Source organism: Bubalus bubalis, chromosome X (assembly GCF_019923935.1).
Source record: "Bubalus bubalis isolate 160015118507 breed Murrah chromosome X, NDDB_SH_1, whole genome shotgun sequence".
Taxonomy (NCBI): domain Eukaryota; kingdom Metazoa; phylum Chordata; class Mammalia; order Artiodactyla; family Bovidae; genus Bubalus; species Bubalus bubalis.
Window position 1 is genome coordinate 130,325,213 of NC_059181.1, and position 288,358 is coordinate 130,613,570.

Below are 288,358 nucleotides of genomic sequence, written 5' to 3' on the forward strand. Positions count from 1 at the left end.
CATGGAGTATCTCCTCAATGTCACCCCAGTGCTGCACAGACTCAATAGTGAAAGACTAAATACTTTTCCTCTAAGACCAGGAACAAAGCAATCATGCCACTTCTATTCATGATGCTATTGGATAGTATTTCCAATAGCAAACAGGTAGGACCAACCCAAATGTCCATTGATAGATAATGGAAAAGCAAACATTGTATACATATGCTGTAAAATATTACATAGCTTTAGAAATGAAGGATATCCTGCTACATGCAATAACATGGATAAAGCTGAAGGGAATTTTGGTAAGTGAAATAGGCCGGTCACAAAATGAAAATACTATATAATTTTATTCATATGAGGTATCTAATGTAGTTAAATTAATAGAATCAAATAGTCAACTAATTATTCCCAGGAGCTGGATAAATGGTGAAAAAAGGAAATGCTGTTTAATGCATATAAATTTTAGATTTGAAAATATATCTTCTTTATAAATATTATCAGTTCTTTCTTATCCTTTCCTATGATTTTCATGCACGTTTATCTTCAGATTTTATACTGTTCCTCTTTGACAATGACTGCATTTACCCTCATGGTTAATTATGTGAACTTTTTCCTAAGCTCTGCCTTCATGTTTTCCAAAACCATTGAGGTGTTATCCAAAGAGATCAGGGCTAACTTTGTTCTCTAGGCTGATTAATGACAAGTGCTAATGATACTAATGACTCAATTCTGTCATCACTTTGGTTTTTGAGTATACATAGCTTGAGGCAGCATCAAAAGGCAGGGAAGAACACAGGAAACAGACAGGCAAGTACAAAATGAGATTGATTTTTCCTTTATCTCCAGATTCCACCTGGTCTTAAGTCATCTATGTCAATTCTTTTTTTTTTTTTTAATTTTTTTTAATTTTATTTTATTTTTAAACTTTACATAATTGTATTAGTTTTGCCAAATATCAAAATGAATCCGCCACAGGTATCCTTGAGGATCATTTGGAACAAAACATTGTTGGCATCTATGCTACCTATCCATGCTGGAATTCTTCCCTTAAGTCAGAATATTCAGGATATGTGCTGGTGGGGACAGCTTCCAAGATGGCTCAGTGGTAAAGAATCAGCCTGCCAATTCAGGGGTTAAATCCCTGGGTCAGAAGATCCCCCAGAAGAGGACATTGCAATCCATTCCAGTATTTTGCTTGGCAAATCCCACGGGCAGAGGAGCCAGGGGTCCATGGGGTCGCAAAAAGTCAGACACATCTTAGGGGCTAAGATGTGTGAGGACAGACACTGAGAGTGATGCTTATCTTCTTTATGGATAGATGGTCCCTCACGTAAAACTGCATCCCTAAGAGATTTCCACTTATTTAACTTCTTTTTTAGAATTTAATTTTCAGAACATTATCTATTACATCAGAATTGGGAATTAGTCTCATTTATAGCTCAAAAAATGAGTGAGAAGAATATCTTATAACAAGGTATTTATATTCAAAATTGCTTACAACCCCCAGAGAGTTTCCATCTTTACTACATTCTTCCAAAATAAGTAATTTTTGCAAATAATTGGTAAATGCTGGCATAGTGGTAAAGAATCTGCCTGCCAATGCTGGAAATGTGGGTTCAATCTCTGGGTCAGGAAGATTCCCTGGAGGAGGGCATGGCAACCCACTCCAGTATTCTTAACTGGAAAATTCCATGGACAGGGGAGCCTGGAGCACTATAGTCCATGAGGTTGCAAAGATTTTGTCACAACTGAGTGACTGAGAACAATACATATCAAGAGAAGAGGCATATATAAGCTACTGAAATTTGGGGAGCAGGGTATTTTTATTTTCCTGAAAAAGAAGCCTAACTATCTAAATCCAAGTCACCACTACACTTTAGTAATGTAAGAGTCACATACCCCTCACAGAAGAGCAAACCCAACAGACATGGGAGCCTCAAGCTGTGCTTATCCAATCACCAATATAATAGAATACAGACATCACTACCATAGCACCTATCAACAGTCATCTTGAGGGAAAAAGTCAGTAATATTCCTGCTTTTGAAGTGGCTTTGGAAACTCTAAAATCTTTATGAGTACAGATGCTTATGGCAACAGAGATGTACCAAACAAATCTGTTAGACTATATGCACAAACTGCTTGGGAAAAGCTTTGTTGTCCTGATTATTATTTAAGCAGACTACATCTGTCCTCCAAGCAATATCTAACTGAGATTTCACCTTGTATGTGAAAGCTTTAGCTGCAAAATGCCACAAGAATCTCTTGCTTTTTCTGTGTACTTACTTTCTCCCTAATAAGTGATAACCAATTGGGACATCCCTACAAACTGCTTTCATTTATTCTTCACCATTATGATGTGTATGTCTTGTTTCTTTAATCACATTGCAAGCTGGAAATCTGTTATATGAATTTTCCAAGTTCTGTTATATCCAACACAGAATCAAGAAATTAGTAGCAGTTTACAGGCCTTCAAAAAAATTCTCCCAATTTATTTTTTAAACTGACTCTTGAAACTGAGACAATGCAGCCCTCAGGAATAGTGAACTCCCCTAAGTGACTAATGTGTTACAATGGTGGGAGTTAGGCCCTAGAGGAAATAAATGAGGCTGATCATAATTGCCTACAGCAGCTATTCTGGAACTTGGCTACCTACACATAACAGAGAGGGAGCTTTAAAAAGTACTGAGGACTGGCTCCCTCCCCCAGAGATACTGGATTAATTTGCTTTATATGCATTTTGAGCATTGGAATTTTTTAAAATGCTCTATGTGGTTCCAATGTGTAGTCAAAGTTGAGACGCATCAGTCTACAGTTATATAGACTTTCATTTGCTCTTGAATATTCAATGTTTTTGTAACTGGAATTTTTCTCCTATGACCAAAACTCTAGCTTAGGGGAAATATTTTTTTGTAAGTATATATTTTCTTTGATTAAAAAATGAAATTCCAATATAAGCAGACTGTGAGAACCTATCTTTCATGAGGAAAATAATGAAGATTTATAATCACCTAAAACTATGTTACAAACTGCATTTAACATTATGTAATACACGTTCTCAGAAACAACGTTTTTGTGAAGGACATCTATATGAAAAATTCCTATTTAAGACATGATCACTACTTTTCTGAAAAATACAATATTAGCATCCTAATGATATAATAAACCACCCCAATGTTTGTGTTTTTTTTTTACCCAAAATAATCCAGCCTTGAAAGTTATAGAAAAATGTATCCTGCTATTTAAGACACTGAGTTCTTTCTACAATCCAAATTGCTTTTAGTCATCTACCCAACTGAAAGCAATGAATTTTCTTCTATTACCTTGCTACTATGTTGCTACAGGGAAACATGTTTCAAAAATTTTCCTTTGGTTTTCTTCTTTGAACATCTAATTAACTTCAGATCATCTGCAGAAAAATATCTCAATTTTCCAAAGGATCTCTTTCAATAAATTCAGATTTTTCAACAAACTGGGATTTATTTTGAAGTGAATTATTAAAGATTTTCACGGAGGGAACATTCCTTCTGTCTTTTCTTCAGTAATCTCTGCCTGATAAGACTTCATACTAGAAAAGCGAAAGCTTAACTAATGATTTTATAATTTGAATTTAATAATTTTGATTTTATTTAATAATTTGAATATTAAATCTGGGTGATATTTTCACCAATATTGTTTACCTACAGGAAGTGGTAAAATTGATAATCAGCTAGAAGAGCAGGTTAGAGTAGCAAGAACCATATACTCTAGTAGTGTGATAGGACTGGTTGAGCACAAACTCTAACATCTTTTTGAGTTTATTTATTCAAAGAAAGTTTTAGAGTTGTTTACTAGTAGTCTTTTAGATAAAAACTAGGAGAACTTAAAGTACTTAACACAAAATATCTGTTGCCTTGCTTGTAAAATGATGATGATAAACCCTACCTCACTTAGTTATAGACAAGATTAACTGAAATTTGTGAAATGGCTTCTAGCACACTGCTTGCCACATAGTTGATTCTTATTAAATACCAAAAAGGCAGGCATAAAACCTGATCCCCTTACTTCAAAATTGAAGAAAATTTTTCTCAGAGAGATAAACTCACCCATTTCAAGTTTTGAACTTAGTAAAGGGGCGGGCTTAGAACTGGAGGCCAATCAGTCAATAAATAATTAATGAGTTAAATTATTTACTTTCTTATATGAAAAACTTCATCCATGAAATTTATTTCCAAATTTAGATGAACTGCTCATTATTCACATTTGTGCCAGGACTGCCATGAACATCCATTTACATTTGTACCTGTTTATAACTAGGGTAAAATGTAAACAACAACAAAAGTTACTGCAAGTTTTGTCCCATTGCTTTCCTGTGGAAGCCTGCTTAATATTTTAACCTAAGTTTTACAAAGCTATTCCACCCATAATTCATCCTTTCAAGCATAGTAAAAGAATTTAAGATTTTTCAAAATATATGTTTAATGCAAATAAATGACTCTTTCCTTCCATTTTTTCACATGAACATTCCAGGTACACAAACATGAGACTGCATGGAAGGGACATACTGTTTAATTAACTTTTCATTTTTCTTTTGATTTATTTTTATTGCTTTAATATTCAAATAATTTCTGTATTCTTTGCTCTTAAAAACTGTTTTATTTCCATGATTATTACATGAATTAAAAGAACAAAAAAGGAAGTCTTCTATGCTCACTATTCAATACTGAAATAAATGTAGAAAAAAATCAATAAGACATCTGGTTTCAATTTTGATATATAAGGAACTTGGAAGTAGCCCAATTCTTCCTAACAAGTAAAAAGCTGAACAAATTGAAAAATCAACAACTCCTCTTAGATCTATAAGTGAAGTAAGGTCACAGAACAAATCATGGCGCCCAAACTTCGAGAGACAACAGGAAAACCCAGAGAATCACACTTGCCAGTGCAAAACCCACAAGCAGAGGTCCCTGTGGGAACAAGTGCTGGGGTAGGAAAACATGAACTATAATTGAAAAATTGCTGGAGGCCCTGTGTAGGCAAGTCTGAGGAAAAAAAAACTCTAAGAAAATCCAGTCATTGGAGGAGGAGCACACTTTTATGAGTTTTACCTCTAGGAGCTTAATCAGGTTCTTGAAGCAAATATCAGTGAAAAATCCCCTCAGATTTCTGTCAGGAAAAGGGGGAAAGGAACCATTTTAAAACACAATGCAGTGTTCTGTTCTCTATATAAGTTCTGTCTTCAGAAGAAACTATATAACCAGAACTTAACTTACTGGGATTTTAACTTAATTGATGTAGGGGAAGGAAAATACCCAAACTCCAGCCAGCTCTAGCCTTCCACATGGGGGAAGGGAAATACTCAACACACACATGCATTTTCCAGTCATCCCATCTCAATTAAAAGAAAGGGAGAAACCTGAGAATCATGTGTGAAGTTCACAGTGCAGAGGAACAGGCTCACTAAAAGACTGAGACCTAAAATAGGATATAGAACACTTCCCCCTCCACCATACCTTACCACCACAATAGTAATGCCTATTTACAGCAGTTCTTTCGATCTAAAACATGTTCAGATATAAAGAAAACAATTTCAAGTCAGACTAAAAGGCAAAAAAACACACTTTAAAAGGACAGAGCAAGCCTTGGGACTAAAATCAGATATAGCAGGGCTGTGATTAATATGCTGCAGGATCTAATGAATAAAATACACAACATGCAAGAACAAATGGACAAAGTAATTAGCATCATGGCAATTCTAAGAACCAAAAAAGATATAGTAGAGACAAAAATGCACGTTAACCAAACTGAAGAATGTCTTTGATGGGCTTATTAGTAGACTGAATATAGCTGCTAATAGCTATGAAGAAATAATCTCTGAGCTTGAGGATATCTTAATAAAAAATTTCAAAACTGAAAAGGAGGAAAAAGACTGAAATAAACAGAACAGAATATCTAATAATATGGGGACACCTAATAAAGATCACCTACGAGGAGCTTGTGGAGGGCACGGGCGGCCTGGAGGAGGACACGGCCCTTCCCGAGGGTCTGCAGGGCTGGCGTGGGGGGCCCGCTGCAGGACAGCCCAGCCTAGCGCCTCCATCTGGAGAGCAGCCTCTGGGACCCCCAGGAAGCAAATTAAAGCACATGTAACCCAAAGCAATGGCACCCCACTCAAGTACTCTTGCCTGGAAAAATCCCACGGATGGAGGAGCCTGGTGGACTGCAGTCCATGGGGTCGCTAAGAGTCGGACACGACTGAGCGACTTCACTTTCACTTTTCACTTTCACACATTGGAGAAGGAAATGGCAACCCACTCCAGTGTTCTTGCCTGGATAATCCCAGGGACGGGGGAGCCTGGTGGGCTGCCGTCTATGGGGTCGCATAGAGTCGAACACAACTGAAGGGACTTAGCAGCAGCAATAAAGCTGTAACCTACATGTAATGGAAATACCTGAAGGAGAAGAGAGAAAAGAACAGAAGATATATTTGAAACAATTATGAATGAGAATTTCCTGAATTTAATGTCAGATATCAAACCAAAGTATCAGGAAACTCAAAAAACATCAAGTAGGAAAAAATGTTTACAAAACTACACCAAGGCATATTCAAACTTCAGACATTCAAAGAAAAAGAAAAAAATTCCAAAAGATGCCACATGGGGGGAAAAGCCTATAAAGGAGCAAAGGTAACAATTATATCTGACTTGTACTCAGAAATCATGCAAGTAAGAAGAGACTTGAGTAAAATAGTGAAAGTGTTGAGAGAAGAAAAACAACACTGACCTAGAATTCTGTACTGCATGAAATTATGCTTCAAAAGTCAAAGAGAAATCAAGACATTCTCAAGCAAACAAAAATTGAGGGAATTTGTTGCCAGTACACCTGCCTTGCAAGAAATGTTCAAAAAAATTTTAGAGAAAACAAAATGATATAGGTCTGAAACTTGGGCATTAATTAAGAAAGAGCATCAGAGAAGGAAATTAAAGTAAAATGAAAACTTTTTTTTTCATTCATAATTGATTTGATAGATGACAGTTTGTTCAAAATAATAATAGCAAAAATGTATTTATATGTGCTTATGGTATATGCTTGGAGAAGGCAATGGCACCCCACTCCAGTACTCTTGCCTGGAAAATCCCATGGATGGAGGAGCCTGGTAGGCTGCAGTCCATGGGGTCGCGAAGAGTCAGACATGACTGAGCGACTTCACTTTCACTCTTCACTTTCATGCATTGGAGAAGGAAATGGCAACCCACTCCAGTGTTCTTGCCTGGGGAATCCCAGGGACGGGGGAGCCTGGTGGGCTGCCGTCTCTGGGGTCGCACAGAGTCGGACACGACTGAAGCGACTTAGCAGCAGCAGCAGCATGGTATATGCTTCTACACTATATATGAAATGATTGACAGTAATGATACAAGGCATGGAAAGGGAAGTTTAGGATTATTTTGTTATTCTAAGGCAATCACATTACTTCACTCTGAACATCAAGACTCTAAATATACACATAGGAAATAGAGTGTTAGAGATGATAAAGAAAAAACAAGATCCAACTATATGCTGTCTACAAGAAACTTTAAATTTAAAAACACATCCAAATTGATAGCAAATGGATGATGAGTATGCTAAAACTAATCCAAAGAAAGTAGAAGTGGCTCTATTAATTTCAGACAGCACAAGTTTATTAGGGTTAAAGAGGGACATTACATAATGATAAATAAGTCATTTCTCTGTGAAGACAAAACAATCCTTTAACATGTATGTGTGTAATAGCAGATATCAAAATACTTGAGACAAAAATTTATAGAACTGGGAGAAATAAATAAATTCTCTATTATAGTTGGAAACTGTACATCCCTCTATCAGAAATGGAAAGATGAAGCAGATAGAATATTAGTAAAAACATTCAGTTCAGTTCAGTTCAGTCACTCAGTCGTGTCTGACTCTTTGTGATCCCATGAATCGCAGCACGCCAGGCCTCCCTGTCCAACACCAACTCCCAGAGTTCACTCAGACTCATGTCCATCGAGTCAGTAATGCCATCCAGCCATCTCATCCTCTGTTGTCCCCTTCTCCTCTTGCCCCCAATCCCTCCCAGCATCAGAGTCTTTTCCAATGAGTCAACTCTTCGCATGAGGTGGCCAAAGTATTGGAGTTTCAGCTTTAGCATCAGTCCTTCCAATGAACACCCAGGACTGATCTCCTTTAGAATGGACTGGTTGGATCTCCTTGCAGTCCAAGGGACTCTCAAGAGTCTTCTCCAACACCACACTTCAAAAGCATCAATTCTTCGGTGTTCAGCTTTCTTCACAGTTCAACTCTCACATCCATACATGACCACTGGAAAAACCATAGCCTTAACTAGACGGACCTTTGTTGGCAAAGTAATGTCTCTGCTTTTGAATATGCTATCTAGGTTGGTCATAACTTTCCTTCCAAGGAGTAAGCAAGCATCTTTTAATTTCATGGCTGCAATCACCATCTGCAGTGACTTTGGAGCCCCCCAAAAATAAAGTCTGACACTGTTTTCACTGTTTCCCCATCTATTTCCCATGAAGTGATAGGACCAGATGCCATGATCTTAGTTTTCTGAATGTTGAGTAAGAACATAGCTGAATTCAAAAACATCATCAATTAACTGGATATAATTGGCATCTACAGAGTACTATAACAATAGCAGAATACATATTTTTCTCAACTCATAGCAATATTTACCATGATATACCACATTCTAGGCTGTTAAATATACCTCAGAATATTTAAAAGAATAGAAGTCATACAATGTCTTCTCTCAGACCAATGATTAAGGAAATCAATAATAAAAAGATGGTTGGGAAAGCCCAAAATACTTGGAGCTTAAATCACTTCTACGTAACACAGGAGTCACAAAACATATTTTAAGAAAAGTAAAATAGTTTGAAGCAATTGAAAATGGAAACAGAATTTATCTGAATTTGTGAGATACAGTGAAAGTAGTGCTTACAGGGGGAGATATATAGCATTGAGTGAATATATTAGAAAAAAAGAAAGATCTAAAATCAATTATCTAAGCTTCCACCTTAGAAACTAAAAAGAGAAGAGCAAATTACATATAAAGGAAAATTATGAACAAGTCTATGCCCACAAATTTGGTAACCTAGATGAAATGGACTGATTTCCTCAAAGACACAATCTGGCACAATTCATACAAAAAGAAATAGACAATCTGAACAGATCTATATTAAATAAACTGCATCAATAATTACTTTCCCAAACAGAAAGGAATAGGACAATGTAGGTTCACTGGTGAATTCTATCAAAACCTTCAGAGAAGAAATTATACCAATTCCATACAACGTTTTCCAGAAGATGGAAGGCAGCGGGGAATAATTCCTAACTCATTCTATGAGGCCAAGATTAGCCCAATACCAAAATCAGAAAAAGACATAAGAAATCTATAGACCAGTATCTCTCAAGAACAGAGGTGAACAGTCACTTAAAAATTAGCACATCATATCTAACAATGCATTAAAAAATTGTATTTGAAGACCAAGTGAGACTTATCTCAGGCATGCAAGGTTGATTCAACATTTGAAAGCAATTAATATAAATTAATGAAAATGCAAAAAGATAGGACACTGAAAGATGAACTCCCCAGATCGATAGGTACCCAATATGCTACTGGAGAAGAGTGAAGAAATAGCTCCAGAAAAGAATGAAGAGGCTGAGCCAAAGCAAAAACAATGCCCAGTTGTGGATGTCACTGGTGATGGAAGTAAAGTCTGATGCTGTAAAGAACAATATCTCATAGGAACCTGGAATGTTAGGTCCATAAATCAAGGTAAATTGGAAGTGGTTAAACAGGAGATAGCAAGAGTGAACATTGACATTTTAGGAATCAGTGAAATAAAATGGACCAGAATGGGCAAATTTAATTCAGATGACCATTATATCAACTACTGTGTGCAAGAATCCCTTAGAAGAAATGGAGCAGCCCTCATAGTCAAGAAAAGAGTCTGAAATGCAGTTCTTGGATGCAGTCTCAAAAATGACAGAATGATCTCTGTTCATTTGCAAGGCAAACCTTTCAATATCACAGTAATCCAAGTCCGTGCCCCATTGAATAATACTGAAGAAGCTGAAGTTGAGTGGTTCTATGAAGAGGTACAAGAACTTCTGGAACTAACATCCCCAAAAGATGTCCTTTTCATTATAGGGGACTGAAATACAAAAATAGGAAGCCAAGAGATATCTGGAGTAACAGGCAAGTTTGGGCTTGGAGTACAAAATGAAGCAGGGCAAAGGCTAACAGAGTTTTGTTAAGAGAATGCACTGGTCATAGCAAACACCTTCTTCCAACAACACAAGAGACAACTCTACACATGAACATCACCAGATGATCAATACCGAAATCAGACTGATTATATTCTTTGCAGCCAAAGATGGAGAAGCTCTATACAGTCAGCAAAAACAAGACTGGGAGCTGACTGTGGCTCTCAGATCATGAACTACTTACTGAAAAATTAAGACTTCAAATGAGGAAAGTAAAAAGAAAACCATTAGACCATTCAGGTATGACCTAAATCAAATCCCTTACGATTATACAATGGAAGTGAAAAATTGATTGGAGGGATTAGATCTGATAGACAGGGTGCCTGAAGAACTATGGATGGAGGTTTGTGGCATTGTACAGGAGGCAGGGATCAAGACCATCCCCAAGAAAAAGAAATGCAAAAAGACAAAATGGTTGTATAAGGAGGCCTTACAAATAGAAAAGAAGTGAAAAGGACAGTTGAAAAGGAGAGATACACCTATTTGAATGCAGAGTTCCAAAGAATAGCAAGGGGAGAAAAGAAACCCTTCCTCAGCGATCAATGCAAAGAAATAGAGGACAATAATAGAATGGGAAAGACTAGAGATCTCTTCAAGAAAATTAGAGATACCAAGGGAACATTTCATGAAAATATGGGCACAGGAAAGGACAGAAATGGTATGGACATATCGGACTAAGAAGATATTAAGAAGAGGTGGCAAGAACACACAGAAGAAGTATAAAAAAAGATCTTCATGACCCATATAATCACGATGGTGTGATCACTCACCTAAAACCAGACATCCTGGAGTACAAAGTCAAGTAGGCCTTAGGAAGCATCACTATGAACAAAGCTAGGGGAGTTGATGGAATTCCAGTTGAGCTATTTCAAATCCTAAAAGATGATGCTGTGAAAGTGCAGCACTCAATATGCCAGCAAATTTGGAGAACACAGCAGTGACCATAGGACTGGAAAAAGTCAGTTTTCATTCCAATCCCAAAGAAAGGCAATGCCAAAGAATCTTGAAACTATTGCACAGTTGCACTCATCTCACACACTAGCAAATAAGGCTCAAAATTCTCCAAACTTCAACAGTACATGAACAGTAAACTTCCAGATGTTCAAGCTGGATTTACAAAAGGCAGAGGAACCAGAGATCAAATTGCCAACATCTGTTGGATCATAGAAAATGAAAGAGAATTTCAGAAAAGCATCTACTTCTGCTTTATTGACTATGCTAAAGCCTTCTGTGGATCACAACAAACTATGGAAAATTCTTCAAGAGATGTGAATACCAGACCACCTTACCTGCCTCCTGAGAAATCTGTGAGCAGGTCAAGAAGCAATAGTTAGAAGCAGACATAGAACAACGGACTGGTTCCAAATTGGGACAGGAGTACGTCAAGACTGTATATTGTCACCCTGCTTAGTTAACTTCTATGCTGAGTACATCATGTGAATGCCAGACTGGATGAGGCACAAACTAGAATCAAGATTGCCAGGAGAAATATCAATAAATTCAGATATGCAAGTGACACCACCATTATGGCAGAAAGTGAAGAGGAACTAAAGAGCCTCTTGATAAAAGTGAAAGAGGAGAGTGAAAAACCTGGCTTAAAACTCAACATTCAAAAAATGAAGATCATTGTACCTTGTCCCATCACTTCATGGCAAAAGATGGGGAAACAATGGAAACAGTGATAGACTTTATTTTTTGGGCTCCAAAATCACTCCAGATAGTGACATGAAATTAAATGACACTTGCTCCTTGGAAGAAAAGTTATGACCAACCTAGACAGAATATTAGAAAGCAGAGACATTACTTTACTGACCATATAGTCAAAGCTATGGTTTTCCCAGCAGTCATGTATGGATGTGAGAGTTGGACCATAAAGTAAGCTGAGCATTGAAGAATTGATGCTTTTGAACTGTGGTGCTGGAGAAGACTCAAGTGTCTCTTGGACTGCAAGGAGATAAACCAGTCAATCCTAAAGGAAATCAGTCTGAATATTCATTGGAAGCACTGATGGTGAAGCTGGAACTCCAATACTTTGGCCACATGATGTGTAGAACTGAATCATTAGAACATACCCTGAGTCTGGGAAAGATTGAAGGCAGGAGGAGAGAGGATGACAGAGAATGAGATGTTTGGATGGCATCACCAACTCAATGGACATGAATTTGAGCAAGCTCCGGGAGTTTGGTGATGGACAGGGAAGCCTGGTGTGCATGGAGTCACAAAGAGTTGGACACAATTGAGTGACTGAACTGAAGTGAATCTAAGTACATCATATTAACATTCTAATGAAAAGTTATGTGCTTATATCAATAGATGCAGAAAAACATTTGATAAAATCCAATATCCACTCATGATAAAAATAATCTCAGTAAACTATAAATAGAGGGGAATCGCCTTACATTGATTTTAAAAAATCTACAAAAATTCTATAGCTGATAACATACTTGACAGTGTGAAACTTGAATCTTTCTAAGATCAGAAAGAAGGCAAAAAAAAAAAAAAAAAAGAAACAAGGTAAGTATGTCCCCTCTCACCTCTTGTTTTCAACATCATACTAGAAGGCTAGCTAATCCAATGAGAAAAGCAAATAAAAAGCATACACATTTGGAAGAAAGAAATAAAACTTTATAGATGACATCGCTGTTTATGCAGAAGGCAAAAAAAAAAAAATCCTGGAACTAATAAACAATATAGCAAAGTTGCAGTATACAAAATTCAATTGTTTCCTTAAATATCAGCAATGATGGAATTTGAAATTAAAACACAATACCATTTACATTAACCTCCCCTCCAAAGTGAAATACCTAAGTATGAAACTAATGAAAGAATGTACAAGATATATATGAGAAAAACTATAAAACTGATGAAACAAATTGAAGAACTAATATGGAGATATTCCATGTTCATGGATAAAGGATCAGTAGTGTCAAAATGTCAGTTTTTTTCCAACTTTACCTATTGATTCAATACAATTCCAATAAAGATATTGACAAGTTATTTTATGGATATTGACAAACTGATTCTTAAGTTGATATAGAGAGGCAAAAGACTCAGAACCGTCACCACGATACTGAAGGATAAATGGATCACAGACATAAATGTAACAACACATAAATATAGAAGGCCTCAAAAAATAAAACATAGGGAGAATTTTAGATGAGCTGAGGTTTGGCATAACTTTCTGATACAATACCGAATGTATGATCTTTGAAAGAAATATTCCACAGGCTGTACTTAATCAAAAGTAAATGTTTTTTAGGTTCCTTTCATGTTTTGGCTGTTGTAAACAGTGCTGCAATGAACACCAGGGTGTATGCATCCTTTTGAACCAAGTTTTTCTCCAGATACATGTCCAGGAGTGGGATTGCTGGATATATGGTAGCTCTATTTTTAGTTTTTTAAGGGACTTCCATAAGTAAATCAAAGGATAAGTGGATAAAGAAGATGTTGTACATATATACAATGGAATAATATTCATCTATTTAACAGAAGTAAATAATGCCACTAGCAGCAACATGGATGGACATGGAGATTATCATACTAAGTGAAGTAGGCCAAAAAAATAAAGACAAATATCATATTATATCACTTATATGCAGAATATAAAAAAGAGATGCAAATGAACTTATTTACAAAACAGAAAAAGACTCACACACTTAAAGAATGAACTTATGGTTACCAGGGGGGAGAGTGGGGGAGGGATAGATCGAAAGTTTGGGATCGACATGTACACACTGCTATATGTAAAATAAATGACCAACAAGGTCCCACTGTATACTACAGGGAACTCTGCTCAATATTCTGTAATAATCTAAAAAGGAAAATAATTTGAAAAAAACAGATACATGCATAACTGAATCACTTTGCTATATACCTGAAATTAACACATTAATAATCAACTATACTCTAATATAATTTTTTAAATAAGTGTCTTGTACACAGTATTAATACAAAATACATATACCAAGAAAAATTATGAAACAACGTTTTTGAAGGAAAGTATCCAAAAGACACAAAAGAAGATTTGAACAATTTATTTATTTATTTTTATTTTAAATTTATTTATTTTAATTGGAGGCTAATTACTTTACAATATTGCATTGGTTTTGCCATACATCAACATGAATCTGCCACGGGTGTACACGTGCTCCCCATCCTGAATCCCCCTCCAACCTCCCTCCCCGTACCATCCCTCTGGGTCATCCCAGTGCACCAGCCCCAAGCATCCTGTATCCTGCATCGAACCTGGACTGGTGATTCATTTCTTATGATATTATACATGTTTCAATGCCATTCTCCCAAATCATCCCACCAATTTAGATATATGATGTTTGTCACTGTTTGAATGATTCTCAAGAAACCTTGAATAGCCATTGCATATAATTGGTTGGGAATAAAATTTATTTTATCTTTTGGATTAGTCTACCAGAAACCATTATTTTTATCCCAATATAGCTACGATATTGTCTATTCATAGTTTTAAGTATATTTATGGAAAAGTTATAATAGTGGATTTTCAATATTTTCTTAAATATCATGGAACCATTATGCTCATTTATTTGCAAAATTAAGATCTATTTACACCTTTTAATCCTGCTTTTTTCTTAAAAGTTTATTTTGAGCGTGATTAAAAAACATTAAATACTCTTTGAAAATATTCACCGTATAAAATAGTCTTCGAAAATATTTACCAGGTTAAATATCAGCTTTTGAAATAGAGCTACCATAAGACTTCCCTGGTGGCTCAGATGGTAAAGCGTCTGCCTATAATGCAGGAGACTTCGGTTCAATCCCTGGATCGGGAAGATCTCCTGGAGGAGGAAATGGCAACCCACTCCAGTATTCTTGCCTGGAAAATCCCATGGCTGGAGGATCCTGGTAGGCTACAGTACATGGGGTTGCAAAGAGTCAGACATGACTGAGTGACTTAATTTTAAATATCAGCAGCCTATAAGGGTACCACAATGCACTTAACCATCATTCTTTCTCATATAGCATTTTTTCCTCAACCAGGCCATAACTCCTACCAAGGCATTTCTATTGTCATAATCACTTTGAAAAAAGTAGTAGTATTAGTTGCTTAGTCATGTTCAACTCTTTGCAACCCCATGGACTATAGCCTGCCATGCTCCCCTGTCCATGGGATTCTCCAGGCAAGAATACTGGAGGGAGTTGCCATTCCCTTCTCCAGGGGATCTTCCCAACCCAGGTATCAAACCCAAGACTCCTGCACTGCAGGCAGATTCCTTACCTTCTGAGACACAAAGGAAGAACCTTAGTGACCTCTACTGTTGCCATATAGAATAGTATCTTATTGTTCAGTCACTCAGTTGTGTCTGACTCTTTGTAGTCACATGGACTGCAGCACGCCAGGCTTCCCTGTCCTTCACTATTTCCCAGAGTTTCTCAAACTCATGTTCATTGAGTCAGTGATACCATCCAGTCACCTCATCCTGTCATCCCCTTCTCCTGCTGCCTTCTATCTTTCCCAGCATCAGGGTCTTTTCCAATGAGTCAGCTCTTTGCATCAGGTGGCTAAAGTATTGGACAAAGTATTGACCAAACTGGGCTTCCCTGATAGCTCAGCTGGTAGAGTCCACCTTCAATGCAGGAGACCCTGACAATTCCTGAGTCAGGAAGATCCACTGAAGAAGGGATAGGCTACCCACTCCAGTATTCTTGGGCTTCCCTTGTGGTTCAGCTGGTAAAGAATCTGCCTGCAATGCAAGAGACCTGGGTTCAATTCCTGGGTTGGGAAGATCCCCTGGAGAAGGGAAAGGCTACCCACTCCAGTATTCTGGCCTTGAGAATTCCATGGACTGCATAGTCCGTGGGGTTGCAAAGAATCAGACACAACTGAGTGACTTTCACTTTCACTTTTTGCATTGGCCAAAGTGCTTCAGCTTCAGCATCAGTCCTTCCAATGAATACTCAGGGTTAATCTCCTTTAGGATTGACTGGTTTGATCTCCTTGCAGTTCGAGGGACTCTCAAGAGTCTTCTCCAACACTGCTTCAACTTTGTCAACCTAAAAACACCATTCTGTGAAGTTGCCAACTTGCTTCCTAACATCTATTTGCAAAATACATCTGGAATCTCTTCACTTCCATTAGTCTACATTACTGCCCTGTTCTAAGGCATTAATTTTCATCTAGACAGCTGTAATAAGTTTTCAAAATAATTATTCTGCTTCTTATTTTTTTCCCTGCAAACTATTCTCCAAGAAGTAGCCAAAGTGAGCTTTTAAAATGTAATCAGTTTGCTATATTCTCTTCAAGTTCTTTCAATAGCTTCTCAACACATTTAGAATAAAGTTCACATTCCTTAGAGGTGTTGCAAGGTCCAATGTAAATCTTCCTCTCTTTTTAGTTGATTGCATAGAACCAGGTGTCTTTCTGTTGTTCATAAATTTTAAGTCTTTTTCTGTCTTGGACTTTTATTTCAACATAGAAACTCTTCCCTCAGATCTCAATTTAAATGCCATCACCTAACCATATAAAGTAGTCCCTAGTTTCTCTCCATCAACTCATGTTTTCTTCTTTATAGACTTATCAGGACTTGGTTTGCTTTTCTCTTTTTTTTGTGTTTTTTCTTTTGTTTATTGTCTCCCTCCAATAAATTGCAAACTCTTTGAAAGATACGATTTTGTGTGTCTCATTTCTACTGTATACCCTGGGTTTCAGACAGTATCTGGCATGTTGTAGCTACTGAACAAATAATTGTGACTGAATTTATGAATGAGTAAATGAATGATGTTTTGGTATTTTGAATTATCTCCAATTTTTATCATTGTGCTACCATTAACATTTTATATATAAATATTTCCTATTTTTAAATGGTATGCAAGATACGTGTCAAAAGGTATATGGATCTGAGAGCTAAAAACTGCTTTCCAGAAATGTTGTAATGATTTTTACTTTTATAAGCAGTATATGAGAGTGTTCATTTCCACTAATATTATTACCAATTTTTAATCCATTATCATTTCAGAAGCAAAATGTTGTACATTTGGTGATTTATTTTGCAATTATTTGATTATTGAAAAGATTGAACAAGCACATTTATACTTTATAAACTTTTAATATAATTCGGTAAATTAGTTGGTTATATCCTTTGCTCATTTAATTTTACTTAGGTATACAAACAATTGGTTCAAGCTAAATAAAGGAGTATGACAGGGCTGCTTACTGTTACCCTGTTTGTTTAACCTGTACATTGAGCACATCATGAGAAATGCTGGGCTGGATGAGTTAGAAGCTAGAATCAAGATAGGCAGGAAAACATCAACAACCTCAGATACGTGGATGATATCACTCTAATGGCAGAAAAGGAAGAGGAACTAAAGAGCCTCTTGATGAGGGTGAAGGAGGCAAGTGAACAAGTCAGCTTAAGAAGAAATATTAAAAAAAAAAAAAAAAAAAAAAAACTAAGATCATGGGATCTAGCCCCATTACTACAATTTCGCTGTGAGTCCTTGGGAAAGTTATTTGACTTTTCTGTGTCTTAGTTTACTCATATATAAAATGGTGACAGTAACAGTAGCTACCCCTAATGGGCTGTCATGAGAATTAAATGTGTCACTACGGATTTTTAAAAAAAATAAAAAGAAACTTACAACAGTTAAAAAATACACTAGCCTTTGACCTATATCTTATATGGTAAACAAAAATCAACTAAAATGGATTAAAGACAAGCATAAAACCTGAAAGTATAAAATTTGCAGAAGAAAGCATAGGGAAAAGCCTCTCTGGCATTGCCCTTTGGCCCCAAAAATAAAGTCAGCCACTGTTTCCACTGTTTCCACTCTTTCACCATCTATTTCCCATAAAGTGATGGGTCCAGATGCCATGATCTTCGTTTTCTGAATGTTGAGCTTTAAGCCAACTTTTTCACTCTCCTCTTTCACTTTCATCAAGAGGCTTTTTAGTTCCTCTTCACTTTCTACCATAAGGGTGGTGTCATCTGCATATTGGAGGTTATTGATATTTCTCCCGGCAATCTTGTTTCCAGCTTGTGTTTCATCCAGCCCAGTGTTTTGCATGATGTACTCTGCATATAAGCTAAATAAGCAGGGTGACAATACAGCCTTGACGAACTCCTTTTCCTATCTGGAACCAGTCTGTTGTTCCATGTCCAGTTCTAACTGTTGCTTCCTGACCTGCATACAAATTTCTCAAGAGGCAGGTCAGGTGGTCTGGTATTCCCATCTCTTTCAGAATTTCCCACAGTTTATTGTGATCCACACAGTCAAAGGCTTTGGTATAGTCAATAAAGCAGAAATAGATGTTTTTCTGGAACTCTCTTGCTTTTTCGATGATCCAACGGATGTTGGCAGTTTGATCTCTGGTTCCTCTGCCTTTTCTAAAACCAGCTTGAACATCTGGCAGTTCATGGTTCACATTTTCCTGAAGCCTGGCTAGGAGAATTTTGAGCATTACTTTACTAGTGTATGAGATGAGTGCAATTGTGGGTAGTTTGAGCATTCTTTGCCATTGCCTTTCTTATAGACTGGAATGAAAACTGACCTTTTCCAGTCCTGTGGCCACTGCTGAGTTTTCCAAATTTGCTGGCATATTGAGTGCATCACTTTCACAGCATCATCTTTTGTATATTGGTACAGTAATTATGGAAAACAATTATAGAGGTGAGTCAAATATTTAAAAATAGAACTACCATATGGAAAACAATTATAGAGGTTAGTCAAATATTTAAAAATAGAACTACCATATAATAGAACTACCATATGGTCCAGCAATCTCACTTTTGGATATATATCCAAAGAAACGAAATTACTGTCTCAAAGAGACGTGCTTATTCCCATATTTACTACAGCACTATTCAGAATAGCGAAGATATGGAAACAACCAAAATGTCTATGGACAGATGAATGGATAAAGAAAATGTGATATATGTACACACAATTGAATATTATTCAGACTTTAAAAGAAGGAAAAAATCCTGGGATTTGTGACCTAGGGGACATTATACTAAGTATAATAAGCCAGTCAGAGAGGAACAAATACTGTATGATATTATTTACATGCAGGCTACTGATACAAGATGGTGGACTAAGCACATATCTCTTATTTTTTTCTGAAGACTCATTGAAATTAGAGGGGAAAAAAGATTGTTAATGAAAACATGTGTGAGATCTCTTAATATTTTTAGATATCATTGGACAGAAGATCTTAATGAATTTCAAAAAATTTAAAATATAAATCACTTAGATCATATCAAAAAGAGTGTCCAACCTAAAAACTGCCAAAAGACAAAATAGAGGTGGGTTTGTTTATTCCTTGGAGGCAAAACCACAAAGATGGTCCAAAAATAAATACAGTATTGTGAAAATTAAGAAAGATTAGCTAGAGGCCATAAGTAATGGTAAATTATTGAAGTTTTATCAACAGAAAATCAGTGAGAATTAACTTATGCCACAATTTCCTTTGTATGCTATATATAAACTCTCAGAATATAACTGGAGATTTAATCTATAAATAACTTTTACCTTTGGAAAACTAAAGCTCCTAGCACTGGTGTAGACAACTCATATAAAACAACCTTCCTGTCCTTGCCTTAGTGTTTGAGATATTAAATCTGTGTGTTCTGCCTGCTAGATTCATACACACACACAGTAAAATAAATCCTGTCAGTTGACATGATCTGCTGATATTAAAAGAGCTTGGCATTAGCTCTCCCATTGGAGAAACCTGTTAGGCAAAAGCAGACTCCACACATGCAAAGGAAACCTATTCAGTTACTTATATAAGAAAACCTGTTCCCTTATTCCTAAATATGAATTGGCAACAAAGAAATACTATATGATTAAAAAAATTCTAGTGGCACGAAAGAGAGCCAAAGTAAACAAGTGAAATTACTGACCATAGGGAAAATGAAAATATGTGAAGTTGCCCCAAACATACACACACAATTATAAATACTGTAAAAGTTTCAAGAAGATATTGCACACATAACACAGTGTGTTAAAGAAGAATCAAGGAATAACTCAGAATACTTTAAAATTAAGCATATTAAAAAAAAGGGGGTATGAAAGATGGAGTCAAGGGTGTTTCCCAGAATAAAAATGAAAGTATGCAAAGAGATAGAGCATATGAGAGTAGAGATAATATATACTTAGAATAAAGTCAGGAGGTTCAATATCTAGTAAGGGTGTCATAGAAGGATAATAAAAAAGAAGAAATAACAAAGAATTAAAGAAAAATGAACAGATTTGAAGGTAGACATGTGCCTTCAAATTGGAAAGATCCACTGAATGCAAAAAAGTATGGATGAAATAAAAACATACATAAACACAATATTGTTTCTGTTTTTTTACAGTGAATACAGTAGACTAAGTGCAAAGAAGTGATCCTAAAAATTTCTTAAGGAGAAAAAAATATTCTACTGCAAAGAAACAATTAGATCAGCATATGATTCCTCTGTGTAAAAATGGATTGCAGCAGATATTATAGCATGTTTTCAACATCTTTAGCAATGCTATACTGAATCATAAATTAACCATGAGAAATGAAGTCATTTTCAGACATTCGACTTCTCATAAAGTTTACTATTTACTTACCATGTATAAAATAACTGTGAATGTACTTTTGTAATAACAGTACAAATAATCTTAAAAAAAGAGAAATAGTGGTAATATTCCAAACTGGAAAATTAGATAATTAAAAAATACATTTTCCAATAGAATCAAAGGCATGAAATATGTAGGACTAAATAAAGTGAAAGACATGCAAGACTTCTATACTGAAAATTCAGAGCAAATTATAGGAGATCTGATATAAATTAAGGGCTAGATCATGCTCATGGATTGGAAGATTAAATATTTTTTAAGCTGTCATTTTTCACAAATCAATCCATAGAAGCAAATTAAGAAGTGCATCATAATACCCACACAATTTATTTTAAAAATAAATTGATTTCAAAATGCATTTGAGATCAAACCAGTCAATCCTAAAGGAAATCAACTCTGATTATTCATGGAAAGGACTGATGCTGAAGCTGAAACTCCTATACTTTGGCCACTTGATGCAAAGAGCCAAGTCATTGGAAAATACCCTGATGCTGGGAAAGATAGAAGGCAGGAGGAGAAGGGGGCAGCAGAGAATGAGATGATTAGATAGCATCACCAACTCAATGGACATGAATTTGCACAAACTCCAGGAGATAGTAGTGAAGGACAGGGAAGCCTGGTGTGCTGCATTCCATGGGGGTTGCAAAGAGTTAGATATGACCTTGCAACTGAACAAAATGTGTTTGAAAATGCAAAAAGCATAGAATTCCCAAAACTCTTAGCAAAGTATAAGGTTGGATTACTTAAACTTGGAACTTCAAAACTTACAAAATTACAGTAATCAAAATAGAGTGATATTGGTATAAAGATAGACACCTTGATTGATAGAACAATTTATGGTAGTAGAATACTGTATATGTGAAACATTGAACTCTTTCTTATACTATATATAAACTTTAAATAAAAGTGGTTTTAAAATCTGATTATTTTATAAATCTAAATGGGTTTCCCTGGTGTCTCAGATGGTATAGAATCTACCTGCAATGCAGGAGACCCAAGTTCAATCCCAGGGTTGGGAAGATCCCAACCTGGAGAAAGAAATGGCAATCCACTCTAAAATATTCTTGCTTGGAGAATTCCATGTACAGAGGAGCCTGATGGGCTACAGTTCATGGGGTCACAAAGAGCTGGACATGACTGAGTGACTAACATTTTCATAAATCTAAATAGGGCTTCCCAGGTGGAGCAGTGGTAAAGAATCTGCCTGTCAATGCAGGAGACAAAGAGACATAGGTTTGATCCCTGGGTTGGGAAGATCCCCTGGAGTATGATATGGCAACCCACTGCAATATTCTTGCCTGGAAAATTCCATGGACAGTGGAGCCTGGTGGGCTACAGTCCACAAGGTCCAAAGAGTTGGACATGACTAAGTGCACATTCACACATATAAATCTAAACACAACATCTAAAACTAGAAAACTTTTAGGAGATAATATAGAATATCTTTACTGCCTTGGGGTTAATAAAAAGGACTAACCGAAAAACCTATAATAAATTACATTTCAACAAAAATTTTGCTTATAAAAATGATATAATAATGTAAATGTATAGTCATGATACAGTGATAAAATATGTATCTCAAAAAGGACTTTATTCAGAATATATAAAAAGTTCTATATTAAATAATATAAAAGGCAATAAGTGAACAATAGTCTTGAAGAGACATTTCACCAAAGATATTGTGAAAGCACAATAAGTGTAGAGATACCTAAGGATTAATAATAAGCATGTTTTATGTGCTTCTTTGACGTTCTTCTTTTTAGACATTCTTCTATATTTTATAAAGTGTCCAAATAATTTTCTGTTTTTAAAAGTTGGCATTTGTATCTTACATGAAGTGAGTTTCTTATACCTTCTGAGTGTAAATCTTTTATCAGATGTTTTGTAAATATTTTCTCCCCATGGCTTATATTTTCATTTCTTTAACATCTTGCAAAGCACAGCAGTTTATAGTTTTGATGAATTCCAGTTTATAATTATTTTCTTTTGAAATTGCTTTTTGTGCCTTATCAGAAATATTTACTTAATCTCAACTAATGAAGATTTTCTCCTTTTTTTTTTTCAAGAAGCCTTAAAATTTTTGCTTTCACATGATCTTTTTATGTTAACCTTTGTGTATTTGTGTATGTATGAGGTAATGGTCAAGGTTCATGATTATTCAAGTGAATGTTCGAATATTCCAGCACCATTTGTTGAAGACTTTCCCTTACCTCACTGAATTTCCTTTGTTGCAAATCAATTGGCCATAGAGTGTGTAGTTCTATTTTGGAACTCTATTTTTTTTCCATTCAGCTATATATCTGGTCTTATATCAATACCGTGCTGCCTCAATTAATTTAGCTTTACTTTGGGAAGCAGTTAGGAAGAGTCCTCTAGTTTTAGTTGTCAGAATAATTTTTGCTGTTTTGTTGACTTCTCTACAATTTTTTTTTTTATTCTAGTTGCCAATTTCTACCAAAATCTTTCTGGAGTAATATCAGGAAGATGGCAGAATAGGAAGTCCTTGGCATTATTTCCCTTCACAGAAAGCCTAGCAACTATCCGCAGATAAGAACACCTTTGTGAAAATCCCAGAATCCATGGGTGAAGGTGAATCATCCCCTTGTGCCACATGAAAAAAAAAAATAAATAAGTAACAGCAACCAAAGAAACCCAGAAAAGCTGCATTAGAAGATAAGAGGAGCAGTTTCACTTTGACCATGTAACCCCAGGCCAACACAGAGCCACAGAGAGAAACTTCCCTTCGGTCTATGGTTTTACCAGTGGTGAAAAGAGAACCTGAGGCACACATCCAGCTTCTCCAACTATTTGGGGCATCTCCTGGGAGACCACTTTGGTTTCACAGCACAGAGTAATCAGTAGGACTAGATGGCCAGGGGTCAAGTAGAAATAAAGAAAGGGACAGGGCTCAAGCAACCAGTGCAGGGATCTTGGCAGACCAGGTTCCTGATGGTAGCCACACAAGACCAGAGAGCTCAGCTCACTCACAGTGTTAAGCCAATGGTTCCATTTGGCTAGGAAGCACAGTGATCATTAGTTCTTCCTGGCTTGGGTACCCAGCAGTCTGGCCCAGCCAGAGAGCCCATAATAATATGGCCCAGCTTGAGTAAGCAAACACCACTGCCTAACGTGAGTGTAGCCTCTGGCCCCTCCTGACCAGGTAGGCCAGCCAACAATCTAGCCCAACTGTGCTGCATAGCCAGTGGCTTGCCCAATCACGAAGCCCAGTCTGCAGTCCCACCCAGCTATGGAAAACAGCCTATGGCCACACCCAATCATGAGACCCAGACTGAGGCATCATCCAGCCATGGAACTTGAGATCCCCTCTAGTGGTATGGCCAACCCTGAAGAACAGCCACAATGCAGTCCAACCAGTGGGACTACCTGGCCAGGCAGCACATTCTGAAGCCCTGATCAATTGTGGAGAACAATCATTGGCACCGCCCAGCCAAAGAGCCCAGCCAGTGACCCCTCCTAACCTCAGAACATGAGCTTCTCCTGATAGTACCAGAAAACAAGCTGCTCCTGCCTACAGATGCTACCACGTGGCTCACCCATCCAGAGTTAGCCATGCTGACAGGTGACGGTGTTTCCTTGCTGAAGTGAGTCTGGAAAAGCTGGAAGAGGAACTGCTTCCTCAAATGCTCAGGCTTTTCTAATAAAACAAGGATGTGACTATTAGTGTTATCTGGATAGGGAAGTAGCTGAGGACATCTGGCAGAGAAAATTGTGAGGTCACTTTTTACATGTTAAATTGATTCCAGTAGGCTTCTCTCATAGCTCAGTTGGTAAAGAATTTGCCTGCAATGCAGGAGATCTGGGTTCAATTCCTGGATCAGGAAGATCCTCTGGAGAAGCAAATGGCAACTCACTCCAGTATTCTTGCCTGGGAAATCCCATGAACAGAGGATCCTGGGGGGCTACAGTCCATGGGGTTGCAAAGAGTCAGACATGACTTAGCGACTAAACCACCCTACAGATATTTATATGGAAATGTTCAGCAGGCAATGGGAAAAGAGAGCTGATGGCACAAGAGAGATTTTAAGTCTGGAGACAAAATTTGAGATCCAAAACTATTAATACGTAAAGATGGATTCACTCTGGAGAGTTGAAACTATGTGAAGGATTGTGAATGCCAAGGAAGAAATTTTAGAATGAGTAAAAACAGAAAAATTTGAAGCAAACAAATATTAGAAAGAAGGATTTGCAGACTTGCAGTTACAAAACTTGATTAGAAGAACTATTTGACATGGGTATCAGTTAAGTCCAAGGGATTTTACAGAACTACTAAAGAGATTTTATTTTCATCAAAATAAGATGTATCTTTCAAAATATTTTGTTTTAAACTCTTAGATTTATATAATTGTTTCAACTTTCAATCAAATATATACTTAATCTCATATGAAATTAACCTCACCATTATTCCATTCTGATTCCTTCTCAGCAAACCTGTTGGTACTCCACAATCCACTGTTCTTTTTCCTTTGACCCAATTATTTGTCCAATAACTGTCTCATGACTTTCTGCTGTCTACTATTGATCCTAATTGATTCCTCTTTTCTCTTTTTAGCTGTCTCTAGGCTATGTCAGAATTCATTATACATTCATAACCTTATTTGAGATTTTAGGAAAATATCATCCTACTTATTCAACCATATCTCCTATTGTTTCTCAATCTGAATATTTTGTTTCTAGCAAGGCAATTTGCCACTACTGGCTTAACGGTATCTTGTGCAAATTGGAGAAGCTTTTCTTTTATTCATTATTGTTTCCTCTGCTGAGAACACACTATTCTTTTTTTTCTTCATATTTAAATCCACCCTACAATTATGGTTTAAGTCCAACCACATTTATGAAGCATTTTCCTTACTACATTAGCCCATCCTGATGTTGTTCAGTCACCCAGTCACGTCTCACTCTGCAAACCCATGGACTGTAGCATACCAGGGCTCTCTGTCCTTCACCATCTCCCAGTGTTTGCCCAAGTTCATGTCCATTGGATCAGTGATGCCATCCAGCCATCTTATCCTCCGATGGACTCTTCTTCTTCCCTCAATCCTTCCCAGCATCAGGGACTTATTTCCAATGAGGCAGCTGTTCTAATCCTGATCTTACCTTTTCTTAATTTGTTGCTTTAGCAACCAGTTTTCACAAATTAATCATGTATTGTCTCATTTTCTGTGTAATCATTCTATGTGTTCATTGTCTGAACAAGTTTGTAATTTCTTTGGTCTAAGAACCACTGCTTTTGTAATTTGCTTAACCCATCATGAAGTAATAAACACATTTTTTTAAGAAAAAGGAAATAAATGTATTTGGATTTTTAAAGTAGAAATTATTCCCATCATTTTAAAACATTTTTTCTGATTTTTTAGCTTGATAGATTCTTGTTCCTCCTTTATTCAATGGTAAAACTCCCTTCTCAATGAAGTATTTCTAGATCACCCAAGTACAGTGTTAGTCACTCAGTCACGTCTGACTCTTTGTAATCCCATGGACTGTAGCCCGCTTCTGCCCATGGAATTTGCCATGCAAGAGTACTGTAGTGGGTGATGATCAATAATTAGAATGTGTTTTCCAGGGTGCATTCTAGTTGTTTTACATTCATTATATACATTTTGCAATTGAGTTGGAAGAATGTGAAATGCCTATCCTTATTTCAGTAAGATTCTGAGACCTAACAATTTTTAATGACACATCTAAAATAAAATATATAGAAAGTGGCACATTTAGGATTAGAACTCGGGACAGTGTTGCTCCAAAACCCAAGTGTTGCTCCAAAACCCTTTACTGTTTCCTAATTTTATAATACTTTTTTAAAAAACATCTCTTGAGCACTCATAGTACAGCAGTAACTTTGCTTGCATCATGGTGACAGTCTAATTAATAAGATAATCCTTGCCCTCACTTTGCTCACAATCTAGTTCAGGAATTAAATAGATGCATCAGTTTTAATTACAGCTTCACATGTATGTTTTGGAGGTTGGGAGGCAGAGCTGAATGGATATGCTAGGAGTGAACTTTATGTAAATAAGTGACTTTCAAACTGCCAACTGAAACACTAGTATTTTAGCATGAAAGTGTTTGATATTAATCCTCTCTGGAAATTAGGAAGCAGGAAAATCAACTTGATGGAAGAAGCATATTTATTACATCTTGACCTTCATTTGGAGCCTGTAATATGCTTTTTGGTTGAAATAAAGCTCTTGCAAAAGAATCAAGCTATGTTATTTAATATCACTGTTAAGTCCTTGAAGTAGCTTCATACAAGTTGATGTACTTGATTGAAATCTGTTTTAGTTTTTTTTTTAATTACAGAATGAGATGATTTGTGAGAGAAAGAAGAGAAAAACACAGTCATCAATAATGTGGCACCCTCAGGCACAATGAAGACATTTTAGGTTTTGAAATGGTATTTTTAACCAACTAAGACAAACTGTCATCCGTAACTATGGAATTTAATTTGCAAATAGCTCAAGTTGTCTCTTTGACAGTTGCTTGTGCATGAGCATATAGTCAATCCATGTGCCCTCTCCTTCTCTGGCATAAAAAGGCTGTGATATGACATGTTATAGGTGACTCTCACTAAAAAAATCATCCTCTCTTTGAAATCGTTTTCATGTTTCTGTGACGTCTTTTGGGAAGCCTATGATGTGGGAATAGGATGAGCTTATATATCCATACATAGAGAATATACCTCTTGTATAATCCTTGTGTATTTGTCATCCTTTAATTCATTCAACGTCCCAACATTCATCCATTCATTTTTCATTCAATCATTGTTAGCACCCTCTACATATCAGAAATCATTTTGGGCATGGATAATGCAAAACTGATTTAGACATGTTCCAAACTCTCAAGAAAATGACTCTTTGGAAGAGGAATGTTATATATGCAACCTTAAAATTATAATCATTTCTCAGCTTAAGAGTACAAAATAAGGCCAGCAAAATGAATGCAATGTGTTATCTTACTAACTCATCCTTCTTTAATTTTGGGACAAATCACTCTAAAATTCATTCTGTTCTCTAGTATCTCAGAAAAATCCATGGGAGGGACTATTTGTATATCCGAGTCAGTCCCCGCCAATGCTTGTGTTCTTGCCAACAATATATTCTAAATTATAAATCCCACTACTCCTCAGGTTTTTCTAGAGCTCATAATTTGCCCTAAACTATGATCACAGTTTTAGTTCATTGATTCCTAAAATGTCAATGTTCACTCACCATCTTCTGATTGACTGGGATAACCATGATGGTGTGGTCACTCCCCTAGAGCCAGTTAACCTGGAGTGTGAAGTCAAGTGGGCCTTAGGAAGCATCACTAGAAACAAAGCTAGTAGCGGTGATGGAATTCCAGCTGTGCTATTTAAAACCCTAAAAGATGCTGCTGCACTCATCATCTTTTAAAGTGCTGCACTCAATATGTCAGCAAATTTGGAAAATTCAGCAGTGGTCACAGGACAGGAAAAGGTCAGTTTTCATTCCAATCCCAAAGAAAGGCAATGCCAAAGAATGTTCAAATTAATGTACAATTACACACATTTTACATGCTAGCAAGATTATGCTCAAAATCCTGCAAGCTAGGCTTCAGCAGTACATGAACTGAGAACTTCCAGATCACAACCTGGATTTAGAAAAGGCAGAGGAACCAGAGACAACACTGTCAATATCTGTTGGACTATAGAGAAAGCAAGATAATTCCAGAAAAATATCTACTTCTGCTTCATTGACTACTCTGAAGCCTTTGACTGTGTGGATCATGACGAGCTGTGGAAAATTCTTCAAGAGATGGGAACACCAGACTACCTTACTGCCTCCTGAGAAAACTGTATGCGGGTCAGGAAGCAACAGTTAGAACAGGACATGGAACAATGGACTGGTTCCAAATTGGGAAAGGAATACATCAGGGCTGTATATTGTCACCCTGCTTATTTAACTTATATGCAGGGTACATCATGCAAAATGCCAGGCTGGATGAAGCACAAGCTGGAATCAAGATTGCTGGAAGAAATATCAATAACCTCAGATATGCAGATGACACCACCGTTACAGCAGAAAGTGAAGGGGAACTAAAGAGCCTCTCAATGAAGGTGGCAGAACAGAGTAAAAAAGCTGACTTAAAATTCAATAATTAAACAGATAAATATACTATTTAACTCCACATATATGACAACCATATCCCCATTCTAGTCAATCCAGGGCATCTTCCATAAATATAACCATATAAGCATAATAACGTATTAAAAATTGCTTGATAGAAAAAAAAAGAAAAAAATTGCTTGATAGAGAACAAAATGGAATGGAGATGATATAAATTCTATGGTATGTAATGAAATATAACAGAATGTCAACATAGAGGAACTGATCTGGAAGATGCATGTTGAATGACTTCAGTAGAACATGAACAGAAGTGAAAGACAGCATGTTACAGGTAGATGAAGCAATATGAGCAAAGGCATAAGTTATTGAAAAAGTATGTTTATGTTCAGTCATCTGTGAGATGTTCATTATAGACAGAGCAAAAGAGAGGATGACAAGACTTTAGATGTTTTGAGTTTGAGATAACTGTGGAGCATCGGGAAGCAGAAAAGGAATAGGCAGCTGAAGCTTAGGATATATGCCTTGGCTGGATATAAAGATTATTAGTCATAAGCATTTTGGCAATTGACAGCATGGGACTGAATACTCAGGAAGAACATTTGGATAAAGAAAAAAGTGTGGTAATGATCAAACCCTGCCAAAATTCAACGTTTCAGGAGAAATGTGTTAGTGCCAATTTGATTGCAAAGACAGGGTCCCTCTCAAAGTTAACAAGAAGGGGAGAGGTTTTTGTTATAAGGATACAGAGATAATGCAGAACTAAGGACTAAAAAGAGGCTTCCCAGGTAGCTCAGTGGTAAAGAATCCACCTGCCAATACAAGAGATGCAGGAGATGTGGGTTCAACCCTTGGGCCGGGAAGATGCCCTGGAGAAGGAAAAGGAAACCTGCTCTAGTATTCTTGCCTGGGAAATCCCATGAACAAAGGAGCCTACTGGGTTACAGTCCATGGGGTCACAGAGTCAGACACAACTTAACGACTGAGCGCACAGGCACAGACAAAAATTTAGCCAAACATCATAAGGGATGATAACTGAAAAGCTATTAGGAACTACGGTTTCTTATATCTGCTCTCCCAGGATTCATTCATATCTCCTGAATTTTCTGCTTTCACACATACATGGAATATATACAGTACCCAAATACTGAATTTAGATCACTTCCAAATTCAAGTATCCAACAAAAACTCAAGTTTCAACTTAAAGCAATGCCTCATTGGCTTGTTTCAGATCAAACTTCCTGCTGTGACTGACAGATGAAACACACACACACACATATTTACATATAGAAATATTTGTTTGAAAACAATGGAGAGATACCAAGGCCATGATCACTTGCATAACTAAGCTTCTAGAGAACAAGAAAGTCCACAGAGGAGAATCCAACATGTCCATATGCTTTTCTACTGATTTGCTGATTTGAAAGTGGCAGCTAATCAACTGAGAAGCTGATCAGACATTTCAGGTATGTTTTGGGGTTGCAGGGCAAGCATTGGAGTCCAGGGATCACCAAAGAGGAAGAACGATAGAAAACACTTCAGGCTTTCAAACGAGACCCTGATAAATGCACATTACATTAAAGGATAATCTACAACAAAGGCTAATGTTCACAAAGACTAGAAGCTAAGTTTTAATTACCCCCATCCCTGAATGGATTAAGCTGATTTACCCTCAAATGCCTGTGAGAAGCAAGTGTAAGTCATTTCTTGTGCAAGATACTATCAAGTAGAATCCCAAAGGATGTTTACGAACAAGTATATACAGTGTCTAATTATCTATCAAAATAAAAAGTTCTAAAATTTATAATAAAATGACCAAATACAATAGAAAACAATAGAAACAGACTGACAGATGATCCAGATATGATATTGAAACTATCACAAACAGGCTTTAAATTATGTTTCCAGACACTGTGGCCTATAGAATAAATCTAGTCTGCTGTCTGATTTTGTAAATACATTTTATTGGAAAATATCCGTGCTCATTTGTTTGCATAGTGTCTATAGTCATTTTCATGCTAAAATGGCACAGCTAAGTAACTGCAACAGAGATCGTATGCCCATCGAAGTTGAAAAGATTTAATATACAGCCCTCTAAAATAAAAGTTTGCCAATCACTGTTTTAAATTTTTGATTAAAATATCCAAGAAATTAAGTATAAAGACTGAAAGTTGGCAATGTAAATTGATACAGCCACTATGAACAGTATGGAGACTCCTTGAAAAACTAGGAATACAACTACCATGTGACCCAGAAATCCCAATACTGAACATATGCCCTAAGAAAACCAAAATCGAAAAAGACAAATGTACCCCAATGTTCATTGCAGCATTATTTATAATAGCTAGGACATGGAAGCAACCTAGATGTCCATCAGCAGATGAAAGGATAAAGAAGCTGTGGTTCACATATACAATAGAATATTACTCAGCCATAGAAAGGAACACATTTGAGTCAGTTTAGTAAGGTGAATGAACCTAGAGCCTGTTATACAGAGGGAAGTAAGTCAGAAAAACAAATATCATATATTAATGCATATATATATATATATATATATATATATATATACGGAGAAGGTAATGGCACCCCACTCCAGTACTCTTGCCTGGAAAATCCCATGGACGGAGGACCCTGGTGGGCTGCAGTCCATGGGGTCGCTAAGAGTCAGACACGACTGAGCGATTTCACTTTCACTTTTCACTTTCATGCATTGGAGAAGGAAATGGCAACCCACTCCAGTGTTCTTGCCTGGAGAATCCCAGGGACGGGAGAGCCTGGTGGGCTGCCGTCTATGGGGTCGCACAGAGTCGGACACGACTGAAGCGACTTAGCAGCAGCAGCAGCAGTGCATATATATGGAATCTAGAAAAATGGTACTGATGAACCTATTGGCAGGGCAGGAATAGAGACACAGACACAGAGAACAGACTTTGGACACAGCAGGGGAAGGAGAGGGTGAGATGAACTGAGGGAATAGCACTGACATATATGTGTAAAATAGATAGCTAGTGGGAAGGAGCTCAACATGGTGCTCTGTGATGACCTAGAGGGGTGGAATGGGGTGGAGGATTGGGGGAAGGTTCAGGAGGGAGGGAACATATGTGTACTTGTGGTTGATCTATGTTGTTGTATGGCAGAGGCCAACACAATACTGTAAAGCAATTATCCTCCAATTAAAAATCTTAAAAAAAAGACTGAAATTATTTGCAATTCTCTGCAAACATGAAAAATACAGGAATAGGAAATTCAAAACTGAAAAAAATACAATAAAATTAAATATCAATGAATAGGTTTAATAGATTCAACACAACTGAAGATATAATTAGATTAACTTGAAGATAGCACATAAGACAATATATAGACTGAGACATGGAGAACAAAAGCATGGAGAAAAGCTTGAAATACACATGAAAAAGAGTGAAAAAAATCAATCATTTATATTGCTTACATCAGATATAGATTAAAGAGAGATGAAGCACAAGCAGTAGTTGAAGAAATAACAACTAAAAAATTTCTCAGTTAGTACTGACTTGTGGATGTACATCAGTGAGAGTAGTCAGGGGAGCTGACATTCCCCCTCCAGGTTGAGTAGGCTGTGTGTTCACTGCTGTTTCCTTCTATATAGTAAATGTAGTTTGCTTGCATCTTTAATACAAAACATTTAGAATTGAGAGTATAGATTTTTTTAAATATCCCAAGTATATAGATAGCTTTGGGTTCATTTCTAATTTTATTGCATCATGATCTACAAATGTGTCCTGCCTGACTTCTGCTTTGAGCAAAAAAGTTGCAAATCTTGTGGCTAGATTACATGCAAAAGTTTCAGCAGTGTATCAAAGGTATGAATAGAATATTCAATTTTCCTTTGAGCATACAGTTTATTTATTTTTTTTAATTGTATTTTATTTTTAAACTTTACATAATTGTATTAGTTTTGCCAAATATCAAAATGAATCCACCACAGGTATACAGTTTATATAAATATAAAAAATACTTTTTAGTTAAACTATTCAAAGAACTCTATATATTGGCTCACAATTCAAATGTGGATTTGTCTATTTTTCATTTCTATTGTTTTTTGCTTTCTATACCAAAAAGGTTTGTTAAACGATATATAGAGATCACAATTATACAGGCCTGGTGTAGCATTTATCAATATGAAGAAGGTCTCTTTCCTCCTTAAATATATTTTAAATTCCAGCTTGCTTCATATTAACATGGTGACAACTGATTTTATTGTTACTATTTTCTTGGCATGTGTGTACTTATTTCTGAAATGTCAGTTATTTTCATATTTTTGTATTTAGTTGTGTTTCTTTCCATCACCACATAGCTGTACTTTTGGAAGTAAAGTCTGTGCCCAAGTCTTTTAAAAGGATAATAATATAGATGGCGAATAGATATACAGATGTATAGATGAGAGAATAGATACATTTATTTTTATATTTGCTTACTGGTTTTCTTTTTCCCTTCTCCTATATTTTGTTATATTGATTGTGATTTCACTGTTCCTTTTCTAAATATGTAAATATATATTGCTTTATGTGAAATATTTAGGCTTTCCTTCAAAGAAACTAAGATCTCCAGGGGATCTTCCCAACCCAGGGATCGAACCCAGGTCTCCCACATTGCAGGCAGATTCTTTACCAGCCGAGCCACCAGGGAAGCCCAAGAATACTGGAGTGGGTAGCCTATCCATTCTCCAGCAGACCTTTCTGACCCAGGAATTGAACCAGGGTCTCCTGCATTGCAGGTGGATTCTTTACCTCTGAGCCACTGGGGAAGCCCCATATATATTGGTTTATATGAAATAAATATTTAGGCTTTCTTTCAAAGAAACTAAAAGTTACCAAAAAATTGAAATAAAGTAAAATGAAAACATCAAAATAAATAATAAAATATTAAAAATAGTTTTTAAATTATAACTGAATGCTCAACACAAATATTAATCATAGATGTTATTTTCAAATTGACTAAAGAAAATAACTTCCAATCCAGAATTCTACACCTGAGGAAAATATCCTTTGTGAATGAAGACAATTAATTTTCAGACTCATAAAACCAAGAGAACACATCAGCAGACCTGGGCTAAAGGAAATGTTAAAGTGAGCTCTTCAAGCAGAAAAAAAATATTATTCCTAAGTGTGGAAAAACAAGAAGTAATAAAAAGCAAAGATAAGAGTAAATATGTGGGCAAATATAAATAGATATTGATTATAAGATATATATTATGTTATATATGGCATGTATGATACATATGTTATATGTGGCATATATACAGCATATATAATATATATGCATTAAAGTACACCAAATAGCACACGAGGAAAACTAATTTATAATGCTCTAAGATCCTTTCATTATCTCGAAAATAGTAAATATACTAACATATTATACTAAAGTAAGCTAAGGATGCATACTGTAATCTCCTGGGTACCATTAAAAAATAGGAAAAGAATGTATAAGCTGTACTCTAATAAAAGAGTAAAATGAAATAATGAAATGATTAATTCAAAATGCTTTTTTTTACCATTAGAAAACCAGCAGTAATAAGATAAATAAATCCAAATATACTAGTACTTACATTAAATTTAAGTGAATTATATACTCCAATTAAAATACAAATATTATCTATTCTTATTAAAATACTGAGAAGAAACTATGGGCACTTTATCAGTCTCACAATAACATTGTTTTGTGTCCCTCTGGTTTCAAATATTATCTGTGTTGAAACACTCTCCACTTATATATTTTGGATGAAATATCAAACTTTTCAACAGAGGATCTGGCTTATTGCACAGGAGTCAGATCATGTAATTTCAAACTACAAGTAGTTCCTCTCCATACAAAATCCTTGAACAATAGTAATTGAGAGGTTCTGTGCAGAAAAATTGTTCTCCTTTTACCCTTCCATAAAATAAGCTGCACTTTCTCCTTGAAGCACTTCTAGAAATGTCCTGCATAAGTGAACAATCTTGGAAACAATTTTCTGTGCCTCTTGATGGTTTGTTTAGAATTAATGAGCAGCATTATAGCACATTAAATAGCATTGCTTTACATTTTTACTTGTCTTGGCTTCCCATTTTTTCTTAAAAATCATTGTTCTAAATTAAACCCAAAATTGGTAAATGCAAATGAAAGAGACAAATTCCTGGGAAAACACCATTTAAATAAACCAACAGAAGAATAAATAAATGTTCTGAATATACAACTAAAATAAATAAATTGAATCCAGATTTTAAAACCTTTTTATGAAAACAATTCTAGGCTCACAGGAATTATAAAGTTAATGTTACACAAACTGTTAGAAGAGAAAAAAAGGGATTACTACTCACTTCATTTTAGGAGACCAGTTTAACTTTGTTATAGAATATGAAAAAGATACCACAGGTAAATAAAATTACAAGCCTACCTTTTTTATTTGTGTGTTCACAAAACTCAAAATATTATCAAACTGAATCTAGGGATATATAAAAAGTGTAATATGTCATCTATTTGCATCTATTACAAAAATATAAAGTTGAGTTAACATCCAAAATGAATCAAATATTCATTTGGCTATTGTAACCAGTACTGCAACGAACACTGGGATGTGTATATCTTTTCAAACCATGTTTTTCTCTGGATATATGCCCAGGAGTGGGATTGCTGGATCATATGATAGCTCTATTTTTAGTTTATTAAGAGTTTATTTTAAGGAAACTCCATACAGTTTTCGATAGTGGCTGGACCAATTTACATTCTCACCAACAGATGAATGAATAAAGAAGATGTGGTACATACATACAATGGAATATTACTCAGCCATTAAAAAGAACGAAATAATGCTGTTTGCAGCAATATGGATGGACCTAGATATTATCATATTAAACAAAGTCAGAGAAAGACAAATATCATATTATATCTCTTATATGTGGAATCTTTAAAAATGATACAAATGAACCTATTTATAAAACAGAAACAGACTCACAGACATTGAAAATGAACTTATGGTTACCAGAGGGAAGGGTAGGGTAAAGGAATATATTGGGAGTTTGGGATGGATATGTACACACTGCTATATTTAAAACAGATAGTCAACAAGGTCCTACTGTAAAAAAATTTTTTTAAATAAATTTTAAAAAAGAATCAGTCACTTCTCACACAAACAGAAATCAAAAATGTATCTCAAAAGATGCATTTAAAAAGTAATTGATAAAATTCAATGTTTAGTAATGTCCATTAGCAAAGTGAAATAGTAAGGAACTGTATTAATCTGATAAGAATATTACAGAAACTTACACTACACATTATACTTAATTTTTAAATGTCCAAAGCTCTCCTGTTGAGATCAGCAATGATGCAAGAAAACCAGATATAAATACCTCCATTCAAAATTGTACTAAAGTTCTTAGCCAATGCAGTAAGGCATTGAGAAACAAAAGCTGTAGAGGCCAAAATGGGAAGAAATAAAACTAACACTACTTGCAGAAAACATGAGTACATACACAAAAGAATCCAAAGAAATTTACAAGTAAGTACCAGATTTAATCAGTGAATTTGGCAAAATCTTTAAGATACATTATCAATACAAGAAAAACCTACTGGTTTTTATATAACAGCAACAGGTAATGAGAAAACAACAATTTTAAAACAATACCATTTATGATAATATCAAGGAACCAAATAACTAAGAATAAGTCCGATAAAAATGATAAAGACCTCTGCACAGAAAACTCTAAAACATCATTGAGGAAAAAACTTAAAAACAATAAGTGGAGCAACAAATTATATTCATGAATTTGAATATACTCTATATTGTAAAGATATTAATTCTTCCAAAATTCATATACAGCTTCAATGCTTTCTTTATAAAAACTACAGTAGAATTCTGGTGGAATTTGACACTCTCATTCTAAATTATTTATGGAAATGCAAAGTATATAGGCAAGAAAATCATAAAAAAGAATAAAGATGATAGAATCAAATTACAAAATATTAAGGCTTATTATAAGCTTATCGGAGAAGGCAATGGCACCCCACTCCAGTACTCTTGCCTGGAAAATCCCATGGACGGAGGAGCCTGGTAGGTTGCAGTCCATGAGGTCGCTAAGAGTTGGACACGACTGAGCGACTTTACTTTCACTTTTCACTTTCATACATTGGAGAGGGAAATGGCAACCCACTCCAGTATTCTTGCCTGGAGAATCCCAGGGACGGGGGAGACTGGTGGGCTGCCGTCTATGGGGTCACACAGAGTCGGACACGACTGAAGCGACTTAGCAGCAGCAGCAGCATAAGCTTATAGTCTCTTAGACACTGTGGTGTAAGCACCAATGACAAATGGAACAGAAGGGAAATCCAGAAATAATCTTTCACTCATCAGGGTACTTGTTTAATGACAAAAGTGACATAAGAGACCATGGGGAAATGATGGTCTTTGGAATAAATGGTGTGAGATTATTAGATAGCCATGTGAAAAAAATTAAATGACTCTTACTTCATATTACATGCAAAAGTCAACCCCAGGTTGATTGAAGATTATTTTACTAAGGTAAAATAATTGAATTTTTGGAAGTTGTCATAGGAGAATATCTTCATGATTTGGGAACAAGAAAGGGCTCATAAAGAGGACATTAATTGTCTCTAAAAAATTAAAATTTGATTAACTGAACTACATTAAAATTGAAGACTCACATTAATTAAAATGTACAGTAAAGAAAGGGAAAAGTCAAACCACACAAAGGGAGAAGACAGTTGTAATATGTATAATCAACAAAGAACTCATACCTAGAATATTAAAAGAATTCCATAAGTCTTTATGGAATAAAAGATAAGTCAATAGAAAAATGAGAAACAAAAACTTGTACAAAATGATGGACAAATGAAAAGATTAATTTATTTGTAATCAGAGAAATTTAAAACCATACTGATCAATACCATTAGGCTTACAGAAGAAAGGATAAAATGAAACCATCTGGCAATATAAAGTGTTAGTAATGGTATGGACCAACTAAAAATTCAGCTGTAATGAATGCTGATGGGACTGCATCTACTCTGGAAAACTCTTTATCAACATCTCTTAAACCTGAACAAATAGATAGCCCCATAATTATACTCCTAAATATGTATAAAATTGAATTGTGTATGTATGTGTACAAATAGATATGTACCTGAATGTCCAGAGAAGCAGTCTTCATTATAGCTCCAAACTGGAAGCAACACAAAAGTCAACAGCAGAATGGATACACTTTGGCATATTTATCATAGAGTAGAACAACTATGTATCAACGAAAATTAAAGAAGTTCAGTTACAGAACAACATAATATTAAGTGAAACAGGGCAAACACCAAAGAGGTATTTATTTAGTTATAGAAAATTCGAAAATAAACAAAACCAATCTGTAATGTTAGAAATTGAAATGGCACTTATCTTTGGAGGAGTGGCAATGAACTGTGACTGGCAGTGGGTAAAAAGACACCTTTTGGGTTGTTGCTAATGTTCCATTACATGAATGTGAAAATTCATCACGTAAACACTGAGGGTGTGCACACTATTCTTTATACATGTAACTATGATTTGAAAAGCTATTCATTCTCAAGAAAAGAGGTTTTAATTGGCTTACATTTACCCATATGGGCTTCCCTGGTAGCTCAGATGGTAAAGAATCTGCCTGTAATGCAGGGAACGCTGGTTTGATTCCTGGTCAGGAAGATCCACTGGAGAAGGAATAGGCTACCCACTCCAGTATTCTTGAGCTTCCCTGGTGGCTAAGCTGGTAAAGAATCTGCCTGCAACGTTGGAGACCTGGGATCGATCCCTGAGTTGGGAAGATCACCTGGAGAAGGGAAAGGCTACCCATTCCACTATTCTGGCCTGGAGAATTCGATGGACTGTATAGTCCATGGGGTGGCAAAGAGTCAGACACGACTGAGCGACTTTCACTTTCAACCCTGATTCAGTCAGCTGAGGTCACTGTGTTGGAATCACATAACCTGTACCTCATTTATCAGGGGCTGTGGGATGACACACTTTAACAAGGGGGTGTAGGTGGGGCTCTGAATGAGGGGAAATGGCTTGGGTCTGTCTTACAGGTAACCCAAGAAGGACCAGCTACAAATAAGCACCAAAAACAAAAACCTGAAAAATATATTGAGGAGTTATAATAATATCAGCAGAAACAGGATGGAAAAAAAATTATTTGAAAATACAAATGGATAGTGTTTCAAAAATAAGAATGTACTGAATAGAGTGCCACGAGCTCAAATAAAGTAATTGAAAGGAATAAGTCAAATACAGGTCACCGGTGGCCTTTACTGAAGAAGGAAATGGGAACCCATTGACCTTCGTGATGAAGGTTTCAGTGGTGTCAGAGGGGCAAAAGCCTGATTGCAAGCAAAAGCCTGATTGTGGTAAGGTGAAAAATAAATGAGAGCCCTTGAGAATCTCATAAAGGCTATGGACTTCCTTGCCAGAAAGATGCACATGCACACATACTCATAAAAAATTTTCCCTCATTCCAATGGGTCCATGTACCTTCTGGAACCATTTATCCATCCCACTTGCAGAAAGCATATTGTACAGTATTATAATGAGGATCTTGTTTATGAAGAAGTGAAACAGCAATAACCAGTGCAGGAAAAATATTGGTAAAGGTTTGAGGTTTTAATGTGCTTTGTTTTAATGAGAGACTTTGAGCACAGTTATAAATTTTCAAAAGAGAGTAAACAAAAAAGAAGAGGTTGTAAACACACAAAGCAGAGAAAATAACTAAAGGATCAAGGTTACTATCATGGAAAAGATAGGAAGGGATAAAAATAAGACCAAAGGAAGAGGCGATAAACAGAAAGATCACCTCTTCTTCTTAGATTGGAAGAAATGATTAGATGGCAAGTATGGATATAAATAAATTTCTAGGATATGGGAGCAGGAAATTATTTAACTTCATTGTGATTTGCTTCAGGTTTGGTTTTTTTTTTGTTTTTTTTTGTTTTTTTTTTTGTTTGTTTGTTTGTTTTTAACGAAGAAAGAAAAGGTATCATGTATAGAATGGTGGACAAGAAAATAGCAGTTGAAGAGATTTAAGACTCCAATTATTTCAATGGTATTTGAACCAAATATTTTCACTGAGCAAATGATTTGAGAACCACATTTCAGGCAAAACTAAAACATACTCCTTGCCTTGGAAGAACTCACTGTATAAATTAATAATAGAACACAATTCCTCACATGATATAGTGGCTAACTATAACACCAAGAGGTGAAGGATTGTAAAGCTTGACCTCAGCTCAATAGAAAGGAGTATCTATCATAAAAAAGGGAATAACACATATCTGCCAACTCTTTCACATGAGCAGCAATTTGTTACCTGCAGAGTCCTAAAAACACATGCTCACTTATAATCTAATGAGGTGATTAGTTCAAGTATTATCTCAATGTTATTTCAATTTTAGTCACTTTGAAATAACTTCCATAATTGTATATCTTTTGTAAAGTAGGATTCCCTGCTTTGTCCTAAATGTACCTCTTTCCAATCAAAAGAACCCTCCAGTTCTAGCACTCTTTGTCTTGATTCTACAGATTTTAAACAAACATCTGAATCATACTCAGCCTTTACAAACTGAAAAATTTTCACTTGCTGTCCTATATATAATCCTTACAGTCCTTTTTATGGATGATTTATGTAATAATAATTTTGTGATTACAAAAACAAGTAAGTACTAACTCAGATGCATGTGAGATAATGCATGGGCAGAATTTAGCACTTAATAAACATAGGCCATTCTAATTATAAATTTTATTAAAAACTTTTGCTTCTTTGCTATTGTATTTCTTTCCAGTGCTCCTTCCTCTTTATTTCATTTCAGTCGCTCAGTTGTGTCCAACTCTTTGCTACCCTGTGGACTGCAGCAAGGCAGGTTTCCAAGTCCATCACCAACTCCCAGAGCTTGCTTAAACTCATATCCATAGAGTCATGTGATGCCATCCAACCATCTCATCCTCTGTCGTCCCCTTCTCCTCCTGCCCTCCACCTTTCAGGGTCTTTTCTTTTTTTATATATATTTTATTTTATTTTTTAATTTTACAACATTGTATTGGTTTTGCCATATATCAACATGAATCCACCACAGGTCTTTTCTAATGAGTCAGTTCTTTGCATCAGCTGGCCAAAGTATTGGAGCTTCAGCATCAGCCCTTCCAATGAATATTCAGGTCTGATTTCCTTAGGATTGACTGGTTTGATTTCCTTGCAGTCCAAGGGACTCTCAAGAGTCTTCTCCAACACTTCTTCAGTGCCCAGCTTTCTTTACAGTCCAACTCTCACATCCATACATGACTACTGGAAAAATCATAGCTTTGACTAGATGGACCTTTGTTAGCAAAGTAATGTCTCTGCTTTTTTAGTATGCTGTCTAGGTTGGTCATAGCTTTTCTTCCAAGGAGCAAGTGTGTTTTAATTTCATGGCTGCAGTCACCATCTGTAGTGATTTTGGAGCCCATGAAAATAAAGTCTGTCACTGTTTCCATTGTTTCCCCATCTATTTGCCATGAAGTGATGAGACTGGTTGCCATGATATTATTTTTTTCTTTGAATTCCTTTGCTGTAGGTATTCTAGCAGATTTCTCTAACCAGTGCTTTAGTTGTCCACCTTTCTATGATTGCATTCAGGGTTGAAAGATATCCTGTACTAGAGTAGGATGCTTCCAAATAACCCCCAAAATAAACCACATGCTTTCAAAATACAGTTATTCTATCTAGTGAAAGTGTCATCCTAAAGCTGGAATGGCGTATCACAGTACAAAAAAAAAAGGGTTCAAATCTTGAGTCTGGTGTCCTAGATTCTAATTCCTAATCTAATATTAATGCTTTGTGTACTTGGGCAAGTCACCTAATCAATTCAAGTTGGTTTCATCAATAACAATATATACTTGAGAAATTGAAAGGATTTACAATGTGTCAAGATAGTCTCCAAAACTGAGCACCAAAGTCTTAGACATGGAAAACTGAATAAAATCCTCCAAATAAGAGTTAAGAGTCACCTGGGTTCTAATTTAAGTTCTACCATTAATTATCTGGATTTTTGAGAAATCAAAAGCTCTTTGGGTCACAATTTTATCATGCATATAATATGGAAATTGGAAGGAAACATGTGAAAAGTTAAAGGAATCACCAGGAGGAAACCTCAGAAGACAAGTATGGGGTTGGCCAAAAAGTTCATTCAGGGTTGTCATAACATCTGATGTAAATACCTGAACAAACTTTTTGGCCAATCCAATAGATAAACGGAAGCAGCCCACTGCCCAAGACTCACTGATACTATGAAGTTCTCAAGAGATGGATGGCAGTTTAACAAATTGGCATCATTTTTTATACAGCACTGCTAAAAGAACCAGATGTTTATATGAGCCTGAGCATGTTCAGTACATTATCTTTCTAGAGACATTATTAAGGGAGTGAAAATCTAATCAGAAGCCTTTTGGAGAATGTGTGGTTAGTTGAATGATTTCAATATTTGGTGGCATTGAAGTAAAACAGACTGATGAGCTCTGTCCACAAAACACTAATGTTTACTACAGTTAATATCTTTCATTAAGTCTTTCTTTGACCTAAGAACAAAGGTTTCTATAAAGTGACTTCATTTTTAGTCTCTGGTCCATAATGTGTTTTTTAATAGTCATATCTCTCAGAGAGCAATCTGATTTCAAATTTTTGTAAAGCCCCACACTAATTTTACCCTTTATTACAAGGATATGAAAAACATGTCCTCACAGAATTGCTGTAATTTTCATGTAAGATAATGCACTTTGTAGCACTTAATCTTGTTTAAGGCAATTGTTATAATAATGTTATGTATTTTGTTATTTGTACAGAAGGAAAAAAACAAAATAGGAGATAATATTCTTTCCCTAAAAGAGCTTAATAGTTTGGAAAATGATAGATTTTCATGCATAAATTAACATAATAACAATTACTGATAATATTTACTGAGTTCTCAGCACTTTCCAGACACTGTGCTAAGTACTTTATATTTCATCTTCAACAACTGTCTGAAAAAGGTACTTTTATTATTCTTATTTTACAGAAGAAAAATAAACCTAAATAGGTTTAGTAATCTTCATAAGGTCACAAAGCTAGTTAAATGATAGAGCAAAGATTTTAACCTAAATAATCTGATTCTAGGAAAGAGTCAAAGCTTGTATTTGGGGGTTAGGGAAAATTTCTGTTTAACATAGAATAGTGGTATTAAATTATTGGCCTGTTAACTATTGTGAAGAAGAAAATGACAACCTTAGATTTTGCCCTGCAAGGTTGTAAAGTCATTGGTATTTGCATTTTTTTAACACAAAATGGTAAAGCTATTTCTAACAAAAATGTTTTTTAAAAGAAAGAAGTTACAACTTTAATTTCAGGACAGATTCTAGTTAGTTTGCTCTATGACAGTTATGCTATTTTTACCTTTCAAAACTTACTTTCAATTACTGATTACAAGGAACAAAATACTTGCTGATAGCTTCAGACAAGTGCCCACATGTGTCCTAAATGTTTACACTTAATGAATTTGGAAACTGTCATCTGTCTTCATATGACTAAAATGTGTTTTCCTTGTGATAATGTTACTTGTTATAGCTAAATAATATTTGAATAATTTAAATTACTTTTTTCCTATCAAATTTTCAGAGGGACCACTGCCAGGAGGATTTTTTTTTTTTAAACAGGTGAATGTTATGAGGGAAACGTATTATATTCCTTCATCCTTGGGCCACCTTAGAAGAATAACCGTAAACTCTGTAACCAAGAGGATAGAAATTGCAATAGATTCATTCCTGTTTCAGTCTTTATTCAACTATAAAATCTGTTTTAGGGCAGAGTCATTTGAGCTATATTTTTCTGCTTCCTGAAACATCTAATGGAGCACTAGGTGCAGGAGAAGAAGCGGAGAGCAACAGAAAATGAGGTGGTTGGATGGCATCATTGACTCAATGGACATGAGTTTGAGCAAACTCCAGGAGATAATGAAGGACAGGGAAGCCTGGTGTGATGCAGTCATAGGGTTGCAAAAGTTGGACAAGACTGAGTGACTGAACAACAAGAAGGTGCATAGTAACAATTCAATAAATATATACTGCATACTGCATATAAGAACGGAGATAGAATAGTGGGGTTTTTGTAATTACTTTACCTGTTGGTCTCCCCACTTGCAAAGAGAAAAATTAACTTCTCTGTCATTGCTATTTTGTTGTATATTTTATACATGTGAAAATGAACTGAGGTACAATCAACATGCGTCTAGTCAAGGCTATTGTTTTTCCAGTGGTCATGTATGGATGTGAAAGTTAGACTGTGAAGAAAGCTGAGCACCAAAGAATTGATGCTTTTGAACTGTGGTGTTGGAGAAGACTCTTGAGAGTCCCTTGGACTGCAAGGAGATCCAACCAGTCCATCCTAAAGGAGATCAGTCCTAGGTGTTCATTGGAAGGAAGGACTGATGCTAAAGCTGAAACTCCAATACTTTGGCCACCTCATGCAAAGAGTTGACTCATTGGAAAAGACTCTGATGCTGGGAGGGATTGAGGGCAGGAGGAGAAGGGGATGACAGAGGATGAGATGGCTGGATGGCTTCACCGACTCGATGGACGTGAATTTGAGTGAACTCCAAGAGTTGGTGATGGACAGGGAGGCCTGGGGTGCTGCGATTCATGGGGTCACAAAGAGTTGGACACAACTGAGTGACTGAACTGAACTGAACTGAACTGGACTGAAGCTCTAGAAAGTCCCTTTCTATGTCCCCCTCTCTCTTGCTACACATCTCATGCCTCCACATGCCCACTGGACCTTCAATGCAGAATCCTTCTTATAATATTTTTTTTTAATTCCCAGTGTTGTAGTGATATTGGAAATTTTTCAAATTCCATGAATATACCAGTGGAGATTTTGGTTCGTGTCTTGGTCTTTATCCATTTCCTAGATCCACAGCTTCTTATATTCCCAAGTAGAATGTCAACTGTAAGCTTCTTAGCATCTTTTCAAGTGCGAGGGGCCCCACTTCAGCTCTTGGCTATAGGCAGTATGACTGGCTGTGCTATCCATTTCTAATCTCTAGGATTTAATGTTTCATCATCCTGCAGGAGCCCAGCTCTCACAGGTCTGTAGAGTTACCTCACTCTACTTTGTGTTTCTATTCCATTTCTGCTCATGAGGATATTTATTTTACTGTCAAGCACGATTATGTTTTTCATTTCTGTCTGCATGTTATCTTTGCTATTTGATGAAGGAAGACTGTATCACAGAATAAACTTGTGGAGCTTTTTAAAGCAGATGTTCTTTATTTACTCTTCGACCTGTTTCTAGCTGATTTCCATCCCCATCATTTCACTGGAAATGCCCTTATCAAGGTAGCTGAAGGCTTTTATGCTGAACAAAGCAATAAACAACATTCTGTCTTCATAACCTCTCAGCAACAATCAGCAAAATTTGCCATTCTTTCCTTCTTATAAAGAATGGTAAAATTTGTTATAAGGAAGGACCAAATGGTAGTTTTCACCATATATATGTCTGATTTTCTACCATCTCACTAGCTACACTTCTGTTTGGCTCCTCCTTCTCTGCTAGACCTCTGTCATGTCAGTTCCTTAAGACATGTTCCGGGTTTTCTTCTCTTTCCTATCTACATTCTCTTTAAATGTTTTGAATAATTTGCATAGTATAAATTACTAATTATATGGAAATTAGTTTATAAATATGTATCTCCAAGCCTATATATCTCTCCTGGGTTCAAGACAGATACATAGAATACCTTATTTTAATATCTATGTCTCACAGATATCTCAAAGAGGACATTAACACTAAACTTTTGATATCCCCCCAAACTTGTTCCTTTCCCAGACTTATTTGTCTCAGAAAAATCAGTGTTCAATTACTTACTTAAATCAGAAAATTTGGAGTCATCTTTGTTTCTATCCTTTTTATCATAATCCACACACATACATACAGATACATGTACATACATATAAACTACCAGAAAATCCTGGTAATACAACCTCCAAAATATTTCTGAATCCATCTACTTTTCTCCATACCCACTTTCACACTTTAGTACAGGCTCATCTCTTGTCTGGGTTGCCATGATAGTCAAATGAGTCTCCCATTTCTATTCCCACCAGCCCAGAACAATCCATTTGTATACTTTGTATACAAAGTAGCCATGGTGATCTTTTTTAATATAGCAATATAAATCTTCAATGGCTTTGAAATTCACTAAGAATAAAACGTAAACTCCTTACCATGACCTACAAACATTGAATGATTTTGCCCCTAAGTCTCCAGTTTTACTTAGCACCACTCCCTCCCTCATTCATTATGTCCTGCATACAGTGGCCTTCTTTAAATTCCTAAGAGAAAAATTCCTCAGGGCTTTGGCCCTTGCTCTATATCTTCCTTCAGGTTTTTTTTTTTTTTTAAACAAGTTATTTACAGGACTGCTTCTTCTTGTCATTGTGGTCTCGATTCATATGTCATGTCTACACAGAGCCCCTTCACAACCATTGGAAACAATGCCCCTACATCATTCTCTGATAAAAGTCTCTGTTTACTCCCTAGCACTTATTAAAGGTTGCTATTATGGAGTTTGGATATTTATTTATTTAGAGAATATTACAAGCTTTCCTTAATTTCTATTGAACCCATATTGATCACTAGCACTAAAACATCTAACAACCCCTCTAGTTTGAAAGCAAAACAGTTAGGTTAGTGACCTGCTACATATCACTCAGATGAAAAAAGATAAGCCTATGGGCAAATGCAAGCCCATGTTCATATTCTAAGAAAAGAACTATTCTCTTTCCCAGGAAGTCTTTCCTGACAAATCTCCCAGGAAAATGGGAGTATCTCCTTACACTCAGGCCAAAAGAACATCCTCTTTACATTCCTTTTATCAAGGACTATGTTCTACAGAGAAGACTCTTCTCATTAAAAATTTTCAAGCCACTGAATATTAGTGTCTTCATTAACAAATGTAGCATGCATAGCTAGATTAACCACTACTCACTAAGTTTGTTTGGGGAAAATGCCCTTTAGACTCAAGATTATGCTTATATAACTGCTATTTACACACCCCACAACTGACATGTCTAAGAACCAAGCTCAAGTGTCTTTTGTCCCTCTAGTATAGATCCTAATGAAAGCTTAATGGTACTTAACCTACTCAATGACTTCCCAGTGTTTTGAGTAGTGTGATTCAAGTACCTGGCACACAGGGCTTAAATGTCAGTTAGTATCAGCTTATGAGTTGTGCAAGAGATACAGAACAAAGGTATACATATGGACACTTTGAGTTTAATTGTGCTTTGAATAACATTTCAATGACAATTAAATGTTGCAGCTGTTTGTAATCAACTTAGTACTGAGATCTCTTGAGAATGTAGGCTATGTAACTGCTGCTGAATTTTATATTCAGGCTGGTCTAAATCAGATTGGGTTCTTTTAAAATGAATATGTTCTCTAAAGGTAAAATATGAATAAAAAGATTTACTCAAACTGCTTGTGATCTTGTGATTTGGGAACAACGTTATTCCTTCTCCCTCATCTTTCTGTTTGAAGAAACAAGCTACTTAAGACAAGATTCCATGTAGCTAAAAATGATGTTACTAAAGTGCTATCTGTAGTATGCTCAGTTTCTCAATTGAAGAGATGACTTAACTGAGTCAAATATGTTTTCTCAACTGATCTTTCCTATCATCAAAAGCTAGCATTTGCCAAATACACTGGGGGAAAAGAGACTGGGATAAACAAAAATCTATAAATGAAAGCTGTGAGTCAGCCTATATGTGACTAAGGCCTCCCCAGCTCACTGAAAGAAAGAATACTGTGCTCACTCAATAGAAGCTTCCAAAGCATGTATGGTCAGAAGACAAATATTTAAATTTTCTGAAAATGTCAGATATGGCATCTGTATAATTTAATGATACTTGGAGTCTCAGCAAAAATGGAGTGCATAAACCCCTATTCTGTCTGGTAGTGAGCCTCTGCAGAAGTTATAAATAAGATTTACATGTCAGTATAACTCTACCTTTTTAATGGACACTCAAGTCTTCCCTTTGGTACATAGTAGCTCATATCTGATGGGCTTCCCAGGTGGCTCAGTGGTAAAGAATCTGCCTGCCAAGCAGGAGATGCAGTTGATCCCTGGGTTGGGAAGATCCCCTGGAAAAGGAAATGACAGCCCACTCCATTATTCTTGCCTGGGAAACCCCATGAACAGAGGAGCCTGGTGGGCTACAGTCCATGACCAGAGAGTCAGACGCGACTTAGTAACTAAAAACAGTTACAACAACAAAGTTCATGTCTCTCTAGGATTTCTCATTCCAGTCTTCAAAAACTTCTCTCAGTTCCTTGTGTTTTTGATCTTTCATGTTGTCTATAAAAGTGTTCCTTTTCTATGCCACATTCACTATCAACTAGAGAGCTTCTGAGGAAAATTTGTTGTTTATTTACATTTTCTGTTCTTTAAGCCAAAAGAATGAATAAAGACAACAATTCTAGATCCCTACAGACTAGTCAAAGATGTGTAACTAAATCATTAGATGATGTCGATTCTATTCATAAGAAAGTGTTTATTGAGCCTTTACTAATTTCATGTAAAAGTATATATAAAAATGAAGCATTTAGGTTCTTGTGATTCTATGAATTTTTCTCATATGTAATCAAAAGTGGGACAACAGGAGATGTAATATAGATTTTTAATGATAAAATATGATTTTCAGACCACATAATCAGAGAAGTGTTAATAAGGAGTAAGGCATTTGACCCAGATTTTGAAGGATGAACAGTATTTCAGTGTCTGGAGACTGTAGGTAGAAGATATCCAAGGTGAGACAAAGGATATAAAAGATAGAAATGCATAAAGCTTTAAGTCTTAGGAAATGATGAACAGTTCAATGTGACTGGAGCATACTGTAGTTATATGAGGAATGATGGGCGAAAAGGATCTGGAACACCAGGATAAAGAGTCAAGACATTATTTATGTAATATTATTGAGGAAAAGGCTTAATACAGGTTCAGGATTGTGCTAAGTTATTATTACATTACCTTTTAAAGCAATAAAACAATTTTGGAGCAAATATTGTTATTACTCTAAGGGAATGAAACATACCACCTCAAAATCTCTATTTGCATGTGGATTATTTGGAGCTGAAAGCAATCCAGGGCCCAAAGAGTCAGGTATAAAATTCTACCTTTCCCCTAAGTGCCTAGAAGAATTTAGATAGTGGGCCTGTTCCTAGAATAGAACTATCACTAGAGATTTGCACCAAGAATATGTGCCAGGTATGCTGGGCAGCAATAGGACCTAGAGATCAGAGGCCCTTCTCTTCAGGCCTAGCAAACATTTGTTTACCAGGCATTTGCTTCTCCATCTCCATGTGAATTGCCTTCCTCTTTTTGAGGTCCCAAACCTCTAACCACCCCTAATCCTCTTTTGTCCTTTAGTGTTTAGATGAAGATGGTATTTTAAAAGTGAGGGTTTCAGACATGTGGATGAGTTATCAGTTTTCCTGGGTCTCTCTCATATATCCATGTTATTAGCCTTTTCTGTGATTTTTCTCTGTTAACTGCCTTATGTCAATTTAATTATTAGATGAGCCAGAAGAATCTAGAAGAGTAGAGGAAAATTTCTTCCTCCCCAGGAGTACCATTTAGAATATATTATGGTAATACATATAATAATACATATATAAATATTACCATATATATTACCATTTAGTAATGAAAGCTAAGAGAGGCAAAGTAGCTTCTACAGCATTACATATCTATGGGAGGCAAAAACTGAACTCAAATCAGGTCTATTTGACTCCAAAGCTGGAGTTCTTTATGATGATACTCTAAAACTTCAGAAGATTAATGCACCCTTATCACAAGCATAAGACTAAAGTGAACATGAAGAAAATAAAATAAATTTATTTTGGAAAGTATTATAGTTGACTCTTGAACAATGTGGGGGTTAAGGGGTGCCAACTTACTGTGCAAATACTGGTGAGTAACATTATACATGGCTGGCACTCTGTATCCACAATTCTGCATCTGCCCAATTCAACAAAGTGAATTGTATAGTACAATTTATGCTGTTTATTTATTGAAAATAATTGCATTTAAATATAAGCAAATAGTTCTAGAGGCTAAAAAAAGAGTAACATGAGAGTGAGAATCTCCTTAAGGCACAGTCTTTTTTTTTTTTTAAGGCACAGTTTTATTGACCCCTTAGAAATTAATGAACTTTTCCTCTAGGGAAACCACACCCCCTCTACTTCTCAGAGAGTGAAGGTCCTGAAGAGATCCTTTCCTGGCTCTGGCTCAGGGAGGAGAAGAGTGATCATCCAGAGAAACAAAAAATCTCCATAACAAAGTCCTGCTTTCCTAAGGAAAAGATTTTCTCACCAAAGGGCAATGTAGGAGAAAGCAATACCACTGAAAAAACACTTGATGAAGAGATAACTGCTCAATAAAATACTGAGAATGAATCAAAAGAGAAGGTTGTCCTTCTGCAACACTTGACCACTACACCAACAAGGCTTAGAGGAAAATTTGTAGCATTAAAAGAATATATTAGAAAATAAAAATATCTCAACTGAAAAGCCCAATATCCCACCTTAGAAAACTAGAGAACAAAAGCAATTTAAACCCAAAGAAAGCAGGAAAACAAAATTATAAAAATTAGAGCAGCAATAAAATTAAATTGAAAATAGGAAAACAATAAAAAAGAATGAAACCAAACTCAGTTTTTTTAAATCAATAAAATTGATAAAATTCTAGCCAAGCTAACTAAGAATAAAAAGGAATAGATATAGTTACAACTTTAAAAAAGGTTATCACCATTGATCCCATGGACATTAAAAGGATAATAAAAAAATACTATGAATAATTCCATGATCATAAATTTGATCATTTAGATGAAATAGATGAATTCTTTAAAAGATACAAAGTATCACCTAAACACCTACAGTCAATTAATCTACAATGAAGGAGATAAAAATATACAATAGAGAAAAGACATCTCTTCAATAATTGGTGCTGGGAAAGCTGAACAGCTACATGTAAATCAATGAAATTAGAATACTCCCTCACATCATTTATAAAAAATAAACTAAAAATGGTTTCAATACCTAAATATAAGACATGACAACATAAAATTCTTAGAAGAGAACACAAACTAATCATTCTCTGATATAAATTTTAGCAAGATATTCTTAGGTCGGTATCCCAAGGCAAAAAAGTAAAAGCAAAAATAAACAAATGGGACTAATCAAAATTAAAAGTTTTTTACACAGCAAACAAAACTATCAACAAAACAAAAAGACAACCTATGGAATGGAAGAAAATAATAGCAAATGATGCAACTGCCAAGCTGTTAATATATATAAACAGCTCATATAACTCAATGTCAAAAAAACAACCCAATCCAAAAATTAGTACAAGACTAATATAGACATTTCTTCAAAGAAGACATGTTGCTGCTGCTAAGTCACTTCAGTCGTGTCCAACTCTGTGTGACCCCATAGACGGCAGCCTACCAGGCTCCTCTGTCCCTGGGATTCGCCAGGCAAGAATACTGGAGTGGGTTGCCATTTCCTTCTCCAATGCATGAAGGTGAAAAGTGAAAGTGAAGTCGCTCAGTCGTGCCCGACTCTTAGCGACCCCATGGACTGGAGCCCACCAGGCTCCTCCATCCATGGGGTTTTCCAGGCAAGAGTACTGGAGTGGGGTGCCATTGCCTTCTCTGCAAAGAAGACATACAGATGGTCAAAAGGCACATGAAAAGATGTTCAATATTGCTACCTATTAGAGAAATGTAAATCAAAACCACAATGAGGGATCACTTCACACCAGTCAGAATGACCATCACCAAAAAGTATACAAATAATAAATGCTGGAGAGGATGTAGAGAAAAGAGAACCTTCCTACATTGTAGGTGGGAATGTCAATTGGTATAACCATTATGTAGAATAGCATGGAGGCATCTTAAAAAAAACTAAAAATAGAGCTAACATATGATCCAACAATTCTACTCTTGGGTATATATCCAGAAAAGATGAAAACTCTTAATTTGAAAAGATACATGCACCTCAATGTTCATAGCGGCACTCTTGACAATAACAAAAAATGGAAGCAACCTAAATGTCAATCAACAGAAGAACGGATAAAGAAGATGTGGCTAAATGGATAAAGAAGATATATATATATATATATATATATATATATATACACATATATATATATATATATATATAGAGAGAGAGAGAGAGAGATATCTATAATAGAGTACTACTCAGCCATAAAAAAGACTGGAAATATTGCCTTTTGTAGCAACATTTATGGATTTAGAAAATCTTACACTTAGTGAAGTAAGTCAGAGTAAGACAAATTATATGACAGGATTTATATGTGGAATCTAAAAAATAATACAAATTAACTATATATGAAACACAAATGGATTCACACACATAGAAAACAAACTTCAGTTACAAAAGGCCAGTATTACTTTAATACCAAAACCAGACTAAACACATTATAAGAAAGGAAAATCATAGGCTAGCATCTGCTATGATCAGAGTTACAAAACTCAACAAAATATTAGCCAATCAAATCCAATAATGAATAAAGATAATTATATACCATGAACAAGTAGAATGTATTTCAGGCAAGACTAAAAGAAAGTGTACATAAACACTATATACAAGCAGTATATTTTAGTTGGTAAAGTTATTTCCCATGGGAGTACAGGTTAACAATTCTGATGAAAGTGTTAATCACTCAGCCGAGTCCAACTCTTTCCGACCCCATGGACTGTAGCCTGCCAGGCTCCTCTGTCCATGGAATTTTCCAGGCAAGAATACTGGAGTGGGTTACCATTCCCTTCTCCAGGGGATCTTCCCAACCCAGGGATTGAACCCAGGTCTCCTGCATTGCACACAGATTCTTTACCGTCTGAGCCACCAGGGAAGCCCAACAATTCTGATAGTAATATTCACATACTGTAATCAATTCAGTAAGTAGATGATGAATGGTAGAAACTAAATTTCTCATTGTTGCAGTGGGAAGCTACAGATAAGCAATGGGAGACTAGTATGATCTATGTGACAATGAATTAGAGTTGGTGCTATAAGTATAAACTTGTGCTTAGCTTACTTAGTATAACTATAGATGGATGATATGAATAAATATTTGTGTTAGTATACATACATATATTTTCTAATTTTGTCCACTAAGAGGGCCTAGTAGCAAGGAGTATACTTAGCATCCAGATCTTGGCTCCAATTAAAGGAAGCAGGGGTTCTTGAAGAGATGGCTGATTCCAGGACTAGGACAGTGAACATAACAGATGAGGGTGGTAAAATGTGCCTAAAAGTAAGGACATGGCTAAAATAAATACACATATACATATGAGACTGTGCCCAAAAGGACATACACAAGAGCCAATGGAAAGACCTCCATATGGCCAAAACAGGAAAAATTTGACTAATAAAATAAGGCAGTATTATGATATAATCCAAAGTACTTATGAAACAAATATCCACAATCTATATCATTATAAATATGGAGCAAATACATCATCACTTATTATTAGAGAAATGCAAATCAAAAGCACAATGATATACCACTTCATATCTGTCAGAATGGCCATCGTTATAAAGTCTATAAACAAGTTACTGATGGAGGGTGTGGAGGAAAGGGAACCATCCTATACTGTTGGTGGAAATGTAAATTTGTTCAGCCACTATGGAGAACAGTATGGAGGTTCTTCCAAAACTAAAAGTAGTTTTGCCATATGATCTAGCAGGGCTTCCCAAGCAGCTCAGCTAGTAAAGAATCCACCTGCAGTGCAGGAGACCCCAGTTCAATTCCCAGCTTGGAAAGTTGCCCTGGAGAAGGGGTAGGCTACCAACTCCAGTATTTTTAAGCTTCCCTGGTGGCTCAGACAGTAAAGAATCTGCCTACCATGTGGGAAACCTGGGTTTGATCCCTGGATTGGGAAGATCCCCTGGAGGAAGGCATGGCAACCCACTCCAGTATTCTTACCTGGAGAATCCACATGGACAGAGGAACCTGGTGGGCTACAGGCCATAGGGTCACAAAGAATCAGACATGGACTGAGCAACTAAGCACAGCACAGCACATGATCTAGCAATCCCACTCCTGGACATATATCCAGAGAACAGTACAATTCAAAAAGATACATTCACCACAGTATTCATAGCAGCACTATTTACAAAGCCAAGACATGGAAACAACCCAAATATTCATCAAAAGAGAAATAGATAAAGAAGATGTGGTATATTTATACAATAGAATATTACTCAGCCATAAAAAGAAATGAAATAATGCCATTTGCAGCAACAGGGATGGACCTAGAAATTATTATGCTAAGTGAAATTAGTCAGAAAGAGACAGACAAATGCCATATGATATAACTTATATGTGGAATCCAAAATACAACAAAAATGAGTATATGTATATGTGTATATATGTATGTATGTATGTATATATATATATATGAAACAGACTCACAGACACAGAGAACAGAATGGTGGTTGTTAAGTAGGGTGGGGTTTGGGGGAGGGGTGGACTGGGAGTTTTGGATTAACAGATGCAAACTATTATATACAGGATGGATAAACAACAAAGCCCTACTATGTAGCACAGGGAACTATATTCAGTATCCTGTGATAAACCATAATGGAAAAGAATATGAAAAAGAATTTGTATATGCATAATTGAATCACTTTGCTATTAACAGAAATTACACATTATAAATCAACTATATCAATACTTCAATAAAATTTAAAATGTAATAAATAAATAAAGGGAAAAAACAGAAATATCACATGTGCAGAAGTCATCCTAGTAACTTATGCAGATAGCTCAGCTGGTAAAGAATCTGCCTGCAGTGTGGGAGACTTGGGTTGAATCCCTGGGTTGGAAAGATCCCCTGGAGAAGGGAAAGGCTACCCACTCCAGTATTCTGGCCTGGAGAATTCCATGGACTGTATAGTCCATGGGGTTGCAAAGAGTCAGACACAACTGAGTGACCATCAGTTTCACTTTTCACTTTTGCCTTTAAGAAACTGAAACACAACTCCCTACTCCTTAAATGTAATCTATGCATAGAGACAGCCTTCCAAACAATATAGCATGGAAAAGGAGAAAAAAAAGAGTAACTTTATAGTAGACAAAACTGATAAGCACTACCTTAGTCAGGTGATCAAGTTCAATATCAGTAGTCATAGATCATGTTGATAGTATCTTCTATTGATATGATGCTATAAGAAGGCACTTTTACTTTTGTGTTCTTCTTCCCCAAATACTGTTACCCCAATCTAATCAGAGGGAAAACATCAGAAAATCTCAACAGAGGGACAAACTATAAAATATTTGACCAGTACTCTTCAAAACTGTCAAGATCATCAAAAACAAGCAAAGTATGAGAAACTGTCACAGTCTACAGGAGCTTGAGTGGCATGATGACAAAATGTACTGTATTAAAAAAAATGTACTGTATTATCATGGATGGGATCCTGAAATAGAAAAATTGACATTAAGTAAAAAAATTAATGATATTTGAGTAAAATGTGGATATTTTTTGATAATAGTGTTCCAATATTGTTTATTAATTTTAAGAAATTGATCATATGTGAGACATTAATAATTAGGGAAACTGGAAGTGCAGATAATGTGCATTTTAAGTATCATTTTCAATTTCTTCTCTAAGTTGAAAACTCTTATAAAATTAAATATATATATATATATAAAAAATGTGTGACAACACATTCTGATAGTGATGCTGTGGGGTAATAAAGACTCATACCTATGCCTCCACATTCTATCTACCAAAAACATATATGTGTTTATCATTAAAACTATCAATCCCAGTTCTAGGACTTCACCTAGGACACTTAGACTGTTTTCATACCTTGGCTATTGTGAATAATGATGCACTGAACATGGGGGTACATATATATTTTCAAATTAGTGCTTTTGTTTTCTTCAGGTAATTACCCAGAAGTGGAACTGTTGGATCATATGGTAGTTCTATTTTTAATTTTTGAGGACCTCCTATACTATTTTCCACTGTGGCCACACCGATTAACAATTTCACAACAGTGCATGAGGGTTTTCTTTTCTTCATATCCTAGTCAACACTTGTTATTTCTTGTCTTTATTATTATAGCCATTCTAACAGGTGTGAAGTGAATGCCATAGTGTTTTGGCTTGCATTTCTTGATTAGTAATGTTGAACATCTTTTCATGTATCTGTTGGCCATCTCTGTGTCTTTGGGCAAATGTCTATTCAGATCTGCTGCTCATTTTCTTAATCAGGATGATTGTCTTTTTGCTCTTAAGTTGTATGAGTTTTTTAATACATTTTGAATATTAACCCTTACCAGATACACAGTTTACAAATATTTTCTCATTCAATAGGTAGGCTTTTCATTTTATAAATGGTTTCCTTTGTTGTACATATGCTCTTTAGTTTGATGTAGTCCTGTTTGTTCATTTTTGCTTTTGTTGCCTTTGTTTTTAGTGTTAAATCAAAAAAATAATCATTGCCAAGACTGATGTCAAGGAGCTTGAGGCTTATGTTTTCTCCTAGAAGTTTTATGGTATCAGGTCTTACATTCAAGTCTTCAAACTGTTTTGAGTTAATTTTTGTGTATGGCATAAAGTAATGGTCCAGTTTCATTATTTTGCATATGACTGTGCAGTTTTTCCAACACCATTTTTTGAAGAAGCTCTCTTTTGCCATTGTATATTCTTTGTTCCTTCGTCATAAATTAATTGACCATATATGAGTGGATTTAGGGATTACCTATTCTGTTCCATTGATCTATATATCTTCTTTTTTAGTTTCAGTCCCATACTGAAGTAGTATAGCTACTTTGAGTAGTATAGCTCCATAATATACTTTAAAGTCAGGAATAGTAATACCTGCAGCTTTGTTCTTCTTTCTCAAGATGTCTTTGGCTATTTGGGGATATTTATGATTCCATACAAACAATCTTAAAATTGTTATATTTATGTGAAAAATGCCAATGGGATTTTGATAAGGATTGTATTGAATCTGTATAACGCTTTGGGGAGTGTGGACTTTTTTAACATTAATTTTTCTAATCTGTGAGCATAGAATATCTCTCCATTTATTTGTGTATTCTTCAATTTCTTTCATCGACGACTTGCGGTTTTTAGAGCATGGTCTTTCACTTTCTTGGTTAAGTTTAACCCTAGATATTTTATTCATTTTGATGCAATTCTAAATAGGATTATATTCTTAATTTCCTTTCTAATACTTCATTGCTAGTGTATAGAAATACAACAGATTTCTGTATATTGATTTTGAAACCTACAAATTTACTGAATTCATTTATTAGTTTGAAAAGTTTTGGTGGACTTTTTGTTGACTCTTTTCTTATGCATTGGCATCTCTCCAAATGTAGCTTCCTTAGTTAAGAAAACATTTCTTATAGACAATTTATATTTTCTATCACATTTATTACACTGTTGTGGACATAACATATATATAGCAGAAGACTAAAAATATGTAAACAACTATAGTTTCAACTTGGACCTTTTGATAGCCCTACTCCCGGATTTTGCTTAGTCCTTCCACCATTTTTAAAGCAGATCAGAGAGGGACATGAGTTCCTATACAGGGATTGTTTGATTCCCAAGGGAGTTCAGAGAGAAGAAAGAACTGCACAGCTACCCCTGTATTTTCTAACAGTGAATGAATTATCTGAGACAGATACTTCATGGGACAGCTTTCCCTAGTCCATGAGTCCATGGGAGGATAAAGACCTTTTTGTTAATCTTATCCTAAGAATAATAAAATTAGGAAAGGAAGCCACCTTGCAAAAATTCAAAATTTCATTCCAATTTGGGTTACTCACTCTTTTGAATTATCCACATCACCACCCACTCCCCGTCACTATTCAAGAGTATCAAAGCACTCATTCCAGGTTGTGGACTAGAGACAGCAAGTGCTTTTAGCAGAAGAGGACATTTTTGAACTACTGCTTTTCTCCAGCCTCCCAGGTTTAATTCCAACCCAACAGCTGCACTGAAGTCCATAAAATATTTACATTGTTTCTTAGTAAATTATATACATTATTTACTATATCATCTATTAAATATTTACCACCTTTCCAAGTATGCCATGTACTGCACTCCACTGATCTTGTTTCTCTTAGCACTAAAACAGAAAGGGCCAAGCCCTGTGCAAGCCTGGAGAAAGTGAATGTGACAAAGAATGCTGAGGAGGGAAAAATGTAAAGAGAAGCAGAAGGCAGCTATTTGTAAAAGGGCTCTGTGTTATATAGTCACTATCTTCTCAATTTTCTCTTCCTCTAGCTAAGATAATAATTTCTCTCACTTAGAGAAGATGCTTATTTTTCTAATAAGTTATACATATAAAATTTATAAAAATATAAACAATTTATATATTGTATATATAACAATTTATATTATATATATATAATCTGGGGGAAAAACGGAAATAGTGACAGACTTTATTTTCGACTTTATTTTCTTGGGCTCCAAAATCACCAAGGACAGTGACTGCAGCCATGAAATTAAAAGATGCTTGCTCCTTGGAAGAAAAGCTATGACAAACCCAGGTAGTGTATTAAAAAGGCAGAAACATCACTTTGTCAACAAAGGTCCATATAGTCAAAGCTATGGTTTTTCCAGTAGTCATTTACAGATGTGCGAATTGGACCATAAGAAGGATAAGTGCCGAAGAATTGATGGTTTCAAACTATCAATTTTGATAGTTTGATAGTGCGGGAGAAGACTCTTGAGAGTCCCTTTTGACAGCAAGGAGATCAAATCAGTCAATCCTAAAGGAAATCCTCCCTGAATATTTATTGGAAGGACTGATGCTGAAGCTCCAACACTTTGGCCACCTGATGTGAAGAGCTGACTCACTGGAAAAGACCCAGATGCTCAGAAAGATTGAAGGCAGGTGGAGAAGGGGAAGACAGAGAATTAGATGGTTGGATTGCATCACCAACTCAATGGACACGAGTTTGAGAAAACTCTGGGAAATGGTGATGGACAGGGAAGCCCAGCATGCTGCAGTCCATGTGGTCACAAAGAGTTGGACATGACTTAGCGACTGAACAACAATATATAAAATCTAATTGAAACTATTCTGGAAATAGGCTATATTATCCTCAGGAGTCATGCTCTAGTGGACAGATATGTAAAATTTCTGTTAAGCAAGACTTATGTTGATATCAGGAGTCAAGTCACCAGCCCACTATATTCAGAATTCTTCCCTACTGGAAATAGTGACATGTATTCAACTCTCCCTAAGCAATGTGATGCTTCACTCTCATGGAATAAGGAGATCTATTAAGAGATGTGTTGTCAATAGGAGATATAGATATATCTTGTCATCAGCAAAAGATGCCAAACTATGAAACAATTTCATGCTCTGAGAAATATTTTTTTAAAAAAGAACAAATTGCTTCCTACCTGAAAACTTTAACTTGCTCATTGTTCTTTAAATTGTTTATTGTCCCCAAAGTAAGCATCTTAGAAATTGCTAATTATCTACCAATTAATTATGCACTCTCCTATTCCATTGAAATTAACACAATCTTCATTTTCAGAGGGACACACTGACATCCAACTGAAAGACTATACTTTCCAGCCTTTCTTGCACTTGAGAGCGGCATGTGATTAAGTTCTCAACAATGACGGGTAAATGGAAATGTGACATGGGACTTTCAAATGTCACTCTATAAGTGATAGAACACATGGTTCTCTTTCTTTCTTCCTCCATCCTATTGCTTTAAACCTGTGAAAGTGAAGTCATGTCCGACTCTTGTGACCCCATGGACTGTAGCCTACCAGGTTCCTCCATCCATGGGATTTTCCAGGCAAGAATACTGGAGTGGGTTGACATTTCCTTCTCCAGGAGATCTTCCCAATCCAGGGATTGAAGCCGGGTCTCCTGCATTGTAGGCAGATGCCTTACCGTCTGAGCCACCAAGGAAGTCCAGATTATGACTAAAGCACAAGTAGCCCTCTTGAACCATAAGGATGAAGGACATACCATAGGAACCAAACACCAAATAGCTAGACAAGTCTGGGTCTTTGAAAACCACGGAACTGCTATAACAGCCCTTAACTACCAAACTCAGCACTTTTATTCCATGATAAATAACTGAACTGTGTCATGGTTAAGCTACTTTGTTTTAGGTTTCAACTATATGTTGCCAGATTTAATGTATATTAACACAGCTAGGTTCATGCACTATTCTCACAACCATTCCAACCTACAGGCATTGCATACATTTATGTATGTCTGTTTGCTATCAAAACTTTCTGCGAGCAATTACTTAGTGCAAATGTAGCACTGTGGATTACTTCAGTCATAGCTAACTGTCCACTCTGAATGAATTATCTTTGTTACTCCTCATCATAAGTCAGAGGATAGCCTTCTACAGTAATTATGAACATCCTAAATTGTTTTCCCTACAACTAAATTGGACTGGCTTAAAATGAGTTAGTGCTAATATGCTAAAACGTATTATTGATGTCTACATCCTTGGAGCTGTCAAGGCTTTGCTAGTTAATTTTCATTTCTTGGATTGAGTAGTTATTTGCAATTGCTGTGTAGATATAAATGCATCAACATATCTGACTTATACACAAAGTCTCATTTGTTTCACATATAAAATTGTTTGAAAATTTCCTTAAACTATACTTCAGGTCAACAAACATTTTTTGAATGCTCATCATAAAAGGCAAACTAATCCGAGATTCAACAAGTCCAAAGCTCATAGATATCATTTCAAAAGGGAGAGGAGGAGTGCAGACTGTTTTGGGTGAAGCATTTGAAATAAAATTTTCCTTAAATGAATGGGTGCTATAATTGCATTCTTGCCTTAAATGTAGTAATCTATGGCATCAATGCTTCATTTTTTAAATCTAGATTTTCCATTTTGCTTTGCTGACACACATTGAATCACCTCATATTGCAGCTGGGATTTCCTGAAATCTCTACTCTCTAACATTAATCTCCAAAGTGCATTGCAGGTGTTCTTATAGAAAGGATATTCTTTTAAATTGTCTTGAATAGATCATAAAAGCTTTTGATTGAAACTGATGGTTTTATAAACCCTTTATAAGACTTTATTTCTACACCAGCAACTTCTCCAGAAAAAATTAGGTGAATGGCAATGACCTTGACTATTTCAATATTTAAGGCGAAAAGGTCTATTTTATATCACAAATAATCTAGATGATTTCCTGAATTCTCCTCTTTATAAGGCTAGATAAAGCAAAAGTTTTCTTAAGGCTGTATTCCCAAATGGTATACTGTTCTGTAGTTAAACCAAATGCTGGAATATGAAACAAAAGGATAGGCAAGAATATTAGCAATGGATGGCATTGTTTTTAGGGTTTTAAGTCCAAGGGAATCTTATCTGGTTTTGTTTAGCCTAATTTCTCCCTTTAGACTGAGTAAGTCAGCTCTGTGCTCCCTTCATGTTTGGTCTTTGTGTTTTTGCTTAAGCCGCTTTTGTGATCTGCTAATATACAGGTTTGATAGTACCCCATAGACTTCTTGAGAATGGGGATGAGGAACCAAAACATTGGATGATGATGGTAGGGATTACAAGTCCACCTTATATATGTAAGCACTGTTCTATTCTAGAACCCTTAATTGCATAAGATAATAAGCTAATTGTTAAGAATAAGCAATTTTGAACCAACTCTAACACCCAATCCAGTATGAACTATATAGATGATTTGTTCTATTCCCAGCCTGCACTCTATTTTTGTTAGTTTTTAAAAAATGAAGTATGAAACTGTGAATTGCTTTATTTTAAACCCAATGGAACTGTTTAAATTAGAGCAAAAGCCTATATATTATTGATGTTCCCTGAACCAAAATAAGACTGAACTATCTATGGATTCCCTAAAGTAAGCTGCCATTTCATGTGATTCAAGTTGCTAATTGTGAGAGGATTTAGGGAATTATTCAGATTTCAAGAGGTATTTATCAAAAAAAGTCTCAAAAATTTAATGTCTAAAATGCACCTGAATGGTCATACTCAAGATGAATAACCTGTTTCTTTTTATATCCTGAGTTGTTGTGACTCTGTAGTTCCCCTTCTCTGCACCAGTGTACTTTCAATTGAATCTATTTACAGTGTTTTGGAGAGGATCAGAACAGAGAGAATAAAGGTCCAAGGTTTTAATGGAGATCTTGTTCAGATTGACCTTTTACTGATATTTTTCATGCTTGAGATTAAAAAGGAGAAAAATCAAAGGACAACTGTTTCATAACACTATTTTTCTTCAATTCATCCCATTTAGAAATCTTCTCAGTTCACTAAATTTAGGCAATTTTAAATCTATTTCCTAAATTGGCATTTAGGAATTAAGTATTTATATGCAAAAGAATTTTTAAAAAGAGAACAGGAACAAAATTAAATAAAATCCAAGTTTGTCAGTTCATTCAATAGGAACAAACTGATTTGGGGAAAAATGAAATCAAATGATATTTAAAAGTATAGGAACTAGTCAATTTCATCAAAGAAATAAACCATCTCTGAGATTTAACCAATTCTACAGGCCTCCTTGGGGGCTAAGTTCTTTGTGCACATCAACGAAAGAATCTGTATTTGAGACACAGAGTAAATTTTTGGCAGACATTCAAAAAGGCACCAAATGGTCTCTGTTTTTACTGTGATCAACTGTGAGGTGAAAACTTACCACTTACACCACTTCTACTGAAACCTAATTCATTCTCGTTGAACACAGTACAGAAAAAGTCTTAGTGGCCTATGGCCTATGGAATTTTTCTTAAAATAAAGCCAACAATGTGAAGTTTCTATGGTTGGAACATCTTCTCAATCTGAATATATACTTGATATTTCAACTGTAGCTTGAAATTTAATGTATCTGTAATTTAAAATTTAGTATATCTGGTCTGTAGAAGAATGTCAACCTAGTTTAAGTCCCAGTTCTACCACTAATGAGCTATGTGGCCTTGGTCAAGTCATTTCTCCTTTATGGCCCTTATTTTTATCACCCATAAAGGAAAAAAATTAAACTGATTCCAAATGTCCCTTCCATCTTTAAGGGTCTACAAAGACAAGTAATTTTTCACTGTATAAAGTCTGGTAGGATTTAGATTTGGATTTAAAATGTCTGCCCCTCCTTCCCCCAACTAATTTTCTACTATGAACCACAATTTTGCAAAAGGACTTAGCTACTGAACCATAAAGAAGGTCAGGTTTACATACCCAAGGAGTAGGCACCTGCCTTCATAGATCAAGATGCTCTAAGGCCCTCTACAGTGCAATGATCCTACAAAACATCACATACCTGCATTTCTTTGTCATATGCTAATTTTGCCTTAATGCAACCTAATTCTAAGGGATAGAGCTGTAAAGTATGAGATCATTTATTGAAAACAAGCATAGTTTCAATTAGGGCTTGCAACCATGATAAAGGATAATACTTGGTTATTACACAAAAGTATGGACTCGATTGCAGAACAATTGTCATAAAAGAGGTTAAAAGTCTGCTTGTGAAGGTCAGTGTGGTCATTGGACTAGCAGATATTGTGTATACTTCTAGACAAGGGAAGTCTCTGCAAACTACATTTGATATCAGACAATGGAGGAATTCCAACAATGTGGGGAAAAACAGGTGAGAGTGCTTAGGTCGATTAATATTCATAATTGATAAAATGCAATACAAAATCACTGGAGCACCAAAATATTGATGAAAAGTATCATTATTCCTTTATCCAAGATTTTTAGTTCATTATATATATATATATATATATATATATATGTTTGTGTGTGTGTGTGTGTGTGTGTGTGTAGAGAGAGAGAGTGAGAGAGAGTCAATGGTGGCTTCAGTTTTTATAGATATTTATGAGTTAATAGAACTCAATTAATAGAAATCTATGTAATACATCCCTCATTACCATTGTACCTCTATTCTGTCTAAAATAGGTAAGTTGATATCAAAAAAAGTCTCAGTTCAAATACATTTTTAGATTATGTAGTTCCGTTGTAGGGAAGTTGTTGGAGTCTTTAATTTCTTACTAACATTCTATTATTAGGACCCTATTCTTACTAATACTTATTAGTCCTCTTCTTATTAGCACTAATGTGCCTCATTTCTTACTAAGACTCTATTGTTTTCCCAGTATAACATAAAGCTATTGATATTTCCTTGTTCCTATGTTCCCTAAGTGTTTGATGGGCTAGGTTCCCCGACTAGGTAAGACCAAGACTTGATTTCAACTGACAGACACTAACAGAAATTTTTAATTCTTCATGAGAAGCCAAAGTTAGGCAAATATACGCCAACTGTTCTATAGTTTTGCAAGTAGAAAAACAATCGACCAAATTAAAGTGTGCACAGTGCTATGAGTTCAACATAAACCCACTTAGTGATCTAAAATATGGTTTTTCCCATCCATCCTCATTTCCTTTTGGTTTCAGTTCCAGATGTTTTAGAATTTCAAGCATCTTTACATCATCCAAATAGCTGAATAAGTAATTAAGGCGTGTGTGTGTGTGTGTGTGTGTGTGTGTGTGTTGTGTGCACGCACACATGCATGTGCATCTTGAAAGGATTCTTCTCTTTCATTTCCTACATTTAAATCTGAGAATATAGAATTTGAAAGCAATAGAAAGGAGTTTTGTTTGAATTCAGGTAAAGCTGGGTTTGAATTTACCTGTCAATATTCATCTGTGTGAACTCAATTAGATTACCAAATGTGGTGCCTCAGTTTTTTCATCTATAAAAGGGGGATAATAATTGTCCTAATTTCATAGGGTTGGATGAGAATGAAAATAAATGTAAAGCGTGTAGCACAGTGCTTTCAATAAAAGAAAGAAAATAATAAATAGTAATTATGATATCAAAGACCTTTGAAGTTTTGGAAGGTTTTTGGAGAGATTCCACAAATAAGGAGAAAATACAAAAAATTTCATTTTCTTTATGGATTCATTTTCTACTGAAATTTATATTACCAGAACATATTGACTGGGAAAGCTAATGTACTACTTATAAACATGATCTATGCAATCACACGGTTTGGAGTTGAAATCCTGGCTCTTTCAGCTGATAAACTTGGACAAGTTATCTAATATCCCTGAGCTCTCAGATTTTTGCCTAAAACAAAGTGGTTATAATAGCTCCTACCTCACTGGGTTATGAGCACTAAATGAGTGTTAAATTCATATTAAGCCATTCAGAACAGTGCATGATGTATACAATAGATAGCAGCTGTCATTATTGTCTGGAGAAGGCAATGGCACCCCACTCCAGTACTCTTGCCTGGAAAATCCCATGGGTGGAGGAGCCTGGTAGGCTGCAGTCCGTGGGGTTGCTGAAGAGTCAGACACGACTGAGCGACTTCACTTTCACTTTTCACTTTCATGCATTGGAGAAGGAAATGGCAACCCACTCCAGTGTTCTTGCCTGGAGAATCCCAGGGACGGCGGAGCCTGGTGGGCTGCCGTCTATGGGGTTGCACAGAGTCAGACACGACTGAAGTGACTTAGCAGTCATTATTGTCATGGTGTTGCTCAACAAATTAAATAATGGCAATGGTAGTAGAAACTTAAGAGATCATGTGATCCATGATTTGGAAACCATCCTTTTACAAATCTGAAGTAGTCCCAAAAAAGGGAAGTGACCAGACCAAGGTCAATCATTTAATTAATGGCAAAACTGTGTGTCGAATCTAGGTCCCTTGCCCCCTCATTAGTACTATTTCTACTCTACTGGAGATGCTTGTAGAAATAGTAATATGAGAAAGATTTTCCAAGCAGCCTTCATGGGTTGCCATGCTCCTACTACTTCGGAATTTTTTAAATGTTGTATCATCTTTATTATTTACTGTCACGAGAGGTGAAATTATGCCATGTTTTTCATCCTAACTGTCAGCTAAATACTCCAATTTTCCAGGTGGATACTCCGGTCAGAGGCCATTTCTAAAACTTTCAACTTCACAATTGTGATCATTGGTTTTATCCTCCCCATCCCCCTATCCCTTGCTGTAACATCAACAACAAACAATTGTGTTTTGGGATATAGCCTCAGATTTAACATGCGTTTATTATCAGTTCTCATATAACTATGTTTTGGTTTCCCTCACCCTCTATCTCTTTCTCTATAGCTCCTTTTATTTTTTATAGTTCAAAATAAAATCTATGGCCTTAAAAGTCATCTTCATTAATTCTATAAAGAGCAGGCTTCAGAAACTATTTGACCAGATTTGCCAAACTGCACCTTCAATTGTTTGTTTTTAGATTGAAAAAAATCGGATTCAGTAGACACAAAGATAAAACAGAATTTAAATGGTGAGAAAAAAAGTAAAGTTTCTTCTAGAATCTTAAGAGTTGGAAGAATTCTTAGAAGTCATTAGATCTACTTCTTACTCAGTAAATAATATTTTCCCCCTTCCCATGTAACAGTCATTGAACTTCATATGTTAAGAATCATAGGAGCAGAAATTGGTCAAGATGGTGGAGTGGCAAGATATGGAAATTGCCTCCTGTCACAAATGTATAAAAAATATATGTACAAGTGGAACAATTTTCACTCAAAACTAACTGGAAACTGGCAGAATGAACACTGTACAACAAGGATTGTAAGAAAGATCCACACATAATCCAGTAGGAAGGAAGGAAAAGTGATCTGAGTGAAGTGAGGGAAACAATTGCTGGAACCTGCAAAGTAGTGTATCAAAGTTCAGAGATGGTTCAGATATCTGTCTGCTACTGAAAGGAGCTGAGAGTCCACATGGTATTGCCTTGCTTCAGCATTCCCCTTCTCTGGAGCAAGGATCCTTGTGTGGAGAGAGGGGAAAACACACACTTAAAGGGAAGAGAGCTAGCTTGAGTCTGACCCTCAGGGCTTCTGTTCCAGCAACTGGGGATCAGACCCAGCCCCTAATTGGGTGGTGACAACCACTGAACAGAGAGGCTGTCCCACCGCAAACACAGCAACAGCTCTTTCCCTTCATCTCTAGCGATATCCCCTGTCATGGTGATACCTGCAAGCAGACCCTGAGAAAAGATATGACTTGCATCGACATCAAATATGCTCTCCCACTAAAGGCATTGGAAACACAGTCTATAAAGAGAAGTACCAACATGACAGAAACCCTTCAAGACCACAATAGGTAACTGTTTCACCTAAATTCATAGAAGCAGAGAAAGCTAAGCAAATGAAAGGCAGAAGAATTGGTCTCAAAATAGCAAGAGAAAAAAAAATTGAAAAAATAAATAATGAAAAATAATTTATCAGACTAAGTATTCAAAGCATTAGTAATAAGAATGTTAACTGAACTGGGGAAAAGAAGAGATGAACACGAGGAGAATTTTTAAAGGAAACTAGAAAATAAAAAAGATCCAATCAGAAATTAATAATTCAGTAGTGAAAAAAACACACTCATAGTAATGACTACAAGACTAAATGGTACAGAAGACCACATAAGTGATCTTGGAGACCACATAAGTGATTGAAATCATTCAATCAGAAGAGCAAAAAGAAAAACAAGTTTAAGAAATGAGAACAGTTTATGAGATCTCTGGAACAACAATAAGCATAACAACATTTACATTATATGGGTCTCAGAAGGAAAAACAGAGAAGAGATTGAAAATGTATTTGAGGAAATGATAAATGAAAACTTCCCAAACTTGAAAAAGGAAACACATATCCAGGTACAAAAAGCACGTGTATGCATGCTAGTTCACTTCAGTCGGGTCCAACTCTTTGTGATCCTATGGACTATAGTCCACCAGTCTCCTCTGTCCATGGGATTCTCCAGGCACGAATACTGGAGTGGGTTGCCATGCCCTCCTTCAGGGGATCTTCCCAGCCCAGGGATCAAACCTGCATCTCTTACATCTCCTGCATTGACAGGCAGGTTCTTTACTACTAGTGCCACCTGGGAAGCCCACACAAAGCATAGAGAGCCCCAAACAAGATGAACACAAACACACCCACACAAAAACATATCATAATGAAAATGGCTAAATTTAAAGTGGAATTGTAAAGGGAGCAAGAGAAAAACAGAGTCACATATAAGGGAACCCCCATAAAGTTATTAGATGATTTTTCTGCAGAAGTCAGAAGGGACTGGCATGTTATATTCAAAGTGCTGAAAGAGAAAAATGTGCTAGGATACTCTACTGATAAAGACTATCATTTAGAGTCAAAGAATAGATAAATAACTTTTCAGAGAAGCAAAAACTAAAAGAGTTGATCAATACTAAATCTACTATAAAGGAAATGTTAAAGAATCTCCTCTAAGTGGAAAAGAAGTAAGAAATAGAAATGGGGAAAATCCTGCTAGACAAGACAAATGTAATAGTAAAGACTGAGGATCCACCCTAATAAAGCTCCACAAAAATTAAAAGACAAATTGAAAAAGAAACTATAAATAAAATGGTTAAGGAATAAACACAAAGATGTAACATACAACATCAATAACACAAAATATGGAAGAGGGGGGTAAAAAATGAAATTTTAGAATGCTTTTGGCTTTAAGTGGCTATCAGTTTAAAATGAGTACATATAATTATGCATCAACAAATGAACATTATGGTAAACACAAGTAAAAAGCCTAAAATAAATACACAAAAGCTGAAAAAGAAAGGAACACAAGCATAATACTAAAGAAAACCAACAAACCACAAGAGAGGAAAGAACAAAGAAGAATTAAACAGAAGAAATACAAAGAATACAGAAAAGAAGCAATAAAATGGCGATATGTGTATGCCTATCAATAATTACTTTAAATGTCAATGGACTAAATTCTTCAATCAAAAGACATATGATGGCTGATTGGATAGAAAACCAAGATCCACCTACAAGAGACTCACTTCAGAGTTAAGACACACACAGACTGAAAGTAAGGGGATGAAAAAGATATTTCATATAAATGGAAACAATAAGAAAGCAGGAGTAGCAATACTCATATGAAACAAAATAGACTTTAAAATAAAGATAACGAAAGACAAAGATAGGCACTATATAATGATAAAGAGATCAATACCAGAAGAGGATATTATACCTGTTTATACATTACTGACTGGGGGATTTTTGCAGAAACTAATATCTGTGGCCAGCAATTTGTTATGTAAGTGAATATTGAAACATCTCCAGTCAATAATGAGCAGGTAACAAAAGACAGATTAATATGTTTCCAGTCAATAAGTTGTTAATATACATGTACCCAATATAGGAGAAGCTAAAATATAAAACAGAAACTAACAGACATAAAGGGAGAAATGCAGAATAATACAATAATAATAGGGGCTTTTAACCCTCCACTGCATGAAAGGACAGAACATCCAGACAGAAAATCAATAAGGCAGCAGTGGTCTTAAATGACACAATAGACCAGTTGCACCTGAGAGGTATATACAGATCACGACATCCAAAAACAACAGAACACACATTCTTTCCAAGTGCACACAGGAGAGCTCTCCAGGATAAATCAAGTACTGGGCCACAAAACAAGCCTCAACAAATTTAAGAGGGGAGAAATTACACCAAGCATTTTTCTGACCACAACAGTACTGGCACAAAAACAGAAATATAGACTGATGGAACAAGATAGAGAACCCAGAGATAAACCCACACACCTATGGGTACTTTATTTTTGACAAAGGAGGCAAAAATATACAATTGGGCAAAGACAGCCTCTTCAATAAGTGGTTCTGGGAAAACTGGACAGCTACATGCAAAAGAATGAAATTAGATCACTACCTAATGCCATACACAAAGATAAACTCAAAATGGATTAAAGACCTAAATGTAAGACCAGAAACTAATAAGCTCTTAGAGAAGAACACAGGCAGAACACTTGATGACATAAATCAAAGCAAGATCTTCTATGACCCACCTCCTAGAGTAATGGAAGTAAAAACAAAAATAAACAAGTGGGACCTAATTAAACTTAAAACCTTTTGTACAGCAAAGGAAACTGCAAACAAGGTGAAAAGACGACCCTCAGAATGGGAGAAAATAACAGCAAAGGAAACAACTGATAAAGAATTAATTTCCAAAATATACAAGCAGCTCATACAACTCAATACCAGAAAAGCAAACAACTCAATCAAAAAGTGGGAAAGGGACCTGAAGAGACATTTCTCCAAAGAAGACATACAGATGGCTAACAAGCACATGGAAAGATGCTCAACATCACTCATTATTAGAGAAATGCAAATCAAAACTACAATGAGATACCACCTCACACTGGTCAGAATGGCCACCATCAAAAAGTCTACAAACAACAAATGCTGGAGAGGGCATGGAGAAAAGAGAATGCTCTTGCATTACTGGTGGGAATGTAAACTGATACAGCCACTATGGAAGACAGTATGAAGACTCCTTAAAAAGCTAGGAATAAAATGACCATTTGATCCAGCAATCCCACTCCTAGGCATATATCCTGAGGAAATCAAAATGAAAAAAGACACATGTACACCAATGTTCATTGCAACACTATTTACAATAGTGAGAACATGGAAGCAACTTAGATGTCCATCCACAGATGAATGGATAAAGAAGCTGTGGTACATATATACAATGGAATACTACTCAGCCATAAAAAAGAACACATTTGAATCTGTCCTAATGAGGAGGACAAAACTAGAGCGTATTATACAGAGTGAAGTAAGTCAGAAAGAGAAATATAAATATGACACATATATATGTAATCTGAAGAGATGGCATTGATGAATTTACTTTCAGGGCAGCAATGGAGAAACAGACATAGAGAACAGACCTATGGACATGGTGGGAGGAGAGGAGGGATAAGGGGAGATGTATGGAAAGAGTAACATAGAAATTTACAATACCATATGCAAAATAGATAGCCAATGGGAATTTGCTGTATGACCCAGGGAACTTAAACAGGGGCTCTGTGACAGGCTGAAGGGTAGGATGGGAGGGAGATGGGAGGGAGGTCTGGGAGGGAGAGAACATGAGTGTACCTATGGGTGATTCTTGTTAATATATGACATAAAACCACAAAATTCTGTAAAGCAATTATCCTTCAATTTAAAATTTTTTTAAATACTTAAAAAAAATTAAAGAAAAATGGGAATAGCACAAACACATGGATGCTAACCAATGTGCTATTGAAAAACTGAGTCAATAATGAAATCAAAGAGGAAATCAGGAAATACCACCAGGCAAAGGAAAATGGAAACCTAACCCTCCAAAACCTACGGATGTAGCAAAAGCAGTTCTAAGAGGGAAGTTTGTAACAATACGGCCTTCCTCAAGAAACAAGAAAAATCTCAAATGGACAACCAAACCTACCACCTAAAGGAATTATGAAAAGAAGACCAGGAAAAGCCCAAAGTCAGCAGAAGGAAGGAAATAACAACAATCAGAGAGGAAATAAATAAAAGAGATAAAAAACAGTAGGAAAGATCAATGAAACCAAGAGTTGTTTTTCTGAAAAGATAAACAAAATTGATAAACCTTTAGCCAGGTTTTTTATCAAGAAGAAAACAGAGAGAACCCAAATAAGCAAAATAAGAAATGAAAAAAGAGAAATAACAACCAATACCACAGAGATACAAAAAAATCATTACAGAAAACTATGAATAGCATTACGTCAACAAATTGTACAACCTAGAAGAAACAAATTTCTAGAAACATACAACCTGCCAAGACTGAATAAATAAGAAACAATTTAATAGACATATCAGTAGAAGTGAAATTGAACTTGTAATAAAATAAAACTCCAAGCAAATAAAAGTCCAGGACTAGATGCCTTCACAGAAAAATTCTACAAAACACATACAGAAGAATACATAAATGTCTCAAACTATTTTTATAAATTGAAGAGAATGGAGTACTCCCAAATTCATTCAACAAGCTTACCATTTTTTTTCTTTTTTTTTTTAATTTTATTTTATTTTTAAACTTTACATAATTGTATTAGTTTTGCCAAATATCAAAATGAATCTACCACAGGTATACATGTGTTCCCCATCCTGAACCCTCCTCCCTCCTCCCTCCCCATACCATCCTTCTGGGTCGTCCCAGTGCACCAGCCCCAAGCATCCAGTATCGTGCATCGAACCTGGACTGGCAACTCGTTTCATACATGATATTTTACATGTTTCAATGCCATTCTCACAAGCTTACCATTAACCTGAAAACAAAACCAAAGATAATATAAAAAAACTGAGAAAATTACAGGCCAATATTTTTGATGAAGATAGGTATAGGAATTCTCAACAAAATACTAGGAAAGTGATTCTAACAATATGTAAAAAAATCATACATCACAATGAATTTGGATTTATTCCAGAGTCACAAGTATGATTCAACATTCCAAATCAATCAATGTGATACACTGCATTAACCATGGGAACAATATAATTCACATGATCATCTCAATAGATGCAGAAAAAGCACTTGACAAATTCAACATCCATTCATGATGAAAACTCTCATCAAAGCGGGTATAGAGAGAACAAATCTCAACATAATAAAAGTTGTTTACAACAAATCCACAGTCAGCATCATATTCAACTGTGAAAAGCTGAAAGCCTTTTCTCTAAATTTAGGAAGAAGACAAGGATGTTCCCCTCGCCCCTCCCCCACTTGCCACTCCTATTTAACGCAGTATTGGAAGTCCTAGTCACAAATAAGAAAAATAAGTGAAAGGTATACAAATTTGAAGGAAAGAGGTAAAACTGTCACTATTTGCAGATGACATGATACTTTAAATAGAAAATCCTGAATTCTCCATCCAAAAACCATTAGAACTAATGAATGAATTCAGCACATTCTCAGGACACGAAACTAATATATAGAAATCTCTTGCTTTTCTATACACTAATAATGAACTATCAGAGAGAGAAATCAAAAATATCCTGCTTAAAGTATTAATAGCATCAAAAAGAATAAAATACCTAGGCATAAACTTAACCAAGGAAGTTAAAGAACTGTCTTCGGAAAACTAAAACATTAATGAAGTTAACTGAACATGAATCAGAGAAATGGAAAGGTATCCCATGCTTTGGAATTGGAAGAATTCGTATTGTTAAAATCGCCATATAAAATTGCCATACTACCCAAAGCAATCTACAGATTTAATGCAATCCCTATCAAAATACACATGACATTTTTCACATAAGTAAAACAAATAACCCTAAAATTCACATGGAACCACAAAAGACTCTAAATTGCCAAAGCAATCTAGAGAAAAAGAAGAAAGCTGAAAGTATAAAACTCTCAGATTTCATAGTATTCTGTAAAGTTACAGTAATGAAAACAGAATATTACTGGTACAAAAACAGACACAAATATCAATGGCATAGAATAGAGAGCCCAGGAATAAACCCATGAACCTATGGGTATCTGCAAGAAAGTAGGCAAGAATATACAATGGAATAAATAAAGATAGTCTCTTCAAGTGATGCTAGGAAAACGGACAGTCACATATAAAACCATGAAATTAGAGCATTCTCTCATACCATATACAGAAATAAAATGAAAATCATTTACAGAACCTAAATGTAAAATGTGGAAACATAAAAGTCTTTTAAGAGAACACAGAACACTCTTTGATATAAATTGTAGGAACATTTTTCTTGGATCAGTCCCCCAAGGCAAAAGGAATAAAAGCAATCATGGACAAATGGGACTCAATCAGTTTTATAAAAGATTTGCAGAGCAAAAGAAACCATCAGCAAAACAAAAAGACAACCTACAGAATGACAGAAAATATTTGCAAATGATTTGACAAACATTTTGTCAAATATTTTGATAAAACAAAACAATATCAAAACTAACCCTATCAAAAAATGGACAGAAGACCGGAATAGAAATTTTTCCAATAAAAAGACATACAGGTGAATAATAGCAACATGAAAAAAATCTCAGCATCACTAATTATTAGAGAAGTGCAAATCAAAACCAAAATGAGATGTCACCTTACATTGGTCAGAATGGCTATCATCAAAAAGTCTACAAATAACAAACAAATGGCAAAGCTGTTGAACAAAGGGCAACTTTTACACTGTTGTTGAGAATGGAAAGCAGTATGGAGGGTCCTCAAAAAACTAGAAATAGAACTACTCTTTTATACATCAATTACACTCCTGGATATTTATCTAGAAAAGCAAAAACATAATATCAAAAAGATACATGCGCCCCATTGTTCATAGCAGCACTATTTACAACAGCTAACATATGAAAGCAATCTAAGTGCCTATCAACACATAAATGGATAAAGAAGAAGTGTCACTCACACTCACACACTCACCACACACACCCCCCCCCACAGGAAAATAACTCAGCCATAAAAATGAAATTCTTGGCATTTGCATAAATATGGATGAACCTAGAGAATATTATGCATAGTGAAATGTTTGACAGAGAAAGACAAATATGATGTATCACTTATATGAGGAATATAAAAAATATACCTTAAAAAATACTCCCAATGAACGTATGTAGCAAAACAGATACAGACTTCCAGATATAGAAAACAAACTAGTGGTTACCAATGGGTAGAGAAAAGGGGAAACAGGAAAGATAGGGTTATTGGGTTAAGAGATACCAACTACTACACATAAAATAGATAAGCAACAAGAATATATTATATAGCACAAGGGATTGTAACTATTATGCCATTATAATGTCATAACTTTTAATGGACTATAATCTGTGGAAAAAAAAAACTAAATCATTATGATGTACACCTGAATCTAATATATATTGATTTACTATATATATTATAAATATTGTAAATCAACTATACTTCAAAAATTAATTAATTAATTAATTAACTCTAGAGACTTCCCTAATAGATATCATGGCTTCTTTGGTGCAAAAATAGACAAACCAGCAAATTAGACATATATTATAAGGAAATGCAATGTATGACAGATTCAGCACTGAGATATGTGAGCAAAAGATGAACTATTCAATAGTTGGTGCTCTGGAAGTTGGTATCCATATTTTTTTTAAAATGATAATGGATTCCTTTTTCACATTTCACACAAAAAACTGTTCTAAATGGATTTAAAAATTAAGCATAAAAGTAAAAATCTTTTACATGGCAAAATACAAAAATATCTTTACAATTGCAGAATAGGAAAGGATTTCATTAACAAAAGCAACAGCAAAAACTAAAGAAAAGATTTGGGGGATCTGACTCCATTAACACTAATGTCTGGAACACTGACAACACCAAATGCTGGTGAGGATGTGAAGCAACATCTCATTTCTCACATTTTTGAATGGCTCTCACTTTTGAAAAAAAAAAAGCTCACCTTATATTCCCATAAAGTGACAGCCACTCAGTCATGTCCAACCTTTTGCAACCCCATGGACTATACAGTCCATGGAACTCTCCAGGCCAGAATATTGGAATGGGTAGCCTTGCCCTTCTCCAGGGGATCTTCCCAACCCAGAGATCAAACCCAGGTCTCCAGCTTTACCAGCTAAGCCACAAGGGAAGCCCAAGAATACTGGAGTACGTAGCCTATCCCTTCTCCAGTGGATCTTCCCAACCCAGGAATCAAACAGGGTCTTCTGCATTGCAGGTGGATTGTTTACCAACTGAGCTATGAGGGAAGCCCTTTGGAAAAGGCAAAACTATGAAGACAGTAAAAGCATAGGTGGTTACCAAGGGTAGAAGGAGGGGAGAAACGAATGGATGGAGAACAGAAGATTTTTCAGGGCAGTGTAATGAAACCATAATGATGGATACATGTCATTATACATTTCTCCAAACCCACAGTATATAGTGAACTGTAATGTAAATATAGACTTTAGATGATTATGTGTCCATGTAGAATAATCAGCTATAACAAATGTACCCCACTGGTGGTGGGTGTTAATAATGAGGGAGGTTATGCATGTGTGGGGACAGGAAGTATACAGGAAATTTTTTTGCCTTCTCGATTTTGCTGTGAATCTAAAACTGCTCTAAAAAAGTAACATCTTAATACAAAAAATTAAACAGTGAAATTTAAAAAGAATCCTAGCAGTAAGGATTTTAGCAATTATGTTGATCATTTGCTAGATAAGAAGCTAGAGGGCAAGAGGAAAAAGTTCACTCCTCTATCCTTCCAGGAAATTCCTCTAGATTAAAAAAACAGGCAAAACACTGATCTTCAATTGAATTTTTCTTTGAGGATTTAAGAAGCATAATAAATGGTTTGGGTTTCCTGCCTTTCATGAATTGATTGTGTTTCTGCAACATCTACTAAGACTATTAAGCTCTAGGACATGATGGTAACAGAGTAGGGGTGAAGTCAGATGTTGATAAGATGGAGGAGAAGGAAAAGGAGGAATATTTAAAGGCATAAACTTTGAAAATTTTCCAAAGGAAAACAACAATTAGGATAAATGTTTTGTTCCAATCACTTTTGGTTAGCTATTACTTCACAGCAGTGCTATCCTAGAACTTTCTGTGATTATAAAAAATGTTTTATCTCTGTGTTATCCAATGTGGTAGTCATTAGCTATGTGTGGTTTACTAACACCTGAAATATGGCTAGTTTGATAGAAGAACTGAATTGCTAACTTTAATTAATTTAAATAGTCACATGTGGCTACTGGCTACCATGTTGGAAAGAACAGCTCTGGAGCCTAACAGTAACAATTTTTTCATTCAGCTGGATAGTCCTCCCTGTTTTATTTCAAGAAATTGCTCCTGAAGAAGAAATATATCTTTTACTGACACATTTTATGATGGAAGAAAAAATTCCAAACGCTATCTCTGAGTTACCAAAATATCTTAAACAAGATATTTTCCTCTCTGATAATAGTTCACCTATTTTCATGCCTACAATATAAATTGTAGTATAAGTTGCATGATAGTATGATGTAAATTCATGTCTAAATGCAAGACTTACATTAAGCTTACTGTGCCTTTTCTTGCAATATTTCTTTCCTGTGGTACAGACTCCATCTGATCTATCTCATGGAACTGTTGTGAACATCTACAGAGATAACTGATATACAATATTTTATATAAAGTGCTGTGAAAAGGTAAAGAGGGATTATCTACATTTGATAGATGAGGAAACCAAAGCCTAGTAGGTGAAATGAAAGGCCAGACTGATCTAGAAGTGGCAGAGCCTGAATGAGAACACAGTTCTCCTGAAGTATTTCTTCTAAGGGAGGATTTACAACTTATGATTTCATGTCTTGCAATAAACAGTGATCCAGTACATCCCATCCCTGTGCCAGAGCCAAGAGCAGAGTGGGGGAGAAAGGATGATGCTTACAAGTTATCAAAATAACATAGTTCAAATGATTATTGTAATTTTTAGTTGCTGGTTTGGGTCTCACAGAATTAGAGTTCAATTAGAGAATTTCATTGCCTATAATACAAGTTGTTCTAATGCCACTTTGAAATTTTTTCTATAACCAAATTCCTGATGCTGTTTTATGTCAGATAAATATTTGTGTTGCCCCATCATATTTGTGTCTAAAATCTGCTGTCAAAAGTTACCCAGAATATCACAGATCCCATGTCCCATTAAAGTTAAAGTGGTTGAGCAAATTCTTCAGTTCAGTTCAGTTGCTCAGTCATGTCTGACTCTTTGTGACCCCATGGACTGCAGCATGCCAGGCTTCCCTGTTCATCACCAATTCACAGAGCTTGCTCAAATTCATGTCCACAGACTCGGTGATGCCATCCAACCATGTTATCCTCTGTCTTCCCCTTCTCCTCTTGCATTCAATCTTTCCCAGCATCAGGGTCTTTTCCAATAAGTCAGTTCTTTGCATCAGGTGGCCAAAATATTACAGCTTCAGCATCAGTCTTTCCAAGGAATATTCAGGACTGATTTCCTTTAGGATTGACTGGTTTGATCTCTTTGCAGTCTAAGGCACTCTCAAGAGTCTTCTCCAACACCACAGTTCAAAAGCATCAATTCTTTGGTGCTCAGCTTTCTTTACAGTGCAACTCTCAAATCCATACATGACTACTGAAAAAACCATAGCTTTGACTATATGAACCTTTGTCAGAACAAATTCTTAAACAAGTGTCTTTTTTCAGGATTGTGTCTTTTCTGCTCAGATACAATTCAAGCCAAATGAATGCATACTTCTATGAGTAAACAATGAGGAAGCACATCTTGGAATTAATCCATTATGCACACATGGCCTTGCTGTCAACCCAAGTTCCCTTCCCTCCTCACCCCCACCACCATTTTAAAAACCAAGTTGAAACTCTGCAAAACTCCCAGACATAGCTCTTGGGTATTTTCTTTAGTCCATAAACTTGGTTAAGTGGTCTGGAACAAACAAATTCAGTCCAAGTGGAAAATTTTAGGGAGTCTCTTCAATGAGTCTTGATTTATCCCATACTGCTTTGCTCTAGCATGATGGCAAGAACTACCTTATGCTTTAAAAGATTTTTTGCCTTTCTTTTTATGTGTCACCATTGCTGAAGGATCATGAGCAGATAATTGTGCTATTACTGAGGGAAAATTGTTGACAACAGAGTAAGTCCTCAAACATTCCCTTTCCTAACCGGTCCCATTTGTCTTCACTAGGATGCATTTTTGTACCTTTTAACACACCTTAATTTGTTGTTTATAAAAAAAAACCAACCTATATTTTGTGGGCTTGCCATGCCATTGTGTAATTGACTTTCTCTGTCATCAGCCAGGCAATATATTTTATTGCAGTATTTCTGAAAAGGATGTTTTGTTGGACATTCACATCAAAATCACCTGAGGAAGGGAATTTGTGAAATGCAGATTCTTGAACCATACCCCACATCATTATGCACAATACACTTTAAGAGCCATTGCTTTAGTGAAAGCCTGTTCTTCACAGAGCAATCTTCTAGATCTTGAGCAAATGAAAAGAACAATAGAAAAGCATAATTCCTTAGATACCTAAGAATAGTCACATGACCATGACTTAAAACTACACCAATTTTCAAATTGAAACTAATTTACAGAAGTAACCAAATAACCAGAAGAAAGTGAGAGAAATTGTAGCAGAGAAAATCATTTTTATCTAAAACAAGTGTATAATATCTCTATACAGTTAAGCCAATTTATTGCTACCCAAATGATCATAAAAATTTCAGACCCAGAGTACTATGCTGAAATAGAAGGCAAATCTTCATGGTTGTACAGCATTACTAATTTCATAAATTAAAGAAAATATTACCAGGTACCAACTATGTAAAAAGTACCAAGTTTGCCACTGTAGTTCTAGATTGAGTCCTAAGAAGGTGTCAATGAGAAAAGGTTTATGCTTAATATTTACCTGAAAATAGAGTACCATCAACCTAAACATTTGCCTATTAACTCTGTTTTTCAGGAACTGTTATTCCAATAGGGCCAGGACAGGCAAGATTAATATATTAGTGCTTGTTTCTGTGTGTCTCTGTGTGTGTATCCATGCATGTTAATATATGGTTAATATATGCCTGAATCTTAATAAGATACTAAATGCATTCTTAAATATCATCCTATGGTGTTTGCATAAGTCTGATTTCTGATAGTTCAGAAGGAAATAAACCCAATGATTACAATGTTCTATATGATTGTGAAGCAACAGATGTAAAATCAGTTTACCTCTCATCATTTCAAGTGTTTATAAGCAGGAATAATTTTCAAAAAAGTTAGCATGTGCCTACATATATATGTTATAAATAAAATCCAGTTTGTTTCTTAAAATTAAACATATTTACTCTGTCTTGTATTTTTGATTGCTTGATTTACAAGGTGCAGGAAAAATAATCAAGCCTACTTCAATCCAGAATAAGACTCAGTGCAGCTTGGACAAGAAAATAAGATGCCTATCTCCATATCTGGAAATATAATAGTCCTCCCTAATCCATTGTTTCGCTTTCTGTGGTTTCAGTTACCTGTAGTCAATCATGGTTTGAAAATATTAAATGGAAAATACCATAAATAAACAATTCATAAGTTTTAAATTGTATGCCATTCTGTGTAGTGTGCTGAAATCTCATGCTGCCCTGTTCCATCTTGCCTGGATGTCAATTATCTCTTCACCCAGTGTATCCTGCCCATTATTCACTTGTTATTCATCTCCCCTATGAGATCAAGTGTCATGGTATCACAGTGCTTGTATTCAAGTCACCCTTATTTTACTTAATAGTGGTCTCGGGGTGATGCTGGCAATTCAGATATGTCAAAGAGAAGCTATAAAGTGCTTTCTTTAAGTGAAATGATGAAAGTTCTTTAGTTGATAAGGAAAGGAAAAAATCATATTCTGAAGTGCCTAAGTGAAAGTGAAAGTCCCTCAGTTGAGTTTGACTTTTGTGACCCCATGGAGAGTACAGGCCATGGAATTCTTCAGGCCAGAATACTGGAGTGGTGTGGAGAGAATTTCCCTTCTCCAGGGGATCTTCCCAACCCAGGGACTGAACCCAGGTCTCCCGCATTGCAGGTGGATTCTTTACCAGCTGAGTCAAAAGGGGAAGTAGCTAAGATCTACAGTAATAACAAATTTTCTATCCAAGAAATTGTGAAGAAGGAAAATAAATTCTTGCTAGTTTTGCTATCATACTTCAAACTGCAAAAGTTATGTCCATTGTGCATGATAAATGCTTTGTTAACATGGAAAAAAAATGTTTAAGCATGTACAACAAGATATTTTGACACAGAGAGACCACACTTACATAAGCTTTGTTACAGTATATTATAATTGATCTATTTTAATAGTTATTGTTGTTCATCTCTTACTGTGTTTAATTTATAAATTAAATTTTGTTATAAGTATGCATTATAGAAAAAACAGATACATAGGGTTCAATAGTATTTGAGGTTTCAGGTATCCACTGAGGATGGATAAGAGGGGATTACTGTATCCATGCTTATGGGTATCTTTATGCACCACTTATTTTCAATAGAGTCAGAGTAGAGTGCTCGCCAGGGTGACATGGAAAACGACATTATTCTACCTAGCAATGATCCTCCAGTCTGGTTGGGAAGATGAAATAATTCTTATGGCAAAAATATGACGTTTACAGGGCCAACTATAAGCAAATAGAAATTCATAGAATGTGTATCATATGTAACTCCTCAAGAAAGCACTGATAAGTGTCTGAAGAGGTAAGCCCTACCAGAAACATAGTAACTATAGACCAAGTACCGAGGATACAGTACTGAACAAGTTAAATATAAGTTCTGCCTTCACAGACTTTAGTGAAGAAGATAGACACTAAATAAATAAAATAGGTGTGGAGAATATCACAAACAGGAAATACAGGGTCTAAACTGGTTCTAACCCAGTTTTGAGGCCAGGGAAGGCCTCCCTGAGGAATTGAAGGCCCTGAGGCACAAGTGAGTATAACGTGTCCAAGGAACTGACAGCAAAGTAGTTAGGCTGGAGCAAAGAGTTCGAGGTAGAAATACAAAGAAAGAAAGAAAAAAAAAAAAAAAGTGGCCACAGAGGCACAGGAATTGAAGTGTGAAGGCGATTTAAGTTTAACATTGCATCTAAAAGTGAATACTAAATCTGCAAACTGGGATTAAATAGAGTTTTTCTTATTCACAACTTAGAATTACATGCAGATGTCAAGGTTTTTCTTTTCATCCTCTTTTATTCTAATAGGTCATTTGTGCAAGAGAAACCAGATCTATCAGTTATGCATCAAAGAACTACATATGAAAGAACTGAGGACATTAAGTGATCTCTAGATTTTTTGACAACTTCAATTTTAACGTGATTTCAAGCTGATCTGAAAGTTGTTTCAAGTTCAGCCAGCTTGTTTCGTCATTACATCATTACTATTATTTGAATTATAAAATTTCCAAATTTTCAGAACTAGGTTGCAAATATGATCAAATAAAATCATTTAAAGATTTAATGAATAAAATATCAGTGTTTTAAGACATACTGTAATGTAACATCAGTCGTGTTTCGAGATCATTTATCAAAGACTTGAGAGCTCAACTCTAAAGTCATACATGCTGACATCATCACGTACAACTGACAAAAGCCATCTCAGCAAAAGCAGGTTTGACTGCAAACATGTTTAGTGACTTTCAAGAGATACAGCTAAATTCTATAAAATTTGCTGTGTGCTAAAAACTGTTGGTGGGGTGGGAGAAAGGATGTTTTTAGCAGAGGTTTTACAGATTTATGTGCTTCAAAGACAGGTAAACAAGAGTACTAGGGCCTGAGTTGTTTCTCATAGAATAAATTCTGATTAGATCAACAATTGGGACCAAATTGAGAAATAATTCTGTTTTTTAGCTACAGACTGTGGTATAAGGCATCAAAAACTAAACGTTTCAAAGTCAATTGGATTAGCAGGAATAAGTATTATAATTCAAACATGTGACCCTTGGATAATCCTATGCTGTATTGTATTGTGCGTCTTTGGCACATGTCATATTAAAAGATACTATAGAGCAAAGTATTGAAAAACTGCTAGCATTTGTTGAATGCAAGTCATAATCATTTCACTTATTTTTTTCTAATAATGATTAGTGTACATACCCTTTTTAATATGACTTATGACTATTTCTTTAGCATTTCTTAGGAAAATAGATTAATCTGACTATAGCTCTTCTGTGATAATAATTCAGATGACCTAAACCACATAGCCAGCTGGAACTTTACCATTTTTGTCATTAGAGAAGGTGGGGGCATCTGTAGTTTAGTGGTATAAGAACTATGGGAAGGGAACTTGGTTCATATGAGTGCACATTAGGCATAAGAAGATGGGAGAACCGGCTCTGATTTGGTTAAGGTTTGGTATTGCTGCTGTTGCTGCTGCTAAATTGCTTCAGTCGTGTCCGACTCTGTGCGACCCCATAGCCAGCAGCCCACCAGGCTCCCCTGTCCCTGGGATTCTCCAGGCAAAAATACTGGAGTGAGTTGCCATTTCCTTCTCCAATACATGAAAGTGAAAAGTGAAAGTGAAGTCTCTCAGTCCTGTCTGACTCCTAGAGACCCCATGGACTGCAGCCTACAAGGCTCCTCCAGCCATGGGATTTTCCAGGCAAGAGTACTAGAGTGGGGTGCCATTGCCTAATATAAACAGTAAGTCACAGCAGCTGTATAGCAAATAAGACAAAGATGGTAGACAGCAATGCCATGGTTCTGGTGCATTATTTCATACTCAGTAAACTTGAGTGAGTTACTAAAGGGCAAAGAATAAGTATGACTCCCCCAGGGCAATTCCAGTGCAAGACAAGGAATGTAAAGCATATAGATAACAAACAAATCCTGGCCGCCACGAGCTGGTGGGTTGAGGTTATTAAGATCAATAACCATAGTTATTCTCACCATAGTCAGAGCTGCCAAGGTTGACGCAAAAAAGGCACAGGATGTGGGGGAAGACATCAGGGACTCTAGCTATAGGGATATGTGCAATAGATAGGCCATGATGCTGTAAATACCAACCATACCCAAAGTGACACATAAAAAGTGATACTTTACATACAATTTGCCAGGCTTTTTGTCTTCTGACCTTAACCACACTGAACAAACCATTTAGAACAGATCAGAAATCAATTTGTCCTTGGACAAAAGGGAAAGATACCTTATTGGGCACAGAAAGTATTCAATAGAAGCATTACATATTGGACAGGGACTAGTGAATCTGTCAAATAATCAGATCCTCTCTCTTCAGTAGCCTGAATATGAGCCATACACTTTAGAACTTTTAACCATTCACTGGCATGTCTGTGCCTCTTCTCATTCTGTCTCCTTAAGTTCAAACACCTTTAAATCTTTTTCCCTACTGGCAAAATCCTAACCCTTTAAGGCTTATTTCAAAATATTAACTCCTCTGTGAAGCCTTCCTGGGCCATCAGGTAGGTTTAGTCCCACCCTCCTCTGTTTGCTTTTCTAACTTCTTCTGCAGTCTCTCAATTCCTTGAAGGCAGTATTGATTTCTTATCTCTTCTTATTCCCCAACACTTAACACAGCATTAAATATATTAATACTACTGAGGGCAAACTTTTAAAAAAGTATTCTATGTACCAGAAACTGTTATAAACACTTGAAATATATTAACCCATTTAATCTTCATAACAACTCTATCATATAGTTCTTATTATTATAGACAACCTTTCACACATATTCTCCAATTGTTTCTACTGTGTTTCTTTTCCTCTTCCTTCTACCCCTAGACTTGTGCATTCCCCTAAAATGCCAATCCTAGGGACCTTAGTATTCTCTTCAAATTCTTTTGGATTTGACATGTGTCATCCATGGGTAACAAGAGTTATTTCTCATTTCAAAGTGATTGGACTGGTGGAAAGTTTTCTCCTTTGTGTGCAAAACTGGCTAAGTGAGTTATTTTCTTTTCCCTCTTCAAAAGAAGATGAGAGTGAGTGAATCTCCTTGTCTTGAAAAACCAATGGATTGTCCTGATGGGCATATATATCTTGCTAAGGTCTGGCTGACTTTCATAGCCTGAATGTCTATGTGTAGTAATTTTTTTCTACAATTTTGCAGGTAGAAGCAAGATAGTAGAATTTTACTGTTGTCTAGAAAAAGCAATAAACCCTTCTCCAAACTTCAGAAGCTAGCACAGTAAAAGGAACTCTATACCAATAGGATAGTTTTCTTTCATAATAACAAAGCAGCACACAAAGTAAACCAAAGTGTATTAACACAAAAAGGAATTCAGTTATCTTTGAAACCGAATTCTGGAAATTACTTACTTAAAAAAGTTCTGCAGATATGGCTTGAAGTCTACAGACAAATCATTGATCAGCATGTATTTTCCTCTTCCCTCACAGCTTGGATGCAAACCTAGAGAAAACCCAAAGCAACAAACTTATGAAATATTCCATGCAGAACCAGAAAAGTCTAACTATACCAGCTACTATATTGACTTTCCTACTTAGCCTAGAAAATTGTTTAATAGTCTCTATTTTTTTCTTTGACTTCGCTCCAGTGAGTATAGAGCTGTTTATCTAAAGACCACAGGGTCTAGTAACATAGAAAGCAAATTGTTATTAAGCAGGTTGGAGGTCATTTGGGGAACAATGAAAGTTTCTCATTGAGTCTCTCACAGCCATCACCTATCAAAATATATCTTTTACACAGAATCCTCTGCCACAGTAAATATTGGTGGTGCATATTCTAGAATAGAAATCACAAGAGTGTCACTTCTTTACTTTGCTGAGTAATTTGCAATGCATAGTGAAGTCGCTCAGTCGTGTCTGACTCTTTGCGACCCCATGGACACCAGGCTCCTCCATCCATGGGATTTTCTAGGCAAGAGTACTGGAGTGGGTTGCCATTTCCTTCTCCAATGCATAGGGATCCTTTTAATATAACTTCCAACAAAAACCTCCCAAAGGGGACTCAAAGCTCTTCTGACAAAGCAGTAGCTACTGCTAGTGGTGCAGGGGGTGAGGCATGGTGGAAAATCCAGAAGTACTTTAAATATTCAGCCACTAAGAAAAAAGAAAGGAAAGAAATGTTCAGAGCTAAACTTTTCATTTTATTTACTGGCTCAAACTTCAGAAACTTCATAGACCATAATCCATTAAGATAGCACATATTATATCAAGTTTCAATTGCTAAACTTTCCATTGAAGGCTTGGGGTAAAAAGATTGTATCTTGCCAATTTCCATAAAGCTGATTTGTAAAACTGAAAAAAAGAAATCCATGAGCCAATCATAGATCACTCACTATTCTTGATCTGTGTTCTCATATTTCTTATCCCTACCTCTGTAACCGATTAAAAATCTTGGCCTAAATACTTTGCCTCTTTCAAAGAAATTACCATGTATTACAAGGTTTTACTTCTATTGTTATTTCTCAGTCCAGTTGAAGATGAAAGAAAATGGTTCTGTCAGCCCAAGTATTTATCAGTCATCTACCTTCTCAAATGCATTGTGTGTTACCATGAAAACTGTTATTTTTCTGGACATTGTGAGGGGAAATTTAGACAATCTTTTAAAAAATATAGAACATACCAAGCTGGAATTCAGACTATATATATATATGACTATTTGAATGGATATTAGTGTTTTCTGTTGAAGTGAAGACATAGCATTTATAATTACTTTCATCATCTTTTCTACTCCTAACATCTTTCAGCAAGGACAATTTCAGTCAAGTTCAGCACTCTCTAAAAAATCAGATACAATGTGATGCTTCACAAATTAGGAGCCATGTATAAGTCCTGAGGCACAGGTTTAAGTAAGGGATTTCAATGATGACATATTAAGTAGAATCTCGCCACATTTCCTCCACAGTTCTGTTATTACTCCATATTCTTAAGCTTAGAGCAGGGATTATTCTGCCTCATTGGCTTTAATCTACATTAGTCCTGATTATAAACCTAAATTCTCCCACAGGTTGCAGTGATCCTCTGAGGTGATAAAAATTCTCTCAAAGCTTTTCCAGCAAAATGCATCTTTATACTATTTAGCCTCAGTGAACTCCTATTAATCCTCCAATACATATCTCATATTATCACCCTGTGAAGTCTTCTCTGGTTGTTCCATGCATACTTCCTCTCCTGGGCTCTAAAACTACTCTCTCTTTCTCTCTCTCCATATGTATTAGAGTATATAGTTCAGTGCTTGTCACAAATTTTCAGCCAAGTATTTAAGGAAATAAAGAACAATGAAATTGAACCTCTAGTGAATCTGGATGAACAGGAACAAAGTGGCTTTATATCTATATGACATTTCAATTTCTTATAATTTTAAAATATTTTTAAAAATTATTATTAATAAAATCAAAGATTAAAAATATTTCTAGTATTTAGCCTGTGGTTTTGTGTTCCCTTTGCAAAACTACTGTATGCATGCCACTTGAGAAGGACCTTTTCAGATCCCCAACTAATGACCAGAAAAATGTATTTGTATAAGGTACAAATATTCTATAAAAGACAAAACAATATTCAGAGGAAAAAATTTAGCATTAAACACATATAACAGAAAAGATCCCAAATCAATGATATTAGATTCCACCTTAACCTAACAACAACAACAAAAAAGAGCAAATTAACCCCCAAGTAAACCAAAGAAAATAAAGATAAAGAAATCAATGAATTAGAAAACAGAAATGAAGAAAATCCATGAAACTGAACTTGGATGTTTTGAGATCAATAAAACTGATAACCATCTAGCAAAGCAATCAGAAAAAAGAAAGAACACAAATAACCAGTAATGAGAGAGGTGACATGACTACAGATTTTGCAGATAGTAAAATAATAAGAAAATATTATGAAGAACTATATGGCAATAAACTTTAAATTTTAGATAAAATGGATGAATTCCTTGAAAAACAAAAGCCAGAAATGATAACTCATGAAAAATTAGAAAATCTGAATAGCCTCATATCTATTAATGAAATTGAATTTATAGTTAAAAATTTTCTGACAAGAAAAATCCCAAGCCCTACATGGCTTCAGTTGTGAATTCTACCAAATATTTTTAAATGATATAACATCAGTTTTATAGAAACTCTTCCAAGTAATAAAAGAGGAAAAAATATCTCCCAACTCATTCTATGAAGCCAGAAATACCCTAAAACCAAAATCAGGTAAAAACATTACCAGAAAACTATAGACCAATAATCCTCATGAATACAAATGCAAAAATATTTTTTAAGTTAGTAAATTTGATGAAAAAATATTTTAAAAGAGTAACATGACATACTCTAGAGAACCTTGTACAGTACAGTTAGTACAATAATGCTAGGTTGGCTTAACATTCAAAACCAATCAGTATAATTCACTATATTAACAGGGAAAAAACATGATTACCTCAATACACCCATAAACAAAATTTGTCAAAAACCATCTACTCCTGATAAAATACTCTCAACAAAACCAAGAATAAATGGGAACTTCTTCAACCTAATAAAGATCACCTACGAAAACATGCAGCTAACATCCATCACACTTATTTGTGAAAGACTGAATGCTTTTTCATTTAAGACTAGGAATACAGCAAATATGTTGGCTTACAACACTTCTATTCAACAGTGTATTGAATGTTCTAGAGCATACAATGAAAAAGATAAAGACTGCAAAGCAAGAAGTAAAATTATCCTCATTCTCATATAACATGATCATCAATGCAGACAACCTTTGTGTCCTACACGAAAGCTTCTAGAACTAATAAGTGAGTTTAGTATATTTGTAGGATACAAGATCAATATTAAAAAGTCAACTATATTTCTGTATACTAATGATGAAAAATAGGAAAGTGAAACTGGAAACGTCCTATTTGTAATAACACTAAACACATGAAATAATTAGGTATAGATTTGACATGGAATTATTGTACACGTAAAAGTACAAAACATTGCTGAGATAAAGAAGATGTGAATGAGTGGATGACTTAACATTGTTAAAATGTCAATTCTCCTCAAATCAATGTGTAAATTCAGTGTGATCAAAATCAAAATCCCAACAAGAAACTGACAAACTCATTCTCAACTTTATACAGAAACATGAAAGATATAGGATAACAAACCAATTTGAAAAAGAACAAAATAACATTACCTAATTTCCAGATGTTTTATAAACCTACAGTAATCAAGATTATGTAATTGTGGCATGGAAATAGACCTATTTATCTTTTTATTCTTAGCTTTAAGCACATTGCCTGGTAACAGCTCAATGAACGTTACCTGAACAGACTAGATACTCTGATACTCTGTCTCCTCTTACATATGTAACACTGAATGACATCCATGAACTAATTTTAATGATATTGGAGCTATGGATATAATACTGGAGGATTTATTTTCCTCCTTGGGTTTATCTCCACTCCATTATTTGCTTCATTTACCCATCTGCAATGCTCTTAGATACTTCGTCCCAATTCAGACATGGAAAAAAATCTCAGGTTATCTTAGGTTCAACTCTCTTCTTTGACTTAATGGCAATGTGGTTTTGGGTGATATACTTGATTTATCTGGGCCTCAATTTCTTCATTATAATATAGAGATAATGATTCGGGGAGTTGTATGTGAAGTTCATGAGTTGAGACAAAGTCATGAGCCATAGTGAACAGTCAACACATGCTAATCCCCACCCCCCGCCCCGCCCCGCCAGGGAAATTTTTCCATCCAGTGCTTCATCTCTTCTGGACTCTGTGAGTGCCATAGATCAACAAACAAGTATCTAATATTTAAATAACTTTTCCCAGAGAATCAAATACTTGTTTAGAGTTAGAGAGTGGGAAAATAAAACATAGCAGATTTTTGTAATATATGAGGTTAGGCAGGGGAGAATATAGATGAGAGCATTTTTTTTTTTTACTTTAGACTTACTCTATTTAGACATGTTCATTCTATCTATGCTCAAAGCTGTCTTTGCTGTTAAGATTCTGTTTCTTCCCTATAACTCTTTGCCCCAAAACACCTCTTTTTCTCCTATGAGTGCAGCCCAGAAAGAAAAGGAAAGTGAAGTCGCTCAGTCATGTCTGATTCTTTGTGATCCCATGGACTCTAGCCCACCAGGCTCCTCTGTCCATGAAATCTTCTAGGCAAGAGTACTGGAGTGGGTTGCCATTTCCTTCTCCAGGGGATCTTCCCAATCCAGGGATAGAACCCAGGTCTCCCACATTGTAGGGCAATTCTTTACTGTCTGAGCCACCAGGTAGAGCCCAGACTTGAACATTATTACACTTGCATAGAAATATATTTGCTGTACTATTTCTGCTGCAAATAAGTGACTTTTCCTGAGTCTAATGTTGAGTTTCCTGACACACACAGGTGTTCCATCCTTGAGGTTATCTTTCACTTTATCAGGAGGAAGGAAGGATGGGAGGGAGGGAGGAAGGAAGGAAGACAGACTTTTTCTGTTCACTAGCAAGTTCAGGAGATACCATATGGAGTAGTATGAGATGTCTTAAGGGACTTTTAAAAAAAAATTACCAAAAAATGAGTAGATAAGAGGATCCTTTGGCAACACCCCTAACCCTAGAACTATGTTTATGTGCATAAAATGGCAAACAGCTGGGGCAATTATTACAAATAAAATTATTTGACCATTTACTATCTACCCATACTGACCTAAGCACTACATGTGTAATGATCCATTTGATCTCCACAACACCTTTGAGCATTAGGTACTGTTATCATTCTCATTTGACAGAAGAGAAAACAGAAAATGAGGGGCCCAAGGGTTAAGATAGATACACGACATCACATCTAGGATGCAGCAGGTCAAGGAATTGACTTAGTTAAGAATCCATATTTTTAACCCCTATAGTTGAACAAAACATTACAGTATTATTTCAATTAATAAGAACTCTTAACAACTGAGCCGCTTAGGTAAATGTCTCTTCTTTTAGAAGAAAAGAGGCACATTGTAAAATTAAAGATCATGTTGCATGCCTTGTTTAAGCCAGAATTTCTAGAATATGAGCCTCTTGTCCTGCAAGATCCTTAATCAACAAAGATTTAGTGGTTATGAGACTTTACTTACTAAAGGAATACAACAGACTTTGATACTTTTGAAAAATATTCACTAAAAACAGGTAAAACACACTTTTGTTCATATTTCTAACCATCAGATCACCAGAATATTCAATTAACCAGTAGCACCCTTTCTATGGGCTTCTCAGGTGGCTCAGTGGTAAAGAATCCACCTGCAAGGCAGGAGATGTGGGTTCAATCCTGGGGTCAGGTAGATCCCCTGGAGAAGGAAATGGCAACCCACTCCAGTATTCTTCCCTGGGAAATCCCATAGACAGAGGAGCCTGGCAGGTTTCAGTCTATGAGGTTGTGAAGAGTTGGACACAACTGAGCAACTAAAACAACACTTTATATGCAGTCTGACATTTTCCTGACATTTCTACCTAACTAGATGGTAGATGTCAGGTAGGCAAAAGATCTGGCTATCTAACTGAATATTTTCTAATGTTTATCTAAATGAGTAATACAGCTGACAACTTTCCTTCAGAAATAAGGTAAAATATATGTGCTATTTAATGAAACATACATGATGTATTTATAATGAAATAATATGCAAACGAAATAAAACCCTGTGGAGATAATGGACAGAATAGTCACTACTGAATAGGGGCTCTTGCTTGCTAATGCATCCTGCAATTTCTGATATTTAATTCTCATAAACAGAAAAGAGAGATTATTACTTATCTATTGATCAAAATTCTGAAGCTCAAATCAAAATTTAAGAATATTCAGAGGAAGTTTCCATAAGAGAATTACTCAATGTGATGTAAAACATAGTTTAATAAACGTGCACTGTAATAATGTCACTGGTGATACTTGGGTACTGAAGTGTGAACAAGCACTAAAATTGGGCTGCTGCTGCTGCTGCTAAGACGCTTCAGTCGTGTCCAACTCTGTGCGACCCCATAGACAGCAGCCCACCAGGCTCCCCTGTCCCTGGGATTCTCCAGGCCAGAACACTGGAGTGGGTTGCCATTTCCTTCTCCAATGCATGAAAGTGAAAAGTGAAAGTGAAGTCGCTCAGTCGTGTCTGGCTCCTAGAGACCCCATGGACTGCAGCCTACCAGGCTCCTCCATCCATGGGATTTTCCAGGCAAGAGTACTGGAGTGGGGTGCCATTGCCTTCTCTGAAAATTGGGCTATTAAAGTCCAAAGCCTTGATGAGATGATTCACAACTGGCATTGGAACTAATAAGAAAACTTGAAATGCACTCACTTGCCTTTTCAAGACCCTTACTATCAAGCAAAAGACAACCCAGCTGGTGACAAAATAGCTGATGTGTAGTCTAGAAAATGACTTTGCAAAAATATCAGACAAGATGCTTTTTGTAACTCACACATATACAAACAAAAACACATGTAGTTCAACTACAGAATCATCACACAAAATAACGTCTAATATAATGAGATAAATCTGCTACGACATTAAGAAGTTGGGCTTGGGAAATTCTCATATATGCTCATCTCTCCACACAGTCTAGTATGTCTTAGAAAACCACTGGGCCACATTTTTCTTAGCAGGTATCAATTGTTAACATGTGTTAGTACTATATTTCAAGCTTACTCTCCTTTCACCTTTGTTTTCCCCCATATTGCTTTTATTTTATCCAAAAGTGGTAGTTTGCATAAAGATTCAGGGAAAAAATAATCCAGCTTCATTTTTCTTAAGGTTGGTAGTTTAGTTGCCAAGTCGTGTCTGACGCTTGAGACCCCAAGGACTGTAGCCTGCCAGAGATCTTCTGTCCATGGAATTTCTCAGGCAAGAATACTGGACTGGGTTGCCATGCCCTCCTCCAGGGGATCTTCGTGACCCAGGGATCAAACCTGGATCTCTTATGTCTCCTACATTGATTCATCTTGTAAAGTATGTTTTTTCTGGAGATACACCTTATTTCGGTTTAAGCTAGGAATCCAGGGGTTCATAAAGGATAGTATCTGCTGGGAAGTTTGACTAGATACCTGTGCAGTGACTTTTCAACAATGAGATAATACTAGAGATACATACCAATGATCCCTGATAGCACCCAATTACCAAGTCAAATTACCAAGGCTTCCTGTCCATGCACAAAGGTGGGGAGTGGAGGGGGTGGTGGGAAGTCAAGGGAACTCACAGGCCTCAAATCAAATACCTAGTTGCCACTGGGGATGGTACCTACAATAAAAGACAACTTAAGGTGACTTTCAAACTTTACTGTCAAATTAAAGTTATTTTGAAATCTATTACTGAGTTATACTAACCCAAGCCAAATATTCCCTCTCCCTTAAGCTACTGTCACAGCTTCGCACTTGAACTATTATTTCTCTTGGTCCCCTACAGTCCATTCTTCTTGAGACAGGAAAATAAGAGCACAGCCATTCTGGAAAAGGACCAGGGAATGGCCTTGGGCAAAACAGGCCTTGCAAATTAAAAAATCAAAGGCCCCAGGGACCTGAGTCCCAGAGACAAAAACCAGGCTTGCACGAATTAAAAAATAATAATAATAATAACTTTAACTCCAGGTGGCTCAAGTGGTAATGAACCCACCTGCAATGCAGGAGACACTGGAGATCCAGGTTAGATTCCTGGATTGGGAAGATCCCTGGAGTAGGAAATGGAACCCTCTCCAGTATTCTTGCCTGAGAAATCCCATGGACAGAGGAGCCCGGCAGGCTACAGTCCATGGGATCACAAAGAGTCAGACACGACTAAAGTGACTGAGCATGCAGGCACACTCTGTTACACTAATGAGTATACTTAGTTGCTACAAGCCAAGCAGCTCAACTATAAATTTTAACCTCATCTGTTCCTGTGTTTTCTTGCATAAAATTGTCATGCATTCTTTTTCTGTCACAGAAGCACTTCCTGACAGCCATCATGGAGCCATCTGCTGTTGATCAAAGAAGTTTGCTGATTTCTGGAAATTATCAGTGATCATGAGACAAACCCTCCCTTTTGTTGGAAAAGCAACTTGCCCCTTCTACTAGAGAGCTGGCACTTTTTTTCTGCCTTCTCCCTGGTGCACAAACTCTTCGAATAGAAAGCTTTGCTTGCCTAAGAGTCTTGTGGAAGCAATATTCATTTCCACGGTATTCTTGTCCAAGAATCTGGAAAGGGCCAGGTAACATTCCCACATCATTAGCCACAAATAGAGCAACTTCCTGGATTATGTAACAGAAATAAGTTCAAAGCGCCACTCTTGATATTTACCTCCCTACAACCTGTCCCTGCCACTACTATGCAATTGCTAATACCAGAAATCTGAGTGCCATAGATTATTACCAAACATCTAGTCCATTAGTACGGAGAAGGCAATGGCACCCCACTCCAGTACTCTTGCCTGGAAAATCCCATGGATGGAGGAGCCTGGTGGGCTGCAGTCCATGGGGTCGGAAACGACTGAGCAACATCACTTTCACTTTTCACTTTCATGCATTGGAGAAGGAAATGGCAACCCACTCCAGTGTTCTGGCCTGGAGAATCCCAGGGACAGGGGAGCCTGGTGGGCTTCCATCTCTGGGGTCGCACAGTGTCGGACATGACTGAAGCAACTTAGCAGTAGCAGCAGCAGCAGCAGCAGTCCATTAGTAAGTCAAGGGGATTTTTGTTTTTGTTGTTCAGTTGCTAAGGTGTGTCTGACTCTTAGTGAATCCATGGACTGCAGTATGCCAGGGTTCCCTGTCCTTCACCATATCCCTGAATTTGCTCAAACTTATGTCCATTGAGTTGGTGATGCCATACAACCATCTCATCCTCTGTTGCCCATTTCTCCTCCTGCCCTCAATCTTTCGCAGCATCAGGGTTTTTACTCCAAAATATATCCAGAATTTATCCATGGCTCTCCTCCACCACTATCATTCTAATCTAGGACACTATCATTTTTCATCTTAACTACTACTATGATAGTTTCTGAACTGGTCTCACTGCTCCATTTGCTCTGTAGTCACGGATAGTTTTTGAACTTACCTTATTGTGCTCTCATGATTGCAATCATTCGAAGACTAGTCATTTCTATTACAAAGAAACCTAAATTTCTCCTCTTCATCTTTAGGTCCCTGCATGTTCTGGCCCTTATTTACCTACCCAAATTAATTTCACCTCTCCCACTACTACACTTACTCAGCCTCTCACCCTCCTACTTGTCAAGTTCCAGCCACATTAAAAACTCTTCCATTCTTAGAACAACAAGCATCCAATATATTTCAGGGACTTGCAAAGTCTCTCCATATATCACTGACATGTTCATCTCTCAACTCTTTGCATTACTGGCTTTTTAAAACCTAACTGGTCTCAGTTTATCTGATGTCTTCTCAGAGATTTCCCTGACTACTCTGAGTAGCATCCTCTGCTATTGATAATTTATTTTGAAGCACATGTCACTGGTCACTATTAAAATTTTACATTCAACTTTTGTGAAAATTTGATTAACATTTGTCCTGTCCAACTCCCATCCGTGCACACCAGAATATAATTGCCATGGCTCTTTGACTTCCTGTTTTATCCACAGGTTTAGTCCAAAGCCTAGAACAGAGTAGGTCTTCAATTAATATACATTGAACTAAATACACTGCCAATATGTTCAGTTTACCAGAAGGAAAGTGTACCATGGTAAATCCAAGGGGAAAGGGAGATGGAGAATAGAAGTTTCAGACAAGTCACCTCTGTGAATTCATCTAGCTGAACTTCTATAATTCTCTCCTCTAAGAGGGCACATCTTATCAACTTGTTAGGGTACTAATCTTTCAGACCCACCAGATTCTGTTATTTCTAGGTAATTCAACAGCCTTTTGAACTATGGTGTTGGAGAAGACTCTTTAGGGTCCCTTGGACTGCAAAGAGATGAAATCAGTCAATCATAAAGGAAATCAGTCCTGAATATTCTTTGGAAGGACTGATGCTGAAGCTGAAATTCCAATACTTTGGCCAACTGATGCAAAGAGCCGACTCACTGGAAAAGACCCTGATTCTGGGAAAGACTAAAAGCAGGAGGAGAAGGGGGCAACAGAGGATGAGACAGTTGGATGGCATCTCTGACTCGATGGACATGAGTTTGAGCAAGCTCTGGGAGTTGGTGATGAACAGGGAAGCCTGGCATGCTGCAGTCCATGAAGTTACAAAGAGTCGGACATGACTGAGCGACTGAATGGAACAGAACTCTCAATCAAGTTGTTTTTTTAGAGAAAAACTGACAAAGCAGCAATGGCATATACTTCTTTTCTAGTGCACATGAATCATTAAGCAATGTAAGTCATATTCTGGCCTACATGCAACCATGGGGTTGCAAAGAGTTAGACACAGCATAGAAGCTAAACAACAACAGAAAGGAATTCAGAAAGGAAGACCTATCTGTATCACTAAACAACCCCAAATAGAATATTTTCAAATATATATTTTGTTACTTTTAGAGTCTACATTAATTGATTAGAGATCTTTTTGATAGATAAGAATTATTTATAATAATACATGAAACATGATGGATATTTGAATGAGATAGGCAGAAGTCAGGTCACAGTGTGATTTATATGCTGTACTCAAAGCTTATATTTTCCCTGAAAGTTATAGGTCATCACTGAAGGATTTCAAGTAGAGAAATGATCAGATCAAATTTTAGATCATGTTTTATAAAAAGTTCAGTTTGGAAACAGTGAGAAAAGTGAATTAGAGGGAGAAGAACAGCAGCAAGGAGTGTAATTGGAGGCCATTGTCCTATTATTACTGAAAAATTAGAAATAACTAAAATTGTGTTGCTTTCCTCTATTTCTTTGCATTGATCGCTGAGAAGGGCTTTCATATCTCTCCTTGCTATTCTTTGGAACTCTGCATTCAAATGGATTTAATTCTCCTTTTCTCCTTTGCTTTTCACTTCTCTTCTTCTCACAGCTATTTGTAAGGGCTCCTCAGAGAGCCATTTTGCTTTTTTGCATTTCTTTTCCATGGGGATGGTCTTGATCCCTGTCTCCTGTACAATGTCATGAATCTCCGTCCATAGTTCAACAGGTACTCTGTCTATCAGATCCAGTCCCTTAAATCTATTTCTCACTTCCACTGTATAATTGATTTAGGTCATACCTGAATGGTCTAGTGGTTTTCCCTACTTTCTTCAATTTAAGTCTGAATTTGGCAATAAGGAGTTCAGATCTGAGCCACACTCAGCTCCCGGTCTTATTTTTCCTGACTGTATAGAGCTTCTCCATCTTTGGCTGCAAAGAATATAATCAATCTGATTTCAGTGTTGACCATCTGGTGATGTCCATATGTAGAGTCTTCTCTTGTGTTGTTGGAAGAGGGTGCTTGTTATGACATGTGTATTCTCGTGGCAAAACTCTATTAGCTTTTGCCCTGCTTCATTCTATACTCCAAGGCCAAATTTGCCTGTTATTCCAGGTGTTTCTTGACATCCTACTTTTGCATTCCACTCCCCTATAATGAAAAGGACATCTTTTTTGGGTGTTAGTTCTAAAAGGTCTTGTAGGTCTTCATGGAACTGTTCAACTTCAGCTTCTTCAGTGTTACTGGTTGGGGCATAGGCTTGGATCACTGTGATACTGAATGGTTTTCCTTGGAAATGAACAGAGATCATTCTGTTGTTTTTGAGATTGCATCCAAGTACTGCATTTTGGACTCTTTCATTGACCATGATGGCTACTCCATTTCTTCTAAGGGATTCCTGCACACAGTAATAGATATAATGGCCATCTGAGTTAAATTCACCCATTCCAGTCTGTTTTAGTTCGCTGATTCCTAAAATGTTGACATTCACTCTTACCATCTCCTGTTTGGCCACTTCCAATTTGCCTTGATTCATGGACCTAACATTCCAGGTACCTATGCAATATTCCTCTTTACAGCATCGGACCTTGCTTCTATCACCAGTCACATCCACAACTGGGTATTGTTCTTGCTTTGGCTCCATCCCTTCATTCTTTCTGGAGTTATTTCTCCACTGATCTCCTGTAGCATATTGGGCAGCTACCGACCTGGGGAGTTCCTCTTTCAGTATCCTATCATTTTGCCTTTTCATACTGTTCATGGGGTTCTCAAGGCAAGAATACTGAAGTGGTTTGCCATTCCCTTTTCTACAGTGGACCACATTCAGTCAGACCTCTCCACCACGACCTAGAGATCTCTTCAAGAAAATTAGAGATACCAAGGGAACATTTCATACAAAGATGGGCTCGATAAAGGACAGAAATGGTATGAAGCTAACAGAAACAGAAGATATTAAGAAGAGATGGCAAGAATACACAGAAGAACTGTACAAAAAAGATCTTCATGACCCAGATAATCATGATGGTGTGATCACTCACCTAGAGCCAGACATCCTGGAATGTGAAGTCTAGTGGGCCTTAGAAAGCACCACTACGAACAAAGCTAGTGGAGGTGATGGAATTCCAGTTGAGCTATTTCAAATCCTAAAAGATGCTGCTGTGAAAGTGCTGCACTCAATATGCCAGCAAATTTGGAAAACTCAGCAGTGGCCACAGGACTGGAAAAGGTCAGTTTTCATTCCAATCCCAAAGAAAGGCAATGTCAAAGAATGCTCAAACTACTGCACAATTGCACTCATCTCACACGCTAGTAAAGTAATGCTCAAAATTCTCCAAGCCAGGCTTCAGCAATATGTGAACCATGAACCTCCAGATGTTCAAGCTGGTTTTAGAAAAGGCAGAAGAACCAGAGATCAAATTGCCAACATCCGCTGGATCATCGAAAAAGCAAGAGTTCCAGAAAAACATCTATTTTTGCTTTATTGACTATGCCAAAGCCTTTGACTGTGTGGATCACAATAAACTGTGGAAAATTCTGAAAGAGATGGGAATACCAGACTACCTGACCTGCCTCTTGGGAAACCTATATGCAGGTCAGGAAGCAACAGTTAGAACTGGACATGGAACAGACTGGTTCCAAATAGGAAAAGGAGTACGTCAAGGCTATATATGGTCACCCTGCATATTTAACTTATATGTAGAGTACATCATGAGAAACGCTGGGCTGGATGAAGCACAAGCTGGAATCAAGATTGCCGGGAGAAATATCAATAACTTCAGATATGCAGATGACACCACCCTTATGACACAAAGTGAAGAGGAACTAAAAAGCCTCTTGATGAAAGTGAAAGTGGAGAGTGAAAAAGTTGGCTTAAAGCTCAACATTCAGAAAACGAAGATCATTGCATCCGGTCCCATCACTTCATGGGAAATAGGTGGGGAAACAGTGGAAACAGTGTCAGACTTTATTTTTCTGGGCTCCAAAATCACTGCAGATGGTGACTGCAGCCCTGAAATTAAAAGACACTTACTCCTTGGAAGGAAAGTTATGACCAACCTAGATACCATATTCAAAAGCAGAGACATTACTTTGCCAACAAAAGTCCATCTAGTCAAGGCTATGGTTTTTCTAGTGGTCATGTATGGATGTGAGAGTTGAACTGTGAAGAAAGCTGAGCACCGAAGAATTGATGCTTTTGAACTGTGGTGCTGGAGAAGACTCTTGCGAGTCCCCTTGGACTGCAAGGAGATCCAACCAGTCCATCCTAAAGGAGACCAGTCCTAGGTATTCATTGGAAGGACTGATGCTGAGGCTGAAACTCCAATACTTTGGCCACCTCATGCGAACAGTTGACTCACTGGAAAATACCCTGATGCTGGGAAGGATTGAGGGCAGGAGGAAAAGAGGATGACAAGAGGATGAGATGGCTGCATGGCATCACCGACTCAATGCACATGAGTTTGGGTACACTCCAGGAGTTGGTGATGGACAGGGAGGTCTGGCGTTCTACAATTCATGGGGTCGCAAAGAGTTGGACATGACTAAGCAACTGAACTGACTGAAAATTGTGTTAGTAGGAATGAAAGTGAGGGGATATATTTGATATTTAGGAATCAAGTTAAACTCCATAGTAAGGAAGTTGGATGGGGAAATGAGAAAAGGGGACAAGACAACACATCTTGGTTTCGCATATGGGAAAATAGCTCAATGGCAGGTTCATTTCTCCATATGTGAGGACAAGAGGAAGAGGAATAGGTGTGGGAAGGAAGATCATTTTGGATATATCTAATCTCTGATGCCTGTGAACTATAACAGAGAAAATAGAACTTGCTATTTGAATTGTATTATAACTTTGCCTTTCTAACTTTCCCCCATGTAATTATGGGATTATACCTTCCCACAAAGGCCAATACAAAGCCAGTCACTGAACAGGTGTTCTGAGATAGCTGACTTCATTTAATTTGCATACATCCTACCTCAGGCCACCCGCAATGGCCACCTGGGCAAGGAGAATGTGGAGGAAGAGGGTGTTTATCTAGCCTGACAGTGCAGGGCTGTAGTTTGCAAATTATTCCCACTGTCAGCTAAGTTCCTTGAGCTGCTAAGCAGATGCCTGGAGAGAAGGTGGGCCTAAACCATTTGCAGAGGCGGCTTGGTTGTCATGACTGCGAATGCTGCAGCAACGCTGCCTTTCCTAAACTCCCTCACTTATTTCCTTCTCTGGAACTGTGCTATGGCCAAGACACATCTGTGGTCCTGAAAGAAAAATGAGTCGAGTAGAGACGAAGGAACTAGCTATTTCTTCACTGGAAATTTAAATAATAGGCAAAGCAGCTCTTCAATGCTGTAGCCAATTACAGCACAGCCCAATCAGCTGCCATTTGTTGGAGTAAATGGACTATTTAGGGTGTATTTTAAAATAGGGCTTGCATCTCCTACTAAGATGATTTTTACCGTACAATAGTGCCATATTGTTGCTGTATTTAAAGCACTCATTTTGAGTGTGCAGGGCCTGTAACAGCAACTTGGGAAAAACTTTTCCACTTACCACTTTATCCTACATCCTCCATATGGAAGAATGCCCATTTTGCTATCTAAACAGGCAAATGGATTCATCCACAAGCTGTTAACCTGGTTTTTCCACTTTACGCTCGATTAGAAATATGTTGTCTAGGTCAGCATCATCCCCACAGCCATTCCAGTGTTCTTGACACTGAACGGGGTCTGTCAACAAAAAACAGATGTACATTAATGGTTTGGCCTTTGAGACCCAAGAGATGGCTTTGGTGACTCAATGCAAAACTGCAAAGAATGTGAGCCATAGCAGAAGACCAACAATGTCTATTTTGGACTTGTTGGACATTTTCCTTTACCTAGGCAGGATTGAGTCCTATTTATAGAATCCTAAAGGCTACAACATTCAGAAAATGAAGATCATGGCATCTGGTCCCATTACTTCATGGGAAATAAATGGGGAAACAGTGGAAACAGTGTCAGACTTTATTTTGGGGGGGCTCCAAAGTCACTGCAGATGGTGACTGCAGCCATGAAATTAAAAGATGCTGACTCCTTGGAAGAAAAGTTATGACCAACCTAGATAGCATATTCAAAAGCAGAGACATTACTTTGCCAACAAAGGTCCGTCTAGTCAAGGCTATGGTTTTTCCAGTAGTCATGTATGGATGTGAGAGTTGGACTGTGAAGAAAGCTGAGCGCCAAAGAATTGATGCTTTTGAACTGTGGTGTTGGAGAAGACTCTTGAGAGTCCCTTGGACTGCAAGGAGATCCAACCAGTCCATCCTAAAGGAGACTAGTCCTAGGTGTTCATTGGAAGGACTGATGCTGAGGCTGAAACTCCAATATTTTGGCCACCTCATGTGAAGAGTTGACTCACTGGAAAATACCCTGATGCTGGGAGGGATTGAAGGCAGGAGGAAAAGGGGACGACAGAGGATGAGATGGCTGCATGGCATCACCGACTCGATGGATGTGAGTCTGTGTCATCTCCAGGAGTTGGTGATGGACAGGGAGGCCTGGTGTGCTGCGATTCCTGGGGTCGCAAAGAGTCGGACATGACTGTGCGACAGAACTGAACTGAACTGAAAGGCTATAGATCAGGTTGTGAGCCTTGGGGTGGGGGGGATGTGCAGAGACTTAAATCCTAGCCCTGTTTCTGATGCTTTATGGGAAACCTTGGACAAGTCCCTTTATCTCTCTAAATCTCCGTTTTCCCACCTGGAAAATTATGAGGCTAGAAATGATGGTCCCCATGTTTCTCCTGGAAGGATCATAGATTCTGTCCAAATCCTATGCTTAGGCAGATGCCTACATCTGTTGACTTAGCGTTTTATTTTCTGTAAGGAGGACGGGAGGTGGAAAGAAAAAACCTACCCCTTACTTCTGCCCCACCATATCCCTAACCCTACAAGGTTGTCAGTCTGTTTAATTGCCAGACCTCTTACTTCTGTCTCTTAGCGTTTTATTTTCTGTAAGGAGGACGGGAGGTGGAAAGAAAAAACCTACCCCTTACTTCTGCCCCACCATATCCCTAACCCTACAAGGTTGTCAGTCTGTTTAATTGCCAGACCTCTTACTTCTATCTCATTGAGCCTATGTCCCTAGTATGTATTTCTACTAGGGAGAATGGTGCGTGGGGCCACACGTATACTATTTTCTATTGCGCTCTTTCTAAAAGGAGACAAAATCAGAGGCTCTCTATAAATGAAGATGGGAGTTCTGGGGGCCAGACTTCTTTAAAAGCTAAAAAGAATCAGCTGGTTTGAAGTGCCTTACTCTTCAGTGCCTTCCTGCACTCCAAATGAGAAAGTCACTCAATATAGAGGTTCGAGGGTTTGCCTTGAATTTAAATGACAGCATTCAGCTTCATACTGACACTCTAAAACATCAATATTTTTAATGCATGCTTTAAAAAATTCATATACAGCTTTTAAACATATTTTGAAGGAATAGCTCTAGTAGTGATAATATGCATTCAATTATTTGCTTGTAGAATGCCTAAATATTAATATTAAGTCTTGACAAGTTTTTATTAAGTCAATAATCTTTTGACATTTAGGGAATCAGATGTTTAAGCTGTTTTAAAAGATAACGCTACATTGCTTTCTCCTCTATTTCAGTTATCCAGACCCAAGAACATTAGCCCAGAGTGTTCTAATTGCTTAGCTTCCAGAGCTGCTATGGCAGCCAATCAGTGTTATGTTTCAGAAAATAAAATGCTCTTATGTCTTTGGAAAGGCAATTTCAAATGTTTTCATGGTATAATTTTTTTGCATTATATTTTCTTCATGTTATTTTAGATAACAATTTGATTTAAATAATACTGCCTGCTGTAGAGTACAACATGGATTTTGAATGCCAGAGTGCTCAACTCTCTGGATTAATTCCCTTATTCTAGAGTAATCCACTCCCTGCCTCTTTAGAGAGCACTTTGAAATATCTTCATTTAGCTTTCTATTGAAGAAGGAGGAGGGAAATGGGGTGAAGGGAGAATTCAGAGAAAGAGAGCTCCTTAACAAAAAAAGGTTGTCGGAGGGGGAGAAAAGAAACAGAAGATTTAAACTGTAATATGAAATGGAAGTGCTCTGAAAATAAGAGGCAAAGCATTTCAATTTTCTTCTGGTCTATAGAAAATTGACCAAAATATAAAATGACGTTATTTGAGTCTAGGCAGGAAGGAAGATTATCAAAAGTACTGCTTGTAGGTATACATTTATTAGTAAGAAATTGACCTGCTATTTTCAGATGAAAACATGTAGCTCCACTGGGGAAGGGACTTCAGATACATGCTAATCATTTGCCTGAGCCCTTGAAAGAATTCCCAAGGCACCTCTTTTCCCAAGAGTTTGAAACAGACATCAAATTCTCTCTAGCTCATAATTACAGGAGCCAGCCAACTGCTTAACTTCAGTGCCCTGGCCACACATTAATGACTATTTAACAGATATATCTTTTAAAGAACATAAAATATCCAGGAGACCATAGACACGACACAAGTCTCATCTACAAAAATCTTAGTTTGGGGCCCTTGAGATTAGGACAGTGGTGAAGGGATTCATGGGTGCAAATGGCTCTAACCAAGAAAGCAATCTGATTGGAAAAAGCATCCAGCTAAAAAAAGGAGAGGACTCCTCTTTCTTCCTTCCCAGGTTATTTTGGATTCAGATTCCATTGGAACCCCTATTGATGAGAGCTCTGATATTAATTAACTTGAGATGCTGGGTACTCCTTTCATCTTATTCTAAAATTTGTATCATAATTTCTGAATGCTCACCATGCTGTTCTGTGCCACGACTTCAAGCAGTTAATGTTTTGTAAACTTAAATGCAGCAAAGGAGTTGCTAATAGAAGAAATCTGAGGTTTCAGATTCAAGCATTATACAAAAATAAATCTGTGTCCTTAAATTCTTTCTTTGGCGAGCTTGAATGTTGGTATTTGAAATTCCCTAAAAATGAGACCCATCAGTTGTAGCTGCAAGGAAATATCTGAACCTGGTATCTCTCACTAATATGAAATAACTCTATCATGCCTGAATTTGTGCCATAAATTGTGCATTTATAAATCTCTAAATATGGTATTTCATATATTGATGTGTGGACTGGGGGACTTGGGAGGGTTACTAGAAAGATTCCCTGCCACCCTTCATATTCAGTTCTTATTCTGCCTATATGTGATAGCAGCTTTGTTGCAGGCCAAGTAGTTTCTGAAAATGACAAGTCCATGATAAATTCTATTTGCCAAGCTGAATTATAGAGTGTGGACTGGGGTATATGATGGGACTAAGCTCTTGATTGATTTTCCACTACATACCCTATTTCTCCCTGATTTTTTTTCCATGGAACTTATTAAATGGAGGAATCCCAGATGCTTTTGCTTTTTCTCCTATTTAATTTTCTGTTTTTATTCCTAGAAGCCAACAAATGGCTCTAGGATATAGGTTCTAGAAGTTTTTAACTTCATCCCCCTTCCAGGAAAATAAGAAGGAAAACAAGAAGATAAATAATAAGAAAAAGAAAGAACATAGCTGTATTTTCTAAGAAAACAAATCCATTCATATTTGTATTATGTGTATAATTCTGAATCCTTCTCTGATCTAAGACACAAGCACATTAATCTTATTGTGGGTACTAAGGATATTTCATCTTTTCAGTTGTTTGAATTGAGCATAATGATTTCCATGTATTTATTTTGAAGTTCTGCCACTCAAAAAGCATATGACAATATGGAATGAAATATTAATATGAGAAAAGAAAATTCACAGATGTGAACCTGCTCTTATATCATCATTTATTCCCCAGGTTTCCCTAATATACCAGCCATCATTTTCTTTCCCACTGTACTCTTTACCCTTCCTCCTTCCTCATATGTACCTTACTACTTCTTCTAATCTTGACCTGTGTCTTTCAAGCAGTTCATAATCTTGAATATTTTTGTCTAAATGTTACAGATAATCTGGATATGGTATACATTTTGGGAATTATTTCTCTACAGGGAAATCTGATGCACCGCCATCTGGAAGGGGAATTTTCACATAGGCTTTTATATGTCATAAGAAAGTCAATGCTCTTACATATGCCTAAAGTCTCTAAAGTAAATGAATCTATTTCCAATCAGAAATACAGAATAATAACCTGTCAGTTCTCATTTTTTTAATGTATGACCTCCAAATTATGTATCATCCAGTTGAGAGAAGTAATTTTCAGTAAAGTTATAGAGAGGTACTGTTCAGTCCTTCCTTTCCTCTACAGACTTGTACTGGTCATTTGCTATTTGCTCCATTGCTTTCATTCTCCCATCCTAACAGGGATTTTGCAGTCACAAGATTTGAGTTGGGCTGACTGTACTTCTAGATACATCTTTAAGAGGACCTGAATTGACTTAAGCCAATTAGTGTATCCTCTCCCTCTAGAGATATTATTTTTGGCCCAGTGATGAACATATGAAAACACTGAACTATTTATATTTGAAGAAATACTTGCTGAGGGTTTCTGAAAAAGAAAATTTCCTCGTACTTCAATGGGAGATACATATAAAGAAGTTCTCTCTCACACCCTAAATATGAACTAAGAAGCTTATAAACCAAGGAGCTATAGGCAATAATCTTTAGATATAGAACAAGTTAGTTTTAGGATGAAGGTGACATCATGGAATGAAAAGTAAAGAGTCAGAAATAAAAGGGATAGCCCTTGCTGTTGACCTGCAAGATCAATCCTTGCTTGAAGCATAACCTATCTCAAGAATTTAAGATATGTATAGATAATGCATCTTTATGTTTAAACCAGTGAGACCTATGCTATTCTTATGGTTGTTTTTACTTCTAACTGAAAACAAATTAACTGAAACAGTACTCTAAGGTGAACTATGGGAAAAAACTTGAAACAGAAACATGGTAACTATACAAGCATTGGTCATACACAATCACCTTCACTGAGATTAATTTTAATTTTATGAACACAACCTTAATCAAGGATTTTTATTTTTTAAATATAATAATAGGAAGATCCTTCTACATTCTTTATATAATTGTCCCCCAAAGACATAGCTTATTATATTATTCATTCATCTTTATATTGGGCCCCACATGCTGCTGCTGCTGCTGCTGCTAAGTCGCTTCAGTCGTGTCCGACTCTGTGCGACCCCAGAGACGGCAGCCCACCAGGCTCCCCCGTCCCTGGGATTCTCCAGGCAAGAACACTGGAGTGGGTTGCCATTTCCTTCTCCAGTGCATTAAAGTGAAAAGTGAAAGTGAAGTCTCTCAGTCGTGTCCGACTCTTAGTTACCCCATGGACTGCAGCCTACCAGGTTCCTCCATCCTTGGGATTTTCCAGGCAAGAGTACTGGAGTGGGGTGCCACTGCCTTCTTTGGGCCCCACATGAGGGTTCTTTTAAAACTTAACAGCATGATAATCCATATTTTTTGAAAGATTCTTATATAATCTCTAGTCTCATAATGTGAACTATGTCATTCATCAGATTCTTCTTTGTATACTGACTAATAAGAAGATCTGAGACAAATAAGAGTAATGTTGTAGCATCTTAACAGTGTTCCCGGCTTCCAACTTTGATCTACTTTATCTTATACTCAGTGTAGCAGCCTGAGTTGTCTATTTAAAATATAATTCAAATCATGTCACCCCTCTGTTCAAAGCTCTCCAATGGGGGCTTCACTTTTGTTTAGTGTGCAAAAAATAAAACAACAAAAATCTCAAGAGAATAATACTGAGGAAAGGCTGAATAATTACGACATAATAATGGTTTTTGAGCCTGTCAAAGAGCTGAAGTCTTAAGGCAGGAGACCTGAGAGAACATTCTCTCTGTGGTACAGGCATACAAGAGATAACTGAATTCCATTTGGGAACTACATGAAACAGCATCTCCTTCCTTGGACTTTTTCCCATAAAAACCAAAATCCCAAAGCCACTTGGGAGGGGCAGAGAAACACTCCTGTTTAAAGGGTTTAAGCAAAGACCAATTCCTTTGAAAGAAACATAGCCACTAAACACTCTTTCTCTAAAGTAAGGGTAGGAAACATTTCTACTTCAAGAACACAGGAAAAGATATGCTATTTCTGGGAAATGAAATGAACAAAAGCTTTATGCCCCCGAGGGTCCAGTATCCAGGATCTTATACCAAAACAAGACAGAGGGGAAGAAATTCTTTCCTACTCAAAATCTTCCACAGATATAAAGCAGAGTTTAGCTGACACAAGCAGGTGGGGAAGCAGTGCTGAGGAACTTGGACTCCCAAAGTCGAGATGCTCAGGTCATGCTAAGGACTTGGGCCAGAGCTAGAGAATTCAGAGAAACCCCTGTCCCATGAAAAGACTAGAATTGACTAATGAGCAACAAAAGACTTCCAGCTTCCTTTTACAGGTGGAGGGAAAAGTGCTTGGAGAGAGTTCTTTTCTTTGGAACAGAGGGTAGAGCACGAACATTGAGGAAAATCCTCCAGAAGTCCAGTCCTCACTTTTAACACAAGGTACAAGAAGTACACTGCTATTTGATGCCTATGATTTGCTGAACGTAAAGACAGAAACAAGTAAGCCAAATGTAGCTCAATTCCTGACTATATTGACCCAACATATTATCAAGAAAATTTTATTTTTTCAATGAAGAGATATGACCCTTGTTAGATTCAGATAATTTATTACTTACATGCAGCAACTGAAGAGCAGTCAAAGCTGCCAGCTCCCTGTCTTCCTTGTTACAGTAAAATCATAATACAAAAAGTTCAGATGACTGCAAAACAAATGATGAGATATAGCCTGTGCCATGGCAAACATAATTTGTCTTATATACTATATTTATATAGTAGCTGTTCCTGAAGAGGGCAAGACTGAAAGCTTAATACCTCATTACAATCTGGGAGTCGATGAAAAACAGTCTCAGAACAACCTCCTAAAAAGATAGGGAGGCAAGTGGGAAATTGCCTAGTAGCAGCTATTCACAAGGGTTTTCTTGCTCTCATGTTTCAAAAGACTCACAGAGCATCTGGCAAAGAACTAGAGCAGTTCTGTAGTTAAACCCTGACTATGAGGCCTATGTAAATAAGTGCAAGACCATCAGTGCACTAGCACAGAGCTGTTCCCCTATAGGCATGCACGCGTGACCCAGGGCTCAAAACATCTCATGTGTCTCCTGCATTTGCAGGTGAATTCTTTACCACTGAGCCACCTGGGAATCCCATTCCCCTATCAGATCAGATCAGATCAGATCAGTCGCTCAGTCATGTCCTACTCTTTGCGACCCCATGAATTGCAGCACACCAGGCCTCCCCGTCCATCAGCAACTCCCAGAGTTCACTGAGACCCACGTCCATCGAGTCAGTGATGCCATCCAGCCATCTCATCCTCTGTCGTCCCCTTCTCCTCCTGCCCCCAATCCCTCCCAACATCAGAGACTTTTCCAATGAGTCAACTCTTCGCATGAGGTGGCCAAAGTACTGGAGTTTCAGCTTTAGCATCATTCCTTCCAAAGAAATCCCAGGGCTGATCTCCTTCAGAATGGACTGGTTGGATCTCCTTGCAGGCCAAGGGACTCGCAAGAGTCTTCTCCAACACCACAGTTCTTAAGCATCAATTCTTTGGCACTCAGCCTTCTTCACAGTCCAACTCTCACATCCATACATGACCACAGGGAAAACCATAGCCTTGACTAGACGGACCTTTGTTGGCAAAGTAATGTCTCTGCTTTTGAATATGCTATCTAGGTTGGTTAAAAATTTCCTTCCGAGGAGTAAGTGTCTTTTAATTTCATGGCTGCAATACCATCTGCAGTGATTTTAGAGCCCCAAAAAATAAAATCTGACACTGTGTCCCCTGTTTCCCCATCTATTTCCCATGAAGTGATGGGACCAGATGCCATGATCTTCGTTTTCTGAATGTTGAGCTTTAAGCCAACTTTTTCACTCTCCTCTTTCACTTTCATCAAGAGGCTTTTTAGTTCCTCTTCACTTTCTGCCATAAGGGTGGTGTCATCTGCATATCTGAGATTATTGATATTTCTCCTGGAAATCTTGATTCCAGGTTGTGCTTCTTCCAGTCCAGCATTTCTCATGTTGTACTCTGCATATAAGGTAAATAAACAGGGTGACAATATACAGCCTTGACATACTCCTTTTCCTGTTTGGAACCAGTCTGTTGTTCCATGTCCAGTTCTAACTGTTGCTTCCTGACCTGCATAAAAATTTCTCAAAAGGCAGATCAGGTGGTCTGGTATTCCCATCTCTTTCAGAATTTTCCACAGTTTATTGTGATCCACACAGTCAAAGGGTTAGGCATAGTCAATAAAGCAGAAATAGATGTTTTCTGGAACTCTATTGCTTTTTCCATGATCCAACGGATGTTGGCAATTTGATCTCTGGTTCTTCTGCCTTTTCTAAAACCAGCTTTAACATCTGGAAGTTCACGGTTCACGTATTGCTGAAGCCTGGCTTGGAGAATTTTGAGCATTACTTTACTAGCATGTGAGATGAGTGCAATTGTGCGGTTGTTTGAGCATTCTTTGGCATTGCCTTTCTTTGGGACTGGAATGAAAACTGACCTTTTCCAGTCTTGTGGCCACTGCTTAGTTTTCCAAATTTCCTGGCATATTGAGTGCAGCACTTTCACAGTATGGTCTTTCAGGATTTGGAATAGCTCAACTGGAATTCTATCACCTCCACTAGCTTTGTTCATATGATTATACAGTGGAAGTGAGAAATAGATTTAAGGGCCTAGATCTGATAGATAGAGTGCCTGATGAACTATGGAATGAGGTTCATGACATTGTACAGGAGACAGGGATCAAGACCATCCCCATGGAAAAGAAATGCAAAAAAGCAAAATGGCTGTCTGGGGAGGCCTTACAAGTAGCTGAGAAAAGAAGAGAAGCGAAAAGCAAAGGAGAAAAATAAAGATATAAACATCTGAATGCAGAGTTCCAAAGAATAGCAAGAGGAGATAAGAAAGCCTTCTTCAGCGATCAATGCAAAGACATAGAGGAAAACAACAGAATGGGAAAGACTAGAGATCTCTTCAAGAAAATCAGAGATACCAAAGGAACATTTCATGCAAAGATGGGCTCGATAAAGGACAGAAATGGTATGGACCTAACAGAAGCAGAAGATATTAAGAAGAGATGGCAAGAATACACAGAAGAACCGTACAACAAAGATCTTCACGACCCAGATAAACACGATGTTGTGATCACTGACCTAGAGCCAGACATCCTGGAATGTGAAGTCAAGTGGGCCTTAGAAAGCATCTCTACGAACAAAGCTAGTGGAGGTGATAGAATTCCGGTTGAGCTATTCCATTCCCCTATACATCCCACCAAACAGCTTTAGATAAAAAATGAAATGTCCATTTCTGAGAATAAAAGATATTTATATAGTTGTTTACCATTCCTAAAAACAATGCCCATAAATAGAAAACATTCAACCTTCTGTTAAGAAATAATGCAAATGATAGAATGTGATTCAAAGATAACACCCAAGTTGGAACTACCAGACAGGTTATTTTTAAAAATTTATCATTCATAAATAAAATAGAAACTAAGACATTATCAGATAAACTTAAGTGAAGGAGTTTGTCACTAGTAGACCTGCTTTAAAAATGTCAAAGACTTAGACGAAAGGACATTAGACATAAACAAAAAGACATATGAAAAAATATAATAGTATAATACTAAACATAGCTGCACAGTCAAATATAAAAGTAATATAGCATATTTGGTTGGTACTCTTTATATTTTCCTATATGATTTCAAAGTAAAATGTACAAAACAATAATTATAAAGCTATGCTAAAAATCATGCAAGGGATAAAAATGTAATTTGTGATAACAACATAAAGGGAGGTAAGGAGGTGTAAAACAGTAGATGTATATTATTGAATCAAAGCTGGTATTAATTCAGATTTTATTGTTATAAAGCTAAGATGTTCCTTCCTCTTTTTATGATTGCTGGTTTTGATATCTTCTTTGTGTATAAATGATTTCTACCTTTACTGTATGTTTGCCTTACCTGTTAGCCTTACCATTTGTAATTGTCTTGTTTCTAGTTGTGGCCTTTCCTTTTCCATCTAGAGACATTTCTTTGGCATTTGTTGTAAAGCTGCTTTGGTGGCACTGAATTATCTTACTTTTGCTTGTCTGTAAAGCTTGTGATTTCTCCTTTGAATCTGAATGAGAGGCTTGCTGGGTAGAGTATTCTTGGTTGTAGGTTTTTCCCTTTGATCACTTTAAATATATCATGCCACTCTCTTCTCGCCTATACAGTTTCTGCTAAAGAGAATCAGCTGATACTATATGGAGATTCCCTCATATGTTATTTGTTGCTCTTTCCTTGTTGCTTTTAATATTTTATCTTGGTATTTTAATTTTGTAAATTTGATTAACTTGTGTCTTGGCATGATCCTCCCTGGGTTTATCCTGTATAGGACTCTGCACTTCCTGGACCTGGGTGATTGTTTTCTTTCACATGTTATGGAAGTTCTCAGCTATTATCTCTTCAAAATTCTTCTCAGACCCTTTCTCTCTCCCTCTTCACCTTCTGGGACCCCCTATAATGAAAACGTTCAGTTCAGTTCAGTTCAGTTGCTCAGTCGTATTCAACTCTTTGCAACCCCATGAATCACAGCATGGCAGGCCTCCCTGTCCATCACCAACTCCCGGAGTTCACTCAAACTCATGTCTATTGAGTCGGTGATGCCATCCAGCCATCTCATCCTCTGTCGTCCCCTTCTCCTCCTGCCCCAAGTCCCTCCCAGAACCATCCCAGAGGTCTGCTAGACTCTCCTCATTTCTTTTCATTCTTTTTTCTTTATTCTGTTTCATAGCAGTGATTTTCACCAAACTATCTTCCAGCTCACTTATTTGTTCTTCTTCCTTGTTTATTCTATTGATTTCTTCCAGTATATATTTCATTTCAGTTATCATATTGTTCATCTTTCTTTGTTCTGTAAATCTTCTTGCTCTTTGATATACATTTCTTGTACTTGCTCAATCTGTGCCTCCTGCATTCTCTCTGAGATCTTGGATCATCTATACTAACCATTTACCATCACATCCAAAGAATAAAATACTTAGGAATAAAAACTACCTAAGGATACAAAAGACCTGTACTCTCAAAGCTATGAGATGTTGATGAAAGAAACTGAAGATGACATAAACAAATAGAAAGATATTCTGTGTTCTTGGATTGGAAGAATCAATATTGTCAAAATGACTATCTACAGATACAAGGCAATCTACAGATTCAATGGAATATATATCAAATTACCAGGAACATTTTTCTCAAAACTAGAACAAATAAAATTTAAACTTGTATAGAAACACAAAAGACCCAAAATAACCAAAGCAATCCTGAGAAACAAAAATGGAACTGGAGGAATCAGGCTCAATGACTTCAGACTATACTACAAAATTACAGTAGTCAAAACAGTATATCAGTGGCATAAAAACAGAAATATGGATCAATGGAACAGGATAGAAAGCCCAGAAATAAACCCATGTACCTTTGGCCAATTAACCTACAACAATGGAGGCAAGAATATACAATGGAGAAGACAGTTTCTTCAATAAGTGGTGTTTGGAAAACTGGACAGCTAGAAGAATGAAATTGGGACATTCTCTAACACCATATACAAAAATAAACTCAAAATGGATTAAAGATCTAAATGTAAGACCAGATACTATAAAACTCTTAGAAGATAACATCGGTAGAAGAGTCTTTAACATAAATCACAGCGATATCTTTGTTGATCAACTCCTAGAATAATGAAAAATAAAATGTGGGGGACCTAATTAAGCTAAAAATTGTTTGCACAGCAAAGGAAATCATAAACAAAACAAAAAAACAACTTACAGAATGGGAGAAAATACTTGTAAAGGAAGCAAACACCAAGGATTAATCTCCAAAGTATACAAACAGCTCATGCAGCTCAATATCAAAAGACAAACAAAACAATCCAATCAAAAAATGGGCAGAAGACATAGATATTTCTCTGAAGAAAACATACAGATGAGCAGCAAACTCAAGAAAAGATGCTCAACATCGCTAATTATTAAAGAAATGCAAATCAAACTACAATGAGGTATCACCACACACCAGTCAGAATGGCCATCAAAAAAAGGTATAAAAATTAAATGCTAGAGAGGGTGTAGAGAAAAGGGACCTTTCATACACTGTTGGTGAAGATGTAAATTGGTATAACCACTAGGGAGAACATATTGGAGCTTCCTTAAAAAACTAAAGTGACCATTCAGTTCAGTTCAATTGTTCAGTCATGTCCAACTCTTTGCAACCCCATAAACTGCAGCACGCCAGGCCTCCCTGTCCATCACCAACTCCTGGAGTTCACCCAAACTCATTTCCATTGATTTGGAGATGCCATCCAACAATCTCATCCTCTGTTGTCCCTTTTTCCTCCAGCCATCAATCTTTTCCAGCATCAGGGTCTTTTCAAATGAGTCAGTTATTCGCATCAGGTGGCCAAAGTATTGGAGTTTCAGCTTCAACATAAGTCCTTCCAATGAACACTCAGGCCTGATCTCCTTTAGAATGGACAGGTAGGATCTCCTTACAGTTCAAAGGACTCTCAAGAGTCTTCTCCAACACCACAGTTCAAAAGCATCAAATCTTCGGCACTCAGGTTTCTTTACAGTCCAATTCTCGCATCCGTACATGACCACTGGAAAAACCATAGCCTTGACTAGACGGACCTTTGTTGACAAGGTAATGTCTCTGCTTTTTAATATGCTGTCTAGGTTGGTCATAAATTTGCTTCCAAGGAGTAAGTGTCTTTTAAATTCATGGCTGTAATCGTCACCTGCAGTGATTTTGGAGCCCAGAAAAAGAAAGTCAGCCACTGTTTCCACTGTTTCCCCATCTATTTCCCATGAAGTGATGGCACTGGATGCCATGATCTTCATTTTCTGAATGTTGAGCTTTAAGCCAACTTTTTCACTCTCCTCTTTCACTTTCATCAAGAGGCTCTTTAGTTCTTCTTCACTTTCTGCCATAAGGGTGGTGTCATCTGCATATCTGAGATTATTGATATTTCTCCCAGCAATCTTGATTCCAGCTTGTGCTTCTTCCAGTCCAGCATTTCTCATGATGTACTCTGCATATAAGTTAAATAAGCAGGGTGACAATATACAGCCTTGATGTACTCCTTTTCCTATTTGGAACCAGTCTGTTGTTCCATGTCCAGTTCTAACTGTTGCTTCCTGACCTGCATACAGGTTTCTCAAGAGGCAGGTCAGGTGGTCTGGTATTCCCATCTCTTTCAGAATTTTCCACAGTTTATTGTGATCCACACAGTCAGAGGCTTTGGCATAGTCAATAAAGCAGAAATAGATGTTTTTCTGGAACTCTCTTCATTTTTTGATGATCCAGCAGATGTTGGCAATTTGATCTCTGGTTCCTCTGCCTTTTCTAAAACCAGCTTGAACATCAGGAAGTTCACGGTTCACATATTGCTGAAGCCTGGCTTGGAGAATTTTGATCATTACTTTACTAGCGTGTGCTGCTGCTGCTGCTAAGTCGCCTCAGTCATGTCTGACTCTGTGCGACCCCATAGACGGCATCCCACCAGGCTCCCCCTTCCCTGGGATTCCCCAGGCAAGAACACTGGAGTGGTTTGCCATTTCCTTCTCCAATGCATGAACATGAAAAGTGAAAGTGAAGTTGCTCAGTCATGCCCAACTCTTAGCGACCCCATGGACTGCAGCCCACCAGGCTCCTCCACCCATGGGGTTTTCTAGGCAAGAGTACTGGAGTGGGTTGCCATTGCCTTCTCCACTAGCGTGTGAGATGAGTATAATTGTGTGGTAGTTTGAGCATTCTTTGGCATTGCCTTTCTTTGGGATTGGAATGAAAACTGATCTTTTCCAGTCCTGTGGCCACTACTGAGTTTTCCAAATTTGCTGGCATATTGAGTGCAGCACTTTCACAACATCATCTTTTAGGATTTGAAATAGCTCAACTGGAACTCCATCATCTCCACTAGCTTTGTCATAGTGATGCTTCCTAAGGCCCACTTGACTTCACATTCTAGGATGTCTGGCTCTAGGTGAGTGATTACAGCATCGTGATTATCTGGGTCATGAGGATCATTTTTGTACAGGTCTTCTGTGTATTCTTGCCATCTCTTCTTAATATCTTCTGTTTCTTTTAGGTCCCTACCATTTCTGTCCTTTATTGAGCGCATCTTTGCATAAAATGTTCCCTTGGTATCTCTAATTTTCTTGAAGAGATCTCTAGTCTTTCCCATTCAGTTGTTTTTGTTGTTGTTGTTGTTGTTTATTTTTTTTTTAATTTTATTTTTAAACTTTACATAATTGTATTAGTTGTTTTCCTCTATTTCTTTGCATTGATTGCTGAGGAAGGCTTTCTTATCCCTCCTTGTGGTTTTTTGGAACTCTACATTCAAATGGGTACATCTGTCCTTTTCTCCTTTGCTTTTTGCTTCCCTTTTGTCCTTTGCTTTTTGCTTATTTGTAAGGCCTCCTCAGACAGTCATTTTGCTTTTATGCACTTCTTTTTCTTGGGGATGGTCTTGATTCCTGTCTCCTATACAATGTCACGAATTTCTGTCCATAGTTCATCTGGCACTCTGTCTATCAGATCTAGTACAGACTTCAAAAATATGTTTACCAAAGTAGAAATGTGGGGGGAGGGATAAATTAGGTTGGAATTAACACATACATGTCACTACATATAAAATACATAGTCAACAAGCACCTACTATATAGTACAAAGAATTCTGTTCAATATTCTGTAAGAACCTTTATGGGAAATGAGTCTGGAAAAGAACTGATACATGTATATGTATAATTGAATCAATTTGTTGTACACCTGAAACTAACAAAACAGTGTAAATCAACTATATCCCAATACAAAATAAAAATTGAATTTAAAAAATGCTAAAATGTTAATTGTAATACATACGGTAACCACTACGGGAAAAAAGAAAAAAAAACAATACAAAAAAAGAAATTAGAAAAGATCAAAATAGTACACTAGGGAAAAAAATCACAAAATAAGTCAGTAATAGATGAATTGAACAAAATATGTAAATGTTTCATAGAAAAATAGCAAAATTATGGAAGCATGTCTTTTCTTGTTAATAATTATTTTAAATACAAAAAGATAAAACAATCCATGTAAAAGGCAGAGATTGGCAGAATGGATGAGAAACATTATTAAACTATATCCTGTGTACAAGAAACTCACTTTAAACCCAAAGACACAAGTGGACTGAAAAGAAAGGAGGGGAAAAATAATTGCCATGCAAACAGTAATCAAAAGAAATCTAAAGAGGCTTTACTAATGTTAGACAAAATTGAATTTAAGTAGAAACTATTATGAGAGACAAAAAAGTTTATTACATATTGATAAAAGATTTAATTTACCAAAAAAAACATGGCAACTGTAAACAGATGCACCAAAGAACAAGTACTTAAATGTGATAAAACTAACATAATTATAGGGAGCTATATAGTTCTACAATGATAGTTGAGAATTCAGTACCACATTCTCAATAATGGACAGAACAACCACACAGAAGATCAATCAGAAAATAAAGAACTTCAACAATACTACAAACCAATTAGACCAAACATATATAGCACACTCTACCCAATATCAGTAGACTACACAATTTATCAAATGTGTATGGGACATTCTCCAGGAGACTGTTAGGTCACAAAACAAGTCTTAATAAATTTTGAAATATTGAAATCATGTAAAGTGTCTACCCTGACTACAATGAAATGAAATAAAAAATCAATAACAGAAGGAAAACTGGATATTCAAAATATATGGAAATTAAACACCACACTCTTAAACAAAAAATAGGTCAAGGAAAAATTACAAATAAAATAGAAATTATTTTGAGATGAATAAAAATAAAACATAGCATATAAGGATTTAGCAAAAGCATCACTCAGAGGAAGTTTTAGAGCTCTAAATGCTTACATTAAAAAAGAAGAGTGGCTTCCCTGGTGGCTCAGTGGTAAAGACTCCGCCTGCCAATGCAGGAGACAGGGGTTAGATCCCTGTTCTGGGAGGATCTCACATCCCACGGAGCAACTAAGCTTGTGCACCACAACTAGGTGAGCCTCTGGTCTAAAGCCCAGGAGCCACAACCATTGAGCCCATGTACCTCAACTATTGAAATCCACACACCCTACAGACTGTGTTCCACAACAAGAGAAACCACCGCAATGTAAAGCTGGCATGCTGCAACTAAAGAGTAGCCTCCACTCACCACGACTCGAGAAAAGCTTGTGTAGCAACACAGACTCAGCACAGCCAAAAATAAATAAATATTTTTTTAAAAGAAGAAAGACCCCAAATCAATATTCTAAATTTACACCTTAAGGACCTATAAAAATAAGAGCAAATGCAATTCAAAAGTAGAAGAGGTAGAAAATAATGAAGAATATAGAAATGATATAGAGAACAGAAAAAAAAAATAGAATCAACAAAACCAAAATTTAGTTCTTTGAAAAGGTCAATAGAGTTGATATATACTTCAGTACATTAGCAAAGAAAAATAGAGAAAAGACAGGAATAAGCAAAATCAAAAATGAAAGAAGAAAATTATAAAAGAATACTAAGAACAAATGTATGTAGAGAAATTAGATAATCTAGATGAGATGGATGAATTTCTAGAAACACTCAAATTATCTAAATAACTCAATAAAAAATATAAAATATGAATAGACACATAATAATTAAAGAGAATGAATCTATATTAAAAAAATTTCCCAACAAAGAACAGACCTGAACCAGATAGTTTTACTGAAACATTCTACCAAATTTTTAAGGAAGAACTAAATTCTTTAAAACAACAGAAGAGGAGGAAAACTTCCTAATTCATTCTATGAAGTCATTATTAACATGTTATCAAAGTCAGACAAATATATCACAGGAAAGATAATTACAGACCAATATCCCTCATGAATACAGATGCAAAATCCTCAACAAAATACTAGCAAATCAAATTATTAAGAAGTGGAATTGATTCCAGGAAAGCAAGAGTGGTTCGACATAAGGAAATCACTTCGTACACCAAATAACAGATTGAAGCAAAAAAAAAAAAGAAAGACATTGTATCATCAATTGATATACCAAAGGCATTTGACAAAATTCAACATTGTTCAGTAATAGGATCTCTCAGAAAATCACTAATAGAAAGGTACTTCCTCAATATGATAAATAGCATTTATGGAAAAAACACAAGTAATAACATACTCAGTGATAAAAGATTGAAAGCCTTCTCCCAAAGATCAGAAACAAGATATGGATGCCCACTTTTACCACTACAATTAGTCATTATGCTGGAATTTTTAGAGCAATTAGAGATAAAGAAAAAAAAAGGTAGAAAAGAAGTAAAACTATATGTCCAGGTGACACAGACTTTAATATAGAAAACCCCAGATAATTGACACTAGAGTTAATGAAATAGTGCACAAATTTGCAAGTTCCAAAATCAACACCCCAAAATCAGGTTTGTTTCTATATACTATCAACAAATAATATTAAGATGTAGTTTAGAAGGTAATTTCCTTCATTATAGCATCTAAAAGCATAAAATACCCAGGAACAAATTTAACAAAAGAAGTGAAAGACATATACGCTGAAACTACAAAACACAGCTAAAAGAAATTAAAGAAGACCTAATTCAATGGAAGATATCCTGTGTTCGTGGATTGAAAATATTGTTAACATTCCAGTACTATCCCAAGTAATCTACAGGTTGAACACTAGCCCTCTCAAAATTCTAGCAGATTTTTTTTTCTTTTCCAGAAAAGGTGATCCTAAAATTCATGCAGAATTACAAGGGGTCCTAATAACTGGAACAATTTGCAAAAAGAAAAATGGAGGACTCAAACTTCCTGATTTTAAAATTTATTACAAAACTGTAGCAATCAAAATGGTTCTATGCTAGCATAAGAATACAAACCATTAGAACAGAATTGAGTCAATAAATAAACCCAATATACCTGTAGCCAACTGATTTTTGATAAGGGTTCCAAGTCCATCCAGCAGAGAAAGAATAGTCTTTTCAACACATAGTGCTAGGATAACTGGATTTCCACAAGCAAAAATTAAAGTTGGATCCCTAACTCACAAAATATATAAAATTAAATCAAGATGGGCCATATTCACAAATATAAGACCTAAACCATACAACTCTTAGAGAAAATTTTGGAGTAAATTTTCATGACCTTGGATTCTTAGCTCTGACACTAAAAGCATGAGTAATAAAATAGATAAAATAGACTTTACAAAAATTTTAAACTTTTGGACTTCCCTGGTGATCCAGTGGTTAAGACTCCACTCTTCCAATGCAGAGGGCATGGGTTTGATCTCTTGCCAGGGGACTAGGGTCCCACATGTGTCACAGCCAACAAAAATTAAAACTGTTGTGCATCAAAGGACATTATCAAGAAAAGTGAAAATACAACCTATAAAATGGAAGAAATATTTGAAACTCCTACATTTGATATTGATACTATATAAAGGACTCTCACAACTCAACAAAAAAACGACAAACAACCCAATTTAAAAAATGGTCAAAGGATTCGAATAGACATTTCTCTGAAGAAGATATCCAAATGTACTGAAAATACATGAAAAGCGGCACATCATTAGTCATTAGGTAAATGCAAATAAAAAACCCAATGAGATACCACAACATACCTAATAGGATAGCTTTAGTACAAGGAAAACAGAAATAATAAGTGCTGCCGAGGAAGTGAAGAAATTGGAACCCTTATATATTAGAAGAGTGAATGTTAAAAAACAACAAACAAACAAACAAAACTGTGAAGTGGTTTGGTGGTTCCTCAAAAACTTAAACAAAATCATCATATGAGTCAGCATTTCCATTCCTAAGTGAATACCCAAAATAATTCAAACAGAAACCAAAGTGATATTTGTATGCCAATGTACATTGCAGCATTATTCATAATAGCCAACAGATAGAAAGAATTCAAATGTGCAGATGAATGGATAACCAAAAATATACTATTTACATACAATTGACTATTATTCAGCCATAAAAAGGATTGAAGCTCTGATACAAGCTATTAACTTGGTTGAATCATGAAAATATTATGATAAATGAAATTACTCAGACACAAAAGGAAAAATATCATATGATTCCAGTTTCATGATATGTCTAGGATCAGAAAATTCATAGAGACAAAAAGTAAATTTGAGCTTACCACGAGCTAAGAGGGAAGGGGGAAGGAAATGGACAGTTATCGCTTAATGGGTACAGATTTTTTTGTGGGGAGGATAGCAAGAAAATTGCCCAATACTTGGAAACTAAACTACACACTTATAAGTAACACAAGGGTCAAAAAGGAAGGCTCAAGAAAAGTAAAGAGAAACTACATCGAACTACATGAAAATAAATTTTGTGGGGAAGAGCTGAAGCCAGCCTGAGAGGAAAATTTATAGCACTAAATTCATATATTGGAAAAAAATAAAACATCTCAAATAAATAGTATAGTAATATAATCCCACCCAAAGAATCTAGAAAAGCAAGAGCAAAATAATATCAAAGCAATAAGAATGAAGGAAATAATAAAGATAAGAGTAGAATAAATGAAATTAAAAGGATGAAAGCAATAGAGAAAGTCAAAGAGAAAGAGCTGGTTCTTTCAAAAGATCAATAAAATTGACAAACCTCTAGCAAGAAAGACAAAAATAAAATAACTCATGGTCAAAGTGGAAACACAAGAGATGCTAGAATGTTTTTAGAATTAAATGGAAATAAATCACAACATATTAAAATTTGTGGGACACAGCTAAAGCATTACTAAAAATAAACTTATAGAATTAAATGCTGTGTTAGTAAAGAAGGCTTAAAATGAACAAGCTAACATTCTCCCTTAAGAAATTATGAAAAGAAGAATAATTCAACATCAGGCATGTTGAATGAAGAAAATAAGGAAGGTAAGGGCAGAAATAAATAAAATTTAAAATAGAGAAAATCAATGAAACTAAATGTTGATTATTTTAAAAGGTACAATTCTAACCAAAAGTGATGTAGGCAAAAGAAAGAACAAAGAGAAAGTACCAATATCAGAAAACAAAAAGCAGACATCACTACACATGCTCTAGGAATTAAAAGCATAATAAGTAAATATTAAGAAAAACTCTATGCAAGTTAATTTAATAATTTAAATAAGATGGAAATAATCCTGTTAAGTCACAAATTATCAAAAGTCACTGAAGGAGAAGATGATTACCTGAACAAACATATTTAGTAAAAATAAAATTTTTACTTAAAATCTTTTGCACAGAGAGAATTCCAGGCCTAAATGACTTCATTGGCAAATTCTATTAGACAACATTTGAGGAAAAATCACCTCTGATATGAAAATAATTCTTATACAAAATTGAGATAGAGTAACATTTCCAAATCATTTTATGAAGCCCAAAATACTCTGATATCAAATGTGACAAAGATGTTTCAAGAAAAGGTAGCTAGACATCAACATCCCTTATGAACTTTGATGCAAAAAATACTTAACAATATATTAACAAATCAAATTCAGCAGCATATAAGTGTGCGTGCTAAGTTACTTCAGCCACAACAACCAAAGTTCAATCCAGAGGAAGGCCCTAACTCTCTTCAACCCTGTGAAGGCTGAGAAAGATGAAGAAGCTGCAGAAGAAAGTTTGAAGCTAGCAGAGGTTGTTTCATGAGGTTTAAGGAAAGAAGCTATCTCCATCACAGTGCAAGGTGAAGCAGCAAGTTATCTAGACCATCTAGCTAAAATAATGAAGGTGAGCACACTAAACAAAAGATTTCCATTGCAGATTAAGTGGTCTTGTATTAGAAGAAAACGCCAGCCAGGACTTCCATAGCCACATAACTACAGAGAAGTCCATGCTGGCTTTAATGCTTCAAAGGGCAGGCTGACTCTCTGTTGCTGCTGCTGCTGCTGCTGCTAAGTCGCTTCAGTCATGTCCGACTCTGTGCGACCCCATAGACGCCAGCCCACCAGGCTCCCCCGTCCCTGGGATTCTCCAGGCAAGAACACTGGAGAGGGTTGCCATTTCCTTCTCCAATGCGTGAAAGTGAAAAGTGAAAGTGAAGTCACTGAGTCGTGTCCGACTCTTAGCGACCCCATGGACTGCAGCCTACCAGGCTCCTCCATCCATGGGATTTTCCAGGCAAGAGTACTGGAGTGGGGTGCCATTGCCTTCTCCGGGCTGACTCTCTAGTAAGGTACTAATGCAGCTGATGGTTTGACAATGAAGCCAGTGGCTTATTTACAATTCTGAAAATCCCAGTGCCCTTCGTAATTATTTTAAATTGACTTTGCCTGTGCTCTATAAATGGAATAACAAAGCCCAGATGATAGCACAATCTGTTTATAACATGGTTTACTGAATAGTTTAAGCCCATCATTGAGACTTGCTGCTCAGAGAAAAAGATTCCTTTCAAAATATTACTGCTCATTGACAATGCACATGTCACCCAAGTGCTCTGATGGAGATGTACAATGTAACTAATTCTGTGTTCACGCCTGCTAACACAACATCCATTCTGTAGCCCATGGATCAAGTCAACTTCCAACACATATTATTTAAGAAATATTTTTCATGAGGCTATAGCTGCCTTAGATAATGATTCCTCTGATAGAACTGGGAAAAGTAAATTGAATATCTTCTGGAAAGGTTCCATCATTCTAGATGTCATTAAGAACATTCATGATTTATGGGAAGAGTTCAAAATACCAACATTCACAGGAGTTTGGAAGAAATTGTTTCCAACCCTTATGGATGACATTGAGGGGTTCAAGACTTCCATGGAGTAAGTCATTTCAGATGTGACAGAAAGAGCAAGAGAACTAGAATTAGAAGTGGAGACTGAAGATGTAACTGAAATTGCTGCAGTCTCACAACACAACTTGAATGGATAGGAAGTTGCTTCTTATGAATAAGCAAAGGAAGGGGGTTTTGAGATGGAATCTGCTCCTGGTGAAGACTGTGAGAATGAAAATAAAGGATTTAGAGCAGTACGTAAACTTAGGTAATAAAGCAGCAACAATATCTGAGAGAACTGATTCTAATATTAAAAGAAGTAAAATTCTATCATGGTAAAATGCTATCAATCTACTATGTGTAAAATGCTGTCAAACAGTATTGCATGTGACAGAGGAAACATTTGTGAAAGGAAGAGTCAGTTGATATGGAAAACTTCATTGTTGGCTTATTTTAAGATATTGCCACAGCCACCCCAAACTTCAGCAGCCACCACCCTGACCAGTCAGCAGCCATGTACACCAAGGCAAGATCCTCCATCAGCAAAAAGATTATGACATGCTGAAGGTTAGAATTTTTAGCAATAAAATATTTTAAATTAAGATTTGTACATAGTTTTTAAGATACAATGTTATTGCACACTTAATAAGGTTTAGAACAGTAAAAACAGAACTTTTATATGCACTGGCAAACCAAAGTTGCTTTATTGTTATATTAGCTTTATTGCAGTTGTCTGGAATCAAGGTTGCAATATATCCAAGGTATATATGTATATAAAAATGACCAATTAGGATATAGTACATGAATACCAGGTTGCTTCAATACTGGAAAATCAACAAGTGAAATTACTTAGAAAACAGAAACAGACTCACAGGCTTAGAAAACAAACTTATGGTTACCAGCGGGGAAGGATGGGAGGAAGAGATAGTTAGGGAATTAAGGATGGATATGTACACACTGCTATAATTAAAATGGATAACCAACAAGGACCTACTGTACAGCACAGGGAACGCTGCTCGATGTTGGGTGGCAGCCTGGATGGGAGGGGCGTTTGGGGGAGAATGGATACATGTATATGTATGGTTGAGTCCCTTCACTGTCCACCTGAAACTACCACTACATTAGTTGTTAATCGGCTATACCCCAATACAAAATAAGAAGTTGGACCAAAAAAAAAAGAAAAGAAAGAAAATCTTTCTACATGATTCAGATATCAATAAGCAAAAATAAAAAGTATATATGATAATTTCAGTAGCTGTAGAAAAAAAATGGACAAAACTGAATATCTATTCAAAAATTTTCAGAAAACTAGGAAAGTATAGAAATGTTCTCAGCCTTTAAAAAGGCATGTATGCTATGCTATGCTATGCTAAGTCACTTCAGTCGTGTCCGACTCTGTGTGACCCCATAGACAGCAGCCCACCAGGCTCCCCCATCCCTGGGATTCTCCAGGCAAGAACACTGGAGTGGGCTGCCATTTCCTTCTTCAATGCATGAAAGTGAAATGTGAAAGTGAAGTCGCTCAGTCGTGTCCGACTCTTAGCGACCCCATGGATTGCAGCCTACCAGGCTCCTCCGTCCATGGGATTTTCCAAGCAAGATTGAACTTCATGGAAAAAGACTGAAAGTTTTGTCCTTCAGATCAGAAACAAGACTCTCACCACTTGTACCTGACATTATACTGTAGATCCTAACCCATGCAATCAGGTAGGAAAAAAGGGATATAAAAGACGTCTATATTTGAAAATAAGAAATTAAACTGCCTTTAATCTCAGATGACATGATTATTTATTTAGAAAATGACAAAGTCTTCCAACAAAAGCTATCATATCTGAGAGGAAAGATTTTGAAACTGTAGGATGCAAGGTCAATGTACCAAAATCAATTTAAGTTCTCTATACCAGCAATGAAAGCTGTAAATGAAAATGAAGAAAACAGTATACATTTATAATACTAGCAAACTATGAAATGTTTATAAATCAGTTCAGTTCAGTCTCTCAGTCGTGTCCAACTCTTTGTGACCCCATGAATCGCAGCACGCCAGGCCTCCCTATCCATCACCATCTCCCGGAGTTCACTCAGACTCACGTCCATCGAGTCAGTGATGCCATCCAGCCATCTCATCCTCTGTCATCCACTTTTCCTCCTGCCTCCAATCCCTCCCAGCTTCAGAGGCTTTTCCAATGAATTAACTCTTCACATGAGGTGGCCAAAGTACTGGAGTTTCAGCTTTAGCATCAGTCCTTCCAAAGAACACCCAGGGCAGATCTCCTTTAGAATGGACTGGTTGGATCTCCTTGCAGTCCAAGGGACTCTCAAGAGTCTTCTCCAACACCACAGTTCAAAAGCATCAATTCTTCGGCATTCAGCTTTCTTCACATCAATTCTTCAGCATTCAGCTTTCTTCACATCAATTCTTCAGCATTCAGCTTTCTTCACAGTCCAACTCTCCCATGCATACATGACCACTGGAAAAACCATAGCCTTGACTAGACGGACCTTTGTTGGCAAAGTAATGTCTCTGTTTTTCAATATGCTATCTAGGTTGGTCATAACTTTTCTTCCAAGGAGTAAGCGTCTTTTAATTTCATGGCTGCATTCACCATCTGCAGTGATTTTGGAGCCTCGAAAAATAAAGTCTGACACTGTTTCCACTGTTTCCCCATCTATTTCCCATGAAGTGATGGGACCAGATGCCATGATCTTAGTTTTCTGAATGTTGAGCTTTAAGTCAACTTTTTCACTCTCCTCTTTCACTTTCATCAAGAGGCTTTTTAGTTCCTCTTCACTTTAGTCAATCTAATCACACTAGGACTACAACCTTGTCTATCTCAATGAAACTAACCCATGCCCTGTGGGGCCACCCAAGACAGGCGGGTCATGGTGGAGAGGTCTGACAGAATGTGGTCCACTGGAGAAAGGAATGGCAAAGCACTTCAGTACTCTTGCCTTGAGAACCCCATGAACAGTATGAAAAGGCAAAATGATAGGATACTGAAAGAGGAACTCCCCAGGTCAGTAGGTGCCCAATATGCTACTGGAGATCAGTGGAGAAATAACTCGAGAAAGAATGAAGGGATGGAGCCAAAGCAAAAAAGAATACCCAGTTGTGGATGTGACTGATGATAGAAGCAAGGTCCAATGCTGTAAAAAGCAATATTGCATAGGAACCTGGAATGTTAGGTCCATGAATCAAGGCAAATTGGAAGTGGTCAAACAGGAGATGGCAAGAGTGAATGTTGATATTCTAGGAATCAGCGAATTAAAATGGACTGGAATGGGTGAATTTAACTCAGATGACCATTTATAAATAAATAAATACTCTAATAAGATAAGTGCAATGCTTAGATGTTAAAATATCCAAAACATTTCTGTGAGAAATATAAAGTCCTATATTAGTGGAGATAAACACTGAAGTCATAGATTAGGAAAAAATATGTTAAGATGTCAATTCTTCTCAAATGGATCTCTAGAATGCAAGTATAACCAATCAAAATTCCAATACACTTTTTCCATTAAAAATTATGACACTAATTACAAACTTTATACAGAAAATCAAAGAACCTGTTAAAGCCCAAACAACTTTGAAAAAGAACTAATTCAAGAACTCTTACAACCTAGAGACTATCATTAGTAAGTCCATGTGACACTGAGAAAAGTAGAGATATATGGATCTATAGAACAGGATAGAAAATCTAGAAATAGACACACACACATATATGTTCAATAGATTTTTTGACAAATGTACCAAGATAATTAATACAATTATGTAAAGTTTAAAAATAAAATAAAATTAAAAATAAATAAATAAATAAATAAAAATAAAAAATAATAAAAAATAAATAAAATAAAATAAAATTTAAAAAAATAAATAAATAAAAGATAATTCAATGGAGAAAGAATAGTCTGTTTAAAACATAGCATTGGAAAATTTATGCATCAATAAATAAATAATAGAGCCTTGATCACAGCATATATAAAATTTAAATAAAAGTATATTATAAACTAAATATAAAACATAAAACTATAAATTTAAAAGAAAGCTTAGAAAAATATTTCTAATCTTGACTACATGTTTCATAGATAATGCACGAGAAATCAAACTATAAAAAATTCTGTTAGCAATAATCAAAATTTAAAAATGCTGCTCTTCAAAAGGCAACTTTGTAAAAATGAAAAGGCAAGCCTCAGACAAGGAGAAAATATTTTCAAATACATATCAGATTAAGGACTTATATTCAAAATATAAAAAGAACACCTACAACTCAACAATAATGAGGCAAATAACAATTTAAAATGAGAAAAATTTGAACAGATAATTCATGAAAGAAGAGGTACAGATAGCATGTAAACATACGAAAAGATGGTGAATATCACAAACAATTAAAGAAAAGTAAGTTATAAGCATTACACACTTAACAGCTTATCTAATATTTAAAAACTGTAAACACCAAGAGCTGACAAGGATGAAGAACAAATTGAGCTCTTATACATTACTAAGGATGGAAATTATACATGAATTTTAGATAGGATTTTGGCACTTTCTTCCAAAATTAAACATATCATATGACCCTGCTGCTTCAATCCTAGCAATTTACCCAACAGAAATATAAACGCATCCAACACAAAGACCTCTACACAAATGTTCATAGCAGCTTCATAATAACTAAAAACTGGAAACAATCCAAATCTTCGACAACTGGTAATCAGCTAAAGAAAAACTGTGAGAATTATTTAACAATAAAGAAGAATGAACACACAGTAGCACAGAAGAATCTAAAAAGCATTATTTTACATCAATAATTATGAGAAATTAGACACAAAATTGTATATGTATAGATATTTCTATACAACTATAAATATATATTCACATACATATTGTTTTGTATATACATACACACATGCAGTTCTATGCTGGAAAAGGTGAAATTATTGAGTCAGAAATCAGATTAGTCTTTGCCATGGACTGGGAGCTGAGCTCCAGATTTCATTTAAAATAAAAGCCAATGTCCTTACAGGACTTACACAATCTGACATCTCCATTACCTCTCTGACCTCATCTTCTACTCTTCTGTCATCACTCACTTTATCTCAGCCACACCGGCCTCTTCACTATATTCCTCAAACATACTAAGTACAATGCCACTTTAAGGCTTTTGTATTGGTTATATCCTCCTTCTAGAACATTTTCTCCCCAAGATATCTGTTGGTTAACTTCCTTAAATCGACACTCAAATTTCACCTTCAAAAGGAGGCCTCCTTGACCACCCTGTTTAATATTGACTCCTTTCCATACACTCCGGATACCTGTTAACATTAAGTGTGGGCTTCTCAGGTGGCTTAGTGTTAAAGAATCTGTCTTCAATGCAAGAGGCATGGGTTCAATCCCTGGGTTGGGAAGATCCCCTGGAGAAGGAAATGGCAACCCATTCTAGTATTCTTGTCTGGGAAATCCCATGGACAGAGGAGCCAGGCAGGCTACAGTCCATGGGTGTCTCAAAAGAATTGGACATAACTTAGCCATTAAACATCAATGATATATGAATTAACTTACTGAAGTTGTTTATTTTTATCTCCTCCTCTAGAATGAACATCATGAGGGTGAAGATCTTTGCCTGATTTGTCTGCTGGTTTGGCCCAAGCACATAAAACAGTGGGAGTTTGGGGTCTAGTAGGCTGAGATATTTCTTAAATAAATGAATAGTACAAAAAGAAAAAGAAAATCAATATCTGTATTAGTTGATGGCCTTTTTATGGCCTGGAATTTTTATTGCAATTTGTTCATCTTAATTTAATGAACTATGTAACCTATGGAAGTTGGCTATATATATATACACATATTTACATTTATATTTCTATGGAAATTTGAATGCCTTTTGAAAAAGAGCCTAGGTCTAATACACAGGGAAAATGGTAAATAAACTACTTTTGTAAATTTGCTTCCTGATTCATTTCTTGCAATAAACTTTCCTTAACTATTTCCATCACACCCTGATTATGCTTTTGCTTGTATCTCTTCATCAGTCCATTACAAGCTTCAGTTAATTTCAGTCACTCAGTCGTGTCCTACTCTTTTCGAACCCATTGACTGCAGTACACCAAGCCTCCCTGTCCATCATCAACTCATAGAGTTTACTCAAGCTCATGTCCATTGAGTCAGTGATGCCAACCAAACATCTCATTTTTTAAAATTTATTTATTTTAATTGGAGGCTAATTGCTTTACAATATTGTAGTCATTTTTGCCATACATCAACATGAATCAGTCATGGGTATACATGTGTTCCCCATCCTGAACCCCCCTCCAACCTTCCTCCCCATCCCATCCCTCAGGGTCAGCCCATTGCACCAGCCCTGAGCACCCTGTCTCATGCACCGAACATTGACTGGTGATCTACTTCACATATGATAATATACATGTTTCCAAGCTACTCTCTCAAATAAACCCACCCTCACCGTCGACCACAGAGTCCAAAAGTCTGTTCTTTACATCTGTGTCACTTTTGCTGCCTTGTATATAGGGTCATCGTTACCATCTTTCTAAATTTCATATATATGCATTAATTTACTGTATTAGTGTTTTTCTTTTTGACTTACTTCATTCTGTATAAGAGGCTCCAGTATCATCAACCTCATTCAGTTCAGTTCAGTTCAGTCGCTCAGTCGTGTCCGACTCTTTGCAACCCCATTAATTGCAGCACACCAGGCCTCCCTGTCCATCACCAACTCCCGGAGTTCACTCAGATTCACGTCCATCGAGTCAGTGATGACATCCAGCCATCTCATCCTCTGTCGTCCCCTTCTCCTCTTGCCCCCAATCCCTCCCAGCATCAGAGTCTTTTCCAGTGAGTCAACTCTTTGCATGAGGTGGCCAAAGTACTGGAGTTTCAGCTTTAGCATCATTCCTTCCAAAGAAATCCCAGGGCTGATCTCCTTCAGAATGGACTGCTTGGATCTCCTTGCAGTCCAAGGGACTCTCAAGAGTCTTCTCCAACACCACAGTTCAAAAGCATCAATTCTTTGGTGCTCAGCCTTCTTCACAGTCCAACTCTCACATCCATACATGACCACAGGAAAAACCATAGCCTTGACTAGATGGACCTTTGTTGCCAAAGTAATGACTCTGCTTTTGAATATGCTATCTAGGTTGGTCATAACTTTCCTTCCAAGGAGTAAGCGTCTTTTAATTTCATGGCTGCAGTCACCATCTGTACTGATTTTGGAGCCCAGAAAAATAAAGTCTGACACTGTTTTCACTGTTTCCCCATCTATTTCCCAGAAAGTGATGGGACCGGATGCCATGATCTTTGTTTTCTGAATGTTGAGCTTTAAGCCAACTTTTTCACTCTGAACTTTCACTTTCATCAAGAGGCTTTTTAGTTCCTCTTCACTTTCTGCCATAAGGGTGGTGTCATCTGCATATCTGAGGTTATTGATATTTCTCCCAGCAATCTTGATTCCAGCTTGTGTTTCTTCCAGTCCAGGGTTTCTCATGATGTACACTGCATATAAGTTAAATAAGCAGGGTGACAATATACAGCCTTGACGAACTCCTTTTCCTATTTGGAACCAGTCTGATGTTCCATGTCCAGTTCTAACTGTTGCTTCCTGACCTGCATAAAAATTTCTCAAAAGGCAGATCAGGTGGTCTGGTATTCCCATCTCTTTCAGAATTTTCCACAGTTTATTGTGAGCCACACAGTCAAAGGCTTTGGCATAGTCAATAAAGCAGAAATAGATGTTTTTCTGGAACTGTCTTGCTTTTTCCATGATCCAGCAGATGTTGACAATTTGATCTCTGGTTCCTCTGCCTTTTCTAGAACCAGCTTGAACATCAGGAAGTTCATGGTTCACATATTGCTGAAGCCTGCCTTGGAGAATTTTGAGCATTACTTTACTAGCGTGTGAGATGAGTGCAATTGTGCAGTAGTTTGAGCATTCTTTGGCATTGCCTTTCTTTGGGATCGGAATGAAAACTGACCTTTTCCAGTCCTGTGGCCACTGCTGAGTTTTCCAAATTTGCTGGCATATTGAGTGCAGCACTTTCACTGCATCATCTTTCAGGATTTGGAATAGCTTAACTGGAATTCCATCACCTCCACTAGCTTTGTTCGTAGTGATGCTTTCTAAGGCCCACTTGACTTCACATTCCAGGATGTCTGGCTCTAGGTCAGTGATCACACCATCGTGACTATCTGGGTCGTGAAGATCTTTTTTGTACAGTTCTTCTGTGTATTCTTGCCACCTCTTCTTAATATCTTCTGCTTCTGTTAGGTCCATACCATTTCTGTCCTTTATCGAGCCCATCTTTGCATGAAGTGTTCCCTTAGTATCTCTAATTTTCTTGAAGTGATCTCTAGTTTTTCCCATTCTGTTGTTTTCCTCTATTTCTTTGCATTGATTGATGAGGAAGGCTTTCTTATCTCTTCTTGGTATTCTTTGGAACTCTGCATTCAGATGCTTATATCTTTCTTTTTCTCCTTTGCTTTTTGCTTCTCTTCTTTTCACAGCTATTTGTAAGGCCTCCCCAGACAGCCATTTTGCTTTTTTGTATTTCTTTTCCATGGGGATGGTCTTGATCCCTGTCTCCTGTACAATGTCATGAACCTGATTCCATAGTTCATCAAGCACTCTATCTATCAGATCTAGGCCCTTAAATCTATTTCTCACTCCACTGTATAATCATAAGAGATTTGATTTAGGTCATACCTGAATGGTCTAGTGGTTTTCCCTACTTTCTTCAATTTACATCTGAATTTGGCAATAAGGAGTTCATGATCTGAGCCACAGTCAGCTCCTGGTCTTATTTTTCCTGACTGTATAGAGCTTCTCCATCTTTGGCTGCAAAGAATATAATCAATCTGATTTCAGTGTTGACCATCTGGTGATGTCCATGTGTAGAGTCTTCTCTTGTGTTGTTAGAAGAGGGTGTTTGTTATGACCAGTGCATTTTCTTGGCAAAACTATATTAGTCTTTGCCCTGCTTCATTCTGTATTCCAAGGCCAAATTTGCCTGTTACTCCAGGTGTTTCCTGACTTCCTATTTTTGCATTCCAGTCCCCTATACTGAAAAGGACATCTTTTTTGGGTGTTAGTTCTAAAAGGTCTTGTAGGTCTTCATAGAACCATTCAACTTCAGCTTCTTCATCATTGCTGGTTGGGACATAGACTTGGATTACTGTGATATTGAAGGGTTTGCCTTGGAAATGAACAGAGATCATTCTGTCATTTTTGAGATTGCATCCAAGTACTGCATTTCGGACTCTTTTGTTGACCATGATGGCTACTCCATTTCTTCTTAGGGATTCCTGCCCGCAGTAGTAGATATAATGGTCATCTGAGTTAAATTCACCCATTCCAGTCCATTTTAGTTCGCTGATTCCTAGAATGTCAACATTCACTCTTGCCATCTCTTGTTTGATCACTTCCAATTTGTCTTGATTCATGGACCTGACATTCCAGGTTCCTATGCAATATTGCTCTTTACAGCATCAGACCAATTACCGAGGTGGGTAATTGCTTCTATCACCAGTCACATCCACAGCTGGGTATTCTTTTTGCTTTGGCTCCATCCCTTCATTCTTTCTCGAGTTATTTCTCCACTGATCTCCAGTAGCATATTGGGCACCTACTGACCTGGGGAGTTCCTCTTTCAGTATCCTATCATTTTGCCTTTTCATACTGTTCATGGGGTTCTCAAGGCAAGAATACTGAAGTGGTTTGCCATTCCCTTCTCCAGTGGATCCACCTCATTAGAACTGATTCAAATGCATTCTTTTTAAAAGCTGAGTAATATTCCATAGTGTTTATGTACCAAAGCTTTCTTATCCATTCATCTGCCAATGGACATCTAGGTTGCTTCTATATCCTAGTTATTGCAAACAGTGCTGCGATGAATATTGTGGTACACGTGTCTCTTTCAATTCTGGTTTCCTTGGTGTATATGCCCAGCAGTGGGATTGCTGGGTCGTATGGCAGTTCTATTTCCAGTTTTTTAAGGAATCTCCACACCGTTCTCCATAGTGGCTGTACTAGTTTGCATTCTGACCAACAGTGTAAGAGGATTCCCTTTTCTACACAGCCTCTCCAGCATTTATTGCTTGTAGACTTTTGGATAGCAGCCATTCTGACTGGCATAAGATGGTACCACATTGTGCTTTTGATTTGCATTTCTCTGAAAATGAGTGATGTTGAGCATCTTTTCATGCATTTGTTAGCCATCTGTATGTCTTCTTAGGAGAAATATCTGTTTAGTTATTTGGCCCATTTTTGACTGGGTTGTTTATTTTTCTGGAATTGAGCTGCACGAGCTGCTTGTATATTTTGGAGATTAATTCTTTGTCAGTTGCTTCAGTTGCTGTTATATTCTCCCATTCTGAAGGTTGTCTTTTCACCTTGCTTATAGTTTCCTTCATTGTGCAAAAGCTTTTAATTAGGTCCCATTTGTTTATTTTTGCTTTTATTTTCATTACCCGTGGTGAGTCATAGAGGATCCTGCTATGATTTATGTCAGAGAGTGTTTTTCCTATGTTTTCCTCTAGGAGTTTTATAGTTTCTGGTCATACATTTAGATCTTTAATCCATTCTGAGTTTGCAGCCCACTAAATAGTCTGTCACTGTTTCCAATGCTTCCCCATCTATTTGCCATGAAGTGATGGGTCAGATGCCATGATCTTAGTTTTCTGAATGTTGAGCTTTAAGCCAAAGTTTTCACTCTCCTCTTTCACTTTCATCAAGGGGTCTTTAGTTCTTCTTCACTTTCTGCCATAAGGGTGGTGTCATCTGCATATCTGAGGTTATTGTTATTTCTCCCAACAATCTTGATTCCAGCTTGTGCTTCATCCAGTTCAGCATTTCTCATGATGTACTCTGCATAGAAGTTAAATAAGCTGGGTGACAATACACAGCCTTGACATACTCCTTTCCCAATTTGGAACCAGTCTGTTGTTCCATATCCAGTTCGAACTGTTGCTTCTTGACATGCATTCAAATTTCTCAGGAGGTAGGTCAGGTGGTCTGGTATTCTGATTTAGTGAAGAATTTTCCACAGTTTGTTGTGATCCATACAGTCATGGCTTTGGCATAGTCAATAAAGCAGAAATCAATGTTTTTCTGGAACTCTTGCTTTTTTGATGATCCCACAGATGTTTTCTATTTGATCTTTGGTTCCTCTGCCTTTTTTAAATCCAGCTTGCACATATGGAAGTTCACCATTCTTGTACTGTTCAGACTGGCTTGGAGAATTTTGAGCATTACTTTTCTAGCACGTGGGATGAGTGCCATTGCATGGTAGTTTGAGCATTTTTTTTTTTTTTTTTGGCATTGCCTTTCTTTGGGATTGGAATGAAAACTGACTTTTTCCAGTCCTGTGGCCACTGCTGAGTTTTCCAAATTTGCTGGCATATTGAGTGCAGCACTTTCACAGCAGCATCTTTTAGGATTTGAAATAGCTCAACTGGAATTCCATCACTTCCACTAGCTTTGTTCGTGGTGATGCTCCCTAAGGCCCACTTGACTTCACATTCCAGGATGTCTGGCTCTAGGTCAGTGATTACACCATCGTGATTATCTGGGTCATGAAGATATTTTTTGTACAGTTCTTCTGTGTATTCTTGACACCACTTCTTAACATCTTCTGCTTCTGTTAGGTCCATACCAATTCTGTCCTTTATTGTGCCCATCTTTGCATGAAATATTCCCTTTGTAACTCTAATTTTCTTGAAGATATCTCTAGTCTTTCCCATTCTATTGTTTTCTTCTATTTCTTTGCATTGATCACTGAGGAAGGCTTTCTTATCTCTCCATGCTATTCTTTGGAACTCTGCATTCAGATTGGCATATCTTTCTTTTTCTCCTTTGCATTTCACTTCTCTTCTTTTCATAGCTGTTTGTAAGGATTCCTCAGACAACCATTTTGCCTTTTTGCATTTCTTTTTCTTGGAAATGATCTTGATCCCTGCCTCCTGTTCAGTGTCATGGACCTCTGTCCAGAGTTCTTCAGACACTCTGTCTATCAGATCTAATCCCTTAAATCTATTTGTCACTTCAACTGTATAGCCATAAGGGATTTGATTTAGGTCATACCTGAGTGGTCTAGTGGTTTTCCCTACTTTCTTCAATTTAAGTCTGAATTTGGCAATAAGGAGTTCGTGATCTGAGCCACAGTCAGCTCCCGGTCTTGTTTTTGCTGACTGTATAGAACTTCTCTATCTTTGGCTGCAAAGAATATAATCAATCTGATTTCAGTATTGACCATCTGGTGATGTCCATTTGTAGAGTCTTCTCTTGTGTTGTTGAAAGAGGGTGTTTGCTATGACCAGTGTGTTCTCTTGGCAAAACTCTGTTAGACTTTGCCCTGCTTCATTCTGTACTCCAAGGCCAAATTTTCCCATTATTCCAGGTATTTCTTGACTTCCTACTTTTGCATTCCAGTCCCCGATAATGAAAAGGACATCTTTTTGGGGTATTAGCTCTAGAAGGTCTTGTAGGTCTTCACAGAACTGATCAACTTCAGCTTCTTCAGTGTTACTGGTTGGGGCATAGGCTTGGATCACCGTGATATTGAATGGTTTGCCTTGGAAACAAACAGAGATCATTCTGTCACTTTTGAAACTGTAACCAAGAACTGCATTTTGGACTCTTTTTTTGACTATGATGGCTACTCCATTTCTTCTAAGGGAGTCTTGCCCACAGTAGTAGATATAATGTTCATCTGAGTTAAATTCACCCATTCCAGTCCATTTTAGTTTGCTGATTCCTAAACTGTCGATATTCACTCTTGCCATCTCCTGTTTGACCACTTCCAATTTGCCTTGATCCATGGACCTCATATTCCAGGTTCCTATGCAATATTGTTCTTTACAGCCTCAGACTTTACTTCCATTACCAGTCACATCCACAACTGGGTGGTGTTGTTGCTTTGGCTCCATCTCTTCATTCTTTCTGGAGTTAGTTCTCCACTAATCTCCAGTAGCATATCAGGCACCTACAGACCTGGGGAGTTCATCTTTCAGTGTCCTCTTTTTGCCTTTTCATACTGTTCATGGGGTTCTCAAGGCAAGAATACTGAAGTGGTTTGCCATTCTCTTCTCCAGTGGACCACATTTTATCAGAACTCTCCATCATGACCTGTCTTGGGTGGCCCTACATGGCATGGTTCATAGTTTCATTGAGTTAGACAAGGCTGTGGTCCATGTGATCAGATTGGTTAGTTTTCTGTGTTTGTGGTTTTCAGTCTGTCTTCCCTCTTATGGAAAAGGGTAAGAGGCTTATGGATGCTTCCTGATGGGAGAGACTGACTGAGGGGGAAACTGGGTCTTGTTCTGATGGGCTGGGCCATGCTCATTAAGTCTTTAACCCAATTTTATGTTGAAAGGTAGAGCTGTGTTCCCTCCCTGTTGTTTGACCTGACGCTAAAGTATGGTGAAGGTTAACCTCCCTCAAAAGTTCCCATGCAGGCACTGCTACACTTAGTGCCCCTAGCCCTACAGCAGGTCATCGCTGACCCAAGCCTCTGCCAGAGGCTCCTGGACACTCACGGGTAAGTGTGTGTACTGCTGCTGCTACTGCTGCTGCTAAGTCGCTTCAATCGTGTCTGACTCTGGGTGACCCCATAGACGGCAGCCCACGAGGCTCCCGTCCCTGGGATTCTCCAGGCAAGAACAATGGAGTGGGTTGCCATTTCCTTCTCCAATGCATGAAAGTGAAAAGTTAAAGTGAAGTCGCTCAGTCGTGCCCGATCTTAGCAACCCCATGGACTGCAGCCCACCAGGCTCCTCTGTCCATGGGATTTTCCAGGCAAGAGTACTGGAGTGGGGTGCCATTGCCTTCTCCGAGTCTGTGTACTAGTTTAGTCAATTGCTTAAGTTGTCTAGTTCACTAATTGCCAAGCATGACTGGTAATCATGGTCACAGAGCAAACTCTTAGGAAGTATATATGTCTGTATTCTACCTCAAGCACACTGACCAATGATCATTAGGCAGTGAAACCTGAAATCTGTATTTTTAAATATTTATCTATATAATTTGAATGATCATCCAGATTTAGGACAAAGTTCCATAAATGATTCCTGAAAATGAGTCATACTCTACAGCCAGATAAGTTCCTAAAATGCTATAATGAGGTCTTCTGTGTATACCACCAGAGGGATCATATAGTAGGACCTTTAATATGGGGGAGCTAGATGATCAAAACTAATTAACCTTATCCATAATGTTTTATCTCATGGCAAGAGTAAATCCTCCAATTCTTATTGACCAAAAAATGTCATAGCCCCTGATAGCCTTTCCACTGGGCTCAGAGCTTGAAACCCTAACCTCTAAACTGTCTTGATCAAACTTCTCCTTTTAAACAGTGATTAAATGAGGTTTTTGTTTATTATGCAGATCAGATTTGCAGATGATCCAAACATAGAATCTTATCATATACTGAATGACATATGAGATCCAAAAATCCCCAAACATTATAAAATGTTCAGCCAGAACTCAAACAGTGCAGTTTGACAGGCACTACTTGTATTTATTACATCATACTCCAATCTACATTTAGGAGTCTCTTCTGAAAATAATAATAATTAGGAAAAATTGTATGTGTAAAGATGTTTAATTACAGTGCTTTTAAAATATGCAAATAAATAACTGTTATTCTAATTTTTAAAGAATGTTCAAAGGTACAGAGGAACAATCAAATATCGTGGACAAACATTCCATGTAGAAACAGCCAATATTAACATGCTGATGTACTGACTTTTAACTCATAGCTTTATATGTTTTTTTTTAACAAAACTATAATTATACATACATAAAATCTTATATTCTGTTTTTCTCACCTAGCATTGATTGTCTATTTAATGTGATGGAAGATGCTAACAATCATTAAAACTTGTTTTTTAAAAGTTTTTTCAGTGACCCTAACATATTGCTGCAAATAAAAGACATATGCTTACCACTTTTGAAATATTTTAAGGTCATGGAAACATTCTTGATATAATGCTAAGTAAAAAATCAGAACATAGAAATATTCATACATGTCTTAGTCCATTCAGGCTGCTATGACAAAATACACAGACTGAGTAGCTTATACCCAATATACCTTTATTGCTTATGGTTCTAGAGGTTGGAAGTCCAAAATCAGGGTGCCAGCATGGTCAGAGAGCCTATTTCCAGGATGCAGATTTCTTATTGTATCCTCACCAGAGGAAAAGAGTGAGGGGTCTCTCTGGAGTCTCTTACATAAGAATGTTAATCCCATTCATGAAGTCTCTACTCTCATGACCCAAGGACCTCCCAAAGGCCCCATCCTCCTAATACCATCACATTGAGCACCAGGATGTAGATGGAAGGGAGGCGATACATGTATACCTATGGCTGATTCATGTTCAGGTTTGACAGAAAACAACAAAATTCTGTAAAGCAATTATCCTTCAATAAAAAATAAATTAATTTAAAAAGAATTAAGAATTAAATATCAAAAGTAGAAGGAAATATACCAAAAATCAATAATTATAATGTATATAAAATAACATTATATACCCATGCACTGATGGTCACATTATCTTTGATAAAGATAAATAAAGGAGATAAAGATAAAGGAGGCAAGAATATACAATGGAGAAAAGACAGTCTCTTCAATAAGTGGTGCTGGGAAAACTGCACAGCTATGTGTAAAAGAATGAAATTAGAACACTACCTACTACCATACACAAAAATAAACTCTAATTGGAACAAGGAATTAAATGTAAGGCCACACACTGTATAACTCTTAGAGGAAAACATAGGAAAAACACTCTGACAAAAAGATCTTTTTTGACCCACCTTCAGAGTAATGAAAATAAAACAAAAATAAACAAATTGGGCCTAATTAAACTTGAAAGCTTTTGCACAGCAAAGGAAACTATAAACAAAAGGAAAAGACAACCCACAGAATGGGAGAAATTATCTACAAATGAAGTGACCCGCAAGAGATTAATCTCCAAAATACATTATACAAACAGCACATGTAGCTCAAAACAACAACAACAACCCCATCAGAAAATGGGGAGAAAATCTAAATAGCCATTTCTCCAAAGAAGACATACAGATGGCCAAGAAGAACATGCATAGATGTTCAACATCGTTAATTATTAGAGAAAAGCCAATCAAAATGACAGTGAGGTATCACCACACACCAATCAGAATGGCCATCATCAAAAAGTCTATAAACAATAAATGCTGGAGAGAATGTGGAGAAAAGCTAACTCTTCTACACAATTGGTGGGAATGTAAATTGGTACAACCACTATGGAAAATAGTATGGAGTTAGAAAACTGAAAATAAAACTACCATATGATCCAGCAACACTATTCCTGGCATATATCAGAAGAAAACCATAATTTGAAAAGATACATGCTCCCCAATGTTCACTGCAGCACTATCTACAATTTCCAGGATGTGGAAGCAAAGTAAACGTCCATCAACAGGGTAATGTATAAAGAAGATATAGTACATATATTCAGTGGAATGTTAATCATAAAAAAGAATGACATTATGCCATTTTCAGCAACACGGATGGACTTAGAAATTATCATAATAAGTGAAGTAAGTCAGAGAAAGACAAATAACCTATGATATCACTTACACGTGGAATCTAAAGCAATGTTACAAAATAACTTATCTATACAACATAAACAGACACATGGACTTAGAAAACAAACTTAGGTTACCAAAAGGGAATGTGAGGGAGGGATAAACTGGGAGACAAGGATTGACATATACACACTACTATATATAAAATATTTATTTCCTAAAGGAAATTAACCCTGAATACTCATTGGAAGGACTAATGCTGAAGCCGAAGCTCTATTACTTGGCCACCTGAAGCGAAGGGCAAACTCATTGGAAAAGATCCTGATGCTGGGAAAGCCTGAAGGCAAAAGAAGAAGATGGTGGCAGAGTATGAGATGGTTGGATGGCATCACCGATTCAACTGACATGAACCGGGGCAAACTCCGGAAGATAGTGAGAGACAGGGAAGCCTACTGTGCTGCAGTCCATGGAGTTGCAAATAATCGGACTTGACTTAGTGACTGAACCAAACAGCAACAATATATAAAATAGATAACCAACAATGATCTACTGTATAGCACAGGGAACTCTATTCATTCTATAATAACCTACATGGGGAAAGAATTTGAAAAGGAATGGATATATGTATGTATAACTGAATCACTTTGCTATACACCTGAAACTAAGACAAAATTGTAAATCAACTATACTCCAATATAAAATAAACAAGTTAAATAAATATATTTAGATTACATAGTTTCCTTTGTATATGTTCTGCACTTACAAGCTACATTGAATAGCATCCATTGCTCACACTATTTTTAGGTATTCAGAAAAAGTAATTTTGTAATAGTCCAAAGCAAATCAAAGTGGATAGGGACTTATGTGAAAATGTGAACTAGCTATCCAGGCAACTACAGTAACAGAAACATAGGGTCTTATTCATGCTCACAATAGTCTGACACATTTCTGTAATGGCTGGTCAACAAAGATTAAATTGCATTTGGTTCTGGATTCTGTATTTTAAAGACTACTGACAAATTAGAAAGCACTCAGAAAATGTTTACCAGAGTAGTTAGGAGTAAATCTATTTTTTGGGGGGGGGGGTACCTAAAACGGTTAAAAGAGCCAATGATGCCAATCAGGACAAAATTAAGAGGGAAATTCATTTTCAAATAGTCAAAGACTGTCTTAGACAAGAGGCAATTTCTGTCACCCCAAAACAAAAATAAGATAGTACTGAAATTGAAGTTAGAGAAACAAATTTCACTCCAAAGTTCCCTAAATTATGAGAAACAAATTTCTGTCTCAACTTGAGACAGAAACTATATAGTCACCTGTCAGGATCACTTAGATTCTTGCTTTAAGTCACAAGGTAGATTGGATAACCCAAATTTTTAATTTCAACCTTGAGATTCTCTGACTTTAAGATTATCTGATTACCTTCACTTAGGAAAACATACTTTTCTATACCATTTATTATCATGCAGAACATGACAAAGTCAAATTTGACTTATTTATATAGCATTTAAATCTGCTTTTTAGGCTAAGAAGTATAATGTTGTATGATAAAAAATGTGTTCACTGATACTATGAAAGAGTTTCCAAAACAGAAAAAATTAAGTTAAAAATGTTTTTAAATTTTATAATGAAAAGCTTTGGAGAGTCATTCAGATAATGGTATTTCAATTAGTATAAGAGATATTTATTATGATACTGATCACATGATATTAATAATGTTCTATACATGTCATAAAATATGAATTATAGACAAAATTCAAATTGTAATAACATGACCCTGGTATCAAAGGCCATCATAGCTCTCATAATTCATAGAGGGAGAATATAATTATGATTTAAGAATTAAATGTCATTCAAACCTTTTTATTATGATAAAATATGTATAATTATACTTCATGAAAAGCATTCAATCTAATGAAACATTAGAGTATATAAAGCAAAACAAGGGTTCTAGCAATGAGAACTTGAGTTATTTATCAATTTGGCACAAAACTTCTGTGCCCAGATCAGAACTGTGTCTGTTTTGTCAATGTGTAGACTAGATGACAGGTTCGTTTTGAGTCATTTCACTTGAACTATCTAAGAACATTAACGAATACCAACAGATACCTAGGCAATCATAAGATGGATGGACGTAGCCATGTTAGGCATTGGGAAAACAGCAACTCTGATATCCTGACTATGCTGAGTTGGAGACAGTAAACCATTCATTAACAATTAACTAAGTTTCTAATATTTGCCATCTAGACCTTAAGGATGATACAAAGGTGTTATCCCTGCAATTAAGTACTTTACATCTTCATCAACATTGTAAGGATGTGGAGGAAAAGAAATGTTTGTGCACTGTTGCTGAGAATGCAACTTGGTAGAGCCACAATGAAAATGAGTATGGAGGGTCCTCAAGAAATTAAAAATTGAACTACCACACAATACAGCAATACCACTTCTGAGTATTTATCTGAATAAATTGAAAACACTAATCTGAAAAGATATACACACCCCAATGTTCACTGAAGCATTATTTACAACCAAGAAATGAAATCAACCTAAGTGTCCAGTGACAGATGAATATATAAAGATGTGGGAAAAAGACAATCTGATATGCATATATACATGTGTGTGTAGGCATATATGTATGTGTGTGTGTGTGTGTGTGTGTGTGTGTGTATATATATATATACATATATATAAAATGGAATATTATTTGAACATAAAAAAAGAGTGAAATCTTGACATTTGCAGCAACATGGATGGACCTAGAAGGTGTTATCCTTCTAGAGAAAGACAAATACTTCATGATGTCACTTATATGTGGAATCTAAAAAATAATATCAATAAATGTATACAGCAAACAGATAGAGTCACATATATAAAAAACAAACTAGTGGTCACCAGAGGGTACAGGGAAGAGGGAAGGGACAAAACAGGGGTGGGGGACTAAGAGACACAAACTAATACACATAAAACAGATAAGCAACAAGGATGTATTACACAGCACAGGGGATTAGAGCCATTATTTTGTAATAGCTTTAAATGAAAATGACTAGTGGAATCTAAAAGATAAAATAAATGATCACATAAGACAGAAAAGGACTCACAGACACAGTAAACAGACTAGTGGCTGCCACGCTGGGGGAGTGTGGGGGAATAGGCAAAATAAGTGAAGGAGATTAAGAGGCACAAACTACTAGTTATAAAATCACTAAGGCACAGAGATGTAGTGTACAACACAGGGAATAGTCAATAACAGTGTAATAGCTTTCTATTGCACATAATCTAAAATATCAAATCATTCTATTATGTATCTGAAACTAAGATATTTTAAATCAACTATACTTCAATTTAAAAATGTATGTACAAATACATAACACAAGGTACAAGGTGATAAAAAACCATAAAAGAGGGGGATGTTAAAGTGTTTGGGGAGTTCAGAGGAATGAAATACTGCTTTTAGAAAGGAAGACTATGCAGGAAATGATATTTGAGTGAAATCTAAAAAAAGTATTTAGTATTTAGAATTCAGATAAAGAGAGTTTGGAGAACAAGAAAGGAAGATATTTTATTAATAGAAGAGGGAGAATAGCACACACACTTAACTGTTTAGGAGTTGAAAGCGTATTTAGTGATCATGCTGCATGGCTGAAGTGAATGGCTAAAAGGAGTATATTGAAAGATAAGACTAGAAAGATTAATCGAGAGCTGACTCTGGGGGAGAAGGGTCCTAGAGTGCATCACTAAACAGACTGAAAACTGTTCAGGACCGAGGGGCCTCACAGGGATTGGACAACTAGTGACAATAGGATGCCTCACCTCTCAGAAACAGCTTCATTATATGTCTAACAGGAGGGGTGGTTGGGCAAAAATTGTTTCATAGGCTTCCAAGTACTTCTGATTGGCTGCAGGTTCTATCTAAGTACAGCCTTAAATTTCGAGGGAGCTCAGGAACTAATTAGAGTACACCTAAGCTCTGCATTGAGAAGAAATCTAGTTTGCTTCCTTCTCTCAAGACCCCACCACTTTTACTTGATATTGCCATGTACAATGATTATTGAGTGGAACAATATGTGTGAGCTCAGGGAAAGGAAAATAAGAGCATCAGATTAAATATGATGGGTATAAGGGAAAACTTCAGTCAAACACAATAACTTACTATATGGTTTTGAATAATGTACTTTGTCTTATCCATATTTGTTTCCTTTAATGAATATTAGTAGCTGACAACTGCTTATATTTCAATTCAGGACACAAAGGAAGGTTGAGATCTAACTTTACAAAACTCAATTATCAAACATGTAGTCAGTTTCTCCTTGAACATTTGACATACATTGATAATATCCCTCACCAGAGATGTTGGAACTGAAGTAGTAATATGTATAAAGGCAGCTTCAGCGATAACATCGGCAATAAATAATATTAATATAGTTACAAGGAAAGGAGGTTGATTACATTTAACAGATACTTATTGAGCACTTAGCTTCCTGCCTAGTATAGATTTTAAGGTATGGGAATCAATGGAATGTTGATAAAGTGACCATATAATTTACAGTTGAATACAGAATACTTTTGAGGGAAAAGAGGGTCTCAGTTAAATTATAATGAAATAGCAAGTGCTCCCTGATGGATCAGACAGTAAAGAATCTGCCTCCAATGTGAGAGACCCGGGTTTGATCCCTGGGTCAGGAAGATACCCAGGAGAAAGGAATGGAAACCAATTCCAGTGTTCTTGCCTGGAGAATCCCACGGACAGAGGAGCCTTGAGGGCTACAGTCCACAGGGTTGCAAACAGTCAAACACGACTGAGTGACTAACACAGGACACACAAACAAGAGCTATCCTGAGAAAACTGAGACGTATGGTCATTCTTGATTTTTAGAATATGGCTTGTAGCTTGATGGAGTTGGCATGTCAAAAACTCTTAGTATAAAAAGGGGCATGAGACCAAACCCAAAACAATGTGAGTTGGGAAAAAAAATGCTTTGAGAACTATAATCATTGAGAAAGTAAGATTTGAAGTTTGAGTAGATGATACATTTTTTAGTAGGCCTAGACATCAAGGTTGGAGAAGGCAATGGCACCCCATTCCAGTACTCTTGCCTGAAAAATCCCATGGACGGAGGAGCCAGGTGGGCTCCAGTCCATGGGGTCGCTAAGAGTCGGACATGACTGAGCAACTTCACTTTCACTTTTCACTTTAATGCATTGGAGAAGAAAATGGCAAGCCACTCCAGTGTTCTTGCCTGGAGAATCCCAGGGACAGGGGAGCCTTGTGGGCTGCTGTCTATGGGGTCACACAGAGTCGGACACGACTGAAGAGACTTAGCAGCAGCAGCAGCAGCAGACATCAGGTAAAGGAGACATAGAAGCTTTAAGAAGTCTAATTAACAGTGGAAAGGTAGAAGTGAAGTGGATGTGAGAGGGAGCTGGAGGAAGTACACCTGACCTGAGTCTATGCTTGTTTTAGTGGAATGGATATCTGAACAGAATTCTTTAAAGGATGACTCCATTGACTCCCCTTGAAAAACAGTCTTAAAAGATAGTACTCCTTACCTCTCCTGTAAGAAGTGATTTCCTTCTTTAGAAAACCAACTCCAATTATGGATTTCATGCATGTCAGCCTCAACAGGCAGAGATGTGATTGCATGAGAAAGTGGTATGCAGCTATGCAGTGTGTGCACTTTAAAATTACTAGGAGAATAATAGTTTGCAATCTTTATGTAAATCAGTCAGCTTTTCTGCCTTTATCATTCCATCCCAGCATGGCAGGAAAAGTGCAAACCTCATCCCTTCAGAAAGAAAATGACTGATGAAATATTAATAAAGATTACTAACAAAGTAAGCACTATGACTAAGGTTGTAGATAGCTGTGGGATCTAAATGGTGAACAAATTTATTCAGCAACAGGGCAAGTTATTCAGATGTTCTAAAGCAGATGACACCACCTCTATAAACTACAGGGGGCATTGGGACTGAGGCAGCATGGGAGTATAGGAGGAGGGGACATTTGAAAGAAGGGAGTTAGTTATTTGCATTAAATAGTAGGCAAAAAGGGGGATTTCAATGAAAACTCATAGCACATACATAGAGTAGCATGGAGGTTTTCACTTCCCCTCAAAATTGTTACATTTCCCTGGTCTTGCCATTTTGACCAAAGAAGTCATACATGTTCCTCAACACCAGGTTGCAGTGCTGAGGCTTTCAGATCATATGCACATGTGACTGGCTAAAGTGGATTTTTTTAATTAAAAAAAATCAAATAGTGAGACTTGGACATTTTCAGTGACAGGTGAAACAATGCATTAATAACTCCGAGGCAATTTTACCCATTTTCATGGATTTTTTTTTTAGATTGTCTTATCTTGGTTTTCTATAACAAAATGCAGTTGCGTGTGTGTGTATGTGGTAGTAGCTCAGTTGTGTCCAACTCTTTGCGGCCTCATGGGCTGTAGCCCACCAGGCCCCTCTGCTCATGGGATTCTCCAGGCAAGAATACTGGAGTGGGTTGCCATTCTCTTCCCCAGGGGATATTCCTGACCCAGGGATTGAACCAAGGTCTCCCACATTGCAGGCAGATTCTTTACCATCTGAGCCACCAGTTACTAGGTAGCTTAAATGACAGGTATTTATTTTCTCACAGCTTGGGAGGCTGGAAGTCTGAGATCAGGGTACCAGCACAGTCAGGCTCTGGTGAGAGCCCTCTTTATGACTTGCAGACAGCTACTTTCTCACTGTGTATTCACACAGTCTTTCCTTGGTGCATGTGTGTGGATAAAAGGAGCTCTGATATCTCTTCCCCTTCTTATAAGGACACTGATTTCATTATGGGGTCCCAACTCTCAAGACCTCATCTAAACCTAATCACCTCCCAAAGGTCCCATCCCTGATATCATCATATTGCTGGTTATGGCTTCAACATATAAATTGGGGCACACAAACACTCAGTCCATAACAGAGACTTAGCTGGTGACAGTCTTGGTGAAATGCCAGAAGGGAACCCTTGTCTCTTACATGTAGAATCCACACATGTCCCATCTTTCACAACCTTCTCTTAACTCAAGGGTAATTTATCCTGCCTAGGCAGAGAGAGACTGAGACTGAAAGAGAGAGAGAGAAAGGAAGGGAAGAGTGTGAGAGAGCAAGCAAGTGAGCTAGCTCTAAGCAGGGTAGCAATCATGTTCAAAACGCTGGGCACTTATATTTGATAAGTATACCCAGAGCAGCCACTGCATGTCCTGTCTGGTAACAAAGGCTTAGGGGTGATGGAGGGCTACCTATGCATCTGTGGTATCTCAGTTCATTTGGGCTGCCATAACAAAAATACCAGATTGGTGGCTTATAAACAACAGAAATTTATTTCTCACAGCTCTGTAGGCTGGGAAGACCAAGATCATGGCACTGGCAGATTTTCTGTGTGGTGAGAGCCCGCTTCCTGCTTCAGACAGCATCTTATTGCTATGTTCTCATGTGGCAGGAGGTGTGAGGGAGGTCTCTGGGTCTCTTTTATAAGGTACTAATCCAATTCTCGTGGTTTAATAACCTCCAAAAAGTCCCATCTACTAATGTCATCACACTGGGGATTAGGTTTCAACATATGAATTTTGGTGGAGGATAAACATTCAGTCTATAGCACATAGTATTCAAGCTGTGCTTCCTTCCTTCTTTACTTCTAGGAAAGTTATCTCATTTTCATTATTCCAGCTCCACTGTATAATAAATAGAACATGAACCAATGGAGAGATTCTTCCAATGAGTACATTTCAACATAATTAGGGAAATAAAATGGGAGAGTATACATTAATCAGGAGATATACCCCCTGAGGCCTTCAGTGCCTTAGTCAAGGTCAACGAATGAGCTGCCAAAAAATCTAAAGAATAATCCAGGTTGCCTGAGTTCTAGCAGAGTTCCTTTCTTCAAAAGCATACTGCTGAGATTCCTGCATGGTCCAGTGGTTAGGACTCTGTGCTCCCAATTCAGGGGGCACAGGTTCGATCCATGGTTGGGGAACTAGATCCCACATGCTGCAACTAAGATCCAGCACAGCCAAATAAAAATAAATAAATAAGTAAATAAATAAAGCATACTGCTGACCTGAAAACTTAAGAGACTCCTAAGACCTCCTTTGATAGGTATTCTCCTATAGGCTAGAAAGGTTACTAAGGTCATTTTTTTAAAGGAAAGGGAATTAAAGAATGATATGACTGCTGCGATTTCCCAAAGATTTATAGTTCAATAATATCTGTCACAGGGAATAACTCATAGAACAAGGGACACAGGGGAGAATCCACTGGGTAGAGTGAGTCCATCCTGAATTCAAATTTTTCGAAGGAAAAAGAGAACTTCAATAATTATGTAAAGGATGTTAGAGGATTGTTGGGGGTACTGTTATATAGTACCAGTAGATTAAGAAAGCCAAAATAATAGGCATTCTTCAAGACTCTGAGAGTTTAATAAGGAGGGAGACCCAAGGTATCAAGTACACATCCAAAAGACCAACTGAGCTTCATTGTAAAATAATTAACTGCTATTAGTAAACACACTAAATAGATATGCTTAGAATTCTATTGCTTTTACATAAAGCCACAAGCCTTCCAGAGAACCTTTCATTCAATTAAACTATTGACTTGGGTTGGGACCCTGTTAGGCTATGCAGTTCATATACATTGGCAAAATTCAAGCACTGTTTTTCTTTTATTGACAAACACTAAAGACTAATGAATTAAGGGGCACACCAGTTCAAACAAACAGGAAGAATGTCAACATCAGAGGTTTAAATATGATCCTAATTGATGAATTTAGTAATTATTCTCCTCGGTTAAAGATATTAAGTCAAGCCTGGCATTTATAAAATAATAAGATAGAAGTATACAAAATATAAAACTTATTCTCAACACACACAAGAACATTAGACTTCCAGCAACTTCAACCTGGAACCTAGAAATAGAGAAACAAACAAACCAAAAAAAAAAGAAATAAACCTGAAGTAATTCACATGCTGCTGCTGCTGCTACTAAGTCACTTCAGTCGTGTCCGACTCTGTGCGACCCCATAGACGGCAGCCCACCAGGCCCCCCCGTCCCTGGGATTCTCCAGGCCAGAACACTGGAGTGGCTTGCCTTTTCCTTCTCCAATGCATGAAAGTGAAAAGTGAAAGTGAAGTCGCTCAGTAGTGTCCGACTCGTAGCGACCCCATGGACTGTAGCCCACCAGGCTCCTCTGTCCATGGGATTTTCCGGGCAAGAGTACTGGAGTGGGGTGCCATTGCCTTCTCCGAAGTAGTTCACATAAATCCCATGAATTAAAATTAAGTAAAGCCCAAGTATTTTGGCCCATATAATAAGTATTTCATCCTTTGCTCAGATTCATATATGAATACATCTAGATTGATATATAGATGTCAATGTATCTTTGTATTAAAAAAAAATAAGCTCATCTCATTCGCCAATCTATAGAAGATTAGAAGCAGCAAATCAGAAGCTACAAGCAAGCAAAGAAAGTTGTCATTTCAGGCTGACATATCACAATGAAAACTGACATACATTCTTGTAGCAAACAAGAGGATAAAACTTCTAAGACTATATCCAAGCAATTTAAAATACTGAAATGTGGAGCTCTTTGGAGTATGGATGACCTATCTCAATAAATACCAAGGGCATGATGTGCATGTCCTGATATTTAATGGTTATATTGATCTGTTTCTTCAGTCATCAAGCAAATTTTTTATATTATGTTGATTTTATTACCTTGGATGTGAATTTACATAAAATATATTTCATTTCTTGCTGCCTTTCTAAACATTTCAGTTCTTACAATACAAATCTAAGGTTTTTATTTTTTCTATTTTTTAACTTTACAATATTGTATTGGTTTTGCCATATATCACCATGAATCCGCCACAGGTATACATGTAAGGTTTTTAAAATTAACATGTTTAGAATACCTCTGTTGATGATGCTAGATTAAAAGAAAATTACCATGTGTATCTGTGTGTGAGAGAAGAAATATGGATTCTTAGTATGAGGAAAGAAACATTAATATAATTTGGGTGCCTGGATAAACACAATCAGGGCAATTCCTAGGTTGTGAGGTAAGGGAGCCTGGGTAAATATTTTGTGTGAGGCCCCTGACTACATAATCAACATAATTTTAAAACATAAAATCAGTGGGCCCATAGAGGTTTATGAAGAAGATTTAGAATATTGGGTAAAAAATATTTAAAGTCATGGATAAAGAAGATATACTTTTGTATGTGTTTATTATACCAAAAAAAAAAAAATACAATGCAGATGAAGCATCTTAGTCATGTCCAGGAACTATTTCTCTCTGCTCAGGTCCCCAAACAATCTCTTTGTCTATTTTATTATTAAATGTGCCATTCCTGGATAACTTTATATTTCTCACCACACACACACACACACACACACAAATACTGGTATTAGTCACAGTAACATGGCCCTTCACAACCAGTTTATTATAAAGTAATACAGACCTCTTGCTTCTGCAGTTTCCTAATGCCATTTATTTAATGCTGGTTATACCATAACTCATGACACTACATCATCCATCCTGCCTCTTCTAAATACTGGTGTAAAGTGACTCTTTAAATTTGTTACTGTTCTCTATATATGATGACCACAAATACAAGTCTTCTCTGGAGTATGCAGAGAAATGTGAGCAAGAATTGCTTTGCTGATCGTATTAAATTCATCATTTAAATTTTTATAGTATAAATATAGAAATACATCTTTCAATCATGGATTCTTTTGAACTCTTCAGGCCATAATCACCACCAATAAAATCCATCAAAAAATCCTTAAAAGTCTCCCTCCAAAATATATCCAAAATCGAACCACTCTTCTCTATCTCAATTTCTACAATCTTAATCCAAGCCACCATCTCTTTTCACTTAGGATTCAGGCACTCAGTAACCCATAACAGATTTCCTCAATTCTCATTCATATTCTATCTTATACAGCAGTCTGAGTTATGTTCTTGAAAGAAATCAGGCCACATCCTTGCTTAAAACAATGTAGTGGCTTCGCATCATAATCGGAATGAAATTCAGATTCTTAACACTGTACAAAAGAAAGGCGCTCATGATCTGCTCTTGCCTACTTCCCTAACTTAATTTCCCACCTACCCCTTGCACACTATGCTCCCTAAATATTTATTATACAGACTACCACAGGGCCCTTGTACTCTCTACAAATCAATCTCTAACATAATCCCGTTTCTTTTCTTCATAGCACTCATAACTTACTGAAATTATCTTCCTTATTAAGCTGTTTACTGTTTGTTTCCTTTCTTTTCCACTAGATGTAAGGCCCATGAAAGCAGGAATGTTATCTGTCATGCCCACTGTGGTATTCACCTGAAAGAGTGAATACCACTTTAATTAGATCCAAAGACTGAGGCCAGTTATTCCTCCTAAGGCTTAAAATCTACTTAGAGAAAGATGGAATACATTAAGGGTAATGCAATAGAGTCCTCGTTTAGGAACTGATTATTTGAAATAGACTGAAAGTGATAAAAGATGTCAGAAAAGACTAAGATTAGTATAGCCAAGAGTCTTAAAGGTAGATATTACAGAGGAGCTAGATTAAGTGCCTTCATCTCAAAGATCCCAGACAAATATACAGTTAAAAGTAGTATATACATGTGTGGAATCATTATTTTGTATCTGGACAAAATTTACTCTGTATCAATAACTCAAGCAAAAACCTCCCAGATTTTGATTCTTGCCATATAGCATTTCTAATCAGTGCCGATCTATGTTTCCTGGGCAGGGGGGGAGGGGATCATAATTCAAGTACTTATATTCTAAACTTTACCAATTTGCAAAAAAAAGACCACTTCAAAAATAGATTTTCATCTTCCCACCGGACTCTCAGAAGTGACTGTGAACTATGGAGTGACCCTCGATAACTTCAGTGTCCAATATGCTACAATTAAAATGTGCTCTTAATTATATTCAGATTTGTATGAGAGGGCCATGAAATTTTAGAGAGAAAATGATGCTGTCATTAACATGCAAACCAGTCCTGTAGTTTGTACCAGTCTGTGCAAAAGACGTGTGCTGCAAATGCATAGAGAATGAGCCATCAGTTGGATTGTGTGGGCTGCTCACAACAGGAGACAGAGTTGTAAAGATCTAAGGGAACTTTTTATAAGTCTGATCAGGCAAGAAAGATCATAGAAGCAATAGAATAAATTGATCTGGTGTCCATGCTGCCAGAAACAAAGACCAAGGACAAGGTCAGAAAACATGAGAAAGAAGAGAGAGAGAGAAAAAAAAAAAGATTCCTGGGCTCAGATTCAAATTGACAGAAGCAATGACAATGGAGAAGATGTATACTTGCACTAAGAAAGCTGAGAATTATGATTTTTCTTGTGATTTGGCTCAGAACATATCAATGTTTCTCATGAGGTATTTATGCTGGGTTGTACATTCATATGAATTATGTATGCTGAAAATTTCTAATCTTAGGTGGTGGGAACAATGATTAACTCATGGTCCTGAAACAAGAAACAGACCTATTCTTGAAGCCTTCAGGCTGTTTGGGGTGATGACTTTGGGATGAAGGGTGCCATCTCACCAGACCAAGACTTGTCTGACTTCCCAAACTAGGACAGCACATGTACTGAGGTATTTTTAAACAAATATATTGAAATGTTTAATATGATTTCAAATAGTATAATAAGCACTCATCACTTTTATAAAGAAGAAAATACTAACTGTCACTAATCTCATCACCTGGAGATAAGCACTGACAATTGGTATATTTCCTTTCATTTTCTTTTTGTTCCTGGTTTCTTTTTGTTCTTGGTTGTTTTTTGTATGTGTGTGTGTGCCCTGTATCATCCAATCTGGAACACAAAATAAGGTTATATCTCTTCTGATATTTGAAGTAATATAAGTCTGAATCTCATCCCACAAATTTCAATCAGTCCTTTTGTTCTCTTAGACAGTTCTTTCCTCAATATTCCTCAGAATTCTTATTCTGAGGGCATAATACTTTCATTGACTACTTGATCCATACTGCATACAATGAAAGGCAGGTAATTTTCCAAATGGAAAACAAATTGCTATTAAAAAAAATAGATGAATACTAAGTGGCCCGTGGGTGGTCAGAACAAATGTGTACTATATTTCCATGGGTTCTCAAGCATTGTATTTTGGGGGTATCACACAGCCTTCATCTGAAGAACTGAAGTGAATAATACAAATAAAACAAATCCTAAGCACATTTTAGCCTCTCCTTTTGCCTCTTTTGGGAATACATCTTTAAGCATATTTTTTTCCTCCTGATTTTAATTATTTTCTTAAACTACAATTTAAAAATAAACTAGGGCTTGAGCTAGTCTCACTTCAGATGCCTTTTTGAATCATTAACCACCTTAGTTTGCATTTGTTTTTGACCATTCATTCATTTCCATGGTGATTTAGAATAGCAGCTGAAAGGAAGAAGAAAACAGATTAAAAAAAAAAAAACAAAAACAAAACTGTCCTCTTAAGCAAGAATAGGAGTGAGGACAGAAAGCAGGGAAGTAGACTTACATAAGTATCATTCAGGATATGTAATCCATTATGTTGATAATAATCAAGGCACTTTACTGGCTGCTGCTTCTACTTATGCTAATGATGCCACTATTGAATTGCTATGTTTTGAGGGAAGTAAAATGGTGTATGTTGGACAAGTGCCAGATCTTCAGTGTGATGGATTGTGGATGCATTATAGACTTCAGGCGGGATTTAGAGCATCTTCACATTTAGAGTATATACCCAGCTGGTGACCATCTCATGTTAATACTTTGGAGTTTGGGGTGTACCAAATCCAACCAGGCTAGAGCAAAATTGTGAAATCGGTAACATATCATTGCAGAGTCCCCTATCTTTGCTTCCATATAGCTACGCTACCTTGTGGTATGCCAAAGAACTTAATAATGTGCTCATAATTAGTGTGGTTCCTTAGTGCAGTATTGGAACTAAATATGTCCCACACTCTTGAATTTTCATCATTTGTCCCCTTATAAACATTTCTATCCAGATTTCATTCTCTGTGATTTCCAAAGCAAATGGAGGATATTTCCATAAAAACAGAGAAATGCTACATGGCAACATTTTGATAGGGGTGTTTAATATCTAGCCCAATCATCTTCAACTATTTCTTAATCTCAAAATACTCAAAGAACATTTTATGGATTCGCTAGTACTATGAATGTGGACTGCCAGGTTTAATTGAAAAATTTATAATAATTTTTATGGACTTGGAAATTTTTCTGATGAAAAAATAACACATGATCTTTGTAAAAGGAAAAGGGAGTGGAATGCATAAAGTATAAGGAAAAAGATTATTTATATCTCATCACCTGAAAGTAGCCAATGTTGGCGTATATTCTTCAAAACTACATTGCTTGGATTAAGAAGCATCTGAAACTCACATGAATGCTGTAGAGAGTAAGTAACTTAATAATACAATTAAAGCATCTAGCATGATGCTTGTCACACAGAAGACTTTATATAAAAATAAACAATAGTCTTTCAATTTCACATTTTATGTCTCATTTGATTCCCCATGCCATTGCCCTATTGTAAATGATATCCATAGTGTCACAAACAATGTTTGTGTCATCACAAAATTTATATGCTGAAATTCTTATCCCCAGTGTGATGGCATTTTAGGAGGTGGGGTCTTTGAGAGGTGACTGGGTCATGAGAGCAGAGCCCTCATGAATGGGATTAGTGCCCTTTTAAGAGAGACCCCACAGAGCTCTGTGGTCCTTTCCTCCATCTGAGGACACAGTGAGAAAAGAGCATCTATAAACCAGTAAGCAGGCTCTCTCCAGACACTGAATCTGCCAGCCCCTTGATCTTGGACTTCCCAGCCTACAGAACTGAGAAATAAATGTTTTTGGTTCAAACTAGCCAGTCTATGGTGGTTTTGTTATAGCACTCTGAATGGGCTAAGACAAGCAGTATATTAGCATTATTTTTCTCAAGATAATTCTTATTAGGAATAGAGATTTCCAGGCCCTGAGTACCTGAAAATTTTCTGGTCAGTAGATCTGAGTAGAAAACTGGCATATTATATGTGCCAATAGTTTGACACGTTAATCGGGTGCACGGATTTGAGAAACTACGCTTTATGGATATCACTCAATGAGCATACAAAGGGCATGCCCCAAACCTTCTCCTGAGCATACTGATAAAAATTCAAAACATCTCACTGCAAGATAGGTGTTGGCGGTGATTCTAAGCCATCTTGATGCACAGCCCTGAGAATCTTTGTCCTCCACCACTATGATGTCTTTCTGTTGTATGCTTATGCGCTAGTATGTGCTGTATTATCTTCCGTCCACAAGTTTCAGTTCATGCTTTTTACTAGCAGCCCCAGGAGAGCACATTTACATTCTTGATATCTTTTGTGTCACCTCACATTACTTAGCATAATGTGTTGCACCCAGCCACAGATCAATCAATATTATTGACTCACCAAATGATGAATTTGAAGCAACCAGTCAATACTACATTAGTCCTAAGGGAAAAGAAAATGGAATGCACTTGTTTTGAACAACCTCCATTTGCCCACTGTTGCTTGAACAACCATTTCCCTCTGGGCAGAGTGAGGAACAGCTCCCTCTGTCTTCTTTCTAATTCATCCTTCTCCAGCCCCTCCTGACTATAGTCCATAAGTCTCTGGTGGACGTTTTTTAAAAAATGAATACAGCATGAGTTATTGCCAAAATTCACAGAAATGTGCCTAAAACCTAATCTGGCCTGTTCTTGGTGGCTCTGGTTAATTTACCACAATTCTTTTACTACTCTCTTCTAGAAGCTTGGAAATGATGAAATATCAGAACTTCTTTAAGCTGCCAGTTCCTTTACTATAGTTGTTATCAGTGTGATGGTCAAACTGCCTAGAGTAAAATGTTCACTCTTATCATTGTCGAACTTGGGGCAAGGTTCTTACCTTCTCTATGGGTTGGTTTTCTCATCTATTAAAAAAAAATATGGGGGCACACTATCAGTATCCATCCCACAGTGTTTTGTGAGAATTATATTTTATAATGCTCATAAAGAAATTAGCACCATGACGGACACATGATAATCACTCTGCAAATGTTAAGAGAGGACAAAGTTATTAATAACAGTGTCAGCACTCTGAGAAGAAATAGGCCAGTGTCAGGACCATGGGAACCAAGAACTCATGCACGGCTGTTCTGACAACAGAGGTCAGAATGGGGAGCAGGTACTAAATCTGAGGCACTGAGCACTGAATGGGGAACCTGATAAAAAGGTGAGGGCCTGGATTTGCCATGAGTTTCTTACATACTTTCAGCATGGACCCACTGGTGCAAGCTGTAAGTGATTACTCCAGCTATGTGGAAGTGTTTCCTTCCCAGGATGTTTTGGAAGAAATTCTGGATTGCTGGTATTTAACTGATTAAAAAAACACTGACCTGATTTGATTTTTTTACTCCCAAAGTAGCAAACTGTACATTAAGTGGCTAATTAGCTTTCCCTGTGTGGATGTAAAAGGAGAGAAGGCAGCTACAATAAAACAATAGTGGCAGAACCACAGGGATTGAATCTTCCCCACCACTGGGGTCAATGCCACTTTGTAGCATCTCTGTTGACAACAGCTCTGTTATAGTCTGAAATGAGTAATGTCAACCATGGATCCTCCAGGTTGTATCCCTACACTCTCGAGAGCACATAGATCCCCACTTCCATCTTTGAAAGCATTGTGAAGAAGGATGTGTTAAGTGACCTTATTGTGGTCATGATTTCACAAAATACACATGTATCAAATCATCACATTGTACACCTTAAATTTATACAATGTTATATGTCAGTTATACCTCAATAAATTTGGAAGTAAAGAACTGTATAGTAGGTAGTGCATGGGCCTCTCAGCCCCAAGGACCACTTTTCCCCTCAGGCTGGAACAGAACCTACTTTTCTGTGGGAATTTGAGAACTTACATTTTCTCCCTTTTTTACTCAGGAAGCAAAAATATTGAAGAACACTGTAAATGTTGGAAACAACATTGCAGTGCGAATCTCTTGCCCTGAATAGCAGACTTTTGTGACCCTGACCACCCACTGTTGTCCATGCTACAGTTCCAGAATCACAGCCCAGGAAGCATTCTGGACAATTGTATTATCTTTCCCCTAGGCAGAACGTTTTCTCTGTTACTGTCTTGCTGCCCCAGTCATGTGGATTAGACTAGACTCTCTTCACCTCTCTGCAGGAACAGGCACTGGGAATCTTGTAGCTCCATTAATAATTTATCCTCATCCTATTTCTCTCCCACTCCTTTCCTCACTGCTGCCAACATACACTAAAAATTTTCTCCATGATGTTACTTATGCTATTTCCTCCCCCAGAGATGCACTCCCTCCTCCTCACTGCCTCTTCAAATTCTACTCATCTTTCAACACCCAGCTCAACTTCTACCTCACTAATTAAGCCTCTTCTGCCAGTGCTAGCACACATTTGCACATTGCTCTTAATTTCTTCTGAGTTGACATGATAGTGTAAGTCAGTCATTAAGTCAAGTGTTCATTTTTTAAGAAAATGCCTATATGTTACTAGTGGTAACATTTTATATACAAACACAATTCTGGAGTTTGGGGCACGAGCTAAAATATCTGGAAGGGAACTTTATATTCATTACGTCTTTTATATTTCTTACAGCACTTTTCACAGATTCTCTAAACATATAAAGACTTTCACCTCCCTGAAAGTGAAAGTATGCTGAAATTGAAAGTTGCTCAGTCATGTCTGACTCTTTGTGACCCCATGGACTATACAGTCCTTGGAATTCTCCAGGCCAGAATACTGGAGTGGGTAGCCTATCCCTCCACCAGTGGATCTTCCCGACCCAGGAATTGAACCTGGGTCTCCTGCATTGCAGGTGGATTCTTTACCAGCTGAGCTACAAATAGTCAGATTATCTTTGTCCAGTACCTATTAATCTTTGTCTCCTATAAGATTTCTTCTCCTAATAAATTCTAATATTCATTTTATCTCTAATTTTTAAAAAGACGAAAAGCATAAGAGAAGAGGTAATATCACATTTAAGATAAAAGAAAAAATATAAAAGAAAATCAAGTTGCAAACATTCTCTTACTGTGGATGGTGACTGCAGCCATGAAATTAAAAGACGCTTGCTCCTTGGAAGAAAAGCTATGACAAACCTAGACAACATATTAAAAAGCAGAGACATCACTTTGCAGACAAAGGTCCATATAGGCAAAGGTATGGTTTTTCCAGTAGTCATGTATGGATGTGAGAGGTGGACTATAAAGAAAGCTGAGTGCCAAAGAATTGATGCTTTTGAACTGTGATGTTGGAGAAGACTCTTGAGAGTCACTTGAACTGCAAGGAGATCCAACCAGTCAATCCTAAAGGAAATCAGTCCTGAATATTTATTGGAAGGACTGATGCTAAAGCTGAAACTCCAATACTTTGGCTACCTGATGCAAAGAGGCGACTCATTGGGGAAAAAAAAAAAAAAAAAAAAAAAAACCCTGATGCTGTAAAGATTGAGGGCAAGAGGAGAAGAGGATGGCACAGGATGAGATGGTTGGATGGCAATACCGACTCAATGGACATGAGTTTGAGCAAACTCTGGGAAATAGTGAAGGACAGGGAGGCCTGGCACGCTGCAGTCCATGGGGTCGCAGAGAGTCAGATATGGTTTAGCAACTGAACAACAGCAAACTCATTTTCTTTCCAATTTTTAAAAAGAAGAAAAGTATAAGAGAAGAGCCAATATTACATTTAAGACAAAATAATACAAAAATAAAAAAAAAAACAAGTTTTAAACATTCCTTATTACTTCTTTGCCAGCAAAACTGATTCTAGACCAGACTTACCAGTATTACTATTGAACCCTAACCAGAGCAGAACCTGCTGTTCTGATTATGTTTGGCTCAGCAAATGAGATAAAAAGTTATGAATTAGCATCTATTGGGAACTTTCCAGACTCTAAATATTCTATGTGAATTTACTTCTTTAAGCAACAATCCAATGAAGAGAATTTTATTCCCATTTTACAGACAAAGAAAGAGAGACCCAGGTGTAACTTGCTCTTATTTGCAGTAAGTATTTTGCAGAGCCACAATTCAAAACCTGCTCTGGTTTTATTCCAGTCTCCATATTCATAATTATGCTGTGTGTTCTTTCTTTCTCTGGGCTGGCTGAGGGCTTGACTAGATGAATTTACTTTCTGTATCTAATCAGGGCTAGGGAAAGCAAGATCTTAACACAGTTATGTGATGCCAATGTATTTATTAATACCGCTACTTTAATACAGCAGAAAAAGCTACTGTTCATGAGACATCACATATGGCATAAAAATTATGGACTCAGAAGTCAGATAAGCTGGTTCACTAACTCTGCCACTAATTAACTGTGTGATTTAACCTCTTTTAGCTTCAGAATATTTTTTCCCATCTGAAAAATGAGGGAAATGAACTAGGTTATCTGTATTCTAATATTCTATGATTTAAATATCAAAATTATTACTCTAAAATAAAAGAGACAGTTGCATAAGGATCTGCAATTAAACCAAAGAAAAAAATCTGGCTCAATAGATTTAAATATATGTGTTAAGCTAAATTTAGTGTTCCAGCACTCACAGAAAATTTTGTCTTGCAAATTAATACAGAAATTGGTGTGAATGGTAAAGTTTTCCTGTCTTAAAGAGGAAAATATCTCATTATCCTATCACCAAAACAAAGTCCGCAGTGAAAAAGGCCAGAAATGTTATAGGAATCCACATTTACAACTTGAGTAAATGAGGCTATGGTATAGAAAGTAGAGTAACTCCACCTGTCTCAGAAGTTTGAGCTGAGACTGCATCATGAATAAAATATGAGGTCATAATACGCACTCTAGTGTTTCAGCCTTCCTCAGCCTTCCAATAGAAGAAAAGCATTTTGTCTAAACCTCTCTGTGTTGATTCTGGTTGTTTATTTACACTTATTGTGTCTGAACATTTAGACTCTTGGGGAACAAGTTCTTTAGGAAGAAAAAAGTAATTTATAGCCAGGTTTATAGTCAGATGTCTTAAAATATGATTCAATGTGACTTCTTTTGTAGTTTGATACCACAGTAAACCTAAATCACACTGCTTTCTCAGTGGTAAAAATATTAAGTCACAATGTTTTGTTAACTGCTGACCTAATATTTGATGGGGATGAAATGAAGATTGGGGTTCCATAGACAGGAAGAATAACTTTGTCTGCATTTGATTCATGGTTGATTAGAAGTTGGTATAACTACTCAATACCTTTCATTTTCAAGGATCTGAGTTTGAAATTTGTGAATGATGGAAGACTTTAATTGGGCAATTTCATAAAATGTGAATACTACCTAACATTCAAAGGCATATGGAAAGGGAGCCCAGCAGACTTATTTAAATACAAGTTTTGGATATGTTTAAGGGTGATGTGTTTATCATTGTGTGTGTATGCATGAATATAAAAGTAAAAGAGAAAAGGAAGAAGGAGAAGAGGAAAAAGAGAGGGAACCACAAAAATACCATCTACTAGATTCCGTTGCAAAGCATGTTCAATATCAGATTCAGCTTTGGGGCTGTGGCAGATAATTTTTTTTAAATCCCATAGTCAATTACTCGACTTCTTTCTAATATATTTTGTTTGCTAAAATTTTCCTAGGCCCAGGAAATAAATTACAATAGGTCTAAGTCAGTTACGGCAATCCAGTTCCTCTTTCCCAGTGAATGGACTAGTTGGGGACATATGATGCAATTCTGACTAATAGAATACACAAGAGAGTCTGCTGGGAGCTTCAAGAAAAGATTTTCCTCCTCTAGAATTTATTAGCAAGCTTAGATCTATCATGATTCATCTCCTGACTGGGCATATTTTAGCTTTAGCAAAATCCAGCCTTTTGTTTCCATGTGTTCCTTTCTGCTTTGAACATTCTTATATAAGGACATGCTACTTAGAGCTATTTCAGTCACCTAATGACCACAAGGGAAGGACAAAAAAGAATTCCAGAGATGCCTGTCCAGTGCCCTGACATCATTTGTTCTGTTGAATTAATCCTATCATCAACTTCCTCAGGATTTCCGCTTTAGAGAACACTAAATGTTCTTATGGTCAAAACCACTGTTAATCTGTTTTTCTGTCACTTGTGCTATGCATGCATGCTAAGTTGCTCCAGTTGTGTGCTGGTCTCTGTAACCCCATGGACTGTAGCCCGCCAGACTCCTCTGTCCATGGGGATTCTCCAGGCAAGAATACTGGAGTGGGTTGCCATGCTCTCCTCCAGGGGATCTTTTTGACACAGAGATTGAACCCACATCTCTTATGTCTCCTGCTGGAACCACTTCTAAATAGTGGAAATAAAATCAAACAGCCAGAGTCTCTTATACTGGAGAACACATAAACTTCCAAATCTGGCTCTGTTTCCTAACTTATCTCAAACTTCAGTTCACTTCAGTCATTCAGTCGTGTCCGACTCTTTACGATCCCATGGACTGCAGCACGTTAGGCCTCCCTGTCCATCACCAACTCCCACAGTTTACTCAAACTCATGTCCATTAAGTCGGTGATGCCATCCAACCATCTCATCCTCTGTCGTCCCCTTCTCCTCCTGCTTTCAATCTTTCCCAGCATCAGGGTCTTTTCTAACGAGTCAGTTATTCTCATCAGGTGGCTAAAGTATTGGAATTTCAGCTTCAGCATCAGTCCTTCCAATGGATATTCAGGACTGATTTCCTTTAGGATGGACTGGTTGGATCTCCTTGATCCAACTCTCAAGAGTCTACCCAGACTCTTCAAGAGTCTTCTCCAAGAGTCTTCTCCAACATCACATTTCAAAAGCATCAGTTCTTCGATGCTCAGCATTCTTTATAGTCCAACTCTCACATCCATACATGACTACTGGAAAAACCATAGCTTTGACTAGATGGACCTTTGTTGGCAAAGTAATGTCTCTGCTTTTTAATATGCTGTCTAGGTTGGTCATAACTTTTCTTCCAAGGAGCAAGCATCTTTTAGTTTCATGGCTGCGATAACCATCTGCAGTGATTTTGGAGCCCCCCAAAATAAAGCCTGTCACTGTTTCCCCATTACCATGAAGTGATGGCACCAGATGCCATGATCTTAGTTTTCTGAATGTTGAGCTTAAAGTCAACTTTTTCACTCTCTTCTTTCATTTTCATTAAGAGTCTCTTTAGTTCTTCTTCACTTTCTGCCATAAGGGTGGTGTCATCTGCATATCTGAGGTTATCAATATTTCTCCTGGCAATCTTGATCCCAGCTTGTGCTTCATTCATCCTGCCATTTTGCATGATGTACTCTGCATATAAGTTAAATAAGCAGGGTGACAATATACAGCCTTGACATATTTCTTTCCCTATTTGGAACCAGCCTGTTGTTCCATGTCCAGTTCTATCTGTTGCTTCCTGACCTGCATACAGATTTCTCAAACTTCAACTTGGCCTTAAAGTGTTCCTACTCTTTTTTTTTTTCCCTACTCTTGATCATGTCATCCTCTGTCTTTCCAGACCAGCCCCAAGTACTGATCACACACGGTGGCACTTGACTATACAGAGAGGTGTGTTTTTATTTCTGTCTTTAAAATCTATGTCACATTTCCAAAAAGACTGTGGACACTCTTTGGTGGACACACTGTGGCAATGTTTGGCTTTTATACCCAACACAGCATCTAGTTAGGAGAGTAAAGTTTCTACTTGTTGAATTGACTTATAGTCCTTTTCTCTGTCTTATTCATGCTACAGATGCTGAAACTCAATTTTTTCCTTCAAGATGGCTGCTAGTGGGAACATGATCTTTTTCCATCAGGTTCTAGAGGGAGAGTCTTCCACTCCATTTCCCATTCCCTTTCATGTAAATAGATGTTAAATGAATAAGAGCATCACAACTGAAAGTATTTTTATTATCTCAGGCCTCTGATTTTTCAAAGTGAATCTGTCATTTTTGTACCTCATGTCATTTTTGTATATAACAGCCCAAGCAGCTTTAGAATGTCATCAAAGAAGGGGTATATCAGTGGATATTTTTGTGATCCAAACAATGGTAGAACAACAATGCCAAGTCAATTTAAAAGTCTTGAATAAACTCAATGTTACTATTATAAAAATAATAGCAGAGCCCTGAGGATTATGAAGACATCATTTTGAGTAGTTGTTTGTACTTTTCCTTGGTGTTAGGCCATAGGTTAATTAAGCAATCATGCAAGTAAAAATAAGTAAAATAAGAAATACATACACAGCTTCTACAGATCACAACACTCTCAAGAGTCAAACAAAATATGAAGTCAGAATTGAGCATTTAGTCTCCTGGTTGACTCATACAAATTTAATTTCCTTAAAAACATCCAAGTTTTACAACTACATAGTGAAAGAAAGTGTTAGTTGCTTGGTCATGTATGACCGCTTTGCAACCCCATGAACTATAGCCCGCTAGGTTCCTCTGTCCATGGGATTTTCCAGGCAAAAATATTGGAATGGGTTGCCATTCCCTTCTCCAGGGGATATATCTTCCCAACCCAGAGATTGAACCTGGGTCTCCTGCATTGCAGGCAGATTCTTTACCATCTGAGCCACCAGGGAATCCTGGTTTTGCAACTATATAGATGAACCAAATCTATATCTTCAATTGAAACACTGAATTCCTGGCTTCCCACATAAGTACGTCTTCTGGTTTTCTATTTCTATTACTATAAATCAGGTACAAGTTTCTCCTCCAAATCATCAGCAAACTCAAGTGGACTCATTTGAAAAATGATGTATCATTCTCACCAATAGATGGCTTGAGTCCATGACTTCTAAAGGCCTTCATTTTACTTGTGATTCTTTCCTATCCATTCCATTCCTTTCACAGTGGTCATTATATTTTATGTGAAAGAGTCAAAGATAATGTCTTTCTTTGAGCAATTCTAAGATGAATGTCAGGAAAAACAGGCAATTAGAATTTTAGCACCTGCACAATTCAATTCCAAAGCACTTTAAACAACAGTGCTAAATTCACTATACAAAAGCAAATGTTTATCTTAAATATGGTTTAATCCTCTTTTCCAGGAAGCTTACATAACAAAAAATACAGCTGGAGGCTATAGTGACCCATTTATAACCATAGTTGGATTTGTTACCAGGGAACCTGTCAAAATCAGCTTAGTTTGTTTGAATGGCTCATTCTGGCTCTCTGTGCCTTTCTTCTCATTTGATTTTAGGAGCTCAAACTGGTTTAGTGATGCCAGCTAGGGGAAATGGTTTTCTTTGACTTTGCCAACTCGGCAGGACTAGAATAAATGGAATAAATGGCTATCCACATATTGCAGTGTTTCAGGGGTTGTTCATTTGTTTCTTCCTCTCCACAGTGTTCTCTTTACCAGGAGGGATGGCTTTAGATTCTCTCCCCAAACTTGTCGCTCTGGGATAAAACAAATCATATGATAGGCTACATATGATATGCAAACAGGGCTTCCTTAATGGCTCAGATGGTAAACAACCTGCCTGCAATGCAGAAGATCCAGGTTTGATCCCTGGGTCAGCAAGATCCCCTGGAAGGGAACAGCTACCAACTCCAGTGTTCCTGCCTGGAGAATTCCATGGACAGAGGAGCCTGGTGGGCTACAGTCCATGGGATTGCAAAGAGTCAAACATGACTTATATCTTTCTTTTAGGGAATAAGTCAATGTGCTAGACTGAGTATATGTGACTAGCAGAAAGTAAAAGAGGGAAAGTTAGTGTAAAATAATCAAATGCCAGTAACCAAGCAAATGTAAGTAGCCACATTTTGCTCCCTGCTTAGAAGGAGGAAAGGGTGGAGTCAAATTAGCCATGGCAAATACTGCTTTCATCTTTGTTCTTCAAAATTGGTATCCTTACACTCCTTGTTCATGATTCATTCTCTTATTTATTAAACAGGGCCTCCAGTGACAACCTGCTATATTAGTTTTCTATTGCTGGCTATAAATTATCACAAATTTATAGGCTAAAAACAACTTTCATTTTATAGCCCCGTTCCGTATGTGAGAGGTTCAGGCAGATTTGACCAGGTTCTCTATTCTGGGTCTCACAAGGCTGAAATCAAGGTGTATTGATCTGAATGGGCTCTTTCCTCAGATGTATGGGGAAAAACTCACCTCCAGGCTCATTTAGATTATTAACAGAATCCTGTCCCTTATGGTTGTGGACTAAAGTTTCCATTTTCTTGAAGCCTCGCATGGGATGGTGATCCTCTCACATGCTCCTCTCCATTTCAAAACCAGCAGTAACATGTACTTGGAACCTCTGGCTTCCTCTTCAGCTATCAGCTTGAAAAGAGTCTGTTTATAAGAGGAGACATCATGTTATTAGGTTAGACATCCATATAATCTCCCTTTTGCTATATAATTTGCAAAGCATACAAATTTGTACATTCTACATGAGCCAGGGGGCAACATCAGGAAACTCTCTGATATTGCTAATGAGAATGCTGTAGAATATGGTAGCTTTGGAAAACCAAGAAACTGGAAAAACTTGGCAGTTTCCTACAAAACCAAACATAAACTTATCATTCGATTCAGAAATAATATCCCTAGGTATTACTCACCTGATTTGAAAACTTATATCCAGAGAAAACCTCTACACGAATGTTTCCAGCAGGTTTATTAGTAATTACCAAATTCTGACAGAAACCAAGATGTGCTCCAATAGGTAAATAATAAGCAAACTGTGACTTTCCTGGTGGCTCAGATGGTAAAGCGTCTGCCTACAATGCAGGAGACCCAGGTTCGATCCCTGGGTCAGGAAGATCCTCTGGAGAAGGAAATGGCAACCCACTCCAGTACTGTTGCCTGGAAAATCCCATGGGCCCATACAATGAAATTCTACTTAGTGATAAGCAGGAATGTACTATCAATCCACACAACAATATGAATGGGCATTAAATGTATATTGCCAAGTGAAAGAAGCCTGTCTGAAGAGGCTCATACTGTTTAACTTCATTTGAATGACATTCTGGACAGTAAACACATCAGTGGTCCTCAGGGGTTTATGCAGGAATGACAGTCAATAACATGGTAAAACTATTCTGAATAGTCCTTTAATGGTAGATATATGACACTATGCATTTGTCAAAACCCATAGAATTTTACAACACAAAAAGTGAACCTTAATGTAGACAAATCTTAAAAAGAATTTAAGAGGGTAAGAATACAAGGAAGGACTCACACTCTGATCAGAGAATCTAACTGTATTATAAATATGATATAACTTCACTGAAGGGGGTGGGGGGGCAAAGTGCTAACCTAAGTTACTTTGAAAATGAGTAAAGTATGTAAGACTAAAAGCAAAGGGGGGAGGCGGTCCTAAGATGGCAGAGGAATAGGATGGGGAGAAAACTTTCTCCCCCACAAATTCATTGAAAGAACATTTGAATGCTGAGCAAACTCCACAAAACAACTTCTGAATGCTGGCAGAGGACACCAGGCACCCAGAAAGGCAGCCTATTGTCTTTGAATGGAGGTAGGAAAAAATATAAAAGATAAAAAGAGAGACAAAAGAGTTAGGGATGGAGATCCTTCCCAGGAGGGAGTTGTAAAAGAAGAGGTTTCCAAACATCAGGAAACCCTTTCACTGGCAGGTCTGTGGGGAGTTTTGGAATCTCAGAGGGCAATATAACCGGGAGGAAAAATAAATAAATAAATAAATAAAACCCACAGATTACATGCCTAATGGCAACTCCATTATTGGAGTAGTAGCCCAGACTCCACCCAGTCTGGGTGGAGAAGTAGCCCAGACACTTGCATCCGCCACCAGCAAGTGGGGGCTGAACAGGGAGGCATGGGCTGCATTGCTTAGGGTAAGGACCAGGCCTGAATGCCCTGAGAGCAATCTGAGGGAGCTAACGTGAGATAGCAACCCAAACTGTGGGATAGCCAGAGAGAGAGAAGAAAAAGAGAGAGAAACAGAGAAATTTCCCACAAAAAGCCCTAACCTAAGGCATTGCCAGGCCACTCACAGAACAAAGGACTGAGCGAATACCAGAGGAGAGCTAGCCGGCAGCGGACCGGCCCATCCCCCACCAGAGGCAGGGAGGTAGGCGGGCAACAGCCAGAGTCGGAAAGCGGCAATCTCGGCCCCAGAGACGGCATCCTCTACCAAACTGTGAGCAGGCTCCCAGTTGCTAACCAAGTCTTCATGGGATCCTAGATGGTTGACATCCACCAGGAGGGTCACAGCCAGAGATTAGCTCCCCAGAAGAGACACACAGCACACCTGAGATGGCGCCCTTGCTGCACACTCAGGAAACCTAGTGGCTGGGACTGGGGAGGCAATAAGACACACCGCACCTGGGGAGTGTGCGCTCACCAAGCACCTGGTCGCCTAAGCTGCTCAGACCTGGAAAGGGCACAAAACGCAGGCCCAACTGAGTCTGCACCTTTGTGGAGTACCTGAGAACCTGAACCTGAGCGGCTTAGACCTGGGAAATGCACACAACCCAGGGCCTGCTTTAGACAGTTCCCCTGCAGAGCAACCTGGAGCCTGAGCAGTGTAGACTAAGAAAGCACACACACCATGAGCAGGGGCAAATCCAGTGTGGCCAAGACACTGTGAGCACTCCCCACACATGCCAGTGGTATTTGTTTGCAGTGTTCCTCCCTCCCCACAGCAGCATTGAACAAGTGAGCCTAAATAAGTGACCACCTTTGCCCCCTTGTGTCAGGGTGGAAATTAGACACTGAAGAGACTTGCAAACAGAAGAAGCCAAAATAAACAGAGGGAACCACTTTGGAAGTGACAGGTGCAACAGATTAAAACCTTGTAGTTAGCATCGACTACATTGGAAGGGGCCTATAGATCTTGAGAAGTATAAGCTGGAACAAGGAACTATCTGAAACTAAACTGACCCCCACACTGCCAGCAACAGCTCCAGAGAAAGTCCTAGATATATTTTTACTATTATCATTTAAATTTTTTTTTTAAATTTTAAGTCCTCTATTACTCCTTTAATTTTCATTTTATAACCTACTATTACCTTGCAAAAAAAAGACCCTATTTTTAAAGCAAACTTCATATATATTTTATAATTTTTGTGATTTTGTTTTGTTTTCTTAATATTGTATTTTTGAGAGTCCACCTCTATGCTAGAATTTTAATCTTTGCTTTTGGGTATTTGTTATCAGTTTTGTACCTTTAAGAATTAAATCTGCAGTGCCCATTTTTACTTAGGAGTGTGATTACGGGCTTGATTGCCCTCTCCCCCTTCTGACTCTCCTTTTTCTCCCCTAGGTCACCTCTATCTCCTCCCTCCCCCTTCTCTTCTCTACGCAACTCTGTTAATCTCTTTGGGTATTCTGGGCTGTGGAGAACACTTAGGGAACTGATGACTGGCTAGATCTGTCTCTAACTCCTTTTGACCACCCCCCCTTCTCCTCCTGGTTACCTCTATCTCTACCTCACTCTTCTCTTCTCTATGCAACTCCATTAACCTTTCTGGGTGTTCCAGGCTGTGGAGAGCACATAGGGATTTGATTACTGGCTAGATTGCTCTCACCCCTTTTGATTCCCCCTTTTCTCCTCCTGGTCACCTCTATCTCTCTCCTTCCTCTTCTCTTCTCCATGTAACTCAGCAAACCTTTCTGGGTGAAGACACAAATAGATGGAGAAATATACCATATTCATGGATTGGAAGAATCAATATAGTGAAAATGAGTATATTACCCAAAGCAATCTATAGATTCAATGCAATCTGTATCAGGCTACCAATGGTATTTTTCAGAGAACTAGAACAAATAATTTCACAATTTGTATGGAAATACAAAAAAAAAACTCAAATAGCCAAAGCAATCTTGAGAAAGAAGAATGGAACTGGAGGAATCAACCTGCCTGACTTCAGACTATACTGCAAACCTACAGTCATCAAGACAGTATGTTACTGGCACAAAGACAGAAATATAGATCACTGGAACAAAATAGAAAGCCCAGAGACAAATCCACACACCTATGGACACCTTATCTTTGACAAAGGAGGCAAGAATATACAATGGAGAAAAGACAATCTCTTTAACAAGTGGTGCTGGGAAAACTAGTCAACCACTTGTAAAAGAATGAAACCAGAACACTTTCTAACACCATACACAAAAATAAACTCAAAATGGATTAAAGATCTAAAAGTTTAAGACCAGAAACTATAAAACTCCTAGAGGAAAACAGGCAAAACACTCTCTGACATAAATCACAGCAGGATCCTCTATGACCCACCTCCCAGAGTAATGGAAGTAAAAGCAAAAATAAGCAAATGGGACCTAATTAAACTTAAAAGCTTTTGCACAATGAAGGAAACTATAAGCAAGGTGAAAAGACAGCCTGCAGAATGAGGGAAAATAATAGCAACCAAAGCAACGGACAAAGAATTAATCTCAAAAATATACAGGCAACTCCTGCAGCTCAATTCCAGAAAAATAAAAGACCCAGTCAAAAAATGGGCCAAAGAACTAAACAGATATTTCTCCTAAGAAGACCTACAGATGGCTAACAAATGCATGAAAAGATGCTCAACATCACTCATTATCAGAGAATTGCAAATCACAACCACAGTGAGGTACTATCTCATGCCAGTCAGAATGGCTGCTATCCAAAAGTCTACAAGCAATAAATGCTCGAGAGGGTGTGGAAAAAGGGAACCCTCTTACACTCTTGGTGGGAATGCAATCTAGTACAACCACTATGGAAAACAGTGTGGAGATTCCTTAAAAACTAGAAATAGAACTGCCATATGACCTAGCAATCCCACTGCTGGGCATATACACCAAGGAAATCAGAATTGAAAGAGACACGTGTACTCCAATGCTCATCACAGCAGTGTTTATAATCACCAGGACATGGAAGCAACATAGATGTCCATTGGCAGATGAATGGATAAGAAAGCTGTGGTACATAATACACAATGGAATATTACTCAGCTATTAAAAAGAATGCATTTGAATCAGTTCTAATGAGGTGGATGATATTGGAGCCTATTATACAGAGTGAAGTAAGCCAGAAAGAAAAACACCAATACAGTATACTAATGCATATATATGGAATTTAGAAAGATGGTAACGATGACCCTGTATGTGAGACAGAAAAAGAGACACAGATGTATAGAACAGTCTTTTGGACTCCGTGGGAGAAGACAAGGATGGGATGATTTGAGAGAATAGCATTGAAGCATGTATATTATCATATGTGAAACAGATCACCAGTCCAGGATCGATGCATGAGACAGGGTGCTAAGGGCTGGTGCACTGGGCTGACCCTGAGGGATGGGATGGAGAGGGGGGTGGGAGGGGGTTCAGGATGGGGAACACATGTACACCGATGGCTGATCCATGTCAATATATGGCAAAAACGACTACAATATTGTAAAGTAATTAGCCTCCAATTAAAATTTTTTAAAAAAAGCAAAGGGAACTGTATATGACCACTGTACTCTACTCAGTATAGCTTTATCCCCTGTGGGTAAAGACTAGCAATTTTGATAGTGTTATACTGCAGATTGAATGATTAGGTAAAAGGATGGTGGGTAGCAAGAACTAGGTTCCTCACTGTTGTAGGAGTTTCCAGATAAGCAATAGGAAGAGGCTAGAATGATGTATGTGGTAATGAATTAGAGTTAGAGATATCGATATGAAATCACATGTAGTTTAATACAGATAAAGAAAAGTACACATAGAAATATTTATACTTATGTTTATATATACAGCATGGTGTACACACATTTATTTCCTTGCAATGGTAGCAAAGAGGACCTATAAGCAATTAACCCCAGTAGCAACGAGCATAGCTAGCATCAAGACTTTGGTTTCCATGGAAGTAAGTAAAGACCAACCAAATGAGAACTGGCAGAGGTTATTTATTTAGAGCTTGCTAGGGAGTCAACCCCATCACTTGCCTTTTGGCAGAGGCTCAAAGGCGGGCAGAGGAGTAGGAATGATTTATAGTAGAAAAAGGGAAAGCTTCAGCTGTGCCCTAACTGGAGGCTGTTGTCACGGGGAAGATATATACAGGCAGCCTAACCAGAAGTACATGTGATTAGTTAACTGTGCATAACCACAGTTTGTTCTCTCTGGATGTTTCTAAGCTGGCAACATGGAAAAAAATTACAGAAGCTGTCAGTTATTAACTGAGCCCTGGCCATTTTTCAGCCCATCTTTACAGGGGTTATTATGGCTTCCTGAGCTGGTTTCTAGAGATAGTGGTCTGACTTCCTACAAGTCTAACTTGTAGATAGGCTGGCTTCTGGGCTGGTTACTATAGATAATGCGTTGTTTTGGGGGGCTTGTTGGGACAGGTCAGAGTTCCATTTTTATATATGGTGTGGTATCATCTCTTGGTATATGCTTATTCACTCAGTCATGTCCAACTCTTTGCAACCCCATGGACTGCAGCCCACCAGGCTCCTCTGTCCATGGGATTCTCCAGGCAAGAATACTGGAGTGGGTTCCCATTTCCTCCTCCAGGGGACCTTCCTGACCCAGGATTGAACTCATGTCTCCTGTGTCTCCTGCATTAGCAGGTGGGTTCTTTACCTGCTGAGCCATTTGGGAAGCCCATCTCTTCATATACTAAGTCATTAATTTTCAATACCATTCTGTAATAAAAAGAACTAAAGCTCCTTGGGCTGACAACTGATTACAGGACTGGGGCAAGAAATACAGAAAACAAACCTGGAGCATATTCTAGTGCTAGAAACTAAGGGAATGCTGAGGAGGATGAAGAGAAGGAGGAGGACGATGAAGATGATAATAATAATCCCATAATGATGGTAATGTGTCAAAGGGACACAGCCAAGTTGTAGCAGTGTCCAATGGCTAAAGCTGAAAGAATTTGAGCAAAAATTTGATAAAAATAAGTATTAAAATAGATATCCATGAGTCTATTCTGATATAAATTATTGAATAGACAAGTAAGTGAGAAGAATGGACAAAATGTACACTCAAAATTTGAAATGATTTCAGCATATACTCTTTTCCAAGGTGATGAAACATAATTCCCCACTCAAGTGTGGGTTGCACATAGTGACTTCCTTCCTCAGAGTATAGAATGGAAAGGGGCAGAGAAAGGAGAAAAACCTCACAATGAAGAAACCTGACAAATGGTACTTCACCCAGCTGATCAAGGTTGACATCAACAGTCATAAAGTATGTTGATAATATGTACCCTTGATATGATCTGATAAGAATAGCAATTTTCCTCTGTTTTATCACCAAAACATATGACTTCATGCTAATCATAAGAATAAAAATGGACAAATGCCAATTAAACAAATTCTACAAAATACCTGACTGATATTCCTCAAAACTGGGCAGGTCACCAAAAGCAAGAAAAGTCTGAGAAACTGTCACAACAAAGAAGACCTTAAGGAGACCTGATGACTAAATGCAATGTGAGATCCTGGATAGGAGCCTGTCTTGAGAAAAGGGACATTAGATAAAATCTAAGAAATTTAAGGACTTTAGTTAATAATAATGCATCAGTGTTGGTTTTATGAGTAATGATAAACATACTATACTAATGTAAGATGTTAACAATTAAGGGATACTGGGCGTGGGATATATGAGAACTCTCAGTACTGTATTAACAATTTTTCTGTAAGTTGAAAGCTATTCTAAAATAAAAAGTTTATTTAAAGCACACACTGTGGGCTATATTGAGAGGATAAACAAAATAGCTTGCTGTGCTCTAGAGTGCTACCTCTGATATAACATGATCCCTGAGGAAGCAGGAACTTGGTTGGATTTCTCCGGGGTCAGCAGGAGCTTAGATACTACAGAGTGGGTCTACTGAATACCTGAGGCAGGGGAGATGAATAAAGCCCTTTGGGAGGGACCCCACTCACTGCTGAGGTGAGACTGAGCAGTACACAGAGTGGGAGAGGGTGGGGAAACTACTTCTAAAGCAGTTCAGATGTGACCAGAAGCTGCCTTTGGAGCCTTATGGAGTAGATTTTGTGTGTCCTGGTCAATGTGGAATTGTACCTTGCAAGGGACTACATCTGACAGATAGTACTTGGAGCTTTGCAAACAAAAATTTTAAATATTAGTTTTTTAGTTAAAATGCCACAGAATAAAAGAAGATGGATTGAGGGAGTCTATTCTCAGCCTATGCAGCCACAGTGTCCCCTTTGAGGGTGTAGCTCAGTGGTAGAGCTCATGCTTAGCATGTGTGAGGCCCCATGTTCAATACCCAGCATCTCCAACTGGAACTTCTGTGGAGGAGGAAATGGCAACTCACTCCAGTATTCTTGCCTGGAGAATCCCATGGACAGAGGAGCCTGGTGGGTTATTAAGAGTCGGACATGACTGAAGCGACTTAACATTCCCACATTGGCATGAACTGTGTGTGTATGTATATAAAATACATACACATGTGTGTATGTATATATACATATATATATATATATACACACACATATATATATAATCAAGTATGTGTGTATGTATGTGTATATATATATATATATATATATAATCAAGACTATATATATGGGTATATAGAATCAAGAGAGGGGTGTGTGTGTGTGTGTGTGTGTATACACAGAGGTATCTATCTATCTATCTAGATAGATAGATCTACATCTTTGCCTTGATTAATAATTTGAGGATAAAAATGATAATGCAGGATAAATTATTTTTGTGAACCAGAAAGAATGCACAGTTCTTAGGAAATTTTTTTTTTCTGAGATACACTCAGGATAAGTGCCTAGTGGAGAAACAGATACAGTGAGGGGAAGGAGGAGAGACCTGGTAGAAGAAAATTAATCAACTTCACCTTTGGGGGATTAAGTCCTCCTTAGAGAAATCAGTCTCATAAAACACGGTCTAGGGGAAAGCCCAGCATAAACCTCTGGTCTGATTTTTTCATTTGCACTCTGGGCTGATAGCCAGATTGTTTTAAATCAATTGGCTATGGATTGAAGTGGGATTGGGCTTGTGGATTGTTGGAGACCAATAGGAAGGGTTTTATTATTCCATAACTCAGAGCACCTTTGTACAGTGCTTTATGATTATCTTTTTTTGGAAAAAAGTCCATTTCATATACATTATTTCACTTTGATTTTGAAATTTACATTTGTAAGACATAGAAAAAAACTTTTATGACATTCATTACATAAAGGAAAACTGAGAAGGGAGAGATTTAGTAATTAGTCTAAGGTAACACAAACAGAAAGCTATAAACATAGACTTTAACTCAGGTTTCTTGACGCTCCAGCCCAGAACTCTGCTATGCTGCTTTTTATACATGTCCTAGGGCCTGAATCTAACTGGTTTCACCCACATTCCAAGCTATCTTAAAGTTTCAGAGAAGATTTTGGGTGAATACATAATGCAGCCAGCAGTGATCCTCTATGTAATTGGAGCTGAAATAGAGAAATCATCTAGGCTATAGGCTGGAAATGACACCTGATTGTTTCCTCCTGTCAGTGCTTCCTGTTACTTGAAGAAGCTCATAGCATCTCTGTCTACTGAGACCACTTTGGGGGCACTGGCTGACAATTTGTCACAAGGACCTGGGTATGATGCACTTTCAACCAGAAATGTCAGTGAGAGCTGCAGCATAAGCTAAGTCAGCTCTCAGATTCCAAACCAGGAGATGTGGCATGAGAAAGACTTCACCAAACCAGGATAATCAGTTCAGTGTTTGACTATGTAATCAATTAGACACCAGTGATCTGGCCTTGAGAACATCCATGGATTTTTGTTTAATGTATCCCTATCATTTAAACGGACATTTTGTATCATGGAAAGTCAGGGTAAGGAGATAATGAGGGGAGGCACAGTCCCTGTAACTGGAGGGAGCACAAATCACTAGAGAACTCTTGTCAAAGGAGGGTAATGATGGCTGAATACAATAAGAGAGAAGGGCATCAACTCCAGCACTTAAAGCAAAACAACATTTTTTAAAAATATCCAAGTCTGAAGTGACTGATTTTATCACTATTGTTATATATTATTTAGTTCCAGATATTACAAATGTCTAATGTGGCTATCCAACAGCAAGGTTGACTAACCACCCAAATGATTTGATTTATTTAAAACTGCATTCAAAAGGAAATAGTTGAACAGCAACATTTAAGGGGTTTTCAGTTTTTAACCATTTTGGCATCATTTAAGATATCCAGTGTGGTAATACTTAAAAATTCATGTGATTCTGGCTTGTGGAATTATTGGTGATTTTTTAAAATCTTCTTTTGGCTATTTGTGTTTTATAATTTTGGTCAATGAAAATATATTACTTATGTAACTTTTTTAAATGTAAAAAATAATGTAACCACCTTTTTGAATTATAGATCAGAAGATTTAGAAAAACTTAAAGGTTCCAAGAGATCCTCTGCTTCATCCCTGTCTTCTAGAGTGTCAAGTCAAATTTACTAAAGAGGTGGCCCTTGGGCTTACAAAGGATTTCATTGCTTAAAACACTTTTTTTTTAATCAATGAGGCAATGAAGACCTAGGGCAGATAAATACTTTGCTCCCAGGCACATATATACTTGGTGGCAGAGACTAAGATGGACCACTAAAATGTGAAACCACTGCCACTTCCTCTTTTTCCTATCTTCCTGCCTTGGCAAAACATTTACTGCCAACTTCCTATTACACCACCTTCTTCAGGGTCCATGTTTGAGTGTTAGGTAGTTAGAATGGGAAACAGGAGTCCAAAATGGTGGTGGCTAAAAGACAAGGAAGGGAAAAGCCCGTGAAAATAGAACAAAGGAAGGTCCGAGGACCAGAAGACTTCAGGTAGAACAAGCAGCACTTCTGGCTAGCCCAATTTGCATAGGGCAGGCCCAGGGGGAGGGAAAAACATATAAAAAGAGGAGCCAAAGGGCTCTCTCTCCCCACCCCCACCCCCCCCACCCCCACACGCTGGGACATTCTTCTCTTCGAGTCTTTGGGTCAATACGCCCTCATGCCTCGAGGATGGATTTTCCTGCTATTATCTAAATAAAATAGAGCTGTAACACGGAGCTATAACACTGATTTGTCTAAGAGCTATAACATGGTCCATTTGAGACCTGAGAGCTATAACACGGTCTGTCCAAGACCCGAGAGCTGTGACATGTCGAGGGCTTTAATGTCTGTCACTCCAAATCTTTGTAGTGATGAGACAGAACTGAGGAGCATACACTCACCTGACGTGAGGAAATATGCTATAGAAAGTGAAAATACTATAGCCCTTGGAACACACTGTTTAGAAAAGTTTCTATGTATCAGCCACTCAGCCATATCTGTATACATAAGCAGCTTATATCACATGCAAATACAAAGGCATCATGTCTCACACACACACACACACACACACACACACACACACACTGACTGAAAGATTGCTCTCATTATTCTGTCACAATATCTGAAATCTCCATCCTGTTATGCTTGAAGAGCCATAGATGCAATATTCAGTCATCCATAAGAAATTTATTGAGAACAAACCATATGATAGGAATTACTAGGATATGAAGATTCAGACATGAACAGACTTTGGCTCTTCTCCTTGAGGAACTGACATAGTAACTGAAGAAAACCAAGTAAAAAGACTATTAAACATCATAATAGAGAAATAAGTCCTACAAGGAAGCAGAGTCAAGGAACCTAACTCTTCAGAGGATACTCATGGAAGGCTTCTTGGGGAAGTGACATCTAAGTTATATTTTAGTGGATAAAGAAGCAGGTAGAGTGGAGAAAGTTGGGAGAGGCATCCTTAACAAAGGAAAAATGTAAAGGCTCAGACGTACTAGAACACATGGTTCACTGAAGTGCCGAAAGTAGTTCACCACAGCTAAGGAAAGGCATGACATAATGTAATAATGACAGATATCTGAGGATGGAAAGGTAAAGAGGAATCAAGTTAGAAAAGGCATTCTGGACCATGTTAAAGAGTCTGCACTCTCTCTAAAACTGTCTATAGTCACTGAATGATTTTAAACAGAATGATGCATTAGAATTGGGTTCACAGTATTACGTTATCTGAAAGGGTCTTCATGTTAGCATATGTGATTTCTAATGAAGAGCTAGTCACTAAGGGAATGAGAACAGAATTAGGGACAGTGGCAGGTCCAGGTCCCTTACACTGAATACTAACCAGGATTGAGTAATGGGAAATCCCTTTTATCTTTGGACTTTGGAATACACAGGCTCCTGTCTTTGGAATAGAACTCATTCCTCCTATAGGTATATACTCCCTGTGTCCTGTCACTGAAACTGAGCAGGACCCTATGGGGCTTCTGGGCAAAAAAGTTTTTATGTGTCTCCCATTTCTTTTTTTGAATGAAATAAGCTTCATCTGGCCTCCAGGACCTTCCCTGAGATCCAAATGGCAGGTTCAAACAGTTGCTAATTAGAGAAGGGAAGGACAATCAAGAAACAATAGTGGAGCCTTGGGGCAGGGTTCTGGTTCCTCCTCTAGAGATATACATAATGATAACTTTCAGCTCTTTTGCAGAACTAAAACCCACAGGAAATGGAAGGTGTTAACTACTTGATGAAGCATTCTTCCCAGAGGGATTTTCCAGACAAGAATACTGGAGTGTGTTGCCATTTCTTCCTCTAAGGGATCTTCCCAATGCAGAGATCAAACCTGGCACTCCTGCATTGCAGGCAGATTCTTTACTATCTGAACCACCAGGGAAGCCCCAGAGAGAAGACCACAGTTCAGAAGCTAGTCACAACCAAAGGTTCCCTGGGTTGGAGGAATATAGGCCCAGAAGGCGCCCTGATTCTTATTCAATAACCCTGAAAATAAAACTCCTCACAACTCCCTGTCCAGGGTTGGGACACACAGTTTTGACATTAACCTTCTGTGTCTCCCTTTGCATGGCAAAGCAATTAGGCTGTTCTTTTCTACTTCACCCAAAACTCTGTTTCCGAGATTTAATTCCATACTGGTATATAAAAGCTGAATTTTGGCTACACCACCTTCTTTTTCTATTTTGAGTTCCCATAACAAGAAACTAGGACCTCATAAAAGAGAACTTACCCAGACATATTTATTACTATATTAAAGAGTAGACCACTCATAATGCCAGCTTCACTGTACCTCAGATTACACTGATCCCATCAGCTGCTTTCTCAGTTACACATTGGATTAATCACCTAGAAAGCCAGCCACTCTTAGTAAAAACATTCTCTCCCATACAGAGCTTAAATATATCCCATGAGACTGAGTAGAGCCCCATTTCAACATAGATGTTTAAAATATGTGTTTACTCTTCAACCTTTACATGTAATTATTAGGCAGCAGGGCATAACCAGCAATAGAACCTCTGCTAGCCCCCTCTCAGCCATTGACACAGCCAGCCGTTGGGCCATAGTCAGGTTGACAATAATATCATGTACATTAATATTTAACTCTGATTTCCATCTGGAAGAGCTAGAAAAACTGCAGAGGGTTAGCAATTGTAGGAAGGAAGAAAAGAGCTCAGTTTCCAAATATACTAAAAGTGGCCCTGATTTGGGGAAAATGGTGTGCCAATGTTCAGGAAAATTACAGATGAATTATTTGGGTGTGGGCATTTTCTACCTAAATTAGCTATGGAAGACTGTGGCATAAACAGAATATTTTATATATTGCTTGCAATAGCTTGCTGCCACTTATTCACATTTTAAGGAAAAGATCTCCATCTTCTAATAAAATGTATCAGACAAGCAGTGAATAGTAATTATGCGTTTGAAAATAACTGGATTAGTGCCTCTTTTGAGATGCCATGGCAGAACTTGTACCTAGAACCAACTCTTTCACTACCTCAATAAGTGATGTTGTGGCAATTCCTTAAAATCTCCATACACTGTTTTCCTTCACCTATGAAATTTTGAAATTATTTAAAGATGAGATAATAAATATTAAAATGTCAGATGCACACATACACACACATGTTGATGAAGGTCTGATTATGAGTGAATCATTGAATGAATCATAAAACTTGAGAGTTGCAAGAGATCTTAATGCTGATAAATTCAACCCACTCCTTTTACAGATAAGAAACTTGAATCCATAGAGGGAGAATGACTTGCCCAATGTCAATTTTCTACTAAGAACCACCTCTCACTCGGTTTGACTCCCACTCACCACTTCATGTTTTTTAGCAAAGGGATAGGTAAGACAAAACTGGTAGGAGAAAAATGAGGCAGAGAGAACAAACCCCTGGAGCCTGGACAACAGAGAAGAGTGCTAGCAATGCGAAATTATGTTGGCACTCAGTGTTCTACTTAATGATATAGTTAAAGGAACTTGAGATGTTCAGAACTTTAACCCAGACCACTGTCAAGCCCTCCCTAAAATAGTTACATGCAACAAGGAACTGTGACAATGGAAGGCACAGTCACATTTGCTGGGACTTTGGCCACAAACTCCTCTGCAGAAAACTCTAATGAATTGAGCTAGACCACATAGAATGCTCACTTTTACACGACAGCTAAGCTTTTAACCAAATCAGACCATGTGTTCTGCTCTGTAGAATCTGGCCACTTCCTAACATTTCCACTGCTACCACTCTGGTCGTAGCCACTATCACCTCATACAAGAGTTACTGCCATAGCCTCTTAACTGATATCCTTGCTGCCACTCTTGCCTTTATAATCTATTCTCCAAAATAGTCAGTGATTCTGTTAAAATGTACATCAGATTATCTTGTGTTCCTACTTAAAATCCCTCTAACTCATCTCAGTGGCATTGAAGGCCTATCACATAGTCTCCTTCACTGTTATCTCTCTGCCTCATCTCCTGCCTCTCTCTATCTCAATCAACCACAATGGCTTCCATGTTGTTTCTTGAACTATGCCAAACAGGTTGGCTCCTCGTGACCTTTTCATCTGTTGTTTCCCTTGTCTGGAATGCTTCTTCTCTGGACATGTGAGTACTTCACAAGAATTTCTATTCAAATGCCACTTAAAATGCATTTTAATCTTGATCTCTATAAAAATAGTAATATCCACCCACCCTTTCAATCATTAGGGCTCCTTTATTCTGCTGTATTATTCTCCATTTCTCTTCTTACCATCTTTCTGCCTTCCCCACTAGAATGCAAGTGTCATAAGGCCAGAGACTTCAGTGTTTTATTTTTATTTGCTTGATTTTTCTTCACTAATGTATTTAATGCTTAAAGCAAGGTCTAGCATATAGTAGACACACAATAAATACTTGTTAAACATGTTAATTATTGAATAGGCACTATAAAATGCCACCTATGTTTATGTGACAGGCACGGTGCTGAGTACTTTGTATTCTTTGTCTCACTTAATTCTTACACATACAGAAATGACTAGGAAAATACTGTTGGTTATCTCACTTCTGGATGAGAAACCTAAGAGGTTAAGTAATTTGCCTTAGGTTGCTAGTTGTATCACACCCAGGATTCATTAAAATCCAAGTGATGAAACCAAGTCCCCCTAAAACTGATACCAGGCAGGACCCTGTAGGGCTCCTGGGTGCAAAAGCCTTTCTGTGTTCCCCATTTATTGATGACAGGAAATGGGCTTCATTCCGCCTCCATGACCTTCCCTGAGTTCCAAGGGGCAGGTTCAAATAGTTATTTATTAGGGAAGGGAGGTGGAGAAGGCAATGGCACCCCACTCCAGTACTCTTGCCTGGAAAATCCCATGGGCGGAGGAGCCTGGAAGGCTGCAGTCCGTGGGGTCGCTAAGAGTCAGACACAACTGAGTGACTTCACTTTCACTTTTCCTTTCATGCATTGAAGAAGGAAATGGCAACCCAATCCAGTGTTCTTGCCTGGAGAATCAGAGGGACGGGGGAGCCAGGTGGGCTGCCGTCTATGGGGTCGCACAGAGTCGGACACAACTGAAGCGACTTAGCAGCTGCAGCAGCAGCAGCAGGGAAGGGAGGGGATGTGGAGACGAGAGAGAAACAGTCAAGCAACAATAGTGTAGTCTTGGAGCAAAGTCCTGGTTCCACATCAAGGAGTGTGCACAACAGTATCTTTGAGCTCTTCTGAAGATGCAGAGTCTGTAGATACTGAAACCCCTACCGGGTGGGAGAAGTTAACTGTCTGCTGTCCAGACCAGCTGGAACCACACAGTGTATGATGCTGACTCCCACTTACCTCACCACCAACCAATCAGAAGAATGTCCACGAGTTGATCACACTCTCTTTGAACCATTACCATAAAACTTCTCACTACCCTCGCCAGGTCAGGGCAAACAGTTTTGAGGGCATTAGCCCACTGTGGCGCCCTTTGCCTAGTAAAGCAGAAAATCTATCCTTTTCTACTTCACCCGAAAATTGTCTCTGAGATTTAATTTGCTGTTGGGGTACACAGGCCAAATTTGGCTTCAAAACCAAGTTTCTCTGCCAAGTTTATGATTAGCCTCTCTATCTAAAATGTTATTCCCTTTCTTGTCTAACACCTGCTCCCCTTGAGATTGAGAAATGTCCAAAAAAAGGGAGAGAGCTGAAACTTAGCAGAACCCTTTAGGGCCTTCCCAGGCATGTGTTCTCATTTCTTGTTTGTAAGAAAAAGGTGTGCATCCTCCTAGACCTTCCCTGAGTTACTGAGAAAAGACTCAAACAATTACTAACCAGGAAAGTGAGAGAACACATAAAGAAACAATAGCGCTGTGAAAGAGCAAGCCCTAGTTCCTCTTCAAAGGTTATTCTTAACAATCTGGTACATATCTCTGAGTTCTTCTACAGGAACTAAGACCCCTGCCCAGCTGGAGGATGGTAACTTCAGGCTGAGCACGAGCACAAGGACCCCAGACTGGTTGAAACCAGAAGGCTGATTATTGAGATTCCTAGAACCCCATCCTGGTACCTCACTACCAACCAATCTGTGGAAGGTTATACAACCTGCAGTCCTCCTCCCAAATTTTGCCTATAAAAACTCCTCCCTGAAAGCCATCAGGGAATTTGGGTCTCTTGAGCCCAAGCTGCCTATTCATCTTGCATGTCCCTTGCAATAAATTTTTCTCTGTTCAAACTCCAACATCTCAGTTTGTTTGGCCTCACTGTGCATCCAGCACATGAACTTGAGTTCAACAAGACAAGTAGAGCTGATTCCCAAAGCCCATTAACTTAACTACCACAAAATACTGCCTTCTTAGTTTCAATCTGAACCTGGATTTGTTTGCCCTTTCTCTCTTCTTTCTCAACCTGTTTTATGGGAATACTTGACATTGTATGTATGTCACTATCCAGCAAAGAGTCTCTCCCTGCCTACTGAATACCATCAATCTAGTAAGAGATGGGATTCCAAGGACATATTCAGTTTCAACAAATTACCCTGAAGATGAGCTGGCATGGAAAAGGGCACAAGTTCTGGAAATGTGCAGTACACAGAGGCCTGCCCAGCAGACTGGCCCCATGTGATTTTAGTGCTTATTTGAAGCTCAGTATAGCAGGGGAGAAGGCAATGGCACCCCACTCCAGTACTCTTGCCTGGAGAATCCCATGGATGGAGGAGCCTGGTGGGCTGCAGTCCATGAGGTTGCTAAGAGTCGGACACGACTGAGTGACTTCACTTTCACTTTTCACTTTCATGCATTGTAGAGGGAGATGGCAACCCACTCCAGTGTTCTTGCCTGGAGAATCCCAGGGATGGGGGAGCCTGGTGGGCTGCCGTCTATGGGGTCGCACAGAGTCGGACACAACTGAAGTGACTTAGCAGCAGCATAGCAGAGAGCTTTTGAATGTCCTGGGAGTTGGAACACAAACAGCCACAGAAAACACTGAGTCTTGGTCATAAATTTCAAATCCTCATGTCAAGCTTTCACATCATTGAACACAATCCTTGTATCAGTCCGCGTGTGCCTGTTGACAATAATATTTTCTTTAGGAAGAAAACAGGTGAGAAATGATCTAATCCAGACAAGTTACCCATAAATTCTAGGAAGAAAATGTACATTTGTGTTTGGAGCTTTATTAAAAGCATAAGAGGTCATAAAATGAATGCTGCACACAATAATGATAATTACATATTTATTGATCAGCTCTTGACCATTTTCAAATTGACTTTATCTATATTATATTAGCTTAAACTTTTAAAAGCTGCCTGAGGAAGGCAGATGAAGAAACCAAGCTCCTGAGTGTGATGGCAAGTAAGTGGCACAACCTGAACTAGTACTCAGATCTTCTAACTTCTCTATATCACTCAGCGTTCCTAGTAATGTCTCTGTGGAAATTTTGCATTAATTATATCGAGGCCTATTCAAGTTTGATAATCACCGTGTGCTACCAAAGTCTTCTCAACAGACATGACATAGGTACACTCTTAACTAGAGCCATAGAAGTAGTACTGCAAAGCTCCTTGCCCCCAGTTTTTGCTTCCACCAGTCTGATCTAACACCTTTTGTATCCTTATTTAGTTTAGTCATTGGAAGAGTACTGCACGAAAGAGAGTAACTCCATATTATAAATTGATATAATCAGTTAGCTTCAGTATCCTTCCACTGTCTTAAAGAATGGGCCCTTGGACAGATTCATTTTTAATGGGAAAAAGAACATGAAAAGGGGGAAGAGACAGATCAGCTTTGAATAAAGAGCCCCAAAGAGCCCAGGTAGCCAGAGAATAATATGGGAACACACAATATCTGGAACAGGAAAGAATGTGTGATGGGATGAGGGCTGAGTGGAGTGAAAAATGTGAGGGGTGGAAAGGAAAGAGTTTAGAAGTTTAAACTAAGACTCACCCATTTAGGGGCTTCCCTGGTGGCTCAGTGGTAACGAATCCATGAGCCAATGCAGGAGACATGGTTCGAATCCTGGTCTGGGAAAATCCCACATGCCATAGAGCAACTAAGTCCGTGCATCACAACTACTGATCCTGTGCTCTAGAGCCCAGGAATTGCAATTACTGAGGCCCACACACCTAGAGCTTCTGCTCCACAACAAGAGAAGTCACCACAATAAGAAATCCATGCACTGCAACTAGAGAAAAACCTGCACAACAACAAAGATCCAGCACAACCAAAATAAATAAATAAAACTATATTTAAAAGATTGACTCATTTTGATTTGGGCTACCTTTGATGGAAAAAAGTTCTATCTAATGCAAAATAGATTAAAATGAGTCTGCAGAGAAAAAAAATACTGTTTGTAAATATCACAAAAAAGAAAAGAAGCAAAAAAGTCTTAACTGTTCAGTGTACTCCAGTATGTTCTCCAGAGAATATGGAACTGGTTTTCTAGAAAGCTAATGGGCTACTAAATGGAAGGTATGAACTGCAAGTGATGCCCATCAGGAATGTTGATGGGAAACTGTGCTGCATGCTATGCTGGGTTTTTTTTTGTTTCATGCCTGAAATAGATAAGTGTGTGTGTGTGTGTGTGTGTGTGTGTGTGTGTAAATAATAAGTTTCTAAGAAAGCACTAAAACCTTGAGGGTTACAAGTGATAAAAAATTATTATAGGCAGTTATCATCAATTTTTTTAATGTTCCATGATAGTAACCAGAATTTGGTCAATAAATACTGTAAGTGAAGTGAAAAAACAAGAACTGTTTATTGATATCCATTTAAAGGAATATCTTTAGAACATTTTGAATAATGCATATCTACTGTATAATATTTTAGCTCTACTCTTGCAATACATATGGACTTCTATTTTGAAATGAAATATATTTACCAATGAGTTAAGGAGGATGCTAAGAGAAATGATACCAGGAAACACAGTAATCACAAAACCTTTTTCTAGTTATCCATCATGTCCAAATGTCTTTGAAATGGGAACGTTTTGAAGACATGTATTGTTCCCTTCAGTTTCAAAGAGAAAGAACTTCTGTGAAGTTTTTCATAAGGCTGGTTTTCACAAAGAACACCTGTGAGAGCTGGGCTACCACCTAGCTTCTTTTCATATGCCAATTTCAATTGTATTGTGGTGGCCACCTGTGGTACTGCAAAGAAGAAATCTAAGGCTATTTCCAGGCTCAGCCAGAAAGAATCCCATGATTTATTTATCATGTCCAGGGCTGAAGGAAAAGGGAAGTCGTACTATAAGTTTCAAATATTTGCCATTTGTCTTCTCTAGAGATTATTTTATCCTCTTAATCCTGATGACTCAAATTTGGGTAGCTTCTGCTAATTGGTGATGATAATTTCTGACAGAGTAATACAGCCTACTCTTTCACTTTCCTCAGAGGTGCATAAGTGAGAGGTGTGAAAAAGAAATCATTTCCCTAAAAGATAAAACAATCTGATGTCTAGGTTTCACACTCCTTAAGGAAAAATATGACTGGGGCAATATTAAAATAATTTTTAAATGTATGTACAAGGTGATTTGTCAGTATTAATTTTTAATAAGCTACACTGATATTTCTTAACTAAACCTTGATTCTTGCTTGGATTTTTTAAAATATTCTAAATTCTTTCTCCTAATGCGCTTTTTAGGCTTTGTAAAGAGGCTTCTGGGCCCGGTTATTGATTTGGAGCAAAAGCAAGCAGTTTGTAAGTTTGGTGCTAAAGTTCCACATCCACCAACTTCCATTGCCATTATTGAGTACCCTGAGGCTCACTTGACTCTTCACACTGTCCTTAGGTATTAGCTTTTATTATTGTGATTTTCAGTAAAATCTTAAACTGTTTTTCCCATTTCCTCCATTCCTTACTTTGTTCTGTATGGGTCCTTGAAGCTGAAGCGAGTCTCTTATACTCAACATATAGTAAGGTCTCGGTTTTTTCTGACTTTTTTTTTTTTATCTATGAAGGCACTCTATGGCTTTAAAATGAAAAATACCCATTTGCATTGAAAATAATTATTCCTAGGCAAAGACTTACTGTTGCAATCTTGTTAATTATTTTCTGGTTGTTTTATAGTTCCTTTGTTGTTATCTTCCTCTCTTGCTGCTCTTCCTTTGTGAATTGATTATTTCCTCTATACATGGACATCACCAGATGGTCAATACTGAAATCAGATTGATTATATTCTTTGCAGCCAAACATGGAGAAGCTCTATACAGTCAGCAAAAACAAGACCAGGAGCTGACTGTGGCTCAGAACATGAACTCCTTATTGCCAAATTCAGATGTAAATTGAAGAAAGTAGGGAAAACCACTAGACCATTCAGGTATGACATAAATCAAATCCCTTATGATTATATAGTGGAAGTGAGAAATAGATTTAAGGGCCTAGCTCTGATAGAGTGCCTGATGAACTATGGAATGAAGTTCGTGACACTGTACAAGAGACAGGGATCAAGACCATCCCCATGGAAAGGAAATGCAAAAACGCAAAATGGCTGTCTGGGGAGGCCTTACAAATAGCTGAGAAAAGAAGAGAAACAAAAAGCAAAGGAGAAAAATAAAGATATAAACATCTGAATGCAGAGTTCCAAAGAATAGCAAGACAAGATAAGAAAGCCTTCTTCAGTGATCAATGCAAAGAAATAGAGGAAAACAACAGAAAGGGAAAGACTAGGGATCTCTTCAAGAAAATCAGAGATACCAAAGGAACACTTCAGGCAAAGATGGGCTCGATAAAGGACAGAAATGGTATGGACCTAACAGAAGCAGAAGATATTAAGAAGAGGTGGCAAGAATACACAGAAGAACTGTACAAAAAAGATCTTCACGACCCAGATAATCACGATGGTGTGATCACTGACCTAGAGCCAGACATCCTGGAATGTGAAGTCAAGTGGGCCCTAGAAAGCATCACTACGAACAAAGCTAGTGGAGGTGATGGAATTCCAGTTGAGCTATTCCAAATCCTGAAAGATGATGTTGTGAAAGTGCTGCACTCAATATGCCAGTAAATTTGGAAAACTCAGCAGTGGCCACAGAACTGGAAAAGGTCAGTTTTCATTCCAGTCCCAAAGAAAGGCAATGCCAAAGAATGCTCAAACTACCGCAAAATTGCACTCATCTCACACACTAGTAAAGTAATGCTCAAAATTCTCCAAGGCAGGCTTCAGCAATATGTGAACCGTGAACTTCCTGATGTTCAAGCTGGTTTTAGAAAAGGCAGAGGAACCAGGCAGAGATCAAATTGCCAACATCCTCTGGATCATGGAAAAAGCAAGAGAGTTCCAGAAAAGCATCTATTTCTGCTTTATTGACTATGCCAAAGCCTTTGACTGTGTGGATCACAATAAACTGTAGAATATTCTGGAAGAGATGGGAATACCAGACCACCTGATCTGCCTCTTGAGAAATTTGTATGCAGGTCAGGAAGCAACAGTTAGAACTGGACATGAAACAACAGACTGGTTCCAAATAGGAAAAGGAGTTCGTCAAGGCTGTATATTGTCACCCTGTTTATTTAACTTATATGCAGAGTACATCATGAGAAACGCTGGACTGAAAGAAACACAAGCTGGAATCAAGATTGCTGGGAGAAATATCAATAACCTCAGATATGCAGATGACACCACCCTTATGGCAGAAAGTGAAGAGGAACTAAAAAGCCTCTTGATGAAAGTGAAAGTTCAGAGTGAAAAAGTAGGCTTAAAGCTCAACATTCAGAAAACGAAGATCATGGCATCTGGTCCCATCACTTCATGGGAAATAGATGGGGAAACAGTGGAAACTGTGTCAGACTTTATTTTTCTGGGCTCCAAAATCAGTACAGATGGTGACTGCAGCCATCAAATTAAAAGACGCTTACACCTTGGAAGGAAAGTTATGAACAACCTAGATAGCATGTTCAAAAGCAGAGACATTACCTTGTCAACAAAGGTCCGTCTAGTCAAGGCTATGGTTTTTCATGTGGTCATGTATAGATGTGAGAATTGGACTGTGAAGAAGGCTGAGTGCCGAAGAATTGATGCTTTTGAACTGTGGTGTTGGAGAAGACTCGTGAGAGTGCCTTGGACTGCAAGGAGATCCAACCAGTCCATTCTGAAGAAGATCAGCCCTGGGATTTCTTTGGAGATGCTTTTGAACTGTGGTGTTGGAGAAGACTCTTGAGAGTCCCTTGGACTGCAAGGAGATCCAAGCAGTCCATTCTGAAGGAGATCAGCCCTGGGATTTCTTTGGAAGGAATGATGCTAAAGCTGAAACTCCAGTACTTTGGCCACCTCATGAGAAGAGTTGACTCATTGGAAAAGTCTCTGATGCTGAGAGGGATTGGGGGCAAGAGGAGAAGGGGACGACAGAGGATGAGTTGGCTGGATGGCATCACTGACTCGATGGACGTGAGTCTCAGTGAACTCCGGGAGTTGGTGATGGACAGGGAGGCCTGGCGTGCTGCAATTCATGGGGTCGCAAAGAGTCAGACTCGACTGAGCAACTGATCTGATGTGATCTATAGTGGTAGACTTTGATTCTGCTCTATCTTGGGTGCATTTACTATAGATTTTTGTTCTGTGGTTATCCTGAGGCTGATTTTGAAACTTCTCATAAATATGTGTATTTTTACCTAATAACAACTTTAACTTTGACTGCATACAAAAGTCTACCCTTTTATTCCCCCCTCCCACTTTTATATTTTTGATCTCACAATTTACATCTTTTTATATTGTGTATCCATTAACATATTATAGGTATAGCTATTTCTGATACTTTTGTCCTTCATCCTTGATAAGAATTAATTGGATAATAGACCATCAGATTAGATTATTCTGAATCTGAATATATATTTGCCTTTACTGGTGTGTTGTTTATTTTCATATGTTTTAATGTTACTAGTTAGTGTCCTTTAGTTTCAGCTTGAACTTCTTACAGCATTTTAAGGCAAGCCTAGTGGTGATAAATTCCCTCAACTTCTGTTTGGGAATATCTTTATCTAACCTTCATTTCTGAAGGACAACTTTGCTGGGTAAAGTACTCTTGGATGGCACTTTCTTTCAGCACTTGGAAAAGATCATCCCATTTTCTGCTAGTCTGAAAGGTCTCTGCTGAGAAATCTACTGATAACCTTATGGGGTTTCCCTTGTATAAGAGAATTTTTTTCTTGCTGCTTTTATAATTCTCCTTGTTTTTTATTTTACATAGTTTTATTATGATCATCTTGGAGAAGATGAATTGGGATTAACATTTTGTGGTGACATATTAGCTTTGTAAACTTAGATGTTCAAATCTCTCCTCAGTTTTGAGAAGTTCTCAGCCATTATTTCTTTTTGTTTGTTTGTTTTTTAAGGACTGAATTTATTGATTTACATAAATATATATTAACACCTGAGTAGCTATTCTTTTTTTTTTCAAGGTTCTGACATTTTATTTATTTTTTTTAATTTTATTTTATTTTTAAACTTTACAAAATTGTATTAGTTTTGCCAAATATCAAAATGAATCCGCCACAGGTATACATGTGTTCCCCATCCTGAACCCTCCTCCCTCCTCCCTCCCCATACCATCCCTCTGGGTCATCCCAGTGCACCAGCCCCAAGCATCCAGTATCGTGCATCGAACCTGGACTGGCAACTCGTTTCATACATGATATTTTACATGTTTCAATGCCATTCTCCCAAATCTTCCCACCCTCTCCCTCTCCCACAGAGTCCATAAGACTGTTCTATACATCAGTGTCTCTTTTGCTGTCTCGTACACAGGGTTATTGTTACCATCTTTCTAAATTCCATATATATGCATTAATATACTGTATTGGTGTTTTTCTTTCTGGCAACGGAAAGAATAAAATACTTAGGAATATATCTACCTAAAGAAACTAAAGACCTATATATAGAAAACTATAAAACACTGGTGAAAGAAATCAAAGAGGACACTAATAGATGGAGAAATATACCATGTTCATGGATTGGAAGAATCAATATAGTGAAAATGAGTATACTACCCAAAGCAATTTATAGATTCAATGCAATCCCTATCAAGCTACCAACAGTATTCTTCACAGAGCTAAACAAATAATTTCACAATTTGTATGGAAATACAAAAAACCTCGAATAGCCAAAGCGATCTTGACAAAGAAGAATGGAACTGGAGGAATCAACCTACCAGACTTCAGGCTCTACTACAAAGCCACAGTTATCAAGACAGTATGGTACTGGCACAAAGACAGAAATATAGATCAATGGAACAAAATAGAAAGCCCAGAGATAAATCCATGCACATATGGACACCTTATCTTTGACAAAGGAGGCAAGAATATACAATGGATTAAAGACAATCTCTTTAACAAGTGGTGCTGGGAAATCTGGTCAACCACTTGTAAAAGAATGAAACTAGAACACTTTCTAACACCATACACAAAAATAACCTCAAAATGGATTAAAGATCTCAACGTAAGACCAGAAACTATAAAACTCCTAGAGGAGAACATAGGCAAAACACTCTCTGACATACATCACAGCAGGATCCTCTATGACCCACCTCCCAGAATATTGGAAATAAAAGCAAAAATAAACAAATGGGACCTAATTAAACTTAAAAGCTTCTGCACATCAAAGGAAACTATTAGCAAAGTGAAAAGACAGCCTTCAGAATAGGAAAGAATAATAGCAAATGAAGCAACTGACAAACAACTAATCTCGAGAATATACAAGCAACTCCTACAGCTCAACTCCAGAAAAATAAATGACCCAATCAAAAAATGGGCCAAAGAACTAAATAGACATTTCTCCAAAGAAGACATACAGATGGCTAACAAACACATGAAAAGATGCTCAACATCACTCATTATCAGAGAAATGCAAATCAAAACCACTATGAGGTACCATTTCACACCAGTCAGAATGGCTGCGATCCAAAAGTCTACAAGTAATAAATGCTGGAGAGGGTGTGGAGAAAAGGGAACCCTCTTACACTGTTGGTGGGAATGCAAACTAGTACAGCCACTATGGAGAACAGTGTGGAGATTCCTTAAAAAACTGGAAATAGAACTGCCTTATGATCCAGCAATCCCACTGCTGGGCATACACACTGAGGAAACCAGAAGGGAAAGAGACACGTGTACCCCAATGTTCATTGCAGCACTGTTTATAATAGCCAGGACATGGAAGCAGCCATTATTTCTTTAAATAATCTTTCTATCTCTTTGTCCTTCTCTTCTTTTAGAACTCCAGTGACAGACCCTGGGGTCTCCTATTCCACTATCTTGGTGACATCACTCTCCTGACACAAGTTTTAACTCATATTTGAAGGTCTAATTGGACACTGTCTTGTCCAGGAAGAGCCAAGAAAACTCTTCACAATATTCATCTCTACTATCTTTCTGCAGTATAGATACCTGTGTACAATTCTAAGATACAGGTGGGCACTTTTGGTTGAAAGTACCAAGAGACTTTGCAAAATAATTGTCCATGCACACTCTCTCTTTTCATTCTCTCTAGAATCTAGTTCAGTTGGACTTTCTCCATCTTTACTTTGCCAAAACTGATCTTAATAAGGTTCCCATTGAATTATGCCTCACTAAATCCAAAGGTTAATTTTTATGTATTATTTTACCCAATCTATCATTCTATTTCAGGGAAAAAATGTTTTATAAAAGTATAGTTGATTTACAATGTTGTGCTTTTTTTTTCTGGTGTACAGCAAAGTGATTCAGTTTTATATATTTCTTTTTCATTACAGATTATAAGATATTGAAAGTCCCTTGTGCTATATGTAGGGACTTCCCTGGTGGCTCAGATGGTAAAGCATCTGTCTACAATGTGGGAGACCTGGGTTCAATCCCTGGGTGGTCCTTGCTATTTATCTATTTTATATATAGTACCTACTAATTCCAAACTCCTAATTTATCCCTCTCTTCCCTTTACCCTTTGGTAACCAAAAGTTTCTTTTCTATGTCTGAGTCTGTTTCTGTTTTGTAAATAAGTCCATTTACATATTTTAGGTTCCACATATAAATAATGCATGATATGTTTTCCTCTGTCTGATTTATTCCACTTAGAATGATAATCCCTAGGTCTATCCATGTTGCTGTAAATGGAATTACTTCATTCTTTTTTGTGGCTGAGTAATATTGCATTGTATATATGTATATGTGTGTATATACATATATATGTGCATATGTGTGTGTGTGTATATATATATATATTCATCTGTCAATGGACATTTAGATTGCTTCCATATATTGGTTATTATAAATTGTGCTGCTATGAAAATTGGGGTATGCATGTATCTTTTTGAATTAGAGTTTTCTCCAGATACATACCCAAGAGTGGGATTGCAGGATCATATGGTAGCTCTATTTTAGTGTTTTAAGGAATCTCCATAGTGGCTGCACAAATTTATATTCCCACCAACGGTGTAGAAGAGTTTCTTTTTCTCCATACCCTCTCCAGAACTTATTGTTTCTAGACTTTTTAATGATGGCCATTCTGAGTGGTGTGAGGTGGTACCTCATTGTAGTTTTGATTTGCTTTTCTCTAATAATTAGTGATGTTGAGCATCTTTTCATGTGTTTGTTGGCCATCTATAATATATTATTTTTTACTTTGTTTCTAATACCACATTCTCCTATTTCAGTGACCACTCGTGTTCAATTCCCTTTGACAGTTTTTCCTTGTGGCAGAGACCAGCAAGATGTTCACTAAACCCATTTCCTCTACATCTTTGGTACATAATTCCAGTACATTCCCTGTTCCCCCTGCCCCCTGCACAGCTCATTATAGGCACATGACTGCTAATAGGAAGTGAGTACAAGATATATTCTCATATTTCAAACCTAGCCTATAAAGTTCTCCCACTTACAGTCCTCAAAAATTCATTCCTATTTTACCAGTCTGATGAAATATGATGACATTTAATTCTATAATTGTGACCACCTGGGAAGACAGACAATTAAGGGTAATAGAAACATGAGTTAGGTCACTGAGGAAAAGCTGCCCCACTCCAGTCAGTCAAATCAATAGCACTCCTTTAGAATTTACTTAAAGATATAAATTTTTGTTTTCTTAAGACATTTAGAATGTGCTTGTTAGAACAAGTTATATTTACTTACCTATTGTGTACTTTATTTTTCTGACCCCTTAATGTTACATTGCCCCAAGCACTAGTCCATGTACCTTTTATCTTTTCTATAAATATTTTTCTCCTTTGATGATCTCATTCAGACTATATGCTAATGATTCACAAATTTACATCTCTAGCCTAGACTTCTTCCCTAAAACCAGACCTATATAAATGAATGTTTACCTAACATCTCTATTTGAATTTAATACTGAATGCATCCAAAACTGAAGTCATGATCATCCCCACAAAACCTGTTCCTCATACACTTTCCTATCTCAGTTATTGACCCTCTTATCTTATCCATATTAAAGGCCAATATCCTCACAATGTCCTTTGAGGATACTTAATTCGACCTTTGATATTTTTTCCTATATTGCCTGCCTTGCCTGCTCTTCTACAACCACACTGACCTCCTCACTGTTCCCTAGACATACATCAGAGATCAGAGGAGATCAGTAGCTCAGTCGTGTCCGACTCTTTGCGACCCCATGAATCACAGCTCGCCAGGCCTCCCTGTCCATCACCAACACCCGGAGTTCACTGAGACTCACGTCCATCGAGTCAGTGATGCCATCCAGCCATCTCATCCTCTGTCGTCCCCTTCTCCTCTTGCCCCCAATCCCTCCCAGCATCAGGGTCTTTTCCAATGAGTCAACTCTTCTCATGAGGTGGCCAAAGTACTGGAGTTTCAGCTTTAGCATCATTCCTTCCAAAGAAATCCCAGGGCTGATCTCCTTCAGAATGGATTGCTTGGATCTCCTTGCAGTCCAAGGCACTCTCAAGAGTCTTCTCCAACACCACAGTTCTTAAGCATCAATTATTTGGTGCTCAGCCTTCTTCACAGTCCAACTCTCACATCCATACATGACCACAGGAAAAACCATAGCCTTGACTAGACGAACCTTTGTTGGCAAAGTAATGTCTCTGCTTTTCAATATGCTATCTGTGTTGGTCATAACTTTCCTTCCAAGGAGTAAGCGTCTTTTAATTTCATGGCTGCAATCACCATCTGCAGTGATTCTGGAGCCCCCAAAAATAAAGTCTGACACTGTTTGCACTGTTTCCCCATCTATTTCCCATGAAGTGATGGGACCAGATGCCATGATCTTCGTTTTCTGAATGTTGAGCTTTAAGCCTACTTTTTCACTCTGAACTTTCACTTTCATCAAGAGGCTTTTTAGTTCCTCTTCACTTTCTGCCATAAGGGTGGTGTCATCTGCATATCTGAGGTTATTGATATTTCTCCCAGCAATCTTGATTCCAGCTTGTGTTTTTCAGTCCAGCGTTTCTCATGATGTACTCTGCATATAAGTTAAATAAACAGGGTGACAATATACAGCCTTGACGAACTCTTTTTCCTATTTGGAACTAGTCTGTTGTTCCATGTCCAGTTCTAACTGTTGCTTCCTGACCTGCATACAAATTTCTCAAGAGGCAGATCAGGTGGTCTGGTATTCCCATCTCTTCCAGAATTTTCCACAGTTTATTGTGATCCACACAGTCAAAGGCTTTGGCATAGTCAATAAAGCAGAAATAAATGCTTTTCTGGAACTCTCTTGCTTTTTCCATGATCCAGTGGATGTTGGCAATTTGATCTCTGGTTCCTCTGCCTTTTCTAAAACCAGCTTGAACATCAGGAAGTTCACGGTTCACATATTGCTGAAGTCTGGCTTGGAGAATTTTGAGCATTACTTTACTAGCGTGTGAGATGAGTGCAATTGTGCGGTAGTTTGAGCATTCTTTGGCATTGCCTTTCTTTAGGATTGGAATGAAAACTGACCTTTTCCAGTTCTGTGGCCACTGCTGAGTTTTCCAAATTTACTGGCATATTGAGTGCAGCACTTTCACAACATCATCTTTCAGGATTTGGAATAGCTCAACTGGAATTCCATCACCTCCACTAGCTTTGTTCGTAGTGATGCTTTCTAAGGCCCACTTGACTTCATATTCCAGGATGTCTGGCTCTAGGTGAGTGATCACACCATCGTGATTGTCTTGGTCATGAAGATCTTTTTTGTACAGTTCTTCTGGGTATTCTTGCCACCTCTTCTTAATATCTTCTGCTTCTGTTAGGTCCATACCATTTCTGTCCTTTATCGAGCCCATCTTTGCATGAAATATTCCTTTGGTATCTCTGATTTTCTTGAAGCGATCCCTAATCTTTCCCATTCTGTTGTTTTCCTCTATTTCTTTGCATTGATCGCTGAAGAAGGCTTTCTTATCTCTTCTTGCTATTCTTTGGAACTCTGCATTCAGATGTTTATGTCTTTCATTTTCTCCTTTGCTTTTCGCTTCTCTTCTTTTCTCAGCTATTTGTAAGGCCTCCTCAGACAGCCATTTTGCTTTTTTGCATTTCCTTTCCATGGGGATGGTCTTGATCCCTGTCTCCTGTACAATCTCATGAACTTCATTCCATAGTTCAGCAGGCACTCTGTCTATCAGATCTAGGCCCTTAAATCTATTTCTCACTTCCACTGTATAATCATAAGGGATTTGATTTAAGTCATACCTGAATGGTCTAGTGGTTTTCCCTACTTTCTTCAATTTACGTCTGAATTTGGCAATAAGGAGTTCATGATCTGAGCCACAGTCAGCTCCTGGTCTTGTTTTTGCTAACTGTATAGAGCTTCTCCATGTTTGGCTTCAAAGAATATAATCAATCTAATTTCGGTGTTGACCATCTGGTGATCCATGTATAGAGTCTTCTCTTGTGTTGTTGGAAGAGGGTGTTTGTTATGACCAGTGCATTTTCTTGGCAAATCTCTATTAGTCTTTGCCCTGCTTCATTCCGTATTCCAAGGCCAAATTTGCCTGTTACTCCAGGTGTTTCTTGACTTCCTACTTTTGCATTCCAGTCCCCTATAATGAAAAGGACATCTTTTTTGGGTGTTAGTTCTAAAAGGTCTTGTAGGTCTTCATAGAACCGTTCAGTTTTAGCTTTTTCAGCGTTACTGGTTGGGGCATAGACTTGGATTACTGTGATATTGAAGTAATATCACAGTATTAGTTGATATACTTGATACCCAAGTAAGACGGTAGGTGTTGCAAGAGGACATCAGAGGGCAAACACACTGAAACCATACTCACAGAAAACTAGTCAATCTAATCACACTAGGACCACAGCCTTGTCTAACTCAATGAAACTAAGCCATGCCTGTGGGACCACCCAAGATGGGCGGGTCATGGTGGAGAGATCTGATAGAATGTGGTCCACTGGAGAAGGGAATGGCAAACCACTTCAGTATTCTTGCCTTGAGAACCCCATAAACAGTATGAAAAGGTAAAATTATAGGATACTGAAAGAGAAACTGCCCAGGTCAGTAGGTGCCCAATATGCTACAGGAGATCAGTGGAGAAATAACTCCAGACAGAATGAAGGGATGGAGCCAAAGCAAAAACAATACCCACCTGTGGATGTGACTGTTGATAGAAGCAAGGTCCGATGCTGTAAAGAGCAATACTGCATAGGAACCTGGAATGTCAGGTCCATGAATCAAGGCAAATTGGAAGTGGTCAAACAAGAGATGGCAAGAGTGAATGTTGACATTCTAGGAATCAGTGAACTGAAATGGACTGGAATGGGTGAATTTAACTCAGATGACCATTATATCTACTACTGCGGGTAGGAATCCCTCAGAAGAAATGGAGTGGCCATTATGGTCAAGAAAAGAGTCCGAAATGCAGTACTTGGATGCAATCTCAAAAACGACAGAATGATCTCTGTTCGTTTCCAAGGCAAACCATTCAGTATCACAGTAATCCAAGTCTATGCCCCAACCAGTAACTCTGAAGAAGCTGAAGTTGAACGGTTCTATGGACATACATACTACCCTCCTACTTCAAGTCCCTTTGTACTTCCTATTCTCATTGCCTACATTTCATTACCAAGATATCAGAACAATTCATCTCCTCAGCTCCCTTAGGTCTTAACTCAAATGAAGCCTTCTCAGGTCAATCCTCATCACCCTAGGTAAAAGTAATAAACCTTCCAACCCACCCTACACATATTCTCTGATTTTTCTCCATATCACTTATCAGCAACTAATGTACTATATATTTTACTTATTACTTATTTTGTTATGTCCAACAAACTAGAAAGTAAACTCCATGAGAAGAGGATGCTTATTCAGTGCTATACTCCCAGCACAAGCACATAGGAAGTACACAGTAAATATGAGTTAAATGGATGCATTTTACATCACTGCTCACTTAAACTCTCTTGATTAGAATCAAGCAGATCTCCTTCCACTATCAATAGATCCCTGTAGCAAATGACAAGGCCTGAAACTATCCACCCCAGTGTAAGTTGACTGTTTCTATGACAGATAAGAATCCCTAGCCACTCACCAAAGTGGCAATAAACAGCTAGTTCCCATGCCACTGGAGTTGTTGTTCATCATATAGCTGCACTATTGTGCTACTCAGGTTGTGGCTGAAAGGTTTGTCCCCAGGGTCCCTTGGCCTGGCAGAATCCATCTCCACTGACTTCTGTTCAATATCCTGCCAGCTATTTGAGCCTCTGTTACTATAGTAGAAGCTGATAAATAACTATTATCTCCCTAGCATTAGAGGGTTTTTTACCCCTTTCTTCCTGGTTTATACCTGCTTCATTTTTATAGCAAACTCTTGCAAAGGAGGAGATTCTCTGTTTTGTTTCTTTATTTGTTCTCAGTTTCATTACCTCTATCCCTATCGCCCTGAAATATGTAAGTCACTTGTCTGCATCTACTTACAGAGATTTGATCACTTTCTCTTTACTTGTGGTCTACTTTCCCCTAGAGCTATGGGCTATCAGCATATATTATCACTTTCTTGAGTGTCAAATAATCTGAGTCAACCTTTTTTTATAAAACAGAATGATTTTATGATATTTAGTTTGACCACATGTCAGTGTTGTAACATTTAGAAGTCACCTTTTTCCAACACATTCCTTTTCCAGATGGGAAATCTGAGTCCCGGAGAATCTGAGTGACAATAGTTACTTAGCATTTTCAAGGTGCTTTCACAAATATTTGTTTCAATAACTCCATGGAGCAATACCTATTACTCCTATTTTACACATAAGAAAACTGGACATTGGGGCTCTGAAAAACTGAGTGACTTCCAAATGTCTCACACACAGCAGAGGCAGGACTTCTCATCCTATGATCTGTCCATTATACCCTGTTGCTTCCTAGACATATCACAGAAAAAAAGAAGTGCTAACCTCTTTGTGGGATGCAAAAGAGGGAGAAAGAAGAGCTGTACAGGGAATATGCTGACCTACAGTTAAATTTATTATTCTTTGAAAGAATAGTCTACTTCTCTACCTTTGTCACTGCTCTTCTGGCAGGTGGTATAGTGCTGATAAGTTGCTGAAGGCATAAATGACACAAAGCTTCATTTAGACTCAAAGCAATATGGGTGAGTCCATTGGTCCTTAAAGGATATCTTATCCTCATAGAGCTTCAGTACTGCCACTTGGAAGACACAAGTAGTGGCCAAATTTATGCTTAGTAAGTCTTTATGGGTAAGTAGTACACATTAGATTAGCTGACTCTGCTCTCTGAAGTCTTAGGTCAAAATAAATATATCATAACCCCTCACTCAATTTTTCTTTCTATTCCTCAGATGTTTTATTGCTAATACTAAGAGCAGCAAGTTGAAGTTGTCAAGTATGTCTCTATGTGTTTACTAAGATGGTAAACTCTGGCATAGCTTGAGTTTAGGTATACAGTCTTCCCAGCCAGTATGTTGTTCTACTCATACACAAAACACTCCTTCAGCACAGAGCCTCCAACAACTTGGTAAGAACACTTGAAGTGCTGTGAACAATGGTTAAGGTCTCTATTGACCTCTATTCAGCCAAGTGGATATAATGCAACCCAATTTCCTTTTTTCATAACTTTCATATACCATTTGGGGACATATGAAACATGCCATTGTTCAACTATATATTTATTCAAGGTACAATATTGGCCCTGGGATGTGTAAATCAAGCAGTTCTCTTACAGAGTTACATGAATTCTATATTTTGCCTTTCTAAGAAATCAGTTCAGTTCAGTCATTTCTGGTTCTTCCGGACCCCATATGAACCACAGCACCAGGCCTCCCTGTCGATCACCAACTCCCAAAGTTCACCTAAACTCATGTCCATTGAGTCGGTGCTGCAATCCAATCATATCATCCTCTGTTGTCCCCTTCTCCTCCTGCCCTCAATCTTTCCCAGCATCAAGGTCTTTTCCAATGAGTCAGCTCTTCGCATCAGGTGGCCAAAGTATTGGAGTTTCAGCCTCAACATCAGTCTTTCCAATGAACACTCAAGACTGATCTCCTTTAGGATGGACTGGTTGGATCTCCTTGCAGTCCAAGGGACTCTCAAGAGTCTTCTCCAACACCACAGTTCAAAAGCATCAATTCTTCGGCACTCACCTTTCTTCACAGTCCAACTCTCACATCCATACATGACTACTGGAAAAACCATAGCCTTGACTAGACGGACCTTTGTTGACAAAGTAATGTCTCTGCTTTTTAATATGCTGTCTAGGTTGGTCATAACTTTCCTTCCAAAGAGTAAGCGTCTTTTAATTTGATGGCTGCAGTCACCATCTGCAGTCATTTTGGAGCCCAGAAAAATAAAGTCAGCCACTGTTTACCCATCTATTTCCCATGAAGTGATGGGACCAGATGCCATGATCTTCATTTTCTGAATGTTGAGCTTTAAGCCAACTTTTTCACTCTCCTCTTTCACTTTCATCAAGAGGCTCTTTAGTTCTTCTTCACTTTCTGCCTTAAGGGTGGTGTCATCTGCATATCTGAGGTTATTGATATTTCTCCTGGCAATCTTGATTCCAGCTTGTGCTTCTTCCAGCCAGCATTTCTCATGATGTACTCTGCATATAAGTGAAATAAGCAGGGTGACAATATACAGCCTTGACATACTCCTTTTCCTATTTGGAACCAGTCTGTTGTTCCATGTCCAGTTCTAACTGTTGCTTCCTGACCTGCATACAGGCTTCTCAAGAGGCAGGTCAGGTGGTCTGGTATTCCCATCTTATGAAGAATTTTCCACAGTTTATTGTGATCCACACAGTCAAAGGCTTTGGCATAGTCAATAAAGCAGAAATAGATGTTTTTCTGGAACTCACTTGCTTTTTTGATGATCTAGCAGATGTTGGCAATTTGATCTCTTGTTCCTCTGCCACCTTGAACATCTGGAAGTCCATGGTTCACATATTGCTGAGCCTGGCTTGGAGAATTTTGAGCACTACTTTACTAGCGTGTGAGATGAATGCAATTGTGCAGTAGTTTGAGAATTCTTTGGCATTGACTCAATGCCTTTCGGAGAAGGCACTGGCAACCCACTCCAGTACTCTTGCCTGGAGAATCCCATGGCTGGAGGAGCCTGATAGACTGCAGTCCATGAGGTCGCTAAGAGTTGGACATGACTGAGCAACTTCACTTTCACTTTTCCTTTTCATGCATTGGAGAAGGAAATGGCAACCCACTCCAGTGTTCTTGCCTGGAGAATCCCAGGGACAGGGGAGCCTGGTGGCTGCCATCTGTGGGGTCGCACAGAGTCAGACCCGACTGAAGTGACTTTGCAGCAGCAGCAATGCCTTTAGCTTATTCAGCATTTCCACCTGTGAACAAACGTAATCAACACACATCTTATCTAGAGGCAGTGGATAAAAAACAAGGAGATAACAAGACTTTGGTGCTAGCTCTGTCTTATACTAAGGTGTTTCATACTCAGTTATCCCTTAGGAACATTCTGTATAATGAGACTAATGCCCACCCCCCACAAAGTGTTTAACTTTATCATCCTTAACCAAACATAAGGTATTTTTATTTAATTCCCATTTTTCTAAATTAAAAACATAAATAGAACTAACCACAATGATGAACTCACTTGTTATTCTTCCCTTCTGAAGCAATGACTAACATTAGATATTTAGTGAAAATTTTATCTATCATGCTGGTTGCAGCACATCTGGGGATAGAAAAAGTCAGGGCCACAGAAGCCAAAAAGTTTGGGTAACTTATCACAGAAAATTTCCATGAAAAAAAAAGGGTAACTGTTCAGGTATACATCATATATTCAGCTATTGATTTGTGAAAACAACTTTCTAATAGACCCTCCTGCCCATCATTCCATTCTCCACACTATTACTCAACCAATCATCTAAAAGTGTAAAAATGAAAAAAAATGTAAATTACCATTGCTTAAATTGTTCAGTGAATTCATATAGCACTTTGGATTTGGATAAATCCAAATTTCTTAATATGATTGAAATAAACCTGCATGATCTGAAACCTGACTGATTTTCCAGCCTCAACTAATACCTTTCCCCAACAACACTAAATATATTACAGCTTCGTCATACATTGTACCCTCTGCTTGAAACACTATTCCTAGAAAACCTCCACTCCCTCCATGTCCTCTTCACCTACACACGCATCCTGTTTCTCCCTTTACCTTGATATTAATAGTTAACACTCATCCTTTAAGTCTCAGCTTAGATGCTCTTTTCAAAACTCTCTCAACTATGTCAGGTAGCTCTATAATATATGTTTATGACATCCTATAAAGCCCATATCACAATGTATTGCAACTGATTGATTTAAACTTTCTAGTCTATTTTGCCAAATTATGAACTCCTTAAATTCAGAGAATGTTTTTCATTCCCTATTATAAGCAGTTTAACACAGTAGCTGTAAGTACAGCTCTGAAATAACTGCCTGGTTCCGCCAGTTTGACCATGGGCAGATTATTTGACCTGTCAGTATTTCAGTTTTTTCATTTACAAAGTGGATCACATTTTGTGAGAACTCTCCACCGTTTTGTCAGAGAGTTCTGAAAAAATGTGGTCCACTGGAGAAAAGAATGGCAAACCACTTCAGTATTCTTGCCTTGAGAACTCCATGAACAGTATGAAAAGGCATAAGGATAGTGCACTGAAAGATGAACCCCCCAAGTTGGTAGGTACCCAATATGCTACAGAAGAGTGGAGGACTAACTCCAGAAAGAATGAAGAGATGGAGCCAAAGCAAAAACAACACCCAGTTGTGGTTGTGACTGGTGATGGAAGTAAAGTCTGATGCTGTAAACAACAACACTGCATAGTAAACTGAAATGTCAGGTCCATGAATCAAGGCAAATTGGAAGTGGTCAAACAAGAGATGGCAAGAGTGAACATCGACATTCTAGGTATCAGCTAACTAAAATGGACTGGAATGGGTGAATTTAATTCAGATGACCATTATATCTACCACTGTGGGCAAGAACCCCTTAGAAGAAATGGAGTAGCCCTCATGATAAACACAAGAGTCCAAAATGCAGTACTTGGACGCAATCTCAAAAATGACAGAATGATCTCTGTTCATTTCCAAGGCAAACCATTCAATACCACAGTAATGCAAGTCTATGCCCCAATCAACAGTGCTGAAGAAGCTGAAGTTGAACAGTTCTATGAAGATCCACAAGACTTTCTAGAACTAACACCCAAAAAAGATGTCCTTTTCATTATAGGGAACTGGAATGTAAAAGTAGGAATCAAGAGATACCTGGAGTAACAGGCAAATTTGGCCTCAGAGTATAAAATGAAGCAGGGCAAAGGCTAACAGAGTCTTGTCAAGAAAATCCACTGGTCATAGCAAATACTCTCTTCCAACAACACAAGAGAAGACTCTACACATGAACATCACCAGATGGTCAATAGCAAAATCAGATTGATTATATTCTTTGTAGTCAAGGATGGGGGAGTTCTATACAGTTAGCAAAAACAAGACTAGGAGCTGACTGTGACTCAGATTATGAACTCCTGGTTACAAACTTCAGACTTAAATTGAATAAAATAGGGAAAACCACTAGACCATTCAGGTATGATCTAAATCAAATCCCTTACAGTGGCAGTGACAAATAGATTCAAGAGATTAGATCTGATAAACAGAGTGCCTGAAAAACTATGGACAGAGGTTCATGACATTGTACAGGAGACAGGGATCAAGACCATCCCTAAGAAAAAGAAATGCAAAAAGGCAAAATGGTTGTCTGAGTAGGCCTTACAAATAGCTGAGAAAAGAAGTGAAAGGCAAAGGAGAAAAGGAAAGATATTCATTTGAATGCAGAGTTCCAAAGAATAGCAAGGAGAGATAAGAGAGCCTTCCTCAATGATCAATTCAAAGAAATAGAGGAAAACAACAAAATGGGAAAGACTAGAGATCTCTTCAAAAAAAAATAGAGATACCAAGGGAATATTTCATGTAAAGATGGGCACAATAAAGGACAGAAATTGTATGGACATAACAGGAGCAGTATATATTAAGAAGAGGTGGCAAGAATACACAGAAGAACTGTACAAAAAAGATCTTCATGACCCAGATAATCACAATGGTGTGATCACTCACCTAAAGGCAGCCATCCTAGAATGCAAAGTCAAGTGGGCCTTAGGAAGCATCACTACGAACAAAGCTAGTGGAGGTGATGGAATTCCAGTTGAGCTATTTCAAATCCTAAAAGATTATGTTGTGAAAGTGCTGCACTCAATATGCCAGCAAATTTGGAATACTCAGCAGTGGCCACAGGACTGGAAAAGGTCAGTTTTCATTCCAACCCCAAAGAAAGGCAATGCCCAAGAATGTTCAAACTACTGGGCAACTACACTCATCTCACACACTAGTAAAGTAATGTCCCAAATTCTCCAAGCCAGGTTTCAACAGTAGGTGAATCATGAACTTCTAGATGTTCAAGCTGGATTTAGAAAGGGCAGAGGACCTCAGGCGAAGAGTTAACTCATTGGAAAAGACTCTGATGCTGGGAGGGATTGGGGGCAGGCGGAAAAGGGGACGACAGAGGATGAGATGGCTGGATGGCATCACCAACTCAATGGACGTGAGTTTGAGTGAACTCCAGGAGATGGTGATGGACAGGGAGGCCTGGCGTGCTGCGATTCATGGGGTCGCAAAGAGTCGGACACGACTGAGCAACTGAACTGAACTGAGCTGAGGAACCAGAGATCAAATTGCCAACATCTGTTGGATCATCTAAAAAGCAAGAGAGTTCCAGAAAAACACCTACTTCTGCTTTATTGACTACGCCAAAACATTTGACTGTGTGGATCACAACAAATTGTGGGAAATTCTGAAAGAGATGGGAATACAAGACCACCTCATCTGCGTCCTGAGAAGTCTGTATGCAGGTCAAGAAGCAACAGCTAGAACTAGACATGGAACAACAGACTGGTTCCAAATTGGAAAAGAAGCATGTCAAGGCTGTATATTGTCACCCTGCTTATTTAACTTATATGCAGAAAACATCATGTGAATGACGGGCTGGATGAAGCAGAAGCTGGAATCAAGATTGCTGGGAGAAATATCAATAACCTCACATATGCAGATGACACCACCCTTATGGCAGAAAGCAGAGAAGAACTAAAGAGCCTCTTGATGAAAGTGAAAGAGGAGAGTGGAAAAAGTTGGCTTAAAGCTCAACATTCAGAAAACTAAGATCATGGCATCCAATCCCATTACTTCATGGCAAATAGATGGGGGAACAATGGAAACAGTGAGAGACTTTATTTTGGGGGGCTCCAAAATCACTGCAGATGGTGACTCTAGCCATCAAATTAAAAGATGCTTGCTCCTTGGAAGAAAAGCTATGAACAACCTGGACTGCATATTAAAAAGCAGAGACATTGTCTTGCCAACAAAGGTCCATCTAGTCAAAGCTATGGTTTTTCCAGTAGTCATAGATGGATGTGAAAGTTGGACCATAAAGAAAGCTGAGTGCTAAAGAATCGATGCTTTTGAACTGTGGTGTTGGAGAAGACTCTTGAGAGACCCTCAGACTGCAAGGAGATCAAACCAGTCAATCCTAAAGGCAATTAGTACTGAATATTCTTGGAAGGACTGATGCTAAAGCTAAAACTCCAATACTTTGGCCACCTGATGTGAAGAACTGACTCATTGGAAAAGACCCTGATGCTAGGAAAGATTGAAGCGGGAGAAGGGGTTGACAGAGGATGAAGTGGTTGGATGGCATCACTGACTTGATGGACATGAGTTTGAGTAAGCTCTGGGTGTTGGTGATGGACAGGGAAGCCTGGTGTGCTGCAGTCCATGGGATCACAAAGTGTCGGATGCAACTGAGGGACTAAATTGATTTATAAAATGAGATAATAATAAAAATGGCTATCTCAAATGGTTGCTGATGTGATTAACAGTTAATACATGCAATGTACTTAAAAGAGGGTTAGGGATTCCCTGGTGGCTGTAATGGTAAAGAATCATCTACAATGCAGGAGACCAGAGTTTGATCCCTGAGTCCGAAAAATGGCCTGGAGAAAGGAATGGCTACCCACTGCAGTATTCTTGCCTGGAGAATTCCATGAACAGAAGAGCCTGGCAGGCTACAGTCTATGCATTTGCAAAGAGTCAGACACAACTGAGTGATAAACACAAGCACATAGCAAGTGCTCAATACACATGAATTACTATTTGTTTTTATTTACAGTGCCTAACAGGATGCCTGGAACATAGCACATGCTCAATAAATGCCTGATGAATGAGTGAATAAGGAGTAGAATCAGGTACGTCTTATTGCCAACTAGCAAGCTTTGTAAGGGTTGGACACAATGTATTCCCCTCACAGTTGTAATGTGTAATGCCTAACACAGTTTCAAGCATCATGTTCTTCCTCAGTCCCTATGAACGATACGAACTCATGAGATGAAGAAATCTGAAGTGATATATATGTTTATTACAGCTACTTAAAATTGTATTTAAAACTTCAATAAACACACTTCTAAAATCAAAAAGAAATGTAGAACCCAAATCTTTCCCTGTAAATCATTGTACTATTTTATTATCATTAGAGATGGACTCACATTGTAATTAGGGCTTTCTAGGTGGTACATTGGTCAAGAACACGCCTGGCAATGCAGGAGATGCAAAAGACCTGGGTTCGATTCCTGGATTGGGAAGATTCCCTGGAAAAGGAAATGACAACCTGCTCCAGTACTCTTGCCTGGAAAATTCCATGGCCAGAGGAGCTTGGCAGGCCACATTCCACAGGGTCACAATGAGTCGGACATGATTGAACATGTACACGTACACACATTGTAGTTGGTTCTCAGTGAAACTAACCAGCAGTGTGACTCATACAAAAATAAAAGGGAAGAAAAGAAAGGAGAGAAGCCTTCAGGAAATTCCTTTCTACCTTTAGAAACATTAAAAGCCATTACTGTCAAAGTGCTACACTTAAGTGAATACCCTCACCGATTAGAACAAGTTAACCCTGATGGAAAATGGCCTTGAAAATTGGTTTTGAACTTCCCAACTGAGCCAGTTGTGCCCAGAGGAGGAGGAAGCATCCTTGTTCTTGCCTGCACAAACATATGCTGGAAAGACACACAATCCTTGACACAGCCTAGTGGGGTTTGCATCCTAGTACAACAACTTTTAACCATATATCCTGAGCGAGTTATTTGACTTCTTTATAATTCTGTGCTTTCATCTGCAAAATAATAATGAGATTACAAATCATACTACGTATTTGCTGTATTAAATATGATCATGTATATAGAGTTCATAGCATGGTGCCTGGCATGTGGTAGGTACTCAAGAGATGGTAGATTTTTCTTTTATCATTATGAGCTTTAACCCTTGACATCTCAATTTGTTAACTAGATCATCTGAACAGAAATACAGCAGTCATTTCCCAAATGTAAACACATAGTACCTTGGTGACCCTTTGCAAGAGAGTCTGTATAAGTAGCATAGAGTCTCTTACAATCACTATATTTGAGTAGAATATTAGAGCCCTAGCCATTCAATTTTCTAGCTCTGTGACCTTGGTCAAATTACTTATAACCTCATTGTGCTTCATTTCGTCTTTCATAGAATGGAAATAGTAGTAGTATTTATTTTCTAGGATTATTGTGAATAAATGAAATTGTTTATTACAGCCTTAATAAGAAACCCAACACATTGTACAAACAAATGTTAGGAATGATAATAACATAATAGGGTCATCCCTAGCCCTTGAAATCTACTTGATATTCCTTTGTTGTAATGAATTAAATATTCTATGAAACTATAACCTTGAGAAGAATATATTGAGTACAAAAGTGCTGTTCCATTTATTAAGCACCTACTGTATCCACAGTACTCTTCTAGGTGCTTTATAGATATCACTTTTACTTTCAGAGCAACACCATGTGGTAAACATGGTTATTCTCATTTTAAAAAACACATCAACTGAGATCAAGATGGAAGAATAGGAGGATGCAGACCTCACATCCTGGAAGCTATGAAAATTGTACTGATGAATCTATTTGCAGGGCAGGAATAGAGACACAGACATAGAGAATGAACTTGTGGACACAGAGCGGGAAGGGGACAGTGGGAATAATTGGCAGAGTAGCACTGGCATATATACAGTATCATGTGTAAAATAGATAGCTAGTGGGAAGCTGCTGTTAAACACAGGGAGTCCAGCTCAGTGCTCTTGTGATGACTTAGAGGAGTGGGATGTGGAGGAGGGAGGAGCCTCAAGAGGGAAGGGATATATTGCATGCTCGGTCACTTCAGTTGTGTCTGACTCTTTTGCAACCCCATGGACTGTAGTCCTCCAGGTTCCTCTGTCCATGGGATTCTCCAGGCAAGAATACTGGAGTGGGTTGCCATCTCACTCCAGCAGATCTTCCTGATTCCTGCAGCTTGGCAGGCAGATTCTTTATCACTGGGCCACCTGAGGGAGGGGATATATGTATACCTATAGCTGATTCACACTAATGTACAGCAAAAACCAAGACAATATTGCAAAGCAATTATATTCCAATAAAGATACATCTATAAAGGATACCTACTAAACACTGGCAGAAGGTCACATGCAACCAAAATTGCAAAAAAGGACATCATGTAACTGGGTAGCATGAAAAAAAAAAAAAAAGGAATCAAGATGGGCCCTGTGCCCCTGGGAAGGAGCTATGGAGAAGGAAAGGTTCTTTCACCCAGGAAACCCCCTTCACCAGCTGGGAGATCAGCCAGGACAGAAGGGAGCTTCGGAGACTCAGAGGAGAGTGCAGCAGCTGGACTGTGGCAGGAAAAGCATAGATATACCAGTACAGAGGGTCCAGGTTGACCCCCTGGTACATCTGCTGGTACACGCCAGGGATGGGTGCTGCAACTCTGGTTTCAGAGGACAGAGCCTGGAAGAGGACTGGGGCTGGAAGAGCAGAGACATCCTGAATGGGGCTGGTGTGTGGACCAAGCTGCAACCAGGCAGGGGGAGAGGGGTGTGCACAAGAAGGAGCCTGGGTCAGCCATGGAAGCCTCTCTGTTAATGTGTGTATTAATATTTGAAGGCAGGGGCAGGCATTGAAGGCAGAGACTGCCATAGCAGTCTCATGATTGGCCTGCTCACAGCAAGTTTAAAACTCTGTGAGCCTGCAAGCCTGCCCATGCGCAGAGGTAGGGCTGAAATCCGTGCCAATCCCAGGGGCTGCACAAGTTTAGAAACAGGATTAAAATCTGAGCCAAGTCCCAGTCACTGTGTGACCCACGAATTTCTGCACTGCAGGCAGCTTTGTAAACTCAGCATCTGTGGAATATCCAAGCACATTACTGGTGTTTCCATGGCTGGGGCAGGAAAATGACCCAAATGAAAAGATATACTGTGTTTATGGATATGAAGAATCAATATTGTTAAAATGGCCATTCTACTCAAAGCAATCTACAGACTTAATGTGATCCCTATCACATTAGTAGTACTCTCTTAAGTGGCACAGTGGTTAAAAAATCTGCCTGCCAATGCAGGAGATCTAAGAGACGTGGGTTTGATCCCTGGGTAGGGAAGATCCCCTGGAGGAGGAAATGGCAACCCACTCAAATATTCTTGCCTAGAAAATTCCATGGACAGAGGAGCCTGGTGGGAGTCCATGCAGTTGCAAAGAGCTGGACATGACTGAGCACACACTCGCACGTACTCTATCAAATTAACCCTGACATTTTTTCACAGAACTAGAGCAAGTTATCTTAAAATTTATATGGGACCATGAAAGACCCAGAATTGAAAAAGCATCCTGAGGGGAAAAAAACAAAGATGGAGGCATAACCCTCCCAGACTTCAGACAATATTACATAGTGACAATAATCAATACAGTATGGTATTGGCACAAAAGCAGACATATGGATCAATGGAACAGAGTACAGAGCTCAGAAATAAACTCTTACAGTCAATTAATTTTCCATAAAGGAGACAAAATTATACAATGGAGAAAAGACAGTCTCTTCAAGTAGTGCTGGGAAACCTGGACAGCTACATGTAAATCAATGAAGTTAGAACACACCCTCTCACCATACACCAAAATAAACTTAAAATGACTCAAAAAGATTTAAATATATGGCAAGAAACTATAAAAGTTCCAGAAGAAAACATTCTCTGACATAAATCACAGCAATGTTTTCTTAGGTCAGTTTCCCAAAGCAACACATGTATACCTGTGGCAGATTCATTTTGATATATGGCAAAACCAATACAATATTGTAAAGTTAAATAAAATAAAATTTAAAAAAAAGAAATAAACCAAAAATAAACAAATGGGGCATAACCAAACTTATAAGCTTTTGCATAGCAAAGGAAACCATAAACAAAATGAAAAGATATCATAAAGCCTGTGAGAAAATATTTGCAAATGATGTGACGGACAAGGGTTTAATTTCTAAAATATACAAACAGCTCATATAACTCAATAACAACAACTCTCAAACAACTCAATTAAAAAATAGGCAGAAAACCTAAATAGACATTTCTCCAAAGAAGTCACACAGATGGCCAACAGGCACATGAAAAGATACTCAACATTGCTAATTATTAGAGAAATACAAATCAAAATTACAATGAGATACCACCTCACCCTGGTCAGAATGGTCATCATTTAAAAGTCTATAAATAACATATGTTAGAAAGAGTGTGGAGAAAAGGAAACCCTCCTATACTGTTTATGGGAATGTAAATTGGTGCAGCTACTATGGAAGAGAATACAGAGGTTTCTTAAAAAAAAAAAAACCAGAATAGAGTTATACTATATGATCCAACAATCCCACTCCAGGGCATGCATATATATATATATATATATATATATATATATATATATATATGGAGAGCACTGTAATTTGAAAAGAGCTGTGCACCCAATTTTCACTGAAGCACTATTTACAATAGCCAAGAAATGGAAGTAACCTAAATATCCATTGACAAGAGGAATGAATAAAGAAGATGTGGTAGAAGTATATAATGGAATGTTACTTAGCCATAAAGAAGAATAATATAATACCATTTGCAGCAACATGGATGGACCTAGAGGTTGTCATACTAAGTATGCCAGAAAGAGAAAGACAAATATCATGGTATCTCATTTATTAAATTGAAAAAATGACACAAATGTACTTAAATTTATGGTTGCCAAAGGGGAAAGAGGAGGGGGAGGAATAAATTAGGAGTTTGAGATTAGTGGATACAAAATACTGTATATATTAAATAAAAAACTAAACAGCAAGTACCTACTACATAGCATAGGGCAATAACTTGTAATAAATAATAAAGAAAAAGAATCGCTATTATATGTATCTTATTATGGCTTCCCTGGTAACTCAGCTGGTAGAGTCTGCCTGCAATTCAGGAGACCCTGGTTTGATTCCTGGGTTGGAAAGATCCCCTGGAAAAAGGATAGGCTACCCATTCCAGTATTCTTGCCTGGAGAATCCCCATAGACAGAGGAATCTGCTGGGCTACAGTCCACAGGGTCTCAAAGAGTTGGACATGACTGAGTGACTAAGCACAGCACAGCATGTGTGTGTATATATATATATAAATTTATATTTATATATAGAGTATATATATATAGAGCATTTATAGAGTATTTATATATAGAGAGTATTTATATATATAGAGTATTTTTATATATTGAGTATTTTTATATATATATATATATATATATATACACACACACACATACTCAATCACTTTGCTGTGCACCAGAAACAAACACAACATTGTAAATCAGTTATACTTCACTTTTAAAGAAAGCTGAGGAAAAGAAGCCACACCAAGTAAGATATTTTAAGAAAGCTATCCAAGACCACATATATAAAGAAATGAACTAAGGAAAAGGCAGAATTGTGATGAGCCCAGTTCTGTCTGACACCAAAGCCTAAGTTCTTTTCATCACATCTTTAATCTGTCATTGTGAATTTGTTTACTAGATTAGATAGCTGTCATCAGAAAGAGAGAGCCCCTTGGAGGATGAGACAGAGGACAAAGTTCAAGAAGGAAGGAGAACAAAAGAAAACTGCTCAAACATGGCTTGGCCTCAGGCCAGGCCTCCCAAAGGCTCTATAGTCTCTGGCACTTTTTTTGGCTGTTTCAAGGTCCACTGGTTTTCCCTGTGTTTTTTGCCCTAGGTTTATACTGATTCCCCAACTTATAAAAACTCATTCTAACCTCAGTATTTTAATTTCCATAGCACTATGTGAAATGTTGAGTTTCTTTCTTGCTCTGCCCCCCTTTTTAAAAAAAAATTCATATAGACTATAGACCTTCCTTTCACCTTTTTATTACCCAGCAGTTTGTTTTTCCCACTATTGACCTGACCCCCAATGTTTGCACTGCTGATGATGATTGCACATCTCTCTCAAGTAGATATTAGCGGGGAAAACAGCATCACACAGGGGCTGAGGATACTATTTAAACACAGTCTATGGACAATCTGCTTCTGTTTTTGTTTTGTCACTATTTCATCTGCTTTTCTATCAGTGATGTTGCCACTGAGGAAGTTGTTTCATTCACATTTGTTTTTCGTTCACTGGAATTCAAAGTCCAATTCTCCCTCCTTGCATTCTAGATGTGTAGGCTGATTTGGGACATCATGGTTGTAGCCAGACAGAAAACTGCAAAGTTATCCATACTAAATAGATCTACAACAGAGAAGGTGCCAGAGCAAGGAAGTAACTCAGGAATTCACCATCAAGGAAACCTAAGTACTTCTGAAAATTCTAGAGCCCTAGAAACAGAATAGTGGACTTACTAAGGTACTTAGGAGGTACTTCAAACCCATTTGAGAATCTGAAAATTCACAAACAATGATGTGCTATTCCATAGCACTTCCAGGAGAAAAGAAAACAAGACAGACAAATTTCAAGTCTGCACAATTGTAGATTGTGTCATACAGCCAAATCTTTCTTAGACCACTCTTGCAGCCCTCCCTAATAGCCCCCAATAGCCTCCACCACACTTTTATTTCAAGTACAATTCAGACAAAGAAGAAAGTTCTGTTTATTTTTAGATCTTCAAATTTCTCCTTCCTCCCTCACCCATGGATCCCATTTAGTTAAGCTGAGTTAACAAATAGGGGGATTAAAGAGACTAGGTGAGGGAACTGCTTTCAAATCTTGAGGAAAATAGTAAATCAGACTGAGCATTTGCAATCTGGCATATCTAGATGCATAGATCAGACTTGAGAAAGAAATCAATAAGGAAGACAAAGCTATTGATAGATTGTACTCACTGGGGTCCTGTTTAAATTACTATACTGACTTGATGGATATGAGTTTGAGCAAGCTCCAGCAGTTGAAGCCTGACGTCCTGCAGTCCATGGGGTCGCAAAGAGTCGGACACGACTAAGCGACTGAACTGAACTGAACCAAGTGTAATGATATCTTCGTTTGAATTTATGCCCCTTTCCTCTATTACAGCTGGTCATGACTATCAATTTTTAAAGTGTGGATTTTGCTAACACAAGTGAATTGTATAGTTTCATTTCCTGAGGAACATCTAACCTTAATCAATATTTTCAAAGAATAATAGATCTAAGGAAGGTAGATAGTATATGAGTAAAGTCTATAGAAATGGTTATTCTACACGAAAGAACTATAAACAAGACCCTAATGGATCCTAATTTGCTAATACTTTTCCCCATTTGTGGACATTGGTCAAGTTCATCTTTTAGCCAAGAGAGCTTTTCAATGAAAAGCCCCAGATTAAAAACAAACATATCCTTCTGGCTGAATCAGCAGTCAACTTTTTCAAGGATATAGCTAATCCCTTCTCTAGTGTAAACTGGAAACTTGCCACTACTTTTCCTCCACTGCCTTTCCACATCCACTCCCCAACTTCCTGCTTTCCCCTCCTTTGGCCAGAGCCAAACCCATTTTTTTTTTTTTTTTTGCCAACTTTACATCCCTACTCTGAATCATGAGTGAAGTGAAAGTCACTGAGTCGTGTCTGACTCTTTGCAACCCCGTGGACTATGCAGTCCATGGAATTCTCCAGGCCAGAATACTGGAGTGGGTAGCCTTTCCCTTCTCCAGGGGATCTTCCCAACCCAGGGATCAAACCCAGGTCTCCTGCATTGCAGGCGATTCTTTACCAGCTGAGCCACCAGGAAAGCCCAAGAATACTGAAGTGGGTAGCCTATCCCTTCTCCAGCAAATCTTCCCAACCCAGGAATTGAACTGGGGTCTCCTGCATTGCAGGCAGATTCTTTACCAATTGAGCTATCAGGGAAGCCCCTGAATCATGAAGATGAGGAGAACTGTTCCTATTTAGAGACTGTGGCCCATATCTATTTGCCTCTGCCTATGAGGAAGTTTCCAGAGGCAACAGGGTTGCTCTTAGAGTTAGGGAAAAAAAAAAAAAAAAGAGTCGAATGGGTAAAGTTAGTCTACAAATACCTAAGTGTGGCCTCTGTTTTAGTTTATTCCACATTAGCATCTCCATATCCAACCAAATGAAATTTAGTGCACCTTTTCAGAGTACTAAGATGATGGAAACTCAAATGTATTATGAAGTGGCAACTTGAAAAATATTAAAGAAACATGACCAAACAGTTTATATCTCTTCTATAAAGTGACTTGGCAAAAACTTAAGGAGAATTAAGTATGTACATTTTTATTCTTTATATGTTTTACTTTTTAATTTAAATTTTAAGAAATTTAAGTATTTTTTTAAATTTTATTTTATTTTTAAACTTTACATAACTGTATTAGTTTTGCCAAATATCAAAATGAATCCACCACAGGTATACATGTGTTCCCCATCCTGAACCCTCCTCCCTCCTCCCTCCCCATCCCATCCCTCTGGGTCATCCCAGTGCACCAGCCCCAAGCATCCAGTATCGTGCATCGAACCTGGACTGGCGACTCGTTTCATACATGATATTTTACGTGTTTCAATGCCATTCTCCCAAATCTTCCCACCCTCTCCCTCTCCCTAACAATAACCCTGTGTACGAGACAGCAAAACAGACACTGATGTATAGAACAGTCTTATGGACTCTGTGGAAGAAATTTAAGTATTTTATTCCCCCTCCATGATCCATTCTTGAATGCTCTTCTCACTAAATGACAGCATACAAGTGAGGCTGCCACTGCTATTGTAACATATACTGATTTAGGAAAGTGAAATGGCTTTTCCATCCAGCCATGTCTAGGCCAACTTAAACCTTACTGATACCACTATTCAATAGCTGTATGATATGAGCATGATGGATCCCAATTCTCAAACCTTTTATCAGCTATCAAGATCCATTTGAAAAGATTCTTTAATGATACCATTTTCAACTCTTCTATAAATGTAAAATATTTCAAAACAAAAATAGAAAAGAAAAATTGAACTAGAATATTTTTATTACATTCTAGATGTTAGTCTAAGTTGTATGAGAAAGCAGTTTTATTTGTTATGGTCCAGACTGATGAACAGAAAGAAAGGGTGGGAGCACATCCTGGTAACTGTAGTATCTGGTACAGAGGTCGTGGGTAAGTGGGGTAGCAAGGTAACAGCTCTCCATATAAATGATCATCAAGTATCAAGAGGAGCAAGAATTCTCTTTTTTGGACTCATGGAGTGGATTTGCCAGATATCAGACAAAAGAGTAAGACATGGGTAGATTCTATGACTATTAATAACCACTCTGTATGTTACTAGCATCAACTAAGAGCTTTATGTTAGTTTTTTTAATCACTGCTATAATAAAGTACCACTAATGTGGCTTAAAACAACAACCACTAATTATCTGACTATTCTCTAGGACACGAGGCAACGTAAGTTTGGCCAGGTTTTTGGCATAGGGTCTTACAAGGCCCAAATCAAGGTGCTAGCCAGTGAGTTTCCTAGAGGCTCTAGGGGAAATCTGCTTCCAGAATCATCCATATTATTGGCAGAATTCAGTTCCATGCAACTAGAGGACTGAATTCAGATTTCCTTGCTTGCTGTCAGCTGGGGGTTGTTCTCAGTTTCTAGAGTTCATGTATATTTCCTGGCCCATGGCTCCTTTCATCTTCAAAGCCAGCAATGGTGCTGGGTGTAGAAAAGTTCTTGTGACTCATGTATTTCTGACTTCTTCTTCTGCTTTTAAGGGCTCATGTGATTATATTGTCCCGTTCCATCTACTCCCAGATAATCCATGCTAATCTCCCTATTTTAAAATCAACTGAAAGGTAACAACTATGACAAAGTCCATTTTGCTATATAAGGGAATGTGTAAGATATATACTCAGTCTTGGAAATTGAGTAGAATCTTTGTGGGGCAACTACAGTCTGCTCACTCACATGCATCCTAAAGTCGACTGTGCAGCCTCTGTCAGCATCAACTCTTCACTCTAACACCTTACACACATCATCTTAATACATCAGAAGTAAATGCAAGCAATAGAATTCTGCCACACTCCATTTCCCATAATGCTATGGTATTCAGGAGGCAAACGTGGGACATCAGTTGAGCTAATTATCTTAAATCATGAAAGACTCTAAGAATATATTGAAATATAAATGACTATATCAATGGCTTTTTTCATACAACTCTTGAAACAATGCTTATGTGGGTGTAGAAAAGGACACTTTCAAATAAAACCTCTGTAGTACTCTCAAAACTGGGCACATTAATAAGAGAGGGAACAGTCTTTGAGCTAAAACCTTGTGCCATCAAAGGTGAGGGAAGGAGATATATTGGGTAGGCCAAAAAGTTCATTCAGTTTTCTGTACCATCGTATGAAAACCCAAACAAACTTTTTGGCCAACCCAATACACTGTTTAGCATTTCCCATAAACCTAAACACAAGTAAAAGACCTTCTTTACAGGAAAATTCAAAGATCAGGAACCCATCCTGGAAGAGGACTAGGCTATAAATAAATCCATTATATCCATTTGTCAAAAGAAACAAGTGAAAAAGCTCCAATGTCTCCTTATGAAATACCTCTGTAATTGATTTTTTCCTTCAGTTTTTATGAACTGACTACAGAACATGACAAGGAAAGCCTGCCAACTGAATAAAAAAGTATTATAAACCATACACAAAACACACACACACACACAAATCACAGCACTGTCCCCTCCAGGCATGTTCCAAAATCTAATCCCAATGATAATCTGATCCACACAGCTCAGCCACGCAATTTCTGCATTTTGAAATGTAAATTGATTCAGTGAATCATTTAAATTTACTTTAACTGATTATTAATATTGCAATACAGGGCTTAAGAATATGAAATTAAAATTCTTTTAACTCTCCTGTAAAGCAGCAATGTGTTCATTTGTAAGGATTTTCCTATCAGCAACTTCGATTGGCTTGTCCATGTGTATTTGGAAGAACTCTTCACTTAATGACTATTAAGTAATGTGGTTTGTCAGGGAAAAGTGACTTCATTACCATTGCAAATGATTCACTTGCAGGAAAACACTGTCCGCTCCATTTCCACAGCTGTTTTGTCTTAAATACCTACCCATTAATGCTCTATCTCAGTAGACATGTTTACTTAACTCAAAGAAACAATCGTTGTCTTAGAGGATTAAGGAGTATTTTCTTGGCTTTCATGGGAATATTAGTTTTTCTCTCTTTGTGTGTGATTTTCATTCACACTTCAGGTTCCTCTATGTTGCTTTCTTTACGTCCAAATTCAGAAAGGACTGCTTGATGTGCTGTATGCCATTTTACTCATAGTTAATATTTCTTCTCCCACTAACACTTTCTGAACCTTCATATTTAAAGACAATGAATTTGCTATGCTTGTACTCTATAAATAGAGATGGTGTCTTAATTATACTTTCAAATTGCAGCGTCTGTTTCCAGCTGTGCATATGAATGTTTGTGATCAGGATGTATGTTCCAGTATGTTTATTTTTAATCCCAAATTATACCCTTCACAAGCCAAAACGAAATGTGAAATGATCAACTTTTATTTGCAGACACGTGTCAACTGCTTGTTAATAGTTCCATTCTTGAACCTTTCTCAATATAGCTCTGAGAGTTTCCCCTTGCCTGTAGTCTGAGGGAACACATAGCCTGAAAGGTTTCTCACTGAAAGGTGGGTGTGCCTACTGTACTTCCCAAGGCTTAGCAAGTGAGGTGCCTCAGCCTTGGCAGCTGTGGAGCATCTCCATGTACTTCTCTGGATCTTCTCTGAAGAGTCATGATAGATTTTGAGAAAGCTACACTATTTAAGGAGATTGCAATTTGAAAACTGAGCCAGATGCACTCCCTCAGGCTATTCATAAGATTATCAGTAAGATGGGATACAGCATGGCTTTAAAACATCTTCTAATGTGGCTTAAAACTAATTAAGAACACACACACACACACACACAGAAAACCCTACAATATAGCATGCGATGCAAGAGTATGCTTAAGACACCCACGGTATTAGCTTATTCATTTCCTATTCTTTAACTAGTCAGTCACCCACAGAGGCTCAGACCTATTTTTTCCTCCACCTTGTATGCTATTTGACTTAGGTGAAAGAAAGGAAGTTGCTCAGTCGTGTCAGACTCTTTGCGACCCTATGGACTGTAGACCACCAGTTTTTGTCCATGGGATTTTCCAGGCAAGAATACTGGAGTGGGTTGTCATTTTCTTCTCCAGGGGATCTTTCCAACCCAGGGATTAAACTCAGGTCTCCCACATTGTGGGCAGGCTCTTTACCATCTTAGCCACCAGGGAATCCCATTTTGACTAAAGAAAGTATGTTTTGCATAATTTGACAATCTAAGGCTTTCAGCATTCTACTTGGGAGGACTTACAGAAGATAATAATTGGAACATGTAAGACTTTATGAATGGTCCCACCGAGAGCAAAAAGAAAAAAAGCAGTGAGTTTTTATACTGAATGATAAGTAAGCAAAAATGGTAAAACTATTTGTGATTATAAAGGGTATGGCCTTAGAAACAACCTATTGCCAATATTATCTACATCTGATATAAGACTACTGGGCCTTATTTGTGGACACACTGAGTAATTTATAAGAATCAATAGATAGCTTTTTTTGCTAAATCAATATCAACTCAGTTTCTAGTTGCAAATATATACTGATTTTTTTTTTATGAGGAGGAAGTTTTAGAGGGTTAGTGGATGATTATAAGTAGAGGCTTCTAAACACTGAAGAGTTAAAAGCAACCTCAGTAGCAAAATTAAGTTTACATAGATACCATTATTACTGTTTACATTAATAAATCTCTTTTTCATTTGACAAATTCATGTCCCTTGTAAGATCTGCATTTGTCCTTATATTAATAAAATCAGTCATATTATAAAGAAGCATGTGAAATTTATAGACATTGAACTTTATTTTATTTGAAAATCCAAGATTTTGAGTATGCAAGAATGATACTTACTGAAAGTAATGCCTACATAGCAGTTCAAAACTGTTTCAAAGAGTCAAGGGGGTGAGAGAGAGATGGACAGTGATTTGTGTTCAAATCCAACTATAGCTTTGTAATAGACACTTAAAATTTAACATTTCCAAAACTGAACACTCGATTTCCTTCCCTTCCAACCCCCCATGCCCAGTATTCAGTATTCCCCATACAAGTGAAATGACATTACCTTGAGCAAAGTCTAGCCTTTATTGACTTCGCTCTCCTCTCACACATCTCACCATTTAATTCATCACCAAGTCCTGCTTGTGAAAGTGTTAGCTGTTTCATGCATATCCGACTCTTTGCGACCCATGGAACGTAGCCCACCAGGCTCCTCTGTCCATGGGATTCTTCAGGCAAGAATACTAGAATGGGTTGCCATGCCCTCCTCCAGGGGACTGTCCCAACCCAGGGGTCAAATCTGGGCCTCCTGCATGGGCAGACCTGAAGTCTTGCTTACTGTAATATAAACTGAGTCTGACCATTTGTCTGAATGTCTACCATCCAGTCCAAGCCACCACCATGACTCACTTGGACTACTGTAACTGGATCCTAACTGTTCTGTTCCCATCTTTGGCTCCCAATATTCTAATCTCTATTAAATAAAAAGTAATATTTTAAAAATGCAATTCACATAGCACTCTTTCACTCAAAACACATCAATGGTTTCCAATTACCATTGTACAAAGAATAAAAAGAAGCTTCATATAACTTAAGGCCTACAGACCTAACTTCTACCTACTTCTTCAACCTCATTTTAACACTCTCCCTTCATTCACTACACCGCAACCGCAACAGATTTCTTTACATTTTCAAATGCCCATGCATATTACAACCATATAAACTTTGCACATTTCCTTCCCTCTGTCTATAATCCTCTGCCTCGTATTTCCACAGAACTGGTTCCTTGTTGCCATTCCAGTCCAAGATTAAAATTCCTCTTCTCATATAAACCTACTATGACTGCTCAATCTAAAGTATTAAAAGTTCCTTCCTTTTTCCTATCTATTAACATATTTTTTCCACCTGCTAGACAGCAAGGACATTATCTCTCTGGTTAGCTGCTATATCCCTAGAGTCTTAACTATTGTTGGGCACACAGCCAAAATATTGGAGTGGGTAACCTTTCCCTTCTCCAGGGGATCTTCCCAACCCAGGGATTGAACCCAGGTCTCCCCCATTGCAGGTGGATTCTTTACTAGCTGAGCTCCAAGGGATGTTCTGTCAGTACTCAATGTTTGTTGAATAAGTACATACACTTTTGATTTAGTTGAATGTCACTATCATTTAGTTGGTTTACTTGTTTTTGGTATTGTTTTGCTTTCTTTTTCCAAATTACACTAAAATAGTCAAACTCATCTTTTTTTTTTTTTTTTTTTTTTTTTTTTTAGTTCTTTTCCCTTCAGGCTATATACCTGGAACTGCTATATAATCTGTGGCGTGGAATAAGTAGTAAAGAAGGACATCCATATATACACAGATAAAATGTATTCAACAAGTGCAGCTTTTTTTGCCTGTCAAAGATTTTCTCCTTTCATTGACAATATGATTTTGCCTTGATTGTTTTCAGCTGGTAATTTCATGTATGTGTGGAAAATCATTTCATTACAAGCTCAGATTGTCCCTTTTAAGCCTGATGTACCAGTTTGGGTTTTCTGTAGATTAGAACTTTAAAAATGAATCATCTTAATAAATGTGATGACAAATTATCAACACCAATATTAGGTAAGTAACAACCTTATTTAACCTAAAGAAAGTTCTGCTTTTTGCAACTCAGATTCCCCCTATGTAAATAGAGTTAGACTAGATGAACTCTAAGATCCCAACTATCTTCATCATGCTTTGCTACTACAGAGGTATTCCCAGTGCCTGTGCGATCTTTTATGTAAAATAGACGATGTTCCACTAATAATGAAGAACAGGCAATGGCAACAGTGAATCAGCTAAATAAGGTGCAGAACAATCATTGCACAGAATAAAAATTTTTTTTTCCAACAAGAGTCAACAAATGGTGTTGAAACAACTCGGTAGCTGTCTGAAAATTAAAGTTGGATTCCTATTTCATATCCCATCAAAAAATAAATTCCAGGTGGATCAAAGATTTATATTTATGAAATTAGGTAATAAAAATCACTAGGAAAAAAAAATCATGGGGGAACTGTTTTAAATCATAGAGTAAGAACTGACTCATTTGAAAAGACACTGATGCTGGGAAAGATTGAGGGCAGGAGAAGGGGATGACGGAGGATTAGATGCTTGGATGGCATAACCAATACAATGGACATGGGTTTGGGTGAACTTCAGGAGTTGGTGATGGACAGGGAGGCCTGGCATGCTGAGGTTCATGCAGTCACAAAGAGTTGGACACGACTGAGCGAATGAACTGAAAGACCTAAGTTTGACCAAAAACCCAGAAGGAAAAACCTAAAAGTCCACATTTGAAAATCTGATCAGTTAAGTCACTCAGTCATGTCCAACTCTTTGTGACCCCATGGACTGCATCATGCCAGGCCTCCCCGTCCATCACCAACCCTCGGAGTTTAACCAAACTCATGACCACTGAGTCAGTGATGCCATCCAACCATCTCATCCTCTGTCATCCCCTTCTCCTCCCACCTTCAATCTTTCCCAGCATCAGGGTCTTTTCAAATGAGTCAGTTCTTCACATCAGGTGGCCAAAGTATTGGAGTTTCAGCGTCAACATCATTCCTTCCAATGAACACTCAGGACTGATCTCCTTTAGGATGGACTGGTTGGATCTCCTTGCAGTCCAAGGGACTCTCAAGAGTCTTCTCCAACACCACAGTTCAAAAGCATGAATTCATCTGCACTGAGCTTTCATTATAGTCCAACTCTCACATCCATACATGACTACTGGAAAAACCATAGCTTTGACTAGATGGACCTTTGTTGGCAAAGTAGTGTCTCTGCTTTTGAATATGCTATCTATGCTGGTCATAACTTTTCTTCCAAAGAGTAAGCGTCTTTTAATTTTATGGCTGCAATCACCATCTGCAGTGATTTTGGAGCCCTTAAAAATAAAGTCTGACACTGTTTCCACTGTTTCCCCATCTATTTCCCATGAAGTGATGGGACCGGATGCCATGATCTTCGTTTTCTGAATGTTGAGTTTTAAGCCAACTCTTTCACTCTCCTCTTTCACTTTCATCAAGATGCCTTTTAGTTCCTCTTCATTTTCTGCCATAAGGGTGGTGTCATCTGAATATCTGAGGTTATTGATATTTTTCCCGGCAATCTTGATTCCAGCATGTGCTTCTTCCAGGCCAGCATTTCTCATGATGTACTCTGGATATAAGTTAAATATGCACAGTGACAATATACAGCCTTGATGTACTCCTTTTCCTATTTGGAACCAGTCTCTTGTTCCATGTCCAGTTCTAACTGTTGCTTCCTGACCTGCATATAGGTTTCTCAAGAGGCAGGTCAGATGGTCTGGTATTCCCATCTCTTTCAGAATTTTCTACACTTTATTGTGAGTCAAAGGCTTTGTCATAGTCAATAAAGCAGAAATAGATGTTTTTCTGGAACTCTCTTGCTTTTTCCATGATCCAGCAGATGTTGGCAATTCGATCTCTGGTTCCTCTGCCTTTTCTAAAACCAGCTTGAACATCTGGAAATTCACGGTCCACATATTGCTGAAGCCAGGCTTGGAGAATTTTAAGCATTACTTTACTAGCGTGTGAGATGAGTGCAATTGTGCGGTAGTTTGAACATTCTTTGGCATTGCCTTTCTTTGGGATTGGAATGAAAACTGACCTTCTCCAGTCCTGTGGCCACTGCTGAGTTTTCCAAATTTGCTGGCATATTAAGTGCAGCACTTTCACAGCATCATCTTTTAGGATTTGAAATAGCTCAACTGGAATTCCATCACCTCCACTAGCTTTGTTCGTAGTGGTGCTTTCTAAGGCCCATTTGACTTCATATTCCAGGATGTCTGGCTCTAGGTGAGTGATCACACCATCATGATTGTCTTGGTCATGAAGATCTTTTTGTACAGTTCTTCTGGGTATTCTTGCCACCTCTTCTTAATATCTTCTGCTTCTGTTAGGTCCATACCATTTCTGTCCTTTATCGAGCCCATCTTTGCATGAAATGTTCCCTTGGTATCTCTAATTTTCTTGAAGAGATCTCTAGTCTTTCCCATTCTGTTGTTTTCCTCTATTTCTTTACATTGATCGATGAGGAAGCCTTTCTTATCTCTTCTTGCTATTCTTTGGAACTCTGCATTCAGATGCTTATATCTTTCCTTTTCTCCTTTGCTTTTTGCTTCTCTTATTTTCAAAGCTATTTGTAAGGCCTCCCAAGGCAGACATTTTGCTTTTTTGCATTTCCTTTCCTTGGGGATCGTCTTGATTCCTTTCTCCTGTACAATGTCATGAACCTCCGTCCGTAGTTCCTCAGGCACTCTATCTATCAGATCTAGTCCCTTAAATCTATTTCTCACTTCCACTGTATAATCATAAACGATTTGATTTAGGTCATACCTGAATGGTCTAGTGGTTTTCCCTACTTTCTAATGGCTGACAATTTGATCTTCTACTCTTCCCAATTAAATTTTATTGTTAAACATAAGCTTTGAACCAAAGGCAATAATTAAAAATTGTTTACACTACAGAGGAAGGAGTGGTACTCTGTCCTTCCTCACTTGCCACCATCCCAAGCCAAATTATGGTGAGGTACAATCAAGAGTTTAACATGTATGACCTTGAATTTGAGTGTTGTAAGGACTGTTGCTGATGTAGGCCTAGAAAATATGTAAGGTCAAAATACTGTGGCTAGAGAGTCTTAGTAGAGTACAAAGAGGACGGACTGCATCGAAAGTGATATGCCTTTTCACCAATGGCAGGGAAAGGCTGCATTTTCTTCTGGGTCGTATGTGAACCCCACAGAAGGTAGCCAGCTGTGAGCTATACTGTAAAAGGCTAAATACTAAAGAAGGCTCCCTACCAGATGTAAGGTGACCTCAGTTAGGATACTGGAGGTATCCTGCTAAAGCCATAACTGGATCTCCCCAGTTGGAGAATATCAGAGAAAATCACAAATGTACCCAAAGAGTAGAAGAATTAGCATTTTGGATACTGGTCACTCACAGAGAGCATTCCTATCAGATGACATAATTACTAGTCAAGTAAGTCCTTTTTGGTTCCTTACAAGTGCTTTCCTCTACAATTTCAACCTTAGAGGAATGAGAGTCAGCATGGTAATTTGAGGTTGAAGAAGGAGGAAAACAAGGAGGGACTGCCATGCTCATCCCTTTCCCCTTTACTTGACTGACTATGCATTCTCTCTCTTCATCTGTTGACTGGTTTTAAAAGTTGGAATTACCAGGGATTCTGTCCCAAACTTTCTGGTCTTTACTTACTACAGTGGCGTAGGATCTCATCTACTTCCACAGTTTCTGCTAAGATGTTTATTTTATAACACTACTCTCTGAATTTACTTTGTTTTATGTATGTATCATCTATCCTTCTCCACTAGGATATAAACTTAATGGCAGGGACTCTGCTGAGTCTCAAACACCTAGCAAAGTGTCCAGCATATGGATAAGAAGGTACTTTATCAGTTATTAATTGGACTATGATAAACTGGGGTACAGAACTAAACAAGGCATGGCCCTTGCCCTTCAAGAATTCACTACCTAGCAGAGAAAGTTGTATATGAACAGATTAACTGGATCAAATATTTGAGCCAGCTAATGCGCAACATGTTTTTGGAAAGAGGGTGACTAACTCTGCATGGGGACAGTCATGGGAGGCTACAATGAAGAGTTCTTTGTTAGCTGTATCTTAGCAGAGGAATACAAAGTTTATCAGGTAGGAAAATGAAAAAAAGGGGAAAAGCAGGAGCAAAGGCATGAAGATGTGAAAACAAAGGACACAATCACATCCTTAAAATAGTTCACAGTAGTTGAAAAGATGGAAGCAACAACCTGAGGACAAGTAGAGCCAGTGAAGCTAAACTCTGAGGTTTCAGCCACTCATTCTATAGTAGGCCATAAAATAAGCCACTACACGTGAGCCAGAAGGCTCACTCACTCTAGTCGCAAAATTCTATCCCTATCTTTTTTCACTCTGGGCCAAACTTGTTGGGCTAGTTACCCGCTTCAGTCTGTAGCTTCCCCACTTCTGGCCTAGAGTGGAGACAGCTGCCACTCCATGAAAGCTGAATCTACACAGTGGGCTTGGAGTGGCCAGCTCATTAAAGAACCCTGTGGAGCTTCCTGCATGGCTGTCCTCGAAATTCAAACCACCTATGTATTTCTCCCTGGGGAAAATGCCACTCAAACTCCACTGGCCAACCTAATCAGGCCCAGGGATAGAGAGAGAGCAAGCGAGCAATAGAGTGAGCGAGTGAGCAAGAGTGTGTTCATGAATGTCTTGGATAAAGCTATCTGAAATTGTTAATTCTCTTTTCAAATATGTTTCCTTCTACCATTAACTGTGACTACCCGGGAAGTCCTTCCCTCTTGACAAGTCCCCATAATATCACAATCTCATGATAGCAGTCTTGGAAGGAGGAGAACAGGTGAATGTCAGGGAGTTACGGAGACAACTCAGATTACATTTCTCAACTTAAAAATGCTCCTTCCCAACTTTCCCATTGTGGTAGATCATGCTACCACAACCTAACTTTACATACTATAGAGGAAACCCTTTACACACTACATAGGAAAATGGTCTACCATATTAAAACCTGGTTGTTACATTGGTTTCCTGTGATTTTTCCAATAGTTCCTTTACTTTCTTTGTTCCTCAGCTGCTGCTTCTACAAAATGGGAATAAAAGCACTAGTCTCTGCTTTTTCTTCTGCATTACTTAGTACACAGTCATGGTATTGTGCTCATTGGGAGTCTGTAAGACACTTCAGAGACTGAAATTTATTTTGACACTTCAGGGATAGAAACTTTGGATGTGTTACTACTACAGGTTCTATTAAATATTAACCGTTATTTTAGATTATCCTTCCTTCCCCAAATAGTCAATCATTTGACCTTTCTATTTAAATATTACACTCCTCAAATGAATTGAGCTGGATAAATTGCATTCTTTTAATACATTTATTCACATTCACTTCTGTACTTTAGCTGAAAAAAAAAATGGGTCATTTCCCAGTAGACAATCATAATAAAAATAGTCCATCTTCAAATAACAAGTACATTCAGATACCAAGACAATATTAGTTTTCAAAGGAAACCCAATTATGGCCTTTATAGGTGTAAAGTTTCTGATTTACTCATATTTTAATGTAGGTATAGTTCTTTAAACTGCCATAGTAAAGTATTGTTAATAACACACATAATATTGTTGCCTTGGCATGGGGTTAGTATGAAAATATGTCTTATATTCTCCAGGCTTAGAGGAAGACATTTAATAAGATGATATGAGCTGAAAGCCACAGTAGCTTTACCCTGGTGTACAGAGGCAGGCTGTTTGTTTATTGGCAAGATTCAGATGCAACTGAGGGCCTCTTTTTTCATTAGCAACTTAATTTTGGTCACATTCGCCCTATGAATACACAGGATATTCTTCATTAATTAGGATGTAATTGTAAAGTCACCATAGTTATCTAACAAATGTGTTAATTAGACCCTCTCTAAATTACAGTGATTACATTTACTTCCTTTGGTGACATGTTCTTAGATGTAAATGGACTCTGACACCCATGCCTGGCTCTCTTTGTGAAAGAGTATACAAACGCAGCTACTTTCACATTCTTTCTGCCCCACTCCATGTGGACACAAACCTCCTTGGGGTGGGCACTAGGATTTACTGAAACTGTGAAATGAAAGGGCTCATGGCTTAGGACTCATAAAATACCCTGTCAGCCAATGTAACCCTAACAAATAGCATTCTAAGCCTCTTTATTTTCTGACAAGGAAGCATAGCCACTAAATAACCCCTTCCCATTCACTCGGAAGTACAGGGCAATAGGATGGCCAGGTGTATAAATAAGCTTGTCTTTGACTGAGAACACCTCACTGTGCAAGCCTGCTTCCTCTGCCCCAACTCGCTGTCTCTAAAATGTTGCATAATCTCATACTATCCTTGGTCACCCACTGTGAGCCTTTCTTTCACAATTACCCGGTGTCCCAAGCCATTCCTTCTCTTTCCTGTTGTCTCAAAGGGCTAGTCTGATGGGCAATACCAATTATCACTCCATTGCCACAACATATTTCTCCTTTCCTAGGGTCTTCTGTGTCTTAACTCAAAGGAATGATGCTAATTACAGTAATCACATGTGCTTATGGTAAACACAACCACAACTCAGGAAGCTGCCTGCTTGTTATATGCAAAAATTACTACGGGGCTCTCTCATTTTCTCTGCACCCCTGAAGAGACTTTCTTTTTTCATTTCTCTACCTTCTTTGGTTATAAAATGATGTTCATGAGTTCCAACCCAAAGTTGAGAAGCAGTTATTAGGGAATAGCTGGAAGAGTTCTCAGAGACCATCTGAACTAGAAATGGCATACTTTGTTCTATTAATACTGGCTGGCTGTTGAATAAGTGTGAGAATTCTGAGGTGCCTCATGGGTTCAATGGTAAAGAATATCATAATTTATAAGCATTCTCTACCACTGGTGTGAAAACGGGACACGGCAGCCTGTGTGTCAGGTGTTTTGTGTATCTTTGCATTTTATACCAGAAGTATCTCAACAAACCTGCCATGTTTCTCCATGATGAGGCATGACATGAGGAGATTTGAACACTTTGTAACAGAGATAGGTGGTACCTACAGATGAGTCGGAAGTTACTTTTCTCTTCTCCTCAAAATTGTGTTTCCAAGCACTTCAGAATTTCTAACAGTATCTCTAGTTGGGCAATTGTTACACCTCGGCAGTTTTGAAACAGCAGCCAAAACCTATATTCATGGAATTGCCATCATTAAAATCACTTTTCCCATGAAGGCAGTGAAGATCTTACAACCAAATGTAACTATGGTTCACACACAGCAGAACACAGAAAGTTCTCTTCAGCCACCACCATTGACATTGGTGGTAGTATCAGGTTAGCTTCTATCATCTACTGCAAGGCAAGACCAGGCCATAGAGAGGGCAGGGTATTTTGCTGTAGAATAAAAATAAAATAGAAAGGTTCTAGTTTGGGCACAGCCCAGGAAATAAAGAAGCTAGGATGGAAGAGCTGGCTTGAGAGTTCCAGGCATCAGAGACACTGACACAAAGATGGAAAGTCAGACATCCCAATGTCAAGTATTTTCTCCTCTACAGGTTGACTGTTTTGAAATAGATAACACTCTGTACTACATGTGTATGAGAGACAGACTCTATCCATATAGGTAAAACAGTCCTAAAAGCAAGCATGAGTGGCCAAACCACAATACACTTTATTTTTTTTTTTTTTTTTAATTTTATTTTATTTTTAAACTTTACATAACTGTATTAGATTTGCCAAATATCAAAATGAATCCGCCACAGGTTTACATGTGTTCCCCATCCTGAACTCTCCTCCCTCCTCCCTCCCCATTCCATCCCTCTGGGTCGTCCCAGTGCACCAGCCCCAAGCATCCAGTATCGTGCATCGAACCTGGACTGGCAACTCATTTCATACATGATATTTTACATGTTTCAATGCCATTCTCCCAAATCTTCCCACCCTCTCCCTCTCCCACAGAGTCCATAAGACTGTTCTATACATCAGTGTCTCTTTTGCTGTCTCGTACACAGGGTTATTGTTACCATCTTTCTAAATTCCATATATATGCGTTAGTATACTGTATTGGTGTTTTCTTTCTGGCTTACTTCACTCTGTATAATAGGCTCCAGTTTCATCCACCTCATTAGAACTGATTCAAATGTATACAGATGGCTAACAAACACATGAAAAGATGCTCAGCATCACTCATTATCAGAGAAATGCAAATCAAAACCACTATGAGGTACCATTTCACGCCAGTCAGAATGGCTGCAATCCAAAAGTCTACAAGTAATAAATGCTGGAGAGGGTGTGGAGAAAAGGGAACCCTCTTACACTGTTGGTGGGAATGCAAACTAGTACAGCCACTATGGAGAACAGTGTGGAGATTCCTTAAAAAACTGGAAATAGACATGCCTTATGATCCAGCAATCCCACTGCTGGGCATACACACTGAAAAAACCAGAAGGGAAAGAGACACGAGTACCCCAATGTTCATCGCAGCACTGTTTATAATAGCCAGGACATGGAAGCAACCTAGATGTCCATCAGCAGATGAATGGATAAGAAAGCTGTGGTACATATACACAATACACTTTAAAGAGTGACTATAATTAAGAACTTACAGATGGTAAGAAAGAAATGAATACGAACTGACAGAAAAAGATGAAAGTAAACCCTTTCACTAGGCAAATAGTCCCACTTTCACTACCTTTTCTTTCTTCTGGCTGCCACACCTAGAACTTCATTCCCAATAAATTTCTCCTAGGTTACACTCCTTCCAATGAATAAATATCTGTTCAGTATTCACTGTTTCTTAAAAACAATTCATGTATACTGAGATGCAAGTAATTGACGGTGGCCTAGTAATACGTGGCTTAAGCCAATGTTCCACCCAAACTGGACAAGTCTAAAGAGAAGGCAACTAGAAACAAAAGTCAACAAGAATTTCAAAATGAGGGGCGAACCTAGTAGCCAGATAGCAGAGATTAAAAATAAAGAGAACTGTGAATAAGAAACTGAAAGCCAAGTTCATAAAGGGCAAAAGCAAAGCTCTTCAGTAAAGATAAGTGTCCCTGGGGGTCTGATGATAACCAGATCACCTGGAGAAAACTCTCCACACAGTGAAACCACAGAGACACAAAGGTGAAAAATTAACCACAAGCATTTAGGTGGTGGTGGCAGACGGAGACAGAAAAATGGGCAGGTAATAAGTGGTGATGTCTTTCACCTAGGTACAGAATCTCCATGGAAAAAAGCCTCAATCTCTAAGGACCTTCTTCAGTCCTTTCTCTCCTTCCTCATGACTGCTTTACAGAGTTAAAGTAAGTCTTTTAGAAGCCCTATGTACTAGAAAGATTATGCTGCTTTCTCTTCCATGCAAGTCCAAATAAAAAGTACTATATCATTAAATAAGCAGAAGTAAGGCCAACAAAGTTCTGATTGTCATGATGACTAATTCAATGCTTTTTAAAAAACATCAAATATTAAAATTTTCCTTAAAAATATTTTTGGTGTCATATGAATGTACTTAGTTGCCTTATAAGGTAACTGAGGCCTCCTCATCTCTATTTCTTGTCAGTTATCTACCCCCTTATTTCTCCTCTCCTACAGGAGCATGAAACAGCTTCTGGATGCCATGGGCTCTGTTTTCCCCACGTGGGAGGGATGGGGGGAGGAGAGGGAGAAGGGAGAGGGTTGAAAAAGTAGGAAGTGTTCAAGCCTAACAGAGCCGCTCCGTATTACACAGTATTAGCTACAGCTTCTCCCATACTCATTTGTGTGGTCAATCTAGTTCAAAATATGTGGCAGCTGTGTCTCTGGAGTACAGCTTTCAGGGGTTAAGAATGCTTCAAGGGAGGTCACAAGCATGTTAACCACGGTTAGCAGCCATGCTGAGAAGATCATCAAGCAGAAGGCAGACTACCCCCACCTCCATAAATAAAAACAAACAAACAGCCAAATTCAGCATCTGGGCTACGCTCTCTGAAGCTAGGCAAGCCTGGGTTCATGTTTCTAGGGCGATGGTACCAAGGGCAGTAGCACATATCCAGGTGCCTTTTCTTTTCGCTATAATTAAACTGGAAATGTGCTTTTAAAAACTAAGATTATAAGTAATTTCTAGGGCTCGTAGTAGACTGAGTTTTTATTCTGCTCTAGTTACCCTATACTAAAATATTGGTTAGGAACATGGGGTTTGGAATCAGCCAGACTTTGGTTTAGAAAACATGGGTAAATTATTTTAAATTCTTGTATCTCAATTCCTTTATCTTTTCTAGGAGCTTAACCTCTTCTAGCATGTGCCTTCTTAGTACAGTAGGCCCTTGAACAACATGGGTTTACAACATGAGTTCATGTATATGTGGGATTTTTTTCAGTAAATGCTATAGAACTATGTGATCTGGTGTTGGTTGAATCAGTGGTGCGAAACCACAGATATGGAAGAACCTCATATACAAAGGGATTACAAGTGATACACAGATTTTCCACTATACAGAGAGCTGGTGCCCCTGATGCCTGTGTTGTTTGTTCAAGGCTGAACTGTAGTTTCTATCGTCTTGTACCTAACCAGTTGATCAAACCAGAAACCCAGGAGTACTAGTCAACTCAGGCTGCCCTAACAAAATATTGATACTACAGGCTGGCTGACTTAGATATTTATATCTCACAGTTCTGGAGGCTAGAAGCCTGCGATCAAGGTGCCAGCAGCATTGGTTTCTCCTGAAGCCACTTACCCTGTCTTGCAGAGGCCACCTCTCTCTGTGTCCTTGCCTGCTTGCCCTCTGTGTTCACACATCCATCGTAGTGCTAACTTTTCTTATAATGAGACCAGTCCTATTGGATCAGGACCCCACCTTTATGACTTCAATTAACCTTAATTAACTCCTTAAAGTGGCCTTACCTTCAAATATGGTCAGTTTGGGGTTTAGGGCTTAAACCTATGGATTTGGGGGACACGGTACAGCTCATAACAGAGTAATTACTGACATTTAGTCCACAAATTTAATATATCACCAAATTTTATCCTTTGAAACCAATTAAATTTCCCCCAAGTAAATAAAATTCCAAAGGCAATGGCAACCCACTCCAGTACTCTTGCCTGGAAAATCCCATGGACGGAGGAGCCTAGTAGGCTGCAGTCCATGGAGTCGCTAAGAGTCAGGCACGACTGAGCGACTTCACTTTCACTTTTCATTTTCATGCATTGGAGAAGGAAATGGCAACCCACTCCAGTGTTCTTGCCTGGAGACTCCCAGGGACGGGGGAGCCTGGTGGGCTGCCGTCTATGGGGTCGCACAGAGTCGGACACGACTGAAGCGACTTAGCAGCAGCAGCAGCAGCAGCAAATCAAATTCACTCCACATCTACCACAACCAGTTGGTCTAAGCTGTCATGTTCACCCCTTACCTGATTGAATATAATCATCTCCTAAGTGGTCTCCATGCAACCACTCTTTCTCCTCTAATATATCTAGCAATCAGCCAGAGTGATTGCTTGTGTGTTTTTAAGCTTGTGTTTTGCACAGCTGATCCTCCCTTTTAAAATATTTCACTGGCATTTCATGGCCCCAAATCCTTAACACACTTGACACATGACCTGGCCCTTTCTTAACTTTCCAACCTCAACGTACACCATGCTCATGCTTATGCTTTCTGTTCCCACCACACTGGCCTACTTTCATTTATTCCACAAATTTAATATATTAAATTAGTTTTCCAGAAGCCCCAAGCACCCTCCCCTACAATGTTTTCCACATGCTGGTGCCCACTCTCACTCCCTCAATGTAGTCTTCCTTGATCTTTATGACTAGGACAATTCCTATAATTAAACATTCTTGTAGCCATTTTGAAGACTTGTCACAGTTGCTATTTTAATTTATTTATGAGATTATTTGATTGTTATCTGCTTCTCCCACTAGACTATAAGCTCCTTCAAAGTATTACTGTGAAGATTGAAGGAGATAATGAATACAAAATACTTTCTTCAGGGTCTGGTACTTAGGGAGAGCTAAATTGATTTTAGCTTTTATCACAATTATAGGAGCGGTGTGGGGGATTCTCAACCATTGCATATATTCTATTAGTTAAACTTAGCTTTCAACCTATATTCATCACCTGGTTTTAATCTTTTTGAAATGCTACCACAGTATCTAGTACATGGTTAACTCTCAGTAATTGTTTGCTAGTGAAACTGTCGGTAATCATTAGTTAATTCCATTTGAACTGTAACCTGCCATCATTAATCTAGGTCTTATTGTGTCATAAAAGAATGCATGCCTTCCAAAAGTCTCACAGCGTAAACAATAAGATGTTTGCTCAAGTTCTTTCCTAGGAACTTGAAATCAGCTGTGTCTAGTTAGAGCTAAGCAGGTTAAGCCTGGAAAGGACCACCAACCCTCCAACTGAGCATCTGTGAGTGTCTGCTTGGTTACCCTTTGAATGTGTAGAGGCCTGTAGCTTAGTTGGGCCTGAGCAGAAACATGGTTAAGCACCTTTTCCCAGTCATCTTTCCCCATACTCCCCACAAAGCACCTTGCTTCTTTATTCCTTATTCCATAAACATCTCCAGCTCCCTACCTTCTGAGAGGCAGATTTGAGATTTTCCTCTTACCTTCATGATTGGCTGCCTTGTGAATAAACCCTCTCTTTTCTGCAAACCTCAATGTTTCAGCACTTTTGCCTGCTATGCGTTACGCAAAATGAACCTGGTTCGGTAACACTAGTATTGTTTTAATGCATTCTCTGAGTCTCTTCTGTGCCAAGCTCTATCGTGGTCACTGACTAGTTCTGTGACCTTAGGCAATTTGCCTAATTTCCCTGATGATAATGAAGCCTATTTGAGGGAGCTGCCATAAAAATTAGCCAAAACAGTGACCTGGAAAGAATGGGTGCTGAGATATATTATCGCCCCTCTCTTTTATCCTAGGTAGAGGATTCTTCGGAGAAGGTAATGGCAACCCACTCCAGTACTCTTGCCTGGCAAATCCCATGGACGTGGGAGCCTGGTGGGCTGCCATCTCTGGGGTCACTCAGAGTCGGACACGACTGAAGCGACTTAGCAGCAGCAGCAGAGGATTCTTGCCTTCTTTCTGGTAGATCTGGAAAGCAAGAGGTATCTTAGAAAGAACATTTTATACTCAAATAAAATCATTGCATTTACTTAATAAAAGAGCTGATTTCAGACTCATTTTGGGAATCAACGCAATTCTATCTTCCTCAAGTGCCAGGAGAATATTCATAAATATATTTTTCCCTTCAATGATGTGTCTAGAAGGAATGCCAACATATGCTGTTTATTCCCTGGTGGAAACACTCAGGTCCAAATGCATTCACCTCCATTTCCAGCTTGCCTTTGTCTTTTCTATGGTTGACAGCTGGACCTTCAACACAGGCTGCAGATGGGCCTACTTTAAGACAATCTACCCCAAAAAAATCAAATTTCAAAACATCAATTTGGGAGTAATTATTCTGATTACTGGATTTTGTCTTGACAAAAAGGTTAACCACAGTATAACTTTACACAGTGATCTCCCACAGTAAATTGAAGTATTCATTCACAGATTGACTGAAAGAGAGGACATGGGAGAAAGAGTAGCTAGCTGAGAGGGAAGAGAAAATTTACTTGAGCTGCAGCTGTAGGAACTGTTTCAATGATAAAACAGTTGTATGAAAAAAGTAAGCACCTTTGACATTATGAGCTTGTGAGGAATGATTTACAAACTCTTCATCTGTGGATATTTTCCAGGAGTCATTTCACTTCTGAAATAAGAATGCTGATCTAAAGCACCTAGACTCTACATGCCCTCTTAGAATCAAAGAAAATCAGAGCTGAGAGAGACCCCATACAGACACATACACAAATATTGGAATTAAACCACATTGGAATTAGAAATTCACCTAGATTTTACTACTGCTTGAGAGCATTATTGCAACATGGCAAGTGCTGAAAGGTGGGATGTGTATTGCTCCAAAGGAGAAGGAAAAAAGACAAATTGTATAATCACTCAGCTCTCAGCTGCATACATATTTCTTGACTTTCTCTTCACTGAGGCAGCATGCAAAAGAGTGTAGTAGCTACAACCACAAGTGACGAATACTAGAATTCTCACATATTGTTTACTAGCTATGGGACCTTGAGTAAGTTAACTTCATGACCTCTGTTTCCTCATATTTAAAGTAGGTATATAAATAGTATGTATAAAATTTGTTACAAGGATTAAATCTATATAAAGCACCTCGTGTACTACCTAGAATATTGTAGGTACTCAATGATAGATTTTTTATTAGTATTAGATACCCTGTGTATTCAGTTCAGTTGCTCAGTCGTGTCCACCTCTTTGTGACCCCAAGGACTGCAGCACCCCAGGCTTCCCTGTCTGTCACCAATGCCTGGAGCTTACTCAAATTCAGGTCCATTAAGTCGGTGATACCATCCAACCATCTCATCCTCTGTCGTCCCCTTTTCCTCCCACCTTCAATCTTTCCCAGCATCAGGGTCTTTTCCAATGAGTCAGCTCTTCGCATCAGGTGGCCAAAGTATTGGAGTTTCAGCTTCAGCATAGGTACTTCCAATGAATATTCAGGACTGATTTCCTTTAGGATGGACTGGTTGAATATCCTTGCAGTCCAAGGGACTTGAATATCCTTGCAGTCCAAGGGACTCTCAAGAGTCTTCTCCAAAACCACGGTTAAAAAGCATCAATTCATCAGGGCTGAGCTTTCTTTATAGTCCAACTCACACATTCATACATGACTACTGGAAAAACCATAGCTTTGACTAGATGGAACTTTGTTGGAAAAGTAATGTCTCTGCTTTTTAATATGCTGTCTAGGTTGGTCAGAGCTTTTCTTCCAAGGGGTAAGCATCTTTTAATTCCATGGCTGCAGTCACCATCTGCAGTGATTTTGGAGCCCAAGAAAATAAAGTCTGCCACTGTTTCCATTGTTTCCCTATCTATTTGCATAAAGTGATGGGACCAGATGCCATGATCTTAGTTTTCTGAATGTTGAGGTTTAAGCCAACTTTTTCACTCTCTTCTTTCACTTTCATCAAGAGGCTCTATAGTTCTTCACTTTCTGCCATAAGGATTGTGTCATCTGCATATCTGAGGTTATTGATATTTCTCCCGGCAATCTTGATTCCAGCTTGTGCTTCATCCAGCCTGCCATTTTGCATGATGTACTCTGTATATAAGTTAAATAAGAGTGTGACAATATACAGCCTTGACGTACTCCTTTCCTGATTTGGAACCAGTCAGTTGTTCCATGTTCAGTTCTAACTGTTGCTTCCTGACCTGCATACAGATTTCTCAAGAGGCAGGGCAGGTGATCTGGTATTCCCGTCTCTTGAAGAATTTTCCACAGTTTGTTGTGATCCACACAGTCAAAGGCTTTGGCCTAGTCAATAAAGCAGAAGTAGATGTTTTTCTGGAACGCTCTTGCTTTTTCGATGATCCAATGGATGTTGGCAATTTGATCTCTGTTCCTCTGCCTTTTCTAAATGCAGCTTGAACATCTAGAAGTTCACAGTTCACCAACTGTTGAAGCCTGGCTTGGAGAATTTTGGGCATTACTTTTGGGGACATGAGATGAGTGCAACTGTGTGGTAGTTTGAACATTCTTTGGCATTGTCTTTCTTTGGGATTGGAATGAAAACTGACCTTTTCTAGTCCTGTGGCCAACAGTGAGTCTTCCAAATTTGCTGGCATATTGAGCATAGCACTTTCACAGCATCATCTTTTAGGATTAGGAATAGCTCAACTGGAATTCCATCACCTCCATTAGCTTTATTCATAGTGATGCTTCCTAAGGCCCACTTGACTTTGCCTTCCAGGATGTCTGGCTCTAGGTGAGTGATCACACCACTGTGATCAGACTATGTGTATTATAAATATTAAATACTAACTTCCTGAGTGTGGCCAGAGTCACTCCACAAGTTAAATGCAATGTATCTCCATAAAAGGTCTCCAATAGTGAGAGTCAGTCTTGGAGAGGGAACTGGTCACAGTAGAAAATTTTTCTACTTTGTGAAAGTTCATTTAGGAAATCAAAAGGAAAATGAATGGTAGTTACACAAAGGGAATGTTAAAAAGTAGGAAAAATATATTGATATTGTCAAACAATGGAGTAGAAGACATTATACAAAAGGTCTGTGGAAGAATGGGAAATGATTTACCCATTGAGAAAGAATATTTAATAATATGAAAAGGCATTAACAACAGATAATTAAGTAAAACAGAGCAAGCAATGAAATAGTATGCGCAATATGATCTATCCCACAGACACACACATTTTGTTTAATTTGGAAAAGACAAACTAAATCTTTTAAATAACTATATCTGAATGCATGGATTGTGACTTAAAATTTTTTTAATCTGTATTTTAGAAGTTTGTCTGAACAGAAAATTATCTGTTTGGTTGTTTGACTTCTGACTCCTCAAGAATCTGCCAAGTTCTCATTGAGGATGGAAATGAGAAAAGATTAAATGCTAATTAGATGACTCCTATGTATCAGGTAAATATATACATAAAAACATACATTATACACATAAATACACACACACATACACACACATATACATGTGTATATCTGTGAGTGTATGTATATATACATACATATGCACAAATACATATATATATTAAATTACACAATAATTTTTCAAATTTTGACTACTATTCTGATTTTAAATATGTCAAGAATTTAAATGAAAGGACAGTGACTGTATCTCAAATTTCGCATGGTAATTTTGGAGTCTAGGCCCAAATTCAGCAAACATTAATTGATCTGACAGCAGAAATAAACTAATCAGTTTCCATATATTATTTGAAACTTATTGTGGTATAACCGAGCCCATACTTACTCTCCATATATGGAATATATATAAAAGTCTGTTATAATTTTAACTGAGATCTTCTTCCCTTTTTAAAAATTACTGTCTAATGCTAGGCATGCACTCCGAGGAAACCAGAATTGAAAGAGACACGTGTACCCCAATGTTCATCACAGCACTGTTTACAATAGCCAGGACATGGAAGCAACCTAGATGTCCATCGGCAGATGAATGGATAAGGAAGTTGTGGTACATGTACACAATGGGATATTACTCAGCTATAAAAAAGAACACATTTGAGTCAGTTCTAATGAGGTGGATGAAACTAGAACCTATTATACAGAGTGAAGTAAGCCAGAAAGAGAAACGCCAATACAGTATATTAATGCATATATATGGGATTTAGAAAGATGGTAACGATGACCCTAAATGCAAGACAGCAAAAGAGACACAGATATAAAGAACAGACTCTTGGAGTATGTGGGAGAAGGCAAGGGTGGGGCAATATTAGAGAATGGCATTGAAACATGTATATTACCATATGTAAAATAGATGACCAGTGTAAATTTGATGCATGAAGCAGGGCACCCAAAGCTGTTACTCTGGAAAAACCCAGAGGGATGGGATGGGGAGGGAAGTGGGAGGGGGTTCAGGATGGTGGGACATACATACACCCATGGCTGATTCATGTTGATGTATGGCAAAAACCACAATATTGTAAAGTAATTAGCCTCCAATTAAAATTAATTAATTAAAAATTACTATCTAAAATTATTTTTTAAATTCTTATTTTTAAAATTGAAGTATGGTTGATTTACAGTACCATATTAGATTTAGGTGTACAACATAGTGATTCAATATTTGTTTTCATTTTTTAAAATATTTTTATTTATTATACTCCATTTAAAGTTATTACAGATTAACAATAACACACAACCTTCAGACCAACTCACAAACTTAGTGAACTGGGGGGTAGGATGAGATGGAAAGTATAGATTGGGAGTTTGGGATTGACATATACACACTGCTATATTTAAAATAGATAACCAACAAGGATCTATTGTTAAAAAATAATATAAAATAAATAAATAAAAAGTTATTGAAAAATAATGGCTATAATTCCCTGTGCTATGTGCTATATGATATACCCTTGTTGTTTACTTTTTAGAATTTAAACAAAGTAGATTGTATTTCTTAATCCCATATCCCTATCTCTCATCTCCCCCTTTTGCCTACTCCATTGGTAATCATTAGTTTGTTCTCTGTATTTATTTGTTTCTATTTCTATATACTTCTACTACGTCGCTTCAGTCGTGTCCGACTCTGTGCGACCCCACAGACGGCAGCCCACCAGGCTCCCCTGCCCCTGGGATTCTCCAGGCAAGAACACTGGAATGGGTTGCCATTTCCTTCTCCAATGCATGAAAGTGAAAAGTGAAAGTGAAGTCGCTCAGTCGTGTCCAACTCTTAGCGACCCCATGGACTGCAGCCTACCAGGCTCCTCTGTCCATGGGATTTTCCAGGCGAGAGTACTGGAGTGGGTTGCCATTGCCTTCTCCATCTATTTCTATATATACACTGTTTATTTCTTAGATTTCACATATAAATGATAACAAAAGAATTTTGTCTTCTCTATCTACATATTTCCCCAAGCATAATGCTCTCTATTCATTCACATTGTTGCAAATGGCAGAATTTCATTCTTTTTATAGCTTAGTGATATTCCATTGTGTGTGTGTGTGTGTACACAAACATACCACATCTTTATCCATTCATCTGATGGGCCCTTAGGTTGCTTCCGTATCATGGTTAGTATAAATAATGCTGCTCTGAACATTGGCATGAATATATCTTTTTTAATTAATGTTTTCATTTTCTTCAAATATATACCCAGCAGTGGAATTGATGGATCGTATAGTAGAAGTCCTATTTTTAGTTTTTTTGAGGAATCTCCATAGCATTTTTCACAATGGCTGTACCAAATTACAATCCCAACAGTGTCCAAGTGTTCTCTTTTCTCCACATCCTTGCCAATATTTGTCATTTTTAGATTTTCTGATGACAGTCATCTTGACAGGTGTGAGATGATATCTCATTGTGGTGAACATAGGGGTGCATGTATCTTTTCGAATTATAGTTTTGTCCAGATATATGCCCAGGAGTGGGATCCCTGGGTCATATGGTAGTTCTGTTTTTAGTTTTTTAAGGAACTGTCATACTGCTCTCCACTTACATTCCCACCAACAGCATAGGAGGGTTTCCTTTCCTCTATACCCTCTCCAGCATTAATTGTTTATAGATTTTTTGATGACCCATTCTGATCAGTATGAGGTGATACCTTACTGTACTTTTGATTTGCATTTCTCTAATAATTAGTGGTACTGAGCATTTTTTCATGTACCTGTTGGCTATCTGCATGTCTTCTTTGGAAAAATGTCTATTCAGGTCTTCTGTCCATTTTTAAATTGGGTTGGGTTCCTTGGGGGTATTTTGTATATTGAATTATATGAACTGTTACAAATTTTAGATACTAACTCATTTGTTGTATCATTTGCAAATATTTTCTCCCAATCACTAAGTTGTCTTTTCATTTTGTGGATAATTTCCTTTGCTGTACAAATCTTTTAAGTTTAATTGGTGGTGGTGGTTTAGTCGCTAAGTTGTGTCCAACTCTTGCAACCCCATAGACTGTAGCCTGCCAGCCTCCTCTGTCCATGGGGATTTTCTAGGCAAGAATACTAGAGTGGGTTGCCAGTTCCTTCTCCAGGGTATCTTCCCGACCCAGGAATCGAACCCAGGTCTCCTGCATTGCAGGCAGATTCTTTACCAACTGAGCTATGAGGGAAGCCCCACTTATTTTTCCTTTTATTTCTATTGCCATAGGAGACAAATCCAAAAAAAAAATTTTGTATGATTTATCTCAAAGTGTATTATACCTGATTTTCTTCTATTTTTAGGTCAAGTTTAAAAAACTTAAGAGCTACATGGAGAAAATGTAATATAAATGAGAATAGAGTGGGATTTGACATTGCTTGGCCTGTATCTCCCAGAGACAAACTTCTACATCATTCCGGATATGAGTAAGACAAAAGTCTGTTTGACAGGCACACACTGCTATATTTAAAATGGGTAACCAACAAGATCCTACCGTATAGCACAGGGAACTCTGCTCAATGTTTTTTTGGCAGCCTGGATGAGAGGGGAGTTTGGGGGAGAATGGATATAGGTGTATGTGTGGCTGGGTCCCTTCATGTTCACCTGAAACTACCACAAAATTGCTAATCAGTTATACTCTAATATAAAACAAGTCTTAAAAAATGCCTTAGGATTCTATGCCAGGTGTTCTAAAAACAACAACAACAACAACAGTATTTGTGTTTGCCCAATGAATCTTTACTTTAATTCATGTTACCAGTTGAGCTATTTCAAATCCTGAAAGATGATGCAGTGAAAGTGCTGCACTCAATATGCCAGCAAATTTGGAAAACTCAGCAGTGGCCACAGGACTGGAAAAGGTCAGTTTTCATTCCAATCCCAAAGAAAGGCAATACCAAAGAATGCTCAGATTACCGCACAATTGCACTCATCTCATATGCTAGTAAAGTAATGCTCAAAATTCTTCAAGCCAGGCTTCAGCAATACTTGAACCATGAACTTCCAGATGTTCAAGCTGGTTTTAGAAAAGGCAGAGGAACCAGAGATCAAGCTGCCAACATCCACTGGTTCATCAAAAAAGCAAGAGAGTTCTAGAAAAACATCTATTTCTTCATTGACTATGCCAAAGCCTTTGACTGTGTGGGTCACAATAAACTCTGGAATTCTGAAAGAGATGAGAATACCAGACCACCTGACCTGCCTCTTAAGAAACCTATATCCAGGTCAGGAAGCAACAGTTAGAACTAGACATGGAACAACAGACTGGTTCCAAATAGGAAAAGGAGTACATCAAGGCTGTATATTGTCACCCTGCATATTTAACTTATATGCAGAGTACTGAAGAAGCACAAGCTGGAATCAAGATTGCCAGGAGAAATATCAATAACCTCAGATATGCAGATGACACCACCCTTATGGCAGAAAGTGAAGAGGAACTAAAAAGCCTCTTGATGAAAGTGAAAGAGGAGAGTGAAAATGTTGGCTTAAAGCTCAATGTTCAGAAAACGAAGATCATGGCATCTGGTCCCATCACTTCATGGGAAATAGATGGGGAAACAGTGGAAAGTGGCAGACTTTATTTTTTGGGCTCCAAAATCACTGCAGATGGTGATTGCAGCCATGAAATTAAAAGACGCTTACTCCTTGGAAGGAAGGTTATGACCAACCTAGATAGCATATTGAAAAGCAGAGACATTACTTTGCCAACAAAGGTCCGTCTAGTCAAGGCTATGGTTTTTCATGTGGTCATGTATAGATGTGAGAGTTAGACTGTGAAGAAAGCTGAGCACCAAAGAATTGATGCTTTTGAACTGTGGTGTTGGAGAAGACTCTTGAGAGTCCCTTGGACTGCAAGGAGATCCAACCAGTGCATTCTAAAGGAGATCCGTCCTGGGTGTTCTTTGGAAGGAATGATGCTAAAGCTGCAACTCCAGTACTTTGGCCACCTCATGAGAAGAGTTGACTCATTGGAAAAGACTCTGATGCTGGGAGGGATTGGGGGCAGGAGGAGAAGTGGACGACAGAGGATGAAATGGCTGGATGGCATCACCGACTGGATAGATTTGAGTTTGAGTGAACTCCGGAGGTTGGTGATGGACAGGGAGGCCTGGTGTGCTGCAATTCATGGTGTCGCAAAGAGTCAGACACAACTGAGCGACTGAACTGAACTGAACTGATGTTACCAAGACAGACTATTGTGATTCTTAATTTGGCTCAGTTATTTGTCAAAATATAATGTCATTTAGTCTAACAAATGATCTGCCTGATCTTTTAAGAAATCGTCTCTTTAACTAAAGTGACAGTGTAAGTGTTAACTGCTCAGTCGTGTCCCAGTCTTTGCCACCCCGTAGACAGTAGCTCACCAGGCTCCTCTGTCCATGGGATTCTTCAGGCAAGAATACTGGAGTGGATTGCCATTCCCTTCTCCAGGGCATCTTCCTGATCCAGGGATTGAACCCAGTTCTCCTGCATTGCAAGCAGATTCTTTACCATCTGAGCTACCAGGGAAATCAATCAGAATTCATAATTGATCATAAAAAGTTGATCATGATAAATCCAGTCAAGCAGGACATTCAGGCTGTCAGCAAATAAAAATCCCAGATCTAGCAAATAGCTTGTACTACAGAGATCTAAACCTACCATTAAGAAAAATCATGTCTCCGAAATAGAATTTACCACAATAAGAGCCCAACCACAAACTGTCCCAGCAGCCAGGCACTATAACTACTGAATTTCAATTCATTCACATGAATGCTCTGCTCTGGGGTATATACAAAGAAATGACAGGTTTCCTGCCCTCACAGACTCTGCATGCCAAACAGACATTACTTTTAGCATTTACTGTTATTTGTGAAAATAGACTGTTTTGCCTCTTCTCTTTGAATCCCTTCCCTTTCCACATCCCTAACACTATAGTACAGAAATATAGATTTGCTCCGTGTATGCATTCATGTAATTCCCGTTCTTCAAAGCCTTCATTCGTTCCCTTTTGCCTTCAAGAAAAATCTACATGTCCATAAGCATGACATGCAAGGCCCTTCATGATTTGTCCTTTATCTCTGACTCAAGGCTTATGTGCCCTTCACCCAGCATTAACAAACTCCTTAGTTTCCCAAGTCTGCTTCATCATTCTTGCAAATGTGTTTTCCTCTTTTTGGAAAGCCATATTTAGTTATAATTTCCTAACTCATTCTCTTTTTAATTATGAAAAGCAAAAACATTACGGAGAATAACATAGAAAATGCCTATGAATCTTAAAATTGGAATATATCTTCTTAAAAGAAGAGCTCTTTTATGTTGGTGTTCCTTTAAACTGTTCCTCTCAGAATAAAGTCAGTCACATAAATTTCAGGTGTATTTTTTTCATTCAAGACTTTATACATGTATTACATACATTTGTGTCCATAAGACTAGTTATATAATTGTTTTGTGTGATTTAAAGTTTATGCAACTAGTATAATTTGCACATGTAACTCTTCAACTAACTTTTTCACTCAATGATGACTTTTTAAACTTCAATTCAAAAAATAATTAGATATTATTACTCAATATGGCATGATTCATCTAATCCCCTACTGATAAATATTTTAGATCTTTTCCAAATATTTGTGTTACTAGCAGTGCTATAATAAACATTCTTATACACCTCACCTTGTATACATTTACAAGAGATTTTTCAGGGCATTGAGAAATGAAAATCCATGTTTTAAATGTTATTCAAATGTAACTTTATTCTATGTTTCCTAAGCAATTGTAATAATTTATATTTCCACAAATATATCTAAATGTCCCTCTTTCCCTGTACTTTTTTTCACATTTGATATTACCAGGCAGATCTTTTAATTTTAAACTAATATTCAATATTATGAATATATTGCAATCTATTTACCCTTCCCATTGATGGACATTTGATAGGTTCCAGCCATTTATGAATAAGGCTGCTGTGAAGATTCATGATAATACTTTGGGTAAACAAGTTTTTGTTTATCTTGTGCAAATACCTAGGAGTAAAATTGCTGAGCCAGTTTTATGTTCAGAACTGTGGAATAGACAAACATTCCTCTGTTTTTTTCCATTAACTACAACTAAAAACCTCAGACATTTATTATATTTTTAAAAAGCACAAGAAGTCTATAAAAGGTGGGATAAAGAAGACAGACCAGCTAGTTATCTCAGAACACAAGTAAAAAAAAAGAGCTGTAGAGTTCCCTGGATATGATTTTTGATTCATAGGTCCTGATATGGACTTGAAGAAACCAGCAAGACACAGTGCCAACAGGCACAAATAAAAAGGATCATCCCTCTCCACCAAAAGCCTCCTCTCTCTAGCCAAAGGACCAGGAAAGGAGTGGCCTAGATGGAAAACTGCCAGGCAATAACCACTCTACTCTAGCCAAATACCACAGAGTAAACTGTGGTCACATCTCTACTAACATCAGCAAAATTTGAGTGGAAGCCTAGTAATTCCCCCCTTAACAGTGTTAGTAGAAAACCAAGAAAGATCCCTCCTTGAGTTTCAAGTGGGGAATCTGGACTTGTAACTACATTTTATGGTAATAAGGTGGCACCTACTTGTCCTATGCCAGAACAGTATCAGAAAAATCCAATTAAAGCAAAAGAATATAAAAAAGAATGCCTATATGTGTATAACATATTCTAGGAATCAGTGAACTAAAATGGACTGGAATGGGTGAATTTAACTCAGATGACCATTTTATCTACTACTGTGGGCAGGAATCCCTTAGAAGAAATGGAGTACCATCTTGGTCAACAGAAGAGTCTGAAATGCAGTACTTGGATGCAATCTCAAAAACGACAGAATGATCTCTGTTTGTTTCCAAGGCAAACCATTCAATATCACAGTAATCCAAGTCTATGCCCCAACCAGTAACATGGAAGAAGCTGAAGTTGAATGGTTCTATGAAAACCTACAAGACCTTTTACAACTAACACCCCAAAAATATGTCCTTTTCATTATAGGGGACTGGAATGCAAAAGTAGGAAGTCAAGAAACACCTGGAGTAACAGGCAAATTTAGCCTTGGAATACAGAATGAAGCAGGGCAAAGATTAATAGAGTTTTGCCAAGAGAACGCACTGGTCATAGCAAACACCCTCTTCCAAAAACACAAGACAAGACTCTACACATGGACATCACCAAATGGTCAACACCAAAATCAGATTGATTATATTCTTTGCAGCAAAAGATGGAGACACTTTATACAGTCAGCAAAAACAAGACCAGGAGCTGACTGTGGCTCAGATCATGAGCTCCTTATTGCCAGATTCAGACTTAAATTGAAGAAAGTAGGGAAAACCACTAGACCATTCAGGTGTGACCTAAATCAAATCCCTTATGATTATACAGTGGAAGTGAGAAATAGATTTAAAGGACTAGATATGATAGATAGAGTGCCTGATGAACTATGGACAGAGGTTCGTGACATTGTACAGGAGACAGGGATCAAGACCATCCCCATGGAAAAGAAATGCAAAAAATCAAAATGGCTGTCTGAGGAGGCCTTACAAATAGCTGTAAAAAGAAGAGAAGTGAAAAGCAAAGGAGCAAAGGAAAGATATAAGCATCTGAATGCAGAGTTCCAAAGAATAGCAAGAAGAGTTAAGAAAGTCTTCCTCAGCGATCAATGCAAAGAAATAGAGGAAAACAATTGAATGGGGAAGACTAGAGATCTCTTCAATAAAATTAGAGATACCAAGGTAACATTTCATGCAAAGATGGGCTCGATAAAGGACAGAAATGGTATGGACCTAACAGAAGCAGAAGATATTAAGAAGAGGTGGCAAGAATACCCAGAAGAACTGTACAAAAAAGATCTTCATGACCAAGACAATCACGATGGTGTGATCACCCACCTAGAGCCAGACATCCTGGAATATGAAGTCAAGTGGGCCTTAGAAAGCATCATTATGAACAAAGCTAGTGGAGGTGACAGAATTCCAGTTGAGCTATTTCAAATCCTGAAAGATGATGCTGTGAAAGTGCTGCACTCAATATGCCAGCAAATTTGGAATACTCAGCAGTGGCCACAGGACTGGAAAGGTTAGTTTTCATTCCAATCCCAAAGAAAGGCAATGCCAAAGAATGTTCAAACTACCGCACAATTGCACTCATCTCACACGCTAGTAAAGTAATGCTCAAAATTCTCCAAGCCAGGTTTCAGCAATACATGAACCGTGAACTTCCAGATGTTCAAGCTGGTTTTAGAAAAGGCAGAGGAACCAGAGATCAAATTGCCAACATCCACTGGATCATGGAAAAAGCAAGAGAGTTCCAGAAAAACATCTATTTCTGCTTTATTGACTTTGCCAAAGCCTTTGACTGTGTGGATCACAATAAACTGTGAAAAATTCTGAAAGAGATGGGAATACCAGACCACCTGACCTGCCTCTTGAGAAACCTGTATGCAGGTCAGGAAGCAACAGTTAGAACTGGACATGGAACAACAGACTGGTTCCAAATAGGAAAAGGAGTACGTCAAGGTTGTATATTGTCACCCTACTTATTTAACTTATGTGTAGAGTACATCATGAGAAATGCTGGACTGGAAGAAGCACAAGCTGGAATCAAGATTGCTGGGAGAAATATCAATAACCTCAGATATGCAGATGACACCACTCTTATGGCAGAAAGTGAAGAGGAACTAAAAAGCCTCTTGATGAAAGTGAAAGAGGAGAGTGAAAATGTTGGCTTAAAGCTCAATGTTCAGAAAACGAAGATCATGGCATCTGGTCCCATCACTTCATGGGAAACAGATGGGGAAACAGTGGAAACAGTGTCAGACTTTATTTTTGGGGGCTCCAAAATCACTGCAGATGGTGATTGCAGCCATGAAATTAAAAGACGCTTACTCCTTGGAGGGAAAGTTATGACCCACTTAGATACCATATTGAAAAGCAGAGACATTACTTTGCCAACAAAGGTCCGTCTAGTCAAGGCTATGGTTTTTCCACTGGTCATGTATGGATGTGAGAGTTGGACTGTGAATAAAGCTGAGCGCCGAAGAATTGACGCATTTGAACTGTGGTGTTGGAGAAGATCTTGAGAGTCCCTTGGACTGCAAGGAGATCCAACCAGTCCATTCTGAAGGAGATCAGTCCTGGGTGTTCTTTGGAAGGAATGATGCTAAAGCTGCAACTCCAGTACTTTGGCCACCTCATGCGAAGAGTTGACTCATTGGAAAAGACTCTGATGCTGGGAGGGATTGGAGGCAGGAGAAGAAGGGGATGACAGAGGATGAGATGGCTGGATGGCATCACTGACTCGATGGACTTGAGTTTGAGTGAACTCCAAAGGTTGGTGATGGACAGGGAGGCCTGGCATGCTGCAATTCATGGGGTCGCAAAGAATCAGACATCACTGAGTGACTGAACTGAACTGATTTTTATAACTGAGTCACTCTGCTGTACAACAGAGATTGGCATATTGCAAATCAACTATAATTGAGTTAAAAATTAAAAAATAAAATAATGTGATATTTCTAAACCTCAGAATTTCATAAAGTTCATTTGTTAGTGCCTTTTTAAAAAAATAAAAAAATTTAAATACTGTGTTCTCCAATACCTATATTTCAATAAAAATCACCCAAAATACCAAGAACCAAGAATATTGAGATGAATGAAAAAAAGATAATTAATAGATATAAATACTGAAATGACAGAAGTGTTAGAATTCTCTGAGAAAGATTCTAAAGCAGCCCTAACAAAAATGTTTTGTCAAATAATTACAAATATGTTTGAAGTGGATAAAAAAAAATGGAGAGTTTACTTAATACTCTGTAATGACCTACATGGTTAAATAATCTAAAAATAGAGTGGAGATATATATATATATATATGTATAACTAATTCACTTTGCTGTACAGTAGAAACTAATACAATGTTGTAAATCAATTATATACTCTAATAAAAATATTTTAGAAAATGAAGAGTCTCAGTAAAGAAATAGAAAGTATCGGTAAGCAATAAAAAATATAAAGCAGAACCTAATGGAAGTTTTAGAAGTGAAAAATGAAATAACAAGCTCAGTGGATGGGCTCTATAGCAAATGGAAGAGACAAAATAAAGAATGAATTGGAAAGTAGAATAACAACAAAATTTTTTTTTTAAAGTGAACAGAGCCTCACAGATCTGGGAAACTATTTTTTTTAAAAAAGACCTAGCATTTCCATTATCAAAGTCCCATGAGAAGAGGAGGAGAAAGATAAGATTAAAAATTACTCAAGAAATAATGACCAAAAACCTGGAAAATTTACCAAGAGATAAAACCCCACAAATTTAAGAAGCTGACCAACAATTAGTATAAATCCAAAAAAATGTACACCAAAGCAGATCATATTAAAATCTGAAAGCAAAAACTAAGAAAAAATCTGGAAAACAGCCAGAGAAAAATGACACCTTACCTATAATGAATTCAAATGACAGAATATTTCTCAACAGAGACCAGGGATGCAACCAGTGGTGCAAGACTAGTTCAATATTCAAAGTCAATCTATTCCACAATATTAACAACCTAAAGAAGAAAAACCACATGATCATATCAATCAATGTGGAAAAAAGCATATGAGAAAATTCAATATACGTTCATGATTAAAAAAAAAACAGCAAAGAGCAATAGAGATAAAATTTCCTCAATCTGATAAAAAAACACCTATGAAAAACCTACAGCTAACATTATGCTTAATGGTAAATGATGGATTACTTTCCTTCTAAGACAGAATAAGGTAAGGCTATTAGCCTTCATCACTCTTATTCAAAACAGTACTAGAAATTGTAGACACGCAACAAGGCAAGAAAAAGAAATAAAATGCACATAGATCAGAAAAGAAAAAAAACAATCCCTATTTACTGATGACAGTTTATCTAGACAGAAAACCCCAATGACTATTTTTAAAATACTTCCAGATTTAATTAGTGAGTTCAGTAAGGCTGGAGATTCAAAATCAACATACAGAAATGAATTTTATTTCAATATACTAGCAATAAATGTGTGGACATCAAAATTAAAATGTAATATCATTTATAATTGCACTAAAATGAAAAATATTATGTGTATGTATGGCTGAGTCCCTTTTCTGCTCAGCTAAAACCATCACAACATTGTTAATCAGCTATACTCCAAAACAAAATAAAAAGTTTAAAAAAATAGAAAAAAAAATACTTAGGTGTAAATCTAACAAAATATCTACTGGACTTGTATTCTGAAAACTACACAATGCTGATAAAAGCAATAAAAGAGTATCTAAATAAATGAAGATAAAAACTGTGTTTGTGGATCAGAAGACTCAACATACTTAAAGATGTCAATTCTTCCCAAATTGATAAATAGGTTCGATGCCATTCTTATCATAATTCCAGTAAGAATTTTTGTAGGTACAGACTAAACAATTCTAAACTTTATATAGAAAGTGAAAAGAAGTAGAATGGCTAAAAGAATAGAGTAGGAGGAATCAGTCTATCGGATCTCAAGACTTACAATGTAGCTGTAGTAATCAAGACTCTGGTATTGACCGTAGAATATAATAGACACAGAAATATATTCAAACAAATATGTCCAAATTTTGACAAAAGTGAAAAAGCATTTCAATGGAGGCAATTTAAGCTCTTCAACAAATGGTGCTAGAATAATTGAACATCTATGAAAGTGAAAGTGAAGTTGCTCAGTCGTGTCCGACTCTTAGCAACCCCATGGACTGCAGCCTACTAGGCTCCTCCATCCATGGGATTTTCCAGGCAAGAGTACTGGAGTGGGTTGCCATTGCCTTCTCCGAACATGACCACTACACACCTATAAAGAATGGATAAAATTTAAAAAAGATATAACATCAAATGCTGACAAGGGTATAGAGAAACTGGATCCACTATTGGTAGAAATGTATTTAGAATGACATGTTCACTCTGGAAAATAGCTTTTACAGTTTCTTAAAAATCTAAACATGAAACTAACATACAGCCTACCAATTCTACTCCTGGGCATTTATCCCAGATAAAAGATGGCTTGTATTCATACAAAAACCTGTATACAAATGTTTATAGAATCTTTATTCATAATAGCCTCAAACTAGTAGTAACGCAAATGACATCCAATTGGTTACCGTTTACACAAACTGTGGTATATTCAGAATACTACTCTGCATTAAAAAGGAGTGAATTGTGAATCATTCTTAAGAGAGAAGTGCTTAGATGAGTGGGGATCCCAATCCCAAAGACTATATTTGTGTGAGTGTGTTAGTTGCTCAGTCGTGTCCCAGTCTTTTGCGACCCCATGGACTTTAGTCCAACAGGCTCCTGGGTCCATGGGATTCTCCAGACAAGAATACTGGAGAGGGTTGCCATTTTCTTCTCCCATATATACTGTGTGATTTCATTCTAATATGAACAAATTAAAGAAATAGAAAATATATTAGTGGATGCCATGGATAAAGAAGGGGTGAATGCATGGATCCCCAACCTTCTGAGAAACAACATCAAAGGCTTCATATTGCTGGGAAATTAGATTTCATTCAAATGGTCTATCCAAGTCACTAACCCCATAAAGAATAAAATAACAATAAATACAAGTTTCCCAAATGGGAGAGTACAGCAATTTTCCAGACTTACTATAATACACTGCCTAAAATACCCAACCTTCCAAAAACAAAGATAACAAAATACATGAAGAAACTTAATATGAGAATCACTTTATAATGAAAATGAGCTCACCATTTTTGCAAGGATAAGCTTCTTGAGACAAAATGGATTTCCAAAAAACATGTAGGTAACTACATAAGAAATAACAAGAATCTGACTGTGCTGGGATTGGAAAAGGCTATTAAGAGAGCCTGCTGCTGCTACTGCTGCTAAGTCAGTTCAGTCATGTCCAACTCTGTGTGACCCCATAGACGGCAGCCACCAGGCTCCCCTGTCCCTGGGATTCTCCAGGCAAGAACACTGGAGTGGGCTGCCATTTCCTTCTCCAGTGCATGAAAGTGAAAAGTGAAAGTGAAGTCACTCAGTCGTGTCCAACTCTTAGCGACCCCATGGACTGCAGCCTACCAGGCTCCTCCATCCATGGGATTTTCCAGGCAAAGTACTGGAGTGGAGTGCCATTGCCTTCTCCATTAAGAGAGCCTAGTAACTTCAAATGCCAATTATATTAACATGGCAAAAACGAATTATCTTATGATGGCAACGCTAAAGGCTTTTTACTTTAGGTCAGTGATTCCCAAACTTTGCTTCACACTGGAATCACCTGACTCCCAACTCCAGCTATAATGATTTCATTGATATGGGATACAACTTGGACATAGGAATTTTATTTTTTTATTTTATTTTTTTAAATTGATCTTCAATTTTATTTTATTTTTAAACTTTACATAATTGTATTAGTTTTGCCAAATATCAAAATGAATCCACCACAGGTATACATGTGCTCCCCATCCTGAACCCTCCTCCCTCCTCCCTCCCCATTCCATCCCTCTGGGTCGTCCAAGTGCACCAGCCCCAAGCATCCAGTATCGTGCATCGAACCTGGACTGGCAACTCGTTTCATACATGATATTTTACATGTTTCAATGCCATTCTCCCAAATCTTCCCACCCTCTCCCTCTCCCACAGAGTCCATAAGACTGTTCTATACATCAGTGTCTCTTTTGCTTTCTCGTACACAGGGTTATTGTTACCATCTTTCTAAATTCCATATATATGCGTTAGTACACTGTATTGGTGTTTTTCTTTCTGGCTTACTTCACTCTGTATAGTAGGCTCCAGTTTCATCCACCTCATTAGAACTGAGTCAAATGTATTCTTTTTAATGGCTGAGTAATACTCCATTGTGTATACGTACCACAGCTTTCTTATCCATTCATCTGCTGATGGACATCTAGGTTGCTTCCATGTCCTGGCTATTATAAACAGTGCTGCGATGAACATTGGGGTACACGTGTCTCTTTCCCTTCTGGTTTCCTCAGTGTGTATGCCCAGCAGTGGGATTGCTGGATCATAAGGCAGTTCTATTTCCAGTTTTTTAAGGAATCTCCACACTGTTCTCCATAGTGGCTGTACTAGTTTGCATTCCCACCAACAGTGTAAGAGGGTTCCCTTTTCTCCACACCCTCTCCAGCATTTATTACTTGTAGACTTTTGGATCGCAGCCATTCTCACTGGTGTGAAATGGTACCTCATAGTGGTTTTGATTTGCATTTCTCTGATAATGACTGATGTTGAGCATCTTTTCATGTGTTTGTTAGCCATCTGTATGTCTTCTTTGGAGAAATGTTTATTTAGTTCTTTGGCCCATTTTTTGATTGGGTCATTTATTTTTCTGGAGTTGAGCTGTAGGAGTTGCTTGTATATTCTCGAGATTAGCTGTTTGTCAGTTGCTTCGTTTGCTATTATCTTCTCCCATTCTGAAGGCTGTCTTTTCACCTTGCTAATAGTTTCCTTTGATGTGCAGAAGCTTTTAAGGTTCATTAGGTCCCATTTGTTTATTTTTGCTTTTATTTCCAATATTCTGGGAGGTGGGTCATAGAGGATCCTGCTATGATGTATGTCAGAGAGTGTTTTGCCTATGTTCTCCTCTAGGAGTTTTATATTTTCTGGTCTTACGTTTAGATCTTTAATCCATTTTGAGGTTATTTTTGTGTATGGTGTTAGAAAGTGTTCTAGTTTCATTCTTTTACAAGTGGTTGACCAGATTTCCCAGCACCACTTGTTAAAGAGATTGTCTTTAATCCATTGTATATTCTTGCCTCCTTTGTCAAAGATAAGGTGTCCATATGTACGTGGATTTATCTCTGGGCTTTCTATTTTGCTCCATTGATCTATATTTCTGTCTTTGTGCCAGTACCATACTGTCTTGATAACTGTGGCTTTGTAGTAGAGCCTGAAGTCAGGTAGGTTGATTCCTCCAGTTCCATTCTTCTTTGTCAAGATCGCTTTGGCTATTCGAGGTTTTTTGTATTTCCATACAAATTGTGAAATTATTTGTTCTAGTTCTGTGAAGAATGCTGTTGGTGGCTTGATAGGGATTGCATTGAATCTATAGATTGCTTTGGGTAGTATACTCATTTTCACTGTATTGATTCTTCCAATCCATGAACATGGTATATTTCTCCATCTGTTAGTGTCCTCTTTGATTTCTTTCACCAGTGTTTTATAGTTTTCTATATATAGGTCTTTAGTTTCTTTAGGTAGATATATTCCTAAGTATTTTATTCTTTCCGTTGCAATGGTGAATGGAATTGTTTCCTTAATTTCTCTTTCTGTTTTCTCATTATTAGTGTATAGGAATGCAAGTGATTTCTGTGTGTTGATTTTGTATCCTGCAACTTTACTATAGTCATTGATTAGAAATGAAAATGGAGAGATCACAACAGACAACACAGAAATACAAAGGATCATAAGAGAGTATTATCAACAATTATATGCCAATAAAATGGACAATGTGGAAGAAATGGACAAATTCTTAGAAAAGTACAACTTTCCAAAACTCGACCAGGAAGAAATAGAAAATCTTAACAGACCCATCACAAGCACGGAAATTGAAACTGTAATCAGAAATCTTCCAGCAAACAAAAGCCCAGGTCCAGACGGCTTCACAGCTGAATTCTACCAAAATTTAGAGAAGAGCTAACACCTATCCTGCTCAAACTCTTCCAGAAAATTGCAGAGGATGGTAAACTTCCAAACTCATTCTATGAGGCCACCATCACCCTAATACCAAAACCTGACAAAGATCCCACAAAAAAAGAAAACTACAGGCCAATATCACTGATGAACATAGATGCAAAAATCCTTAACAAAATTCTAGCAATCAGAATCCAACAACACATTAAAAAGATCATACACCATGACCAAATGGGCTTTATCCCAGGGATGCAAGGATTCTTCAATATCCGCAAATCAATCAATGTAATACACCACATTAACAAATTGAAAAATAAAAACCATATGATTATCTCAATAGATGCAGAGAAAGCCTTTGACAAAATTCAACATCCATTTATGATAAAAACTCTCCAGAAAGCAGGAATAGAAGGAACATACCTCAACATAATAAAAGCTATATATGACAAACCCACAGCAAACATTATTCTCAATGGTGAAAAATTGAAAGCATTTCCTCTAAAGTCAAGAACAAGACAAGGGTGCCCACTTTCACCATTACTATTCAACATAGTTTTGGAAGTTTTGGCCACAGCAATCAGAGCAGAAAAAGAAATAAAAGGAATCCAAATTGGAAAAGAAGAAGTAAAGCTCTCACTGTTTGCAGATGACATGATCCTCTACATAGAAAACCCTAAAGACTCCACCAGACATAGGAATTTTAAAACCTTCCCATCTGACTCTAATGTGCAACAAAGTTTGGGAACCACTATTTTATGTTGTTATTATTATTTAGGACGATAGTAATACCTATCTTTTCGTGTTATCTACTGCAGGCCAGGGATATAGAACAATTCTTTGTTATATTTAGTATTAAAAAGCCCATTTTATAGATGAAGAAAATGAGCTCAAAGTCATTAAACTACTTTCAGCTCAGTTCAGTTCAGTTGCTCAGTCATGTCCGACTCTTCTCGAACCCATGAATCGCAGCACACCAGGCCTCCCTGTCCATCACCAACTCCCGGAGTTCACCCAGACTCATGTCCATCGAGTCAGTGATGCCATCCAGCCATCTCATCCTCTGCCGTCCCCTTCTCCTCCTGCCCCCAGTCCCTCCCAGCATCAGAGTCTTTTCCAATGAGTCAACTCTTCTCATGAGGTGGCCAAAGTACTGGAGTTTCAGCCTCAGCATCATTCCTTCCAAAGAACACCCAGGGCTGATCTCCTTCAGAATGGACTGGTTGGATCTCCTTGCAGTCCAAGGGACTCTCAAGAGTCTTCTCCAACAACACAGTTCAAAAGCATCAATTCTTCAGCACTCAGCCTTCTTCACGGTCTGACTCTCACATCCATACATGACCACAGGGAAAACCATAGCCTTGACTAGATGAACCTTTGTTGGCAAAGTAATGTCTCTGCTTTTGAATATGCTATCTAAGTTGGTCATAACTTTCCTTCCAAGGAGTAAGCGTCTTTTAATTTCATGGCTGCAGTCACCATCTTCAGTAATTTTGGAGACCAGAAAAATAAAGTCTGACACTGTTTCCACTGTTTCCCCATCTATTTCCCATGAAGTGATGGGACCGGATGCCATGATCTTCGTTTTCTGAATGTTGAGCTTTAAGCCAACTTTTTCACTCTCCACTTTCACTTTCATCAAGAGGCTTTTTAGTTCCTCTTCACTTTCTGCCATAAGGGTGGTGTCATCTGCATATCTGAGGTTATTGATATTTCTCCCGGCAATCTTGATTCCAGTTTGTATTTCTTCCAGCCCAGCGTTTCTCAGGATGTACTCTGCATATAAGTTAAATAAGCAGGGTGACCATATACAGCCTTGACGTACTCCATTTCCTATTTGGAACCAGTCTGTTGTTCCATGTCCAGTTCTAACTGTTGCTTCCTGACCTGCATACAAATTTCTCAAGAGGCAGATCAGGTGGTCTGGTATTCCCATCTCTTTCAGAATTTTCCACAGTTTATTGTGAGCCACACAGTCAAAGGCTTTAGCATAGTCAATAAAGCAGAAATAGATGTTTTTCTGGAACTCTCGTGCTTTTTCCATGATCCAGCAGATGTTGGCAATTTGATCTCTGGTTCCTCTGCCTTTTCTAAAACCAGCTTGAACATCAGGAAGTTCATGGTTCACATATTGCTGAAGCCCGGCTTGGAGAATTTTAAGCATTACTTTACTAGCGTGTGAGATGAGTGCAATTGTGTGGTAGTTTGAGTATTCTTTGGCATTGCCTTTCTTTGGGATTGGAATGAAAACTGACCTTTTCCAGTCCTGTGGCCACTGCTGAGTATTCCAAATTTGCTGGCATATTGAGTGCAGCACGTTCACAGCATCATCTTTCAGGATTTGGAATAGCTCAACTGGAATTCCATCACCTCCACTAGCTTTGTTCGTAGTGATGCTTTCTAAGGCCCACTTGACTTCATATTCCAGGATGTCTGGCTCTAGGTGAGTGATCACACCATCGTGATTATGTGGGTCGTGAAGATCTTTTTTGTAGAATTCTTCTGTGTATTCTTGCCACCTCTTCTTAATATCTTCTGCTTCTGTTAGGTCCATACCATTTCTGTCCTTTATTGTGCCCATCTTTGCATGAAATGTTCCCTTGGTATCTCTAATTTTATTGAAGAGATCTCTAGTCTTTCCCATTCTATTGTTTTCCTCTATTTCTTTGCATTGATCACTGAAGAAGGCTTTCTCATCTCTTCTTGCTATTCTTTGGAACCCTGTATTCAGATGCTTATATCTTTCCTTTTCTCCTTTGCTTTTCACTTCTCTTCTTTTCACAGCTATTTGTAAGGCCTCCTCAGACAGCCATTTTTATTTTTTGCATTTCTTTTCCACGGGGATGGTCTTGATCCCTGTTTCCTGTACAACGTCACGAACCTCATTCCATAGTTCATCAGGCACTCTGTCTATCAGATCTAGGCCCTTAAATCTATTTCTCACTTCCACTGTATAATCATAAGGGATTTGATTTAGGTCACACCTGTATGGTCTAGTGGTTTTCCCTACTTTCTTCAATTTATGTCTGAATTTGGCAATAAGGAGTTCATGGTCTGAGCCACAGTCAGCTCCTGGTCTTGTTTTTGCTGACTGTATAGAGCTTCTCCATCTTTGGCTGCAAAGAATATAATCAATCTGATTTCTGTGTTGACCATCTGGTGATGTCCATGTGTAGAGTCTTCTCTTGTGTTGTTGGAAGAGGGTGTTTGTTATGATCAGTGCATTTTCTTGGCAAAACTCTATTAGTCTTTGCCCTGCTTCATTCCGTATTCCAAGGCCAAATTTGCCTGTTACTCCAGGTGTTTCTTGACTTCCATAAGAAGCACCAGATTCAGGATTCAAAATAAAGCATATTTAATTTGATAGTGTACAATGCATAATGCACGATATTTAGGTGGTAACAGTGCAGTAACCATGTCACTGAAAAGTGTTTGGCTATCATATCTTGCTTGATTGAATGATACTTAAATGCACCAGGGAGCTTGTTATTTCTAACAACCCTTTAGTAAACACACATTCATCTTTAATATTACTCTTTGGAACATGGCTTAGCAAGAGTAGCTCTTATTAAAGGAGCCCTCAGCATTTAACAAAATAAAAATGATTCAGTAGATGTGGTACAAACACCAAAACAAATAATTTTTCTTAGGCTGCATTAATAAAAGTATGATATCTAGACTGTGGGAGGTGATTAACTGGGAACTGTTATAATTAGAACATGCTAAAGTACTATGTAAGGTTTCTGGGCTGTATCATTCTTCTTTTGTATTACAATAAAACATTACAGGCAACAATACCATATCTAAAATGCTAAAGGACATATATGTTTCAAAATCTCAAAAAATTTCAGGATTTAGAAGGATAATACAGTGCCATACATTGTATGGTATTTAGCATATCCAAAGGGGTATAGAACAGTGCACCCTAATCAAACACAGTAATAATTCCAAAGCAAAATCAATGAATATGACTACATTGCACTAATGAACACAAAAAAACAGCTTTACATCAGTTCAGACTTTGCTGAATAATAAACAATTTTTTTTCAAATTAAATCAGGCTTAATGACTAAATGGGGTTTCCCTAGTGGCTCAGATGGTAAAGAATCCACCTGCAATACAGGATTCCTGGATTTGATCCCCAAGTCAGAAATATCCCCTGGAGAAGGACATGGATACCCACTCCAGTATTCTTGCCTGGAGAATCCCATGGACAGAGGAGACTTGTGGGGTACAGTCTACAGCATCACAAACAGACAGACACAGCTGAGCCACTAAACACCTTCATTTTCACAATTACTAAATGATATGAAAAATCGTGAAAAATCTTTCCTCACAGTTAGTCGCGTTCTGAATTATATATAAGGCATCCTGGAACTGTATATGCCCTTAGGAATAAAAATTTAAGCAATATAGAAGAACACAAAGGGAAAAAAGAAGGTTTTTTGATTCTTCACTCCTAGTCTTAGTTATACAGTTCAGTTCAACCACTCAGTCGTGTCCGACTCTTTGTGACCCCATGGACTACAGCATACCAGGCCTCCCTGTCCATTGCCAGTTTCTGGAATTTACTCAAACTCATGTCCACTGAGTCTGTGATGCCATCCAACCATCTCATCCTCTGTTGTCCCCTTCTCCTCCTGCCTTCAATCCTTCCCAGCATCAGGGTCTTTTCAAATGAGTCAGCTCTTCACATCAGGTGGCCAAAGTATTGGAGTTTCAGCTTCAGCATCAGTCCTTCCAATGAATATTCATGACTGATTTCAAGACTCTCAAGAGTCTTCTACAACATCACAGTTCAAAAACATCAATTCATCGGCACTAAGCATTCTTTATAGTCCAAAGCTCACATCCATACATGACCACTGGAAAAACAATACCTTTGATTAGTTAAAAAGCAAGAAAGTGCCTAAAAAAAATCTACTTCTGCTTTATTGACTATGCCAAAGACTTTGACTGTGTGGATCACAACATACTCTGGAAAATTCTTACTGAGATGGGAATATCAGACCACCTGACCTACCTTGAGAAACCTGTATGCAGGTCAGGAAGCAACAGTTAGAACTGGACATGGAACAATAGACTGGTTCCAAATAGGAAAAGGAGTACATCAAGGCTGTATATTGTCACCCTGCACATTTAACTTATATGCAGAGTACATCATGAGAAACGCTGGACTGGAGGAAGCACAAGCTGGAATCAAGATTGCTGGGAGAAATATCAATAACCTCAGATATGCAGATGACACCACCCTTATGACAGAAAGTGAAGAGGAACTAAAAAGCCTCTTGATGAAAGTGAAAGAGGAGAGTGAAAAAGTTGGCTTAAAGCTCAACATTCAGAAAACTAAGATCATGGCATCCGGTCCCATCACTTCATGGCAAATAGATGGGGAAACAGTGGCTGACTTTATTTTTGGGGGCTCCAAAATCACTGCAGATGGTGATTGCAGCCATGAAATTAAAAGACGCTTACTCCTTGGAAGGAAAGTTATGACCAACCTAGATAGCATATTCAAAAGTAGAGACATTACTTTGCCAACAAAGGTCCGCCTAGTCAAGGCTATGGCTTTTCCACTAGTCAGGTATGGATGTGATAGTTGGACTATAAGGAAAGCTGAGTACCAAAGAATTGATGCTGTTGAACCATGGTGTTGGAGAAGACTCTTGAGAGTCCCTTGGACTGCAAACAGATCTAACCAGTCCACCCTAAAGGAGATCAGTCCTGGGTGTTCATTGGAAGGACTGATGTTAAAGCTGAAACTTCAATACTTTGGCCACTTGATGTGAAGAGCTGACTCATTTGAAAAGACCCTGATGCTGGGAAAGATTGAAGGTGGGAGGAAAAGAGGATGACAGAGGATCAGATGGTTGGATAGCATTACTGACTCAATGGACATGGGTTTGGGTAGACTCTGGCAGTTGGTGATGGATAGAGAGGCCTGGAGTGCTGCGTTTCATGGGTTCACAAAGAGTTGGACATGACTGAGCAACTTAACTGAACTGACCTGTGCATGTACTGGTCCCTCATCCTCCTTGTGCCTTGCCTAAACCCAACAGAGCAATTACTGAGTTCTAATATATAATGATGCAATATCCTTTCATAATAGCTGTGATTATGCGGAGACAGTTAACCTGAGAGTATTTCCCTGAATCTTTTTGATACTGCAGATAATCGCAGTAAGCCAACCTACTACCTCCCTTGGAAGTAAGAATATCTCTTTCCTCCCCCACCCAAAATTAAGCTGGTTTACAAAATTATTTTTCCCCAACACAGAGGGCTATGCACAGCCAAACTCAGTAAGATAAACAGGATGCTTGCCCCACACCCTTGGTGGCTTCTTTTTGAATGCCAGCATTTTGTACCCATAATACCAGTAATTCCTGCAAGCACACATATTTTACTTGTATGTAGGCTGGAAAGACATGTCTGTTAATAAATAAGACCTCAATGTAGGCCTTTTATTGGATTAATTTTGTAGTGAGTGTTTCTAATAGGTATTGAGCACTGATTTTTTTTGTTAATGGAGATAATAACTGCCAGGGAGAGAGGATATGGGGGTAGGGGGAGTGGGGACAGGGGAGGGACAAAACCTTCAGTAAAGTGTCCTGGCTCATGTTGAGATTCAGATTGGCTCATGACAAAGATTTCTCTCCAGGCATCAATGAGTCAGCTGACAAGCTGGCAATCACTCCCACAACCTCTTCAACTCTGTCTTTAAATAAAATATTTCTTAAACCCCACACCTCTTCCTCTCATGTCAATTGTAGAAAAATAAATGTTACATTAGATCCCATCACATACTTTCAATTAAAGAGGCTTTGGAGCATGTTGGTGTAATTTAAATGCAGGCGTTTCCATTTTTGAAGCTGGGGAAATGATACAGTTTGCTCTTTTGATGCCTAGGAACAGCCTGAGTCATTAAGCAGGTGAATAAAGATGAGGGGTGGGGGCAATGGATGGGCCTCCTCCTCTCCATCCTTTTTTAATTTTAAATTGGGATTCAAACTAATACCTCATTTCAGGGAGCATTTCTGCCAGTGACAGTACATTTCTCATGCCTCCTGCCTGAGTCTCCAACTGACAGGGGGAAAGTTTGCCAAGTCACAGTGAACATCTACACCATTACCTTGTCCCATATCTAGATTTTTGCTCTCCATGACATCAAAAGAAGGTTACAAAAGGTCACTAAGAGGAAAAAAAAAAAGAAAGAAAATTGGATTCAGAAAAGGAGATAAGGGTAGAGAAAATCCAGCGACTGACAACATCTCTTTAGGGCACGGATGGTGCTAGGCTTCAGGGGTATATGGCTTGGTTGGTTTAGAAAGAATCATAAATGTACACAAACATCTGAAGCCTGAAATAATGGTTTTTCATGGATTCAAAAGGAAAATCCAGAGATGTTTTATTTTAAAGGACCCTCTAGAAATTTCGTCCCCTGCCCCTACCTCCCTTAACTATGCTTCAGACAATAACATTCTTTTCTCATGACTAAGAGAAGATATCAGAGGCAGAAGAGCCCAAGATGAAGCAACAGTTAGCTTAAATTCTAGCAAAGGTGGTCATGTTGCCTAAAGAGGGAGATAATATAGAGGAGTATAATAAAGTGAAAGCATTCTTAACTGTTGGAGAGGGAGGTGGCAACCCACTCCAATATTCTTGCCTGGAGAATCCCGTGGACAGAGGAGCCTGCAGGGCTGCTGTCCATGAGGTCACAGAGAGTCAGACACAACTGAAGTGACTTAGCATGCATGCATTCATTCTTAACTGTAAACTTTCCTATAGAGTAGCTAATAGTGCCTGCCGGTGAGAGAGAGGTAGAGGAATCCCTAAGGGAGGTCCAAAAGAGACTAAATGTAAGAAGACACAATCAGCAGTGTTGCCTTAAACCAGCTGAACAGAGACCAACCATCTATGCAGAATGGACCTTTCCTTGGTCAATATTATTGAGAGGGACTAAGCACCCTTCTATATATGGATATCTAGGTTTTATTTGTCACTATTCCTATCAAAATCTTAGAAATTAGCCAAACATCATCTTGTCATAGCTCAAAACTGGAGGATGCAGAAACAGCCCAGATATATGCCGGTAAGCATATTAACAAAAACATCCCACTTATTACCATACATACTGAGGCACAAAATTTTTTCAAGCATTTTCACAGCATTTTTGGCCTGGGTATATTTAAAGGACTGTATATTAGGAAACCAAAGTCAAGTGTAAGACAAAACGAGCTACATCATTAGCAGGTCCCCAGTGCAAAATTAAAACGTGAGACCCTTTTTCAAAAATTATTTTAAAAATTCAAGACAGTGACAGCAAAGCGCTAAGTCAACACTGGGATTCTTCTGAGCATAGAGCCTGGTTGACTGCACAGGACTCATGCCCATAAAGTGGATTCTGATGTGATATATGGGTTTTCAAAGGAGATGATGCTTCTGACCAAGTCAATATATTAGGTATTCATTTTTTCCTCAGATTACTTACTTGCAATGAATTAGTGTGGATGGACATGAACTTGAGCAAACTCCAGAAGATAGTGAAGGACAGAGGAGCCTGGCGTGCTGCAGCCCCTCAGGTCACAAAGAGTCAGACACAACTTAGCAACTAAACAAGTGTGGAAGGGCCATGAGAAGGAGTAAACTATGAAGAAAAGAAAACACATTACATTGTTATTGGATTTTTAATATTTGATTTTATTGTTTTGTTATTATTCTTGATTTCTTAAATGAGGTTTCTCTGGAGAGGGTAGTGAGAAGATCAAATATTTTTGACATGAGTTAAGTCTGAAGTCAGGTACTTGGCCTACAGCCCCTCTCCTGGTAGAAAGCGGGTGGCAGAAAGGGGAGAAGCTCCACTTTTGCATATCTTGAAGATTACTTACTCTACTGCATTAGCAATCCTAGATTCAACTACCATTACACTGTGCAATACTCAAATAATTTATAGCCTTCCTGTGGCACACTGAATAATTCATACCATTGTTTCTCTCAGGAAAAAAAACTATGGCCTTGAGATACTGAGGCTGCTACTAGTTCCTATGAAATCTTGGATTAACAGTAAAGGCTTTGGTTATTTTTCTGAGAGGAAGCTCCCCAGTCCCAAATAGAGTTTCTTTTTTTTTTTTTTTCCAAATAGAGTTTCATATGACCTGGAAACATGAAACACTCTGGTTCTGCCATAAAGACATCGCGTGCTATGTTATAGGGATACATAGGTCTGTTGCTTAAAAGGGTAAGGTCACAGCTGTGTCCATTAACTTTGCTTTTATATAATCACAGAATGAACACAAACCTGGTTTGGATTGAGCCCTGACCTGGGCAAGCCATCTTAAAACTTTAACACTGGGCTTCCCTGGTGGCTCAGTGGTAAAAAATCTGCCTGCCAATGCAGGGGACATGGGTTCAAGCCCTGGTCCAGGAAGATCCCACATGCCATGGAGCAATTAAGCCCATGCCCTACAACTTTTGAGGCTGTGCTCTAGAGCTTGGGAGCCACAACCTCTGAGCTCGTGTGTCAAAACTACTGAATGCCACACACTCTAGAGCCCATGCTCTTCAATGAGAGAAAGCACCCCGATAAGACAGTGCCACCACAACTAGAGAGTAGCCCCCACTCCCTGCAACTAGAGAAAAACCCATGCAGCAACAAAGACAGCACAGCCAAACATAAATAAAATTATATATAAAAAAGGCTCTAACACTAACCATAGTAACACTTAAATAAGAAAGGATATTATACACTCTATTTTATCTACTACCTAGACCTCTTTCCTGAGCTTCACATTCATGCATCTGTCTGCAGAATATCTTCACCTGTATTTTCCCAGGGAAACCTTACACTCAACACGTTTAATATTAGATTTCACTCTCATTTCAGTCCCCTAACCCATCCCTACATCAGCTCTCAACCTATTTATCTTGCTTCCATTCAGTTGCAAATCTTAGTTCTAGGAGTTAGGCTTGATTCTTCCATTCCTCATTGCCAGTCCCTCAGTGATAAGGTAAGTCTCATAGGAAAATTTAGGTATTAGGGGATAAGTAATGTAAGATGTTACTCAGAAGCATGACAATATTGACCGGAACAGTGTTTCCAGAATAGGTTGTCAATCCATTTGGTGTGTGGTATGGGTAGATGAACAGGAGAATTATAATCACTGAAGTACTGAACCAAGTGGAGGTCAAGAACCAATGGCAATAAAAGCAGATAACAGGATATAGCATCAAAATCAGAACTAGGTTCAAATGCCAGCAACATGACTGACTAATGTGTTTTCCTTTCCTTGTTTGTAAAATAGGACAGAGGTCAGCAAAGTTTTTTTGTATTGTTTTTGTAAAGGGCTAGGTAGCAAATATTTTAGACTTTGCAGACCGTATAATCACTGTGGCTACTATTTAACTCTAGCATGTAAGTAGTCATAAGGTCGATATATAAATGTTTGGGTGTGACTGTGTTCCAATAAGATTTTATTTACAAAAACAGGTGGCAGGTCATTTTTGACCCACTGGTGATATCTTGGTGACTCCTGGAATGGCCTATGCTATAGTAAAATTTTAACCCTCCAATCTTAGAGATGTAACATAATAACAGTTTATTTCTTATTCATATTATGCTCAAGATAAATGAAGTAATATTATCTGGAACACATGGCCTCTGGGTGACACAGAAGGCAAAGAGAGAGCTGAAGAATCCCATTAATACAGGAAATAGCTTACAAATTTTTAGCCCATATCTCATTAGCCAAAATGCAATCTCATGGCTCAAATCTATCGAAAGACAGGCTAGATAATATAGAGGCATATATGAATATTTCATACTGTTCAAGGGGTTCTCATTGGAAAAGACCCTGATGCAAGGAAAGATTGAGGGCAGGAGGAGAAGGTGGCAACAGAGGATGAGATGGTTGGATGGCATCACTGACTCAATGAACATGACTTTGAGTAAACTCAAGATAGTGAAGGACAGGGAAGCCTGGTATGCTACAGTCCATGAGGTTGCAAAGAGTTAGACCCAACTGAGCAACTATACAGCAACAAATATGAATATTTGGTGAGCAATTCACAGTCATTGCTGTATGAGGTAACAATAATTTCTGTTCCATATACTTGTTAGGATAAAATATTTGTAAAATATTTAGCACAGTGCTGCTTAGACAAATAAGCAGCATTCAATAAATATTCAAATTCTCCCAACCCCTTCTTTCAGATCCTTTCATTTTTTGGCATGCCATAAAATGCACTTCACACTCAGATGGAGCTATTATTGAATTAACATATGCAAACCTTTTCTGATTCTGTTTCCCCTACTCTTCCCTCTTTGTTATTTTCCATCTAATACACACTCATTTATCTTTCATATTCCTTCTCAAATGTGATCTTTCTTTCCTTTAACTTTCCTAAGCAGAGTGACTTAGACTCCTTCTCTTGTATCACCATACTTAGTATATATTATGAGTAGAGTAATGCGCATGTTGTAATGTCCTTAATTGTCCATGTACGCATTCTCCACCAGACTATGAACTTCATGAGGAGAGAGCAATGTCATATTCTTATTCAGCATTTACCATAGTCTTATATATACCTGACAGTCAATAAGTGTTAATTAAACTCAATTGATTAATCTTAATAGTAGGAATTTCAGGCCCTAGGTAACTTGAGACAGATTAGGAGCTTTTCATGTTTGTGCCAGCTAGAGCTCAAATGTCATATTGGTAGCTCCATAGAATGAGACTTGGCACCGAAAAAGCACTTAATAAAAGTTTACTAAAACCTACAGAAAAGAGAGAGGCAGAAAAGGTGGTTACTTGTCACTGCTGCTGCTGCTGCTGCTAAGTCGATTCAGTCGTGTCCGACTCTGTGCGACCCCATAGACGGCGGCCCACCAGGCTCCCCCGTCCCTGGGATTCTCCAGGCAAGAACACTGGAGTGGGTTTCCATTTCCTTCTCCAATGCATGAAAGGGAAAAGTGAAAGTGAAGTCTCTCAATCGTGTCCGACTCTTCGCGACCCCATGGTCGAGAGCCTACCAGGCTCCTCCGTCCATGGGATTTTCCACGCAAGAGTACTGGAGTGGGGTGCCATTGCCTTCTCCATACTTCTCACTATGTATACTCAAAAAACTTAAAAAAAATTTTTTTAATGAAATTCAGTCCATTGAGGAGAAGAGTTGACTAAACTCAGGCAAAGCAATTGGTGCTACAGAGCATATTCACTGTCATTTCAGAATGGGCCCATCAGGAATTCTTGTGAAGATGCATTGAGCCAGCTGTTTGTAGCCCAGGACTCAGTGACCCTGACACCTGGGACTTTTCTCACTGCTGCATTTTAAGCATTTCTGTTGAGAGACTCCCAGAGCAGCATAAGCATCATCAATCTTCCTACACCTCTCATCTCAGTGAAAATGAACAAAAAGAAACTGATTAAAAAAACCAAACAAGCCTACACATCATAGTCAGACTTTGGTTTCTCAGCTCACCTTTTCTGAAGCTCTATCAAATAATGCCTTTCCTTTCAATCATTCATTGTATTCAGTACTTCTCTATCATCATCATTATTATTTTAAAAAACCAGTGGTAATCATAGCTGCCATTTATTGGTAGATTCAGTGTACCAGGAAATTTCTATGAACTCCACTAAGCATTCTGGAAGATTAAAATACCTCTCCTGGACTGGAGACTCTTGTTTAGGCTTACTGTTCTATATGGCTTACAGGGAAAATCACCACCTTATTCAAAAACTGAAAATAGTAGTGTTTGTTCTGTGCATCTTAGGGCTACACCCTCATTGATAACAAAGCCTGCAATAAGTAGGAGGCAGTATAAATCCCATGGGCGGAGGAGCCTGGTAGTCTGCAGTCCATGGGGTCACTAAGAGTTGGACACGACTGAGCGACTCTGCTTTAACTTTTCACTTTCATGCACTGGTGAAGGAAATGGCAACCCACTCCAGTGTTCTTGCCTGGAGAATCCCAGGGACGGGGTAGCCTGGTGGGCTGCCGTCTATGGGGTCGCAGAGTCAAACACGACTGAAGCAACTTAGCAGCAGCAGTATATAGTACAGGCTCTTGTATTCAGATCTTAGTTCTGACACTTAACAATTGTATGGGCTAAACCCATATACTTGATTTCTCTGTTTCCTTGTGTATAAAGTGGAAACAATACTAATGCCTATTTCAGAGAGTTATTATAAAGGTTAAACAAGATAACATTTGTAAAGCACTTAAAGTTTCAGGTATATAATGATCACTCAATAAATAGAAGATATTAGTAATATTATTTTGAGAGAGTGGATAATATAGGCTAGAGATGATGGCGAAGAAGTGGAGCAGTGCCTTCTGAAGGTAAGGTGCAGACATAGGTTTTAGGAAAAGCATCAGTATATCTGGTGGTAAGAACCATGAAGGAATCAGAGAGGAAACACTGGTAGATAGCATAGTAAGCAGAAATATTTAGATGAGTAATTTTGGAGACATTTGTTAAGCCATATCTAAATGGAGCCCAGAGATGATCTGGGAATGGGAAAGTTGATTGTTTTCATTCCAGGAGAAATAATAAAAGAGGGTTCAAAGCCTCACTGGATGAGGCTCAACTCATTCAGGTAAAGGGAAGAAGAAACCAATGTAAAAAGAAAAAAAATAACTCTGGTTTAAAAACAGTGATATTTTTGATGACCTGGGTGAACCTTGAGAGCATTATGGCAAGTGAAATAAGTAGAAAGACAAATACTCTAGGATTTTACTTATTTGTGAAATCTAAAGCAACAACAACAACAACTGAAGTTATAGATAACAGAGAACAGGTTGATGATTTCCAGAGTGGTGGGGAGCAAAATGGATGGAGGGGGTCAAAAGGTGCAAGCCTCCAGTTACAAAATAAGTCATGGGGATGTAATGTACATCATGGTGACTATAGTTAATAATACTGTGCTCTATATTTGACAGTTGCTAAGAGATTAGATCTTAAAAGTTCTCATAAGAAAAAAACTGGAACAATGTGTGGTGATGAATGTTAACTAGACTTACTATGGTGATCATTTTATAACATACATAAATATTGAACCTGAAACTAATGTAATGTTACATGTCAATTACATCTCAATTTAAAAATTAATAGATACATAGATAAATAATATTTATGATACTGCAGAATGGGATTCCCATCACCCTCTTTACTTCTCCCTCTCTAAGCCCTTGAGAACTCAAGGAATGTGAATTCCTGCTTTCTCCATTAAGTGTACTAATAAGAATTCTTCAACTTATTATGGAAAATATTAAATCTCATGAACATAGAATACTATAATAAACCTCCATGTACCCATCCACTTTCTTTTAAAAAAAACTATTTATTTATTAATATTTATCTTTCTAAAATTTATTTATTTTAATTGGAGGCTTATTACAGTATTGTAGTGGTTTTTGCCATACATTGACATGAATCAGCCATGAGTGTACATGTATTCCCCATCCTGAAACCCCCTCCCTCCTCCCTCCCCATCCCATCCCTCTGGGTCATCCCAGTGCACTAGACCCGAGCACCCTGTCTCATGTATCAAACCTGGGCTGGTGATCTGTTTCACATATGATAATATACATGTTTCAATGCTATTCTCTCAGATTGTCCCACCCTCACCTTCTCCCACAGAGTCCAAAAGACTGTTCTATACATCTGTGTCTCTTTTAGCTGTCTCGCATATAGGGTTATCATTACCATCTTTCTAAATTCCATATATATGCATTAGTATACTGCATTGGTGTTTTTCTTTCTGGCTTACTTCACACTGTATAATAGGCTCCAGTTTCATCCACCTCATTAGAACTGATTCAGTGTATTCTTTTTAATGGCTGAGTAATATTCCATTGTGTATATGTACCAAAATTTTCTTATCCATTCTTATGCTGATGGACATCTAGGTTGCTTCCATGTCCTGGTTATTATAAACAGTGCTGCAATGAACATTGGAGTACACGTGTCTCTTTCAGATCTGGTTTCCTCAGTGTGTATGCCCAGCAGTCAGATTGCTAGGTCATATGACAATTTTATTTCTAGTTTTTAAAGCAATTTTCACACTGTTCTCCATAGTGGCTGTACTAGTTTGCATTCCCACCAACAGTGTAAGAGGGTTCCCTTTTCTCCACACCCCATCCAGCATTTATTGTTTGTACTAGTAGCCATTCTAACTGGCATGAGATGGTACCTCATTGTGGTTTTCATTTGCATTTCTCTGATAATGAGTGATGTTGAGCATCTTTTCATGTTTTTGTTTGCCATCTGTAAGTCTTCTTTGGAGAAATGTCTGTTTGGTTCTTTGGCCCATTTTTTGATTGGGTCATTTATTTTTCTGGAATTGAGCTGCAGGATCTGCTTGTATATTTTAGAGATTAATTCTTTGTCAGTTGCTTCATTTGCTATTATTTTCTCCCATTATGAAGGCTGTCTTTTCACTTAGCTTATAGTTTCCTTCATTCTGCAAAAGCTTTTAAGTTTAATTAGGTCCCATTTGTTTATTTTTGCCTTTATTTCCATTACTCTGGGAGGTGGGTCATAGAGGATCCTGCTGCAATTTATGTCAGAGAGTGCCTATGTTTCCCTCTAGGAGTTTTATAGTTTCTGGTCTTAGGTTTAGATCTTTAATCCATTTTGAGTTTATTTTTGTGTATGGTGTTAGAAAGCATTCTAGATTCATTCTTTTACAAGTGGTTGACCAGTTTTCCCAGCACCACTTCTTAAAGAAATTGTCTTTTCTCCATTGTATATTCTTGCCTCCTTTGTCAAAGATAAGGTGTCCATAGGTGCATGGACCTATCAATCTCGGGGCTTTCTATTTTGTTCCGTTGATCTATATTTCTGTCTTTGTGCCAGTACTGTACTATCTTGATAACTGTAGCTATGTAGTATAGCCTGAAGTCATGCAGGTTGATTCCTCCAGTTGATTTTTTTCTTTCTCAAGATTGCTTTGGCTCTTTGAGGTTTTTTTTTTTTTTCTGTATTTCCATACACATTGTGAAATTATTTGTTCTAGTTCTATGAAAAATACCGTTGTTAGCTTGATAGGGATTGCATTGACTCTATAGATTGCTTTGGGTAGTATACTCATTTTCACTATATTGATTCTTCTGATCCATGTACATGGTATATTTCTCCATCTATTTATGTCCTCTGATTTCTTTCATCAGTGTTTTATAGTTTTCTATATATAGGTCTCTTGTTTCTTTAGGTAGATATATTCCTAAGTACTTTATTTTTTTTGTTGTTGCAATGGTGAATGGAATTGTTTCCTTAATTTCTCTTTCTGTTTTCTCATTGTTAGTATATAGGAATGTAAGGGATTTCTGTGTGTTGATTTTATATCCTGCAACTTTACTATATTCTTTGATTAGCTCTAGTAATTTTCTTATCCATCTATTTTCAATAATTATCAATTCATGGACAACCTCATTTAACCTTTGCCCCACTCACTTCCCCCAAAACATGCCCTGGATTATTTTGTGGAAAATCCCACACATCAGATAGTTTAATGAGTAAATATTTCATTATGAATCTCAAAAAAAACCAATCTTTTTAAAAAACATAACTAAAACACTCTTGTCCCTCAGAAAGTAATAATTTTATCAGATATTTTGTCAGTGTTCAGGGATCTCTGGTTATATCATTATTTTGTGGGAGAGGGAGAGGGTGGGAAGATTTGGGAGAATGGCATTGAAACATGTAAAATATCATGTATGAAATGAGTTGCCAGTCCAGGTTCGATGCACGATACTGGATGCTTGGGGCTGGTGCACTGGGACGACCCAGAGGGATGGAATGGGGAGGGAGGAGGGAGGAGGGTTCAGGATGGGGAACACATGTATACCTGTGGCGGATTCATTTTGATATTTGGCAAATCTAATACAGTTATGTTAAGTTTAAAAATAAAATAAAATTTAAAAAAAAAAAAGAAAGAAAAAAAAAAGAAAAAAAAATAAATAAAACAAGGCTCCCACTCAAAAAAAAAAAAAAAAAAAAAAGACTTTTTCTCCACCTTGTTTTTTTTTTATTTGACATTTCATCATAGACATAATCCCATAGTACTATACAAAGATATTTAAAAGAGCCTTTTTATATATAAAAGGGCATTTAGTCTTTTCCATGTGAAAAGAAAGCTATCTTAGTAAGACAGGGATTTGCTTGTTTTCCTGATGCACCACTGGCAAGAATCTGAGAGAACCAAACGCTTCCCACACTAGCCACAGAGGAGCCATCCCATAATGAAGTACTGAGTAATGTACTTCCTACTCTTGACCTGGATGGAAAAGGCAGAGGGACAGGAAAAAGGGAGGAAGACTAAAGAGATAAGCCAATCTCAGTACTCATATAGAGCTAAAATTTGACCAGCTGGGAAGAGAAAAAGAATGTCCACCATTTTCCAGCTACCATTCTATAATTGTGGCCATCTAGTATTAACTTTACTTTCTGTCTGTTAGTGGACTGCATATGCAGGCCCCACAAGATACTGTTGGACGTGATGGGTTGACATTTACTTAGGCTTCTCTGGCACTAAATGTGATGTGTGGAACATCACTTTATTTGTCTGGATCTCATCTATAAATTTTGAGGCTGTTATATAATCACAAATGTTCCTTGAAAACACTACCATTCTACGTTTTCTTTCAAAATAATTAAAAATTTAAAAATTGAAATCATCAGAATTATTTGTGGATATTTAAAGAAAAAGAATCAGGGCTTTGTTCTATGCAGGGAGAATTTCACTTTTTGAAATCAAGAACAGTAGATTTAAATTAAACATAAAGCAGACTGCTAAAAACAATCTGGCTACAAAAATAAATAAGTAAATAAATATTCAAAAGTGTGGACATATTTTGTTGGGATTTATGGTAGGCAGTTTAATTCTTAGGTAAGACTAAATCCTGGGCTTCCCTTGTGGCTGAGCTGGTAAAGAATCTGCCTGCAATGTGAGAGACCTGGGTTTGATCCCTGGGTTGGGAAGATCTCCTGGAGAAGGGAAAAGCTACCCACTCCAGTATTCTGGCCTGGAGAATTCCATGGACTGTATAGCCCATGGGGTTGCAGAGTCAGACACAAATGAGTGTCTTTCCCTTTACTAAGACTAAATCCTAAGTTTCATAAGTAGCCTTTGGAAAGTTACTTGACTACTCTGGGCCTCTGCCTTGTCATCTATAAAGTGGACTTCAAACTTTTTTTTTTTTAGTTTACTAAGAAAATCTATTGCTAGGTCTGAGTTTCCAAAAAAATGTGATAAATTATAATATTGATAATGGCTGTTGAACAAACAGAGTGACTCCAGTCACAATGCCCTCTGTAACCTCTTAAGAAAGGTCTTTATCAAGTTGCTTGATTGGTCTTTTATTGTCTTGTGCCCTCCTCTTAAAATGAACTGCTATTCATTTTGGTTTTATTGAAGCAGAGGAGTTTCTTGACTGGGTGTCTGCCATCTCTTTGACCAAAGCCAGTGCTCTACTCTATGTTCAGCTTCTCTGTGAAGTTAAAAATTTAAGAAACAAAAACAGTTGAATGTTCAGAGACAGAATCCATTGAATGTATAAAATGTGTTACCTACCTAATATCTTCTCAGGCTAACTAATGCCTTCTTTGAGAAAGAGAAATGGAACCATAATCTCTACTTTGAAACACATGATTTTTCTGCAAATGAAGCCATAAGCACAAAGTTGCAACTTTACAACACTTCTGAGGTGCACATATGAAGGTCTAAATTTATAGTGTGCCCCCTTGGTTGTAAGGAGTCAGAGTACAGGGAGGTGGAATGAGTTTGGCACCACTCATGTGACTCAAGACTGTGAGATGTTTATAGGAATCCAACCTCTGCTGAAAGGAAGTGAATGCTTAAATAAAGACTTGGCTTTAAATTCCAGTTCTAAAATTTTCACTTTCTTGTGTGTAAAATTCAACAATAATCCCTATCTCACCTGGCTGATATAAAGATTCACAGTAAATTCTCAATGAATGTTCCTTCATACATATTCATCCTTTTAGCATAGGACAAGGAAGTGAGAAGATGGCTCAGTAGCTAAAGAACCCGCTTGCAATTCAGGAAACACAGGAGATGTGGGTTCAATCCCTGGGTCAGGAAGATCCCCTGGAGAAGGAAATGGCAACCACTCCAGTATTCTTGCCTGGGAAATCCCATGAGGATCCTGTGGGCAGTCCATAGGGTTGCAAAGAGTTGGTCACAATTGAATGACTAAGTACAGCACAGAGAGAAATTCCAGGGGCCTAGCACTGATTCATTAGAGGTTGGATGTTGTTAATGGGCCACCATTTTAAATAGTGGGATGGGGGCTTCCAACAATAAAGAAGACATGGTTGGTTCTTACAAGAGGTCATAAGTAAATTCTTCCCAAGAATACTATGGGGATAGGAAAGTGGCAACCATTACCTATGTATAAGTGGAATCTAATTGTGACTAAACAACAAAATCATGAGAAAACATTAGCAAACCCAAATAGCTGCACATTTTACAATGTAACTGGCCTGTACTCATAAAACAGATCAAGGTCAAGAAAGACAAGGACTGAGGAAGTGTTCCCAATTAAAGCAGCCTAAAGAGACAGGGCACCTAAATGCAATGTGTGACCTTGCGATAGATTCTGGGCTGTGAAAAATAACTATTAATACAATAACATTATAGAAATTACTGACAAAATTTGATTATGGACTCTGAACTAGATAATAGAATTTTATCAAAGTTAAATTTCCTGATACTTTTAATTATACTGCAGTTATGTAAAATAGGGCTTCCCTGGCGGTTCAGCTGGTAAAGAATCCACCTGCAATGCAGGAGACCTGGGTTCAATCCCTGGGTTGGGAAGATTCCCTGGAGGAGGGCGTGGCTACACTCTAGTACTCTGGCCTGGAGAATTCCATGGACTATATAGTCCAAGGGATCACAAAGAGTCAGACACAACTGAGCAACTTTCACGTCACTATGTAAAATAATGTGTAGTTCTTAAGAAATACATACTAAAGAATTTATGGGTAAAGGGGAACAACATCTGCAACATTATCTGAAATATGAGGGGGGACTGGTAAGGTAAACAGAGCAAAATGTAAATTAATTGGTCAATATGAGTAAAGTATGAATCATTGCAACTTTTTTCTGGATTTGAAATTAAATAAAAATATTAAAATGGGGTAAGAGACAAAAAGAGAACAGTACAGAGCTATAACAAAGAGTACATAACAGGTATACTTGACATCTTGGGTGAAAAAGGAGGGTAAGAGAAGACTCAACAGAGGAACTGACATAAGCTGTGATATGAAGAATAAATCATTTTTTCAGGTGAAGTAGTATAGTGAGAGGACAATGTTACAAAGGGAGCAGCTTGTATATAGTCCTGGAGTCAAGTAGGAAGAGCATGATGGATTTGAGTAACTGAATATACAGGGGGGGTGGACAATGATGATCAACAAAAGTGAAAATGTAGGCTGGATCCAGATCATATTGGGACTTTGGGGTAATGAATATTTGAGAGGAGGCTTGGATGGAACTGTGGTCCTAACAACATAGGCACTTCCACTTGCACCAGGAGGGGGATAGATGAGGAGCCCCACAAGCATCCAAGGGAAGCACTCTCCTACCTACCAGGCCACATACTCCCCTCCTCTCTACAGAGATACCAGGCAGCTCGGCAGCACTAGCAGAGGGATTCTGCTACACCACCACCCAGCTGGCAGTAGTTTTTTCCCTGTGGACCACAGAATTCATTCTACTACAGAAAAACACTGGACAGCCAGGTGGCACTGGCAGTGGAAACCCCACCATAATAAGTGGACTAGCTCATGAAGCAGTCCTGGTTCCTGAGAGGCCTAAGACTACCATCCACCCGTGAAAAGTGGAAGTGAAAGTGTTAGTCACTAAGACATATCTGACTCTTTGTGACCTCATGGACTGTAACCTGCCAGCCCCCTCTGTCAATGGGATTCTCCAGGCAAGAATATTGAAGTAGATTGCCATTTCCTTCTCCATGGGATCTTCCCGACCCAGGGACTGAACCCACATCTCCTGCATTGCAGGCAGATTCTTTACTACTGAAGGTCTCTTTATCCCTGCAGGCTGGATACTCCCTTCACCCACCTAGAGAGGCACTTTCTGCCCTCTCAGACAATATCAAGAGGGATCAGTGTGAGCCCCAGTGAAATCAGACTAAACAAACCAAAGGTGCATGCTCAGTTGCTCAGCTGTGTCTGAATCTTTGTGACCCCATGCACTGTAGCTCACCAGTCTCCTCTGTCCATGGGATTTTTCAGACAAGAATCCTGGAGTGGATTGCCATGCCCTCCTCCAGAGGATCTTCCTGACCCAGGAATCAAACCTGCATCTCCTGCATCACAGGCAGATTCTTTACCACTGAGCCACCTGGACAAATTCATTATAAAGTGTCAGAAAATTAAATTGTCATTGGATGTACAGCCCTCAAAAGTAGAATAGGGACTGCATTGAATCTATAGATTGCTTTGGATAGTATACTCATTTTCACTATATTGATTCTTCCGATCCATGAACATGGTATATTTCTCCATCTATTAGTGTCCTCTTTGATTTCTTTCCCCAGTGTTTTATAGTTTTCTATATATAGGTCTTTAGTTTCTTTAGGTAGCTATATTCCTAAGTATTGTATTCTTTCCATTGCAATGGTGAATGGAATTGTTTCCTTAATTTCTCTATTTTCTCATTATTAGTGTATAGGAATGCAAGGGATTTCTGTGTGTTGATTTTATATCCTGCAACTTTACTATATTCATTGATTAGCTCTAGTAATTTTCTGGTGGAGTCTTTAGGGTTTTCTATGTAGAGGATCACATCATCTGCAAACAGTGAGAGTTTTACTTCTTTTCCAATTTGGATTCCTTTTATTTCTTTTTCTGCTCTGATTGCTCTGGCCAAAACTTCCAAAACTATGTTGAATAGTAGTGGTGAGAGATTGAATGCAATCCCCATCAAGCCACCAACGGTATTTTTCACAGAGCTAGAACAAATAATTTCACAATTTGTATGGAAATACAGAAAACCTCAAATAGCCAAAGCAATCTTGAGAAAGAAGAATGGAACTGGAGGCATCAACCTGCCTGACTTCAGGTTCTACTACAAAGCCACAGTCATCAAGACACTATGATACTGGCACAAAGACAGAAATATAGATCAATGGAACAAAATAGGAAGTCCAGAGATAAACCCACGCACCTATGGACACCTTATCTTTGACAAAGGAGGCAAGAATACAAAAGGGAGAAAAGGCAATCTCTTTAACAAGTGGTGCTGGGAAATCTGGTCAACCACTTGTAAAAGAATGAAACTAGAACACTTTCTAACACCATACACAAAAATAAACTCAAAATGGATTAAAGATCTAAACATAAGACCAGAAACTATAAAACTCTTAGAGGAGAACATAGGCAAACACTCTCTGACATACATCATAGCAGGATCCTCTATGACCCACCTCCCAGAATATTGGAAATAAAAGCAAAAATAAACAAATGAGATCTAATTAAAACCAAAAGCTTCTGCAAAACAAAAGAAACTATAAGCAAGGTAAAAAGACAGCCTTCAGAATGGGAGAAAATAATAGCAAATAAAGCAACTGACAAACAACTAATCTCAAAAATACACAAGCAACTCCTACAGCTCAATTCCAGAAAAATAAACGACTCAATCAATAAATGGGCCAAATAACTAAATAGACATTTCTCCAAAGAAGACATACAGATGGCTAACAAACACATGAAAAGATGCTCAACATCACTCATTATCAGAGAAATGCAAATCAAAACCACAATGAGGTACCATTTCATGCCAGTCAGAATGGCTGAATCCAAAAGTCTACAAGCAATAAATGCTGGAGAGGGTGTGGAGAAAATGGAACCCTCTCACACTGTTGGTGGGAATGCAAACTAGTACAGCCATTATGGAGAACAGTGTGGACATTCCTTAAAAAACTGGAAATAGAACTGTCATATGACCCAGCAATCCCACTGCTGGGCATACACACCGAGGAAACCAGAATTAAAAGAGACACATATACCCCAATGTTCATCGCAGCACTGTTTATAATAGCCAGGACATGGAAGCAACCTAGATGTCCATCAGCATAAGAATGGATAAGAAATTTTTGGTACATATACACAATGGAGTATTATTCAGCCATTAAAAAGAATATGTTTGAATCAGTTCTAATGAGGTGGATGAAACTGGAGCCTATTATACAGAGTGAAGTAAGCCAGAAAGAAAAACACCAATACAGTATACTAATGCATATATATGGAATTTAGAAAGATGGTAATGACAACCCTGTATGCGAGACAGCAAAAGAGACACAGATGTATAGAACAGTCTTTTGGACTCTACTGGGGTGGGATGATTTGGGAGAATGGCATTAAAACATGTATAATATCATATAAGAAATGAATTGCCAGTCCAGGTTTGATACAGGATACAGGATGCTTGGGGCTGGTGCACTGGGATGACCCAGAGGGATGGTATGGGGAGGGAGGTGGGAGGGGGGTTCAGGATGGGGAACACATGTACACCCGTGGCGGATGCATGTTGATGTATGGCAAAACCAATACAATATTGTAAAGTAAAATAATAATAATAATAATAATTAAAAAAAAAAGTAGAATTGGACCTGTGTGCTAAAACTAAACAGAGTGACTGCCTGCTACAATAAGAGATTCAAATATTACCCAGAGTCTTCTATTATATAGTCAAAATGTCCAAGATACAATAGAAAATGACCCCTCATACCACAAACCAAGAAAAGCATAAACTGAGTGAGGAAAGAAACTGAGCTTATCAATATCAAGAAGAACCAGATGTTAGAATTATCTGGCAAGGATTTTTTTTAAGTATTATTTATTTATTTAAATTAAATTTATTTATTTATTTTTATTTTGGGGTAGTTCCTGTTCAGCTCTAGTCAGTTATATCAATATATGGTGAATTCAGACCTAATTTCTTTATCTGAGAAACCATAACCTTAAGTGAAAGCAACTAATTATTTACATTTTAAGTCAGTATGCCAGCTTTGTAGCAAGAGAAATTGGTGACTTGGGAACTAGACCTGAGTTTAAATCTTTACCATACAATCTTGGCCAAAGCCATAAACTCTCTGAGTCTCTAGGTCTTCATCTGTAAAACATTTTAGTAAAAAATCTGACTCTATTTTTTGGAAGTTTGAGTGTGGACAGCTTTGAGACCTCACCCTTCCCTTTTCCCCTTTTGTCCCATATCTAGAAAAGCTAACAAGAAAGTAAATTGTGGTCCCTCCTTTAATGCCTTATACAAGCCCCTGCCTATGAGTAGAAATCCTCCCATGAGCCCACCCCTAACCACAATAAAAATCCTGAGCCAGGGCTTCCCTGGTGACTCAGTGGTGAAGAATCTGCCTGACAATGCAGGACATATGGTTTTGATCCCTGGTCTGGGAAGATCCCTGGGCTTCCCTGGTGGCTTAGACAGTAAAGAATCTGCCTGCAGTGCAGGAGACCTGGGTTTGATCCCTGGGTTGGGAAGATCCCTGGAGAAGAGGATGGCAACCCACTCCAGTATTCTTGCCTGGAGAATTCCATGGACAGAGGTGCCTGGTTACAGTCTCCATGGCTACAGTCTATGGGGTCACAAAGAGTCAGATATGACTGAGCAACTAATACACACACTGGGAAGATCCCACATGCTGAGGAGCAGCCACATGTGCTACAACTATTGAGCCTGGGCTCTAGAGTCCAGGAAACATAAGCGTTGCAACTACTGAAGCCTGTGTGCTCTAGAGACCATGCTCAGCAACAAGCAAAGCAATTGCCATGAGAAGCCCATGCACCGCAACTAGAGAGTAGCCCCGCTCAATGCAATTAGAGAAAGCCCATATAGTAATGAAGATCCAGCACAGCCAAAAATAAATAAATTTTTAAAATTTAAAAATAACATCTCAAGTCAGTCTCCTTCTTCTGTTATCTCAAGCGATTTTCAAACCAGCTTGGAGAGCCTGCCTTGTTGTTCCCAGAAACCTTATTATGTGACTAATAAACCTTTTAATAACCTCTTGGGTTGTGTGTGTGATTATCAGTCTCTACATCTAGACAAAATTTTGAGTGAAGTTCTACCCTGTGTTTGTAGGGCACCCCAGCAAGTGGAGGTAATATTTATACTGTAAAGTTCCTGTGAGGAATAAATAATGTCTGAAAGATCCCCTGGTCAACAATATGTGCTCAACAAATAGCAGCTACCATGGTGACAAGTATTAGTGAATAGAAGTTTCCCTAGGGCTTCTTTCCCCTTTTCAAAAAACGTGCCCTTTCTTTTATTCAAGAACAGGTGAGCATTTCAAAGGGTGTCAGGCCTAGGGACTGGCTAGAAGCAAGACCAGACACTAGGGATTATAACTGGTATGGCCTGCTTACAAGTTGTTTTAGATGTTTCCAATATATGCCCTCAAATTTGTTCTGCTATACTCATTCAGAATACCTAAAGAAATCTTGAAACAAAACTGACCCACAGATGGGTTTTATTTGGCCTGTACAGTGTTTTAAAAATATTTTTGTATTAGTTGCCAGTATTTTAAAATCAGGAGATGTCATATGAAAATCTGGATTTCTGGCTCTCTTGAAACTTTGGAAGAGCTTACATAAATCTACTCATAGTCCTGCTTGCTTCTACTTTTAAATGGAATGTGAACTCTCCATTCCACTTGAGTCCCCACCATAATATTTCTATCACGAAGGCCCAGTGTCAAATGTCATTTATCATTATAATTTAACAATGGTTTTTTAATAATTGAGAAGTATTCTTCTATACCACTTTATAACAAAAAATAAGAAATGAAGGATACTAATAAGAATGTTACATTTTTCAAGAAAAATAAAAAAGCAGTTAAACCCAGGCTGCTATACTCAATGATATTGATATAATATTCCTGATGGTTACACATAACCATCATGAGGATGTCTGTTTTACTTCTTGGTTTACAGATGAAGATCCTCAAATTCTCTGAGGAAGTTTCATAAAAAATTTTAATTATTACACATTGAAATGGCAGTAGGTATCTATAAGCCAAAATTACTGGTTCAGTTCAGTTCAGTTCAGTCACTCAGTCGTGTCTGACTCTTTGTGACCCCATGAATTGCAGCACGCCAGGCCTCTCTGTCCATCACCAACACCCAGAGTTCACTCAGACTCAAGTCCATCGAGTCAGTGATGCCATCCAGCCATCTCATCCTCTGTCGTCCCCTTCTCCTCCTGCCCCCAATCCCTTCCAGCATCAGAGTCTTTCCCAATGAGTCAACTCTTTGCATGAGGTGGCCAAAGTACTGGAGTTTCAGCTTTAGCATCATTCCTTCCAAAGAAATCCCAGGGCTGATCTCCTTCAGAATGGACTGGTTGGATCTCCTTGCAGTCCAAGGGACTCTCAAGAGTCTTCTCCAACACCACAGTTCAAAAGCATCAATTCTTTGGCGCTCAGCCTTCTTCACGGTCCAACTCTCACATCCATACATGACCACTGGAAAAACCATAGCCTTGACTAGACGGACCTTTGTTGACAAAGTAATGTCTCTGCTTTTGAATGTGCTATCTAGGTTGGTCATAACTTTCCTTCCAAGGAGTAAGCGTCTTTTAATTTTATGGCAGAGTCAATGAAATATTTCTGTTTTTAATGAGAGTTATCAGAGAAGCTCAAAGTTACTTCCTATATGTGATTAGATTATAATTCAAATAGAAGATCTCATGGGGCACTAGTGAAGTAAGACTTTCTTCCAACATGTATTTAATAACTGTACATATCAACTGTTTTGAGACATTTCAAGGGAATAAGAGGTAAATTATTTTTATTGTTCATTGTTCCTGATTTATGATTTAATTTTACTTAATCCACTTCTCAACACCTTAACATATATTCACTATATTTTACTGATTTACTTTTTATCAAATTTTGGACTAAAGGAAGCTTCGTATAAAAAAAATCAGAGATTTTAAGATTCTTGGATTTCTGGTCCAGGGGATATAAATTGTCCAAGTGCTGCAGAGAAGTCCCAGGGCAAGACCTGTCCAAAATAGGACTTCCAACAGTGTGCTATGATGGATGGAATCCTGTATCTCAGTCTTTTAGATGAAAACATAGAAGTTACCTACAAAATGTAAACCTAATAAGGTTAGGAATCATTGGGCATCCTTTCAGAATCATACATCTTAAGCCAATATGACCTAGAAACTGTTAGATAGCAATTTTAATGTGAATTATAGACAGAGTCAAAAAATATGATTTTTTAAAATCTAACATACTACAGTTAAGAAAAAGCATAAAAGTTATTTAGTCCAGCTTCTTCCAAACGTATTACTGATTCTATTTCAAAATTTCAAAACAAACTAACAAAAAAAGCCATATTTAAAATAATTTCCATTTAGAGTTTACTCCTGTTTTTATTTTTCATTTGCATATAGTTGACTTATAATCATAACATTATGTTAGTTTCAGGTGTACAACATGATAATTTGATATTTTTTATAGATTACACTCCAAAGTTATTATAAAATATCAACTATATTCCCTATGATGTATATTACATCCTTATAACATTTATTTTATAACTAGTAATCTGCACCTCTTAATCCCTTATCCCTATTTTGCCACTCCCTCTATCCCTCTACCCTATGGTAACCACTAGTTTGTTCTCTACCCATGAGTCTGTTCCTGTTTTGTTTAATTTTGCATATTCCACATGTAAGTGAAAAGATCCAATGTTTGTCTTTTATTCAACATGCCTTACAGCTTCCAGGTCCATTCATGTTTTAACAAATGGCAAAATTTCATTCTTTATTATGGCTAATATTCCTTTGGATGTGAGTGTGTGTGTGTGTGTGTGAGAAAGAGAGAGATCTTTATCCATTCATCTGTTGATGGACACAGGTTGTTTTCATATCTTGGCAACTGTAAATAATGCTACTATGACCATTATGGTGCATGTATCTTTTTGAAATAGTGTCTTTGTTCTCTTCGGGTAAATATCCAGGAAAGGAATTGCTGAAGCATATGGTATTTCTATTTTTTTTTATTTTTTAAGAAATTTCCATAATGTTTTTCATAGTGGTTCTGCCAATTGACATTCTCACCAACAGTGCACCAGGGTTCCTTATTCTTCAAATCCTCACCAACACTTCTTATTTCTTGTGTTTTTGATGATATCCATCCTAGCGGATGTGAGGTGTATCTCATTGTGTCTTTGATTTGCATTTCTTTGATGATTAGTGATGGTGAGCATCTTTTCATGTGCCTGGTACCCATTTATATGTCTTTTGGGGAAAATGTCTATTCAGGTCCTCTGCCTATTTCTTAATTTGGTTGCTTGTTTTGTTGGTTTAATTTTTCTGATATTAAGCTGTATGGGAACTTTATATAGTTTAGATAGTAACCCTTAATTGGACAAATCATTTGCAAGTAACTTCTCCCATTCAGCAGGTTGCTTTTTTGTTTTGTTGATGGCTTCTTTCACTGTGCTAAAGCTTCTAAGTCAATAAATGGTGTCAGGAAAACTAGACAACTACTTATGAAAGAATGAAACAAGGACATTTTCTCACACTATATATAAAATTTAAATCATAATGTATTCAAGACCTAAATATAAGACCTGAAACCATAAAAGTCATAGAAGATAACATAGGCAGTGCACTCTTCAACATTTGTCTTACCATTTTTTTTTTTTTGATCTGCCTCCTCAGGCAAGGGAAATAAAAGCAAAAATAAACAAATGAACAACCATACTCCTATATTTTTAAATAAGCATGACATTAAACTGACTAGAGGTAGCTGCTAGACTCATATTTATAGCAGAAAAGAGTACCTTTCCCCCATTTTGATTTTCCTTATGATTAATTTTCAAAATATAGAGAGAGACCTTTTCTCAAGAAGCTTCTTAGAGAACAAGTTTGAGTCAAGTGCAAGTCAAATAATCAGGAAAACAAAGGAAGCAAATTTGGTATTTTGAAATCCTGGCTATTAACAGTTTTTGATTCTTTACTGGCCTTATTAGTGGTGATAATTATTCCTTCAGGAACAAATCTGAGGATTGAGCAAGACTGCGGAGATTAGGAAATGGGAAATTACTCACAGCGATCATTATTTCATCACAATTAACCAAAAACTAATGGCTTTGGTTTTTAAATAGCACTTGAGTTTTTCTATTGTAATTTCCTACTTAATAAGGAATAGTGTGAAAGCATACCTGTGAGTTATGACTTCAGCCTACAGGAAATGCTCACACACATCCACAGAGTGAGAGCCCTGAGCTGACCACGGAGCATCCTGCAAAGAGCCACTGACAGCATTTTCCAACAGACCTCTCTGGGTCATGCCACCAATTACATGCTTTGCATAAATCTCATGTTGCTTAAACCTTCTAGATAATCAGAATAAAATGACAAATCTCTTTCCATTAATTAAATGCATTACCAAAATGTGGCATTAGGAATGCAATACATTTTCTCTCTTTTCCTTTTACAAGACACAACAAGGTAAGAGAATTAAAAGAAGGAAATTGGCATGTGGAAATGAATTTACCCATTGAGTGAATTTAAATAAATCAATCTTTGGACTCAATTTTCATTTGCTGTGTGAACAAGTTGTTATTGACAAAAAAAGATAAATGACAATTGCTAACACACCCCCAAACTATTTTCAGTGATGAGATTTTCAAATTTGTCAATGAGTAAACAATTTCTATGTCCACCTATAAAATAATCTGTGAAGTTATTAATGTCTGATCTCTATAGAAGGATTTACCAAAGATTAATTCATTAGTAATAACAAATCAATTGGGATTTGATGAGGATAGCCAATTCAAGTGTATGTGTAAATTTCTTACATTTTTCATATTAATGGTATTTATTTTCAGTTATAAGTCATTTTGTGTTTTGCAGCCTTTAAAAACACAAGCTTATCAAATAAATATAAGCCTAACTTACTGTCTTTCTCCTAGAAAAAATTTTTATACACATGTTACATTGAAACCATAATATTTGGCTCAGAAAAAATTTGTGGGCTGCTGCTGCTGCTGCTGCTAAGTCGCTTCAGTCGTGTCTGACTCTGTGTGACCCCATAGACGGCAGCCCACCAGGCTCCGCTGTCCCTGGGATTCTCCAGCCAAGAACACTGGAGTGGGTTGCCATCTCCTTCTCCAATGCATGAAAGTGAAAAGTGAAAGTGAGTTGCTCAGTCGTGTCCAACTCTTCGCAACCCCATGGACTGCAGCCTACCAGGCTCCTCCGTCCATGGGGTTTTCCAGGCAAGAGTACTGCAGCTAAATGGTTGCTATACATCAAAGACCAGGGTCCTTAGATGGGGTGGGTGAACATGGGCAGATATTTCAATCTCTCCAGATCCCTTCAGTTCACCATCTTTAAAATGAGTAAAGAATCTCTAAGGCCCCTCCAATTTGAATATTTTTAAGGTCTTTACCCTATAAATTGAACATGCCTTAGTCACTAGCTAATGTCCCATAATGGCAAATCAGTTTTGATTGCACTAATCTTTGAAATGCTTAACCAAATAGTTTTTAAAATCACCAACTGGCCTTGAAACTAAGTGATAAGTTTAATTTACATTATCAGTTTTATGGGCCTTTGAAAAAAATACCATGTGGGGTTGCATGCATATGACAAAACCAAAACAATCTGGTTGCAAACGAGGGAAAGAATGGAGCACTTTGAAGATGATCAAACTATTCTGAAAGAAAATTAAGTCACAACCATAGTTAAGGTAGTCATCTCACTCTTAATTCCCCTTAAGGTTATGTTCTTAAATTTGTTATCCTATTGGCTGGGGCTGGAACTGATAGGCGTGGCCAATGGCACAAGGGAATGCTCCTATAAACAGAATAACTGGCTTTGAGAACAGAGCTATTAACCTTGAGCATCTTTAATCGCTCACCAATTAAGAATAAGCACCCTTAAACTCCCAACGATTAACCTTTATTACCCCAAGTTGCTCCCACAGGCTCAGCTGCTTGCTTTAAGACAAAATAGCGGAATGACAGACTTTAATACTGTTAACATTTTCATAGTGTATCTTAGTTCCATTGATATAAAAAAAATTATTAGTCCTTAAAAATATGTTGGTTGCAACAGTGAAGAAAAATGTCCAAAGGCATCTAAAATGTTTGAATCAGGATTCTGAGCAAAACTAGCTTTAGAGGAAGCCATCTCTTAGCTAGTATAACTAGAAAAGCAATAGACCAAGAGTCAGGAGACCTAGATTTTACAACCAATTCAGTACAAAGAGAATGAATAAGGAGGCCCTGAAATTCTCTGGGCCTCAGTTTCCTCAGATAAAATTGAAAACAGTTGTATTGGATAATCCCTAATGTCCTCTTGAGCTATAATATTCTGAGTCTAATCTATGCTTCTATGATGAGCTAACAGGCACTAATTCAGACAAGCCATTATATCTGGGTACAGAATGATGAAGATAGGTATGCTCAATTACTCTTCTGATTGCATTTGGACATTAGCCAATTCCAGGAATGTAAGCTGAGATGTATATCCGCAGAAGTTAAAGCACAGGATTCTAGGAACAAAACAGCAATGCAGGTTTTTAGTATTTCAGAGGCCCTCACAGAATTTCTAACATTTGTTGTCCTTTTATAGGTTTGAATTTACAGATCAAAAACTTTTGAGGCCATTTCTCTGTGGCTACTATGCATGCAATTTAGTAAGATGTTACAAGGCAGAGCTTGGTACCAGAGAATTTCATGGGCTTCCCATAGAGAAGTAAGGATTAAGGCCTCCTGCTGCTAGGGAAAAGACAAATGTATCACAGATGATATTATAACCTTCTGCCCAATAATCATTTTTTCTATAATATATAAAAACATTTATCATAGTAAAGTGTTTAAAAATTACTATACAGATTTTTTTAAAAATATTTAATCTAACCCAGAGGCAGAAGCACTTCAAAAGGCTATTTGGGTGTGAAGGGATAAACCTAAAATAGGCCTACACCTAGTGACAGTACATATACACAATGGAGTATTACTCAGCCATTAAAAAGAATACATTTGACTCAGTTCTAATGAGGTGGATGAAACTGGAGCCTATTATACAGAGTGAAGTAAGCCAGAAAGAAAAACACCAATACAGTATACTAATGCATATGTATGGAATTTAGAAAGATGGTAACAATAACCCTGTATACGAGACAGCAAAAGAGACACTGATGTATAGAACAGTCTTTTGGACTCTGTGGGAGAGGGAGAGGGTGGGATGATTTGGGAGAATGGCATTGAAACATGTATAATATCATATATGAAACGAGTCGCCAGTCCAGGTTCAATGCATGATACTGGATGCTTGGGGCTGGTACACTGGGATGACCCAGAGGGATGGTATAGGGAGGGAGGAGGGAGGAGGGTTCAGGATGGGGAATACATGTATACCTGTGGCGGATTCATTTTGATATATGGCAAAACCAATACAATATTGTAAAGTTGGCAAAACTAATACAATTATGTAAAGTTTAAAAATAAAATAAAATTTTAAAAAAGTATTTATACATAGATCTGTGAAAGGAAGATGTAGAATAAATAAAGTCTTATACATGGAAAAAAATAAAAAATAAAATAAAATTTAAAAAAAGAATGCTATACTCTATATATGGAGAACACAATGGCACCCCACTCCAGTACTCTTGCTTGGAAAATCCCATGGATGGAGGAGCCTGTTAGGCTGCAATCCATGGGGTCGCTAAGAGTCGGACACAACTGAGCGACTTCACTTTCACTTTTCACTTTCATGCATTGGAGAAGGAAATGGCAACCCACTCTAGTGTTCTTGCCCGGAGAATCCCAGGGATGGGGGAGCCAGGTGGGCTGCCATCTATGGGGTCGCACAGAGTCGGACACGACTGAAGTGACTTAGCATAGAATAGCATAGCATAGCATACTTTACATAAAATAAACAAGGAACCACTGTATAGCACAGAAAACTACATTCAATATTTTATAATAATCTATAATGGAAAAGAATCTGAAAAGAATCTAAATCAACTATATTTCAATTTTTAAGAGTCCTAAATTGTTCTATATCAGAAAATGGAAAATATTCTTTTTTTTTAATATTCATAATATATTTATTCTTGGGAGGAAAAGGTGAACAGCTAAAGAGAACAGGGTAAGTAGAAGGAACAAGAAACGAGGTGGGAGGCTGAAGCTCTAGCTTATTTGAAATAGCTAAGGAACTCTTTTAAGAAAAGGATTATCAGTAATTCAATTGAAAATCCCTTGCATTGCTTCAATGAGATGCCCCTCATCCCTACAACCCTTCAGAAAATTTTGGTACAAAGACCCTATATAAGCATTATCTGTATGAAAATCTAAGAAAAGGAACTGAGCTTCAAATCTGAGCCAGCATGCAGCTGGCTTAAGAAAGAAATGCAAGATATAAAGTAGAAAACAAAATATAGACAGAAACCAGAAATCAGGGGCTAGAAAAGAAAAAGAGAAACTAACCATTAATTTTTTTTTTATATTCAAGCATCTCTTTTCATATTCTGGTAGTCTAACCTTAACCTTACTTTGGAGGAATTGCGTCTCCCTAGTTTCTAGTGGAACATTCGATTTAGTCTCATTATCCCACTCAACATGGACACAGGGGTGTTTGGTGAACCAGGCTGGATCAATCACAATTTCCCTTTCTTTTTACTACAGCTTCTAATCTAAGGGGTGGACCACAAAACACCAGTTACTTTATTTCTAATTGAGAAACCTCAGGTGGCAAATAGAACTAACCTTGCCTAGATTTTTTTTTTTTTTACTGTGGTAAAATATAAATAACATGTAATTTACCATTTTAACCATTTTTTAGTTTAGCCTTCAGTGAAATTAAGTACCTTCACATGGTTGTGGAACCAATACCACAATCCATATCCAGAACATTTTGAACATCCCAGATGGAAACTCCTTACCCATTAAACAATAACTCCATTCTCCCTCTACCCAGGCCCTAGTAACCACTACTCTACTTTCTGTCTCTGAATTTTATTAATCTAGGTACCTAAGTGGTATCATACAATATTTGGTCTTTTGTGTTTGGCTTATTTCACTCAGCAAAATGTATTCAAGATCCATCCATGTTGTAACATATAACAGAATTTCATCCCTTTTTCTTTTAACCATAACATTTACTGTTTTAATCATTTTAAGTATACCCTTCAGAGATATTAAATACATTCACATTGTTGCACAATCACCAACACTATCAACCTCCAAAAAATGTTCATCTTCCCAAACAGAAGCTCCAAATCTATTAAAAACTATCTCCCTCATTTTCTCTTCCCCCTTCTCCAAGTAACAGTAATTATATTTTTTGTATCTATACTTGACTCTGTGCTCTGCTTAGCACTCAGTTGTGTCCAACTCTTTGCAGCCCCATGGACTGTAACCTGCCAGGTTCCTCTGTCCATGGGGATTCTCCAGGCAAGAATACTGGAGTGGGTTGTCAGGCCTTCCTCTGGGAGATCTTTCTAACCCAATGATAGAACCCAAGTCTCCTACATTGCAGGCAGATTCTTTACCATCTGAGCCACCAGGGAAGCCCACAATTACTGGCGTAGGTAGCTTATCCCTTTGCCAGGGGATCTTCCTGACCTAGGAATCGAACTGGGGTCTCCTGCAATGCAGGTGAATTCTTTACCAGCTGAGCTACCAGGGAAGATCTTAACTATTCTAGGTACCTCATATAAGAGAAATCATACAATGTTTACCCTTTCATGACTGTCTAATTTCACTTGGCATAATGTTCTCAAGGCTCATCCACATTGTAGTATGTATCATAATTTCCTTCCTTTTAAAGACTAAATAATACTGCACCATATGAAAGTGAAAGTGTTAGTCTATCAGCTGAGTCTGACTCTTTGCAACACCATGAACTGTACCCCACCAGGCTCCTTTGTCCATGGAATTCTCCAGGCAAGAACACTGGAGTGGGTTGCAATTCCCTTCTCCAGGGGATATTTCTGACCCAGGGATCAAACTCAGGTCTCCTGCATTGCAGGTGAATTCTTTACCATCTGAGCTACCCAGAAAGCCCATTGTATTCATTGATATATACATTTAGTTTATCCATCCATCCATCAACAAACCCTCAGGTTGCACAAAATGATTTTTCTTCTTTCTGTTAATGTTATATTGACTGATTTTCATATGTTTGCACCATCCATGTATTCTAGGAATATATCTTACTTGTCTTACTGTATAATCTTCTTAATATACTGCTGAATTTAGTTTATTAGTAGTTTGTTGAGGATTCTTCTGTCAATGTTCAAAAGGGGTTGTAAGTAGTCTGTAATTTTCTTGTAGTGTCTCCGATTTTGATAGTCAGGATACTATTAGCCTCATAGAATGGGTGAGAAAGTCTTCTCACTTCTTTAATTGTGTGAAAGAGTTTCAGAAATATATAATTATTTTTTAAATTTTTGGTAGAATTAAAAAATGAATCCATCTGGTCAAGGGCAAGCCTTTGTTTGGAGGTTTTGATCAATCTTACAAGTTATAGGTATTTTTAGATTTTTTGATTCCTTCATAATTCGGTCTTTATATATTATGTGTTTCTAAGAATTGTCCATTTCATCAAAATTATCCAATTTGTTGGAGTACAACTGTTCATAGTACTTCTCATCCTTTTTATTTTTGTAGAATCAGTAGTAATGCCCCTAATTTCTAATTTTAGTAATGTCTTCTCTCTTTATTCTTAGTCAATCTAGCTAAATTTTTTTAAAAAAATAATATATCAAGTATCTATTTAAAAATAATTTATTAAAGATTTTCAATTTTGCCAATCTTTCCAAAGAATCAACTCTTGGTTTTGTTTATTTCTCTATTTTTTAATTAAGTATTTATTTTTACTCTACTTTTTATTATTCCCTTCCCCTCTGTTGCTGTAGACCTTTGACTGCTTTCCAGATTTCCTATAAGGTTATTTTAGCCATCTTTGGTGGTTTCTTTTATTTATCTTGTTTTCTTTAATGTTTCTGTGGGGAAATGAAGGCATGGCACTTCCTAGTCTACGACTGTGCTGATGTCATTCAGCCTTTTCCTAGATCTGGCAAAGT

General features: G+C 37.7%; 1 long non-coding RNA gene and 1 other non-coding gene across 2 annotated transcripts; one reads left to right on the forward strand and one right to left on the reverse strand.

The window, feature by feature from the left end:
• Positions 1-52,881: 52,881 nt before the first annotated feature.
• Positions 52,882-230,201, reverse strand: LOC123465409. Its single transcript, XR_006640648.1, has 4 exons — positions 229,870-230,201; positions 164,119-164,301; positions 84,633-84,723; positions 52,882-53,322 (listed from the first exon to the last, which is right to left on the reverse strand). It is a non-coding gene; the product is annotated as an uncharacterized LOC123465409 (long non-coding RNA).
• TRNAC-ACA lies at positions 164,696-164,768 on the forward strand. Its single transcript has one exon. It is a non-coding gene; the product is annotated as a tRNA-Cys (tRNA).
• Positions 230,202-288,358: the final 58,157 nt, after the last annotated feature.